This window comes from Amborella trichopoda, chromosome 2, assembly GCF_054954075.1.
Source record: "Amborella trichopoda isolate Santa Cruz 75 chromosome 2, AtrichopodaSantaCruz75HAP2 v2.0, whole genome shotgun sequence".
NCBI lineage: Eukaryota > Viridiplantae > Streptophyta > Magnoliopsida > Amborellales > Amborellaceae > Amborella > Amborella trichopoda.
The window spans coordinates 15,698-228,108 of record NC_142337.1 but is presented as its reverse complement, the minus strand read 5'-3'; the positions used below and the strand labels follow the sequence as shown (position 1 = coordinate 228,108).

General features: G+C 36.7%; 3 protein-coding genes and 3 long non-coding RNA genes across 83 annotated transcripts in view; 4 read left to right on the top strand and 2 right to left on the bottom strand.

Annotated features, from left to right (window-relative positions):
• The first annotated feature begins 58,701 nt into the window (after positions 1-58,701).
• On the top strand, positions 58,702-73,801 carry LOC18427335 (transcription/mRNA export factor). The gene is made up of 5 exons (XM_011622507.3): positions 58,702-58,740; positions 58,916-59,039; positions 59,513-59,607; positions 72,817-72,893; positions 73,384-73,801. Coding segments are annotated over exons 1-5 (372 nt in total). The 5' UTR covers positions 58,702-58,738; the 3' UTR covers positions 73,458-73,801.
• A 3,136-nt stretch (positions 73,802-76,937) lies between these two features.
• Positions 76,938-77,388, top strand: LOC148783021 (uncharacterized). The gene is made up of 2 exons (XR_016048189.1): positions 76,938-77,025; positions 77,246-77,388. It is a non-coding gene; the product is annotated as an uncharacterized LOC148783021 (long non-coding RNA).
• A 1,521-nt stretch (positions 77,389-78,909) lies between these two features.
• LOC110006664 (uncharacterized) lies at positions 78,910-112,847 on the bottom strand. 29 transcript variants are annotated; one of them, XR_016048187.1, is made up of 18 exons: positions 112,073-112,534; positions 111,763-111,827; positions 110,942-111,062; positions 110,513-110,596; positions 105,732-105,904; positions 105,322-105,641; positions 91,930-92,087; positions 91,034-91,533; positions 88,780-88,950; positions 88,272-88,417; positions 88,089-88,149; positions 87,331-87,407; positions 87,119-87,236; positions 86,978-87,036; positions 86,570-86,801; positions 85,974-86,088; positions 79,333-79,396; positions 78,910-79,249 (listed from the first exon to the last, which is right to left on the bottom strand). XR_016048187.1 is itself a non-coding variant. In XM_088856585.1 (16 exons), the coding sequence occupies exons 1-4, from the start codon at positions 112,205-112,207 to the stop codon at positions 105,577-105,579; spliced, it is 405 nt and encodes a 134-aa protein (XP_088712711.1). In that variant the 5' UTR covers positions 112,208-112,846; the 3' UTR covers positions 78,910-79,249; positions 79,333-79,396; positions 85,974-86,088; positions 86,570-86,801; positions 86,978-87,036; positions 87,119-87,236; positions 87,331-87,407; positions 88,089-88,149; positions 88,272-88,417; positions 88,780-88,950; positions 91,034-91,533; positions 91,930-92,087; positions 105,322-105,576. The 29 variants fall into 29 exon arrangements, 28 of the variants coding, with proteins under 28 accessions (XP_088712711.1, XP_088712724.1, XP_088712726.1 ...); XM_088856585.1 differs by lacking the exons at positions 105,732-105,904; positions 111,763-111,827 and having other exon boundaries at positions 112,073-112,846; XM_088856598.1 differs by lacking the exon at positions 111,763-111,827 and having other exon boundaries at positions 85,974-86,801; positions 88,272-88,950; positions 112,073-112,846.
• Positions 112,848-115,100: 2,253 nt separating this feature from the next.
• LOC110006665 (uncharacterized) lies at positions 115,101-197,276 on the bottom strand. 50 transcript variants are annotated; one of them, XM_088856449.1, is made up of 23 exons: positions 197,220-197,276; positions 196,919-197,064; positions 196,736-196,796; positions 195,976-196,053; positions 195,635-195,903; positions 195,232-195,311; positions 195,043-195,102; positions 185,830-185,905; positions 179,281-179,368; positions 179,076-179,165; positions 171,744-171,831; positions 171,529-171,618; positions 165,873-166,056; positions 165,122-165,235; positions 164,662-164,765; positions 162,823-162,968; positions 117,279-117,339; positions 116,516-116,592; positions 116,173-116,231; positions 115,955-115,994; positions 115,725-115,808; positions 115,540-115,595; positions 115,101-115,442 (listed from the first exon to the last, which is right to left on the bottom strand). In XM_088856449.1, the coding sequence occupies exons 16-21, from the start codon at positions 162,957-162,959 to the stop codon at positions 115,793-115,795; spliced, it is 390 nt and encodes a 129-aa protein (XP_088712575.1). In that variant the 5' UTR covers positions 162,960-162,968; positions 164,662-164,765; positions 165,122-165,235; positions 165,873-166,056; positions 171,529-171,618; positions 171,744-171,831; positions 179,076-179,165; positions 179,281-179,368; positions 185,830-185,905; positions 195,043-195,102; positions 195,232-195,311; positions 195,635-195,903; positions 195,976-196,053; positions 196,736-196,796; positions 196,919-197,064; positions 197,220-197,276; the 3' UTR covers positions 115,101-115,442; positions 115,540-115,595; positions 115,725-115,792. The 50 variants fall into 50 exon arrangements, 43 of the variants coding, with proteins under 43 accessions (XP_088712575.1, XP_088712416.1, XP_088712547.1 ...); XR_016048132.1 differs by lacking the exons at positions 162,823-162,968; positions 164,662-164,765; positions 165,122-165,235; ... (11 more) ...; positions 196,919-197,064; positions 197,220-197,276 and adding exons at positions 116,314-116,441; positions 117,462-117,607; positions 124,901-124,958; ... (10 more) ...; positions 152,532-153,408; positions 153,740-156,367 and having other exon boundaries at positions 115,540-115,599; positions 115,720-115,808; XR_016048133.1 differs by lacking the exons at positions 162,823-162,968; positions 164,662-164,765; positions 165,122-165,235; ... (11 more) ...; positions 196,919-197,064; positions 197,220-197,276 and adding exons at positions 116,314-116,441; positions 117,462-117,607; positions 124,901-124,958; ... (9 more) ...; positions 152,291-152,370; positions 161,745-161,903 and having other exon boundaries at positions 115,540-115,599; positions 115,720-115,808.
• A 2,102-nt stretch (positions 197,277-199,378) lies between these two features.
• Positions 199,379-200,400, top strand: LOC148783020 (uncharacterized). The gene is made up of 3 exons (XR_016050361.1): positions 199,379-199,459; positions 199,599-199,658; positions 200,205-200,400. It is a non-coding gene; the product is annotated as an uncharacterized LOC148783020 (long non-coding RNA).
• A 4,564-nt stretch (positions 200,401-204,964) lies between these two features.
• Positions 204,965-212,411, top strand: part of LOC148783019 (uncharacterized) — a 17,915-nt gene continuing 10,468 nt past the window's right edge. The window contains exons 1-3 of the long non-coding RNA XR_016048022.1: positions 204,965-208,147; positions 209,401-209,944; positions 210,255-210,301. This is a non-coding gene — a long non-coding RNA (uncharacterized LOC148783019). The remainder of the gene's footprint in view (positions 208,148-209,400; positions 209,945-210,254; positions 210,302-212,411) is intronic.

The following is a 212,411-nucleotide window of genomic DNA, read 5'->3' as shown; positions in this document are numbered from 1 at the left end:
TTAATGTTCAAAATATATAGGAAAAATTTTATATAGAGCCGACGTTCTAAACAATCAAATTAAAGCTTACTTCAAAAATTGCACTAGAAGAGGTTGTTTCGATGCTCAAATTGATTATCTCAACATCAACATGCATGGACATGAGAAAAAAATGGATTTCAATAGTTTATTTTGTAGCGCAGTTTTAGGCCGTCAATTTTCAAAATTTTCAATTTTTCATAGGTCTATCGATCTACATTATTTTTGAAGCTTCAAACTTTATAAATAAAGATGAAAATACATTTTAAGGCTATCACAAATATTTTCAATAATAAAACAATATTTGTCGATGCTATTTGAAGGAAGGCTCTAATTTGATTGTTTAGAGCCTAGGCTCTATACAAAACCACATCCAAATATATATATATATATATATATATATATATATATATATATATATATATATATATATATGAATTGATTAAAGTAGAAAGCCCAAGCCAAAAAAAAAAAAAAAGGGTAGGACAAAAAAAAATTTGATCGAAAGTAATGAGAAAGATACAAGTCAGAAGAACATTGGTCCTTTTATCTTTAGTGTTACGTGTATCTAACGTGCTTTCCTTTCAACGCTCTATTCTCCTGCTTTAGTGCTATGTATGAATGCTCTCTTCCAATTGGTGGATGTGGCTTCCCTTGCTTGAAGCCTAAGAACTTTCGCAAAACCTACGTGTGAAAATGTGGTGATGTATCCCATAGCAATCATGCAACTTTTACTTGATTGGACGGTCCAGATCGGTGGTCAAAAGTTTTCCTCCCCGACTGCTTCTTAAACAAGGCATGAAAATATCTATAACACGCGTTGCTGTGAGATAGGAGCTGTAGATCCTTTGTCAAAAGTTTTTTCTTACCTTATTATTGATTGATTAACACTAACCGCCCTGTTCCCCGATATTTCCATTGCACATCACTTCATCATATTTTCCCACACTCCATGCATAGGACCTTGTCTCCACCCCTCCACATCTTACATGACCAACTTCTGGGCCTCCAATATTTTTATAGAGGGATTTTCTTTTTTCTTTTTTTTTTGTGCTGACCCTAATTTTCTTTTTTTATTTATTATGTGACCCTAAAAGAAAGACTTTTCACTAGAAATATTAAACAAAATAATTATTAGCCCATTATAATAGGGGTGCAGTTTGCATACGGATGCATCCATAGCTGTAGAGATAAGGTTCGTCTTCAAATTTTATCATGGTATATAATCTCAAAATCTATTTTTATATCTAATTATAAAATTTTAAATTTAAAAACTGGTTAAAATCAAGTAAATCTATAAACATATAAATTTTTCGAAAATGGATGATGCAGATAATATGTTGTAAAATACATTATTTTTTAGGCTAATAATCTTTTTGTTTTGTACGGTCAATGAATTCAACATTAAAAGTACCAGTATCTTGTCCGATGGATTTTTGAGGTGCATCTGTAGCTCTACATTATAAGATTGCAATCTCACATAAATTTTTTCTTTTATAATGGAGAGTTTATGGAAAAATGGAAGAGTGGGCCTCTTAATTAGATATTTTTGTTCTGCCAATCGTCAATTAATAACCGTATCTGGCTTTACCTTGTAATTTGTTTAGATATGATAAATAAAACATGAAGAAATAAGATCAATAAATTGAATGGTGACTTGGGCCACGGTACCTACCTGAATAATTATATATATAATAGAAAGTATGTGGCCTTTTGGGCTTGACTGTCCCATTGAATTTATTTTGGAAAGCGCATCCGACACCCTTAAATACTTGTACCATTTATTTTTTATTCACATCCGTGACCGTGTATACAAGTTTGGGATACCACATGCGTGCGGCTTATGCTTTGCATCATATTTTACCACATTATCCAGTTATTTATTTGGGTTAAAAACTAAATAAAAAGTTGTTGAGCTCTCTCTCTCTCTCTCTCTCTCTCTCTCATCACAAACACAATCCTGTCTTTACTCTTTCCTTCTCCAAACCTGCCGTGATTCTTTACCTACCATAAAAAATAAAAAAAATAAAAAATCAAAGCTCTAGAAAATTAGAACAGGCAAAAAAGGGCTTCAGATTTGGACATTAAAATGTGTCTATGTTTGAGGGAAGGGCTATGAAAGAGATGGAAATATCTTTTCCAAAAGGAGTTGTTCGGCCCAGCCTGTTCATGCAATCCATTTCCACCGTCAATCCCCCCCCCCCCCCCCCATCCCTCTCTCTCTTAAAGAGAAATGTCAAACTGTTGGAAATTCATATCCAATCCCAATATGCTAACATAAAATTTAAAACAAGGAAAAGAAGTTTATATAAGGATGATAAATATAGAATTAAGGTGCACTTTAGAAATTCATTGGGAAATGTTGTTTCAATATTGAAAAATCATATAATTGATAATCTCGACATAAAGATATATGGATAAGAAAAGAAAAAAACATATTTCAAATCCTAAAAATAATACATCTTGCAACATATTATCTGGACCGCTTGATTTGAACTATTTTTTGGGGTTAGAGATGAAAATAATTAATTGGGCCATCCTGAAAATTTTTGACACCAAAATTACATCTTATTTGGAGGTTTCACCTTATTTTCGATTGTTTAAGGTTTGCAACCCTATGCAAACCTCACCCTTAAAAAAAAAATCGAAAGAAATATCGAAGAATATGTCAATATAAAGCTCAAACACTAGAAAAAGAGAAAGAGATGTGGAATAACAAAATAACACACCATGTAGTAGCCAGCAGCAAATGGAAGGAAAAAAGAGGGTATAAGCATAACATGGATAGTGGATGGGGAAGGAAGTGAAAAGCATGTGGGATTGATGAGTAATAAAAAGGCCATGTGAGTTGGGATTAGCAAGGCTGATCCCACCCTAAAATCTATGGGTGGCCTTCAACTTAGGGCCCCCAAATCCGTGTTCTCATTAATTTTGAGGATATTGAACTCCCCCATGAGAGGGTAAGAGTGTTTGGAAGTAAAGGTTTTATGAAGTGAACATTTCCCCTAACCTTAATCTTGGATTAATTAAATTGAAATTAATCAAAATCCCCACCATTCAAGAGCAGCTCACGTTCCAGACATGTGAAGTATTTTTTTATTAAAGAAAGTCCATTTCTCTATCGCAATTAAGAACACACCCAAACAATATGATAAAAGACCACCTTATCAAAAACATTAAAAAAGAAAAATCTCCTCATAATTGTAAAATATGTGTCTCTACACCAATAATTTCAGGACACGTGTAACTTATGAAGGCCCTTTGACCAGGGAAGGAAAGGGACCGGACCTCCTTCCTCGTGTGCACGTGGAAGCACATGCCATTCCCTCCTTCTATCCCAAGGTTGATTTCCCGGATCCTCTCTCTCTCTCTCCCTCTCCCTCTCTCTACCAAATACATGAGAGAGAAAGAAGAAAGAGAGTGAGTTTTTAATAATCTGGAGTTTTAATTATTTGAAGAGCGGGTTGGTTTTTGGGCTCCTCTCTATTTTGTTATTGGGATGGTAAGATCTCATGAATCAGTAGCATATATATGTCAAAATGGTTTGATAGGGCTGCAGCCCTCTTAAAATAGGTAAAGCCTCACCTTATAACTCATCAAAATTTACAATTCGAGCATTGAAAAACCTTTACATCGATCATCTCGGCTTGAATGTTGTGGTGGTGAAAAAATTATTACGATTTCAAGCTCTAAAAATAATGTATGTTTTAACAAATTATCTGGACTGTTCATTTCGCTGCAAAAAGAAGTGTTCAAATATTTGCGTTCCTTTTTTTTGAGTTTCAAGTTTTATTGTCTGTATTGAGAATTGTTTTTAAAGCGATCATGGAGATTTATGTTGTCAAAGTGCTTTTTAGATGAAGATTTGAGGTGAGGCTTTATTGTGTTTCATAAAGCCTAGGCCTTATAAAAACCTCATCCTCGTCAAATAAGTCACCAAAGTTTCGCCTAATGGACCACCAGAATTTCGGGGCTCTTCCTCGAACTGTTTATTTATTGGGATTCTTTATTTTTTATTTTTCAACTCACCAGAAAAAACTACCAACCGCCATCACCTACCAAGCTCTCCAATCGATGCGAAACATGTTATTTTGTTTGGAAAGCTTTGACAATTATTTGAATTATTATCGGGTATTCCATATCATATACGCTACGCCCTTCTAGAACGCTGCTATCTCTCTTTGCATCCACATGCGTAAGACACTTCCTCCTCTCTCCTCACCATGACCTACTTCAGCCAATGTGCATGCACATGCGCACTCATCATCATCGCCTCATATTCGGGCACATCTTCCAATTAAACACACATAGAATTAAGACAACAAAAAGATTTGGCCCTGGGATGTTATGACCTTTTTATTCTTTTATTTATTTAATTTTTTTAAGATGCACTCATACTTCAAAAGTATTTTCACACTAACCGCACCATGATTTTTTTTTTTGACTTGAAAATATTTTCACACAAACTAAATGTTAAGCCATTTTGATTAGTTAGATATCTCTTTGTCAGAGCCATTATTATGGCTTTTTTCAAATTAATTGCGATTGGCTACACAAATCTTAGTCTACTATTCTGTTTTATTAAATGTCATACTCTCACTGAAGCCACAAGTCTACATATCTTTTTCGACTACTTCCAACTACGTCCGACCACGTCATTTTGGATCTACGCCTTGCTCTTTTCAGTCATTCCACTTGAACTAACTTGTATCTCCTAACAAGTGTTGTACTTGATGAACGTCACATATGGCCAGCCTACTTAAGTCTACTCTCTCTCAATTCTAAGTTTTTGTGCGGCATCATCCTCAATCTCTCCATTTTCTTGAATTGTTGACCCAAAGTATCGGAAGTATGGTATTTTTTGTACTTACGAGCCAATCTTAACTACTTTCTCATCTCTACTCCTATTATTACTATCTTTCTACGAGAGTGCTTATGTGAAAGTTAATGCACGTCCATGTAGAAAAATAACAACATTTTAATAAGAAATTTGCTTAATAACTTGACAAATATTAAGCTGATTTCTCAAAAATCTCTATGTCTGGATAGATTTGGGAAGGTTCACTAGTCTATGTAGTTATGAGAGTTAAACCTCCGTTTCTAAGGCCTAACCTAATATGGAAAAGTTGAGCCTAACTGAGTTAGGACTCTTGGCTATATCTTTTAGTTTTTAAGATATATGTAACAATAAAAGTTTGAAAGAAAGACCTATGTGATCTTTTACCGGGGAATACATTTTTTTTCCTTTTTCTTTTTTCACCCCTTTCTTTTGGCAAAAAACCACTTACATGTGGTCTCTATTATAATAAGATAAATTTCAAAATAAAATCAACATAACAATAAACCCTGATCTTAACAACTTGATTCCATTGAGACAACTATGCACTATGCTTGAGAATAAAAGATAAGATTGCAATAAACAAAAGGAAAGCTGCCAGATATTACCTCAACCGGACTTATTACACCCCACACCGAGTCACTACCATTCGGTGGCACGGGACCAACGATCTAGCTTCAATCTCGATCCGAGCAAGCAAATTTCGGCCAAGCCACAACAATAAAACATGAACCCTTTTGATCACAAACTCAAACCCTAGATAAATTCTCTTAACAACCTAGTTTGAGAGAGATGGATTATCTGTTCTTTCACAATGTGGGAGAGAGAGATAAACTTTTTTAAGAGAGAGAGATAGAAAGATAAGGTGTAAAGATGTTTTGGTAGAGACAATTAGTTTTTATAAGTTTTGAATAATATTAGGGTTTCATATGGTTTTCTTTGGCTTGCCTCTTCTGGTGAGATTCAACATAGACCGTCGATCAAGGGTGACTTGTGGGGTGAGAGATCTGAGCCATCTACTCTATAGATGGGCCATCAACATTATGGAAGATGCATGAACCATTATCCCCCCTTTTTAAACCATTTTCTCATCAATAGAAATTAAATAAATTAAATCTAATGAAAATTTTGTACATACCATAAAATAGCACAAGTCTACTCAATCTTTCCACAAAATTTTTTAAAGATATATCAAGTCAATATTTAGTCAATATCTTCCAACCATATGGCCACATGCCATATCACCAAAAAATATGAAAGAGAATATGGGTCGGGCATGCCACCCAAGGAAGGCACTCATGGGCCCCACCTTCTAAAACTATGGAGGGCCCATGAGCACAATGGGCCCCCATAATATTTTTATATATTTAAAATTAATAAAAGGATTTTAGAATATTATTTAAATATTAAAACAATTGTAAAATCAATATCTTTAATTTTATAAATCCAAAAATTATGAATAAAATATCCAGGGGTTCATAAACATTCAAATAATAATATTAAAATAATTTCCATCATAAAAAAACACAATTAAATTAATTTGATGGGACAATGATCCATATGGTTTAGGAATCAACAATCATGAGGCACTCCACTTTCAACTGTGGACTACAGACTACACTTGTTTTATCAGACCGACCCAGTGTTTCCCATGACCCACAATCCAAGCAGGGGCTCATTAGCAGGTCACCAAATTTCGGCCAATGAGCCAAGGGATCGCAATCCCAGTCTGTGGATTTCAGGTCCTCCCCTAGAGACGAGTCAAGGTCACATAGACCTGATGCGACCATAGCTCCTATGGTGCATAGGGGTATCTCTCGCACAAGCATACGTTTCACCTTAAAAGGTGGATTTCTAGCTTTCCCGAATGATCTCTCGATATGCATGCCGTGTGATGGCCCATGGATGAGGCTTTGGCCCCGTCTCTGTAGGTCACCATCACACATAAGGGTCACACAGTCCCTCGGCTCATTCATCCGGGCATATTTTTCGACCTCATCAAGGGCAAACCCATTAGAACCCTTCTCAGTTTATTCTTTATGCGCAGGTAACATGGGTTTTTTCCAACCGATTGGCATAGATCGTTAAGCACAGATCGGTATCAGCAAACTATCATTTGCTTAGTATGGTCAACGAGGAACCACATTCCCACTGAGTTCATGTTCCACTATATCATTTCATGTTACACGCACTCATAAGGCCTTTACAGACCACATGAACCCAACAAAGTTTCCTATTTAATATGGATTCTTAACCTTATATATATGAAATGAAAGATAAAAGAATATATGTGCCCTAATCTTGGATACCATATGAGCAAAGTGGTATCCTAGAGAGAGAGAAGCATGGCCTCTTGTGCATGAGAGGCCATGCGTGCCTTAGATAAAAGAGAGATAAGAGAAACACTGCAATGGTGCCTCTTGAAGAGTAAGAGGCTTTCTCCACATTGTGATGTTATTCCTGGACAATAGTTCAGTTGTGAAATAGATATGAGTCTCTTTCTCCATACTGTGATGTTCTTCCTGGACAATGGTTTAGTTGTGCAATATAGCTAAGTGACTTCTTAGACAACGATTTAGCGGTAAAATAGAAATAAGAGATCGGTAGGTTAGAAGAGCTTCTCATATTATGGCTCATATTCTCGCTGTATAAGTACATATTCCTGGTAGGATCCAACTTTTTGGCTGTGCTTAAAAGGGTTCTTAAATCCTAACAGTACGTTGGTTACTTATGAGTGTGAATAAATTAAAAAAAGTACCAAAACATAATTAAACTTATGGAGAGGAAGCGCAAAAGGAAAACCCCTACTAACTTGAGGATTTTAAGTTCCCGACGCCTATCATTCTAGCACACAAAGCTATTGAAGTAGTGGTAACTCATGGTTCAAAACAAAAGAGTTACCATGGAAATAATGATCCTTAGAGAGCTAGTGGCCCCTACCTGTGAATATTATTTATAAATGCGCTTATGGGGATCCCAACTAGAATAATTGCCAATATATCTTCAAATAATTGAAATAATGGCCATTTTTTTATATGTTTTTAAATTTCCCATGAACTACTCCATTTATTTCCTTATTTTCCATTCTTTGTTTTTTCTCTTTTTAGGGCTTTTTCCTTGTTTTGGATAAACTCCTATTTTCCTTATATAATCGACGTTGATGTCCTGAAATGGAAAAGGATCAGGCCCATTTGTTGACTTATTTATTTGCGTTATTTGACTTATTTCTAGGGGTGGCAACGGCTCAGGTTGGGTCTAGCCGGACCCGGACCCAGACCCAGATCAGGATCCGATTGGAACGGACCCAAAAATAAAATATATCTATTTAAATATATTTAAATATTATGTTAAACATATATATGTATTTAAATATTATATATTTAAATAATATATTATGATAAACATATATCGTTATATTTATTTGAATATTAATTGCATATTATTAGAATATTATATATTAAATAATAGTATTCAGGTCGTGTCAGATCCAATTCTTGGACCCATACCCAGCCCCGGGTCAGGTCTGGGTCCATTACGACCCCTATTCCTATAGAATTTGATTATTAGCTATCATCTTATAGTGCACTCCATAGGGAAATGACAAAAATGTTACTCATACGAAGCAGGAATTTGGATGCATTACTCCATGTACGTGAATGACACAATCGTTGGAAAAAAGAAACCATATTTTTGCACAAAAATATCTTTTGTAAACTAATTAAGGATTTCGTTTTACAACATCTGATTCATGCATATTGTGCATAAGAAACGGATACTTGGAATAGCCATCTCTCACCCGTCTTTTGATTAGGAAAAATTAGGTCACTACCATAAATAATATTGGGAATTGTGTGAAGGTTTGAATTTCACAAATCCTACATAGAGTGTTATTTATTTTTTTTCCAATTTTCCCCATCTGTCCAATGTTTCAAACATCAAACTACATTTTTATTCTATTTTTTCAATTTTTTTTGTAGTGCAGGGACCGATCTGATGTGAGGTCTAGATCTTCAAATTGCTTGGCTTCCGTGAAGATTGTGCAAGTCAAGCAGTTTGAGGATCTAGAACTCAAACCGGTAATTGGACCATGAATTTCACAGTCCAAAGTTGGTTTGGCTTCCAAAAGTTGATACAAGCCAGAGTTTTGGAACCTCGGACCCTCTCCCTACACTTCAAATATAATAATTAAAAAAGAAAATTTACCAAAATATCTATGTGAGATGCTCTATTTAACATTTTTTACTTTTGGTACTATTCCAACTCATTATAATGTGTATTTATTTTATAGGTATTTTGAAATAAAATCAAAGATTATGGGTACAATATTGAATAGTTCACTTGCATGAGTATTTTGATCATCAGACTAAAATGCAAAATTTCAAAAAAAAAAAAGGCAAAAAAAAAAAACAGTTCGATGTTTTGAAACATGGAACCAGACCACCTCCTCGTAAATGTTTAACCACCATATAATTACTATATTTAAATATGGTATAGAGGTAAATTTTCCTAACTTATGACTTTTGTTTTGTCATATACAATAATGGTTGGGCGTAAAAGAATGGAATAAGAATATACAAGTATTGTACACGCAATTACAAGAAATGGGAATATATGATGATCATCAAAACCTTTTACGAGCTAATTGCGGTCGGCTTAGGTAAGGGAACATATACATGTATAATTTTATTGGTGGTCTTGATTAAAGAGTTTTACACGATTGAAAAAAAGGGGTTACATAAGCCTTAAAGAGACTTTAGTGCATGCATTTGTCATGTAAACTTTTAGAATTGACCAGCGGGGGTTACCAAACAAACCAAGCCAAACTAATATCTCAAGCCAAAGATTACTTGCTTGTATGAGTGTCCATAAGATGCGCGGTTGGTTCATGCCATTGACATATTCTCAAGTCGTGCAATGCTGTGACTTACAAAATCTTATGCCAAAGACGTGCTTGATGACAGTATAGAAAACCCCCCGGTCAGATCAGAACCGACTACGAGCCTGTTCTGGTTTTCGCCGGTTTTAGTGAATCGGCCGAATATTAAAAATAAAAAATAAAAAATTTATGTAACATTCTAAAAAATAAGGGAGTTTATTTGTAATGTATTTTTTAAAAAATGCTTTTGATAATTTTTGCGAAGATTGAAAATTATTTTCTCATATTATTTATAAATGATGCTTTTGATCATCTTCTCATATTTTTTGAAATTTTTTAAAAATACCTTTGGGCACAACCAATTCTTTAAAATCTATTTTTTTCATTAATTTCAACTTTATTTGGATGAAATTTGTTTAATCATGTTTTAAATATATTTTTCATATTTTATTGGATTTTTTGATATTTTTTAAAAAAAATTTTATATCTTTTTTTACCACTCGAGAATTGTTCGGTTAAGCCAGTTGATCTGCTTCCAACCCCATTTCCCGTTAACTTTTTTGGTTCGATTTTTCCAACGCTACTTGATGATCAAGCGAGATTAAAGGAAAAATAATCCAAGTTCTTGAAACAAAAGAGACTCCAAAGTCGGACGGGAATTAGGCATGGTTTTTCAACGAATGGTTATGGATTTCTTCTAAAAGCAAGCAAGCAAGCGTGCTCTATCAAAAGATTTCAACGACTCACTTTAGCGAACCATAATCTCGACCAGTCAATGCCCCTAATCTTAATCACTCGCTCAATCCCATTTCAACACTCATCCACCATCCTTTCTCCCAAACTTCATTAAATCCCATGTGTTTCATTTTATTTGTCTTTTACCGTAGCAAAAATTGAGTGTCACACTCACTCTCGATACAATTCGGCACTCTTCTCTCTTTTTCTCTCCCGTTTTTGCAAGAAATATTATGGAAGGTGGGGGGCGCTTTCCTTAAAGCTAAACCCTAGTGCAATTTCTTCATAATGTGGAAAAGCACTCAAAGAGATCCCCAAACCTTACGTAAAAAAATAAAGAAATCCAGTGAAAGAGACAAAGCATCATTCACTTGGGACGACGACCATGCCGGATGATGCCTCTCTCTAGAGGCTGGATATCTTCCACCAATAATATATATATATATATATATATATATATCAAAGGAAACAGTTTATACAAGAATGCAACTTTATAATGTAGAACTACTGATGCACCTAAAAAACTCCATCGGAAATAGGTAGTTTTAATGTTGAAAAACCATTTGATTGAGATGTATGAACATGAAAAATAAAAAGATTTTAAGTCTCAAAAATATAGTACATTTTACAACATATTATCTACACTGTCCATTTTCAAGATTTTCATATGTTTATAGATCTACTTGATTTTAACAATTTTTTAAATTTAAAATTTTATAATTAGATATAAAAATAGATTTTAAGATAATCTTAAGAGCATTTTACATTAAAATTATATACCATAATAAAATTTAAAAATGCACCTTACCTCTATAGCTACGGATGCATCCGTATGCCAGCTGCACCCTATATCAAATATACTTGGACTTTAAAGTTAAATAGTGTCTCACTCATTTGTATGTGTCGCGGTTGAAGTGCCTCTTAAAATTGTTGGGTCGTGAACATAGAAACCAGTACCACAGATTCATAACACATCGTAATTCGTAAGCCTAAAAAATTGCTCCCAAGAATAAGATAAACTCATCCCTCCACTTCTTCTTCGTCTCAACTCTGATTTTGATTCAAATAATACGAAATTTTTTTTTGTAAACCGTTTATTGGGATTCCATCAACTGTACATGGTTCCTGGTATATAATATGTCATGTACCAATAATATATAATGGTTTACTTTCCTTTTTAACTTTCCCTTTTCGCAGCAGTATTTCCAACAAAGTGTCGTCTAGTAGCTAGCCAGCTCCGGTCATTAAGATTCGATCTAACCAACACAATCATGGGACTCTTATTCTCTCTAAAATAATATTTTTTGAGAAAAAATTGCTAGGCTCTCGCACTTGCAACCGCACAATTCTATCAAGCTCATGCACACTTACTGAAGTTTATAGAACTAATCTCCTCTCTCTCTCTCTCTCTCTCTCTATGTATCCATGAATAAATTTCCCTTTCAAGTTTTCCTCGGACCGAAGGAGGATATGCATTTGGAATGTCGAATTTGTTAATATAAAAAAGTAGTATGTCGTGTTTACACGCTTCTATGAATCTGTACACAAATGACTGAAATCGAAGCATATTATATCTTTTAATATTCAAAAGAAGAAATTGAAGCCAAAATATGGTCAAAAGGAGAAAACATGTCAGGAGATTCGTAACGGTGAGGAGGGGGCGAGGAAATTTTACCTGCTCATGCCCTTTAGTATGGGAAAGGGAACACGTAGGACCTCCACCCCTTCTTTCATAATAGCCGTACGCGTGTCCATTCATCCACTTGAACGATGCCACGTACCTTTAACTTCCTTTCCCCCCACCCACTCCTAAAGCACCATGGACGCGTCTTATAATGACCTCCCTCCATTTTCTTCTTCTTTGATCTAGGGGTGGCAATAGACTTGAAATCGTCGATATATCAGATATGGATCCAAATTTTGGACATGCACGTAGGGTCTAGGTCTAATAAAGGATACTTGGATAGTTTCGGATTTTGGTATGGGTCTTGCTATACCTTCGGTGGGTATCTCTAATAAAGGATACTTGGATAGTTTCGGGTTCTGGTATGGGTCTTGCTATACCTTCGGTGGGTATCTGGACCCGAATTTTTAGTTTACCCAAATGTCAAAACCCCAATCTTAAAATCTTTTCAATACTTTTTTGTCTTCTCATGGTTCGGTCAAATCCCATCACCATCCTCCCTCTCTGCAATTCTCCATCTTTCAGTTTTTTGAAGACATAGCTCTCTCTAATCGCCTACCCCTCAAAAATAAGTATTATGTTGTTCACTATTGCAATTCTCCATCTTTCAGTCTTTTGAAGACATAGCTCTCTCTAATCGCCTACCCCTCAAAAATAAGTATTATGTTGTTCACTATTGTAGGCTACAAAACAGGAAGCTCACACTATGGCAATGAACCAGCCCGATGGAATTGATTTGGGATCGGATGGGTACGGGTATAGGTCCAATTTTTGGACTTGACGGGTCGGATCTGGGTCCAAAACCTGGACACGAATACATTTGGGTCTGGATTCGGGTCTTACAAGACCCGACCCATTGCTACCCCTACTTTGATGGTTTGAGTCCCTTCCTCACATTTGAAAATGGGACATTATAGCATTATAGAAATAAACCTATTTATTTGTTTTAATACATCTTAAACCACGAAAAGTCTTCGTCCCACAACCACACTATCTATTGCATGGGTTACATTGCAAACTAGCCCCTCCCTCCCCCCTAAAAGAGATCTTTTATTCATGGGTGCCTGTCGTTCTTTTACATGTTTGCAACCAAAAAAATTCCCAAAAAATTTATTTTAATTCGATCAACTTCATGACTACCATGATAAAGACCTTGGTAAAGAATGGAGAGTTCAGGTAAGTTCAATTTATATATCTCATATTTGTTGCACTTCATTAATGCTTTTTTTATTTATTTATCTGTATTCGGGACATTTTTAATGAAATCCCTCTCAATTTGAAAGGATTTCAACTTCAAGAGTAATTAAAAGGAGTTTCAAAATCTCTCATCTTCTTAAAAGAGAAGCTTCACAAATAACCGACAAAAGTCCCTCTGTTAGGCTGAGGGGGAATGAACGGTTGAGATGATCCCATCAGATACGTGTCTTTTAATCATCTTTCACAAAATAAACAAGGAAAAAAACGAAAATGGTATGCATGGTGGGCCCCTGTATTCAAAAGGAGTCAGTCATCACCTTTCGTATCATGTATAGTAAAGTAGACCAGGCAAGGCCATTTTCTTTTGGTGGGCCATCATGTTTTTCTTTGAGGGTCCACGTGGAAATGGGTGGGAGGTATTTTAGCATTTTTTACATATTTTTTCAAATCTTTATTGGCTTCTACATTTGACGTTCATTGACACGTAGCTGCTGATGTGTTCACGAAACGTTCGCTGTGACTAGTCATTTTAACATGTTTTTTTTCTCAAGGGTAAACCGAGTGTTAGAAATAGAGTGTTTATAATTTTTTTTTATTTTTTATTTTTTTTGAGATAAATACAAAAAAAAATAATTATTGAGTATACGTGTGAGATACTAAAAATATTGAAAAAAAAAATATTTACAAAGTTCAATTTGAAGGTATCTATAATTTTTCTTTTTAAAAATGGCGCTGTGCGGCTCCGTCTTTGGGCTGCATTCAGTTGAGGGACAGTATAAGGAGCTCGTGCATGTTTTGGGCCAGGCATCCAAAGTTCGAGAAATATCAGGCCGTATTTTGAGATACACATTTTATAGAATCAGGAATTTTAAAGATTTGAAGTATTGAAACCGCGGCCTTTATTGGGAAGATACGAATAACAAGATATTAAATTATTCCATATTATGCTGCGTTCGGGCTTTGTCATTGAATTTTAGAAAATTACAATAGTTAGTCTTACTTGTCCCTCACTTAATATAAAACTTCAAATCCCAGCGCTTTTTTGCTTCTCCTATTCAAAGTTTTGTCTTAAAATAACCAAACTTTGGATCAATCTCTTTTGCTTTTCCTAAGAAAATACAAGGGATTCAAAGACCTTATTCAGACCTAGAGGTTGCTCTTCAATCATCTTACCTACTCCAATGGGAAGGAAAAGAAAGTGTTGTTTACTTGTAGGACTTGCCTTGTTCTTAGGGTGAAAATGTTGGACCATCAGCCAGTCTAGATTTGGGTTAGGGGAGGCGCACTCTCCACTCTTATGATTTGTTTTTTTCTTTTATTTTCCACATGATAAGAGAATGAGGGGTCGTACCTAGTTAAAACCTCTTTTTTTTTTCTCACACAATAGAAAGGCGTGCATGATATGACTTGCGCATGCCCTCCTTTGAGACATGAAAAAAGAGGGAAGTTTTGACGGTTGCTTCAAGGTATGACCATCTTTAATTAATTAGTATGCTACTCGTGCACCAAATCGGATTAACAAATTCTGGGGTGGCTCCAAATTCCAAAGGCCAAACCAAACCGACCTTTCAAGGGGCGCTATACGATACCTGTCTTATTATGAATTAGTAAGCGAGGATGCCTGTCTTTTCAAATCGGTATGAATCTTAAAGATAGTTTTAAAACACTATTGAGATCGGAATAAATGCTCTCTCTCCCTCTTTGTCACTCTCCTTCTTGAGCATAAGAGAGGTTTACCATTTATTATTAAGAGAAAAAATCTTGAGCCACTAAAAGAAGAATCCCCCACCCCCCCCCCCCCCCCCCCCCCCCCCCGCCCTCCCCCCCAAAAGTGGTTTGTTTAAAGCAAGGTTTGAAAACTCGACATCCGGTTTGACTCGAGAACCAGCATACCAATGTTTCACTACAATATCGAAAATTGCCTGTGTCTAGAGATGTAATAATCCTAAATTATTTTTTAAAAAAAAAAAAATTTTTTTTTTTAATAAGTGATGGTCCCTATGAGCATGATGGTCCTTAAGGACCATCACTACTTTCAAAAGCTTTTACCTGGTTTAAGCTTTTGTTCTTGCTACGTCCTTTTAGTGGATGTGGGCTTTTGTTCTTGCTACGTCCTTTAGTGGATGTGTGCTTTAAGCGATTAAGATGTAATTTAACTATGTAACTTAATAAAAGATTATAATAAGGTGTCGTAAGAATTTAAATAGAAGAAGTGAAGACTTTCACTCTAGAAAATTTTGAGATCTCTATCTCTAGTCGAAACGTAGTGAGCTCTTTCTCACTTTAGCTGAATTTTTATCGCAAGCTCCCTCTCAAATATTTTAGGTAAGTGATTTCATTATCTTGAAATATAATCCGTTCTTTTTTTTAAAAAAAAAAATATGAAAATGAAATGAAATAATTATTTCTGCTTATTATCATGAATTTTAGGCGCGATAAATTTATGCACAAGAGACCTCATTATTTTGAAAAATAATCTTTTTTAATAAAATTGTGATATTTTATCTATGTTAAAAATTTAAATGCTGTAAATTCTTAGAAAAATAAATTTATTTATTTTTCTTGTCTATTGTTAGAAAATTTTAGATACTATAAATTTATTAGAAATAAATGTGATATTTCTGCTTTTAGTAAAATTGTGAGATTTCTTTCTACTGTTTTTGAATATTTAGACATGATAAATTTCATGTGCAAATGACCGCCTTATTATTTGAAAACTGATATTTTTGCAATTGATTATAGCATTGTCTGTGAAATGTTTATTTGCGAATTGACATCATATAAATATTGATAATTCTGTATTCTTGAATTTCTATAAGAGTTTTTCTATACATATTAGATTGGCAATTATGCTGGAATATCTTTACGAACTGCAACCTTTCTAAATTTGAGCCCAAACTATTTGATTGGTTATTTTTGAAATGTTATTGAAAGTGACTGTTATTAATGGTTTCAGTGAAATTCATATTAATGATTTCAGTGATATGTTGAGTACATGATATTGTTGCTTTCGAATGTTTAAAGAGCTTTAGAAATACTTTAAGTATGCTAGTGGACACATCCGGTTCGCCGGTGAGGTATAAGGGGACCTATCCGATACGCCGTTGAGGATTAAGTGGACTCATCCGGTACGCCGGTGAGGTATAAGTGGACCTGCAAGGTTAAGTGGACCTATCTGGGACGCCGATAGGAATTAAGTGGACCCATCAGGATGCTGATGGGGGTACATAGGTGACTTACTTGGGACGCCAGTAGGGTATTTTGTGAAATCTTTTGAATTATGCATTGATGTTAAAATGTTATATGCATTTCAATTATTCAGTTTATACTTAATTATGCGTTTTTGAAAGTGAAACTGTTAATGCATTCCTGTTAATAGATCTCCTTTTTGAAAATATTGATATCTTTCAATCATGATTATTTTTAGGATTATGATGATCACTTACTGAATAGCCAAACTCATCAAACTATGGTAAACATTTTTTCAGGATAACTGCTGTTTCAATTTGAGTGCTCGTCAGGATCAACTTTGGAAGATATTGCAGTTGTGCTTAAACTTTCTTTTGTTACTTTGTAAGAATTTGCCACTGTAAATTTGTCCTATCAAGAGATGTATATATGTTTTGATTGTCACATCTCAAGAATATATGTATTGTAAATTCTTGGGGTGTGACAATTATGGTATCATAGCAATAGGTTTAAGATTCTTAGGAAATTTAAAAAGAATGTACTTAAAATCACATTTATTTTGTGTACAGACCGGGACGAAGTCAAGATCCAGAATAGCTGAAGCTAATATAGAAGGAATTCACAAAGCCTTGGAAAATATGGTTGCTCTAATACAACATCAGATGGAAAACAAAAATCCACCCAGGCAGTCAGATACGAGAAATGGTGGGAGTAATATCGAACAATTTAAAAAATTGAACCCACCTTCTTTTAAGGGTGCTGTAAACCCACTGGAAACCGAGGGATGGATTATGCAATTGGAAAAAATATTCGAGGTAATGGAATGTCCTGATGATAAGAAGGTGGCCTTGGCAGTTTTTATGTTAGAAGGTGAAGCTCAACATTGGTGGCGAATGGCAAAAGGAGTATTGGTCAAAGAAAATAAACCCTTGAATTGGGAAGTATTTCTAGAGGCATTTAATGAAAAGTATTTCTCAGATTTTATTCGAGACAAAATAGAAATGGAATTTATGGAATTAATCAAAGGAAACCGGACAGTAGCATAGTACGATGCCAAGTTTACTGAATTAGCTAGGTTTGCACCACATATGATTAACAATGAGGCAAGAAAGGTGAAAAAATTTAAAAGGGGTCTCAGGCCAGCTATTAGAAGCAGAATATCAGCCTTAAAATTGAGAACTTATGCTGAAATAGTGGATCGAGCCCATTTTGTCGAAAAAGATTTCGAAGATTGCCAAAAGACGAAAAATCAGAAAAATCAAGTTAGACGCACACCATGTCGACAACAGTTTGAAAGAGCAAACAAGAAGCTAAGGCTCTTGCCACTTCAAAGCCCAATAGAACCATGTAAAAAATGTGGGAAAAACCATGGATCGAGCCCTTGTTATTGGAATACTAGAGCCTGTTTTAAATGTGGAAAATTGGGGTACCAGATTAGATAATGTCCTAGCTTACAGATGCAACAGCTTCCAAAGCAAGGAGAGATAGCTTAAAAGCCTCAGATGAAAGGAAGAGTATTTGCGATCACCCAGCAAGACGCTTAGGCCTCAAAATCAGTGATCCAAGGTACTCTTATTATCTTCAAAAAAGTAGCTCATATTTTGATTGATTCTGGATCTACTCATTCATTTGTGTCATCACACTTTGCATGCCACTTAAAGGTAGAACCAAACCAATTAGAATATATTCTAGAGGTAGCCACGCCGATGGGAAATTCAAGTGACACCAATATAGTGTACAAATCCTGTGTAATAAAGATAGAAGAAAAGAAACTGTTGGTTGATTTAATACTCCTAGAAATTCAAGATTTTGATGTAATCTTAAGCATGAATTGGCTTTCTGCATACCATGCAAGTATTGATTGTTACAAGAAAATGGTTACTTTTAGTATTCCGAATCAACCAGTATTTTACTTCAATGGTATCAAAGAAGACTCCCCATCATATTTAATCTCATGTATTCGAGCTAATCACCTCCTTCGAAAGGGTGTCAAGGCTTTCTTGCCTATATCAAAGAAGATAGGAAGGAAGAGATAAATTTGGATACCACTCCGGTTATCCGAGAATTTCCCGATGTTTTCCCCGAAGAATTGTCAGGATTACCGCCTAACAGGGAAATTGAATTCTCTATTGAATTATTGTTAGGGGTAGCCCCAATTTCTAAGGCACCTTACAGAATTGCACCTGCAGAACTTAAGGAACTTAAACAACAATTGGAAGAATTATTAGATAAAGGTTTTATCAGGCCCAGTGTGTCACCTTGGGGTGCTCCGGTACTGTTTGTTAAAAAGAAAGATGAGACCATGAGATTGTGTATCGATTATAGGCAGTTGAACCAAGTGATAGTGAATAATAAGTATCCATTACCTAGAATTGATGATTTTTTTGATCAATTACAAGGATCACAAATGTTTTTAAAAATTGATCTTAGATCTGGATACCATCAGCTTAAGATTAAAAGTGAAGATGTTCCCAAGACAGCTTTCAGAACAAGGTATGGCCATTATGAATTTTTAGTCATGCCTTTTGGATTAACCAATGCACCGACTGCATTTATGGATTTGATGAATCGGGTCTTTAAGCCCTTTTTGGATAAATTTATTGTGGTATTCATCGATGATATTTTAATTTATTCCAAGAATCAGAAGGAACATGTGCAGCATATAAGAATGGTATTGCAAATATTAAGAGAAAAGAAATTATATGCCAAACTTAGTAAATGTGAATTTTGGCTTAAACAAGTGACATTTTTAGGACATGTCATATCAAAGGAAGGTCTATCTGTTGATCCTTCAAAGGTTGAAGCCGTTGTTAATTGAAAACAACCAAATAATGTGACTGAAGTTCGAAACTTTTTGGGATTGACAGGATATTACAAAAAATTTGTAGAAGGATTTTCTCGAATTGCAACCCCATTGACTCGATTGACACAATTTGAGTGGACAAGTGAATGTGAGGAGAGTTTTCAAGAACTAAAAGTTCGATTAACTTCAACACCTATTTTAACTATTCCTGAGGGGAGTGGGGGATTTGTGATTTATAGTGATACTTTACATAAAAGCTTGGGCTGTGTATTAATGCAAAATGGGAAAGTAGTGACATATGCATCCAGACAGTTGAAAGAATATGAGAAAAAATATCCAATTCATAACTTGGAGCTAGCTGCAATAGTATTCGCTTTGAAAATGTGGAGGCATTAACTATATGGTGAGCAATTCGAAATATACACGGATCGTAAGAGCTTGAAATACCTCTTCTCTCAGAAGAATTTAAATATGCGGCAGATAAGATGGATAGATTTCTTAAAAGATTATGATTGTATAATCCATTATCATTCAGGAAAAGCTAATGTTGTGGCCGACGCTTTAAGTAGAAAATCTACGGGAGTCTTACCTCATCTAATGATCCAAGAAATGAGATTGTTAGAGGAAATAGTGGATTGACATCCGGCTCCGTTCATTAATGATATAGTAAGTATGATTGCCACCATTAAGGCAGAACCTTCATTAATCCAACAGATTCGATCGGCACAAAAGAAAGACCCTTAGCTTATAACAAATGTAAAAGAGGTGAAGCTGGGAAAGAGAGACGAATTCTCTATATGTAGTGAGGATTTGCTAAGATTTAAAGGTTGGATTTGTGTCCCGAATGATGAGAGTGTGAAGAAAGCTATATTGGAAGAAGCACATCACTCTCGTTATACGATACATCCCGGAAGTATTAAAATGTATCAGGACCTGAAGAAAACCTTTTGGTAGAATAATATGAAAAAAGAGGTGGTATTATTTGTGCATAAGTACCTAACATGCCAGCAAGTAAAAGCTGAGCATCAAAGGCCCGCTGGGTTGTTGCAGCCTTTACCCTTCCTAGAATGGAAGTGGGAGCACTTCTCTATGGATTTTGTCTCTAGCATGCATAGAACAAATTCAGGACATGATAGCATTTGGGTCATTGTGGACCGGCTGACCAAAGTTGCCCACTTTCTGTCGATTCGTACGACGTACACTTTGGATCGACTGGCCCAATTGTACATTAAGGAAATAGTGCGGTTGCATGGAGTTCCAGTCAGTATTGTATCGGAGAGGGATACTCGATTTACTTCTAAATTTTGGACTAGGCTACAGTCAGCCATGGGGATGAGACTCACCTTTAGCACTGTTTTTCACCCCCAAACTGATGCACAATCAGAGAGGACCATCCAAACCTTGGAAGATATGCTGAGGGCTTGTGTCATTGACTTTATAAGAAGTTGGGATGACCATTTACCCCTGATTGAGTTCGCTTATAATAATAGCTTCCAAGCCAGTATTAAGATGACACCATATGAAGCCTTGTATGAAGGAAATGCAGGTCACCCATCTGTTGGGAAGAGGTTGGTAAAAGAAAACTTTTGGGGCCATAAATTATCCAGGTTCACAGATAAGATATCATTAATTCGAGAAAGCCTCAAGATAGCTCAGAGTAGGCAAAAGAGCAATGTCGATAACTGAAGGAGAGATATTAAATTTGAGAAAGATGATCGAGCTTTCTTAAAAATATCACCAATAAAAGGCATTATGAGATTCGACAAGAAAGGAAAGCTGAGCCCACGTTACATCGGACCATTGAAATCTTGGAAAGAATCAGAGGTATCGCTTATAGACTTGCCTTACCACCCTAATTCACAAACACCCATAATATCTTCCATGTATCATCACTGTGAAAATATCAGCCTGACCCATCTCATATCTTGAAATATGAACCTTTATCGATCAGGAAGGATCTATCATTCATTGAGCGGTCAATTTTGATACTGGATAGAAGGGTGCAAATGTTGCGCAATAAGGAGATTCCTTTGGTCCGTATATTATCGCAGTACCATTCAAGAAAAGAGTCAACTTGGGAACGAGAAGACAATATCAGATTAAAATATCCTTATCTTTTTCAGTAATCAGGTACACAAATTTAGATAACTAAATTTCTTTAAGGGAGGAAGAATGTAATAATCCTAAAATTTAAAAAAAAAAAAAAAAAGAAAAGAAGAGAAAAGAAACTTTTAATAAGTGATGGTCCGTAAGAGCATGATAGTCCTTAGGGACCATCACTACTTTCAAAAGCTTTTACCTGGTTTAAGCTTTTGCTCTTGCCACGTCCTTTCGTGGATGTGGGCTTTAAGCATTTAAGATGTAATTTAACTGTTACACCTCATGTGTGAGGTGTAACTTAATAAAATATTGTGTCGTAAAAATTTAAATAGAAGTGAGGACTCCAACCCTAGAAAATTTTGAGATCTCTCTCTCTAGTCGAAACGCAGTGAGCTCTTTCTCTCTCTAGCCGAATTTTTATCGGAAGCTCCCTCTCAAATATTTTAGGTAAGTGATTTCATTATCTTGAAAAAAATCCGTTCTTTTTTTTTTTTAAAAAAAATGAAAATGAAATAAAATAATTATTTCTGCTTATTATCATGAATTTTAGGCGCGACAAATTTTATGCGCAAGCGACCTCATTATTTTGAAAAATAATCTTTTTTAACAAAATTGTAATATTTTATCTATGTTAGAAATTTTAAATGCTGTAAATTCTTAGAAAAATAAATTTATTTATTTTTCTTGTTTATTGTTAGAAAATTTTAGATACTGTAAATTTATTAGAAATAAATGTGATATTTCTGCTTTTAGTAAAATTGTGAGATTTCTTTCTACTGTTTTTGAATATTTAGACATGATAAATTTCATGTGCAAATGACTGCCTTATTATTTGAAAACTGATATTTTTGCAATTGATTATAGCATTGTCTGTGAAATGTTTATTTATGAATTGACATCCTATAAATTGTGATAATTTCGTATTCTTGAATTTCTATAAGAGTTTTTCTATACATATTAGATTGGCAATTATGCTGGAATGTCTTTACGAACTGCTACTTTTCTAAATTTGAGCCCAAAATATTTGATTGGTTATTTTTGAAATGTTATTGAAAGTGACTGTTATTAATGGTTTCAGTGAAATTCATATTAATGCTTTCAGTGATATGTTGAGTACATGATATTACTGCTTTCGAATGTTTAAACAGATTTAGAAATACTTTAAGTATGCAAGTGGACTCATCCGATTCGCCAGTGAAGTTAAAGGGGACCTATCCGGTACGCCGGTGGGGATTAAGTGAACTTATCCGATATGCCGGTGAGGTATAAGTGGATTTGCAGGGATTAAGTGGACCTATCTGGGACGCCGATAGGGATTAAGTGGACCCATCAGGACGCTGATGAAGCATATAGGTGACCGACTTGGGACGCCAGTAGGGTATTTTGTGAAATCTTTTGAATTATGCATTGATGTTAAAATGTTATATGCATTTCAATTATTCGGATTATACTTAATTATGCATTTTTGAAAGTGAAACTGTTAATGCATTCCTGTTAATAGATCTCCTTTTTGAAAATATTGATATCTTTCAATCATGATTATTTTTAGGATTATGATGATCACTTACTGAGTAGCCAAACTCATCAAACTATGGTAAACATTTTTTCAGGATAATTGCAGTTTCATTTTGAGTGCTCGTCAGGATCAACTTTGGAAGATATTGTAGTTGTGCTTAAACTTTCTTTTGTTACTTTGTAAGAATTTGCCACTATAAATTTGTCCTATCAAGAGATGTATATATGTTTTAATTGTCACATCTCAAGAATATCAGTATTGTAAATTCTTGGGGCTTGACAAGAGAGAACCGGGCGATTCCCAACATTGAATCGCCGAGTCGGGTCGGTTCTAAACAGTGACTCACCCAAGAACACAGGCTGCACAATATTCTTCACGATTTCCATGGTTTTTTGTCATTTTCTTATCATTTTTCAGCTTTATAATCGAATCTTGCAGGCTTTAATTTAAATTTTTGAGCCATTTTAGTCAATAAAAGGTAGTGCAAATAACTGATTTTGATCAAAAAAATTTGTATCTATAAAGAACAAAGAGTGTGTTCTAGGGTTCCGTCATTTCTCTGATTTCAAGCAAAAGATGGCATCATTTTTTGTAAAATCTGAGAGTTATTGATCGTAAAAGTGTTATTCAAAAGTTTTTGTTCATAATTTGTGAGTATTTTGGACAATTACATATCAAATTTGAATTTGAAGCCAAGGGTGCACGAAAAACAGGTAAGAACTCCGTTGTTTTTTTTTTCCCGCCATTTTATCAAATTCACTCAATAGTTTGCAAATAATGTGTTAAATTTATAAGGTTTTGATTCCTTATAGTATTGTTTATCATCACATATATTCAATTTGATTTTAATTACTCAATTTGAGCTTGATTTTTGAGAAAAAAAGATTTGAGCTTGATTTTCAGCCATTCTATCAATTTTACTCAATATTCTACAAATAATATGTTAAATTTATAGGGTTTTGATTCCTTATAGTGTTGTTTATCATCACATGTATTCAATTTGATCTGATTTATTCAATTTGAGCTTGATTGTTTAGATTGAATGACTGATGTTTGTGAAGAACTGCATTTTTTTTTCGCCCTCAATTCAATCGGATTTATTTAATTTTTTGATAATAATGTGTTATTATTATAGGGCTTTGATTCCTTATAGTGTTGTTTATCAAAACATGTATTCAATTTGATCTGATTTATTCAATTTGAGCTTGATTGTTTAGATTGAATGACTGATGTTTGTGAAAAACTGCATTTTTTTTTTCCTCCTCAATTCAATTGATTTTATTTAATTTTTTGATAATAATGTATTATTATTATAGGGCTTTGATTCTTTATAGTGTTGTTTATCTTCACATATATTCAATTTGAGCTTGATTTTTTAGAAAAAAAGACTGATGTTTTGAAGAAAAAATGAACTGCGATTTTTTTTTTTTTTTTTTCAGCCATTCTATCAATTTTACTCAATATTTTGCAAATAATATGTTAAATTTATAGGGTTTTGATTCCTTATAGTGTTGTTTATCATCACATGTATTCAATTTGATCTGATTTATTCAATTTGAGCTTGATTGTTTAGATTGAATGACTGATGTTTGTGAAGAACAGCATTTTTTTTTCCCCCCTTAATTCAATCAATTTTATTTAAGTTTTTGATAATAATGTGTTATTATTATAGGGCTTTGATTCCTTAGAGTGTTGTTTATCAAAATATTTATTCAATTTGATGTAATTTATTGGATTTGAGGCGAATTTTTGAGTTGGAATGACTGATGTTAGGTGGGTGTGAAGAATTGCGTTTTTTTTTTAATTCATGATCAATTTTTTTGAAAAATAGTGATTTTCCAAAAAATTATGAAAATCATGACCAAGTTTTGATTGTCATGAGGAATTAAACAGTATTTTTAATTTTTATTGTTACATTTTTAGTGCAAAAATTGCATGTTGATAGATTATTTATGCAAAAAAATACATGTTATTATATTTTTAATGCAATTTTTTTTTTAATTATTTGTTAATGCAAAAAAAATAAACTGTATTATATTTTTAATGCTAATTTGTTGTTAAAAATGTATTTTTAATTTTTTAAAATTTTAATGCAAAAAATACATGTTGTTAAACTGTATTATCATGAGGAATTAAAGTGAATATCATTGTAAAAAAATCGTGGCATGTATGATAATTATATTATCTTGCATTTTTCAATTTTATTATTAATTTTTTAATACGAAAAATATATGTTCTTGATATTTGAGTTTTTGCCATGTTTGGAGCTTGCATTTTTTATTATATTATCTTGCATATTTGTAATTGGGATGTATGACTATTTGTGATCATTTCAATTGAGTTGGGATTGTACCCACTATATCATTGTAAATTTTATTGTGGCATTGTGAAGGACTATATCATTGTAAATGTTTTTGTGTCAAATATACGTGTAGTTGCATTATGGATGACTATATTATTGTAATTTTTTTCTTGATTCTAAATGTGACTTATACAGACGTTTTTTATCTATAATGTTGCATAAATAATTTTTTTTTTCTTAGTAGGAACTAATTCATATTTGTCGAAATGAAGATTTGTGACAAGTCCATATGTGTTGGCCTTGTGAATTACTATACCATTGTAAATATATTTTTTATTGATATTATATCAATGTAAATTTTTTGTTCTATATGTAGTGGCTGATATAGACTATTTTTATCTATAATGTTGCATAAATAAATTATTTTTCCCAATAAAAACTAAAATATTTTTGTCAATAGAAGTATTTTACATTAACAACAAATATAACTTCATGAACTACCCTTACATATTATCACTACACATGGTGATTATTTTTCATGTTGAACTGTCAGGTTATTTTTAAACCTTTTACATATTAAAACAGTTGAACCATGGCAAGATCTGCAGAAGACCTCGCATGGTAACATGGGATCAGACTTGATCCCAACAAAAAAAACAAAATTATTTGTAATTACTGCCATAAAGTGATAAGTAGTGGGGTATATAGGTTCAAACAACAGTTGGTAGGGGTTAAGGAAAATGTTTCTGCATGCAATAATGTTCATAGTAATGTAATAAAACAGATGGCGGCATTTCTCAAGGCTACCAAAGGTAAAAAAATTGCAAAGCAGAGGATGGATGAGGAGATAGCTAGTTTATATACGCCATCAAGCAGGAATGATATAGAAGAGCAATATAATAATGACTTGGAGATGGCTACAAGAATGAGTTTACAAGAAACATACCAGAGGGAACGTACATTTAGAATGCCTGGTGGTTATGACATGGGCATGCTTGGTAAGCCTAGCTCAGACATGTATGGCAGGCCCAACTCGAGCATGTATAGCGGGCCCAGCTCAAATATGTATGGAGGAGTTGGTGGCAATATGTATCAAGAGGAATCAGACGTTGAAGAAATTATTTCTAGCTTATCTAAGAGTGTCAGTATTGCAGTTCATGGTCGTATAGACCCATTTCTCTCAAAGCCTAAGTCACAACAGATGACCCTCAAAGGCATAGTGAAAGGTACGAGGAACTTGTTGGGCAGATATGTTGGTAAATGATTTTACGATAAAGGGATCCCTTTTGATGCAGCCAATAGCCCATATTTTCCACCTATGGTCAACACAATTTAGAGGGCCGGGCCCGAGGTAAAACCCCCGATGGCATATGAGCTCAGTGGGCCAATATTGGATGAAGAGGTGGAGGAAGTTAGAAAGTGGATTGAAGAATATAAACAGAGTTGGACAAAAACAGGCATTACTCTTATGAGTGATGGTTGGTTGAATAAAGTTAGCAAAAAGGAGTTTTTAAACTTCTTGGCCTATTCCTCAAAAGGTACAATTTTTTTTGTCTAGCAAAGAAGTATCAGGGATAAAGAAAGATGCAAACTTCTTGGTACGACTATATGATCAGATAGTGAAGGAGGTGAGAGATAAGCATGTAGTCTAGTTTATTACGGACAATGCGCGTGCATGTGTTTTTGTGGACAACAAGTTGATGGATAAGATGAAGCATCTAGTATGGGTCCCGTGTGCTGCACACAACATCGATCTTATGTTAGAGGAGATCAGTGATATCAAAATTGTGAAGGAGACTCTACAGGAAGCGACGTTGGTGTCAAGATTTATATATAACCACTCTAAAATTTTATTTTTGTTTAGAGAACAGTCTAAGAAAAAAGAGATAATCAGGCCTGCCATAACCCGCTTTACAACAGATTACTTGGCTGTGGACTCCATTCGGGAATGTGAAGGTGCATTAAAGAGATCGTTTACTAGTGAAGAGTGGTTAAATGACCGCCTCTCGAAGTCCAGTACCGGGCTAAAAGTGGACGGCATAGTTTCAAATAGGAGGTTCTGGTCTCGATGTTCTAGTATCGTAGAGGCCACTGCCCATTTGGTCATGGTGTTAAGAATAGTGGATGCTGACAAGAAAGCTACCATGGGCATCCTTTATGAAGGTATCGAGAGGGCCAAATCAACTATTGAGGAGAAGTATAATTTTACTAGTAAAGTGATCGAGATTATAGAAAGAAGGTGAAACACCAAATTTGAACGTCTAATTCATTATGCAGGTAAATATATATTTATATCATTAGAATGTTTCATTCTAAATTAGTTTTTTATAAAATTGTAAATGACATTTCTCTATCTATATATTTTCTAGGTTACTACTTCAACCCAAAATTTTTCTATTTGACACCTGAACATCCCCACAAGATTATGAAAGGGTTAGATACATTATTGCCAGGTTGGAGAGAAGCCATCAAAACCAGGTAGCAGCAATACAAGAGGTATTATTTAATATTTGGGTAAGAACTTGATTGAGTTGTTATATTTGTGAGGAATAATGCACTAAAACAAAATATTTTGTTTTAGCTTACTATGTATAGGGATACTATAGGATCCTTTGGAATTAGACTTGCCAGGAATTCTCGAACTAAGATGGATCCAAGTTATCCCCTAACTAATATTTTATTCATTCATATATTTAATCGTATGACTTGTTCTTGCCCTTACAATGTTTTTTGTATTTTAATCCAACTAAATGGTAGGAGATATATGGTAGTGATGCACCTCACCTAAAGAGGATAACAATCAACGTGCTCTCCCAGACATGTTCTGGTACTGGCTGTGAGCGAAACTGGAGTACGTTTCAATGGTTACACACTACTAGGAAGAATCGGCTCGCTTCGGAGAAGCTTCATAAACTAGTCTACATTCATTACGACTTAAACCTCCGAGAGCGACAAATAAGAAGGAAGCTTGAAGACTATGGGCCGATTGACTTGGACACAATATTTGTCACAGACACAACAGAATAATAGGTAGTAGAAGAAGAGGAGCCATTGTTGCACAAGAGAGCGTTCCTTGAAGCTATCGGTGAGGAAGATCTTGAAGAAAGTGATGAGCAGCATGAAAGAGGAAGCAGCCCGCCAACATATCCACAGTTCATCGGAGATGTCGATGATATTGCACCTAATGAGGGAAAGTGGAAAGGGGTCTAAAGGAAAATGAGAGAGATGATGCTTCTGAGGCCACCCAATCCCAGCCAAATTATTCACATATCGAGTCCCAACAGCAAGAGGGTATGGATAAGCACAACAGTGCAGATGAGCATGAAGGATGGACAAGCTTTGGAGATTTTGGATTAGAATCACAACAAAACACTAACACTCAGGGATTTGGGTATAGTTAGGTGCCTACTAATTTGGATGATTTGTTTTTAGAACGAGTCAATGAATTGTCACGGGAATTCAATCAATGGCACCAGTGTGACCAAGATGAAGAACGACGTCGTCTGTTATTTTATTTTTAGATAGTATGTTACGAATTGTATGCTTTATTGTAGTCCATGTATGATGATATACTTAATCCATGATAATTCTATGTTTATCCTTTTGTGTGATGTAAATTAAATGGTAAATAGTAGTTCATGCAGGGAAAAAACATATCAATATTCGCATATTCATGTAAAGAAATGAAAATTCTTAATAGAATACCCTCATTTCTTATTGAATTCTTAAAAAACAACATTTATAATGAATTTTAATATTTTTTTCGGATTTTTTTTAAAGTTTAATTTGACCGATTCAGCCGATTCCCGATCCAGATCATCGATTCGCTGATCCAGATGAATTTTTGAGGTGCCCGATCAGGGTCACCGATCCGCTTTTTAAACCACCGGTCTAAAGTAGTTTATCCAATTTTGTAAAATTTCCGTGCTTGTCTTCATGAAAAGTTCAAAACTATTATTTCAACAAAATTCCCATGCCTGTTAAAAAGTGAAAAGAGTAATTTCTAAGAGGTAAGAACTTAATCTTTGAGAACTTTTTTAGTCACTACTCATAATATAAATACTTAATATTAGATTTATTAATATGATATCATATAATGTTATTATAACATAATATTATATTGTATATTTATATTTATTTTATTAATATAATTTACATTATTTAGTATACATTGATTATATTATATATATATATATAAAATATAATATAATATATATTTATTATATTAAACATATATTATATATTATATTTATATTATTATATTATATATTATGGGTGAAGCTGAGGCTCTAAACAATCAAATTAGGGCCCACCTTCAAATAGTGTCGAGAAATATGGTTTCTATACTTGAAATCTTTGACTGGCTTTAAATTATTATTTCATATTTAATTATAAATTTAAAGCTTAAAAAATGGTGTAGATCGAACAAATCTATGAAAACTTGAATAACTTAAAAATTGACAGTCCAAAAATGCGTTACAAGATACACTATTTTAAAAATTTGAAATCCATTTTTTTTTCTCAAGTCCAGGCATCTTGATGTCGAGATGATCAATTTGAGCATATTTGGGAATCAAAACAACTTCTTCTAGTAAAATTTTTGATGTAGGCTCTAATTTGATTGTTTAGAGCCTAGGCTCTATCTAAACTTTTCCCTTATATAAATATCTTATATAATATTATATATTATATATAATATAAATTTATGATATTATATAATATAATATACATTTATTGTATTATATTATATATATTTTATAAATAATATATTTATTATATTAAATATATATTATATATGATATAATCAATAATAATATAAATATTATATACATAATATACAAATATCTTATATTATACTATATATTATATAACATATAAATATAAATATATTATATTATATGTTATATATAATACAAATATACATTAATAAAATATATAAAATATATTATAGTATATTATATTATATTATATTATATATTATATTATATATTATATTATATTATATATTATATATTTATATTTATATGGTTAATATGTACATGTTATCAAACACAATTTCCATAACTTTCTTAACATTCTAGCAGATTATCAAACACCGTACCCATAATTTATTTAAACTTTCTAGAACAAAACATTCAACTTTTCAAAAGATTAAAAAACATTCATGTTTCCATAAAATATCTTTTAGAAAAACAAACGTGCCTTAAAAGAATGCAAAGTGCCTCGAATATTTTCTTTTCGTTTTCTTCTTTTCATTATCACTCAAAAAAAACAAAAACGAAAAGAGAAAAGGTTCAAGCCATTTTGTGTTTTTTTTGCTAATTTGGGGAGTTACTCTACTTTCTTTTCTTGGATCGATAATTCAAGAAGATGAAAAGATCGAGGAAGATGGAAAGATAGAGGAAGATGTCATACACAAAATTAGAGCTGGGTGGACGAAGTGGAGATATACATTTGAAATTTTATGTGATCGCCACATACCAATAAGGTTAATGGGCAAGTTCTATAGGACAGCGGTGAGACCATCTTTGTTCTATGGAACATAATGTTGGGCGGACAAAAAACAATATACGCATAGAATGAGTGTAGCGGAGATGAGGATGTTGAGATGGATGAATGCCAAGACAAGAAGGGATAGAATTCACAACGAATCTATTCGAGAGAATTTGTGCATGGCACCAACATGAGATAACATGAGAGAGGGTAAACTTAGGTGGGATGGCCATATGTGGCGTCGACCAAGTACATCACCTGTTAAGAGGTACAAATTAGTTCAAGTGGAAGGACTGAAATGGACAAGGGGTAAACCCAAAAGGATGTGGTTGGAAGTAGTCCGAAACGAAATGGAGACTTATGGTCTCATTGAGGATATGACATTTAATAGAAAAAAATGAAGAATCAGGATTCATGCAGCCGATCCCAAATAATTAATAAAATGCTAAAATAATGTTGATGATAATGACGATGTTGTTGTTGTCAATTGGGTTGAGAATAACTTTTCCTTCTTTTACTTCACATTGAATTGTTATTCGATGGTTGTTGGTAACAAGTAATGTACGCCGGCATCTCACTCCAAATGTCAACTCAAGAGATTGATAAGGTGTTTTGTCAACCTTAAACAATCAAAATATAAATGCACCCTCCAAACCTTGTCTTAAGACGTAATTTAGTGCTAAAAAACCCTATGATAGTTTGAAAATCTATTTTAACATCCATTATGAAATTAAAAGCTCCAAATACTGCAAATTGAGTAGGTATATAAGTACGTGAAAATCTTGAAAATGGATGGTTTAGATAATATGTTGTAAGATTCACTATTTTCAAGACTTGAGATATTTTATTTTATTTATATATATATATATATATATATATATGAAGGTCGAGATAATCAATCGAAGGGTTTTCTAGCACTGGAACAACTTTTTTTATGGATTTTTGAACTATGCCTTAAATCTACAGTGCAAGGTTAACGCCTTACATTAATAAATTTTTTTATATAACGTGGATACTAGTTTTTATAATTTTTTGAGCACATCCACACATTAAGTACAAAACAACCATGATGATATTTTTCTAAATATATTTTTTTCATCCTTCGCGAAATCTATTTCAAATACTTTATGTCACCTAAAATTCCAAGTCCCACTTTCTTTAAATGTAAATGGTGTGCGGATGTGGAGGATAATACCAAGATTCGCATTTAAGTATTGGTATCTCTGTTAAAACTGAGTCACTCTTGTATCGAACGCTCACGTCTTTGTAGCATATATAATAGAGCCGTATTTAAGATCCTTTGGATTAAAGGCCACCGCCCAGGTTTCCATTATCCAAAAATGGCGTTTGAAAGGGAGCATCCTTCCAACCCACTAAGTAGTTGTCAATAATTTGAAGTTATATGAGTCCATTTGTTAGCCCCACATCTCCCTTGACGACCATATTAGCTTAAGATGTATATATAGACAAGGGTGGGAGGTGATGTTATGGTCGACCATCGAAGATGTGATGTGGTCCCAAGAGATATGTTCCCACAAACACCCCACTCGACTGATGCAAGGGGCCGTCGTCTAAGTCGCATGGATGATTATGAAGCCAAGCAATGTGAACCGCCCCATTTGCTATGTTTGCCACATTGGTGAGATGTGGAGCCCTCCATTCCATTTCATTTCATTCATACTCAGGCCTTAATACATCACACGTGTACCTAAATTTTTGTATCTAGTGTCGAGTACGTTGTTCACGTGGCCATTGTTTTTTTTGTCACATTGTCTTGCATTTAGGTTTTACTCACTCTCATTCTCATGGGACCCTTCCCCACGCGTTTGAGGGATATCGTGGTGGTTCGCTGCTGGGTGCTTATGCAGTGCGCAGCCAGAAAAGCTTTTTGACCTCCAAAATGACCTTTAACACGTCGTGGAGCGAGCTTGCTTCATTTGACAGACAGGTGTAGAAGTGTACGTTTGGAAACCTTTTCAGCATCGTCACTTCTATCTTATGCCAACCCACTCGACCCCTCCCCTTTTTTATTTCATTTTGGAAGTGAAAAGACACACCCAAGGGAAGGGAAGGGAAGAATCGGAATAGTTAAAGATTCAAATGCAACTCGAGGGAATTGTTGGGCATTAATAATTTGAGTCATGAGACCACTCCCAGAGTGCTACTCGCCGCGACAAATGCTTCGAACAAACAAAATGACGAAGAAAAGTTGCCCCAAAAGCCTGGGCCTCGTGAGAATTTCCCATATTGAAAAAGAAAGATAAGAAAAGTGATGTTCGAAAAATAAGGAAGATTAATAATAATTTTGCTGATATCTTTTTGATGGGAATCCTTGATTTTATTCAAGAGAGAGAGAGAGAGAGAGGAAGTTTCCAATTGTATGTTTTTGTTTTTTCATTAACGTGGACTATTTTATTTGCGTGCCTTGTAGTAAGGGGAAGTGATGGTTTGGCTTTTAACGTGGAAAACCCCACCTCCGTTATTAGAAATTAATTGGCAAAAGTTGGTCGGTCGATTCTAAATCAACGGCTACTAGCATGCCACACTCCCTTCGGGTAGATTTGAACCGTCGATACAGTATCTAATATACATCATCAAGTTGTGTCGAACATAAACGGCTTGGGATCTTTTTGAATGGCTTCATTCAACTCACTCTTTGAACACATGCACATGTACAAAACAAGTCTAAGTCTTCCTTTGCTAAGGGCAATTTTTTCGTGGCTCCCATTGCATGTTTGTGGGCTGCTTTAGGCTTTTGGTCCCTGTCCATTTCTTTTGTAAGATGTATAATTTAATTACACAACAAAAATTTGGTGTATGTTGTCGGTTGGATAGAGAGAGACAGATGATAATGATGTTGTACTCTTTCTTCTGTATTATTTGTTCTTCCCTAGTATTGTTCTTCATTTATGGATGATAACTTCATGTACTCACATCAACGCGTACCTCCTCTCCGTTCGAGCTTTGCGAGACCTGCCTAACCAACTGAAGGACATTTTTTCACAAACATTGACTGGTGAGGCCTTGAACTGGCATCGGAGAATAATGTCCGCTTGACCACATATCACTCCAAACGACATGTTCAACCTATTCGTCTCTCACTACTGCGGGTCGACACCAAGACCTCTCTCCCTGAACGAACTCAATGCAATAAAACAAAACCCAGGAGAATCCTTTGAGGATTTCATCGGTCGATTCCACGAGGCGGCAATGTGGGTCATAGAATGTCCACTTACAGACCTAGCCAAGATCTCCATAATCTAGAGAATGCTGCTCTCGAGTACATGAACTTCTTCAGCAAAGCTCTTATCCTCCACTCTTTCGACTCCATGATCGAGCGAGTGGCACGACATGAAAGGGCCAGAGGGACACACCTCAGCACCAAGCCCAACAACAAGCCGATAACATCTCCCCAAAATAAGAACAAAAACAAGGGGAATCCTTCCGGTCAAGTTAATGAGATCATTATTAATGGATTGGCCCAAGGTTCAGCTGCTCAATGCAACAATCAGAATCAAAACCGAAGGGGTCAGCCTAGAGATAACGCTTAAAATAATAACCATACGAGAGGATAATTTCACCCCTCTCAAAGGCCCATTAGAAAAAGTGTTGGAATTACTCTTGGCTAAGAATATGGTTTGTCTCCCACCGTCATCTGAACCGTCATTTCAAGTCACGGATAAGAGCAGATGGTGCAAATGGCATCAAAATCATGCTCATGATATTCAAAACTGCATATATTTGAAATGAGCGATTCAAGGGTTAATCAATAAGGGGGGACATCACTGTTGCACCTAGAAATCAACCTGTCGAAGAGCCTAATCAAAAGATGGGTATCTTCATAAATCATCTCCTTAAAAATATGATCACAACGACCGAAAAGCCGAGAGCTCAAGATAACTCGAAAGAAAACGTTGTTATTCACATGATTGAGAGTGGGGATGAAGAAGATGATCCCAGTTAGTTCATATTGGCTTGTGATCATCACTTTCAAGAACCCGAAGAAGATCTTTTGAGCCTCCCAAGAGGAAGCCCTTCATCTCCAAACCTCGATAACCTTTCCAAATGGGACCGATGTGACGAAGATGACACACTAGAGATTGATACGGTCATGACCAATGAAAATACGTCATCTTCAAAACAAGGGGCCAACACCCCAAAGTCTCCCATTACTCTTGCTAGCGTTGACCCTATCGAGCTTCAGGTTGGCGAGGTCGACTCCTTAACCCGAAGAGGCCGAGTGTTCAAACCCATTCAATTGATGGCCGATACTCTCGATGAAAGAATGAGAAATACCTCAAAAACCAAACAACCAGCGAGAGTCGTAGATCACGAGCCGAACAAGGAAATTCAAAGATCTGCAACCACCTACGATCTACCAGCTCATCTCGGGAAGATCCAGGCTCAAATATTCATCTTGGAGCTACTCGCCAATTTACCAGCACATAGAGCCCAAATCGAGAAGATCCTCGCCAAGACACATATCCCGAGCAACACACAGTCGGGTGAGTTTTGATGAATGATCAACCATCTGATGGCACCAACACTAATTGTGTTCATAGACGATGACATCCCAACCAGCTTCAACCGATTTCACTTCCAACCTCTGCACATCACCGTCTTCATGCAAGGATATGAAATACAAAGAGTGCTTGTTGATAATGGGGCATCCTTAAATATATGCCCTATGAAAACAGTGAAGCAGATAGGCAAAAGCCCAGATGACTTCGAGCAGTGTCATCTAACTATCGTTGCATACGATGGAACCAAAAGACAAGTTGAAGGCATACTGCCTCTCACACTCAAGATTGGCCCTACCTTCAAAAGTGATAAAGTTTTATGTCTTGGACATAAAACCTTCTTTCAACATGCTGTTAGAAAGATCGTGGCTGCATGAAAACCTCGTGGTTGCCTCTACACTCCATCAATGCCTCAAATTTCCAACTAAAAATTGTGTCACTAAGGTATGTGTTGAACCCCTTGCTTTTATCAATTCTAGCTTGAGCTTGGAGAAATCCCGCTCGCTTCCTTTGAGCAAGCCGATTGTGCCACCTTACGCTTAGAGGCCGGTGACCCTGTTCTTCAAATTATGTAAACTTCTGCATCGATGGATGACATTATCCAATGTTATCATCGATACGGTTTCGGGTCCCTCGAAGCTTGGCACATGCTCTTCTCCCAAGCCTTCCAACCAAGCCAAGGCTTGGGTAGTCAAGGGCAAGGCGTAACAGAGGCAATTTCTGAATCATTCGAAGCCAAAACTGAAAACGGAGATCGAAGAGGTCTCCGTTGTTCTCTCACCTTATGGCAAAGTCGAATGAAGCCTTCAAGCTATCCGGCCTTTGTATCTGGAGGCATTCAAAGCCTCGATCCTCTCAATGGCCGTCCTTCAAAACGGCATAAGGTAATTATTGAATCCCCAACGGGAAATAACTCTTCTTCCACATCTCAGCACATATAAGGACTGTGAATTGAAGATCTTTTTGCTGACCTGGATTTGAAGGTATGCACAATCGACTCTAACACAGCCAAGCGTGCTCATCCACCGATTCAAACCCAGGAACAGAATTGGTCGATCGCTCCCCTATCTCGAGAATCGCTGGAAGCATACCAACGAGACCTTCAAGTCCCGGTGCCAAAAAACGGATAAGCGCAGGGTGGTCATCTAACCACCTTACGCATCCAATCCTCAACATTTCTCTCGCGAGTTCCATAAGGGACACCTCTTGTGTTATTTCAAAAACCGTTGAAAAATCGAAACATGATAAAATTGATAATAATGAAAAAGAGTTTTAAAAAACGGCGAACACTCAAGATAGCCCGATAACGGTGCACAATACCCAAGATGACGAAATGGATGACCAAGATGAAGATCAAGAGAGCCAAGAGTCTGAAGAAATTCCTAAACCTAAGGAACTCACTTCCCATGTTGAGCAATTCAAGAAGAGGTTCAATGGTGACCCAACCGCTATCATCGAAGAGATGATCGACATAAACCTAGGAACTGAGCAGGACCCAAGGTTAACCAAGATTGGAACCTCCCTATCTCCTAAGGAGCGGGAAAATATGATTTCCTTTATCAAAGAATATCACGATGTCTGTGCTTAGTCATACGATATGTCAGGGCTAGATCCCACATTAGTGCAACCTCACTTCATATTCAAGAAGGGGTCAAGCCTGTAAGGCAAAAACTGCGATGTCAGAAGACCCACCTTAAACTCAAATATAAAAATGAAATCGACAAGCTTTTCAAAGCGAAGTTCATTATCCCGTCGATTACTCAGAATGGTTGACGAACATAGTGGTCATACTCAAGAAAGACGGGAGGATCCGAGTGTGTGGTGACTACAGAAACCTCAATAAGGCATGCTCAAAGGACAATTTTCCATTACCAAACATAGATGCCTTAGTCGACAACACTGAGGTGCACGAGATGTTGTCATTCATGGATGGCTTCTCAGGTTATAACTAGATCTTCATGGCAGAAGAAGACCAGACCAAGACTTCGTTCATTACGCAATGGGGAACTTACTGCTACAAAGTCATGCCCTTCGGCCTAAAAAAAGCAGGGGCAACTTATCAGCGGGTAATGACTAACATCTTCCACGACTTAATGCACACATCATGGAAGACTATGTCGACGGCATTCTAGTCAAGTGGAAGATCAGGACTGATCATCTCACCAACTTGAGAACCATTTTCGAAAGATTCTAGAAACATCAACTCAAACTCAATCCACAAAAATGTGCCTTTGGGGTTGAATCCAACAAATTACTAGGCTTTATAATAAGCCAAAGAGGCATTGAGGTGTACTCGTCCCTCTCCCCTGAACATCAGAGAAATTCGTGAGCTGCAAGGTCGCATACAAGCTATAAGGCGTTTCATCTAATAACTAGCAGACAAGTTTGTGCCATTTAATAGACTACTTAAGAAAGATACCCCATTCATATGGGATAATGAGTGCCAAGAAGCGTTTGATCAAATCAAGGAGTACCTCACCAAACCTCCCATCATTAGTCCTCCTAGTCCAGACAAACGCTTTTTCCTATACATGTCAATGAGAGATAAGACCATGGGGGCAATGTTAGAACAATACGTTGACCTTGGAAAAGAACAAACGACATATTACATCAATAAGACAATGGTGGACTATAAGACAAGATACACAAATGTGGAGAAGCATTGCTTGATGCTTGTGTGGGCCATGCAGAAGTTAGGACACGATGTCTTATCTCATTCAGTCAAGCTCATCTAAAAAATAGACCCACTCAAGTACCTATTGGAGAGACCAGTTCTGAACGGACATTTGACAAAGTAGAGAATGCTATTGAGCGAGTTCGAGATCGAATATGTTACTCAAAAATCAATCAAACGATAAGACATTGTAGACCACTTAGCTGAATACGTACTACCAGATAACACTCTCGTCAATACGGATCTCCCTGATGACAACCTCTTCACAATTGAGTAATCAATTTGGGAACTATACTTCGATGGTACAAGGAATGAATACGGGTCAGGTATAGGAGTCATACTATGCTCACTCGAGAAGATTTTAATGCCAGTAGCCATCAGATTGAATTTCCAATGTACCAATAACGTTGCTGAATATGAAGCCATGATAGCCGGGCTTGAGAATGCCATGGAAATGAAAATCCAACAAATATGAGTGATTGGTGACTCCTTACGTCATAAACCAAGTTCAAAGGATTTGGAAGGTGAAAGAAGAAAAACTCAAGCCCTATCAAGAAAAGGTAGAAAAGATGATCCTATATTTCAAGAAAATCACCTTCAAAGTGTAATAGGAAAAATAATTGGTTCGCTGACACCCTTGCGACCCTTGCTTCAACGGTTGATATTCCTTCAAAAATCACCACGATGCCATTCTATATCATGAACAAACATGATCCTTCCCCATGATGGGGAAATGTCGCTCGTGGCTTCAGATGTGCTAGTTAAGGCAAAACCATGGTTCCACGATGTTTTGTCCTCGCTGAAAGATGGGTTATACCCTAAAGGAGCCACCAAAAGGATAAAGAAGTCATTCGAAGGTTTTCTATGAGATTCTTAATAAGATGTGATCTCCTGTTCAAAAAAGTCTTTCGATGGCATCATTCTACAATATCTTGATTAGCTAGAAATCGACCAAGTACTGACAGAGTTACACAATGAAGGAGGTCATTCTGATGCAGCCGATTTAGCTCAAAAAATCAAGAGCCAAGGCTATTACTAGACCACCATGGTTGAAGATTGTTGGAAGTTCGTAAAGAGGCGTCCCAAATGTTAGCTTTATGGAGACCTCATCCATGTACCGTTCGTACCACTCAACTCAACACCTCCTGTATGGCTTTTTGTCATGTGGGGTCTTGATATCATCAGAATGATATAACCGAAAGCCTCAAACGACCACCGTTTTATATTAACGGCTACATGGTACTTCACCAAAAGGGTTGAGGCTGCATCACTTGTCAAAATTGACGGACAACATGTTGCTTGTTTCATAAAGAACAATATTGTATTCAGGTTCAATGTTCCTGAGTCAATCATTACTAACAATGGATCCAATCTCAAAAATAAAAATGTCTCTAAGGTGTACAAAAAATTTGAGATAACGTAGAAATTCTCCACACCTTACTACCCTCCAGGAAATGGACAAGCAGATCCTACAAACAAAGGACTTCTCAGAATTATAGACAGAATAATAGAAGGTGGTAAAGATTGGGATGAAAAGCTAAATGACACACTATGGGCCTACCTGACAACTGAGAAGACTCCTACTGGCATGACCCCGTACTCATTGGTGTATGGTATAGAAGCAGTCTTCCCCCATTGAAGTTGAGATACCGTCTCTCCGAGTGCTTATTCATAAAGATTCAAATGAAGAACAAAAGATCGAAGCACGAATCACTGCCCTCGTTAATTTGGATGAAAGACGACTACAAGCAACATAAAATATTGTTGCTTACCAGTGTAGAATCGAGAGGGCATACCAAAGTAAAGTAGTTCCTTGACAATTCAGGGAAGGGGACATGGTACTCAAGAAAATCTTCCACACTTCTACAAACGCACACCCTTTAGGCAAGTTCAAATGTAATTGGGAGGGCTACTCGTGGTCACCCGAGTGCACATAGGCAATTCTTACAAGATCAAGAATCAAGAGGGGTGCGAGCTCAACGACCCCATCAATGCGATTTATCTCAGAAAATATTACCCGTAATGAGCTCAAAAGAGTGGTGAAAACCTGAAAAGGTATCACAAAAAAAAAAAAAAAAATGGACGTGGTGGAAAACTGAAGGGCATCACGGGGTAAAAAAAAAAAAAGAAAACTTCAAGAATGAGCTTCTGATTCAAAAACACTCAAGTACAAACAAGTACTTGCAAGTTCCAATAATACGATACAAGCAGACCCTGAGGACGAAGGCTCCTCCTAAACCCTGCAGGTTCCCAATGAAACCAACTCAGAAAGATGCAGGAGCAAAAAAAGAAAAAAAAGGAAAAAAAAACTCCAAGAATGAGCTTCTGATTAAAAAACACTCAAGTACAAACAAGTACTTGCAAGGTCCAATAATATGGCATAAGCAGACCTTGAGGACGAAGACTCATCGTAAACCCTACAGGTTCCTAACATAACCAACTCAGAAAGATGCAGGAGCGTGATATGAATGGAAAACCGAAGTGACTTCGACGAATATTGGAAGAACATCGAGACCTCTCCAAGATAGAAGCTCAGCAAGAATCCAAATAACTCTTCATGGACTCGCAAAGCACATGATGAAAGCTCCAAAGGTAAAAGACAACTTCAAGACTTTTGAGTTTTCACGATCCCACAAGGAAATCGTTTCACCATCTTTGGGTAAAATATAATAAAGAAAATGACCATCAAAGGGGCCATAGGTGGCAAAATTGTAAGGCCCGTCCCTTTTAAAAGCGTTTTTTCAATCTGATTGTTAAAACCCTCAATTTCCAAAACCCTTTTAGAAAGGACTTCATCCATCACTACAAGAGGTCAACTGTTAGTCGATCTAACCTCGTTCTCGAAGCCAACTTCTTACGCCTATTATGAAGGCTTGAAACTAGCGAGGCACTCCATGGTTATATGAGTATAACTATCAATTACCACATATCAGAGATGCATGAACCTCGCCAATGACGATATTGGCTAGTTTGGGAGCAATTTTTCTCTCGACTGGATCCCCTAAGGCGAAATGAGGCAAGCTCATTTCCGTGTGTCTGTACGATGTCCCAAAGTCCAATTCGAAAAATGTCAAACTCGTGCGATGTAAAATAGCCAAGACAGGATAACGTCAAAGTTGTGCGATGTAACAGAGCCAAGGCAGATATCATCTACCCCCGTATGAGATGAAAGGTTGGGTGTATTCAGGGCACAACCACCCTGTTTCAGTGGAAAGACGTCAAACTCGTGCGACGTAAAAGAGCAGAGGCAGGTACCGTCTATCCCTGCATGACGTGAAAGGTCGGGTGTATTAAGGGCACTATCACCCTATTTATTGGAAAGACATAAAACTCGTGTGAGGTAAAATAGTCGAGACAAGTACCGTCTATTCCGATATGATATGAAAGGTTGAGTGTATCCAGGGCACAACAATCTTGTTTTAATGAAAAAACGTCAAACTCGTGCGACGTAAAAGAGTCGAGGCAGATACTGCCTATCCCCGTATGACGTGAAAGGTCGGGTGTATTCAGGGCACAACCACCATGTTCGATGAAAAAATGTCAAACTCATGCGACATAAAAGAGCTAAGGTAGGTACCGTCTATGTCTGTATGACGTGAAAAGTCGGGTGTATCCCCGGGCACAACCACCATGTTCGATGGAAAAACGTCAAACTCGTGCGTCGTAAAAGAGCCGAGGTAGGTAACCACTAACCCCTTATGAAGCAAAAAGGTCGAGTGTATCCAGGATACAAGCACTCTATTTGATGGATTCCGTCATCCCCGTATTGACGTAAAAGGGTTGGGTATATGGTCCATTGTTGTATGACGCTAAACTGCTTAGAGGGCTCTATGGTTGCAGGAGTTAAAACTGCTAACCAACCTTGTTTTTCGAAATATCTTTCTCTTTTCAAAATTTTCATGATATGTCTTGTGTTTTCCAAAAACATTAATATCTTTATTAAAATCGTAACCTATCCTTGCTCCGGGTTATATTTCAAATCTCCCCCTACTTTCAAAAATTATAAAAAAGTCTTAAAAAAACGAAAGCACATGGGCACTTGTATATGATGATTATCGCGTTGCCGCGATTGCAGCATTGCTGCCTCGTCTCTCACTTCGGATTCGGCCAGTCGTTCTATAAACAGTCTTGGAGAACCCTAAGGAGATCAAAGAAAATGCCAAGGTTAAAAATTCAAACTACAAAACCCCTGAAGTTAAGTGGCATGGTTAGAAAATCCAACTCGAGTTTCAAGCTTGTGTAACTCACCGACATCTCACGTCGAAAAGAAGGAAAAATGCCCTAGATCAGTGAGCGTAATCACTTGGAGGGATAGTTGGTGTGCCCCCTGACCACATGACCTCAGGAAGAAATTTAAAATGTCTATTTATCTTTGACGTTCATCTGCCCATCGAAGGATAGGGAACACCAAAGTGTCTACTTCTTTGCCACTCACTTGTCCCTCGAAGGATAGGGAGTGCCAAAGAGGGGCAACTGTAGACACCCCATTCTAAATCTGGCAAATTATATGGTTTTTTGAACCCTTAGGATCACATTATCATAGTAGAACCAATTTAATTACTCCAAAACTACACAAATCCTATCCCAATTTGAAGTAGAGCCCAAGAGTTTTCAAACAGTCAAAGAAATCCTGAATCGGACCTACGGGTAAAAATAGTAAATGACAATTTAGTCCTTGTGAGACCCAACTGTCGGGCCGTGGGCCGGGTTGTAACGAGCCTGACAAGCCTAGATGAGGGCTGATAATGCAGTCATTGCATCTGATGATGCAGTAAACATGTTTTCTTTAATTAGACAAGGATAAAACTTTAATAGAAATATAAAAATTTTCGAAAAAACTCCAAACAATTTAGGAAAAATTGCCTTGTAAATGCCCCCTCTCCTTAGCCCAAAAGGAGAGAGAAAAATAGATAAAAAAAACTTAGAAATTCCCGAAATTAGGAAAATTACCCAAAAATATAAAAAATAGGAAAAACCCTTAGAAAATTTCTAAAAAATTTAAAAAGAAATCTCAAAAAATTAGAGAAAATCTCAGAATTCATATTCAACCTCTGAATATCACAAAAGATTTAGAAAACTAAGGAAATTCTCTTCCAGACCTTGAGAAAGACCGACAGCCTTAGAAAAATCTCTACATTGAAAACCCTAGAGAAGATACAAACCCTAACCTCCTGAAGTCCTAAACCCCATGGTTGAAAAAAACTAGAATGAGGACATAAAAACTCTAGATCTAATCCCTTTACACCAGAGATTTGCTAGTCAACATCCGAATTAGAGAGGCAAATAGGATCGGTTTGGATACGGGTAAGCCCTCAAAGGCTGGGGAATCCCGGACCATCTGGCTCGGTTGGTATTATTTCTTCCTCTCTCTTTCTTCTTCTTTTTACTATTTTTCTTCTTTTATTTATTTTTGATCTGTTAACTTGTCTTAAAAATCGTATTTTAATGCTCTTGATCATGTTGGCTCTGCCACAAATTTGATAGTAGATCTACTCGTTTTTGGGCAAATATGGCATCAGATCTGAATTCGATTTGTCCTAGTTTCTCTACTACTTTATTTACATCTTTTTAATTAGTTTAAGGTGTTAAAATTCGAGAAATCTTCATAGAAAGATCTGTCATATTTTCATCGTAAGCATGATTATAGATTATCGTTAAATAATGGCCGTAATAAATGTGTTTATTAAATTTTCGTAATTTTTTGAATTCCTTAATTTTATATTTCCTAATGAAATTAAGAAATCTCTATATTTTAATCAAGAATTTTTATTGTTTAAAATTGATTTAAAGATTTATTTCTAATTTGATTGGTTGTGCTTGTGCATTACAGAAGCTAAGATTGATAGAAGCAACATGCTTACACTTTGAATTAGCAAATCCGATAGATCTCAAATAAAGTTAAATAAATATTCAGAAACCGCCCTAACATTTGTTGCCCTCTAATGCATGTTGCATGTATCCAATTTTTCAAGTATATATCTATCTATCTATATATCTATCTATTTATATATTAATCCAGAGGAGGTCCCCCTTTATTTTGTTGACAAGTGTCCTTTTCTTTTCCAAATTTGTCCTATTATGCCCCGTTTTGCCCTTCTACTTCATGTTTCTCTCTTCTCTCTCCTCCCCTTTACCCTCACTTCTCTAAAAATCTCTCTACCAAGAGATCCCCCTTTATTTTGTTTTAGTTGTGCCCTATTTTACCTTTCTACATGTATATCTTCTTGAAAATCTTTTGAGACCTCTATCTATGAGTTTCTCTTTCCTTATCTATCTAAATGAGTCCTTGTGAGGGAGAAATAACAAGACGGTGGTTTGACTATTAAAAGGAAAGAAGCTCCTTTTATAGAAACAAGTGGATGGAAAAAAAGATAAAACAACTCATGTGGTTCGAAAAAAGAGACCAAAAAAGCTATTTTCAATCTTCTTAAGGATAAGGCGCCTGGCCCTAGTGACTTCCCTATTGCGTTTTTTCCAAGAATTATGGGAGGTAGTCAAATGAGATATTCTCAATTAGATAAATGAGTTTTTACCAGGATGGTATAGTTTGCAGAGTGCCAAACTCCACTTTTATTTCTCTGATCCCAAAGAATCCATCTATTCAGTCTTTGCATGATGTCAAGCCCATCAGTTTGCTTTCTGTTTGTTATAAGATTCTGGCCAAATTGTTAGCAAACCTACTTCGTTTGTTGCTAAATGAGGTTGTTGAAGGGCCTCAAACCACTTTTGTTAAAGATAGATTTATTATGGATGGTATCCTTATCTCCCAAGAGATTATTCACTCGATGACGTCGCCGTCATCTAAAGGCATTGTTCTTAAGCTGGACTTCGAAAAAGCTTATGATCATGTAGAGTGGGATTTTCTGGATTCTATTATGAGCCTTATGGGCTTTGGAGCTCACTTGCGAAAATGGATAATAGGGTGTCTCTCATCAGCCCATTTCTCAGTTATTCTTAAAAATAAAGCACAAGGATTCTTCAAAGCATCTCGCAGGCTGCGCCAAGGTGACCTGTTATCTCATTTCCTTTTTACCTTGGCCCCTGAAGCATTCAGCAAAATGCTCCAAGAATCAGTGGATGACAATCTTATCCATGGTCTTAGAGCCTGGCCTGATGGGTTGGTCTTATGCCATCTTCAGTATGCAGATGACACTTTGATGTTGTTAGAGGGGCCCTTCAAAAATGTTCAGAACGTGTGGCTTTTTCTTAAGATTTTTGAGGTGGCCTTTGGGGCTGGCATAAACATGAGCAAATCTCGCATTTTTGAAATCAACTGTAAAGTCACAGAAGTTCTTCAGTGGGATGCGTGGCTGAATTGTGAAGTCGACCAATTCCCTACCAAGTACTTGGGATTGCTGCTTCTTGATGGTCAGTCTCCAAGATCCATGTGGGATCCTCAGATCCAGAGGGCTCAACAAAAGCTGGATGGCTGGAAATCTAGATACCTTAGCTTTGACAGTCGGATGACCTTAGTCAAAGCTACATTTTCTAATCTTCCTATCTACTACCTGTCTTTGTTTCAGCCTCTGAGTGCAGCCATTTTTAAGATTGAACAAATTATGTGTAATTTATTGTGGAGCAGCACTCAGCAAAAAAGGAAGTTCCATCTTATCAATTGGAACTCAGTTTGCCTCCCTCGCGAGGAAGGTGGCTTGGGAATTCGCGGAATGGAGGCTCTTAATGAAGCTTTACTGATAAAGTGGTAGTGGCGCCTTGCAACTTATCTGGACCAGCTTTGGGCCCAGATCACTTTTGGAAAATATGTCGTGATCCCAATGGTTGCACCACCAAATGCTGCTCTAGATCCTTTGCTCTTTCTCCTATCTGGCAAGCCATCAGGTTTGTAACATTTTTGTGGCCTACTCTAAAAAGGCTTGCGGGAGATCGGATTTTGGCACGATGAGTGGCTTGTGGCATGGGGAATACCTGCTTAAACTTATGTATCATGACGTCTAACCTAGATAGATCCAGAAACACGCGGTTGTGGCAAATTTCATTTCTCTTGATAAAGATAATGTTATTTGGAATGTGATGTTGAATAGGCGAAGGGTTGACTGAGGAGTGGAAGATAACTACACCTCTTTACTGGCATCCTTATGTAGCTTTTGCTTCTTACCAAGGAAACCTGATAAGATTATTTGGTCTTAGGAACCTCTTGGCTAATTTTTGGTATGGTCTCTCTACAAAAAGCTCTTCAGAGACCGCTACATTTCGAGCCATTGTCATTTGGCAAAATTTTGGAAGTGTAAAATTCCTAGCAGGGTAAATTCTTCTTATGGCAGCTGGGTTTCAAGCAGCTGCTTACCGGAGACAGATTGAGATTATGTCTGACAAGTGTATGTTAATTTTGATGAAGAGACCATCGACCATCTTTTCTTGCAATGCCCTTTTGCAGATAGCTTTTGGGATTGGATGAGTTCAATTTCTTACTGGCAGCAGCCGGAAAATATTTCTGATCTCATACAACAGATTTGGACTACTCTCTTTTCCTCTCTGGGTATTGCTCTGTGGCATTTGGTGGTTGCTGCTTCTCTATGGAACCTTTGGAAAGAAAGGAATATTCAGACTTTTGAAGGACAATCTAGGGACTTCGTTTCTTGTATCGACTGTATCAAACACTCGTCCATCATGTGGCCTTTTGTGGTCTTCCTGGTACTTCCTTTCCCCAAGGACCTTCTATTCCCACAATTTGGAGAGATTATCTTCTTGAAAAAGCCTCGTACTTATCTCAATTGCTCATGGGTAAAGGTCCCTTTGGGTTGGTTTAAGTTAAACTTTGATGGGAGTGTCCAAGGCAATGTCTGTGTCTATGGTGGGCTTCTGCACGAAAGCTCGGGTTATACGTTATGGTCTTACCATAGCAAGATTACATTCCTGTGAATTCAATGAGGCAGAGTTATGGGTGCTTAAAATGGGAATAGATTGTTTATCCAAGAATCACTCTAAGGTGATTATTGAAAGAGACTATGCTAACGTCATTAAATGGTGCTCTCAGTCGAACATCATGTCGTGGCACCTAAGTGGAGTCATGGATTCCATCTTGGTGTCTTGAAGGTCTCACGAGAACACCTTTGCTCATGTTAAGAGAGGTTTCAACTGTGATGCTGATTGTCTTGTCAGAGCGGTGACCGCTTAGGTTCTGGATGCTCTTTGGGTTGTTATTTTTTCTTTTCTTTTGCTCTTTTCTTGTATTTTCATTATTGTAATGAAATAGATACCGTGTAAATTTCTCAAAAAATAAAAATAAATAAATAAAACAAGGAAGGGATATATATTCATACCTATTGCATTCAGTTAATTTTATATATGCACGATCCTTAAAATTTAAAGGAGGGAGATGCCCGTCTCCAAAACAGTGATCTCTCTCTCAACCTATAATTTGATGTTATTTATAATCTCCACCTTCTCTCCCCAACACACCATAAAACAATGACACATAGAAGAAGAGAAGCATCACCTCCAATCTACTTCTACTTCTCCATAATAATAATCTCGGTCTTATGTATTATATCTATGATAGGATACTTACATTCATATGGTTTTTATTGAATTTTTTATTGATGAAGAAAACGACTGATTTTATGTGCTTAATTGTGTGATATGTTAAATTGTTTAATCCCAGGGTCTCAAAATGCCTTACGTCATACCTACTTCTGTGAGTCTCTTTCGGAAAAGAAGAAAGGTCAGTACCTATTTTTTTTACAACTGAATTTTGCAATTGCAATATTTTTCAGATATTATTTATCTTTGAATGAAGTTTAAGAACCTTCATATTAAAGGCAAGTTGTAGTGATTCTTTTCATTTATTTTTTTCATTATTTCTGTTTGTATTTTTTAGGTGTTTATATTGAAGTTAAGTCGTGGTGATTTTTTTTATTTATTTTTTGCATTACCTCCATATATTTTTAGGTGCTCTTCTTGATTTTTTATATATTTTCATATTTTCTAAGTATCATTCATTGTGTGATATGGTAAATTATTGTATCCCAAGCTCTCAAATGTCTTCTGTCGTACCTACTTCTATAAGTCTTTTTGGGAAAAAAAGAAAGGTTAGTACCTATTTTTTTACATCTAAATTTTGCAATTGTAATATTTTTCAGGTGTTATTTACATTTGAATGAAGGCTCACAGCCTTTATATTGAAGGTAAGTCATAGCGATTCTTTTTATATTTTTTTCATTATTTCTGTTTGTATTTTTAGGTGTTAATATTGAAAGTAAGTTGTAGTTTTTTTTTTTTTGCATTACCTCTATATTTTTAGGTGTTCTTCCCCATTTTTTATATATGTTCATATTTTTGAAGTGTTATTCATGATGATTGTATATTATTTTTAAATTTTAATAAAATATTACCAAAGTATTTTAGTAATAAAATAATAAATACAATATAAATTTGCATATAATTGTCATTTGGAATTATTGTAATACCTTATTTCATTTATAGTAATGTTTATCATTCCTAATTATTACAATAAAATAAAATCATAAGATATATATATTCATACCTATTGCATGCCGTTAAGTTTATATGTGCAGGATCCTTAAAATTTAAAGGAGAGAGACACCTATCTCCAAAACGATGACCTCTCTCTCAACCTATAGTTTGATAGTATCTATATTATCTCCACCTTCTCTCCACATCACACCGTGAAGCAATGGCTCATAGAAGAAGGGAAGCACTACCTCCAATCCACTTCTAGTTCTTCACAATAATAATCTCAGCCGTATGTATTATATCTATGATAGGATACTTAAATTGACAATGTTTTTATTGAATTTTTTTATTGATGAAGAAAATAACTGATTTTGTGTACTTAATTTTGCGATACGGCAAATTGTTTGATCCTAGGGTCTCAATGCGTTGCATCGTACCTACTTCTATAAGTCTCTTTGGGAAAAGAAGAAAGGTTAGTACTTAATTTTTTTTACATCTAAATTTTATAATTGCAATATTTTTAGGTATTATTTACATTGAATGAAGGTGTTCTTCCCGATTTTTTATGTATGTTCATATTTTTTAAGTGTCATTCATGATAATTCTATTTTATTTTTAGCTTTTAATGAAATATTACTAATGTATTTTAGTAGTAAAATAATAAATATTATATAAATTTGCATATAATTGTCTTTTAAAATTATTGTAATGACTTATTTTGTTTATGTTAATGTTTATCATTCCTAATTATTACAATAAAATAAAATCATAATAGATTATCAAACTTAAAAATTAAGGTCTTTAATTATTTCAAAATTAAGCCTTAATGTTATGAATTATTAATATCTTATATAACACTTAATTATATAACACTTAATTATATTTACTTAATTATATTTACTAAGAACTGGACAGGGCCGGGTCAGATATTTAAAAAATTATAAAAATAATATATATATATATATATATATATATATGAAAAAGCTGGGGTTAGCCCACTAGCTCATATGAACATATGAGCCCAACGGCCCAGATTGAATCTGGGCTGATCTGACGATCACGGATATCCGATAGTATTTAAATTTTATTTATTTTTTTACAAATCCAAATCACTTGAAATTTTAGACGTGTGTTCATCAAAAATAGGTGAATTTTTGAAAATTATCAAAAAATATTTTACACAAAATAAATTGACCAAAATATATATATGATTTGTTTTTTTATATAATACATTTTTTTAGAATATGTTTTTAAATATTTTTATTACTTTGGCAAAGATTAGAAAGTCTCTTGGCCATGAATACTTGTTTTTACATTTTTCCCCTTTTTTTTGAAAAATTTGGAAAATACCCCTAGGCACAAATCGATTTTTTAAAATCTATATTTTTCATCACTTTTCAACTTTATTTGGATGTGTTTTGTATAATCATGCTTCAAATATGCTTTTCATTTTTTTTGGATTTATTTTTATTTTTTGATACTTTTTAGACTAGTCAAGATCTGCCCGATTAGGCCAACTGGACGGATTACCGGTTACCGATTAGGCCGGTTAAATCGACCGGATTACTGGTTACTCGGACCCGGCTCTGTCCAGTTCGATTTTTCGAACACTCCTTTCATGTCTCCTTTCTTTACTGAAGCCTAAGGCCCAATAAAACGTATATTTCATGCACAACAATAATCCCGAGTTGTATGAAAATGCGTACATCAGTTTAGTTTGATTTTTTGTATCAAAATTTAAAAATTTGAACCTTTGACCTCCTACACCTAAATTGATATATCTACCAATAAACCAAAGCTAAGGCAATACATTCATCAAAACCATTTAATAAACTAGTATTGGCATTCATGTCATCATCATTATCATAATTTTTTCCCAGTTATTTGGAACGAATCATGGTCCACCATTCTACTCTATCAAAAATCATACCCTAAGTTAGGCCATAAATCCTTAAGTTAGGCCATAAATCATACCCTAAGTTAGGCCATAAATCATACCCTAAGTTAGTTTAGTTTGATTTTTTGTATCAAACTTTAAAAATTTGAACCTTTGACCTCCTACACCTAAATTGATATATCTACCAATAAACCAAAGCTAAGGCAATACATTCATCAAAACCATTTAATAAACTAGTATTGGCATTCATGTCATCATCATTATCATAATTTTTTCCCAGCTATTTGGAACGAATCATAGTCCACCATTCTACTCTATCAAAAATCATACCCTAAGTTAGGCCATAAATCCTTATAGTTTTCTCACTACTTCCAACCATGCCCATTTGGGCATACCCCTTATCCTTTTTTAGCCTTTAACTTGAACCAACTCGCACCTCCTAAAAGGTGTTATATTTGGTTGCGTTGCATATAGTTAGCCCACTGAAGTCTACTTTCTCTCACATTATCATCTATTGGAGCCACACCTAAGTTATCCCTAATGTAGTCATTTTGAATTCTATTTATTCTTGCCTTGCCACTTACCCATCTCAACATGTTGTTTATTGACCTCCCAAGATTCTATCCCATAAAAACTGGTCTAACAGCTGTTCTATATAACTTTTCCTTCAGCATCATTGGTATGCAACAATTACATAAAACTTCATTGCATATCCCCACATCGTCCACCCAACTCTAATTTCATGTGTAATATCTTTCTCAATCTCTCTATTTTTCTGGATTATTGGCCAAAGATATCAAAAGTCTGCTCTTTTCAGCATTTTTTTATCGTCAATCTTTACTATATCATCTCTGCTCCTATTATTACTAAACTTGCATTTCCTATACTCTTTTTTGGCCCGACTAATTTTAAAATATTTAGATTCTAGATCATTCCTCTAAAGTTCTTTGTATTGCCATCCATGTCCTAATAGTAATTTTTGTTTGTTTTTTGTTTTTTTCTTAGGTATATTAGTAGGGAAGGGATCCTTTACCTATGGTATAAATAAAATTCAAGAAGTCATGTTGTGGTGTGAGGCCGCCCTAACTACCTAGCCTTGGGCCCCGTTCGTTACTTAACACCTTCGTAGTCGAGTACATTGGATTTCATCTAGTTTTTGCAATGCTCCATTTTGTTGGTTTCATTTTTCCTTCTCATTTTCTTTTTAATTTTAATCGAATTGAACACAATGGGTTCTTCCCATAATCCCCTTTTAGGATTGCAATTGCACTTCAAGTCTTAAGACAACTTACGTACACTTTGAAATTCTCAGTGTTAAAACATATCTCTCTTTTATCAATGATAGATTTTGCTTAGTTCTCAACGTCAGACTACCTTTATTAAAGACAGGTTTATCATGGATGGTATTCTGTTGGCCCAAGAGACTATCCACTCTGCTCAGACCGTGGGCATGAAAGGCCTGCTGCTAAAAGTTGATTTTGAAAAAGCCTATGACAGGGTGGAGTGGGATTTTATTGATAGAATCATGGAATCGATAGGCTTTGGCGTTGTTGGCGCAAGTGGATTTTTGGATGCCTCTCAACTGCCCACTTCTTTGTCCTGGTCAATCGCAAAGCCAATGGTTATTTTCAAGCAATCAGAGGATTACGTCAACGAGAACGTCTTCCCCCTTTCTCTTCACCCTTGTGGCTGAAGCCTTTAGCAAAATGTTACAAGGCATAGTTGATTGTGGTTTTATCTAGGGCCGACCTGTCTAGCCGGATGGAATTATTCTTAGTCATTTGCAGTATGCTGATGATAGCTTAATTCTGCTAAAAGGTATTGATGACAACATTCATAATATTTGGTTGTTTCTGAAGCTTTACGAACTTATTTTTGAAGCTAAAATCAATATGGACAAGTCCAAAATCAATTGCATAAACTGCCAATCATCTGAGCTATCTACATGGGCCTCGTGGCTGGGTTGTGATGTTGAATTTTTCCCAACTAAATATCTAGGTCTGGCTCTCATCAATGGCAATTCCCCGAGATCTCTTTGGGATTTCCTCATTCAAAGAGCTAAAGTCAAGCGTGATGGGTGGAACGAGAGATTCTTGTCCCTTGCGGGCAAGTCAATCTTAATAAGGAATTTTCTTTGGAGTGGCTCACAACATAAAAAGAAATTCCACATCATCAAATGGACTTCTATTTGCCTCCCCAAGAAAGAGGGAGGTCTAGGTATTTGAAGATTGAGGACAATATATAGCTCAGGGTACATCAAATGGTTGGGCGATTACCCCCTTGAGTTGATGTATCCTGAGCTATATAGTAGATCCACTCAAAAACATAAAATTGTTGTCAATATGGTATCATTTTTAGGTGAGCAACCGGTCTGAAACTTCATCGTTAATATCAAAGGGTGGTCATAGTTGTGGCTAAGCAATTTCATGCCTTACTTTCTAGGCTTTATACTTCTTACTTTTACCCCCGGAAGCTGTATATAAATATTTGGAGTTTGGAACCTCGTGGAGTTTTCTCTGTGCAGCCACTTAAACAAATTGTCAGTAGGGACCGATATATTAAAGAAATGCCTTCAATGGCCAAACTATGGAATTGTAAGGTGCCGCACAGAGTTAAAACCTTTCTCTAGCTTCTAGGTTTGGGAAGACTTCTCACAATAGACCGACTTTGGAGAAGGGGTATTGATTCTCCCTAATATATGCCTTCTGTGCAAAAGCGAAGAGGAATACATTGACCATCTCTTCATCCACTACCCCTTCATCGTAGCCTTGTGGGACTGGTTGGTCTTTACTGCTAACTGGATTAGCCCCAAGCAAAATAGTATCCATTATTTGCTACATCAGATATGGCCCCCCCCTTTCTCGTCCATAGGTACCAAGTTATGGAGGATCTCTGCTGCAACCTTGCTATGGAATTTATGGAGGGAACGAAATTTGAGAACCTTTGAATGCTGAAGCCGTTATCCACCCGCTTTCCTCTTGGCGGTCCAACGGTTCATTATGGCTTGGGCTTATAGCTTCCTTCCACTTAATTCTATACTTAAGGAGTTCTTCTTTGCACACTTCAAAAATTTGATGTTATTCAAACTCAGGCTCTTGTCCTTGCGATTTGTGTGGAAGCCTCCCCTGAGTTTGAATAACATCAAATTTTTGAAACTTTCTTTTTGTTAGTTCAAGCTTTGGCTTGAAGAGAAAGTTTGAACTGTTTTGGAATTTACCTTGAGGAATCTTTCAAATGATTTTTTGGAAAGTATGAAAAGATTTATGCATAATTTTGGTAAACACTATATTATGAATGAAATTATTTTATGTAATTTCTATTGATGGGAAAATGGTTTAGGCATAAGGGATAATTGTTCTAGCATATTTCATAATGTTGATGGCCCATCTATGGAATGGAAGGCTCAAATCTCTCACCCGAGAAGTTACCCAAGATCAATGACTTATATTCAATATCATAAGAAGAGGTAAACCAAGAAAAACTCTAAGAAATCCTAATCTTGTTCAAAGCTTATAAAAAAATAGATTGTCTCTATCCAAAATCTCTGCAAGTTATTTTTTTCTCTCTCTCTCTCTTAAGAAAGTATCTCTCTCTGTCCCTCAAGAAACCCAAAGAGGCACACCCTACCCTCTTATCTTTGGATATCTCTCTTATGACAGTTCTCTCAACTCTCTCACGATCTCTTATCTCTCACTGTGGTTTTAGACTATATGCTTATGGTAGAAAAGAGAAGCATATTTCTACAATTAGGTTGTTAAGGGGATTCACTTAAGAGTTTGAGATTTTTGATACATGAGTTCACTGTTCCATTAGAGGGTTTGACATGGATCTTAGTGTGGACCATTATTGGTTAGCTCTAGGTCAAACATATCTCAGAGTAGATCAGTTAGGGGTTACATGACGATCGTCCACTTTAGTCTAGATCATCCTTCCGATTGACGCTTTTTTTTTTTTAAGTTATGAGTTTCATACTTTACCTCATTTAATTATAGGACCCACACGATCTGTTTTCATAGCACAAATCCTCGAACTTGATGGGGAAGGCTTGGAAACTCTCATTGAATTGTTGAGTTTTAAGGTGGAACTTGCTTGGGGTATGTAACTATAACTATAAGAGGGATGTGGAGCTCCCTTAGGAGCTTCAGATGAAAAAAAAAGAGAAGGGCACATCACAAACTCCAGATAGGAAAATGAGAGAGGGGTGTACCACTTTTTTGGTGGTATTCGATCGCTTTTCACAATAAGAGAAACTTTTTTGGGTTGTTTGGTCACCTAAAGTTCAGGTGTTAGACTGGATTTTTTTTTAGAACTTTAGCATTTTCCAGTTTGCGGAAAATCCTATAGTGAAAGTACGTCCACATGTCTTAAAAATCAGAAACGTGGACTTCCTTCACTCCCCATTGGAAAAGTGAATTAGTCAAAAAATGGCAAGTCGGATCTCCCAATTTTGGATAGTTTTGTCATTTTGAGATTGTTCACAGAGCTTCAAACATTGTTATATTGTTTTAAAATTCTAGGGCCTAATTGGGTAGGTTTAAAAAATAAAGAAATACTTTATAAAATAAAATTACCAAACTTCTTTAAGATTTAGGCATAAAATGGTTACTATCTATCATAATGGTGGCTGATATTTTTGTTGGCTTTATGTGGTTATTTAAATGTCTTATCAGAGCACGTACTGAAATTCTATAGTTAAATATTGATTTAAGTAGGAGTGTGGTCGACTTTGGACTATGAAGCATTACTAATGACAATACCAATGTGATGTCTAAAATCCGTAGTCTTGAACATTGTGTGAGCACAACTGTAAGGGTTTCGATGTAGGGTTATCCCTTGATGAAATCGAAGTTGTGCCCAAGACAGATACACCAGGGGACTAGATGTTAACCTTGTGTGTGATGGTTGGCTAGAGAGGACAATGACTTAAATCCTTATCGTTACTATCATATGGTATGTACACTAGATAGTTGTCCAGGAAGCGGCCCCTTTGGATAAATGTGTGTGACATGTACATGTACGGAAGATATGACTCCTTGTAACACTTGATTGTGTTGGAAGGCCCCATAGAGTATAGTGCTAGACTGAGGCCTAGACTTGTCCTCAAGGAGGAATCTGTAATCCACGGATTAAGATCGAGTCTCCTTTATTTGTTTGTTGTCTTTGATAGTCCAATCATGAACCCCTGCGAAGAACTGTGGGTCATGAAAATTATTCGGCCAGCTTGAAAATGGTGTAGTAAGATGCGGTTTTTAAAAATGATGTAGTTAAATTTTTATACCTCTCTGAGTATTTTATTTAATTAAAAATAAATTTTAAATAAAAAATATTAATTTTCTAGTTTTATTTGAATAAAAGAGAAATATACAATATTTGATGATATCATTAAATTTATTTTAATATCTGTAATAAATATTTAATGTATTGGGAGCCCATTGGGATTTATTAAGCCCACCAATCAGTGGGGCATGGGGCCCACGTGGGCACCCATAGGGTGATGTGCTCCCACCTCCTTATTCTTCTCTTTCTTATTTTGTGCCTTGTGTCATAAGCATGCAATTGATGGGAATATTTTAAGAAAGAGTTGGTGTAGAGATTTTGATTGATTTCAAAAAGAAAAAGTGTCAAAGATTTATTTAAATTAATTTAAGATTTTCTTTACATAATATTTGATTTGAATAGAGTTATAGAAACTGAGAGATAATAGTTTCATCTCATTCATTTTAATCAGGCTGATCTAAAGAATGAATTGATAACATCTATTAATCCAACATTCTCTATGATCAAATATCAAGATTGAGTCTCATAATGATGGTAAAACCCTAACCCTAAAAACCCTAGCTTTTGAGTTATATATAGGGGCCTCTTTCCACACACCTCATAACTTAACTTTCTTTCTCTCCCTAAGTCAAAGGGGTGGTATGCCCCTCTCTGATATCTCTCTTCTTTTCCCTTTGAACCCTAAGGGCTAGCGCACCCAAGCCATAAAAATCTAGCCTATAGGTATTAAATTTACGCTCATGTGTTAAGCTTTGGTCTAGTTTATCTCATGTTATGCTTTCTGCTCGTGCACCATTGAAGGAGGATATCCAGTATGGGGTGTACGAAATCCTTGAGGATAACATGAGGCAAAGTATGCGGTATTTTCTTATCTTATGTTCTCATGATTTAATTGCAAGTTTTATGTAATTTTCAGAGCTTTGTCAATGGCAGCAAGTGAGAGTCATTAGCATTCTTTTGGTTCATAAAATTGTATTTGAACAATTGTAAGTGATTCTGGTGGTTATGCATAGAAAATGATAGAAAAATTTCAATTGATATTGCCTTGCTTGGATCAGATAGCCTACCTTTCAATTTTGCTATCTCGAATTTTTAAAAGTGGGTATAACTTTGTTATTTTTAAAATTTTAAAAAAACACTGATCCAGATTAAAATCGCACGTTCTAAAATGACTTTCAGGGAGATTCGGTTTCGGTTCCCATTAAATATCGGCAATCGGCCAGTTCTATATGGGTACCGGCCAGTTCTTTATAGGAATTGAATGGTTCAATCGGCTCCTAGTTGGAACCAGCCTTTCTAAAATTTTATTTACTAGAGACCCCACATTTTTCATATAATTTTTATTCATTATAAATTTTTATTTATTCAAATTTTTATTATTTACTTGAGGCTCCACGTATCCATGACCGTACATACACTAAAATTAATCTCTAATATGAGATTAATTTTTTGGTGTTTAAAACTTGAACTTTTGCGAGCCACGAGCATTTACCCCATCTAAAATCAATCTCTCTATCTCATATTATTTTTTGTGCTCTATTTAAAATGACAGAAATTAATCATACCTCAAACAAAAGTCTCTGTACTTTTATGGGCTTGATTTAAATAACTAAAAACAACAAGATTACGAGTAAAAAGTTGAAGTAAATTATAATGTTTAAAGAAAAAAATGCATAGGTAGATATCTAGATATAAAAAAACAAGATAATTAAAATGAAAAGAATTTTACGTTGATTTTATCATGATATGTAATTTTGGTGTAAAATGTTCTTAAGATTATCTCAAAATCTATTTGTATATCTAATTATAAAATTTTAAATTTAAAAAATGGTTAAAATTAAGTAGATCTATAAACATATGAAAATCTTAAAAATGGACGGTGTAGATAATATGTTGTAAAATGCACTATTTCTGATAATTAAAATCTTTTTATTTTTCATGATCATACATCTCGATGTCGAGATGATCAATCAAAGGGTTTTTCAACATTAAAACCACCTTTTCCGATGGATTTTTGAGGTGCATTGGTGGTTCTACATGATAAAGTTGCATCCATACATGCACATTTTCCCTTTTTTTTTATCTATCCCATCTGTTATTATCATTTTTCCAGATCCCGTGGATGACTGATGAGACTGCCCAATCCCTTCCTTAAAACAAAAGAAAAAGTTTATATAAGGTTATAATAACCTTAAACAATAGAATTAGGATGCACCTCAAATATTATGGAAAGCGTTGTTTGAATGTTGAAAATCCTCTAATTGATCATCTCAATATCAAAATGTATGGATATAAAGACCAAACAAAATTTTAAGTCTTAAAAATAATATATCTTACAACACATTATTTGGACTGTTTATTTTCAAGATTTTTATTTAAAATATTTTTAGAGTTTAAAATTATATAATTAAAGATGAAAATAAATTCACATGTTATCCTAAAATTTATGGGAAAGCTTTCTATGTTTACCCTACAACATCGAAGTTCTATATTCCCTCTACCATCCAGCCGTCCATTTTTGATCAAGAGAGTCACTCACCGTTTGATCTTAGATTCGACGTCTCAAAGTATTTTATTTTTAGTTTTTTTAATACAATTTTTTTGAATATGAAATTTGGTACGTGCCATATTTTCATTGGGACGCACCTATAAAAAATATTAACAATAATTTTTAGATAAAAAATAATGACCAAAATACCCTTTAAAACTTTCAAGAATATTTTGGTCATTTTATTTTATTGAAAATAATTTTTTTATATATTTTTTTAGTGCAAGTTTAAAATAGGAATGATCGTCCAAAATTTGATTTCAAAACAGTTTATAGAAAAAAATTTAAAAATAAAACAATATAGATATATGATATTGCGATTGGAACAATATTAACCCCCTATTAAAAATTAGACGGTTGAATAAAAGAACAGCGAACCTCTATGTTGCAAGGGGAATTTCCCAAAATTTATTACATCAAACTATATATTATAATAAAATTTGAAGGTGCGCCCAATGTTTAGGATTGAAACCTGATGCAAACCTCACCATACATTTTTATATTTTATTGGACTTTCGAGTCGCCGCCTCTCTCCCACTCATAAATCTGGTTTATTTGGGTCGCGCCGTACGAAAACAGGGAAAATAGGGAAAGCGAAAAAAGTAGAACACGGAGAGAAAAACAAACAGAGGATAAAAATGTAAGTTATAGATTTGATTCACGGCAGGGCAGAGTTTATCACTGGATCCTTCCCTGAATATAATTAATGGTCGGAAGATGTCTTCTTCATCGGATTATTATTGTGTTTTGGTATTTGAAAGTCCGGTGATTTTGTGAATATAATTATGAGGGTTATGATGATCATTACATTGCAGGAGGGCTTCAGTGAATCGGCCTCCGACTCCTGATGCTGACGAGGATGATGATGATGGTGATGCTCATACTCAACACCACCACCACCACCAGCAGCTTACCCTCCAAGAAATCATCAACATCAAGGTCACTCTCTTTACTTGCCTTCTTAATTTTTAAAAAAATGATGGGAATTTTGGGGTTCTCTTTCTACTATTCTCTGTCCTTTTTTTTTTAGATACTCTTCGGGTTTTAGTCCTCGAGTGATCTGATGTTTTCCTTTTCTCTGGTGTTCTCTTCCTTGTTTTGTTTGCTCTCATGATTTGGTTTGTAAATGTTTAATTGGACAATAAGGATTATTATTATTACTGTTTTGTAAATTTAGCTCTTAATGCTTTTGATTTGATTTTTGCAAAAAAAAAAAAAAGAAGAGAAGAAAAAAAGATGAAAGAAAGACGTGGAGTAGTTTTGTTGGACGTTTCTCTTGAATTTTTTTTTCTGACCGTTCATTACAATCTTGATCGACATTTTTTTTTTTCATTTTTTGAATTTTAAATAATTGGGTGATCATGTAACTTATTTTCTTTTGTTATTCTCACGTGGGAGTTCATTCTGTATAGTTGATTGAAAGCGGCGAGAAGGAGCAGCTAAAGGAACTTCTGCGAGAAAGGCTTATAGATTGTGGCTGGCGAGACGAAATGAAAGCTCTATGCAGGTTCTCTCTCTCTCTCTTGGCTTTTTGTTCTGTGCTAGTTCATATGAGAGATTTTGGTTGCGGGGTTTAGGAATTGGACGTAGAAATGGCGTTTAATTGGTGAATATAACTGATCAAGAGAAAAAGAAAAGACTGGTTGGCGAATTGTGGTTTACCACTAAAGTATGATCGGCTCTACCCAAGAGGTTGCCGGATTATGTCTGCTAGAGTTAAAAGTTTTACACACATAGATTCAATATCATTCTAAGCCTCGTAGGCATTCCTTGAGACATTGCATAAACTAAATTATTCATCACCTTCTTTAAATTTGCGGAAGTATAGTGGCAATATGTTTTTGGTTATCCTAGGAACCTACAAGATTAGCATTACTAGGAGCATCATCACAATCAAAGCCTTTTTCCAAACTATTTGGGGTCGGCTATATGAATCTTGGTCCATCAATCTGCTCTATCAAGGGCTATACCCTATCACGGGCTATATGAATCCTGGTCCATTGTCCTAGCAAAATATGTTTTTGCTACTTCCAATCATGACTTTTTGGGCCTATCCCTTACTTTTTTTTAGCCTTCCACTTGAACTCTTAACAAGCGTTGTGCCAGGTCTGCGCTGCACATGGCCTGCCCACCTAAGTCCATTGTCTCTCATCTATCGTCTATTGGTGTCACACCTAAATTCTTTCAAATATATTTATTTCGAATTTGATCCCTTCTTGTCTTGTCACTCATCCATCTTTACATCCTCAGCTCCACTACACTCATCCTATGGATATGTTACTTCTTGACCACCCAGTATTTCGCCCCATAAAGAAAAACTGGTTTCACAGTACAGTTGTCGTTGCAGTGATCACATAAAACTCCGGTTGCACATCACCACTTTGCCTACCCAGCTCTAATTCTATGTGCGACATCTTCTGAAAATCTCTTCATTTTCTTGGATTATCGACCCAAAATATCAAAAGCGTACTCGTTTTGGTATTTATTGGCCATCAATCTTAACTACTTCATTGTCTTTACTCTTATTATTAAGAGGAGCATGAGCTTTTAAAATTTCTACTCATTTGTAACATATGCAGTGCCATGTAATTTTCTCAATTCTTTTTGGTTTACAAATTCTGGTTTTGTTCTTGGGAATGCTGATGGAGACAGCTTGTTCTAGGATTTTGTAACGGTTCAAATAAAAAAAGGTGTGTGGCAGTTTATATAATAAGGAATGTATGATATGGCAAATCCAATTTATAAGGAACAATATCTAAGAAGGGGGTAATTAGGTATAATGCATACAAATTGATTTTAGGGAATAAAAATAGTAAGTAGGATCAATTATGAGTTGTGATTTCTATATTGCCTTTTATGACTTGATTATTGACTATAAAAAGGAGGGTTGGGTAGAGGGTAGAGTAGAGAAGAAAATTTGCATCGAGTATGTAGCCTCCTTGAAGTGGCTTATTTATCTTGTATGGAGGTTGCACCCTCGAAGTGCCATCAACTCGTGAGTTCTTGATTTTCCTACCATTATCGTTCAATTATTTATTGTTATTTTCCTTTATCCTGGAACTATTTTACTTGGGTTCATTCCACGTGGGTATCATTGCTCTTTCTTTGGGAATGATTCCACTTGATGTATGCATGTGCTTCGCCCTTGTTGGATCTTAACACATTAGAAATCGTGAACCAAACCATAAGGAAGAACTGACACTTTTTTTGTTTTTTGGACCACTTACTACCCATTGTTTTTCTTCACTATCTTTTCTTTTCCCCTTAGAGAGAGAGAGAGAGAGAGAGAGAGAGAGAGAGATGGCTCCCATGGTGAAAGACCTTGAGCAAGAGTTGAACCAAAGTAAAGAATAATGCCTAAGAGCATTCTTGCACCCTCAAAGACATGCAGGCATTAATTGTTGCCCTAGATCACAAACTTGATACTATGTCTTGTCCGTGAATCAAGTTAAAAAAGAGATCATGTCTGTTAAACAACAAGCATGCAATATTAGTCTCATGTGTTCTCTGCAACCTTCACCTACATTAGATCCTTCCTCAAGAGAAGGTGCTTCATCTAGCAATCTTCCATGTCCTATGTTCCCATGAACAGTTAAGCTAGACTTACCTTGCTTTGATGGTGATGATCCAACCAGTTGGATTTATATTGCTCAGCAGTTTTTTGCTTTCAATCAAGTCTTTGAGGAGAGAAAGGTACGTCTTGCCTCTTGTCATTTAGAACAAGAAGCTGTTCAATGGTACTAATGGTTCGGAAAGGTCAGTGAAGCCCCCACATGGAAGGAATTAATTACATAACTATGCTTACGTTTTGGCACGAGGGAATCTGAAGACTTCACAAGGGCATTAACTAAGCTTCTCCAAACTACCTCAGTGCGTGAGCACCAAACATAGTTTGAGAGATTGGCTTATAGAACAACAAGACTATCATATTACTTTTTTTACCAGTTGTTTTGTTAGTGGGCTCAAGGAAGAAATTTGTCATGATGTGTGAATGTTTAAGCCAACTGCAATTTTGGAAGCAATAGGGTTGGCACTCCTGCAAGAATATTAAGCTCAAAGACGACAAAATAAACCTGTTGTTGCCAAAACTCCCCACCAAACACTGCAGCACTCACTCGAATCTTAGCACCCCATGTTATAAAGTTGTCACCAGCAGAGATGCGAGAACAACGAGAAAAAGGGCTATCATATCATTCTGATCAGAAATACAACCCCAAGTATCGCTGCAAGAATACATAAGTTATATTTGTTAGACGGGGACATTTCTGAAGAAGCAATTGAAGCCGACAAAGAATGAGGATGACCAACTTCCATAAGATTTTCTAGGAAAACCTAGAAATCATGCACTAGCTGGAATCAACTCTTCTTAAACCATGCAAGTACAAGGGTATTTAAGAAGCATCATGTCATCTTTCTGATTGATTCAGGTAGCACCCATAACTTTGTAGACCCAAAAGTTGCAAAGCAAGGTGAACTTTATTTTTACCGTTGCAAATGTTTTGAAGTAATGGTGGCTAATGGGGGGAAGCTAGCTTGTAAGGGAAGATGTAGAAATATACCGATAACCATGGGGATCATCAATGTAAACTTGATATGTAGGTTTTATCCTTGGGAGGATGTGACATGGTTTTAGGACCATTTTTTATGGGATTTCTTTGGTTTGTGGATGCAGTTCACAGTCAATGAACATCAATATACACTAAAAGGGGTGTAGCCGGGTTACAATCCCAACAAAGATCATCTATTCACATCACATGGAGAAATAGGTGCGCAAGGGGTCTTAGGGAATAGTTGCACAACTGTTCTCCCTTTCAGCAATGGTGGAAACTTCAGAATACCCTTAGATTACTGCTCTATTAAAACAATATCATGATGTATTTGAGTAAACAAAGGGTTTACCTCCACAACAGTCTCATGATCAAGACATTACATCTACATTAGAGAGTAAACCCCCAAACACTAGACCTTCTCAGTATCCATTCGTACAAAAGACCGAAGTAGAGAAGCTTGTTCGAGAAACGATGGAAGCAGGTACCATTCGTCCTAGCATCAGCCCTTACACTTCACCTGTTTTCCTGGTATGCAAAAAAGATGGGTCACAGATAATGTGTGTAGATTATCGGGCCTTAAATAATATTATAATTAAGGACAAGTTTCCAATACCTGTAATTGATGAGGTAGTAGACAAGCTACATGGGGCAAGGGTGTTTCTCTAAACTTTCTCTGAGTTTGAGGCATCACCAAATCCGAGTGAAAGAAGAAGATGTTCCCAAGTCAGCATATCGACCATGAGGGCCATTATGAGTTCTTAGTAAATCCCTTTGACCACACAAATGCGCCACCAACCTTTCAAGGTTTGATGAATGAGGTATTTTGACCTTATTTAAGAAAATTTATTTTGGTATTTCTCAATGACATTTTAATTTATGGTCAAATTTGGAAGGAACATTTGGATCACTTTCTTGTGCTTTGCAATCACTGTGGGAACATCGCCTTTATCTGAAGTGCAGCTAAGTGTTCATTCGAAAAGCAAGAATTCTAATACTTGGGTCACATTTTTGAGGTAGAAGGGGTCAAGGCAGATAAATTGGCCTTTTCCTAAACAGTAAAAAGCTTGTGGGGTTTTATTGGACTTAGCAGTTATTATCAAGAGTTTGTAAAAGATTATGGCAAAATATGTTGTCCTCTAACTGCCTTCTTAAAAAAGAATTCCTTCCGTTGGATTCTAAAGCCATGATTGCATTTGATGTATTGAAAAAGGCAATGAGCTCTACACCTGTATTAGCTCTACCTGATTTCTCCAAGGATTTCATTATAGAGACTGATGCCTCATGGACTAGGTTGGTGTTGTGCTTATGCAGGAATGGTGGCCTATAGCTTTTACAGTAAGGTTTTATTAGGAAAAAAAAATGGCAGTCCACCTTTGAGAAGGAAATGTTAGCAATTATCCATGCCATAAATAACTAGAGGCCACATTTGGTTGGACGATATTTTTCATCCACACCAACCATCATCCACTCCCCGTAAGTATTTTTCATCCACACCCCTTAAGTATTTGGTTGGACGATATTTTTCATCCACACCCCTTAAGTATTTTGTAGAACAGTTGTGACTTCTAAGCAACAAAAATGGGTCACCAATCTCATGGGATATGACTAAGGGGTTTTCTATCTTAAGGGGAAGGAGAACGTGGTTTGCAGATGCCCTTTCACATTGCATGAGGAACCGTCTTCTCTTTATGCTATATCAGTAACTCAACCTAAGTGGATGGATGCCATTAAACAAGAGTGAGAAGAAGATGATTCTATAAAAACTCTCATAAAAGAAATTCAGGAGGATCCTATGGCAAGACCCAAATATAGATTGCAAGGAGGGCTTCTACAACAGAAAGGTTGTGTGGTACTTGCCCTACTTCATCATGGAAACATTAGCCACTAGAAGAGTTACATGAGACACCAATTGCAGGGGTATTTTGATTTCCCCAAGACATACAAGCGAGTTGCCATGTCTTTTTATTGGTAGGGGATTAAACATGATACTAAACAATTTGTTACCGAGTGTGAAATTTGCTAAAGACAAAAGGGGGAAACCACAGGCTACCCGAATACCCAATTAAATCATCATAATCATCTAAGCCTCATCCTTACAATTTGGGGTTGACTACATGAATCTTGTTCTGCTATTCTGTTTTATCAATGGTCATATCCTTAGTAAGACAATATGTCACTATACCTTTTGTCACTACTTCCATCCATGTCCTTTTGGGCCTTCGCCTTGTGCTTTTAGAGCCTTCCACTTGAACAAAATCGCACCTCCTAACTCTTGTTGTATTAGGTCTATGCTGCATATTGAAGGCACAGGTCCTCGAATGTCTTTATTATGGATTCTATCCTTACTTGTCTTACCACTCATCTATCTCAACATCCTCATCTCAGCTGCACATCCATTGGATATATTGTTTCTGGACCGCTTAACATTATGTCCCATAAAGATGGTTGGTCTTACAACAGCCCTATAGAACTTTCCCTGCAGTTTCATTGGTATATAGCAATCACATAAAACTCTAGATGCACATCTCTACTTCGCCCACCCAGATCTAATTCTATGCTTGACATCTTCCTCAATCTCTTCATTCCTCTTGGATTATTGACCCAAGATATCGAAAAATAACCTCTTTTAGGTATTTCTTAGCCATCAATCTTAATTATTTCCTTGTTTCTACTCCTATTATTACCAAACTTGCATTTCGTATATTATGCCTTAGTTTGACTAATTTTAATACTTTTAGATTCTAGAGCATCCCTCAAAAGATCTTACTTTGCGTTGATGCTACCCCTAGTTACATCAATCAAAACAATGTCATCTGCGAACAACATGCAACGTGGTACCTCATCTTGTAGGTTCCAAGTGAACTCTTCCATAACCAAAACAAAGAGATATGGGCTCAACCATAGTTACCCGAATATCTCACTAAAGGTCACGATTCTAATTAGGATCGTAATTGGGTGATTCCGACAAGGAATCTTTACAAAATCCATTTTCGTGAAATTTTGAATCTCGATTCCTAATTTTAGGAATCTTGATTCCAACACGTATAGAATCTTGTTTCCAGTATTTATTGATTCTTGATTCAGCAATTGATGAATCTCGATTCTACACTTGTTGAAATTGGTTTCAACATATAACTACACTAGATTCGATCTTTTTCAAATCTAGATTCCTAAACAAGTACAATGTTTCATAGATGCTAGAGACAACGAACTAATCAAACATCGAATTTTGTTTCCTCCCTCATAGAACTTTGATATTTTTTTTTTGAATCGTACTACCACAAGTCAAATACCAATGTTCTAGGTGCATAAATATATGACTTATAAATTGGCTGAAATATATATGGATTTTGATTTTAGTTATTTAGAAACAGAAATTGGAGACGATTATCTTCCATAGTTCATGTGTGCTCCGAACAATAATTCAATGAATGGATTCCTGAAGTTTTGGTTCTATAAATCAACATTCAAATAACATTCAAATGCAAAAGTCTCAAGTGTCTCCGTCGTTTGTGCGCAAACCAAGCGAGCCTTCACTTGGATCCGCTCCTAGAGTGTCTCCATCATCTCCCGTTGTGACACAGAGGCTCCTCGCAGCAACTCGAAGGGGCTGAAAAAAGAAGAAACTGTAGCCCCCGCGCCGGCCACCCTTCTCTTTGTGGGAAATATTCCCTTTAGGAAAGTCATGTATTGAAGGTATTGTATTTTATTCTTTAATTACACGCAATATATAATTTTCAGCTATCATTCAATGTCAAAATCTCTATAATCTGTCTCTGTATGTGTTTTTTTTTAATTTATGCAATATGTAATCTCCTACTCACTTCTAAATTTGTCATTAGTTATCGATGTGTCTGCTTGATGCTGGACTATAAGGGGATTACAAATCTCAATTGTCAGATGGGTCAAAACTCGAATCCAAACTGCTCTGAATATGGATTCTAATTTACGTCGAATCTCGATTCGAAATGCCTAGGAATCTGGATTTGAAAGATGTCAAAATCTCGATCATAAATGAAGGAATCGTGATTCCATATTGGTCGATTCCAGATAGGTTGGAAACTCGATTCCATAGAGTAAAGCTAGGAATCTCAATTCTATTTATATAGGGATCTTGATTCCATTTTGGTCGAATCTTGATTCCTTTAAAATGGCAATCTCATTTCCCACGGTTCCTATTGTACAAATCTCGATACCGAAAATAGGAATCTTCTAGGCAGCCACAATTCCATGATTCTGATTCTTAAAATGATTTGGATTCGGATTCGATTTCAACAACTATGGGCTTAGCATTGACCCCTGATATAGGCCTGCTGTTACCGAAAATTCACTTGTCTCTCCAGTACCCAATCAGATATTTCCATGGACTGCATCAAAGGCCTACCCAGCTCCCATGGAAAGTCTGTCATATTAGTGGTGGTTGATCGATTGGGTAAGTATGCTTTCTTTTGTCCTCTGTCACACCCATTAACTATTGTTGTGGTAGCCCAAGTTTGTCTTGATAATTTATTTAAGCTACATCGAATGCCAAGCTCTAGTGTAAGATCGTGATGTTATTTTCACATGTAGTTTCTGGCTTGAGTTATTTAAGTTGTAGGATACCCAGTTAAAATAAGTTCTGCATACCATCCCCAAACTGATGGTCATATTGAAGTGGTCAACGAACGCTTGAAGACATATTTAAGGTGTTTCACTTTGAGCCAACCCAAACAATGAGTTCGATGGCTTCCATTAGCCAAATGGTTGTACAATACCACCCACCACTTTTCTACCAAATGACACCATATGAGGCTGTTTATGGGCAACCCCTCCATTCATCATGTCTTACATCCTTGACACTGCAATTGTTCATGCTGTAGATTCAAGACTGCAAAGCTAAGATCATATGATAGAAATTTTGAAGGATAATTTAAATTTGCGCAGCATCGCATGAAATAATAGGTGAATCAAAAGCCCACTGAACGAGAGTTTCATGGAGGTAATATAGTTGTTCTACATTTGCAAATGCATTTCCAAACTTCTGTGGTGGTTCATGGATCCAAGAAACTTGCGCTTAAATTTTATGGGCCATACAGGGTTATAAACGCCTTGGGCATGGTGTTTACAAGTTAAAGCTTACCAGAATCATCCAAAATCCACCCTGTATTTCTAGTATCATGCTTAAAGAAAGTAGTGAGAACAACGGACTCAATGCAAACTAAGCTTCCTCCGTAATCTGACGAGGGTTATTGAGATTGTAACCTATTGCCATCCTAGACTGTCGCATATGTGCGAATTTCAAAATCGTGCCATTACTGAGGTACTATTCCAGTGGAAGGTATAGGATCAATTATGGATTGTGATTTCTATTGCATTTTATGACTTGATTGGCTATCAAAAGGTGGGTTGGGAAGACGATAGAGTAGAGAAGAAAATTTGCATTGGTAAGGAGGTAGCCCCCTTGAAGTGGTTTATTTCTCTTGTAAGGAGGTCGCCTCCTTGAAGTGGCCATCAACTAGTGAGTTCTTGATTTTCCTGTCATTCTCGTTCAATTATTTCTTGTTATTTTCCTTCGTCCTTGCATTGTTCTTCTTGGCTTCATTCCAGATTTTGAGGAACACTTGATGTGATCTAGTGGAAGTTAAGGTGTCAGCAGGGTGACCCAATGGATGCTTCTCCCTTCATTGTCTTATCATCTTAAAATTTGAACATTCAGGATGGTGGATGAACTGTTGCAAGGATGGTGAAGAGCATAGAAACAACACTTATACTGGAATATGCACAGCTAACATGTTCACGATTAATTCAGAAGATTGATGCACCACCAATCAAAGAAGAATCGAAAGAAAAATTAGGGGAAAAAAATGAGGAAAATTTCTTAAAGTAATAGTTCAATTACAACAAGGAAATATACAACCAAAGACGTCCTCCTACTCCGACAAGACCCCTTACTTATAATGGAGGATCTAAACATGAATCCTTGGTTCAAGTAACTTTCCATCAGAACGTTCACTTTCTGGAGTGTTTCTACTAGAATATTATACCTAGAATCTTCTTAGGAAATTTCCCCTTGAACTACTAGAATGCTTTATAATTTAGAAGATGTTAATATGTCCTCATATGTCCTAAGATGTCCTATTATACACCAAAATAATCTAATATATTCTAGGCTGTTCCACTATATCTCAAAATATTCTCCTGGAATGTTCTTCAAGACGTACTGTTCTAGAACTTGTTGAAATGTTTCTGATGGCCCATTACATGAGAGACAGGCGGTGGAGACGAAATGTACTACAGACATGAAGAGGAACTGACACAGTTATGTTTATACTCTAGTTTATCTCCACCATCTATTTCCTGCATGGATTTGTCTCTTATATATGTATTTGCCGGCATACACGTCGTGTGTATGCTATACTCTTCCTTTGAGAAAAGACGCTCCAGCATACACATCGTGTGTATGCTATACACTCCCTTTCAAAAAAGACGTTCCAGCATACACATTGTGTGTATGCTATACACTCCCTTTAAAAAAGACGTTTACTTTTAGGTGACGGTTTTTCAAGGCTTGGAATTGGTTTGAGTGATTATCAATACCTTCTAAGTTTTTCAATATATGTATTATAAGCAATCATCATTGAAGACTATGGTTGAGAATATGCGCCGAAGAATGCACAAACGATACTGAGAATGCATATGCATAGCTCATTTTGTGTGCAAACCCCTGTGAACGAGATGGAGATGAATGTTTTACCTTTCAAAGGTTTGCCTGTAACAACAAGGGCTATGAAGGGAACATCCACAGACAAACCCCAACCCATACAAGAACCACTTCTTGAGAGATGATTTGAGAGCAAGGGAAGGGGTAGCCACGTGGTGCTTCTTTCTCTTGCCTCTGCAAGCATGCCACGACTTTTGCGTTCCCCATATATAGAGGGCTCTAGGCCATCAAGGTTTCTTTGTCCCTGTATATATAAGATGAGCATTAAATTAGGAAAGCCCATCCAAATCTCCAAAACTAGATTTAGGCTGGATTAGGAGTCCCTGTTTAACCTCTGACTATACTCTTAATTACTCTCCACGAGCAATCATACTGAATCATGTGAATCATCCCATGCGTCCATATATGCTGACACTTATTTATAAGAATGACTAGAATAGCCTTAGGTTGATCTACTAACGTCTAGACACTCTTATGATTGTAAGCAAGAGAGGAATAGAAAATAAACAAATCAGAAAATTAGAAATGAAAATAAATAGTCAAAGAATATTCCCTCTCTCTAGGTTTGCAAGGGAGTCCACCTTAAAAGATCTTTTTACAATACCCAAAATCAATTTTTTTTACTTTATTTGTTCTTTCGTCCAATACGTAACATATTTTTAGAAGAAAACCTAAAACTTCATAAGAAACCCAAAAGTCGCAAACTACAATTAAATCCTAGCCCTTCATTTATTTAAAATTGAACTTTCAATTCTACCCCTTAATTCTCTACAACTAAAAAATGCACAAATATGCTAATTTAAATAGATAAAGACCATACAATCTAAATCCAATTTTAGCGTCTAAAAATAATAAAAGCTTAAAAACTCACTACACCTTTCTCTCGGAGTTGGGAGACACTGAACCTTGAGCTTTTTATGTCTATCACATCCTTCAAAGGCCATCTCAATAGTTGGCGATGGAGTCCGACTATTTGCTTGGGTACTTAGTCTTTTTTCATGAATCAATTAATCAAACACTTAGTGTGCAACTTGTAGTGGAATATTGGGATATCGAGCATATTTTTTATTTCTCTTTCAAGCTCATGAAACTCTGGAAGATCATCCTCGATGCTGAGATCATATGGACGTTCCTTGAGTTGATGTTCTTGCCTCAAAATTTACTCATTACGTATGGGATTGGCCCTTGGATTTTGTGGTGAATCTCGATTCATTCCTTGGTGAGATTTGATGCTGGATCTATGGGATTGTGGGCAACCTCTTCTTAGTGATTGGTATTTTTTAATTGTTGCAACCACTTTAATATCAGCAAGCTCTCTTCAAAGTTTGTGGATCTCAACTCGAATATTTTCCATGGCGTGATTTTATGCTCTCTTTAATTTTTTGATTAATAGTCCTCTATGATTTGCAAGAATATGTCCTTGGTCAGAAGAGCGGGGCTTTGACAACATCGTGATGGATGGATCTTCTGAAACTCTGATACTAATTGATGGATGGAGGGAGAAAGAAAATAAACTAAACTAGGAAAAAAAAATACAAAAGATGGGTGAAAGATTATAACCTTTATTTGGATCTGCAAGGGACTCAACCAAAAGATCTTTCCATAAGACCCAAAATGAATTCTTCCTCTCTCTCTCTCTCTCTCTTCTTTTTTTTTTTTTGGTGCAGCTCCTTACATATTTATAGATGAGAACCCTGAAATGTAACTTACTCTTTAAAAAATTCAAACCACATTTAATTTCTAGCCTGTCATCTTCGTAAAATTGAACTTCCGACTGTACCCCACAATTCTCTTCAACTTGGAACGACACAAATACCCTAACTTAAATAAATAATAGTCTGTATAACCTAAACCTAATTTTGGTATCTAAAGGTAGTAAAAAATTTAAAAACCATTATATCATTTTACCAATAGTCTGTTTTTAGTTTTGATCCCTCCTTTACCCCCCCAGGTTTGTATTACTTGATCATAGCCTAGTGGATTTAGGTCATTTTCTGGTTAGGAGCTATCTTCCACACAATATGTATTGATTCATGTACTAGTACTTATTCTTACCAGTCTTTTTGACTATGAGTGCTCCATATGAGACATTTATAGCTGATCATTAGGCTTTTCTTGAATGCATAAAGGCACTAAAACCATTACTTATATGGTGGCATGTGTGATGCATAACAGCAATGACTGATGCAAGAGGAAATCAATGCTATTTGTCACAATGATACATGGACTCGTTGTTCCTCACGCCATTCAATTGTATGCCATTAGGACATGAATAGAGGTGTCAATGCTAGACATGGATATGAGTATTAGAAATGCTAATCTTAGACTTCACCATTCAAATAGACACATCCATATATCATTTAGAGGAAGGGAGAGGTGAGATTGTAAGTTGCATAAATTACTTCATAGTAACATTTTAATGAAAGCAGAAGTGTTAAAGTTTCTTGAGTCTCAGACGTGCCTTTCATGTCTATGGTGCGTGGGCACATGCCAAAACCCATGGAAATGTGTGTTGAGGTACAACGGTTCAATAATGTCTTTGGCAGCAAAAGAGTTTATAGGGCCAAGTGTACCTTGAATCATACCATGGGAGCGTTTCTGGTTGTTAAGGTTCTAATCAGAAATAAGGGGTGGAATTAGATGGGACTTTTAGCTTTGTGGTCCAGTCCCCTTTTATTTTGTATGGTTCTTTCTCTAGCCATATGTTGGGGATAGTAGCATTTTTAGATTCATGCTAAGACCTTGATCATCCATGGTGATCTGGAGGAAGATTTTATGTGACAACTTCCTTGATGTGTTAACATGAGAAATTCATCACCATGTCTGCTATCTTTTTTTGCTGCGTACGGTCCGAGTATTTATAGCGTGAAAGATGCATAGTATTACGCAGGCATGCAAATAATTGAACATTGAGGGGTGCATACATGGCTATGGAGTTGCTTCTCACCTTTGATATCTAACACTATTAAAATTTGTTGTGCTTATTATTTGTCTGTTGCCAGAATTGTGAGCTCTAATTATAATTTTTATAATTTGTAAATACTTATTATTCTTCATCCTTGATCTATCTATATTCTGGTTATTGAAAGAAAAAATGTGAATTCCATATATTTTCATATGGCATGGTTGCCAATTTTTTATGATTGTTTAATGCTTAGCTTTTGATGTACAGCATCTTGTAACAATTAGCTATATTATTACCCATTTGGCCAACATCAATAAAACAAAACATGATCTTTAATAGTTATTATTAACATTTTTTTTGAAGTTGACAATCTTCAGAAATTATTGCAGACTAGTTCAAGTAAATCTAGAAAGAACTGTTTTGTCAAAGGGAGCTGCTGTGCAATCATATAATCATTTTGATCTTTCTTGGTTTATTTTGGCTAGTACGGGCTGCTATGTTTGCTTCCTTTTCTTAATCATATGTTTTTGGCTCATTTAAGTTTTCATTTCACTTTTATAGGGCTTTTACAATGAAGAAAGGAAGAAACAATGTCACAGTGGATGAACTTATACATGTCATTACCCCAAAAGGAAGATGTGGGTATCAGTTTGTGCCATCTTTCTTTTTAAATTTTCTTTACTTTCTTTTTTGTCTGGTTGGTTACCATGCAATCCAGACCTGTTATTTATTTTCTATTTTTTTAATTACGGTAAATAGAGTAAAATTTGTACACTGAAGTGTTGCTTAACGAGGATACGCAAAGAAGTTTTATTCATTTAGAATGAACCATCTCTCTGTGTCAATGCTGACTTCATTGTTTTGTCATGAGCCCCAACCAATTTATTATTTGCCAAAGTCTTGATGTCAAATTTCTAGTTAATAAACAATGAAAATTATATAATAAATAAAAGGAACCTGAGCTTTGGGGCACCTGTGCTCTATACACCAAGTCAAGGGCCAACCCTGAGAGCCCAACTGTTATTTCTTTCCCACTGTGAACATTATTTTAGAGTCGAACCTTTTGTTCTACACACATTGAATAGATTTCTAACATGTCTCTACATGCTGTGGTGTAATTTTATGCAGCTTCGGTTCCAGATGCTATAAAGGCTGAACTCCTTCAACGCATCCGATCCTTTCTCATGACTGCTGCTCTTTGATCTTCCTCCCTCAGGGCATTGATGTGGTATATCTCTTATTTATAGGTATGAGAGAGATGAGGTTGAATACCCTCCAGCCAAAACAAAGAACAAAATAATCAAAAAAAGAAAAAAGAAAAGAAAACCAACTAGTTCGAGTACTGTAATGATTCATTCCCTTGATCAGATTACATGGTTTGTTTAGTGTTGGGTCCTTATTAAGTTGGTATGTGTTTAAGATAATGCTGAGGGGCTGGTTGTTAACTATTAACAGAATAGTTTTGCTTGTAGTTGATTACATTGCAATGTGCCCTTTCAAAGTTGGAACATGGCATCCCCTATAATGTGATGTATATTCCATGTCATGTTTGTTGAGATCCAAATTGATGTAGATGGGCAATACAGACTTTCAAGGTAGGTTTGCATTTTAAGGATCTGAAAATGTCTATTCAGGAGGCCATCCACTTTATAGATGGTCTCAAGTTTTAGCAGTACGTCTATGTTATCTGATAGTAGAGAACTAGTATCATTTCCTGGTATTACGAATTTGTATTGGTGCTAACTGGCCAGGCTTAGGTTGCCGCTTGTTTGGTCGGGGCCTGGCCTTGGCCCAAACTATTCATAAATGAGCTCGGGCTGCCTTCCCATTCGGTCCAATCGGTAGCCTTACTCATATGGGGCTGCCAAGAAGCTAGGTTTGGGCTGGGCTAAGGTTGGCCTGTGCACAACCTATTTAAAGCCGAGCCCTGCCCTGCCAGCCATTATACGTGGTGGGCCAAAACTGAGCACGCCTTGGAGGGCTGCCTGCGAGCAAGCTGATTGGTAGCTCTACGTATTGCACCTCTCCCTCTTGTTCCTCTCGTATCTGCCTCATTAGTTTGGTGGGCAACAGCCTAATAGAGACGCTAAAGGGTTACATGGCCACTATAATACCGAAGACAATGTGCTTCCCAATGCGTGGTAAAACGAATTTTTTTGCAAGTCTTAATTGCCTACAAATGCAATTGGACACAACAGCTAGAGTAGCAGGCAATGTGAATTTTCACTATTCACTCCCAACGGGGTACATTTGCCAACTAGTCTTTGGAGCATAAACACTATTTTTCTCATTTGAGGAAAATATCTTAGAGAAATTGAAATTTTTGTGGTTTCTCATCCTACCAAGAAGCATTGACAAAAGACATTTAGCTTTTTCTATTGACTTTATCTCCATTTTTGGGAATTTCTAAACTTCTTTTTTTGTTCTTTCTTGGGAACATCAATAGGTACCGTCATTCTTATGGGTTTTGCTCTTTTTGATAAAAGAAATCATGTGAGCTACAAATGCATGCTTCCTGTGATATCAATTACTTTCGAGGAAGACATCATTTAGCGATACATATCCAAAAAAAAAAAAAATTCATTATAAGGGGATGAAATCCCTTGCAAGATATTAAAAGGGTCAAATTATTCCCTATTAATATGAGAGGGGTTACTTATTCTTTTATATTTTGATTAGGTACATCCTCTCAAAGATAAAATAAAAAACATTTACGAAAGGGTGCGGTTTGTATAGAGCTTTGGCTCTAAACAATCAAGTGATTTGGATTTGTAAAAACAAATTAAAATTAAAATACTATCAGACATATGCGATCGTTAAATCGGCTCAGATTCAATCTGATACGTAGGCGTTTATTGTAGCAGTAGGCACCTGGGCACAAAATATATATATATATATATATATATATATATATATATATATATATATATATATATATATATATATATATATATATATATATATATATATATATATATACCGACGGTTTAGATTGAATTTGGGCCGATCTGACGATCACATATGTCAGGTAGTGTTTAAATTATAGTTTTTTTTTTACAATTCCAAATCACTTGAAATTTTAGGCGTGTGTTCATAAAAAATAAGTGAATCTTCAAAAATATCAAAAAAATATTTTACATAAAATAAATTGAATAACATACCCCTTGAAAAGTTTTGGGGGGGTATTTTGGTCATTTTATTTCACGAATATTTTTTTTTATATTTTTATTAGGTGCATTTTGATGAGAAGAATTTACACGTAAAATTTCAAGTGGTTTGGATTTGTAGAAAAAAAAAAAAATTCAAACACTACTAGACATCTGTGATCGTCAGATCGGCCCAGATTCAATCTGGGTCATTGGGCTCATATGTTTATATGAGCTAGTGGGTCAATTTCATCTTTTCCCATATATATATATATATATATATATATATATATATATATATATAAAAGGATGTAACCTTATAATGTAGAACTAGGGATGCACCTCAAAAATCCATCGGAAAAGGTAGTTTTAATGTTGAAAAACCCTTTGATCATCTTGACATTATGACCATGAAAAAAAAAAAAGATTGAAGTCTCATAAATAGTGCATTTTACAACATATTATCTACACTGTCTATTTTCAAGATTTTCATATGTTTATAGATGTACTTGATTTTGACTATTTTTTAAATTTCAAATTTTATAATTAGATATAAAAATAGATTTTGAGATAATCTTAAAAACATTTTACATTAAAATTATATACTATGATAAAATTTGAAGGTGCACCTTACCTGCGCAGCTTGATGACAATATAGAAAAAATCGGGTGGTTGAGATTTTAACTGTTTAGTTAAACCCGGTCAGATCAGAATCGACTACCAACCTGTTCTGGTTTTTGCCGGTTTTAGTGAATCGGCCGAATATTTTTAAAAAAAGTTAAAAAATTTATGTAACTTTCTAAAAAATAAGGGAGTTTATTTGTAATGTATTTTTTTAAAAATGCTTTTGATCATTTTCGAAAAGATTGAAAATTGTTTTGGCTGTTAATAATTATTTTTACAAACGATTCTTAAAATTATTTTCTCATATTATTTACAAACGATGCCTTTGATCATTTTCTCATATTTTTTGAAATTTTTTAAAAATACCCTTGGGCACAAACAATTCTTTAAAATCTATTTTTTCATTAATTTGAACTTCATTTGGATGAAATTTGCTTAATCATGTTTTAAATATATTTTTCATATTTTATTAGATTTTTTGATATTTTTGAATTTTTTTTATATCTTTTTTTACCTCCCGAGAATTGTTCGGTTAGGGCAATTGATCCGCTTCCAACCCCATGTCCGTTGGTAATGAAAGAGATGGAGGAAGAAGGGATAGATGGTGTGGTGCCTCTCTTATTGCAATGAAGCTTATTTTGTTCATCCCAAATTGGAGGTCTCTTACACCATATATGTATGTTAGGAGATAAATATCTTTGAAAGTGTGTATTTGTATGTGTTGTGTTTGAGAGAGAGAGAGAGTTCATAAATCAACTTTATATAATTGTCCTTCAAGATAGAATCACGATGTGATGAATCAGCTCTTATCCATATATCAGAAGACGATCAAGGATTGGCAGCTGGGCAATTTGCTGCCTTTTACTGTAAAAATGTTTCCATTGGGTCTGGTATTATCTTGGACTCATGGGACGATCAAAACTTTCCAGTTTGTTCCAAGGCTCTTGAGAGAGCGAAAATGGAGGACAAATCTAAATTTGGTTTACCCATCAAAATTAAGGTAAAATCTGAGCCGAATCCAAAGAGTTTTGATTGTAAAGACAATGAGCTTTTGCTTGCAGGGCCCAAAACTGAAGGAAAGCTGAATGTAGCCATGAATTGGTTTCAGAGACTAAAAACAAAATGGTTGAATTTATTCTAATTCAGTATTTTCTGGGTTTTACTAGAAATTTGTTCAGGGTTGGCGTGTGTAATTCTGTTTGTTTTTGGATCTTAAGCAGCTGATAATCTCGTCATTTGAGGCCATGGATTGCACATATAATCTTATAACCACAAGTGAGTAAGGATGAAAGAGATTATAAGCAAAAAGGATGGAGTAACTGATAACCTTATATGATATGAGTGTATTAAACTATTTGGTGAATGGTTTAGTTTCTTTTTTTAAAATGGATTCATTAGCGAATGCATCTTGTTGAATAAGAAACTACTAATTTTGACAGAATGAAGTCTTGACTTCTGAAATCAAATCAAATTGGATGAACAAATTCATGTTTCTCACATGTAGGACAAAAGTATTTTTTCCATTTTCTGAATTTCTTGCCAAAGGTATTGGATACTTTCCATTTTCTGAATTTCTTGCCAAAGGTATTGGATAGCTTCCTCTGATGATCATAGAACAAAAATGGTTGTTATACCTTCACAATTATCTATCAACTTGCATCAAGTGCATTAAGTTTTCCAAAATTTAACTCTGGTGGTTTTACCCTTGGTTAAGTAAAAAGATAATTCAGCTTATGGGAACTTTTATGGTAAAATCAAAAGGTTACTCTTGCTCATGGTTTAGTATTGCATACAGAATTTCATTTTTAGTATAGCATACAGAATTTCATTTTCTATTTATCTTTAGTTGGATTCTCTCTATACTTCTTTTTTTCCTTTCATCTATTAATTTCCATAAGCGATGCGACAAACTTGCTCTACAGTTAAACAGTTGGAGAATAAAAATTGCTATGCATTACATTCTAGTGTGTAATATAATCCCTTTTCTTAGCAAACACACTTGCTTGAGTAGTGCTTGACTAGCTTTCTGGTTGTTAATGAGTAGTACTCTTCTCCGTCGAGTGTGTGTGTTAGTGAGAGAGAGAGAGAGAGAGAGAGAGAGAGAGAGAGATTTTTTACACAGTTGGTGAAAAATGTCCATACTATGGTTCATGATCTTAATGGTATTTTCTACTGATATTTATCATTAAACAGCTCTATCTCAAAATTTTAGATTTTGAAGCTTCAACAACCATTTATGTGCCAAAAAAAAAAAGACTGGTTTAGGCATGGTAAGTAAAGAAGAAACTCAAAGCAAAGAAAAGAGATCAAAGGCTTTGTAAGGGGTTTCTAGAATTTCGTCAATATTAAAACAAAGCTTTATAAGGGGTTTCTAGAAAGCATGTGTTGAAGAGAAAAGAGGGCACATACTTTGTAATAGGGCACATACCCTTTTCATCCAAATTAGCGACAACCAGCCTAAATTATGTATCAGTGATTCATTGTAGAGAAGTTTCTTACAAATATATTTTCATTTGGATTATTCTGTTTTTTACAACTTGAATTTCATTTATGCAATTGTGTGGTCCCTACATGTGACAAACCATATTTCATTATACAGTTGGGCTTATGTTAAATACAATTTAATATAAAAAAAATCAGATTCCGCTGATGATTTGAAGAAATTGTGGTGTTTGTTCTAGACATAAAACATGATGATGCTTTGCACAATATGAATAGAAAGCGCGAGAAAAAACATTGTTCTAGACATAAACTAGGATGATACTCTACACAACATGGAGAAAGAGAAAGCGAGATGTAACTAACTACATACAACTCAAAGTAAATGACAAGCTTATCATCTATTGATTTAATGTAATTGACTTACAAAAAGTTTACCACCAACTGTAGAGAAACTATTCAATGCATTAAACCTTGGATTGTATTCTATTTAGTCCAAAATTACATTTGTTGGAGGCCGCATGGAAAAAGGCTACATACAAAAAATGGTGCTTGCGGCAACGTTCTACATAAAATAAAATACCACTTAAAAAAATACAACATATACAAAAAAAAAAAAAAAATGGTGCTTGAGGTAGCATTCTTTACAAAAAGTGGTGCTAGTGAGAGATCTCAAGTGCCGAGCAATTTCTTGAGAACAAGAAGTGGTGCGAATGAGAGATCCCTGAAGTCTTCTTAATAAGAAGACTTTCATGAGACCAAGATATCACCAAAAGAGCAACTTCCTGTAACATGCAATTGGATTTTACACTTGAGATCACAAAACCAATTTACAAGAATAGTTAACAATGCAGTAAACCTTAATTACCGGTAATTATGAATGAACTCCTCCAATACTCTTCAAACATGAGGAGCATGATTATCACCTGAATCTGTTACAAACATATATGCAATAATAACCCGTGCAGGAAACATCAACTTGACATGGCTTTCAAAAAAATATCCAAATAAAAGGGAAAGTGAAAATCTTTATGCAGAAAACTAATCCATGCCAAGAAAATAATGGGGAGCTTAAAAAAAATTAGGAGTTTCGCAATGATGGGAGAAAATAAAACAAAGAAACTTCATGTACACACCATAAAAGTAATTCGTCAATTTTTTTACAAATATCCAATAAATGCATTGAAGGATCCAAAATAAAACTTGGCAGGAACTACCAATTTCTCATGATATTTATGAAAAATCGCTAAAAAATAACAGTTGAATTCCATTGCAGCAATATTTTTAGGTTAAACCCACCAAGAACATTGTACAAGTTTTTGGAAATCTCTAAGCCTTAAAACAAAACAGATACCCCTTAATAATTGCATGCCAATTAACTAATTATTCAAAAGAAAACACCCCAAAGGCATTCAATAAACAGTAAGAAATCACACTTCTCAAAAGTTTTGGCAATAACTCATAATTTCTAGAGATTTTTCTAAACAATCCCTCTCAAAATCGTGATATTCCAGTGCAGCAAGTTTTTAGCTTAAATTCAATACAAATAACTCCAGAATATTCTAGTTTTTAGCTTAAATTCAATACAAATAACTCCAGAATATTCCAGTGCAGCAAGAAGTATTTTTTTAAACCAAATGACTAATTAGCCTTAAACTCACAATTAACATTTTATGATGCCGTTATTAATGGATCACTTGGAAAAATCTCTATGTATTACCTAGAACCTACTAGCAGTCAATCAGTCATAACCAATGGTTTAAAAAACGGATCGGTGACCCGGATCGGGCTTCCAAAAAACCGATCCGGATCGACGAATCGGCGATCCGAATAGGGAATCGTGTGAATCGGTCAGAATAAAGCTTAAAAAAAATCCGAAAAAATTATTAAAATTCATTATAAATATTGTTTTTTAAGAATTCAATAAGAAATGAAGGCACTCCATTAAGAATTTTCATGTTTTTGAATGAATATGCGAATATTGATATGTTCTTTCCCTGCATGAACCGCCATTCAGCATTTAGTTTACATCACACAAAAGGATAAACATATAATTATCATGGAATAAGTATATCAACATACATGGACTACAATAAAGCATAAAATTAGTAACATATGATCTAAAAATAAAATGATAGACGACGTTATTGTTCTTCTTGGTTACGCTGGTGCCATTGATTGAATTCGTTTAACAATTCATTGATTCGATCTAAAAACGAATCATCGATATTAGCAGGCGTCTGACTATTCCCAAATCCCTGAGTGTTAGTGTTTTGTTGTGTTCACAATCTAAAATCTCCGAAGATTGTCCATCCTTCATGCTCACCTGCACTGTCGTGCTCATCCCTATACTGTTGCTGTTGGGACTCGATATGTGAATAATATGGCTGGGATAGGGTGGCCTCAGAATCATCATCACTCTCATTTTCTCTTTGAATAATATGGATTAAAAAAAAAAAAAAAACAAATTTTCAAAAAAATCGATCATGGATTAAAAAAAAAAAATCACAAATTTTCAAAAAATTCTATCATGGATTACAAAAAAAAAATTAGATCATGGATTAAAAAAAAAAAATCACAAATTTTCAAAAAATTCTATCATGGATTGCAAAAAAAAATTCGATCATGGATTAAAAAAAAAAAATCACAAATTTTCAAAAAATTCAATCATGGATTACAAAAAATTCGATCATGGATTAAATAAAATTCGATCATGGATTACATAAAATTCGATCATGGATTACAAAAAAAAAAAAACAAAACATTCAATCGTGGATTACAAAAAAAGAAAAAAACAATTCGATCGTGGATTACAAAAAATTCAATCATGGATTACAAAAAACTCTATCATTGGTTACAAAAAAAGCAAAAAACAAAAAATTCGATCATGGATTACAAAAAAAAAAACAAACTTTTCGATCATGGATTACAAAAAAAAAACAAACATTTCGATCATGTATTACAAAACATTCGATCATGGATTACAAAAAATTCTATCATGGGTTACATAAAAAAAACAAAAAAAAAAAAAAATTTGATCATGGATTACAAGAAAAAAAACAAACATTTCGATCATGGATTACAAAAAATTCGATCATGGATTACAAAAAATTCTATCATGGGTTACAAAAAAAATAAAAAAAAACAAAAAATTCGATCATGGATTACAAAAAAAAAAAAACAATTCGATCATGGATTACAAAAAAAATCGTTCAAGTATTACAAAAAAATCTATCATGGATTACAAACAAACAAAAAAAAAAAAAAAAAAAAGAATTCCGTACGGACTCGCCAATTCCGTACAGTGAACCGGCGAGTCACTGTAGAACCGGACGATTCCCGTTTTTTTTGCCGATTCGATCCGTCTTTGGCGATTTCCGAGTCGAACCGGGCGAGTCCGGTTCGACTCGGCGTTTTTTTAAACACTGGTCATAACTGATTACAAGGGCAAAGCAGCATTATATAATGCATATGAAACATGGCATACCAACTTTTCTAACAATATGATTAATGATTGTGCATTGAGAAAGGGTGAAGAAAAAACTGCAACAGCGATGATCCCATCATCGAGTGAATTTATTAAATCTTATTCGAATGTGAGACAAAACAGAATAATCCTAGAATGCTGTGTAGCAACATTTCTTGGGAAATAGAAACAAAGTTTAGGAATTGAGTGGACACAAAATAAGCTATCCTTATTTTGAAAAATCCTTATGAAAATCGTGAGATTCTAGTACAAGTAGTTTTTTGCTTAAATTCAATACAAATAACTCCAGAAGTTTTTGAAAATCAGTCCTGATTTGGAGCCCAGCAAAATCACACCTTCTACACCAAAAGCCAAATTTGACTATTTGGAGCCAAATGCACCTTCTACACCAAAATCACACCAAATAGAGAAAAAAAATGTAAAAGAAAATAATTTTAGAGAGAAAAAATAATTTTAGAGAGAAAATAATTTGGACAACCATTATAGTGATAAAAGAAATGTAAGCTTCCACTAACTCAGTAGCCATTGCAATGAAAAGATAACAGAGAGACAAGGATTTGGGCAACCATTCAACTGTTGGAATAAAAGAGTTTACAGAGATATGGAATTGAGAAACCATTAGAGTGATAAAATAAAAGGATTTAGAGAGAGAAACCCAAAAGAAATTGGATAAATAATAGAGAAACAACTATAGTGATACGATTTGAAAAGTGCAGAAAATCGGACATTCTACACCAAAAGCCCTGATTTGGCTCACCTTCTACACCAAAATCACAGCAAATTCCCACCATCAGAGTTTGTTTGGGTTTCTTGAGCCATATTGATTTGGCTGTTTGGAGCTTCTGAGTTTGCTCTTTGGGAGCAATGAAAGAGATGGAGGAAGAAAATGAAGCAAGATAAAGCTTGGAGAGGGAAGAAGATCAGGGGAGTGACGAGGAAATAAGAAGAGAGAGGGATAGGAGGAGACGAGGAGGAGGAGAGTGAAATGGTGAAAGGGGAGAGTGCGTGCTGGTAGAGAAAGAGGTGGGAGATGAAGAGAGAGGTAGCAGTGAGGAGAGAAGAGCGGGAGTAGAACAAAGTTTTGGGGTTTTCAAATCCATTATAAAGTGAGTGTAATCTCAACCGTTGGATTGCTCAAGAATCTAATGGCTACAAATTTGCCAACTCACCGTTTCATCATAGTATGATGCAACGGTTGCATCAGATCGTTTCTTATATATATATATATATATATATATATATATGGGTGCAGTTGGCATACGGATGCATCCGTAGCTGCAGAGTTAAGGTGCACCTTCAAATTTTATCATGGTATATAATTTTGATGTAAAATGTTCTTAGGATTATCTCCAAAGTCTATTTTTATATCTAACTATAAAATTTTAAATTTAAAAAATGGTCAAAATCAAGTACATCTATAAACATATGAAAATCTTGAAAATGGGCAGTGTAGATAATATGTTGTAAATGCACTATTTCTGAGACTTAAAATTATTTCTAAGACTTAAAATCTTTTTATTTTTCATGGTCATAATGTCGAGATGATCAAAGGGTTTTTCAACATTAAAACTACTTTTTCCGATGGATTTTTGAGGTGCATCCTTAGTTCTACATTATAAGGCTGCATCCTTTGATATATATATATATATATATATATATATATATATATATATATATATAGGGAAAAGATGTTGTGCGTCCAGGTGCGTACTGCTATAGTAAACGCCCACGGCTCAGATTGAATCTGGATCGATCTGACGAACACGGATGTTCGATAGTATTTGAATTTTGTTTTTTTTTTTTACAAATCCAAATATCTTGAAATTTTAGACATATGTTCTTAAAAAATAGACGAATCTACGAAAAATATCAAAATTTTTTTTACAGGAAATAAATTGACTAAAATACACCCGAAAAGTTTTAAGGGTATTTTGGTCAATATTTATTTACGAATTATTTTTTAATATTTTTATTAAGTGCACCTTGATGAGAAGAACACACGTCTAAAATTTAAAGTGATTTGGATTTGTAGAAAAAAATTAAAATTCAAGCACTATCTGAAATTTGTGAGCGTCAGATCAACCACAAAATGGCTCAGATTCAATTTGGGCCATTCGCATATGGGTGTATAGCAGTGACTCCCATATATATATATATATATATATATATATATATATATATATATATATATATATAGGCGAAATTGAATAATGTTTCGCCAGGAGGTTTTGCTACAAAAATCATTACGAATCTACACGAGCTATGGCAGATTGCCTGTGCTTTTCTGCATGAAAAAATAACGCCACAGATATGCTATGTCCGTTGCGGTACTGCCACATACATGTCCGTGGTGGCCTTTTAATCCACACTGTCCGAAAAAATCGGATGGCATCGAGCCTATAAGCGAAAATCCTATTCGTTTGGGAATGGATTCTGTAAGCCCACGGGCTGACAACTACAGTGTCAGCCAACGGCCCAAATTCAGTAGGCCCTTGTGACTCAAATTGAAAGCTTTGGGTATTGTGTGTCTACCTTCTGGATGGTTTTTTTTTTGGCTCAACACTGCCTCATTATCATGTCAGATTGATAACTAAACAATTTGTTGAAAATTGCTTTTTAGTACCATGAAAAAAGGTATCGTCTTTCGGTTGATAAATTTCTATTGGAAATGCAATTTCATGTGTAGTCTTGAAAAAGAGAAAAAAAGTTAGTAAAACTTGGTTCCCATGATCGGAATAGGTACATAGAATATGATGCCATAATAGGGAATCTTCTATGAAAATGAAAGCATTTAGATGTGCGCTGAAAATTCTGTGGTAAACTCTGATGAATACTTTAAATGTTGTACCCTGAGAAATGCATGAAAAATCATGGGGTGCACGTGCAAAATGCTTGGCAAGCTTGGAGGAGATATTGGAGATATATAGGTAAGTGTGGAAATGCTTGGTAGTGCCAAGAGGTGACATAAAGGAGAATCATGCTGGTTTTTGAAACATTTATTTTGGGAAGTTGAGTTCCTTCATACTATCAAGTTTTTGTCATTTTCACTTGATAAGCAATCATCCATCTTGGTATCATTTATACTTGTTGCAGTAGGTAAAACAAAGAAACCAGAACAGTGGTCTTCTACTACTCTTCTATGAACTTGGTTGGAATTTTCGAACAAGTGGTTAAATTGTTAGCTAACAACTATAAACTTGTTATAGTTAACTTCCCTCAAAAAAAAAAAAAAAAAAACCAACTATACACTTGATAGCAAGTTGTATATGAAGATTGTCTATGACCTCTTCCTATTGTTTTGCTATTGAATAGTTATAAAGCTTCAATATGGTGGACAAGAAATTCAATTTTCTATACTTCAAATATGATTTTGGCTTTTGGCATGCAAATGCTTTTTTGTGGCATTTGTGTTTTTACATGGATAACCAACCAATGGTAATGTCCTAAAAAAAAAATTCAAACTCATTGAGTTTCTAGTGGCAAAGAGTTAACATCAGCATGATCATGTGTATAATCTATGTATAATGATATAAATATATTTCAAGTTATCGAATAGAAGTCATATACACATAACACATATATACGACGAGAAATTGCATGATGTCATGATTTTATAGACGCTAATTGGAGGAATGTCAAGTAGGATTCCAAGGGAAGCAATGGAAAAACAAACCATGCAGGTTATGATCATAAGTAACAACTTCTTTGGATATGGTACCCCATTTTTAATAACCTATATCGTATCATAATGAAAATATTTTGCATAAGAACATATACATGCAGTATTTAGGAAACCTCCCATCCATAATATTACCATGACTGTACATAATACACTATTCAAACTCATAATAGTTCAGATCCAGCCACATTGATGAGAGAGATAATGGTTTCTCTCAGCCTCCAGATTCAACCCATCTTGGAACAGTAGAAACTATAACATTCATCTTGAAAAGTTTACCTAGTATGCTATGATACAACTTATCCATTCAAAGCACAAAAGAACTCATCAAAAGACAACATACCTGATTATCTCCGTGAAATGATGGAATATCATATACAAAGGTGAAAGAATTTCTTTTGCAATGAGCTCCAACTGCTAAGGCATGGCTCCCTTTTAAGATGTGGGTTCATGAAGTACTGCAATCATCCATAATCCATTAGCTATGGTCCCTTACCTTTCATAGCAATCTGTTGAAAGGCTTCACCATCAAGTTAAGAGGATTGTCGAGTTTTTATACTATAACCAGGTCAGTAATGGCATAATGCTTTTTCCATGGGTCGCATTGGTCCACCCTCAAATTGCTCGTGCATGTTGAAAGTTCATTAAACAATTGTGTTGTCATATGCTAGAGGGCCCAGTGCTCAGGGACCTTGCAGGGGCCTTGAGTTCCATACATAATCACTATTAAACTAATGAAGGCTATTTTCAATGGGAGCTCATTTGGTTTTCTAACACATTTAACATGATAAGCAGACAATATTTAGCATTACATGTATGCATGTATTTATTGAATATTATCAGTTTACATCCCCCTTGCGCATCTAATGTTTAACTTAACTATTGCAGTTGATGATTTGGACTTGAATAATGTGTAGACTTTTACGGGGTGTTTCTTACTTGGCAATTGGGAAACATCTATGTGGTCCTGCCACAGGTTAGCAAATTCAGTTTGTCACCCAATAATTAACTAGGGAATGCATGTGAAGATAACTTTTTCAGCATTACTGGCTTCGGTAATTCCCCTCATTCTTTATTTCATATTTAAATTGTGCTTGCAGACTTTATCATAAGGTGCTGCCTCACTCAGCAACATAATGGACCAGGATTATCCATTGCCCCAAGCACATACCTGTCCAAAGAAAAAAGTTCTTAAATGCTAATCAAGAGTTTCCCTGCGTTAAACCCTCTCTCAAAAAGGAAAAAAAAAAAAAACTCACACAGTGAGAAATAAGAAAATGCACAAAAGAAGTCCTAAAATTCATGAAAATGATGGTCAGATAAGCTGCTAGTTAGGTGTAGACATACATGTGCGTTGTTCCAAGTAAGGTTCTTGGTGCAATCCTTTCTTCCTTCTCTTCGAGTACCTTATTTGGAACAAGAGAAATAGAGTGTTGGACTCCATGAGAATAAAATGGTAATCAAAAGGTGACTAATAATGTAGCTCACTAGAAGATTGTGCCCAAAATCTTTCAATGTACTCATTTGGTCTAGAGGCTTCCCTGGCTCTTTCCTTTATTGCTTTCGAAGATCAATGACGTCAGGTGCCTTCACACCAGTTGGCGTACTACGGGAAAATTAAAAAACTCAATTTATTAATACGGCAGAGAGAGAGAGAGAGAGAGAGACCTGGAGAGTCTGGCAACTAATTGAATACCAACCTCCAATTCCTCTTCTTCCATCTATTCCTCCCCTTCCTCCAAGTCATCCCTATACTTACTCCTATCAACAAGTTCCTCTTGCAATCAAAGGAAAATGCATAATGAGACAACAATGATATCACCATCATTAAGGAAACTAAGAAAGTCATAGTAACATGGAAAGTCATTTTCCAACAAAGGAAGATTTAATTGCCTGCGCATGAAGTTTACTATAATAACACAAAGGACTTATTCTATTAATTCAATAAACTAAGTGAAAATGGATAGGGAAAGCTTTCTCTGTGACCCAAACAACATAGAAGTTATACGTGACCCCACTTCTTAGCTGTTTGATTCAAAATTGATGGCTACGATTGTTCATGCCACAATGTCACGCCAAAAGCTGATTTATTTTTCATTTTTTTATACAAAATATTTTTGGATGAAATTTTGAGCGTCCCATCATAAACTAGGGCGAACCTAAATAAAAATCAAATATTCCGTCACCGGAAATATTATGGTAACTTTTCATCACCGAAAATATTTTATTATTATTTTTATCATGTGCACCCCTATCAGATCTATGCATGCCCCAAATTTTTCTTTGAAATGATATATAACTATGAGCCGTCCGATCAAGATCTGAAGGTTAAGAGCCAACTTGTGACATTGTGGCTCAAGGCATCTACTTAGATCTGACGGCTGAGATCAGGGGTCACATATATTATATATGTGGATGGGGTTACATAGAAAGCTTTCTCAAATGCACAGCTCCATACCTCATAATTAGGTTGTTCTTGTTGTTGGACACCAAAAACGTCACTATAGTGGGCGTCCGAACTACAGAATAAAAATTTCATAGAAGCGGTCACAAAAGAATAAGCAATCGCACAGAAGAAGAATCCATACAAAATATTATAAACACTATGACAACATGAATGCAAGAATCATAGGAAGCTTACTTCATCAACAGGAGGCTTGCCCCAACCTCTAGGATGATCACCAAAGCTAGCACCAGGTGGAATAGGAGCATTCAGGCCAGGAAATCCAACTGAAAAACTATATCATGCATTTCAGCTACATTGCCCAAGCAATCCAGTTCACATGTCTACACATTACAACATGAGATCAGATTTTTTAGGACACGAATGTCCATCAATGAAGAGAAAATGGAAAAGTTTAGATACCATATACAGATTACATTTTTTTTTGCAAGTTAGCAAAGGTGTATTTCACAATATAAAAGACTTTCAAAATGAGTACCATAGCAAATGGCCAAATGCCCAGAGGCCTAATTCATGAATGAGGGAGAGAGAGAGAGAGAGAGTCTTCACCATGACATCCACAATTATTTTTAACAAAAATAGAATTAAAAAAAATAAAATATGCAGCTCTCCTAATTTAACAATGCTTAACAACATAAAATATCACACCTACAATTACAAGGCAAAAAAAAGAGAAGACATAAACCACATGAAAAGCAAGTGCTGCTTAGGTGATTTTGTTTATCCTTCCTATTCTAGCGGATGCTTTCACTGGACCAGTGCCTGTAGTACTCTCCAACTTGCACATCTCTAAATAATTCTTCATTTCTTTATCCTTTTGCCTTTGCACTCCCCTGAAAATTGCCGAAAAAGGGTCCTGAATAGGACACCGCAGATACACCATAAAAGGACTTTGATTAAGGTTGCAAAAAAGAAAGAGGCAAAATATGAACTTGACATGATTCTAGCATACATTGCTCATGAAGAATATCATTTTCAAATAAAAATAATTCGAAAGTCAAGAAAACAACACAAATGTTGTGGTATATCAAAATGTAGCGAACGGAAATACTCTTCAAAAGGAGATATATGAAGTTGAACAACTAACAAAGTAGCTACAAGAGTCTTGATAGTATAGATACTTACAACGGAATCAAGGATAACTTGAGTGTCAAATATATCTAGGAAAAGCTGTTTTGAAAAAAAAATGTACATATTTTGGAAATTATTGGCCACATCGATAACCACTGCATAGATTCTGGCCTCCATCCACCGATAAAGGAAATACATAAAGTAATTATTGTAATGCTTGTCTACTAGAAATGAGGGCATCAAAATATTCAAGGAGTTCAAGTCATTTTGCTAACTGATAAAATATTCCAAACTATGTTAGAGGGCTTTGCTCTGCTTCTTTTTTTTCCATGATCATTTCCAGAAGTAAAATCAATATTTCTTTACAAAACCTAAGATATATTTCCAGAAATTAATATTATTTCAAAATCCTTTCCCATTTTCATGAACAACAGACAAATGATAAAGTCAACTATTGATATTATGCAAGTTCCACAAGGAAAGCAAAGACTTCTTTCGTTTGTTTATTTACTCTTTTGGATTACTTATAACAAGTGTAAAACCAGAACTCTTATACAGTTAATTAACAAAGAACAGAGACAAAATTGTACCAAAAAGAAACAAAAAGGGACTGCCCTCTAGACCAAGGTTACAAGATTTGTTGGGGATGCCCCCTCTTGGTGAGGCTATCCCCGATAGCATTGGCTTCATGCCATGCATGTTGGGAAGACACCTCAAGAGATTCAGTGGGCTAAAAAATATTCAAACACTAGTTCAGTCTCCAGCCACAAATAGAAATCCTACAAGTTTTGTTTTGTATATGATACATTTGTATCTGTCAGTGAAGTGTATTCCCCCACGCTGGATGTGGTCCACCATGAGAGCCTCTTTCTAATCAATAACCAACCGAGAACCTAGGTTTTGGGCCGGGCTGTGGAGAGCCATACATCGCTGGCAATGGCAGGGGAAGATCACTTGGCCAAAGCTGCTCATAGAAAGATGTTCTGCCAAAAAGAACCCTGATTTAGCTGACTCCTACACCATCTTGTCCTTGCCATGGTGAGGACTGAGGACGGAAATTTGGATTTAGGGGTTATAGCAGGGTTATCAGGTCTCAGACTTCATCATTGGACAGTTCTGTTCTAAACCTCGGATAAAAAAACATGCCTAAAGAGAACTTTGTTTGCATTAGAGACATGACAACCTTGGTCAGCTGCCACTGGGAAGATGATAGGGAATTGGGCTTCCAAACTGCTTTTTCACAATCACTGATGTCTCCACATTTGAATATTATCTCTAGTTTCTGCCATGAACCGAATATGAAATGGGCCAAATATGCAGAGATGATACTTTTTCAATCCCCTGGACCCTTGCATTGGTTGAACCTCTAGAGAAAGCCTAAGCCCTCGCAGCCATACCTACACTGAATAACCAGCCTCCAAAGTTGGTCATCCTGCATTGCAAAGTGCCACCACCATTTTCCCTACAGGATCCTATTCATCTGCTTTAGGCACCTAATGTGCAATCATCCATACCTAATGGATTTGCAAATGGTGTCCTACTTTACTAGATGAAACTTATGTTTTCTTTGTGCCGACCAAAGGAAGTTCTCATTAGGTGCTGAAGTCTCTTGACAATAGATATCCTCCTAATGGGAGACATCTGGAAAACTGAGATCTTGAAGAGAGTTTTATATTAAGCGCCCTGCATTTGTTTTATAAAAAGGAAAAGACATGTATTTTAATTAATATAAGGGCAAAACGTTTTTCAATTTTTTTTACTAGATATTTCTAAAATCACCATTCAGAATTAGGATGTGTGTGTGTATAAAGATACACACAGGAATCGTCATTGTCCATTTGAGACTAAAGCAAAGCAGTTAAACTCACCAGCCATCTTTATCTTGGAGCTAGATGAAAGACCAGGCTGGAACAAATGAGCAAAAATATACACCACTCCACGCACCCACACAGTGAGACCTTCATCTTCATCTTTCTCCAAAACCTTTTTTATATAATCAGGGCAACATATACAACGAGATGCAATAACCAGCAAAAGAGGCTTCCTCAAAGCCACTGGCTTGCTTTGAGCTTTACAAAAAGCAATTGCTAATGCCTGCTTAGATCCTTCAGTTTCAAATGAGAGCCTCGGCAAATGGAGCAAAACATGTGCACATGACCAAGCTCTCCATGTTGCAGCATGGTATCCTTCCATGGCCTCGCTGATAAATGTATCGATGCCTTCGATTATTGAATGCTTGGAACTAGGAGGTGCAGGTGGGGCTGGCAACTCCCTTTATTCCACACCCTCTATGCAAATGAACAACTTCTTTTATGGCATCGAAGATGGACATGTCCTCCATGCATCATGATGGGGGTGAAGCATGTTCCTGACGTAGAAAATTCAAGATCAGTAATTTTGGTGGGGATACATGAAATAAAAAAGAGTCAAGACTACGTAATATAACCATATAAACTGTTCACTCGTTAAAACATGGGAGTAACAAGTATTCAAAAATTGAAATTTACTATGCATATATTGGAGAAAAAGGAGAATGTATAAGAAATGAGGTGCTTGAATCAGATCTATAGAAGGACAAAAAAAATAGGAGGAAATGGTGAGAAATGGTTACACGATTACTTATAACGGCACATACCACCAAATAATATCCCAATTTCACAAATCGAGCTTTAACTAGTTATTTGGATATTCCTCCAGCTTAAGGGGATAAAAAATATCCAATAACAATATAAAATAGTACCTGTACAGCAAGCAAGAATAGTACCTGTACAGCAAGCAACCAAGCTTCCTTCAGCAACATGCACGCAATGGTTGAACAACAAGACCTCCACTCTTGGCTTAACATACTGTTCTTTTCATACGGCATGGAATTGTCCCAAACATGAGCCAATACTACTAGCGTATATCCCAGCTTTCTACCACCTGCAAAAAATTACATTGATTTAACAATAGAGGTAATTGAGAAACCATCTTGATTTTTTCTGAGAAAAGGTTAACTGCCTGAGAAACCATCTTGTTTAACAAAACAAACAACAAATATCTATAATGCAACCAGCAAAGGTAAACAAACAACATACAAAGTTGCATTTTCCATATTCAATGGCTATCTATACTTTTGGGGTCCCTATTCCAAGTAATGACTAATCCCAACATTTCATACTACCAAATATTCCATTGGCAGGTTGCCATCCGATTATGGGTAGGAATCATATCCCCAATCAAATAAATTATTCATGTCTTGTGATGCAATTCATATCATCAATGAATCTCTCTCTCTCTCTCTCTCTCTCTCACAAACACACACACGAAGATGGAGAAATATGAACATCAAACCAAATTTGACCAAATTCAAGGTGAAATGAAACCAAATAGATGGATCTAGTAGTAAAAAGTTCTGAATCTTCTGATGAATTCAAGGTGAAATGACATCAAAGGACATTATATATTAGTATATCTAGTTTTAGTTGTTCTAGAATTAAGAAATAGAAGTATTCAAGTAAACCTTCAAAAGTGTGATACCAAGCATGAATTTATCATGATGGAGCACCCCTCATTTGATTAGGAAATGTTTCTTGGATTTCATTACTAAATGAGGCATAGTGAGTCTGTGGGTGCGGATGTGATCGAATAATATAAGTGTTTATTTGTCCATTTGCATGTGTGTGAAAGAAGGAATAAAAGAATTGGGATCTTTATTGACATGGCAGGCCAGTCTCACACCGTTTGACGTGTCCATAGACCACAATGCACTTCAAATGGAGGAAATCTGTGATCCTAGCCAGGGTCACTGTAAGGACCCAGACTTTTCTGACACTTTGAAGCCGCTGCACATGCATGAGGATGCCGTCGTACATGTATGACCGCTGTGCGTGCAAAGGATCAGCCGCTGTGAGTGTAAGGATGCCGCTGTGCGTGCAAAGGATCAGCCGCCGTGAGTGTAAGGATGCCGCCGTGAGTGGATGCCACCGTGTGTGCAAAGGATCAGCTGTCGTGAAAGGATGCCACCATGCGTGCAAAGGATCAGCCGCCGTGCGTGTATGCCACTGTGCGTGCAAAGGACTAGCCGCCATGAGTATGAGCATGCCGTCGTACGCAACAGAGAGTTCATGCTGCCAAGCACAGAGATTTCATGATTGTTTGTATGTTTCTAATGTGCCAAGTGCCATCTGCATGTCTCTTTGAGGACACTTGGCTCTTGCAGCCTGCCACCTCTTTCTTTTACTGATTATAAAACCCCTCTTCTTACCTCCCATAAGCCTTTGCTCTCTCTCTCTCTCTCACCCAGCTCCTTAGCCTTGCGAACTTGTGACCTCAAACCCACCATCCTTGGAGCTTGGCCTTGTGAAGGACATTGGGAGTTCCTATAGTACTATAAGTGGATTCAAGATCCATGTTTTATCTTTGTTTGAATGCATGTTCAATTTAATTGTTAAAGTATGAAATTAGGTAGAGATATGAATGTATTTGGAGAACCATGCTTCTGAAATTGGGTTAAGCTTGCACTCTATTTTTCTAGAATTATGACTCTCTTTTGAGCAAATGTTTGAGCATTGAGAATACTTCTATTAACCATGAAATTTTGTGGGGAAGTACCCCTTTGAGTCTATTTTCAGAGGGAAAAGGCCTCTTATATATATCTTTTGTGATTGGAAAGTTATGAGACTTTTGCTAGAACATGCCAAATCTGTGACATAAAATTCCAAGAGCTTTACATGTTTTTGTAATGAACTGTTATTGACCAAATCATGTCCAAATGAGCTCAAACCATTTTTGCATGAAAAACGAGTGAGTCTACTTCAAAAATGGTTTTGGAACCATGTTGAAATTCTCGAAGGTTTGGAAATTATGTTCCTTGTTCCATGAAGGTGTCACTGTTATGATTGAAGGGAATTTCCAGAGCTGTTATATGTTTTTGTAACGAACTGTTTACTGACCAAATCATGTCCGAATGAGCTAAAACCAATTTTGCATGAAAGATGAGTGAGGCTACTTCAAAAATGGTTTTGGAACCATGTCAAAATTTTCTATGGTTTGGAAAATTATGCTCTTTTTTCCATGAAGGTGTCACTGTTGTGATTGCAGGGAATTTCCAGAACTGTTATATGTTCTTGAAATGAATTGTTTGTTGACCAAATAATGTTCAAATGAGCTCAAACTACTTTTGCATGAAAAATGAATGAGTCTATTAAAAAATGGTTTTGGAACCATGTCGAAATTCTCTATGGTTTGGAAATTATGCTCCTTTTTCTATGAAGGTGTCACTGTTGTGATTGCAGGGAATTTTCAGAACTGTTACATGTTTTTGTAATGAACTGTTTACTGACCAAATCATGTCCAATTGAACTCAAACCACTTTTGAATGAAAGATGAGTGAGTCTATTTTAAAATTGGTCCTAGAATCATAAGGAAATTCTCTGTGGTCTGAAAACTATGCTAAAAAAGATAGGCTGTGATCACTTCTTCTCAAACCCGCAAAATGTTTAAAAAATGTTATAAATGAGCCTGATGACTTGTATTTTGCTCTGGACATGTATGTGTATATTAAATGTATGCTTTGTTCTGATAAGAATATGTTCTGATAAGAATTTTCTTTGATAAGAACCTGTTTTAATAAGAATATGTTCTGATATGAATCTGCTCTAATAACAATCTGTTCTGATAAGAATGTGTTCTGTTAAGACTCTGCTCTGATAAGAATCTGTTCTGATAAGAATCTGCTCTGATAAGAACGTTGCGCCGGCAGTTGAGATATTTTTCCCTAACTCCCTATGATAGGATGGGAGTTAGAATGATTGTGTGTGTTGGGTTGGGTCGCCCCCCTCAAACTTCTGTTTGAGGCACTATCCATTGGGACCCCTTTAGTGGTGTGACGCCCTCTAGCGGAGATGCTTAGAGAGGGCCGTGTCTTGCAAGGCCTGTGCCTATCAAAAGCCCCAAAGTGCGTTGGGACTGTGTTTGTGTGAAGGCATTACAAAGTGGGTCCCTCGCTTGTCATTGTCTTCCCTCCTGAGTCAAGTCCTAAGCAACAGGATTCGCTTAGCTTGATGGATAGAGCTTCTACTTTGGAGTAGGCGAATTAGGGAGTGAGTTGGTTAATGCTTGCTAATGTTGCTTATACTTATTAGGCTTATTGAGTTACAGTTGTGATGCTCGTGATGGAAGGGTTTGATAAATGGCTAATTCATATGATATCTGCGTTGTAATTACTCATCCCTGAAAAGAATCATTCATGACACATTGCTAGACATAATTGTAACACGACATCTGGATCTACTTACAGGGCATTGTAGCTCATTCCTTTAACTTCCATCCTTGTAGAGCAATAGCCGTAGGCCTAGGGTGAACGATTCGGGATCACGGCTGGTGGTAGGAGCTCATGCTGCTTACAGAAAAGTGGTTCCATTGTATGTTTCTGATGGCTGATAGCCACAGATTTCGTTTAAAATTTAAAGTTATGTAATGATCAAGGCCTTTGATGCCCAAGAACTTTTTGTAATACTTTGAAAACTTATGTACAATGTATTTCACAATTTTGGGACTTGGTTATCCTGCTTTTGGTTTATGTGTGAGTGATGTAAAACTTTTGTTTTCTTACGTGGTTTGCTTTGTTTACCGTTTTTTTAAGGCGTTGAGCGCACTCCCACCTGAGTGGCATTCGCTTACCCTGGATCACGGTCCCACACTCTGTTCCCCTATGGAAAAAGAGGTCAATTCTATCTCCCTGACTAGAGGCAAAGAGGTCAATTCCCCAGGAAAAACTTCTGGGTACTCTCTTACCACAAGTATCTCTTCTAATTTGGACTGGACATCCCGATTCTCTACTATATAGGCTAAGTATCCAACACATCTTTTCGCCAGAAGACGGGAAGCCCGAAGGGCAGAAATAAAGTGTAGAGGGGGAGCGTCTCTGATACCCACAAAGTGCAGTTCAAGCTAGTTAGGGCATCTAAAGGTCACAGTCTTATCATAACAGTTAACAGTAGCACAGTGGGTGGATAACCAATCCATGCCCAGATTAACATCAAAATCCTGAATATCTAAAAGTATTAGGTCTATGGGCAAGTCACACTTCTCAAGTAAAACTTCACACTATTGTGTACCCTATCAGTTTCCATAGAATCCCCCACAGGTGTGCACACTACTAAAGTATAGTCAAGACATGAAGGTTCAATATTTAGATGACATGCAAAATGAGGTGCGCCAAAAGAGTGAGAGGAACTAGGGTTAATCAAGATTTTAGCTTCCTACTAGAAATAAAAAGCGTACCTCTGATCACCGAGGTAGACGCCTTGGCCTCCTGCTTCGTAAGTGCAAATACCAGACCTTGAGTCTTTGGTCGGTTCTCCGGCTTTACCATGGGGCAGTACTTGATCTAGTGGTCAGGCTTTCCACACCTAAGACATGTTTTTGATTTCTTATAGTACTCTGTCGCAAAGTGGTTGCTCCCTCCACAATATGAGCAGGTCGGGTGCCGATTCTCCCTCACATCGCTCGAAAAGGTCTTTTGAGCTTTCATGTTCCCCTAACTAGGCCTTCCCCTGACATCTCTCCTCTGAGGCAGCCGAGTCTTCCTGCAAAAATTCCTGGACGATGCAGACCTTACTCTCCCTTCTGTCCTCATCTGAAATTACTCGCAATCTTTTTCAATCTTCATAGCGAGGTCTACCAAAGGGGAGAACGACTTAGGGTTGGCTGATATTACTCTTCCTCTGATATCTGGCTGGAGGCCCCTTTCAAAATTGCTTGCCGCCTCTGTATTGATGATGTGAGGCGCGTACCGAGAGAGATCTGCGAACTTGGCTGCATATTGTTCTATTGTCAGCCTCCCTTATTGCTGCTCAATAAATTCAACTTCTTTCCTCTCCCAGACAGAATCAGAGAAATATTATTTTTCAAATGCCACTAGGAAATTCTCCCAGGTGGCCTCAGTCCCTGTCTCCATCCAGGACTGTTTTACCGAACTCCACCAATGTTCGGCCTCCCCTTTCAACATAAGGGTTCCCAATCTGACCTTCTGCTCATCTGAGCAGTGCAAATAGCCTCTCTTCTCTCTCTATCTCTCTCTTGGTTATTTAGGAGTTTGGGTTGTCATTTGGGTTCCTCTGGATTAGAGAAACCATCAGAAGTCCTAATATTTAGTATTTTAGTGATATAGTAAAGAGCAAAGAGAGAAACCAATGAGCCAAAGCTGCTGCCTGTGTGCCTGGGGAAGGCCCAATTAAGAGAGAGAAAGTCAAAGTTCTAGCCTAAACAGAAAAATAAACCCCCATGCTCAAAGTGGCAGCAGATGTGGGGAGTTTCCTCCTCTCTCTAATCCTCAAGATCACCAAATATGCCATAGCCGGCAAGCTAAGGATGCAGTCGCATTATTAATGAATGACCACACAATCACACCTTCTCAATCGCATGCCATCACACAATATCATGTCATGGAATGCCATGTTATCAACATACATACATCATGGCTATATCAGAGAGGCATTCTCTCTCTTCGACGCCATGCTCATCGGAGACGCATACTCATGGACCGTGATAATCAAAGACTTGGAAAAACACATATTACAATAATATAAAATCTGAATATATGAGAAGCAAGGCAATGTCTTTATTCAAAATTTTAAATATTATAATATTTATATCTTGTTTTATCAACCAAACTCGAAATAATTGTGAATATATCAAGTTAACATGCAAACATACATGGAGGAAGGCATGATTCGAACCCCTTGTGCCCGAGCCACGAACGAGCCTTTTGAGGACTTAATTTTATCCCATTGTCTAAAGCACAGGTGATAATAATAACTCAAGGAGATCAATCGAATGGGAAGCAAATAATCACTTTTATTTCACTTAATGGGGATCAAATCATGAGAGAGATATATATCAAAATAGCATTTGAAAGTTTGAGAGAGATACTGCACAAAATAAAGAAGATATGGTGAAACTACACCATGAGGGACCACACGAACTTTTCATTATACAAAAAGAGGCTCAAGATATTATCTCATATGCTCAAATATAATAACATAAACCTTTGATCAAATGTATATTCTCGATAAAAATTCCAGAAAATTTGGATCAAGAAACTCAAAGTGAAACTATTCAAAACTATGGAGTAAATAAGTTAGTCTACACATGCTATGTGTGAGGACTACAGTATTGCTTGGAGACTCTACAAAAACCAAGTATTCATGACGAAAAGATGTAGAGAGCCGCTGTAAATTAAAATTACAGCAACCTTTGATAATGGAAATGAGGTAGGAATTGAAATATAAGAAGAAAACTTAATACCTTAGTGAAGAAATAGTATGGGCTTGATCACATACATGAGGGACTAGTCCATGGAAGGGTTTCAAATGAAAGCTCAAGGAAGAAGATACTCTCATGGGTGGCCACACTTTTGTCAAGGGGGCTATCACTCTCTCTCTTTGAAGAGAATACTCAAGTTAGGGTTTTGAAATGATCCCAAAAGTTACTTTTATACTTAGATCATAAAGATCGATTTGATCTTGAGCCTTGATGCCTTGGATGAGCTTTTGACACCTTTCACTCCTTAAAACCTAGGGTTATAGTCATTTTACCTTAAAACCCTTAGCTCCATATTTTATTTCCCATTAAATCTAAATTCCTGTTTACACTTATGCCCATGGTTTTTAAACAATTTGTGAGAGTCAATAAAAGATAAGGACATGAACATAAAGATACTATGAGACATCCACACATGTGAATAAAATATCTTATGACACCACTAATGGATTTCAACAACACTAAAGTTTCTCATGGGTCAAGCCCATAAGGTGGTGTCACATAAGGTATACCCACATGTCACAAAATCATATGCGGATAATAATATAAATTAAAATAATTCTGAAAATCCCGTGACTTCACACATACCAAAAAATGGCACATGTGAGCAAAAAAAGATGCGACTTAAATCAAACTTAAGCCATAACAATATATAACACTTTAAATAAGTGGATAACATGTTATAACACAATACCACCAAAAGATGTAATGATAAATAGGTCTCCACGTGGATATGACGTCAGCATGAAATTAGAAACACTATGGGGAAATTTGGACAATTGACAAATCTCAATATTTGTTAGATTTCCAAAAGGAACCAAGATAGCCATTTATAATTGTAGTTGCTTTTGCAGCTCTGAAATATACACTTTGATACTTTATCTAGATTTTGTGGTTAAAAAGAAAGATTAGTGAAGATAGCGAGTTGAAATAAGATGAAACATGGCCCACACACGAGAGTACCAACAAGAAAGACAACAATCCAAAAGGGAACTACCACTGCTACAATTACACCATTCGAACCCCAAAACAAAGATAAAAAATTTCCATAATTAGCCCACCTAAACCCTAAAAGAACCCATAAATGTGAGACTCTCAAAATTTTCTATTGACATAAAGCACAACAACAAAATACAGTAAATGAAAACACCCATTAACCAAGTCAGCCAACTCATGGATATTGTGATTTCATTTGCAGAGTGTCAATGTTGGCATGCCATAATTCTTTTCAGGAGATTGCAATTAAAATGAATGAATCAAAGCGATTGTGAGTTTACATAAGAATCGAGCTGATTGCAACATCAAAGTCAATAGGATTTACAAGAGCAACCTGGGATTCCTATTGCAATCAGGATCGAGTTTCCCTCTCTAATTCCTGGTGGATTAGGGTTTTTTGAACTGCAAAACCCTAATCCACCATAAATCTAATTTTCTCCAGATTAATACACAACCATTAGACCTATCTGATTAGGATGGCCAAATGTCTGCGGTTGTGGAGCTTCAGACCTCAACTTTGTGGAGAGAGGGAGCTCTGGGCAGAGAGAGAGAGAGTGAGAGAGAAAAGTAGAAATGACAGGATGAAAGGTCGAACGAGGTTTTGGGGCATTCTAGAGCACTGTCCAGTACTACGAACATTGGACAACATAAGCTAGTTGTCTGGTAATACAAACGCTGGACAGAGCTAGTGCTTTGTGGAAAGAATGGGCCCTCCTGTCCGGCATTATCATTGCCAGATAAGAGCCCCCAAAAGGTGTCCATACATAAATCGCTCAAAAATTTAAATAATAAAAATTGTCACAAATTATTTGTAGGACTATTTTGATCATTTTCACTATTTGAATTATTTTCATAGTGTTCTTAGGCTGCATCTTTCTAAGCCCACACCCTCCAAATTTCAGGTAGATTCGATAAATAAATATAAAATTAAAAGTTTTGAAATTTGAAAATTTGGAGCATGCACAATTATATTTAATGCCCACCACTAGTTTTATAGAAAGGAAAAGACACAGGTATTTTAAAATTGCTAAAACTACCATTCAGAAACAGGATGTGCGGGTGTGTGTGTATATATAATGATACATATAGGAATCTTCATAGCCCATTTGATACTAAAACAAAGCAGCCATACTCATATCTCAGAGTCAGATGAAAGACCAAGCTAAAATGAACGAGTAGAAATACACATCAAACCACACACCCACACAGTGAAACCTTCATTGTCCACGGACCCACATGCCAATCAACTAGATTGCCCTCTTTCAGAGATTGACCAACTGCAAAGAGAGGCTTGGCTTTACCTAATTGATGTATCATGTGTCGCGAACCTTAGGAAACTAACCCTCACCTCTTTATATATTGTCCCTTGGCCCATTCCTTGTGGGGAGCTTTTCTTCAGCTCTTCAAATGGCAATGGATGACCCCAAAAAATATTTCCAATCTCTTCTTTTCTCTCCACCTCTACCCCTGGGCCTCTTCAGGTATCATATTGTGGAAGGCTTCAATGGCAGCCCTCATTTGGGAAATTTCGATAGAACGTAACAATCATATCTTCCGACGACAGTTCTCTACCATTGAATCCTTGTTTGATATAATCAAAGCAGCAGTTATCTGCTGGGCTACTAATCACAATCGATTCAAAGGCCTCCCCCCTTCGGCCTTCCACCTGCACTGGTACAATCTCCTTTTCTTACCGCCACGCGAGTAACTCACGAGCCTCCTTGTGGCTTCCTCCAGAGTTGGACTGCGTAAAGCTCAACTTTGATGGTTGTTCCATAGGCAACCCAGGGCTATCAAGTATAGGTCTTTTTAGAGACCACAAATAGTCCACTTTGACCTCTTTCTCGAAGTCATAGGTCAATCCGATTTCCAATCAGCAGAAGCTAGATCATTTCTTGCAGGCCTCAAACTATTTGACAACTCTTGGGGCCAAGCTCTCACCATAGCAGGGGACTCCCACAATGTTATTTCCTGGGCCTCTAGTTCGACTAACTACCAATGGTGATCCAAGAAAACAGTACCTCACTCCATGACCAGGCTTGAAAGTTCTCAAGCAACCATGCAGTTAACTCCATTATCACTACCTACCCTCCTCTTTACTCTTGACCACAGCCCCTTCGTTCAATTTCCTAAATCAAAAGATATTTTGTTCCCCTTATAAATTAGAGTTCGAGATAGAAATATGATTAACATGCTATAAGACAATATCATGAAATTTGCATTACCAGGGTTTAATTAACTTGCAATCAATCTGGGCATGTACGTCACAAACCATATTGAGATTGCCCATTAGAAACATTGAGTCCCATCATAGAACATAAAACTGGAATGATTTGATAGTAGCTTGAAGAATAGTGAGGCTGTTTAGGGTCTACCACTGCATAGTTGTACCTCTCCCAAAACGTTTGCTAGTTTGAAGAGCGGACCTCAATTCAGGTACAAGTTCGATAAAATAGAGCTCCAAACAAAAATGAATTTCACAAATAATGCACGAGATAACTAAATTTGAAGAAACTACAATTCCTACAAAAGGGCATCTTAGACAAAAAAGAGACAATATCTTGTCCAGTTCAACCTGCATGAATGCTGGAACAATTTGGACCTAATTACTGTGTTCCTTTGTTTTGGGAAGCTAGCAGAATTTTCATGTCATGTGAGTTTTATTCGATGCAAGTACAAAGGCTGCTAAGTGATAACAATGATTTGGAAGGTGATTCAAGAGAAGATTCATCTTAAACTGAGATTGAGCTGACGATGAGAACACTATCGGACATTCGTAAGCGTCAGATCAGCCACAGAATGGCTCAGATTCAATTTGGGCCATTCGTGTATGGGCGTACAGCAGTGACTCCCATATATATATATATAGGCGAAATTGAATAATGTTTCATCAAGAGGTTTTGCCATAAAAATCATTACGAATCTACACAAGCTATGGCAGATTGCCTATGCTTTTTTGCATGAAAAAATAACGCCACGGATCTGCTATGTCTGTTGCAGTACTGCCACAGACATGTCCGTGGTGGCCTTTTAATCCACACTGTCCGAAAAAATCGGATGGCGCCGAGCCTATAGGCGAAAATCCTATTCATTTGGGAATGGATTCTGTAAGCCCACGGGCTGACAACTACAGTGTCAGCCAACGGCCCAGATTCAGTAGGTTCTTGTGACTCAAATTGAAAGCTTTGGATATTGTGTGTCTACCTTCTGAATGGTTTTTTTTTTGGCTAAACACTGCCTCATTATCATGTCAGATTGATAACTAAACAATTTGTTGAAAATTTGCTTTTTAGTACCATGAAAAAAGGTATCATCTTTCGGTTGATAAATTTCAATTGGAAATGCAATTTCATGTGTAGTCTTGAAAAAGAGAAAAAAAGTTAGTAAAACTTGGTCCCCATGACCGAAATAGGTACATAGAATATGATGCCATAATAGGGAATCTTCTATGAAAATGAAAGCATTTAGATGTGTGCTGAAAATTCTGTGGTAAACTCTGATGAATACTTCAAATGTTGTACTCTGAGAAATGCATGAAAAATCATGGGGTGCACGTGCAAAATGCTTGGCAAGCTTGGAGGAGATATTGGAGATATATAGGTAAGTGTGGAAATGCTTGGTAGTGCCAAGAGGTGACATGAAGGAGAATCATGCTGGTTTTTGAAACATTTATTTTGGGAAGTTGAGTTCCTTCATACTATCAAGTTTTTGTCATTTTCACTTGATAAGCAATCATCCATCTTGGTATCATTTTTACTTGTTGCAGTAGGTAAAACAAAGCAACCAGAACAGTGGTCTTCTCCTACTCTTTTATGAAATTGGTTGGAATTTTCGAACAAGTGGTTAAATTGTTAGCTAACAACTATAAACTTGTTATAGTTAACTTCATTCAAAAAAAAAAAAAACCAACTATACACTTGATAGCATGTTGTATATGAAGATTGTCTGTGACCTCTTCCTATTGTTTCGCTATTGAATATTTATAAAGCTTCAATATGGTCGACAAGAAATTCAATTTTCTATACTTCAAATATGATTTTGGCTTTTGGCATGCAAATGCTTTTTTGTGGCATTTGTTTTTTTACATGGATAACCAACCAAGTCTCTCCTCGGAGGCAGCCAAGTCTTCCTCCCAAAATTCCTGGACGATGCGGACCTTACTCTCCCTTCTTTCCTCAACTGAAATTCCTCGCAATCTTTTTCAATCTTCATAGCTACCAAAGGGGAGAACGACTTAAGGTTGGCTGATATAACTCTTCCTCTGATTTCTGGCCAGAGGCCCCTTTCAAAATTGCTTGCCTTGTGCGCCTCTGTATTGATGATGTGTGGCGCGTACCGAGAGAGTTCTGCGAACTTGGCTGCATATTGTTCTGTTGTCAGCCTCCCTTATTGCAGGTCAATAAATTCAACTTCTTTCCTATCCCGGAAAGAATCGGGGAAATATTATTTTTCAAATGCCACTAGGAAATTCTCCCAGGTGGCCTCAGTCCCTGTCTCCATCCAGGACTGTTTTACCGAACTCCACCAATGTTCGGCCTCCCCTTCAACCATAAAGGTTCCCAATCTGACCTTCTGCTCATCTGAGCAGTGCAAATAGCCTCTCTTCTCTCTCTATCTCTCTCTTTGTTATTTAGGAGTTTGGGTTGTCATTTGGGTTCCTCTGGATTAGAGAAACCATCAGAAGTCCTAATATTTAGTACTTTAGTGATATAGTAAAGAGCAAAGAGAGAAACCAATGAGCCAAAGCTGCTGCCTGGTGCCTGGGGAAGGCCTAATTAAGAGAGAGAAAGTCAAAGTTCTGGCCTAAACAGAAAAATAACCCCCCATGCTCAAAGTGGCAGAAGGTGTGGGGAGTTTCCTCCTCTCTCAAATCCTCAAGATCACCAAATATGCCATAGCCGGCAAGCTAAGGATGCAGTCGCATTATTAATGAATGACCACACAATCACACCTTCTCAATCGCATGCTATCACGCAATATCATGTCATGGAATGCCATGTTATCAGCATACATACATCATGGCTATATCAGAGAGGCATTCTCTCTCTTCGACGCCATGCTCATCGGAGACACATACTCATGGACAGTGATAATCAAAGACTTGGAAAAACACATATTACGATAATATAAAAGCTGAATATATGAGAAGCAAGGCAATGTCTTTATTCAAAATTTTAAATATTATAGTATCTATATCCTGTTTTATCAACCAAACTCGAAATAATTGTGAATATATCAAGTTAACATGCAAACATACATGGAGGAAGGCATGATTCGAACCGCTTGTGCCCGAGCCACGAACGAGCCTTTTGAGGACTTAATTTTATCCTATTGTCTAAAGCACAGGTGATAATAATAACTCAAGGAGATCAATCTAATGGGAAGCAAATAATCACTTTTATTTCACTTAATGGGGATCAAATCATGAGAGAGATATATATCAAAATAGCATTTGAAAGTTTGAGAGAGATACTGCACAAAATAAAGAAGATATGGTGAAACTACACCATGAGGGACCACACGAACTTTTCATTATACAAAAAGAGGCTCAAGATATTATCTCATATGCTCAAATATAATAACATAAACCTTTGATCAAATGTATATTCTCAATAAAAATTCCAGAAAATTTGGATCAAGAAACTCAAAGTGAAACTATTCAAAACTATGGAGTAAACAAGTTTGTCTACACATGCTATGTATGAGGACTACACTCTTGCTTGGAGACACTACAAAAACCAAGTATTCATGACGAAAAGATGTAGAGAGCTACTGTAAATTAAAAATGGAAATGAGGTAGGAATTAAAAATGGAAATGAGGAAGGAATTGAAATATAAGAAGAAAAACTAATACCTTAGTGAAGCAATAGTATGGGCTTGATCACACACATGAGGGACTAGTCCATGGAAGGGTTTCAAATGAGAGCACAAGGAAGAAGATACTCTTGGGTGGCCACGCTTTTGTCAAGGGGGCTATCACTCTCTTTCTTTGAAGAGAATACTCAAGTTAGGGTTTTGAAATGATCCCAAAAGTATCATGGTGATCCAAGCAAGCAGTACCTCACTCCCTATCCAGGCTTGAAAGTTCTCAAGCAACCAAGCAGTCAACTCAACTATAACTACCTACCCTCCTCTTAACACTTGAACACAGCCTCCTCATCCCATTTCTTAAATCTGAAGACATTATGTTCCCCATGTAAATTAGAGTTCGAGATAGAAATATGATTAACATGCTATAAGACAATATTATGGAATTTGCATTACCAGGGTTTAATTAACTTGAAATCAATCTGGTCATGTATGTCATTGAGATTGCCCATTAGAAACATTGAGTCACATCATAGAACATAAAACTGGAATGGTTTGATAGTATCTTGAAGAATAGTGAGGCTGTTAGGGTCTTCCACTGCATAGTTGCACCTCTCCCAAAAAGTTTGCTAGTTTGAAGAGCAGACCTCAATACAGGTACAAGTTCAAGAGCTCCCAACATAAATGAATTTCACAAATAATGCACGAGATAACTAAATTTGAAGAAACTACAATCCCTACAAAAGGGCATCTTAGACAAAAATGAGACAATATCTTGTCCAGTTCAACCTGCATGAATGCTGGAACAATTTGGACGTAATTACTGTGTTCCTTTGTTTTGGGGAGCTAGCAGAATTTTCATTTCATGTGAGTTTTATTTGATGCAAGAACAAAGGCTGCTAAGTGCTAATAATGATTTGGTCAAGAAAAGATTCATCTTAAACTGAGATTACGTTTACGCAAAACAACAATTCACATGAAGTGACATGTTAATTCTTATTAGTGAAGTGAGGGACCCAATTCAAATATGCATTTGGTTGAATGTTGAAACACGCCTCAACAAATATTTCTATGTGATGAATCACACGGATGAGATATAAGATGGAAGACAAATTCAAAAGCTATAAAAAGAAATATAAATAATAAAAATTGTCAAAAGTAAATAAGAAAAATTAACATAAAAAAGAAAATACATGCATCCCATACATGAATATGGTTGTTCAACTTCTAGACCTATGTCAAAACTTATGGGGGCAAACATATCAAATCGTAGGTGTCCATGTCTGAAATTTCAAGATGTGAACAGGAAAATACCTCCATGTTTGACACCAAAAAATGACACATGCTTGGTGAGGCTCATCAGATTGTCTACTGGTATGTCGAAAGCAACACATTAATCGGATATAGCGGTAGAGCCACGCACCACGACATGTCTAAAATAAAATGCTTCTAGATCCAATAATCGAAAGGCCCGAATGAGAAATTCAATATTTATCAAGATAGATTTGGAAAGAGGAAATAAGAATTCCAACTAAAATAAAGCTATTATGCATCTTACCAATTGCTCATCAGTTTATGAATAAATCTAACAGGCAGGTCATAAATGACCAAACAAAATTCATGTCTACAAACAACATTGTATGATGTTGGTTATTTGGGGGAAGAGAGGAGCAGGAGATGAATTAGGAGGAAAACGCTGAGGTGAAATAATAAGGCTAGGGGAGGGCATATCAAGAGGGGTTGCTGGAAGAAGGGTTGCAAGCATGGGATGGCGTTGAGAGAGGGTGGAGAGAGAGGGGGAAAAGAAAGCGAGGATAGAGAGGGTATAGGAGCTTGGAAAAAACGAGATGAAGGAGCAGTTTGCATGTGAAACACGATTGGATGGGTGAAAAAGGGGGGAAAGGGACACGACAGGAGAGGGCAAGTGTCCACCATCCGCGTAGAGGAAAGGCTCAGAAAAGGTAACTGAGGAAACAATAGGATCAATGAGTGAAAAGAGGAAAAGGGAGGAGAGTTGCTTGCTAGTTTCCTAAGACCGGAGGGAGACATGGAGGAAGGACAACTAGTGTCAAGGGATTGGAAAGGGAAGCAACGATCACTTGCTCACCAGGACGGTTCGACGAAGGACAAGGGACGTGGAGCCACGTGGCATCTCCTGAAAAGAGGAAATTGCGATCAAGAGATCATTGAGATGCACACTAGGGGAGGATCGATGGCGAGACAATCGAGAAAGAGCCACGTGGCTGGTCCAGATGGGGAGATAGAGCCGCCTGCTCTAAGGCCAGGGATGACTTGCCTTGGGAAATGGGGTTTATGAAGCAACCATTCGTCCCATCATCGTGAATGATGGGAAGCTCGAGAGGTGGTGAAGCTCTTGGGGCAGCAGTTTGCTTAGTACCAACTTTGTTAGCCACACAATGGAACTTGGACGCTGATGGTCATTTCCCGACCGTCCTCTATGCGAGACCTCGATCCATCCATCCTCGTGTATCAAGGAATGTGATCCAAACAGAGGAGGATCGAGGTCTCTGAGATGGCGGGACGATAGGGGAGAGGTGAAGGACCAAGCCATGGGAATGTTCAAGAAGAGGCCATCTACTTCAGCCAGATGGAGGGTGGGATGAGGAAAGGGGCCAACGATTCTATGAGAAGTTGGATTGATCCAAGAGGAAGGGTGCCTGAGGACCTCTAATGGACCAAGCTAAACTCGTCGCAAGAGTCCCCAATTTTTTTGAAAGTGTTGATGCGCCACGCTTGCATGGGGATGTTGGTGGCCTGAAACCAAATTGTTTACAAAACGGCTCCCAGGTACTAATTCCAAACAGAAAGGGTGAGAGATGCCCCATTGAACCAAGAATGGTGTCCCTGCTGGGCACTATTACAACTGACTTTAGATGGGAAAGAGAAAAGAAATTCTCTAGGCAGGTTAGGTCTGAGAAAGCCCAAACTTCCCTATTCCATTTCTTTATACCTTTGATGTCATGCCTGAAGGGGTGTATAGACCTACCGAAGAGGACCTCAAAGCCTTCACAATATGGGAAGAGTGTGGCTCCCCAACTAGAATGGTGAGAGGGGGGAGGTGGGTGTAGCTATGGTAAGGAGTGGGGGGAAGAGGATAGAGAGGAAGAGGGTTGGGCGAGGACGGCGGCGGTCGAGAGTACGGATCAGGGCTTGGGCGGAGGAAGGCGGTGGTCGAGGGGGGCCCAAGCTAGGGAGAGGAGGGAAAGCACTCTGAGACGGACCCAAGTTCTTTGAATCACCCTCTCTATGTATTTTTAATTATCTCTAATATGGTGAACCAACATTCTTCCACTCAATCATTGGTGGTACATACAAAAAATTACTCTCCAGTTTAGTACTATTACCACAAAAAGTTCTTAATATCTTAAAACATCTTAAAATAATAAAACATGAATTTTAAACTTATAAATATTATTCTTTTACCAAAGTATTTAGACATAATTAAAGTAATAGATAAATCAGAAAAACTAACATAAAAAAGTAAATACATGCATCCCATGTATGAATATGGCTGTTCAACTTCTAGATACATGTCAAAACTTATGGAGGCAAAAATGTCAAATCATAGGTATCCATGTGTGAAACTTCGAGATGTGAACATGCAAATGCCTCGATGTTTGACACCAAAAAATGACATGCTTGGTGATCCTCACCAGATTGTCTACGCTAAACACACCATCTGAACCTGTAACTAAATTTTAATGAAGCTACGTATGTTCTACTTTAAGTGAGAGGAGTAACGACTAAACCCAAATCCATGAAAAGATAGACTAAATTAAATCATTTATAGGAACAACATGTAAAACCAAGTTACATCCTAAACATAATACCCGTAAATTTCCAATATAAAGAAAATAATTACGAAGATAAAAAAAAAAAAATCATAATCAACATACAAACTAAGAAAAATTCAACTAACAATTATATACTAAAAAAAATACCACTTCAAAAGAAAAATGTACTTAGATTCAGGGAAATGGTAGCTGATGAAACTATGGATGCCATTTTCATACTAGAGAGCAAGATCTATAGAACCTTCAAAATCTCTTCTATAGATATTGGACCAGATGTCCAGTCCAATGTATATTGCGGGCAAATAAACCCCAAGACCAATAAATAGTTAAAAAAAAGCCGCCTAGATGAATCACCACAATGAACCCCCAAACCATTGAATTCCAAAATCCAAGCTTATGGCAACAAATCAGTAGCATAAACCTTCAAAAAGAAACCATGAAAACTAGATAAGCCATAAATAGGGCACCAAGAACAAAACCCTAGTTCAGGTTAATGGATGGCCTCGAAATTTCCAAAGCAAAGCAACATACCATAAGAAATCCCTGAAAGGAAGATACCTATGACTTGGATTCAATGTAAGAAACCCTAATACTCTTCGTGCTCCATGGATTCAACGTCCTCTGGGTTAGCTAAAACACCACCCATATATGTAGACTAGTGTAGAAGAAAGCCTAATACTAGTTTGCAAAGCAAGAGTAGAACAACAAGAGAATCGCAGTAAAGAGTTTCTCTTTATAAAAAAAATAACTAACCAGTAATGTAAGAAAAATGAGGGTGGATAGCTTTTATAGTGATACAGATTTTTATTTTACCAAGTGTCTAAAATGCTAACACCGTAAAATCAAAATAACTCCCTAAGTCCGTTTACACTATAACTTGGAAATGGGTTCCAAAAGTTTACAGACACTGATTGATTCAATCTTTCGTTTAACCGGAGAATAAAACAGAAAACAAAGGAAATGAAAGAATCTTGTAGAGACAGAGAGAGAGGGAGAAGGGGAAATCTAACTTGCTCCTAGGGTTTTGAAGTAGAAAGAATGCACAAAGAGATGAGAAGAACAAAGAGGAGGAGAAGAAGGGAAAAATAGTACTTCAAAATTCAAACTAATGGGCCCCAACAAATATATGATTGTTGGTTTTGTCTCTACCTCAACCATCATATATTTCCCCTTCATAACAATCTCTCTCTCTCTCTCTCTCTCTGGTTCGCTCAAGCCTTAGATTGAACTTTCTCGGGCTCGTCATAGTTGGAGTCTAGATGGAAATAGAGATTGAAGTCTAGCTCTCAGAGAGAGATCGAGGTGAAGATTGAAGCTGAGTGCTTGCTCTCTCCCTCAAAAAAAAAAAAAATCTAAAAGATTCATCACCACCAATAAATCGCTTCAACAAATAGATTAACAAAGGCTAGTAGAATCCCATACCTTTCCATCTTACTCTGAATGGAGCAACACCATGCTTTGACATTTGTAAATATATGTATCCATTTTGTATATGGGCGCGCAAGACTGAAACAGAGCGTAAGAGATACGAGAATAAACAAAACAAGTTATGGCCTATTGGGTATTCTGAGAGAGAGAAAGAGACTATTACGATCCCGGTAAATAAAGCTGAGAGCATACAAAATACAAGATTCAGAGAGAGAGAGAGCGAGAGCAAACAAAGGATAGATTAGAGAGAGAAAGGGCAATTAGGGGCATCTTACTGGTGATGAGAGAGAGAGAGAGAGCAACGAAAGGATAACATAGATAGAAAAAGGGCAACTACAAGCAAAAGGAACTTATCTTCCAAAACCAAATTTTTAATAAAAGAATGAAAGCAAAAAAAAACGCATATAAAGTTTTTGCATTCACCTTGGTCATCAAGATCTTGAGTTTCAAATCGTAACAAGTCTTGAGATTCTTCTTCCTCCTTTCTACTCTTTTGAATTCCCATAAGCTTGAGTCTAACTTTTGTAGGATATAGCGTCCCTCCCTGCAAAACAAAAAAAATGCTAATCATAAGCACTTAAAAGCATAAATGAGCAAGATAATCAATAAAAAATTTAAGCATTTGAGATCCGAATCGTCTCTAATAGCTAAGCGTTCCACTGGGGGGGGGGGGGGGGGGGGAAAGAAGAAAATTCCACTAGAAACCACAAAATAAGCCCTAGAAACACAATTCAATTCCCTAAACCCTATAAGAACTCTAGAATCTCCAAAAGCTGGCATTTTCATTAAAAAAATACATATACCAAAAAAAAAAAAAAAAAAAGAAAACACAAGAGAAGCCCTGAAAGCATAACTTCAACAATACATATCCTAAAAAAATACCAAAACATCCAAATCCAAACACACAAGAAAATCATAGAGTATTACCAATGAAGAATCATATGAAGAACTCTTCTCATTCTCATTTTCTGTTTCAAGAAGAAGATAAAGGAGAAAAAACAGCAAGAAGTACTACCAATAGCCTCCTATATCGCTCTCTAAAATGGGTCAAATCATTGGTGAAAAGAAAATTGAAAGGGACATGAAGTTGGGAATGTTATGACAATCCATGCCTCTCTAAAAACTAAGAAATCAAGTTGTGACACAGTTGAATTCAGAGGAAATGCAGAGCAAATTCAAAGTAAATTAATACAAAGATGAGAGAAAAATAAGAGAAACAAAGGCGATTGAACCATTTTGCTTACAGGGTAAGTTAACGTGTGATGACATCCTGAGGCAACGAATAAATTGCTTTTTCTCCAATATCTCCCTTTCGACCCAAAGATTATTGGAACAAATGTTTGAAAAATCCAGAAACCAAAAAACAAATCTTAGAGAGAAAAACTAAATAGAGATAGAGAATTAGAGACTAAATTTTTCACTTCCAATAATTAATATAGTGAGAGAACAAAACAAAATGATGGAATTCGATGCATAAGAAGAGGGGTTAGAACACTGAGAGAGAAAGAGAGATTTCTATCTTCGAGAATAATGATTAGAAAAGCTAACTTTTACCATTATAGAAATCACTCGAAGAGTCATGCTACTGTGTAATCTGCCATACTTCAGTGGTCTCCTGCCAAACTCGAATGAGCGAGATGTGCTCCACTTTGTAACGTTCTTCATTGCGCAGCCACTCCATAAACTCATCGCGTGTCGACGGAAGATCCAATGCTCGAAAGGTAGTGAGGTGTTGGAAGCCTTGAGGCAGCCGCGGCATTCTCCATATTCTAGAAATTCGCAGTCAACAGAGGCATGGCATCGCTCCCTTCTCCAATAATATTCTAGAAATTCGCAGTCGACGGAGGCATGACATCGCACCCTTCTCCAATTCTTCCCCTAAATTTGAAAACCCAGAAAACCAAAAGAAGGCCATGGAAGCACTTTTCTAGCTTGGCTTTTACAGTGTAGCCTACACTAACCCTACTAAGTTTCGAGATGTAACCCTTTTTTGGGGCAGAATGGTCGACTGATTACAAACCCCTCGAGCCAGGCCCAATTTTTTAATCTTTCTACATGAAAAAGAGTCGTTTTATTCTAAAAAAAACACATTAAAATTCTCTTGCTTTTGTTGCTATTCTGTTGGCCTCATAGAAGTTTGGCTTGGCTTACATCGGTTGGCTCGGCTTATAATAACTCGGCTCAGCTTATATCGGCTCAGCGCAGCTTATATCGGCTCGGCTCGGATTATATCGGCTCGGATCGGCTTATATCGGCTCGGCTCAGCTAAGATTGCTAAATCTAACGTTAAGTATCATTTGATAGGAGCCGAGCCGAGCCGATGTTAGCTGAGTCGAGCCTATATTAGCCAAGCCGAGCTGACGTTAACGGAGCCAAGCTGATATTATTTGAGCCAAGCCGAGACATTTTAGCGCGAAAAAAAGCTGAGCCAAGTTCAATAAATAACTGGCCTAAAATCCCAAAAATGGGAAAGTCGATAAAATTATGAATAAAGTATTAAAATAAAAGTTGTGAAAAATAAGAAATTTATTTAAACATGTACGAAAGGAAAAATATTAGTTCTTCCCATCGTTTTAAAAAACGCCGAGTCGAACCGGACTCGCCCGGTTCGACTCGGAAATAGTGAAAAAGGAACCGGATCGCCCAAAAATCGGAAATCGTCCGGTTCTAGAGAGAACCGGACGATTCTGTACAGTGAATCGCCGATTCACTGTACGGAATCGGCGAGTCCGAACAGTGAATCGGCGATTCCATACGGAATTTTTGTTTTTTTTTTTTTTTTTTTTTTTTTTTTTTTTTTTTTTTTTGTTTTTTTTTTTTTTTTGGTAATCCATGATAGATTTTTTTGTAATCCATGATCGAATTTTTTGGTTTTTTGTAACCCATAATAGAATTTTTTGTAATCCATGATCGAAATGTTTGTTTTCTTTTCTTGTAATCCATGATCGATTTTTTTGTTTTTTTTTTTTTTTTTTGTAACCCATGATAGAATTTTTTGTAATCCATGATCGAATGTTTTGTAATATATGATCGAAATGTTTGTTTTTTTTTTGTAATCCATGATCGAAATGTTTGTTTGTTTTTTTTTAATCCATGATTGAATTTTTTGTTTTTTGCTTTTTTTGTAACCCATGATAGAGTTTTTTGTAATCCATGATTGAATTTTTTGTAATCCATGATCGAACTATTTTTTTCTTTTTTTGTAATCCACGATTGAATTTTTTGTTTTTTTTGTTTGTTTTTTTTTGTAATCCATGATCGAATTTTATGTAATCCATGATCGAATTTTATGTAATCCATGATTGAATTTTTTGAAAATTTGTGATTTTTTTTATTTAATCCATGATCGAATTTTTTTTTGTAATCCATGATAGAATTTTTTGAAAATTTGTGATTTTTTTTTTAATCCATGATCGATTTTTTTGAAAATTTGTTTTTTTTTTTTTTTTAATCCATATAATTCAAAGAGAAAACGAGAGAGATGATGATTCTGAGGCCACCCTATCCCAGCCATATTATTCACATATCGAGTCCCAACAGCAACAGTGTAGGGATGAGCACGAAATACTGTAAATTAAATGCTGAATGGCGGTTCATGCAGGGAAAGAACATATCAATATTCGCATATTCATTCAAAAACATGAAAATTCTTAATGTAGTACCCTCATTTTTTATTGAATTCCTAAAAACTAATATTTATAATGAATTTTAATAATTTTTTCGGATTTTTTTGAAGCTTTATTCTGACCGATTCACCCGATTCCGATCCGGATCGCCGATTCGCCGATCCGGATCGCCGATTCGCCGATCCGAATTGGTTTTTGAAAAGCCCGATCCGGGTCACCGATCCGATTTTTAAACCATTGGTTCTTCCTATTATTTTGAGATATATGACTGCCTTAGTCACTTTTTTTTGGGAATATATTGCATTTCTTTATACATTTTTTTAGGGAACTCATTGGTAAAACTTTTAAAGGTATTTTTTGTTAAATCAAGATTTTCAATTTACTCCTATTGTAACTTTACTTTTCTTTAAACCAATTTTTAATAATATTAAATAAATAAATAAATAAATAAATAAAGTTACAAGGAATAAGTATTTTTTAAAAAAGATAAAATCCAAATTTATATCAGTAGTATTAAAAAAGCAATTTTTTGAAGATCTTCTAAAAAACTCAAGATTCGTAACGGATTTAAAAAAATTAGATATTTATTTAGAAAATCATGTTTTAAATGGAGACTTAGCAACTATGATCTTTGCATTTCTGGTTTTTTTACTACTTTTTTTTAGCCAAATTCACAATATCCATGACTCTATAACTCACCGTTTTTTTTTTTTGTGATCCATATTTTTTAACTGATTTTTTTCCTCCGACCTTATGAAATAAAATCGATTTCTTACCAATATTTTGATCTGCCGATATTTTACTATTCCCTGGCTTGCTACCCATTATTTTGTGAGAACAATGGATATATCTTATGCTGATAATAATGCTCCTTTATGCTGATAATAATGCTCCTTTAGACGGTGAAAACAAAGAAAATAAAACAACTTCTAACTTTCCACCAACTTCAGGCACTGTTAAGATTCTTTGACGATCTCATAATGGATTCACTAATCAAATTCCCTTTAAACATCACTCCTACCTCAATAGTAGCTAGCTGCCTTGTCCATTTATTAATCGAACCAAGATGGGCTCAAGATCAACCAAAGAACTTCACATTTTACATATCGATAAGAACTTCCAATGTATCAGATATTTCAAATTTCAGAGTTCATAGTATATTCCCCAAACAGAATATATCCAATGGGGGAGGGGGAGCATGCAAATTTGATGTATAGCTTTGTGCCTAAAACTTGAAATCCTTCTTATTTGCCTTCCCTTTCTTTTTCCTACATCTTGCGATTCCTCTTTTTCTTAGCCTGCATAGAGTTCAATTTTTTTTTTTTTAAAAACTGAAACCCATAGAACAACACGAACAAAAATTCCAACCTACTCTAGAATGCACTCAGAACAAACCTCTGCCACAATGTCACTAAAGTCCTTTGCGTTGATTTCATAGTTTCTCCTCTTCCCTTGCTTCCTCATACATGAAGCATGTCACCCAATAATTAATAACTCACTCCCATAAAACTTTGCATGCATGCATCAAACAACACATCAAGAATCTGGGCTCCTATTATAAAAAAAGAAAAATACCTTACTTTGCTGCCATAGTAACATCATCCAAAGCCTCTAATTCTTCCAACCAAAGAGTGACATCTACTTAGTCCTAGTAGTAGCTCAACCTGGGTAAGGATCACGTGGAATCAGTATGGCAAAATGCGGAGGATAATTGAAAAGAGGTCGAAAGAATTTCATATATAAATCTAGCCAACAAATCATTAAGTGCTTGTGGAGTAACACTAACATACAGAAGAATAAATGTGTTTACCCTTTTAGCACCAGTTTTATCCATTGCCCCAAGCACATACCTGGCCAAAGAAAAAAGTTCTTAAATGCTAATCAAGAGTCTCCCTGCGTGAAACCCTCTCTCAAAAAGGAAAAAAAAAGAAAAAACTCACACAATGAGAAATAAGAAAATGCACAAAAGAAGTCCTAAAATTCATGAAAATGATGGTCAGATAAGCAGCTAGTTAGGTGTAGACATACATGTGCGTTGTTCCAAGTAAGGTTCCTGGTGCAATCCTTTCTTCCTTCTCTTCGAGTACCTTATTTGGAACAAGAGCAATAGAGTATTGGACTCCATGAGAATAAAATGGTAATCAAAAGGTGACTAATAATGTAGCTCACTAGAAGATTGTGCCCAAAATCTTTCAATGTACTCATTTGGTCAATAGGCTTCCTTGGCTCTTTCCTTTATTGCTTTCGAAGATCAATGACGTCAAGTGCCTTCACACCAGTTGGCCTACTACGGGAAACTTAAAAAACTCAATTTATTAATACAGCAGAGAGAGAGAGACCTAGAGAAGCTGGAACCTGATTGAATACCAACCTCCAATTCCTCTTCTTCCATCTATTCCTCCCCTTCCTCCAAGTCATCCCAGTACTTACTCCTATCAACAAGTTCCTCTTGCAATCAAAGGAAAATGCATAATGAGACAACAATGATATCACCATCATTAATAAAACTAAGAAAGTCATAGCAACATGGAAAGTCATTTTCCAACAAAGGAAGATTTAATTGCCCGCGCATGAAGTTTATTATAATAACACAAAGGACTTATTCTATTAATTCAATAAACTAAGTGAAAATGGATAGGGAAAGCTTTCTCTGTGACCCAAACAAGATAGAAGTTATACGTGACCCCACTTCTTAGATGTTTGATTCAAAATTGATGGCTACGATTGTTCATGCCACAATGTCACGCCAAAAGCTGTTTTATTTTTCATTTTTTTATACAAAACATTTTTGGATGAAATTTTGAGCATCCCATCATAAACTAGGGCGAACCTAAATAAAATAAAAATCAAATATTCCGTCACCGAAAATATTATGGTAACTTTTCATCATCGAAAATATTTTATTATTATTTTTATCATGTGCGCCCCTATCAGATCTTTGCACGCCACAATTTTTTCTTCGAAATGATATATAACTATGAGCCGTCTGATCAAGATCTGAAGGTTAAGAGCCAACTTGTGACATTGTGGCTCAAGGCATCTACTCAGATCTGACGGCTGAGATCAGGGGTCACATATATTATATATGTGGATGGGGTTACATAGAAAGCTTTCTCAAATGCACATCTCCATACCTCATAATTAGGTTGGTCTTGTTGTTGGACACCAAAAACGTCTCTATAGTGGGCGTCCAAACTACAGAATAAAAATTTCACAGAAGCGGTCACAAAAGAATAAGCAATCGCACATAAGAAGAATCCATACAAAATATTATAAACACTATGACAGCATGAATGCAAGAATCATAGGAAGCTTACTTCATCAACAGGACGCTTGCCCCAACCTCTAGGATGATAACCAAAGCTAGCACCAGGTGGAATAGGAGCATTCAAGCCAAGAAATCCAACTGAAAAACTATATCATGCATTTCAGCTACATTGCCCAAGCAATCCATTTCACATGTCTACACATTACAACATGAGATCAGATTTTTTAGGACCCAAACGTCCATTAATGAAGAGAAAATGGAAAACTTTAGATACCATATGCAGATTACATTTTTTTTACAAGTTAGCAAATGTGTATTTCACAATATAAACGACTTTCAAAATGAGTACCATAGTAAATGGCAAAATGCCCAGAGGCCTAAATCATGAGAGAGAGAGAGATACAGAGAGAGTATCTTCACCATGACATCCACAATTATTTTTAATGAAAATAGAATTAAAAATAAATAAATATGCAGCTCTCCTAATTTCAAGTGAAAGCACAAGGAAGAAGATACTCTCATGGGTGGCCACGCTTTTGTCAAGGGGGCTATCACTCTCTTTCTTTGAAGAGAATACTCAAGTTAGGGTTTTGAAATGATCCCAAAAGTATCATGGTGATCCAAGCAAGCAGTACCTCACTCCCTAACCAAGCTGCAACCAAGCAGTCAACTCAACTATAACTACCTACAGTCCTCTTAACACTTGAACACGGCCCCTTCATCCCATTCCTAAATCTGAAGACATTATGTTCCCCATGTAAATTTGAGTTCGAGATAGAAATATGATTAACATGCTATAAGACAATATTATGGAATTTGCATTACCAGGGTTTAATTAACTTGAAATCAATCTGGTCATGTATGTCATTGAGATTGCCCATTAGAAACATTGAGTCACATCATAGAACATAAAACTGGAATGGTTTGATAGTAGCTTGAAGAATAGTGAGGCTGTTAGGGTCTTCCACTGCATAGTTGCACCTCTCCCAAAACGTTTGCTAGTTTGAAGAGCAGACCTCAATACAGGTACAAGTTCAAGAGCTCCCAACATAAATGAATTTCACAAATAATGCACGAGATAACTAAATTTGAAGAAACTACAATCCCTACAAAAGGGCATCTTAGACAAAAATGAGACAATATCTTGTCCAATTCAACCTGCGTGAATGCTGGAACAATTTGGACCTAATTACTGTGTTCCTTTGTTTTGGGGAGCTAGCAGAATTTTCATGTCATGTGAGTTTTATTTGATGCAAGAACAAAGGCTGCTAAGTGCTAACAATGATTTGGAAGGTGACTCAAGAAAAGATTCATCTTAAACTGAGATTACGTTTACGCAAAACAACAATTCACATGAAGTGAAATGTTAATTCTTATTAGTTAAGTGAGGAGCCCAATTCAAATATGCATTTGGTTGAATATTGAAACACGCCTCAACAAATATTGCTATGTGATGAATCACACGGATGAGATATAAGATGGAAGACAAATTCAAAAGCTATAAAAAGAAATATAAATAATAAAAATTGTCAAAAGTCAATAAGAAAAATTAACATAAAAAAACAAATACATGCATCCCATACATGAATATGGTTGTTCAACTTCTAGACCTATGTCAAAACTTATGGGGGCAAACATGTCAAACCATAGGGGTCCATGTCTGAAATTTCAAGATGTTAACAGGAAAATGCCTCCATGTTTGACACCAAAAAATGACACATGCTTGGTGAGGCTCATCAGATTGTCTACTGGTATGTCGAAGGCAACACATTAATAGGATATAGTGGTAGAGCCACGCACCACGACATGTCTAAAATAAAATGGCACTAGATCCAATGATCGAAAGGGCCGAATGAGAAATTCAATATTTATCAAGTTCGATATGGGAAGAGGAAGAAATAAGAATTCCAACTAAAATAAAGCTATTATGCATCTTACCAATTGCTCATCAGTTTATGAATAAATCTAACAGGCAGGTCATAAATGACCAAAACAAAATTCATGTCTACAAACAGCATCGTATGATGTTGGTTATTTGGGGGAAGAGAGGAGCAGGAGATGAATTAGGAGGAAAATGCTGAGGTGAAATAATGAGGCTAGGGGAGGCCATATCAAGAGGGGGTGCAGGAGGAAAGGGTTGCAAGCTTGGGATGGCGTTGAGGGAGGGTGGAGAGAGAGAGGGGGAAAAGAAAGCGAGGGTAAAGGAGCTTGGGAAAAACGAGATGAAGGAGCAGTTTGCATGTGAAACACGATTGGATGGGTGAAAAGGGGGGGAAAGGGGCATGACAGAAGAGGGCAAGTGTCCACCATCCGTGTAGAGAAAGGGCTCATAAAAGGTAAATGAGGAAAGAATAGGATCAACGAGTGAAAAGAGGGAAAGGAGAGTTGCTTGCTAGTTTCCTAAGACCGGAGGGAGACATGGAGGAAGGACAACTAGTGTCACGGGATTGGAAAGGGAAGCAACGATCACATGCTCACTAGGAGGGTTCGACGAAGGACAAGGGACGTGGAGCCACGTGGCATCTCCTGAAAAGAGGAAATTGCGATCAAGAGATCGTTGTGATGCACAGTAGGGGAGGATCTATGTCGAGACAATCGAGAAAGAGCCACGTGGCTGTTCCAGATGGGGAGATAGAGCCGCCTACTCTAAGGCCAGGGATGACTTGCCTTGGGAAATGGGGTTTATGAAGCAACCTGTCGTCCCATCAGCCTTAATGATGGGAAGCTCGAGAGGTGGTGAAGCACTTGGGGAAGCAGGGGGCTGCCAATTGTGGGGTCTACGGTTCTTATAAGGTTGAAGGTGAATGATATTCTCCCACTAACTAAGGAAAGTATTAGTGGGGATCCCTACGAAGTCCTTGTGGGTGGAAGCCCAAAACGTTACTAAGCAAATAACCTTATGCAATAGCATTGGTACTTCGTTTTTGTGTCCTTAGAATATCCTCTCATTTCTTTCAAGCCATAAGACCTAGATGCTTGTAGCGATTGCTGACTTCCACAAAGTTCTACCGGCCTTAAGCCAATGGCATCCTGAATAGGAGGAGATGAGAGCCTTAACCGAGGGAGGGAGGACCCATTGAATATGGAACAATTGAAGTATAAGACTCCACAGTTCGAAGGCCTGACAGCAGTGTAAGAAAAGGTGGGGGTTCGACTCCTCATTCAAGCACATAGCACATCTGTTAGGGAGCGAGATGCCTTTTTTTTGAAGCTGGTCGACTGTGAGAGCCCGTTGACTACTGGCAATCCAATTGAAGGTTTGGACTTTTGGAAGAACAATATTGGACCAAACTTTGGAAAGGACAGAGGGGGGGTTAAGTGGGTAAGTGGGGGGTTGAAGAAGTTTTCTATATAAAGAGGCTATTGAGAACTTTCCAGATGGAGAGAGAGTCCATACCAAAAAATCTCTCCCAGAAGGAGATAAGAAGATTGGGTGTAAGGCAGCCGCCAGGGAGATGAAGAGTGTAGATTCCTCTTCGGTGAGGTTTCTCCTGAAAGAGGGATCCCAGATTCTTCGGCCCCCTGAAATGACCATTTCTTCGGCTATGGTTGAATCTTTGTTGGAGGATAGGTGAGAGGGACGGGAAGAGGTCACAAAGAGGGGAGTGTCCAATCCAGAGGTCTGACCAAAAGCGCACTTTAGTGCCTTCTTTAGGATGGAAGCGGATAGATTGATTGACAAGAGCAAGAGAGGAGGCAAAGGATTTCCAGGCTCCTGAGGCCCTGCTGAGGGAGATCATGTCGGGCACCCACTTGTGTTCCGAAATCCGATATTTGTTACGAATGACCTGTGCTTAGAGAAAGTTAGGTTGGGTGGCCAATCTCCACCACCATTTCCCTAGCAAGACCAGGTTGTGTTTTCTGAGGTCTCTGATACCCAGACCATCTTGGGATTTGAGTAGACGGACAGTATCCCATGAGATAAGGTGATGTCTAGTTTTTTCCGCCTGACTAAACCATAGAAAGTTTCTCATGAGCTGGTCCAGCTTGTTAGCCACCGAAGCCGGCATGTGGAAGATGGACATTAAGTAGACCGGGGCATTGGCTAGTGTAGCTTTGACCAGCGTTGACCGACCGACAAGCGAGAAATATCTCCCTTTCCAACCAGCCAAACGTCTATCCACTCTTTCGATGACTTGAGCCCAAAGACTCTTTTTCGGCTTTCCCAAGCCCAAAGGTATGCCCAAGTAGGTGGTGGGGAAGTTCTCTACTTTACAGTCCCAAGAAGGAATTAGGGCCCTGATCTCTTGAGTAGTCAAACCCACCTCCATCATTTTTTATTTATCCATGTTAACTTTGAAGCCAGTGGCAGTTCGAAGCATTTGAGGAAGAGCCTAAGGTTCTCGACTTCTTGTGGAGTAGCATCAAGGAAGACTAAGGTGTCATCTGCATACTGCAGGTGTGACACCGAAGGACCTTGTGGGCTGCATTGGAAGGCTGAAAGAAGGCCTCCCTGGTAGAGGCGAGAGATAAAGACCTGCTAAAGACCTCTGCAACGATTGTGAAGAGAAAGGGGGACATAGGGTCCCCTTGGCGAAGCCCCCACGAGGAAGGGAAAAACCCTTTTGGGCTCCCGTTTATAAGTATCGAGAAATGAGTGTGGGAAATGCAGCCTTTCATCCATTTTCTCCAAAGGTTTCCAAAACCCATTCTGGCCATTGTCTCATCCAGTAAAGACCAGTCAACATGGTCATAAGATTTTTCCCAATCGATTTTGAAAATTAAGCCTGGCCTCTTGGATAAGTGCTTGGAGTGGAGGCACTCAGGTGCTAACACTGCCCCATCCAGGATCTGTCTATCTTTGATGAAGGCAGATTGGGACGGAGAGATGGTCAATGGGAGGACAAGCCTGAGTCTCGAAGCCAGAGCCTTGACCAGAATCTTGTATGAAGAGTTGAGTAGACTAATAGGATGAAAGTCCTTTAGCTCCTCCGCCCCTTCTTCCTTGGGAACAAGAGCAATAAAGGTAGCGTTGATGGCTTTGTTTAAGATTCCCCTTTGGTAGAATTCTTCGAAAAAGCTCACGAGATTAGGTAGAAAGGTTCCCTTAAAGGATTTAAATGGGGCCATGGGAAAACCGTCTGGCCACGGAGCTTTATCTATGGCTAGTTGGTCGATGGCACAGAAGATTTCCTCTTCGGAGAAAGGTCGTTCCAGCCAACATGACCAATGATCAGGAAGGGTTAAGAAGTCTAGGGTGGTCATCCTAGGTTTGTGGCCCAAAGGGGCTGTGTAGAGAGACTTGAAGTAACCAAGGATGGCGGAATCGATATTATTAGGCTGGACCTAAAAGCGATTATCCACCTTGATAGTGGAAATCGAGCCTTCTTCGGCAGTTCACTTTTTGGTGAAAAAAGGCGGTGTTCTGGTCCAAAAAAGTTGGTCTTCTTTAGCAGTTCGCTTTGACTCTGGATCTCTGGTACCAAAAAATTTCTTCTTTCTTGAGGGTAGAAAGGTAGTCCAGCTTGGTTTGGGTTCTAAGATTAGCCTCTGAATCTGTAAGGGGTCCAAACTCTTCTACACCATCAAGCTCTCGGATGGATTTGAGCAAAGAGCTTTTTGTTTGAGAATAGTTTCTTGGTAGGGATTTGCTCCAAGTAATGAGAGACTTTTTGAGGAGTTGGAGTTTGGTTCGTAACTTAAAGCCAGCTCCACTTGAGACCTGGGATGAGAAAGAAGTCCACCAATTAGGGATAAGGCCAAGGAGGGTATGCTCTTCTAACCAGGCTAGTTTGAAGCAAAAAAGTTTGGGCCCCCTTCTTACCGCCTGGGTATTAAGAAGAATAGGACAGTGATCCGAGGTGGGTTTAGGCAAAGAGAACACATGGGAACCAGGGAAGAAAGCATCCCAGTTCAAGGAGAGGAGGAAGCGATCCAGCTAAGCTAGGGAGGGTTGTACAGAGTGGCTCGACCAAGTAAAGCCATTCCCTTGGAGAGGAATGGCTAGGAGTTCTTGATGAGAAACGAAGTCAGAAAATTCCAACATGCCCTGGGAGATGTTGGGGTTTAGGTTCCTCTCATAAGACCAGCTGGTGATATTGAAATCACCACCCAAGCACCATGTAGTGTGCGGTAAAGAAGCTACAAAGTCTAATTCGGACCAGAGGCGGGGACGGAGAGAAGCAGAGTTGGGCCCATAAATGGATGAGAATTTGAGAGGAAAACCATCTGAAGCCCAAGAGAGGAGGACGGTGACCGAGAAATCTCCAATGTGGGACGACTAGAGATGGAGCTCTGTTGGGTTCCAAACCACCCAAATACCGCCAAGAAGCCCCATCCGCCAGTAGGGTTGCCCATTGACATGACCTTCTACCCCACACACTACGAATAAGCGGGAGGCTAGGCTCCAGCTCTTTGGTCTCAGTTAGGGCCAAGATCAAGGGGTAAATTTGACAGAAAAGTCTCTACCAGAGTCCATTTTGGACTTCTGTTCCAACCCTCTAATGTTCCAAGACAAAATCTGGATTGGCATCTCCTACGTGTTTGTCATAATTGATGGAGGAAAAAAGATTAAGCAGCTCTCTATGTCCTTTGACACTCACCTTGAGGCGGCTTTGGGCATCTGCAAGCATGAAGCAATGCACTGGGCCTTCAGGTCCGTCAAGCTCGAAATCCATAACCCGAAAAATTCCCTTAGCATCACTGTTGTCCCATCCACGTCGACCTCTCGGCTTCGGCGTTTGCCAATGGGGGAGAGATGGGTGCAAGAGAAGAGGGAGCGGAAAGAAGCCCGGGCAAGTCTCTGTCGAACATGGGAGAAGGCGAGGAAAGGGACCATGACTGCTCCAAAAGAGGTGCCAAGGGAGGGGGGAGGGAGAGAAAGAAGGATAGAGGTCAGATGGTAGTGGTAGGGAGTCAGCAGAGCTGGGAGAGGAAGGTGAAGCAGCGGCGGCTGCAGGGGCGGAAACCTCTGGAGTGAAAACAGCGACTGATGGTGACAGGGGAAAAGGTTCAGGGGAAACATCAAAGGAGCGGGGCGACATGGAACCCAGGTAGGATGGGGGGGAACCCAGGTAAAAGGGTGGGGGGGGTTAGAGCACCAAGACTGGGGGAGAGAGGTAGGGTGAGAGGAGCAAAGCACCGTAGGAGCTGAGGGGTCCCATAAAAGGGGGAGAGGAGTTGAAAAAGGACAGGTAGTGGTGGTGGTGGGGGTAGGGGTGAGGGACAAGTCGAAGCCCAGGGAGAGAAGGTAGGGTAAGGGAAGTGAACAATTGTAACCCTGCTGATATGTACCAGGTGAGAGGAATGGGGAAAGAGGGGGACAAGAAACGAAGAAAGGTAGGTCGGGTCAAGGGGAGAGGGGTCAAGGGAGTGCACTGCTAAGATACCAAAGGGGAGAAGGGAGCCGTCCAGTTCCATAGACAACTGAGAAGAAAGGGGTTCCAAATGGGGGATGGGGACTGCAGGGGGAAGGTAACAGAGGGGAAGAAGTCCTAAAATTCATGACAAGGATAGTCAGATAAGCAGCTAGTTAAGGTGTAGACGTACATGTGCGCTGTTCCGAGTAAGGTTCCTGGTGCAATCCTTCTTCCTTCTCTTCGAGTACCTTATTTGGCACAAGAGAAATAGAGTGTTGGACTCCACAAGAATAAAATGATAATCAAAAGATAACTAATAATGTAGCTCACTGGAAGATGGTGCCAAAAATCTTTCGATGTACTTACTTGGTAAAGAGGCTTCCCTGGCTCTTTCCTTTATTGCTTTCGAAGATCAATGACGTCAGGTGCCTTCGCACCAGTTGGTGTACTGCAGGGAACTTAAAAAAGTCAATTTATTAATACAGCAGTAAGAGAGAGAGAGAGAGAGAGAGGCTGGTAACTAATTGAATACTGGCCTCCAATTCCTCTTCTTCGATATGTTCCTCCTGTTCTTCCTCCTCTTCCTCCAAGTCATCCCAATGCTTACTGATATCAACAAGTTTCTCCTGCAATCAAAGGAAAATGCATAATGAGACAACAATGATATCGCCATCATTAAGAAAACTAAGAAAACCATAGTAACATGGAAAGTCATTTTCCAACAAAGGAAGATATAATTTCCCACGCATGAAGTTTATTATAATAACACAAGGGATTTATTCTATTAATTCAACAAACCAAGTGAAAATGGATAGGGAAAGCTTTATGTGTGACCCAAACAAAATAGAAGTTATACGTGACCCCACTTCTTAGCTGTTTGATTCAAAATTGATGGCTACGATTGTTCATGCCACAATGACATGCCAAACGCTGTTTTATTTTTCATTTTTTTATACAAAATATTTTTGGATGAAATTTTGAGCGTCCCATCATAAACTAGGGCAAACCTAAATAAAATAGAAAGCCATCTACTCATATCTGATGGCTGTGATCAGGGGTCACATATATTATATATGTGGGTGGGGTTACATAGAAGGCTTTTCCAAATGCATATCTCCATACCTCATAATTAGGTCGTTCTCGTTGTTGGACACCAAAAACGTCACCATATTGGGGGCGTCCGAACTACATAATAAAAATTTCACAGAAGCAGTCACAAAAGAATAAACAATCGCACAGAAGAAGAATCCATACAAAATATTATAAACACTACGACAACTTGAATGCAAGAATCATAGGAAGCTTACTTCATCAATAGGAGGCTTGCCCCAACCTCTAGGATGATAACCAAAGCTAGCACCAGGTGGAATAGGAGTATTCGGGGCAGGAAATCCAATTGAAAAACTATATCACGCATTTCAGCTACATTGCCCAAGCAATGCAGTTCACATGTCTACACATTACAACATGAGATCAGATTTTTTACGACATGAACGTCCATTAATGAAAAGAAAATAGACAAGTTTTGATACCATATACATATTATATGTGTATTTCACAATATAAAAGACTTTCAAATTGTACCATAGCAGATGGCCAAATGCCCAGAGGCCTGAACCATGAGAGACAGAGAGAGAGAGAGAGAAAAAGAGAGTCTTGAGCACGACATCCACAATTGTTTTTAACAAAAATAGAATAAAAAAGAAAAAAATATGCAACTCTCCCAGTTTAACAATGCTTAATAACATAAAATATCACACGTACAATTACAAGGCAAAAAAAAGAGAAGACATAAACCACAGGAAAAGCAAGTGCGGCATAGGTGATTTTGTTTATCCTTCCTATTTTCGCGAATGCTTTCACAGTACTAGTCCATGTAGTACTCTCCAACTAGTACATCTCTAAACAATTCATCATTCATTTATCCTTTTGCCTTTTCTCTCCCTTGAAAAAAGCCAAGAATGGGTACTGAATAGGACACTACAGATACATCATAAAAGGACTTTGATTAAGGTTCCAGAAAAGAAAGAGGCAAAATATGAACATGACATGTTTCTAGCATACAATGCTCATGAAGAATATCATTTTCAAATAAAGATAAGAAAACAACACAAATGTTGTGGTATATCAAAATGTAGCGAACGAAAATATTCGTCATAAGGAGGTATATGAAGTTGGACAGATAACAAAGTATAGATACCTATAACGGAATCAAGGATAACTTGAGTGTCAAATATATCTAGGAAAAGCTGTTTAGAGAAAAAAAAAAGCATATTGGAAATTACTGGCCATATAGATAATCACTGCAGCCTCCATCCACCGATAAAGAAAATACACAAACTAATTATTTTAATGCTTGTCTAATAGAAATGAGGGCCTCAAAATATTCAAGGAGTTCTAGCCATTTTGCTAACAGATAAAATGCATCTTTTTACTTCCAAACTATGTTAGAGGGCTTTGCTTTGCTTTCCTTTTTCCCGTGATTATTCCCAAAAGTAATCTCAATATTTCTTTTCAAAACCTAAGATATACTTCAAGAAATTAATACTATTTCAAAATTCATTCCTATTTTCACGAACAACAGGCAAATGATAGAAGTCAATTGTAGCTATTATGCATGTTCCACAAGGAAAGCAAAGACTTCTTTTTTTCTTTATTTACTCTTTTGGATTACTTATAACAAGTGTAAGACCAGAACTCTTATACAATTAATTAATAAAGAACAGAGACAAAGTTGTACAAAAAAAAAACAAAAAGGGACTGCCCACTAGACCAAGGTTACAAGATTTGTTTGGGAAGCCCCCTCTTTGGTGAGGCTATCCCCGATAGCATTGGCTTCATGCCATGGGTGTTGGGAAGACACCTCAAGAGATTTAGTGGGCTCAAAAATATTCAAACACTAGTTTAGTCTCCAGGCGCAAATAGAAATCCTACTAGCCCAATTGATTCCTAGTTTTGTTTTGTACATGATACATTTGTATATGTCAGTGAAGTGTATTCCCCCATGTTGGATGTTGGGAAGACACTCAGGGGACCTTGCAGGGGCCTTGAGTTCCATACATAATCACTATTAAACTAATGAAGGCTATTTTCAATGGGATCTCATTTGGTTTTCTAACACATTTAACATGATAAGCAGACAATATTTAGCATTACATGTATAGATGTATTTATTGAATACTGTCAGTTTACATCCCCCTTGCGCATCTAATGTATAACTCAACTATTGCAGTTGATGATTTGGACTTGAATAATGTGTAGACTTTTAGGGGTGTTTCTTAGGCAATTGGGAAACATTTATGTGGTCCTGCCACAGGTTGGCAAATTCAGTTTGTCACCCAATAATTAACTAGGGAATGCATGTGAAGATAACTTTGTCAGCATTACTAGCTTCGGTAATTCACTGCATTCTTTATTTCATATTTAAATTGTGCTAGCAAACTTTACCTTAAGGTGCTGCCACTCAGCATCATAATGGACCAGGAGGCAATTGCAGCCTGAGAGGTGTTTCCTTTGTAACATGCTGTCATCATCTTTGCCAATGGAAATCTTACATGAGTAATCCCCTATTCATTAGTATACAAATACCTTTGATCCTTTACAATCTGGTTCTTCTATCTGTTGTATATATCCCGTGAAAGATACACACATAGAGAATTAGCAATCTATGAAATCATAGGATCATTGCTCACACAAGCACATGCATGGACATGTAATATGGAAATATCTGAATGTTCATTTAGAGCACTATTAAATTATACATAATTTATTGTGCACAGTTCACAGTTAATGTGAAATATGCATAGTTCATAGTTCATGTGAAATGATCCAGAATTTAAAGTTCCCTGTAGGAATGAATTGCTTCATTTCATGGCTGGTTTTTCCTTCTTTTTTTTATATTTTTTTAATAGATTCATTTATTTCTTGCATTATTTTGTGAAGATAGTTCATTTAGGAACCCTGTTCTTTTGGGCAATTGGCTGGAATATATAAGAAAAAGGATATGTATTTTGGGAGTCAATATTCGTCCAACTGCTAGCTGTACCCATTTGCTTTCAGAGAAAATTAGTGACCATCAAATAAGAATCATGGCTAGTTTTTGGAAGAAGCCTCTTCAAAGTGTTACTTTCTTCATTGTTCTGATATAGATGTAGGATTTCTATACAATATGGGGATATCCAAAGAAGGTTTCCATGCAATTACATGGTTCACCAGCTGGGCAGTAGATGCAGACCACCAATTTGAGTTCTCAGAAGCAATTGATCAGAGCTTACTTGTAAAAACATGGTAATTTATTACTCTTTCTTCGTGAAAATGAGTTTAAATTTCCAATTTGCGGCTTTATATTATTGAAAAACTCTTGGTTGCCACTTGTAGTTTTAGAAAATGACTAGGTGCCCTGCTTTCTTAGGATGGGTTTGAAACAGCTAAATATCCTGTGAGAGTATAGTTCCTGATTTGAAAACTAGTTGTTGCATGGTTTTTGAAATACATCAATCACAATTTCCTGTTAGAGTAGGATACCTAATACTAGCACTGCTACACTCCTAGATTTTCTATCTTGTTTTGCATAATTCAAATAATGGCACTTGACTAACATGTTAACTGTGGATTCTGAAGAACATCACTACAAGAGTGTTGCTTTTCTCTGTTTCATGAAGCGGCTATAGTTCTTATTTTAAGCAATGAGATCTTTACAAAACCATTTGTAAGATGCCCAATATAGGTCTATGCTTTCTTCCAAATAAATTACTGTCCCTCAACAAGTATTTCTGTTTCTTGAAAAATATCAAGGTGCTCTTCCATTTTTTTTAAGAAGTAAGAAAGCTCCATCACCTGTGTTACAAGGATATGGGTACGAGTGTCAGTGCCATACACCAATATACATGTCAGAAACGCAACTTAGCCCCTTCTAGATACAACACATTCATAGATATATTAGAGGGGTGGGGAGGTGGGATTTTAAGCGATTAAAGTATCATAGTTTCTATAGTGTTAGACATGCGTGTCACATTCTTAGTGTCTACATGAGCCCAGAACCTTGGATGCATCCAAGTCTTGTAGCCCATCATTTATTTAGAATGTTGGTGTTTACATAATTCTTTATAATGACTTATATATCTTTTCTCCTGTTCTTTGTTTATTTTGGCAGTGATGATAGCGAACAGCAAGGAGTTGAAAGATTGTGACAAATATGAAACCTGTAGAGAGAGAGCAAAGTTAGGGTTCATGTGTAAAGATATCTTATGTGGACTAAAATATGCCCCTTATAACATATTGCATGAGAATCACTTACTTGTTGCAAAGCCTACTAAACAGTCTACACATTCGGACCTTCCTTAAATGTTTATTTAACTTCAGTTGCATTTATAGTTAGTTAACAATTAAATTTTCATTTGGAAGATGAAAGTGCAAGATATATCCATGGAAGGTATTTTTTATTCAAATTATATCCACCTTTTAGCTTCCCATGCAAGGGTGTCCTCTCTCTCTCTCTCACACACACACAGATTTGGCTTAGCAAAGTGGTTAGTTATTTCTGGGTAGCACTGCGATATCATAAGTGCGCATGGTTAAGACTGTTCTACATGAGCTTGTTAAGCTTCGGGGAACGGCAATAACGGGTCACCTCTCCATGGTTCCTATAGACTTGGAACCTCAGCCAATTATACTGGCACACATCAACCTTAATCTCCAGGTAAAGATTTTGTATCTATTAATAAACTTCATTGGCGCCACCATCCATATCTTGCCTCTTAGGCTATAACATTATGATGTGAATTCAGGATCTTTAAGCCGATTTTCTTTTCTTTGTACAGACTCTTGCAGCTGCTAGAATGCTGACACCATCAGGGCCTATTGACAAAACACAGTGGGGTGACTCTGTTTACAATGGGCCATCACCTGCTACACATTCGACAGATGCACAATTGAAGGTGCCATCTCAACTTTGGAACTTATACTGGAAATAAAAGTCATTTGTCTCCGATCTTCCTTACCCAGCATCTTTTTGTTCTTTACATGAGTACAGCAAGAGCTTGCTGCGGTTTTCAAGAAAATCAGTGACATGCAGACATGCACCATTGGCTTGTATGAGCTTTACGGGATCACACAGTTGTACCCGTACTTGCATCATGGCCTTAGTGACTGATTCACGAGGAACAAAAAGAAGAATAAATGTATGTCTCCAATGAGGGCTTTCGTCTTCTGAAATGGAACTTTGTTTCTTCTCTATGCATGCGGGAGTGGGGGAAGGGGGCTTAAGGGTAGTTTAAATTGCACAGGACAAACCTTAAGAATTGATACCTCCTTGCTCTCTATCGTGCAAACAAGGTGTTGCTCCACTAGAACTGAGGTTTGGGGACAATTTCAGTGTGCAGGGAGGCAGGGATATTATTGAGTATTGACATTTAACATTGGGTCTTTCAGGTTGATATATTTTTGCAGCTACACAATGCGAGTGAGGCATTCCGGACATTTATAAGATATGGATTAGAACAGGTTGGTTGGTACCCACCTAAATAATTTGTTTTTGTGTAATGCCTATTATAACAAACAAAGTGTTGGCTTATGAACTACTTGTATTGTTATGATTGCAATGGAATGCAATGCAGATGGAGAGAAATACAGCAGCTGGAAGGACACCTTCGAGCATGCCAATGTCGACGACTCCTCCTCCTGTTGCCATAAATCTCTCCTCACCAAAGCTTGCACTTATGTCCCCTGTCCATTTGAAGCAGCAGCACAATGTGATGAAGCCTCATGAACTCACAAACAACTCTTTGGTTGTTGAAGTTGATGATGCCGCCACCATGTCCAGTCGTGATGTCTCATCAAAAAGGCTGATGAACGCATTCTCTGAATTGAGGAAGCAGCTTCCCATTCCCAAAGTGGACCGTAATGAGAAATATGCATTTGCAGGTAAAGGGATCATGATACGATCCCTCCCCATTTGGGAGATTGAGAACTATGTAATTTGTTGTGCTTTTAGATTGGGCTTCCCTCTCACTTTTGAATTGGGGGACATGCCATGTGATGAATCAATGATGAGGTTTTGGCCCTCGTCTCTAAAGACCATCTCACACAAGGGTCACAGTCCATTGGCTCACTCTCTTGGGCAACTCCAACCTCATCAAGAGATATCCCATAAACCCTCATCAATTTTGTTCCATGCCTAGGTAATAGGGATTTCTAACTCGACTAGCCTAGCACGTCAAGCCAAGTCTGAGTATCGGCAAATAGCATTTTCTTATTATGGTCTAACATGACCATATTATCTTGGTCCTTCATGACCGTACTCCCACTAGAGTTCTTTGTTTCAGTATATCAGATATCAATTATATGCACTTATAAGGCCTTTAATGGCCACAGAAATCCAACAGAGAGAAACATAGGGCTTTAGAGAGATTGACTGCTTGAGTGCCAAGAAAAGAGTTTAAAATTTTGGACTTGTTTGAAAGAAAATTTATTTTTTATGATATCTAAAAGAAAATTGTTTCATGCGGTGGGGACCGCATTTCTACATTTCCTGTCCCCGAGGTATAAAGCATCTATGGTGGGGGTGGGGGTGGGGGTGGTAATGTGGAAGTTATGATGATGCCAACAAATGTTCTTCTTATGGATGAGAAAGCATTGTCGGGTCTCCAGGCTTGCATGGAAAGGCTCAAAAGCGGTGCAGTGGAGCCCATGTAGGAGGGAGTGAGCTTCTACCTTGTTTCAATTTTGAGGAGTTGTGCTCAGAGAGAGAGAAAGAGAAGAGAGATAAGGGGCGGGAGAGAAGCGCGGTGATTTGGAAGGAATTAACGAGTGAGAGGGAGAGATGAAGCGAAGTGATTTGGTTGGAATTTAGGAAAGTCCTCTATACATTTGCTAGAAGAAGAGGAAATGGAGAGCAAGACTCACTAAAACAAGACATAATCCCAGTGGTAGTTATGGTGTGGTCTTCCATTTTGGATTTACAAAAAGTTGATAATCCGACTCTTGTTGACCAGGTCCCAGGTCCAAGTCGACCCTTAGACCTCGTCGAGTCAGGTTTAACTCAACCTATTTACCACAAAGAATCGTTTCAAGGGCAAAGCAAACAATCAGATTGTAATATACACACACTCTCTCCCTTTCTCTCTCTCTCTCTTACATCTCTTACATTTACATGCTACCTACCAAATAACTACTAATGCCATACATGTGTCATATGAACATAGGTTTATGTTAGGGGCAAGCTTTCTATGCTTCCCCTACAACATAAAACTTATATACTTCCCCTTATCTAACCTTACATACCTCACGTCTCTGCACTATTTTATTTTTAAGTTTTTTTTCTATAAACTATTTGACACCAAATTTTGAACGTCCAATCCTCTATTAAACTCGCGCTATCGAAAAATATAAAACAAATATTTCTGATAAAGAAACCAAAATACCTCTTAAAGTTTCAAAGGATATTTTAGTCATTATATTTTATCAAAAAAATATATTTTGGTTCTATTACTGGGATATGAAAGAATGTATAATGAATAGGTGCTGTAATCACATACATAATAGGATGGAAAGAATAAGAGGAAATGGTGATAAATGGTTACAAGATTACTTATAATGGCAAATACCACCAGAGACTGCAATACACAGAGAATTTCGCAATTTCACGAACTGAGCTTTAATCAGTTATTTAGATATTCCTCCAGCCTAAGGGGATCAACAACATAGAATAACAATATTAAATAGTACCTGTACAGCAAGCAACCAAGCCTCCTGTAGCAAAGCTGAAAATATGCTTGAAATGCTTGAACAGCCAGACCTCCACTGCTGGCATAACTTACTGTTCTTTTCATCCCGCATGGCATTGTGTCAAACATGAGCAAGTGCTAATAGGGTAAATCCCAGCTCTACCACCTACAAAAAATTAAATTGATTTAATAAAAGAGATAACTAAGAAACCACCTTATTTAAAAAAACAAACAACAAATATCTATAATGCAGCTAGCAAAAGGCAAACAAACAGTACATAAAGTCCCATTTTACATATTCAATGGCTATTTATACTTTTGTGGTCCCTGTTCAAAATAATGACTAATCCCAAAGTTTCATACTCATAAATGTTCTATTAGCAGTTTGCCATCATATTATGGGCAGAAATCAAATCCCAAGTCAACAAAAATATCAACGTCTTGAGATGCAATTCTTATCATCTATGAATCTCTCTCTCTCTCTCTCTGGGTACTTAGGTGCAGCAACGCTTGCCAATTTTGGTGAAGATCCGAAAAGGAGAAGATGGAGAAGCTTGCGAGGTTTAGGGCCCAGAATGGGACAAGTGACCTCCTTTTTTCAATAAGAGCTGAGGTAGTGGCGCCCTCACTAATGATCCAATTATTCCTCTCAATTCAAGTGGGCCAAAGAGTGGCTGAGATAGATGCTATCCATAGAAGAATTCTTGAATTTTTCCAAGGAGTTCAAAGGCATAAGGAAAAGAGGTGAGGGATCGATTGGGGAATGACCCATAGCCACTTGAATAAAAGAAGAAGGTCGGTCCAAAGGGCTAAGGCAACCTCGCAATTTAGAAATAGATGTTGATTGGTTTCTTTAGCTTTGAGGCACATGGTGCATCTGTTAGGAAAAGCGATACCCCCTTGCCTTAGTTGATCGAGTGTCAAAGCCCTTTGATGGAGTGCTATCCAAGTAAAAAGCTGGATTTTGAGGGCAAAAAGGAGCACCAAACCTTGGTGGCTATAGAGGGAAAAGCCGAGAGGGGAAGAGAAGGCGGGGAGTATAAGCTTCAGTAAAATGAAGCAACAGTGAATGAACCTGTTGGAGAGGGGGATCAGACAATTTTGTCATTGCACGTGGGAGAAAAAATATCAAATCGGGCAAGACCTAGAGATTAAAAAACTGGTGAAGCTTGTGGTCAACTAAGGGTCTCCTAAAATTTGGGTTCCAAGATCTCGCATTAGGTGGACCAGTAATGCTTTTTGCCACCGAAGAGGAAGGGTTACGGGTCAGACAAAAGAAACTAGCAAGGGAGTAGTAAAGCAGGTGGGGAGGAGGCGAACAAGGAATCGAGTTTCATCGTGTCTATGAGGTCGGTTCGAGTATGACTAGTTTGAGAGCAAGCTGACTGAAACGAGTAATTGATTCAATTCTCGCTTCGTTGTCAGGGGCAAGTGAGGGAGGAAGCGTGGCAAGTTCAGGCCTCCCTTCCCTTGAGAGGAGGCTAAACGACGCCCGCAAGTATTTGGTTTTATTGAGAGACCATCCAGTACCTTCACTGAGGTTCAGCCGGCGTGCCTCTTGATCTGCCACAAAGTTGGGTGTAGCCTCGGTGTCTGTCATAGCCTTAGTAGATTTTCTATTGATAGACACTTCCACATACATAAGCCCTCGTGCTTGGGGCTTGACTTTCTTCACTTGCCCCTTCAATGAGCAGCCTTAGAGCCCTCATGAGTTTTTCCAGTCTAGCGACTACGACTATAAAGAAAAAGGACATAAAGAAAGGGAAATGCTGGAAATTGTGGCCTCGATAAGGGTCACTCATCAGCCTGGTGAAAGGACTCTTCCTTTCTATGAAGACAAGTGCCACTTGACTTTGTCAATAACCAAGCTCCATAAGTGGATTCGAGGAAGGCCAATGCAAGATGGAAGGCTAACTAAGATGGGATGAGGCCATTGGCTCTACAGCACTTCCCCAGGAGTCAGCGAAGCATTTGACTATGGCTTGGTCAAGACAGATTCTTGTCATCTTAGTTTTTTCTAGGTTCGCCCTAGAGCCTGCAGCCAACTTGAAGCATTGGAGGAAAAGCAATAAACAACTAACTTTTAAAAAAAATGCATCGCAAAAAAAGAGGGTGTCATCGACATATTGGAGGTGGAATATAGAGAGACCCGACCTACACACTAGGAAACCCTAAATGCGTCCCATGCTATACACACGAGATAGTGATGCACTAAACACCTCAGCCACTATGGCAAATAGGAAAGGTGAAAGGGGGTCCCCTTGGCAGAGCCCTCTCGAAGCATGAATGTAACCCTTAGATGTGTCATTAATAAGGTCCAAAAATTGGGGTTTTGAAATACACCCTTGGATTCATCTCCACCATAGAGAGCCAAATGGTATTATGGACAAAGTCTCATCATCATAAGTTTTTTGATTATCAAGCCCGGGATTTTTGCACTACAGCGGGAATGGATGCACTCGTGTGCTATTAGAGCTCCATCGAGAATCTGACGTTCCTTCACAAAGGTCCCTTGGGATGATAAGATCACCTGACCAAGGACACGTTTAAGGCGGGACGCCAGACCTTGGGGATCTTGGCAATGAAAGTGTCATTCATCGCCTTATGGATAGTAGCTCGAGAGTGAAATTCATAAAAGAAAGCCATGATATCAGTCCCAAGGTTATCCCAAAAGACTTTGAAGAGGGCTATGGGGAAGCAGTCAGGGTCGGGGGCCCGGTCTCCATTGAGGTCTTTAATGGCTTGGAGTATTTTGTCCTCCTAAAAAGGGCTTTCCAAAGAGGATGCAGATTCGGGAGAAATAGAAGAGAAGGAGAAGTCCACCATTACTAGCCTAGGACCAATAGGGGAAGAGAAAAGCTTGGAAAAATAGTCGACAGCCGCTGCCTCAACGAGATTAGGATGGTCAGCAATCTGGCCCCCAACCTTGAAGTGGGCAATAGAGTTCTCCCTTCTTCGACAGTTAGCTATCTGGTAATCACGTTTGTGGATGGATCGAGAATCCAGCTGAAGTGGAGGGAGGTCTAAGTTCTTCAATGGAGTCTCAGTTTTGAATAGAGCTCAAAAGAGAGTCTTTTTGGTATCAGAAGTTTCCAGGGAGCTGTGAACTCCATGATTTAAGGAAAACTTTGAGCATTTGAAGCTTTTTCTACAAGATAAAACCGGCCCACCCATTCACGAGGGGGGAGAAGGACTCCCAATGGTTACAGACAGGAGAGGGGAAACTGGACTCTTAAAGCCAAGATAGCTCAAAGCGAAAAGGCTTAGGCCCTCTAGGAAGGGATAGGGTATTTAGCAGAATAGGTCTATGATTTGAAGCGGACTTAGGAAGCACCAGAGAGTGGGTGCTAGGGAACTCATGATCTCACTTGAGAGGGGTTAGAAATCTATCTAAATTTGAGAGGCTTCGATAAGCCGAATGACTAGACCAACTGAACTCCGCTCCTTCCAACAAGATGTCTAAAAGACTGTTATGAGACCATCGGGTGATATTAAAATCACCTCCTACACATCACGTAGAAAAAAGGGAGGGTGGAATAGATAGCTAAGGATGGGCTAGAATGAGGGCTTGTGCATGAAGGCATCTGGTGAACAAGCTGGGTAGGCCTCGACATCAAAGCTTAATTAGGTGAGGCAATGGTGGCAACAAGGTTGGGACATGGGGGGAGAGAAGAGGAGGAGATGAATTAGGAGGAAAATGGGGAGGTGGACTAATGAGGTTAGGGGAGGGCATACAAAGAGGTGGTGTAGGAGGAAGGGGTTGCAAGTCTAGGATTGCGTAGAGAAAGGGTGGAGAGAGAGAGGGGAAAGAGAGCAAGGGTATAGAGGGTACAAGAGCTTGGGCAGAACGAGATAAAGGAGCATTCTGCATGTGAACACGATTGGATGGGTGAAAAGGGGGGGAATAGGGAATGAGAGGAGAGGGCACATGTACACCTTCCATGTTAAGGAGGGGTTGAGAAAAGGTAACTGAGGAAACAACATGGTCAACAAGTGGAAAGAGGGAAATGGAGGTGGGAGGGAGAGTTGCGTCCTACTTCCCTAAGACCAGAGGGAGACCCGGAGTGAGGACACTTGGTATCACGTGATTGGGAAGGGAAGCAGCGATCACATGCTCACCAAGAGGGGTGCAACGAAGGACAAGGGATAAGGAGCCATGTGGCAGCCCCTGAAAATAGGAAACTGCGATCAAGAGATCGCGGAGATGCATCCAAGAGAGAATCAATGGGGGACGATCGAGAAGGAGCCACGTGACTGTTCTAGATGGGGAGGTAGAGCCGCCTGCTCTAAGGCCAGGGATGAATTGCCTAGGGAAATGCGGTTTGTGGAGGCACCTGTCGTTCCATCGGCCTTAATCATGGGAAGCTCGAGAGGTGGTGATACTCCTAGGGCAAAGTTTGCCACACGATCGAAACTTGGACGCTGATGGTGATTTCTTAACTACCCTCTATGTGAGACCTTGGTCCATTCATCCTGGTGTACTGAGGAACATGATCCAAACAGAGGAGGATCGTGGTCTCTAAGATGGTGGGACGATGGGGGAGAGGCGAAGGACCCAGGCCAGGGGAATGTGGAAGAATAGGCCATTAACTTCAGCCAAATAAAGGGTGGGATGAGGGAAGGGGCCAACGATTCCACAAGAAGTTGGATTGATCCAAAAAGAAGGGTGCCCGAGGACCGCCAATGGATCGAGCTAAACACGCAGCAAGAGTCCCCAATTTTTTTGAAAGTGTCAATGTGTAGCGCCTGCATGGGAATGTTGGCTGCCTGGAGCCAAATTGTTTGCAGAAAAATTGCTCCCAAGTTCTCTCTCCAAGCAGAAAGGGCGAGAGATGCCCCATTGAACCGAGAATGGTGTCTCTGCAGAGCACTATTACGGCTGACTTCATATGGGAAAGAGAAAAGAAATTCTCAAGGCAGGTAAGGACTGAGACGACCCAAACTTCCTTATTCCATTTCTCTAACCATTGATGTTGTGGGGGAGTGAGGGGGGAGGGTGAATCAACCCACCAAAGAGGACCTCAAGGCCTTCACAATATAGGAAGAATGTGGCCCCCCAATTGGAACGACGAAAGGGGTGAGGGAGCTCTATTATGGATGAGGTGAGAGTAGCTATGGTAAAGGGGGGAGGGGGGAGGGGAGCGGCTAGAGAGAAAGAGGGTTGGGCGAAAGAAGGCGGTGGTCGAGTAGGGGCAGGGCTTAGGTGGAGGAAGGCGGTGGTCGAGGAGGGCCTAGGCACGGGTGAGGAGGGATAGCACTCCCATACGAACCCTGTTGTAGGGAATTTTTGACACACTTGCATCCCCGATATGAATATAGGACGAGCCAGTAGCAACCTAGACCCGCAGGTACCAAAAACGCCTAGGGACTGACTATGAGAGCCCCTGATCAAATAAGCCTAATTTTGGAAGAATTCGAAAAGGTGCCATCTCGACCTCAAAGAGTATGAGAAGGTAGCATTAGATGTCACATACATGCCCACTAAGTTTTGTCTCGATTCGACAACGATAAAGCAGATCAGAACGATATTTCATTTGCAATGTTGCTCTCTTACATGCCCAAAATACTGCATAATTGGAGCTATATTGTTGAGGCCTCAGGTGGTTGTCAGACAACGACATTTGAACTCATAAGGCTAAAAAACCTTAGAATATCAAGTTTCGGCTCTTTCAGACCTACTGAAGGCCGACTTTCCCAAAATAGGTAGGCCTTACACTATTCATGAGAGGCTTAAAGAACCAGTTTCCATTAATGTAAATTGTGTTTTTCAAAAATGGGATTTCTTTCAAGTGGCATAACCTCTTCATCTTGAACCCAATCGAGACCAAATTTTAGAATGTGGTTCATTTCATCGAGACCCACGTTTCGACATATGGCACACACAATTTTAGAATGTGGGAAGGTGACGCAGTGAGGTTATTCAATTATCTTGCCTTCCCCTTTTGCTTTTCCTCTTCTTCTCTTCTTATCTCGTCTCACTCCTTAGAAGGGGCTGTGCTTTTGGTTAAATCTTTCCCGTGAGGCCTATCACATTTGACTGGCCCCGGAGTGCCTTTGCTTTCTCCTCTTATTCTTTCTTCACCCCTCCTCACTCTACTTTTATTTTAAAGTCACTCTTAAGAGGCTCTTCTGAGGCGCATTCTGGTCGGGCTTGACCCACCAACATAGTGTCTTGTGAATCCCCTAGGGTATCTGAGTCTCGTGCTCAGTGCCGTCGGTAATACCTCCTGGGGGAGGTGATGCCAGAAGATTGCCCAATTTTCCTTCATTTTCTTTCGTGCTTTCAGTAATACCTCCTGAGGGGTGGAATAGATGGCTAAGGATGGGCTTGACAGAGGGTTTGTGCATGAAACCATCTGGTGAAGAAGCTGGGTAGGGCTCGACATCAACGCTTGATTAGACGAGGCAATAGTGTCGCCACGGTTACGAGATGGGAAGAAAGAAGAGGAGGAGATGAATTAGGAGGAAAATGGTGAGGTGGAATAATGAGGCTAGGGGAGGGCATACCGAGCGGGGGTGCAGGAGGAAGGGGTTGCATGTGAACACTCGCACCAACATGATTGGATGGGCGAAAATGGGGGAAAGGGGCACGACAAGAGAGGGCATGTGACCACCATCTGTGTAGAGGAGGGGCTGAGGAAAGGTAACTGAGGAAACAGTAGGTCAGCAAGTGGAAAGAGGGAAGGGGATGTGTGCCGGACAGTTGCTTGCTACTTTCCTAAGACCGGAGGGAGACCTGAAGGGCGGACACCCAGTGTCACGGGATTGGAAAGAGAAGAGGCGATCACACGCTCACAAGGAGGGTTAGACGAAGGACAAGGGACGAAGAGCTATGTGGCATCTCTTGAAAAGAGGAAACTGCGATCAAGAGATCGTTGAGATGCACACTAGGGGAGGATCGATGGGGGGACAATCGAGAAAGGGCCACGTGGTTTTTCCAGATGGGGAGATAGAGCCACCTACTCTAAGCACAGGGATGACTTGCCTTGAGAAATGGGGTTTATGAAGCCACCTATCGTCCCATCGGCCTTAATGATAGGAAGCTTGAGAGGTAGTGAAGCTCTTGGGGTACCAGTTTGCTTAGTGCCAACTCTGTGAGCCGCTTGATCGAAACTTGGACGCTGATGGTCATTTCTCGACTGCCCTCTATGCGAGACCTTGGTCCATCCATTCTCGTGTACCAAGGAACGTGATCCAAACAGAAGAGGATCGTGGGTCTTTAAAATGGCGAGACGATGGAGGAGAGGTGGAGGACCAAGCCAGGGGAATGTGGAAGAAGAGGCCATCGGCTTCAACCAAGTGGAGGGCGGGATGAGGGAAAGGGCCAACGATTCCATGAGAAGTTGGATTGATCAAAGAGGAAGGGTGCCTGAGGACCACTAGTAGACCAAGCTAAATGCTCCGCAAGAGTCCCCAATTTTTTTGAAGGTGCCGATCTGCAACATCTGCATGGGGATGTTTGTGGCCTAGAACCAAATTGTTTGCAGAACGACTCCCCGGTTCTAATTCCAGGCAGAAAGGGCAAGAGATGCCCCATTGAACTGAGAATGGTGTCCTTGTAGGGCACAATTACAGCTGACTTCGGATGGGAAAGAGAAAAAAACAAGGCCTGATACGTTATTGCAAAAGAATATAGGCGGATTAAATTTTTCATCATGCACATAAAGCTGCAAAAGGTGACACATCATAAATCATTGAGGGGACATGAACAACCAAACAGACACACATGAGTTCATCATTATTCCTTTTTCAATGACTATTTAACTCATGATTATGATTAGGTATATGACATATCAAACAGTAGATAATATCAAAGGTTGTAACATAAGGAACTGTCAAAACATATAAACATTTTAATGGAATTACATTGAAACAGATATTCTAACTGTTGTGTGTCTTTTTCTTTTTGGCTCAACAAGACCTGATTTGTTATTGCAGAAGAATATAGGCTCATTAAATTTTTTATCATGCACATAAAGCTGCAAAAGGTGACACATCATATATCATTGAGGGGACATGAACAACCAAACAAACACGCATGAGTTCATCATTATTCCTTTGGTCCACAGTTGTGCATTATGAACATGGGCAATCCATCTTAAAAGGAGACTGAGTTACACTCCAAATAAATATATATAAAACTTAAGAGTTTAGATTAACTACTCATGAAGAATTGTGCGAATTTAATTAATCCATAAATTTACTAATCACATATTCGTCGTGCACTACTGATGATGAAACCATGATCCATCCAAAAAACGATTCAAGTATATAGGTAGTTGTAGATCCACAACAAGAACATCAGAAGAAACACATAGTATATGAATCCAATTCTGCATTGATAGAGAGGAACTGGACTTTTAGCAATTCACAGTCAACATAAATATTGATGATTATTTTGGAAGCTTACGTAAGGCCACCAGCCTGCAAATACAGACTGTTGTGGCCACATAACCATGGCACCCGTTGGAACATCCGTATGCATATAGAAATGCAACTGTGAAAATCAGAGGACCACAAAAGCTTTAACTTAGATAAAGCAGAATCCATCATGGGATGAATTGGACTGCCACTTCAGGAGTCCACACAAAATTATTTATGATGCCCTGGCAAGAAGAAATGAAGAATACTCAACATGTGTCCAAGAAAATATCACTTTTCTTCACAAGTATCTACTATCTTATACAAGGATTAATATTCCCATAGAATTTAGGAGCCAATATAAGATGAATTAATCTCCCTCAAAATATACAAGTCATCTAATGCTTAAGCGGCTCACCAAATGTAAGTATTCCCTTGCCATATGTTTCGTCAATCCCTTGCCATATGTTACAGTCAGAGTGTAGAAGTCAATCCCTTGCCATATGTTCCATCAAGAAAAGGGGAATCAGTGCCATTGCGAGGGCACCAATTCTGGAGCTATGGCAAGTTTATGGGTAGAACTTTTACCAAGGGAAGTGATGAGGTCAATTATTTCACCTAGACAAAGTGCATCTGTCAGCACAAGGGAGATTCTTGAAATTTGACTTCTCGCTAGTATCTATTTTCAAGGCATACATATAGTTGACCAGAAAACTTTTGCAAGTTAGACCCAGAGAGTGCAGCCATCAAGTGGATTTCGCATGCCAAGACCATGAAGGATCAAAGTGGCGAAGATGGATTAGGTGTCCAAGAGTTTTGATGGCTGCTATCTCAAAAAATGGTGCATGGAACCCCCTAAAAAAGCACTCGGTTGGCAAAAAAGAAAGAAAAAATAGCTAAACAACTTCTCCAAATAACCTTCCCATTATAATATGCAGAAATTTTGAGAAATAAGCCATAAGGCATAGAATTGTCATGATGGCAGATACCATGCCCTGATTTTTACTATATTTGCAGCATCATTTGACATTATAGAGATGAAAAACTAAGGCAGTTATACTAGCAACGTAGCAACAAGAGATTAATTTTTCTTTCCATCCCTCCTGCATCTACGCAGAGGAATATGATTTTCAAAAGCCAATGGATTTCAACATGAAGTTGTACCTTAGTGAGCAGTAAACTTAATTGCTGAATGACATCAATTATGTGATCGGACTTCACAGCCTAAAAGGAAGAAAAGGCACAAAAGGAATTTAGTGAATAACCTAAAACCTAAGCATTTCAAATAGTTTGAGCCTATGCCCAATCTACCTAAAAATCTGCAATTCACAAAATACAATACAAAAAAGACAATACCCATGTCCGGTTCTTAACTCGATTAGAGACCGATGGATCCAATCCAAGGAATCTAGCATTCTGAAACACCACGCATGCACATCAAATCAAAGTGCTATTCCATCCAGAAAATGCAACCAGATCAAAAGCACGCACTAAATCACCCTCTATGTTTCAATTATAATAAGAGTATGAAATAAACATCCCACTAAGGAATTGAACTTACCAGAGGAGAATTTGTATCTACACCAATATAACCTGAAGATGATTAAAAGAATTTCTATCTCCCACCTACACTGGTACAATCTCCTTTTCTTACCACCACACGAGTAACTCACGAGCCTCCTTGTGGCTTCCTCCAGAGTTGGGTCGCGTAAAGCTCAACCTTGATGGTTGTTCCATAGGCAACCCAAGGCCATCAAGTATAGGTCTTTTTAGAGACCACAAAGGCTCCACTTTGACCTCTTTCTCGAAGTCCATAGGTCACTCCAATTTCCAATCAGCAGATGCTAGATCATATTTCTTGGGGGCCTCAAACTATTTGACAACTCTTGGGGCCAAGCTCTCACCATAGCAAGGGACTCCCACAATGTTATTTCATGGGCCTCTGGTTCGGCTAACTGCCAATGGCCCCTGCTCCACATTTATCCCATGTAAGAAGAGGACTTATAAACTTATGATTACTTGGAGACAAATATACTGCGAGAGTAACATAGAAGCAAACTTCTGCTAAAGAGGGCACACCACAAGCCATAGGCTAAGCATTTTTTGCATACTCAGTCAGAGTCCCTTCTAAGGGTTCCCGCTCCCTTCCCCTCTTTCTCCTTCCTTTAATTACCGTCTCTAGGGATTTTGTATATAGCTCTGTCCCCCAAGGGCAGCCATTTTTGATGTACAAAACCCCCCAGGTGGTCCTATTTTGTACTATCTTTTTTTCTTTTCAATACAACTTCAAAAAAAAAAATACACAACCAATGCTGCAACCAACAACAAAATATTATTCTAATAGCATAATTTGTATCTCCTACAGGACCCACATATCCAAGTCTAGCTCCGCTATAGTTAACTGGTTACACAAAACAATAGAAGACAAGATTATACACAATGTATATTTTCTTACCAATAAGTTATAACACCATCCTAACGGCCAAAGGTAAAACTATAATCATAAAATACAAAAAGCATTATTGAAAAACAAGCTCAGGTTGGAAAAGAGAACTAAATGACCTTAAGTTTTGCCAAAGCTGCCAGATCTCCAAGTATACATAGATACAAATTGGTGGATATTTGTTACCAATTTTATAACATATATGCTTGTTTACAGTAGCTAGAAATAAAGATTGACCAACACATTTGGTTGTATCAAAATATGTATATGAGAGTTTTGATGAATAACAGACAATTAATAATTGGGTGGGTTTTTGTCATTCACTTTTTATCGAAAGATTTACAAGGCCATTGCAAGCGTTTCAAAAGCTCCCCAGCCACAACCGAGCCTTTCCTCCCACCCAACCTGCAGCATTCCCCAACCTTACCATACACAACCTTAAAAAAAGGAGGATTTCAAAGTAGACAATGAGAAATGCTCAAGTACCATTTTCTCATGTTATTAGTAATACAAAATGTACTATTTGGACTTCATGCCTCGCTTATGTCTCTCTCGTGTTCATACTTTTATTTTTAAAGGGAATGGTTTCTATAGGTTGAGGCCCTATATATATTATTTATATATGTATGCATATATATATATATATATATATATACATATTAAAAATGCTTATAATCGATTTTGAACAGTGTTTCACCCCACACTGACATGCTATGTCGATGGCGATTTATTGAAAGGAGCTGCAACGAACGACGCGTGGTCCGTTGTGGCTTTGTGTTTTTTTTTACTGCCATGGACATGCTATGCTCGTGACGGGGGTACAGCCACGGAATAGCTAGCTCCGTAGCGGTCCTTAATCCTCCGAAAAAATCCGGAGGCACCGACCTTAGGGGCAAAAATACTATTCATTTTCGCCCATAGGTGTATATATATATATATATATAGAGATAGGAGAAAGCTAACAATAGCTGGCAAGATATAATGAATAGTAATATAGGTGGAATGGGAGCCATCAGATCTTCATCATATGGTACAAAATGTATATCACTGTTTTAATTTTAATTATCTTTTATAAATCGGATCATAATGAAATTTTAGACATGTATACTAAAAATTAGGGCGCACAAATAAAAAATATATTCCAAAATATAAAATGACCGAAATACCCTTGAAAATGATGGGGGTAGTATGGTCATTTTAAATTATTGAAAATAATTTTTTTATATTTTTATATGGTGCGCAATACTGTTAGGTATATACACCCAAAATTTCACATTAATCAGATTTATATAAAAAAATTAAAATTAAAATTAAAATAGTGATGTGTATTCTGAACCGCATGATAAGATAGGAATAACTGCAGATGATCCATCAGTTTCATAAAGTTCGATACTGCCACTGTGATCTAGAAAATTTGGAAAGCTATCAATAGTTTTAAAAGAACTAAAAAGAAGTAAGAAAACCAAGACCAGTTCTCAATAATTTGATAAATATATTTTTCAGAAGGTAAATACAATGGCAGATGAGTTGGCTAACTCGGAATCGGATGCATCTAGGAATAAGTCACAGCTATATGAAACAATAGGTGGTAGTCGTTTTTTGTCCATGAAGAAACATTCCTTATAGTCAAGTATCTTTATTAACAAAAAAATAAAAAAAATAAAAAACCACTAAATGGCAGAGGCTTGTCAATTATAAAAGGTACAATCCCTGAAAGTTCACAGATATGTTGCCAGTCTAGAAACATAACAAATACTACTCTGAAATTGATAGATACCACCCTTATGTTTCCAAACCAACCCAATTCTGAATGACAATTACATCTGATTTGGATAACAAATGATGAAGAATAAAGGTTGCATCTCCCATCACAGAAAATAACTTATCCTCTTAATACCAGCGAGCCCTATATTTGCACAAGTTCACATGTTGATGCTCCATTTCTCATTGCATGCCCGAAAAGAATTACAAAAAGAGAATATATTGTAAGGTAAATATGCATTACTGAGAAAACTTCATGTTCTTCCAAAAGACTTGACTATTTTCACTTTAGACTCCCATGTTTAAGATGATAAGCCTTCTAACACATATTAACGTCTAGCAGCATGCCACACTCATCAGCATGCATATAATCCTACACATCTCATGGCAACAAATGTTCATAACTTCACGTGGTTTGGTCCAGCAATACCATGGTTAGTACATTAGAATATTGAAGCATACAAAGTATCCATTCAGTCTAAAACTAAATATTACCTGCAGCTAATCTTAATTTCACAGGGAAAGCAAGGAGACGAGAACTTACCCCAATCCTCCATCTTCACCGTAAAATTTGATACATTATTTCATGAACCAAAAGTTTCAAAATCAATTGAGCTGCTGCGTAACAAGGTGAGGTCCTGCAGGCCCAGCAGGATATGAAAAGCCATTCGTTAACATTAATGATAAAGTTCAAGTTATACTTGTGTCTATTTGAAGCAGTCATTCCAGGAGCATTAACAAGATATTTGGTCTTGATTTATAGTTCTGTGCTTTTTTTCCCCTTTTTGATCTGTTTTTTAAATGAGTAAAGTGGGTGTTTTCTTCATCTTTGCAGTATTAAAGAACCATGCACAAAAAAAAATCAAATTTCCATCCTTTATGTTCCACATTTTCCTATATGAACTCGTACAGATAGTTGCAGCTAACATTTCCTATTTTCTCAAAGACTTGGTAGTGGTTTGTTCACTGTTTTCATTGGCTTGCTGGTACCCCTGTCACAATTGTTAGCTCACAAGACAATGCATCACTTGCTTAGTAAAAGCATTGAAACCAATAGTCCAGAAGAAGCTATTCTTCTATTTGGCTATTGTGGATCAAAATTTAACCAAATATAAGTTCTGACCTTTGTGAGTCAAAAGGATATAATGGGCAACACCATCAGCTAGGAACTAAATCCAGAAAATTCCAATTTTGTTTTTTATAATTGAAGTAAAAAATGTTACTTACAATTTCACCGAAATTCCATACATACTGAGACCTCTAATTTAACCCAGATAATACAATGGGAAAACTCCACCGTCCTTGTTATGTCGTGTTTCCAACATGGATAAAGCACTTCTGAAGCACCTTCCTTTATACATACATATATACCAGAATGCACTATCCTATTGGTGATTTTAGAATTACTCCAAAAATTTTGACAATAGGTCGCCCTTATATTAGTTAAAACTACCTTAATGTTTTCTTTTTTATCGAATTAGGGAATTGAGGGTAGTTGTGAATGAGTACAAAATCTCAAATTTCCAAACTCCCTCTTTGGATCATTGGGATTTTGTGAATCTTAATTTATTTTATTTTTTTCATCCGACTATCACAGACCCAAAAAATTTCTTACAATGCCTACAAGATCTAACTTGGATTACTACTAAAAAAAAAGAAGCATGGATATATGTGTACACTCTCACTCCCATGTGCACAAAACAAAGTTGGATACATCTCAATCTATCATTACCCATGATGTTTTTTAAATATGAGTGTTAGAGAAAGAATTATGGAAATTTTAGAACAAGACATCTCCTTGCACAGTTAGGTCTATGGCACTTTAAACAAACTGAATAAACTAAATGTTGACTAAAAATAGTTTAAAGAATGAACAACACCAGTCAACCACACAAAAAAAGTGAACAGATGGAGAATTCTTTCACTTGCACTCTCAAGGACGTCCATCAAAGCCTCTAAAAAAGAAGACATACATGGATGTGATGTGATGCACAACAGGAGGCAACTCTTATTGATAACTATATGCAAAGTGTATAGGGTTGATCAAAGCACGTGGGCTAAGAGGGCACATAGGAAAGAGGGGTTAATATTCTTTTGGACTCGCGATTTTGGACTGCATCAGTGTGTATGAGGTATTTTTAGCCTATTATTAGTAAAGGGACTGTAGTTGGTTCATAGTAAGAAGGAACAATAGGTCATATTTAGAAAGCAATGAGATTGCCATGGATGAAATCAAAAAAATATTAGGCAATGATGAAGCAAAGTATAGCCCTTTGAAAATTATAGATGAGGAGTTCGGCAATGATGAAGTAAAGTATAGCCCTTTGAAAATTATAGATGAGGAATGGAACTCACAGCTTATGAGCCCCCTAAACTTAGCAAGGTACTAACTTAACCCTACTCATTTCTACATTGATCATGAGATACACAATGAAGGTGAGTTCATAGATGCAATCAGCCAATGCAACATCGAACTCAACCATGATCTAGTGTCCAAGACAGGTTCTTAATGGATTGAGAGAGAGAGAGAGAAACTATACCGACAAGAAAGACTCAAGAAAGAAACAACAAGCACGAAATTACAAATACTCTTATCTGAAAACTAAAAGAAAATTTTGAGAGTAAGACGACAACTCAATATATTTAGGGGAAATTATTGCTAATATACCTTAATTTTAACAAAATTGGAAAAAAAACCAAAACTTCCCAAAACCTCACCCACACCTTTTTTCCCAATTTTTTGGATGAAAATGCCATTTACACTGTAAAGGCATTGACAGAATTACGATACTTCAAGTACCATAATACCTTGAAAATATATTACAGTACTTAGAGTACCGTAATACTTTAATAGGTATCATTTTATACGGTATTTAAAATACCGTAATAACTGCAATTAGCATTACGGTACTTGAAGTACCATAAAAACTAAAACCCATTTTACTGCCATAAAAACTAACCCATGTTATACGGCACTTCGAATGTCGTAAAACCTTTTCTCTTTATTATATTTATCTCTTTCATATCTATTTTTTTTACGTTTATCTCTTATTTTTCTCTCTCATTCTATTTAATATTTATCTCTTCTTTCTCTCAAATTTTTTTTTCTCTTCTCACTCCCGTGGATATTTGGCCGTGTCCAAATTGGCACGTAGAGTAAGATTGTAGAGAGAGAAAGAAGAGACAAAAAAGAATAAGAGAGAAAGAAGAATTGATAAAAATTAGAAATGAAATAGAATTGATAAAAATTATGAAAAAGAATTAGAGAGAAAGAATTGATAAAAATTAGAAATGAAATAGTTAAGTATAAACAAAATGGGAAAAGGGTTTACGACATTTTAAATGGAGCATTTAAAATGGCGTAAACCAGTTTCTCATAATAATTGAAAGAATAGATCAACATAAAAGAAATTAGAGATAAAATAGATAAATAGAAAAAGCGTTTACGCCATTTAAAATGCCGTAAACCCTTTTCTCATTTTGTTTATATTTATCTATTTCATCTCTAATTCCTTTTATGTTTATCAATTTTTTCTCTCTCTAATTCTTTTTCATATTTATCTCTTTCTCTCTCATTCTTTTTTATCTCTTATTTCTCTCACTACAATCTTACTCTACGAGCCAATTTGGATACAGCCAAATATCCCAGTTAGGGAGAGAAAGATGAGAAAAAAAAATTAGAGAAAAAGAAGAGATAAATATTAAATAAGGAGAAAAGGTTGCCGTATAACATGGATTAGTTTTTACAGTGGTAAAATGGGTTTTAATTGTTACGATACTTAAAGTACCGTAATTAGCTTCCATAGTTTTACAGTACTTAAAGTACCATAATGCTAATTGAAGTTATTGGTATTACGGTAGTATAAGTACCGTAATATATTTTCAAGGTATTACGGTACTCGAAGTACCGTAATTCTATCAATGCCTTTACGATAGAAAGACTACCGTAAAAGGCATTTTCGTCCAAAAAATAGCAAAATTTGAGAAAAAGGGTATGGGCAAGGTTTTAGGAAGTTTGGTTTTTTTTTCCAATTTTGTTAAAATTAAGGTATATTAGCGATAATTTCGCTATATTTAGGGACTTCTCACTCTTTCAATATCATCAAATTAAATATCTATTCTACAAAACGAGAAAGGAATGAAAGCAAACTATAGATAGCTACAATAACATCAAGTAAATTCAGAAAAATAAAATACAATAAATCTTCATTTTTACAAATCTATTTAACTTTTGTCATGGAGAAGTGGTTTTGTTTCCTCAGTGAGAGCATTCTCTCTCACTTGGCTATGTTGGATATTCAGATCAAATATAAACAGTGATGTTAGAGAATGACCCACCTCACCTCAAGGATCATATCCTATCTTGGAGGGTGCATTGGACCATAACATACCCACACTCATTGAATTTTAGTAAGGGGCATGATAGATCGTTTTGTCATATCTGCCTGGACTTATGTGATGTTGCATGAGAAAAAGACGAAAGAATCTCGATTTTGTATGGTTCAAAAGGGATTCCAGTCCTTATTTTGTTTGTTATTATCCTTCTAAAGATGTATATGCAACAAATGTCAAAACAAAAACTTGTGAACTGATCATTGTTGTCCAATGATATATTTTTTTAAGTAGAAATACACAATTACCAATATTTTCTTACTCAAATTTAGGAAAAATTGCCATGGTACAATAGCCAAGATTATACAAGTTCAGAAACAATGATGTTCTTAATTTTTTGCATTTTTTGAATGCCACAAAAAACATGGACTTGTCATCAAAAAGATAAATTGTGTCGAAAGTCAAACGTTTATAAAATCCTTTGCCCTATCAAAACTAAAAAATCAAAGATAGTCCCCCTCCATCTATGTTCATTCCCATGTCCCTAACAACCCTAGTGTAAGAAATCACTAAGTTGAGATTAAAGCTACATACCTGCTATTAACAAGAAAGTCAGTCTGCATCATCCTCCGTGTAGCCCCTTCAGCTTACCCTCAAACTTGTCCCTGTAAAAATAAAATGACCACCACTAATAAGTTAACCTTATTTGTGTGTGTGTGAGAGAGAGAAAGACAAGGGACGGGGGGGAGGGGGGTGGGGAATTTGGAAGACAAAAGATTGATTGAGCAAAGCATTTAACATAAGAGAATATAGTGGAAGCAATAAGCTTTACTTGATGGCAGCCTTTATCTAGTCATAGATCTCCTGTTTGCTAATGAACAACCAAACCATCCATGATGGGCACACAAATGCCATACTCGTCAGCTTCAAAAGTCGGAAAAAAATCTAAAAGAAAAAGAAAAACACACACTCACGCACACCTCATTTACATTTTCTTTTGCTTCGTAGGCCCCTCTATACAAATCTTTCAACCATAAAAAAAGAAGAAATAAAAAGCAAAAAGCCCATCCTTATTCCATGTTCCTCCATTTCCTCCATACAAATAAAGAAAATCAGAACAAAAACAACACTCCTCAACATAATTGATGCAATCCTCTACCCTTCAATACAATATCAAAATATAAAAGCCTAAGAAATAAGAAACAAACAATAAGATGTCGCAAGGAAGCCTCGAAACTATCCCTTCACCCGTACAACACGCACTGACAAACCTGCCACCATGAAATGCTTGACAAACTCAAAACATATTAACCTCCATTTTCTTTATTGATAAGTGTAAATAGACGATTCCAAGAGATTTTTTTTTTAATATGGAAAGATTACACAACTCCAAATTTTCCTTTTATTAACGTGGAAAATTATAGAGGGAAACTGCTACAAATAAAGAAGAACAAGCCAATGTTTTAAAATGAAGCCACATTGCTGCATATGCAGCTGCATCATGCGGTATGCGCCAAGAGGCGCATTGCAAAACAGTGCATTTGCGCTTCTGTAGGATGCTCCAGAATATGCAGCCACATAGCGCATAGCACATGCAGTGCAACGTTGTGGGTGAAAACAACCTCCCAAAAAGAGGTAGTTAAGTAATTTTGCTCCCAGAAAGGGGGAGAAAGGTTTGGGGGAATCTACCCAAACCGCAATAATGCCATGCATTAATCAACTACATACACCTTTGATAGTCTTTTAATTTGGCAATTTTTAAATTTGTGGATATGTTTTTCTTCGCTTTTTTTTTTGCCTAGATATTTCAGTGGTAGGAATCGAACTTGAGATGTGGCACTAACCACTCAAGCCCAACTCCTAGACAAACCAACCAACCAAAGATAGTCCTACAACATCTGTGCTCATTACTAGTCCCCATGTAGAAGGAATAAAATAAGTTGAGATTGAACCTACATACCTGCAATCCACAACAAAGTTGATGGAGACCACGTCGTCCTCAATGTAGCCCAAGATTCCCTTCAGCTTACCCTCAGACTCCTTACAAATACAAAACCACCACCAATAATAGGTAATTATCCGCGTATATGAATCCACAAAGGAAGAAACCTAAGAAATGAGAAACTTAAGAAACTATGTTATCACAAACAAGAAATTTCAGTATCCCCAACTTAGTTTTACCACCTCGAAAGGACTCTTACCAGTAGATCTATTGCATAGGCTATTATAGGCAAACTCGATCTGAAGCAGTGCTAGATCCCATTGTTTCTTCTTTTACCAATAGATCTATTGCACACGCTATTATAGTCTGCGGATGATAAGCACTACTAAATTGTAACCGAGTGCCCAATTTCTTCCACAAAGTTACCCAAAAATAGCTGAGAAACATCGTATCCCGATTTGAAGTTATCGTCTTTGGAACACCATGCAACCTCACCACCTCTTTGAAGTACAAGTTAGCAACATTTGTGGCATCCAGAGTCTTCTTGCGAGGTATAAAATGAGCCATCTGAGAATCTATCCACCAATATGGATATAGAATCCATAACACTTTGAGTCTGCAGAAGTCCCAGAAGAAAATCCATGCCAACAACTTCCCAAGGTGCATTAGGAATAGGAAGTGGAGAGTAGAGCTCAGTATTTTGTCGTTGCCCCTTAGCCAGTTGACACGTATGACACCTCTAAATAAACCATAGACCATCTCTCTTCATTTTTGGCCAATAGTACTTAGACTCCACCAATACTATAGTTTTGTCTCGACCAAAATGTCCACCAAGACCTCCCCCATGGAGCTCTGCTATTAGGGTTTCTCTAAGGAAACCTATAGAAAAATCCATCTAGAATAAAAAAATCCTCAACAACTTCACTGTAACACTGGTCCCATATCCTCCCTAAAGTCGTCATCATCTGCATAAAGATCCTTCATAAACTCGAACCCAGTAATAACAGTCACCATGGTAGTTAATAGAGTCGACCTTCTACTCAAAGCATCTGCTACTCTATTCTGACTGCAACAACCCATATGGTATGGAGCAGTCTTACTCTCAAAATCCCATAAATTTTTCTGTAGTAATTTATCTAGAAAGAAAAGATAGTGATGAGAGATTAGGATGCATCTAACCTTGCTATGTGTACATAAAAGAATCCATTGTCCATTGCATGTTCTTTCTTTCTAAGTTGTAATTCAGGTTAATTCTTATAAGTATGGAATGAATATCTTATCTTATAACTGATACTTGTAAGCTTAACCAAATTTGGTGAGAGTGAGGTAGGGTTAGAGGAAACAGAAACACCTTCATAAATTTATTGGAATTCCAAATATCTGAGAAACTATCTAATATGACTAGCAACAGCAAAACTCCAGGGGTCATTGAGAATATTTAGGAATAGGGTTTGTTTGTTTCCATACCTGCACAACACAAATGGTCTTGAGGTGAATGGGGGAATTACGAGGCAGCCTAATGTGGCCGATCTCGTAGAAGCAATTCAGCGTTGTTCCCGGCACAGACATTACCACCTCACGCTTAACACTCGAAACTAATAAATAAATAAAAAAAGAAAAAAGAACAAAAAAAAACCAAGGAAGAACATTTTCTCTCACAACAAATATAATGAAACACAAATAAGAATTTACCACATCACTCGCAGTTGGAATGTTCAGTTGACAGACGCATCATTGGACAAGGAGATTTGAGGATCTGGTGGATGAGGTGAAGCCAACTTGCTCTGAATGATGTTTGGTCGTTCATGACAAAGGCGGATCTGTATCCAATTGCAGTTATAATTCACTTCATAACCAAAGGAGAGGTAACCTCGTTGTGTGAGAATAATTTTTTTTGTGGTCTTAAATAGACAGACCATAGAGAAACCCTTATCTCATCAAATTATCACTGCACTTAGCAACTTGCCGCTAAACTGAGGCAATTTCAACGAGTGCAAATGGGAAATTAGGCAATTCTAGTATGTTTAAGTGGCTGAATTGAGCATATCACAATTACTCCATCAAACATACAACGACCATGTCCTTGAGTTGTTCTCATAACAATTTACGTACTCGTCAGCACAGCAGTGCAAAACCAACACCCAAAAAGGAGAGATCCGAGACCGATTCAATTACGACAACCCGTCGATCATGCCGGTCGATCAACAAGAGGAAAACATCCTAGATCACCATCAAGTAAGGGAAAGGAACAAGGAGCCTTTCCAGCCCTAACCACGTCAGTACTCGAAGTAGGGCAGCACCTCTACACAAAGTAGGGGCCTTCTCTACTACACCAAAGTAGGAGGGAATGTTTTTCAATTCCATAAATCAAAATAACATCAATAACAGCGTCTGTACAGTACATTTAAACCCAGTTGCGGACCCTTGATATTAACCAAAATACCTCCAACAAAATAGTACAATGACCAACCTACCCTTATACCCTATTCCCCATACAATTAAATCAACATACGTGAAACCTAGTTCCCATTTTGCAAGTCCCTATTTATTTAACCAAATTCTCATGCAAAATAATAGATACCATAGATAACCCAAAAAAGATGATAATCATGGGCCACCCTTTCATTAAATTGAGATACAATGTTAGTTTTCCTTATGAAAATAGTATCCCCCATATAACTAAAGTTCGTACCAGAACCCTCTAAATCAATCCAATGTGATTTCTCTATTCCTCTTTTTTCTTTCCACCATACCATCTAATATTGGAGCAGGCCCGTTCCCAAAGCACATGAGCATTTGCTCTAAGTTTGCTCGATGGAGGTTAGAGAGGTCAAGTTCATGGATGTGGTGGTGACAAAGTTATATGTGAGGGAATAAAATGATCTAATGAGAATTGAGCAAGTGGTGTACGAGGGATGTAAAAAAGGTCAAATCAAAGGAGATTTGAGGATTTGGTGGATGAGGTGAAGCCAACCCGCTCTGAATGATTTTTGGTCGTTCATGACAAAGGTGGATCTGTATCCAATTGCAGTTATAATTCACCTCATAACCAAAGGAGAGGTAATCTCGTTGTGCGAGCATAACTTTTTTTGTGGTCTTAAATAGACAGACCATAGAGAAACCCTTATTTCATCAAATTATCACTGCGCTTAGCAACTTGCTGCTGAACTGAGGCAATTTCAACCAGTGTAAATGGCTGAAATTAGGCAATTCTAGCATGTTCAAGTGGCTGAATCGAGCATATCACAATTACTCCATCAAACGTACAACGACCATGTCCTTGAGTTGTTCTTATAACAGTTTACGTGCTCGTCGGCTGATTGCAAAGCCCCAATTTTAATGCACAGTGGTGCAAAACCAACACCCAGAAAGGAGAGATCCGAGACCGATTCAACAAAAACAACCCGTTGATCATGCCGATCGATCAACAAGAGGAAAACATCCTAGATCACCATCAAGAAAGGGAAAGGAACAAGGGCCTTTCCTGCCCGAACCACGTCACTACTCGAAGTAGGGCTGCACCTCTACACAAAGTAGGGGCCTTCTCTACTATACCAAAGTAGGAGGGAATGTGTTTCAATTCCATAAATCAAAATAACATCAATAACTGTGTCTGTACAGTACATTTAAACCCACTTGTGGACCCTTGATATTGACCAAAATACACCCTTATACCCTATTCCTCATACAATTAAATCAGCATGCGTGAAACCTAGTTCCCATTTTGCAAGTTCCCAATCATTTAACCAAATTCTCATGCAAAATAATAAATACCATAGATAACCCAAAAAAGATGATAATCATGGGCCACCCTTTCATTAAATTGAGATACAATGTCAGTTTTCCTTATGAAAACAGTATCCCCCATATAATTAAAGTTCATAGCAGAACCCTCTAAATCAATCCAATGTGATAAATATCAAATAATTTTAATAGTTGGTTGTACATTATGCCCAAGAAGAGCGGATTTTATTGTCGGCGCTGGTAGAAATGAAATTGAAATGAATGAAAATCATCTACTTAGTCACAAACAAAGGAAAGCAGAATTGATCTTCAACTAGGAAAAATGAAAAGGCATAAATCCATGCCAGTTGAAATGCATGGAAATCATCTACTTAGTCACAAACAAAAGAAAAAACAACTGATCATCAACCAAGAAAAATGAAAAGGCAATAAATCTAAGCCAATTTTAAAAGCAAGTACTATGTACTAAGCCTCTTTAATTTGTGCATTCGTCTGTTGCAAGGCCTTTTTCATTTTGATGAGTGTTACTATTAGGGGAGTTTTGATAAAAAATAAATACACAATATATTTTTCTTAGATACTAATTAACTTGGAAATGCATGTGCACCTCTATCCCCATACCATCAATTCAAGACAATTAAATTCGATATGTATAAATCCAAAGGATAATTTTGATTCAAATTAAAGCTCCCAAAAGATGACCAATGTAAACCAAAATTTTTAACTTACCGCACTCGACTTTAGTTCCTAACCAGCAAATGTATTGCACCCATCACTTCTCCCTTTCCCTAAAATCTCTCCATTTTACATCCCAAAGGCTCATCCTTTCAATTTGTCTCTTTTCTCTCTCTCTCTCACTCTCACTCTCTCTCTCTCTCTCCCTCTCTCTCTTATCTCTAAACATAATTAAAGTCCTATAGAAATCGGCTTCAACCTAAGTCTCACCTATTCTCTTCTATATTCTATCTCTTAGACATTGATTCTATCTCCCCTTTCCTAAACCTCACACCAAAAGAAGAACCTCTCATCTCACAAGTTTATCTATGCTATTACCAAGACTCTCTCTAAAGATGGCATTTTTTTTGACAAACTCCTATGAAAACATAGTTATATTTAAATTCTCTCCCATTCTACTTCATAGAGCACCTCTCTCTCTCTCTCTCTCTCTCTCTCTCTCTCTCTCTCTCTCTCTCCCCCTACTCTCAACAATTGCCCTTACCAAGATCCTCTCTCTCTCTCTCTATACACACGCACACACACACACACACAAAACCCAACAAAAATAGTGGTAAGATAGGGGTAACTGCAGATGAGCCATCAGTTTTATAAAGTTTGATACTACCACTGTGATCTAGAAAATTTGGAAAGCCATCAGTAGTTTCTAAAGAACTAGCAGAACTAAGACCAGTTCTCAATAACTTGTTAAATACATTTTTCAGAAGGTAAATACAGTGGCAGATGAGTTGGCTAACTCGGAACCAAACGCATCCAAGGATAACTCATAGCTCTATGAAGCCATAGTTTGTAGTCCTTTTTCTCCATGGAGAAACATTCATTATAGTCTAGTATCTCTATTAAAAGAAAGACCAATAAATGACAGAGGCTTGTGAATTTTCGAAAGTACAACACCCTGAATAGTCACGGAGATGTTGTCAGTACTAGAGACTTAAACAAATACTACTCTAAAATTGATAGATATCACCCTTATGAGGTCTGATTTGGATAAGCAACAAGGAGAAATAAAGGTTTCATCTCCCATCTCAGCAAATAACATATCCACATAGAACCAGTGAGCCCTATATTTGCATAAGTTCATATGTTGATGCTCTGTTTCTCATTGCATGCCACAAAAGACTTATAGAAAGGAACATTTCCAAAGGTAAATATGCATTATTGAAAAAAGTTTCATTCATCACGTAGTTTTATGTTTCATCTTCTTCCAAAGGACTGACTATTTTTACGTTAAACCCCCTAGTTCAAGATGATAAGCCTTCTAACACAATATTGATGTCTATCAGCATGGAACACTCATGAGCACGCACATAATCCTACACATCCAATGGCAACAAACGTTCATGATTCACATGGTTTGGTCCAACCATACCATGGTGCATTATAATATTGAAGTATGCAAACTATCAATTCAGTTCAAACATTAAATATTAACTGCAACTGCAGTTAATCTTCGTTCACAGGGAAAGCAAGGAGACGAAAACTGACCCCAATCCTCCATCTTTGGCGTAGAATTTGAAGCTTGGGGAAGCTGTCTGCGCTGCATTTTGCTAGACGTTTACCAATTGAGTACCCGAGCAAAACCAAAGCCGTGAATTGGGGCAACGAGTGAAGGATGGCAAAGGGGTCTTGGGTGATAATGGAATGGGCTAAGGCTAGGGTTGCAAGAGACTCGGGCACACTATCCGAAAGAAATGAAGATTCGCAGTCGACGGAGGCATGGCATCGCTCCCTTCTCCAATTCTTCCCCTCAATTTGAAAACCCAGAAAACCAGAAGAAGCCCAGGGAAGCACTTTTCTAGCTTGGCTTTTACCGTGTAGCCTACACTAAACTTCAGGCTTCAGCTCCACCAAAACTATTAACTTTTGAGAACCACTCGAGCTAAGCCCCATTTTTTTTATCGTTTTACGTATAATCTAAACAGAAAGATTTGATTTTTCTTAAAAAAAACACATAAATTTTTCCCCGTTTTCGTGGATATTACGCTGGCCCTCATAAAAATTCGGTTTATATTAGCTTGGCTAGGCTTGAAAAGGCTCGGCTCAGGTTAAATCGGCTCGGCTCAGCTTTTATCGGCTTGGCTTAGCACTTATCAGCTCAGCTCGGCTCATCTAAAATATCTAATCTTAATAGCAATGGTTTAAAAAACGGATCGGTGACCCGGTTCGGGCTTCCAAAAAACAGATCCGGATCGACGAATCGGCGATTCGGATTGGAAATCGGGTGAATTGGTCAGAATAAAGCTTAAAAAAAATCGGAAAAAATTATTAAAATTCATTATAAATATTGTTTTTTAGGAATTCAGTAAGAAATGAAGGTACTCCATTAAGAATTTTCATGTTTTTGAATGAATATACGAATATTGATATGTTCTTTTCCTGCATGAAGAGCCATTCAGCATTTAATTTACATCACACAAAAGGATAAATATAGAATTATCATGGAATAAGTATATCAACATACATGGACTACAATAAAGCATAAAATTAGTAACATATGATCTAAAAATAAAATGATAAATGACGTTATTGTTCTTCTTGGTCACGTTGGTGCCATTGATTGAATTCGTTTCACAATTCATTGATTCGATCTAAAAACGAATCATCGATATTAGCAGGCGTCTGACTATTCCCAAATCCCTGAGTGTTAGTGTTTTGTTGTGTTCCCAATCTAAAATCCCCGAAGATTGTCCATCCTTCATGCTCACCTGCACTGTTGCTGTTGGGACTCGATATGTAAATAATATGGCTGAGATAGGGTGGCCTCAGAATCATCATCTCTCTCATTTTCTCTTTGAATAATATGGATTAAAAAATAATAATAACAAATTTTCAAAAAAATCGACATAGATTAAAAAAAAAATCACAACAAAAAAAAATTCGATCATGGATTAAAAAAAAAAAATCACAAAGTTTCAAAAAATTCTATCGTGGATTGCAAAAAAAAATTCGATCATGGATTAAAAAAAAAAAATCACAAATTTTCAAAAAATTCAATCATGGATTACAAAAAAATCGATCATGGATTACATAAAATTCGATCATGGATTACAAAAAAAAAAAAACAAAAAAAAACAAAAAATTCAATCATGGATTACAAAAAAACGAAAAAAACAATTCGATCATGGATTACAAAAAATTCAATCATGGATTACAAAAAACTCTATCATGGGTTACAAAAAAACAAAAAACAAAAAATTCGATCATGGATTACAAAAAAAAAAACAAACATTTCGATCATAGATTACAAAAAAAAAACAAACATTTGGATCATGTATTACAAAACATTCGATCATGGATAACAAAAAATTCTATCATGGGTTACAAAAAAAACAAAAAACAAAAAATTCGATCATGGATTACAAGAAAAAAAAACAAACATTTCGATCATGGATTACAAAAAATTTGATCATGGATTACAAAAAATTCTATCATGGGTAACAAAAAAAAAAAAAAACAAAAAATTTGATCATGGTTTACAAAAAAAAACAAAAAACAATTCGATCATGGATTACAAAAAAATCGATCAAGTATTACAAAAAAATCTATCATGGATTTAATAAAAAAAAAAAAGTTCCGTACGGGACTCGCCGATTCACTGTACGGACTCGCCGATTCCGTACAGTGAATCGGTGAGTCACTGTACAGAATCGTCCGGTTCTCTCGCCGGACGATTCCCGTTTTTTTCGCCGATTCGATTCGTCCATGGCGATTCCCGAGTCGAACCGGGCGAGTCCAGTTCGACTCAACGTTTTTTTAAACACTGCTTAATTCAAATAGAATAGAGTTTCATTGGTATGAGCCGAGCCGAGCCAATATTAGCCGAGCCGAGTCGACATCAGCCAAGCTAAGCTGAGATTAGCCAAGCCGAGCCAAGATTAGCCGAGCTAAGACAAATTCGTGCGCCGAACTCATTTAAGCTGGGATAAAATTGTGAAAATATTATTAATATAAAAGTTGTGAAAAATAAAAAATATATTTAAATATGTGCAAAATGAAAAAAGTATTTTTTGTTAAATCAAGATTTTTAATTTACACTCATTGTTACTCTGCTTATCTTTACACCAAATTTCAATAATATTAAATTAATAAATAAATAAAGTTATAGGGAATATGTTTTTTTTAGTAAAAATAAAATACAAATTTATTTCGGTACTATTAAAAAAAGCGAGTTTTTGAAGATCTTTTGAAAAACTCAGAGTTTTTAACGGATTTAAAAAAATCGGAGATTTATTGAAAAAATCTTGTTTTAAACAGAGACTTATCAACTATGAACTTTGCATATCGGATTTTTTCAATACATTTTTTTTAACCAAATCCAAAAATATTCACGATTCTATGACTTAACTTTTTTTTTGGTGATCCATATTTTTTAACCGAGTTTTTCCTCCAACCTTTTGAAATAAAACCAATTTATTAATGAAATTTTGATATGCCAATATTTTATTATTCCATGGCTCGCTACCTATGGTATGCACCTAGTTATTTCATGCTAACATTGGACATTTCTTTTTCCTTTAGATGGTGTTTGTGGCTTGTTGACACTAAGGGGAAAACAAAAGAAGAAACAAAACATAAAAACAAGAGCATCACACAGGCGAACCTTGAGAAATTCATGCTTTATAGGTCATGGTGTCCCTAAAGAAATTAAAACCACTTCTAACTTTCCACCAAGTTCAGGCATAGTTAAGATTCATTGATGATTTCATAATGGATTCACTAATCAAATTCCCTTTAAACATCACTCCTACCTCAATAGTACAACTAGCTGCCCTGTCCATTCATTAATTGAACCAAGATCGACAAAAGAACTTCACATTTTACATGTCAATAAGAACTTTTACATTTCACATTTTACATTTTACATGTCAATAAGAACTTTCAATGAGTCAGATCATTCAAATTTCACAATTCACAATTTATTAACCAAACAGAATATATCCAATGGGGGAGGGGGAGCATTCATGCTATGCGACTTTGATGTATAGCTTTGTACCTAGAACTTGAAATCCTTCTTCTTTGCCTTCCCTTCTTTTTTCCTACATCTTGCACTTCCTCTGAGAGAGAGAGAGAGAGAGAGAGAGAGAGAGAGAGAGAGAGAGAGAGAGAGAGAGAGAGAGAGAGAGAGAGAGAGAGAGAGAGAGAGAGAGAGAGAGAGAGAGAGAGAGAGAGAGAGAGAGAGAGAGAGAGAGAGAGAGAGAGAGAGAGAGAGAGAGAGAGAGAGAGAGAGAGAGAGAGAGAGAGAGAGAGAGAGAGAGAGAGAGAGAGAGAGAGAGAGAGAGAGAGAGAGAGAGAGGCTGGCAACTGATTGAATACCGGCCTCCAATTCCTCTTCTTCGATCTGTTCCTCCTCTTCCTCCAAGTCATCCCAATGCTTACTGTTATCAACAAGTTCCTCTTGCAATCAAAGGAATATGCATAATGAGACAACAATGATATCGCCATCATTAAGAAAACTAAGAAAACAATAGTAACATGGAAAGTCATTTTCCAACAAAGGAAGATTTAATTACCCATGCATGAAATTTATTATAATAAAACAAAGGATTTATTCTATTAATTCAACAAACCAAGTGAAAATGGATACATAAAGCTTTTTGTGTGACCCAAACAACATAGAAGTTATACGTGAACCCACTTCTAAGCTGTTTGATTCAAAATTGATACAATTGTTCATGCCACAGAGTCATGCCAAACGCCGTTTTATTTTTCATTTTTTATACAAAATATTTTTGGATGAAATTTTGAGTGTCCCATCATAAACTAGGGCGAACCTAAATAAAATAGAAAGCCATCTACTTAGATCTGAAGGCTGAGATCAAGGGTCACATATATTATATATGTGGGTGGGGTTACATAGAAAGCTTTCCCATATGCATATCTCCATACCTCATAATTAGGTTGTTCTTGTTGTTGGACACCAAAAACGTCACCATATAGTGGGCGTCTGAACTACAGAATAAAAATTTCACAGAAGTGGTCACAAAAGAATAAACAATCGCACAGAAGAAGAATCCATACAAAATATTATAAAGACTACGATAGCTTGAATGCAAGAATCATAGGAAGCTTACTTCATCAACAGGAGGCTTGCCCCAACCTCTAGGATGATAACCAAAGCTAGCACCAGGTGGAATGAGAGCATTCGAGCCAGGAAATCCACTTGAAAAACTATATCACGCATTGCAGCTACATTGCTCAAGCAATCCATTTCACATGTCTACACATTACAATATGAGATCAGATTTTTTAGGACATGAACGTTCATTAATGAAGAGCAAATAGAAATATTTAGATACCATACACAGATTGCATTTTTTTTGCAAGTTAGCAAATGTGTATTTCACAATATAAAAGACTTTCAAAATGAGTACTATAGCAGATGGCCAAATGCCCAGAGGCCTAAACCATGAGAGAGAAAGAGAGAGTCTTCACCATGACATCCACAATTATTTTTAACAAAAAAAGAATAAAAAAGAAAAGAATATGCAGCTCTCCTAATTTAACAATGCTTAATAACATAAAATACCACACCTACAATTACAAGGCAAAAAAAAAGAGCAGGCATAAACCACAGGAAACACAAGTGCGGCGTATGTAATTTTGTTTATCCTTCCTATTTTGGCGGTTGCTTTCACTGGACCAGTGCATGTAGTACTCTCCAACTAGTACATCTCTAAATAATTCTTCATTCATTTATCCTTTTGCCTTTTCTCTCCCTTGAAAATAGCCAAGAAAGGGTACTAAATAGGACACTGTAGATACACCATAAAAGGACTTTGATTAAGGTAGCAGAAAAAAAAGAGGCAAAATATGAGCATGACATGTTTCTAGCATACAATGCTCATAAAGAATATCATTTTCAAATAAAGATAATTTGAAAAACAAGAAAACAACGAAAATGTTGTGGTATATCAAAAATGTAGTGAACGAAAATACTCTTCATAAGGAGGTATATGAAGTTGGACAGCTAACAAGGTAGCTACAAGAGTCTTGGTAGTATAGATACTTACAACGGAGTCAAGGATAACTTGAGTGTCAAATATATCTAGGAAAAGCTGCTTTGAGAAAAAAAAAAAAAGCATCTTGGAAATTACTGGCCTCGTAGATAATCATTGCATAGATTCTGGCCTCCATCCACCGATAAAGAAAATAGACAATCTAATTATTTTAATGCTTGTCTACTAGAAATGAGGGTCTCAAAATATTCAAGGAGTTCTAGCCATTTTGCTAACTGATAAAATGCATCTTTTTACTTCCAAACTATGTTAGAGGCTCTGCTTTGCTTTTTTTTTTCTGTGATTATTCCCAGAAGTAAAATCAATATTTCTTTACAAGTCCTAAGATTTACTTCCAGAAATTAATACTATTTCAAAATCCATTCCCATTTTCATGAACATTAGGCAAATGATAAAGTCAACTATAGATATTATGCAAGTTCCACAAGGAAAGCAAATACTTCTTTTTTTCTTTATTTACTCTTTCGGATTACTTATAACAAGTGTAAAACCAGACCTCTTATACAGTTAATTAATAAAGAACAGAGACAAAATTGTACAAAAAAGAAACAAAACGGGACTGCCCGCTAGACCAAGGTTACAAGATTTATTTGGGAAGCACCCTCTTTGGTGAGGCTATCCATGATAGCATTGGCTTCATGCCATACGTGTTGGGAAGACACCTCAAGAGATTTAGTGGGCTCAAAAATATTCAAACACTAGTTTTAGTCTCCAAGCGCAAATAGAAATCCTACTAGCCCAATTGATTCCTAGTTTTGTTTTGTACATGATACATTTGTATATGTCAGTGAAGTGTATTCCCCCACGCTGGATGTGGTCCACCATGAGAGCCTTTTTGCTAATCAATAACCAATCTAGAAGCTAGGTTTTGGGCTGGACTGGGGAGAGCCATACCTTGCTGGCAATGGCAGGGGAAGATCACTTGGCCAAAGCTGCTCATAGAAAGATGTTCTGCCAAAAAGAACCCTGATTTAGCTGGCTCCTACACCAGCATGTCCCTGCCATGGTGAGGAAGGAAATTTGGATTTAGGGGTTAAAGCAGGATTATCAGGTCTCAGATTTCATCATTGGACAGTTCCATTCTAAACCTCGGATCAAACAACATGCCTAAAGAGAACTTTGTTTGCATCCGAGACATGACAACTTCGGTCAGCTGCCACTGGGAAGATGATAGAAAGCTTAAGGCAAAGTAAATACATTTAGTAAGAATATAATGGTTTCCCTCAGCCTACAGATTCAACTCATCTTGGAACAGTAGAAACCATAATATTCATCTTGAAAAGTTTAGGCAGTATGCCATGATACAACTTGTATCCATTCAAAGCACAAAAGAACTCATCAAAAGACAACATACCTAATTGTCTCTGTGAAATGATGGAATATCATATACAAAGGTGAAAGAATTTATTTGCAGTGAGCTCCAACTGCTGAGGCATGGCTCCCTTTCAAGAGGTGGGTTCATGAAGTACTGCAATAATCCATAATCCATTAGCTATGGACCCTTCCTTTCATAGCAATCTGTTGAAATGCTTCACCATCAACTTAAGAGGATTGTCGAGTTTTTATACTATAACCAGGTCGGTAATGGCAGAATGCTTTTCCCATGGGTTGCATTGGTCCACCCTCAAATTGCTCTTGCATGATGAAAGTTCATTAAACAATTGTGTTGTAATAGTGCTAGAGGGCCCAGTGCTCAGGGGCCTTGAGTTTCATACATAATCACTGTTAAACTAATGAAGACTATCTTCAATGGGAGCTCATTTGGTTTTCTAACACATTTAACATGATAAGCAGACAATACTTAACATTGCATGTATAGATGTATTTATTGAATACTGTCAATTTACATCCCCCTTGCGCATCTAATGTCTAACTTAACTATTGCAGTTGATGATTTGGACTTGAATAATGTGTAGACTTTAGGGGGTGTTTCTTCCCTTGCAATTGAGAAACTTTTATGTGGTCCTGCCACAGGTTGGCAAATTCAGTTTGTCACCCAATAATTAACTAGGGAATGCATGTGAAGATAACTTTGTCAGCATTACTGGCTTCGGTAATTCACTGCATTCTTTATTTCATGTTAAAATTGTGCTTGCAGACTTTACCTTAAGGTGCTGCCACACTAAGCAACATAATGGACCAGGAGACAATTGCAGCCTGAGAGGTGTTGCCTTTGCAGCATGCTGTCATCATCTTTGCCAATGGAAATCTTACATGAGTAATCCCCTATTCTTTAGTATACAAATACCTTTGATCCTTTACAATCTGGTTCTTGTATTTGTATATATCCTATGAAAGATACACAGATAGAGAATTAGCATTCTATGAAATCATAGGATCATTGCTCACATAAGCATATGCATGGACATGTAATACGGAAATATCTGAATATTCATTTAGAGCACTATTAAATTATACATTTAGAGCACTATTAAATTATACATTTAGAGCACTATTAAATTATACATAATTTATTGTGCACAGTTCACAGTTAATGTGAAATATGCATAGTTCATAGTTCAAGTGAAATGAACCAGAATTTTAAGTTCCCTGTAGGAATGAATTGCTTCATTTCATGGCTGGTTTCTCCTTCTTCTTTTTATTATTTTTTTATTTAAAAAATATTCATTTATTTCGTGCATTATTTTGTGAAGATATTTCATTTAGGAACCCCGTTCTTTTCGGCAATTGGCTGGAATATATAAGAAAAAGGATATCTGTTTTGGGAGTCAATCTTCGTCCAGCAGCTAGCTGTGCCCACTTGCTTTAAAAGAAAATTAGTGACCATCAAATAAGAATCATGACCAGTTTTTGGAAGAACCTTCTTCAAAGTGTAGGATTTCTATACAATATGGGGATATCCAAAGAAGGTTTCCATACAACTACATGGTTCACCAGCTGGGCAGTAGATCCAGACCGCCAATTTGATTTCTCAGAAGCAACTGATCAGAGCTTACTTGTAAAAACATGGTAATTTATTACTCTTTCTTCGTGAAAATGAGTTTAAATTTCCAATTTGCTGCATTATATTATCTAAAAACTCTTGGTTGCCACTTGTAGTTTCAAAAAATACTAGGTGCCCTGCTTTTTTAGGAGGTTTGAAACAGCTAAATATCCTGTAAGAGCATAGTTCCTCATTTGAAAACTAGTTGTTGCATGGTTTTTGAAATACAGCAGCCACAATTTTCTGTTAGAGCAGGATACCTAATACTAGCATTGCTACACTCCTAGATTTTCTATCTTGTTTTGCATAATTCAAATAATGGCACTTGACTAACATGTTAACTGTGGATTCTGAAGAACATCACTGCAAGGGTGTTGCTTCTCTCTGTTTCATGAAGCGGCTATAGTTCTTACTTTAAGCTATGAGATCTTCACAAAACCATTTGTAAGATGCCCAAGATAGGTCTATGCTTTCTTCCAAATAAATTACTTTCCCTTAAAAATATTTCTGTTTCTTGAAAAATATCAAGGTGCTGTTCCATTTGTTTTAAGAAATAAGAAAGCTCCATCATCTATGTTACAAGGATATGGGTATGAGTGTCAGTGTCATACACCAATATACATGTCAGAAACGCAACTTAGCCCCTTCTAGATACAACACATTCATATATATATATTCGACGGGTCCCCTTCTAGATACGGTTTTGAGTTGTGGTGGCACTTGTGTGTGAGTGCCATCGACAAAAAGAGTTTCTGATTACTACGGAGGTTCCGGATGATATGCACTAAGTGATTGTAGGAAAGAGCAGTAGGGAATCTTTTATGAAAATGAAAGCATTTAGATGTGTGCTGAAAATTCTGTGGAAAACTCTGATGAATACTTTAAATGTTTTACCCTGAGAAATGCATGAAAAATCACGGGGTGCACGTGCAAAATGCTTGGCAAGCATGGAGGAGATATTGGAGATATATAGGTAAGTGTGGAAATGCTTGGTAGTGCCTAGAGGTGACATGAAGGCGATGCATTCCCCTTCATTTCATGTGGCAGAATCATGCTGGTTTCTGAAACATTTATTTTGGGGAGTTGAGTTACTCCATATTATATCAAGTTTTTGTCATTTTCACTTGATAAGTAATCTTGGTATCATTTTTACTTGTTGCAGTAGGTAAAACAAAGAAACCAGAACAGTGGTCTTCTCCTACTATTCTGTGAAATTGATTGGATTTTTCAAACAAGTGGTTAAATTATTAGCTAACAACTATAAACTTGTTAGCATGTTGTATATGAAGATTGCTTGTGACCTCTTCCTATTGTGATGTTTACCACTAGTTTGTACTATCACATATTCGATAATGAATATTTATAAAGCTTGAATATGGTGGACAAGAAATTCAATTTTCTATACTTCAAATACGATTTTGGCTTTTGGCATGCAAATGCTTTTTTGTAGCATTTGTTTTTTTACATGGATAACCAACCAATGGTAATGTCCTAAAAAAAACAAAAATTCAAACTCATTGAACTTCTAGTGGCAAACAATGCGCCAACAACAATAATAGAAAAGGAAAGAGTTATTATAAGCTTCGCATTATACTTGTAGGCTTGAAGCGCTAAAGTGCAATTTTGTTCGGGATTTGATTCCATAGTAGTATACTAACCTGGCGAGTTCGTGTCTTTCTTATTAAAGCTCCTAGAGGTAAAGTTAAAGCCAAGGGTACCATAAACTTCTCATGTAGCATTTTTCTGCAATCATAGCTATTTCTACAATTATAAAGGTCCTACGAATATTTTCTCTTAGAGATGTAACGTGACATTGTGATTAGGGCCATCTCAACCGTCCATTTAGAATGGACGGTTGGATAAGGGAAGGTATATAAGTTTTATGTTGTAGGGGAAGCATAGAAAGCTTGCCCTTATCTAATACGAAACGATGACAGATAGGTAAAAAAGAAAAGAGTAACTCCAAACCATGTGTCCACGTCAAACCATTACCATTACCAACAACTTCTACTTTCATTTTATCTATCAATATCACCTCTACCAAAGGTAAAAATAACAAGAAAAAAGAAGAATAGAGAAAAATGCAATTAAGGCATCCATCGATACCAATCTATCAAGGTCCTATGCCGACGACCTTAGGGTGATAAATCTAGGGTTTGGAGGCAGCCTCAAATAGAGGGGACATATGTGGAGTAAAAGAAAAACACAATTAAGACATCCAACCCAGAAGAGATAGAAAATGGGTTTAGAGGGAAAAAATTGGATTGTCGAGAGAAAAAAAAAACAGTCTCTAAGAAGAAAGTTTTCTTATAAATTGTAAATTCAGTTCTATAGTCCAAGAGTTTAGAGCATAAATTGTTGAGCATTTCTCCCAGAACCTTCTGAAGAAATTTTAAACCCAATATACAAAACACGTGACAAGAAAGGATCAAATCAGGTGAATCATAAAAGCGTAAAAAAAATACGATGTGCTCATAGTGCAAATTCAATTATAATAGAAAAAAATGGAAGACATATAACAAACAAAAACAATGAGGAAAACCCATAACAGCATAGATATAAAGAAGATTGTGGTGAGAAAACATAAAGATGCGGAGGTTAAAAACCATCCAAGCATAGGCTCTCCATTTGTTAACAAATCAGATCCCAAAGTCCCTCAAGCTCTTCTCTAGTGCTAAAAAAAAAGCGTCGATCTCACAAGCTTTCGTGTCCTACCTCCTTGACCTCTACCATCTCTATAATCACCAGTTTTCGGCCAATGCACCAAACCAAATTGTTCATGGCAGGTCTCAGGTTTATAACAAATATCTTTCTAAATTGGTTTATACTTTTTTCAAACACTCGACACATAAAAAAATAAAAAAATAAGAAAAAAAATAGAGTTAGTTAAGGATCTTAAAATATTTTCGTCCCCATAGAGGTTTAACAAGTTTGTTAAAAAAAAAAAAAAAAGTTCATGCCTCATTTGTCCATAAGCTTCTATGTTGTGTTATGTGAAAAATCTATTAAAAATAATATTCATGAGGAAACTGCCACAATTTCCCAATGTTAAATAAATGAATGGGTTCATGCATGACAGACATTCATGGTTAATACTGCGCGATATTATAACACTTTGCTTGGGCTAACTCGACCAAGTACAAGGCAAAGTGGACTACAGATGATATACATATGCAACGTTCTCCATCTGTTACCAAATCAGATCCCAAATTCCCCTAAGCTCTTCTCAAGTTCTAGAAAAATGCCTCGATCTCACAAGGTTTCATGTCCTACCTCCTTGACCTCTGCCATCTTTGTTATCACCATTTTTCAGCCAATGCACCTAACCTCATCATTCATGGCAGGTCTCAGGTTTACAACAGATATTTCATTAAAGGGAATATCTTTCAAAATTGGATTATGCAATTTCAAACACTCGAACCATCAAAAAAAAGAAAAATAGGAAAAAAAAAAAAGAAGTTAGTAAGGATCTTAAAATATTTTTATCCCCATAGATGTTCAGCAAGTACGTAGAAAAGAACAAAAACAAAAAAGAAAAAATCATCACATGCCTCATTTGTTCACAAGCTTATACACTATGTTATGTGAATAATCCATTAAAAATAATATTCATGAGTAAACTACCAAAATTTCCCAATGTTAAAGAAATGAATGGGTTCATGTATGAGCATTTACACCATGGCCATGTCTGTGTGTGTGACTGACATTCATGGTTAATACTAAGCAGTGTTATTCCACATTGCTTGGGCCTTAGAAGCAGGCCGAGTAACTCAGTCAAGTGCGAGGCTGAGTGGACTAGGTCTGTGCATGACCCAAAAGCCCCTTAAAAAAAAGATTTCTTTAAAATGCTAATAAATAAAATAAAATATTTAAACCCGAAACAAAACTAAAAACAACATGTAAGGAATCCAAATAAGCTCAAAAGACTATAACAAATTGGATTACAAAATATGGTTTAGGGTCGGAGATTCTAGAAAAATCCAACAAAAAAAATAAAAAATAGGGCATTTGACAATAAAAAGTCACAAACCATTGTAAAGCATATCCAAATTACATATACATAAATTGATCCCACAAGTTTATATAATTCTCATGTTTGTTTCGTTCTTTAATGTACCCTTGTTGTACCCTGGAACTAAGGCAGGCCAAAATCTGATAGAACCAATGCCATGAACTAGAAAGAAGAATTAATAGATGTAAAATTCATGAAACCATCAAATCCAGGCAGTCCAAAAGAGGGGAGACAAGAGAAATGACATATAGGTGTTGTCAATACGAGTTGACCTTTGTTTTGCATGGCATCTCTTCAGGGTGTGCATCCTTGTTGAGGCGTTGTTGAACCACATTTATAGTGCAAAAATTTCATATATTCACTTCTCGTGTTTCGTGAATAAGTTTATTGAGTTTAGTTGGAATGCAACAAACCTAATTGTATGGAGCAGTCTTACTCTCAAAATCCCATAAATTTCTCTCTAATACTTTATCTAGAAAGAAAAGATGGTGATGAGAGATTAGGATGCATCTAACCTTGCTATTTGTACATAAGAGAATCCATATGTGCATTGCATGTTCTTTCTTTCTAAGTTGTAATTCAGGCTAATTCTTATAAGTATGGTATGAATATCTTATCTTACAACTGATACTTGTAGGCTTAACCAGATTTGGTGATACTGAGGTAGGGTTAGAGGAAGCAGAAAAACCTTTAGAAATTTGTTAGAATTCCAAATATCTGAGAAACTATCAAATATGACTGGCAAAAGTAAAACTCGAGGGGTCATTGATAATATTTGAGAATAGGGTTTTGTTTGTTTCCATACCTGCACAACACAAATGGTCTTGAGGTGAATGGGGGAATTATGAGGCAGCCTAATGTGGTCGATCTCGTAGAAGCAATTTAGCGTTGTTCCCTGCACATATATTACCACCTCACGCTGAACACTCGATACTGATAAATAAAAGAAAAAAGAAAAAAAAAACAAGTAAGAACATTTTCTCTCACAACAAATATAATGAAACACAAATCAGAAATTACCACATCACTCGCAGTTGGAATGTTTAGTTGACAGACGCATCGTCGGACAAGGCTTCTCTCCCTCCACTACTTCACGCTTACACCCCTCCTAAAATCCATTTTTAACCAATTAAATAATCAACCAATCAAAATACTCACCAATCACATTCCTCCCATTAACGAAAAAATATTCCTAAAAAATCCTCCCTCTCTCTCTCTTTTGTACTTTACATGAACTGAAAATCACGGTTACATTTATGCGAATCTCCGAGATTATGATTACCATTAACCTCCCTCGTGCCTCAACTCAATCCAAACACCTTCAAATCGCAGATATCAGATATAATACCAAATGCAAAGCGACTGGTAATAATATCTCAGAAAGTGCATGTCCAAAAATAAAATTGGAGGGTTAAGTCTACCCCACTGACTTACCCACAAAAACTATTTTTGGAGGGTTATGGCCAACATTCTTACGGGCTTATCATTTCCATAGAATTCGCACTCCCTGTAACATATCCCATAGCATTTCCATCACATTGAGCTTCTCTATCTGCTATCTCTCATTTAAATAAAAATGGTGCAGAAAAAAGGGAAACAAGATTCTTTTCTTTTCGTTTAACACTTTAAGGCTCTGTTTGACAAAACAAAATCTGGATATTCATATTTTTAGAAATATGAGTATAGCCATTACCAGTTTTCTATATATATGAACTATAAATTATTCTGAATATGCATATTTCTGAGCATGTTTGACTGTCCACCTCTATCTTAAAATTTTGTCACATTGCTGTCCACCTCTATTTTAAACTTGTCACATTACTGTAAAGAGAAGAGAGAGAAAGAGAAGTAGAGAGAGGAAGAGAGGAGTACTGTAGCTAATTACAGGTTCGAAAATAGAGAAGTAGCCAATAAATCTTTTTTCCTTCAGGGAGAGTATAAATAATGCTACAGAATTTAGTTTTGAGAGAAATGTTAGCTTAGAAAGAGGGAAACATTAAAAAAGCCTGTCCCATTTACAGTACCCATTGAAATTTTTGGATAGAGAGAGGAGAGAGTACCCATTCCAACTTCCTTCACCACCAAGCGTCCCTCCAATAGGAGAGAGAGCAATTCGAGAGAGAGAAAGCAATACCTAGGTGAAAAGTCTTGGCATACTCTATCGTTCACAAAAAAAAAAAAAGTCATGGCATACTCTGCTCAAACCTTGCTACATTCATCGTATGCTTGCCAAGAGTTCCAAGGAAGCAGACATGGCCTTGCCCGGTTTCACATCATAACCAAATAAGAGCTCCTCTTTTCTCTCACTAGAGCAGCTTGCGAAGTAAGTTTTAATGCCCTATATAGCAGCCTTTCAGCAAAAAGGGTCTTCAGTCCTCCATGAGCGGTGATTGTTGAGAAACAAATGGTTTGCGGTAAGAGAGAGAAAGATGGTTTGCAAAATGTGTGGATCTATAGAGGGTGAGAATGAAAGTTAGTCTGGGTAGTTGGACTTTGCCATAGTATAAGAGGGGGAAGAGTCCAAAAAATTGAAAAAGAAGGAAGATGGAGAGATTTTGGGAGATGGAGAGAGATTGTGAGTGGGGAAGAAGAGAGTAAAGAAAGAGGAGAGCAGTAGATGATCAGAAAAGAGGTCGGACATGTGAAATTTGCCTATTTTTATTCTTTTGGCTCATACAGTACAGTTCGGCTCGACTACACTCGGCTTGGCTCAGCTACACTCGGCTCGACTCAGCTACACTTGGCTCAGGTCGGCTTAAAACGGCTCGGCTAAGCTAAGTTTATATCGCCGCGGCTCAGCTTTTATGGGCTTAGCTCAGCTCATGTCGGCTTGGTTGAATTAAATTTTCACTGCTTTTAGCCGAAATTAGCCTATAAAAGCTTAGCAAGTCTATCTGAGCCGAGCCGATATTGTCCAAGCCAAGCAGAGCCGAGCTGAGCCGAAGTAAGCCAAGCCAAGCCGAGCCAAGCCTATATAAGCCGAGCCAAGATGGTGAGAAAAAATAAAATAGTCAAAATACGAAAAAAAAAAAACCATAAACATAAATTTACGTTTCCACAAGAAAATTTGTGGAATTTTGAAATTAACGAAATTCGTTGAAATTTTGAATAGCGATATTGTGGAATTTCAGTGAAATTTTAGAACATCAGACAAATTTGGAGTTCATTTTTTATTCCCAAATGAAACGATCTTTTTTTTTCATTTCGGCTACAAATTGTTGTCAAAAAATCAGAAATAGACAATCTTCAAATTTTTAAAAGTTAATTAGGGTTTCCATATCCCTATTCCTTGCTTATGTGTCATCTCTTTCCCTTTTATTTTCTCTCTCAACTAGACTGTTTATTCCCTCTTTCTTCATAGCCATAGCCGAGCCGGAGTTAGCCAAGATGAGCCAAAAAGGCAATAGAGGACTAGATAAAAATTAAAATAAATATAAAAATATAAAAAATATTTAAATATATAAAAATAGATGCGGTTAGCATGCAGTTAAGCCTGCAAATGTAGAATTGCGGACGCTCCAATAAATTTATTTTTGAAAACATGGGGATCATGAATATGAAAAAATAAATAAATTTTAAAAATTAAAAATAATAATTCTATTAAAAAAACATTTAGATCGTTAGTTTCAATTGTTTTTAAATAAACCACCTATTTGCCGCCCTCTTTAAGATAGATTGATGCTTTATACCTCTGGCCCGCACAAAACAATTCATCTGAAAAAAAAAAAAATTATTAAAGCCAAAACCATTCTTGCTCTCAATGCTACTCCCTTTATCCTAACCACCGGTAATTGAATAAAACGGTATATCTGTTTCTTATCATCAAATACGGTACTTCATTGAAAGACGAGTGCTCTTTCCCCTTAGGAGAAGAAGGAATTTATATATTATTTTATAAATAGTATTGTTACTTATTATATATTATTTTATAAATAATATTATTATTTATTATATATTAGTTTATAAATAATAATTATATATTATTTAATAAGTAATAATATATTAATATATATCTTTTCATTATATGATATTACTTAAATTATATAATACTATGAGAAATATTATATAATATATAATAAAATTGATATAGATCGTGAGGCACTGAACACCTCAGCCACTATGGTAAATAGTAAAGGTGAAAGGGGGTCCCCTTGGCAGAGCCCTCTCGAAGCATGAAAGTAACCTCTAGATGTGCCATTAATAAGGTCCGAAAATTAGGGTTTTGAAATACACCCTTGGATCCATCTCCACTACATGGCATTTTGGACAAAGTCTCATCAAGAATTTCCCAGTCCACATGATCATAAGATTTTTTATTACCAAGCCTGGGATTTTTGCACTACAGCGGGAATGTATGCATTCGTGTGCTATTAGAGCCCCATTGAGAATCTGGTGTTCCTTCACAAAGGTCCCTTGGGATGATAAGATCACCTGACCAAGGACACGTGTAAGGCGGGAAGCCAGGCCCTCAAGAGAATTTTGTAGGAAGCATTAATCAGACTAATGGGTCTGAAGTCTTTAAGCTCTTTTGCTCCCTCTTTCTTGCGGATCTTGGCAATGAAAGTGACATTCATCGCCTTATGGATAGTGGCCCCAGAGTGAAATTCAGAAAAGAAAGCCATGATATCAGTCCTAAGGGTATCTCAAAAGACTTCGAAGAGGGCTATGGGGAAGCTGTCAGGGTTGGGGACCCAGTCTCCATTGAGATCTTTAATGGCCTGGAGTACTTTGTCCTCTTAAAAAGGGCTTTCCAAAGAGGCTGCAAATAAGGGAGAAATAATACAGAAGGAGAGGGCCGCCATTACTTGCCTAGGACCAGAAGGGGAAGAGAAAAGCTTGGAAAAATATTCGACAACAGCTGCCTCAATGAGATTGGGATAGTCAACAATCCAGTCCCCCAACTTGAAGTGGGTAATAGAGTTCTCCCTTCTTCAACAGTTGGCTATCTTGTGGAAGTAAATTGTATTTTGGTTGCCAAGCTTGAGCCATTTGACTTTGGCCCGCTGAGCCCAATAAATTTCTTCTTTCTTTAGGAGGCATTGGTAATCATGTTTGTGGATGGATCGAGAATCCAGCTCAGAAGGGGAGAGATGTCTAAGTTCTTCAATGAAGTCGCAGTGTTGAATAGACCTCAAAAGGGAGTCTTCTTGGTATCATAAGTTTCCAGGGAGCTGTGAGCTCCATGATTCCAGGAAAACTTCGAGCATTTGACGCTTTTTCTACAAGATAAAATTGGCCCACCCATTCACAAGGGAGGAGAAGGACTCCCAATGGTTACAGGTAGGAGAGGGGAAGCCGGGCTATTAGAGCCAAGACAGCTCAAAGCGAAAAAGCTTAGGCCCTCGAGGAAGGGACTGGGTATCTAGCAGGATAGGTCTATGATTTGAGGCGGGCTTGGGAAGCACCAGAGAGTTGGTGCCAGGGAACTCATGATCCCACTCGAGAGGGGTTAGAAATCTATCTTCCTCTCAATCATTGGTGGTACATACAAAAAATTACTCTCCAGTTTAGTACACTATTACCACAAAAAGTTTTTAATATCTTAAACATCTTAAAAGAATAAAACATGAATTTTAAAATTATAAATATTATTCTTTTACCAAAGTATCTATACATAATTAAAGTAACAGAAAATAAGAAAAACTAACATAAAAAAGATTTCGAGATGTGAATAGGTAAATGCCTCCATGTTTGTCACCAAAAAATGACATACTTGGTGAGCCTCACCAGATTGTCTACTGGTGTGTCAGAAGCAGCAACAGATTAATCGGGTCAAAAGCGTCAACAGATTAATCGGATATAGTGGTAGAGCCACACACCAAAACATGTCTAAAAACTGCATCTTTGATTCATCTAATCCATTCAGCTACTCCCATGTTCTATGAGCAGATTAAATACTGCCAAACTCATGAGGTGCACAATATCATCATGCATATGACAAATCAAAATGAAATGACTCCAGATCCAATGATCCCATGGGCCAAATGAAAAATTCAATAGTTATCAAATAGAATTGGGAAGAGGAAATAAAAATTCCAACTAAAATAAAAGCTATTATGCATCTTACCAATTGCTCATCAATTTATGATTAAATCTAACAAGCAGGTCATAAATGACCAAAACAAATTCATGTCTACAAATAGAGTCATATGATGTTGATTATTTCTTAATGTACACCTAAAATGAAATCAAATGCACATAGTTACATACCATCTTAAACATACCAATGTACACATTATTCACAAAATCCCTCCGGAAATACAAGAAGTGGATCGTTATCAAGGGCTTCAACATGTTGTTTCATTCCATGATAACAAAACTCACTAATTTAGAGTTGCCACAAAACAATAAAGACACTATAATAAGCTCCATCAATTAACAATATCCTCAATTCTTTACTACAATTTCATGACCCCTGGCTAGATATGATTGAAGTGAGAAATCAATTTTTTTATGACTTGGGTACGGACCAAGATTGGCTATATAAAACTACTTGGCCTAGATCGCAACTGAAGTTTGTCAAAGTGGTTTGTGAATTTATATACAATTGTGGGACGCCCATCAGATTGGGTATACATGGCCCATGTTCAGCCACGCTATGCGGACTCCAAAAGAAAATGGTTGTACTTTTTTGTGATTGAACCATGAAAAAAATTTGGTTAACATTATCATAAAAACAAAAAAAAATGAAATTTTTTTTCAATAGGCTTTAGGCCAAATGCAATGCTCTTTAGTAATGCCAAAATCGATCCATCCTACTATGCAATAGACCTGCTAGCCTTTAGTATTCTGACATTGCGGCTGCTAATGAGCAACATTATTTCTCTTGCTAATGCTCATTGTTTTGTTTCAATTTTCTATGTTTGGAGTGACTACTTCGCATTTTGAATTCTTTTTAGTACGTATTCCATGTATAATGGTGCAATAGGTAGGAATTGAAGGAATCCCGAAAGATAGGCATAGGTGGGGACAGGTTTGGCATGCACATTGTGTAGTGGGAACAAGAGAAGCAGCAACAGATCTCTGAATGGAAAAAGTGTCACAATTTTTGTTTAGGAAGGCTAGCTAGACATAAATGTGGGCTACCTTCGAGAAACTATGTTGCGTCGTACACTCAATAGTGCAAACTGAGGATTTGGGATTCCAAAAACGAGCAGATGGATTTGTATACCCCACGAGATTATGGAGCATGGTGAGCATAAATTACTTATTTTTATGTAGTTTCTCTATTTTCCTTAAATAATCATTAACATAGAGTGCAGTTTAATGTCCCTACAATTTCGATGAAATAAACAAGCTATGTGAATAGAAGCATATAGATCTAGGACACCCTTATGATGGTCCAAGAGCGAGGGCCATCAGGTGAGAGCTGCTGCTCGCTAGAGGAGACATGGTGGACAATGGAGGCAAGGAGCAAAGAAAGGCCCAAGGTGAGGAGTCCCTAGAAGAACGACTGAACCAGATGCAGCTCAAGCCGAACCGCTACAGCTAAGGCCGAGCAACGCTTCCATCTACGACAACAATGTTAGTCCCAATAAAAATAATAATAAATAAATAAAATTGAAAAAAAAAAATACTCGGATCTGTCTTTAAATCACACGAGGGACTTGAGGTTCCATACAAAATCCTATAGACTAAGCCATGCGGTGACAGGTAACCTTGAAAGTCATCTTTGGTGAATCTCATTCACCTTCCATCTCTATTTTTCTATACTTTTCTCTATCTTTTCTAGAGGGGTCAACCTCCTTTAATAAAGAACACATTTATTTTGTAACTCTCACATTCATGTCTATAGGAGTTGAGATCCAAGTGTAACTCCTGCCTTAATTCCCTTAAGTGCAACTAATTAGGATTAACAAGTTATCACCAAACTGTTAATCTTATGTAATAAGCTAAACTTGTCATTAGTCCACTAATGAGACACATAATAGGATGTCATCCAAGCATTCACATAATTTGATAAAAGATATTATAAATTAAATAAACTTTGTATATTTATAATATAAAAATAAATTCTTACAAAGAATCCAATTCCAAACACACCACTGAGATTAGGATGCATCTAACCTTGCTATGTGTACATAAGAGAATCGATATGTGCATTGCATGTTCTTTCTTTCTCAGTTGTAATTCAAGTTAATTCTTATAAGTATGGTATGAATATCTTATCTTATAACTGATACTTGTAGGCTTAACTAGATTTGGTGAAAGTGAGGTAGGGTTAGAGGAAAAAGAAACACCTTCAGAAATTTGTTGGAATTCCAAATATCTGAGAAACTATCTAATATGACTGGCATCAGTAAAACTCAAGGGGTCATTGAGAATATTTAAGAATTTTTGTTTGTTTCCAACCCGCACAACACAAATGGTCATGAGGTGAATGGGGGAATTACGAGGCAGCGTAATGTTGTCGATCTCGTAGAAGCAATTCAGCGTTGCTCCCTGCACATACATTACCACCTCACGCTTAATACTCGATATTGATAAATAACAGAAAAAACAAAGGAAAAACATTTTCTCTCACAACAAATATAATGAAACACAAATCAGAAATTACCACATCACTCGCAGTTGGAATGTTCAGTTCACAGACGCGTCATTGGACAAGGCTTCTCTCCCTCCACTACTTCACACTTAAACCCCTCCTGAAATCCATTTTGAACCAATTAAAAAATCAACCAATAGAAACACTCACCAATCACATTTCTCCCATTTTTAACAAAAAAAATTCCTCAAAAATTCTCTCTTTCTCTCTCTCTCCTTCTCTCTTTTGTACTTTACGTGAAATGAAAATCACAGTTACTTTTATGAGAATCTCCGAGATTATGATTACCATTAACCTCCCTCATGCCTCAACTCAATCCAAATACCTCCAAATCGCAGCGTTAATATCAGATATATACCTATGCAAAGCGATTGGTAATAATATCTCAGAAAGTGCATGTCCGAAAATAGATTTGGAGGGGTTATGTCTCCCCCACTGACTTACCCAAAAAAAAATATTGGAGGGTTATGTCAGACATTCTTACCTGCTTATCATTTCCATGGAGTTCACATTCCCTATAACATATCCTATAGCATTTCCATCACAGTGAGCTTCTCTATCTGTTCTCTCTCATTTAAATAAAAATAGTGCAGAAAAAAGGGAAACGAGATTCTTTTCTTTTTGTTTAAAACTTTAAGGCTCTGTTTGACATAATAGAATCTGAATATTCATATTTTTAGAAATATGAATAGCCATTACCAGTTTTCCATATATATGAGTTATTATTCTGAATATGCATTTTTCTGTGCATGTTTGACTGTCCACCTCTATCTTAAAATTTTGTCACATTACTGTCCACCTCTATCTTAAAATTTTGTCACATTACTGTAAAGAGAAGAGAGAGAAAAAGAAGTAGAGAGAGGAAGGAGGAGTAACATAGCTAAGTACAGGTTCGAAAGCTGAGAAACAACATAAAGACCCATAGCATATAGTAGCCAATCAATCATGTTTCTTTCCAAGGAGAGTATAAATAATGCTACACAATTTAGTCTAGAGAGAAATGTTAATTTAGAAAGAGGGAAACACTAACAAATCTTGTCCCATTTACAGTACCCATTGAAATTTTTGGAGAGAGAGAGGAGAGAGTACCCGTTCTAACTTCCTTCGCCCCCAAGCCTCCCTTCAATGGGAGAGAGAGCAATTGAATGAATGAGCCGAGTATTCCTCTCTTTTCTGATCATCTATCGCTCTCCTCTTTCTTTCATCTCTTCTTCCCCACTCCCCAAATCTCTCCATCTCCCTTCTCTTTCAATTTTCTCCCTTCTCTTTCAATTTTCGGGACTCTTGCCCCATTTCCTGAAATCTCTCCATCTCCCTTCTCTTTCAATTTTCTGGACTCTTCGCCCCCTTTTGCCAACTATCCACACTAATCTCTCATCCTGACTTTCATTCTCACCCTCTATAGATCCACACATTTTGCAAACCATTTCATTCTCAACAATCTAAAACTTCAAATTTGTATAAGTTTAGGGCTTCCATATCCCAATTATTTGCTTCGTAATCTGAACTGTTATAAGGCATCTCTTTCCCCCTAATTTTCTCTCTCTCAAATAGACTGTTTATTGCCTCTTTCTTCATAGCCAAGCTCACGAGCAGAGCCAAGCCATAAAGCGAAAAGAGGAGTAGATAAAAATTAAAATAAATATAAAAATACAAAAATATTTAAATATATAAAACGAGATGCAGTTAGCATGCAGTCAAGCCTGCACATGTAGAAATGTGGGCGCCATAATAAATTTATTTTTAAATAGAATTAGATCCTACCTGCAGCATTCCCCAACCTTACCATCCACTACCTAGCCTTTTGGTTCACTACCATTGAAGCCTCACTGTCCCTTCCTCTTCCAACAACTTCCACCACCAAAAAGAAAAAAGCATCTTTCCATTCCCACAGATCGTCCGTCCACCTATTTCAGATCTCCCCGAATGAATGTCAAATCATGGTGATCCAAGCAAGTAGTACCTCACTCCATGACCAAGCTTGAAAGTTCTCAAGAACCCATGCAGTCAACTCCACAATCACTATCTACCCTCCTCTTTACACTTTCCACAGCCCCTTCATCCCATTTCCTAAATCAGAAGACATTATGTTCCCCACGTAAATTAGAACTCGAGATAGAAATATGATTAATATCTTTAACAATATTCTGGAATTTGCATTACCAGGGTTTAATTAACTTGAAATCAATCTGGTCATGTATGTCACAATCCTTATTGAGATTGCCCATAAGAAACATTGAGTCACATCATAGAACATAAAACTGGAATGGTTTGACAGTGGCTTGAAGAATAGTGAGGCCGTTAGGGTCTTCCACTGCATAGTTGCACCTCTACCAAAAAGTTTACTAGTTTGAAGAGCAGACCTCAATACAGGTACAAGTTCAAGAGCTCCAAACATAAATGAATTTCACAAATAATGCACAAGATAACTAAATTTGAAGAAACTACAATCCCTACAAAAGGGCATCTTAGACAAAAATGACACAATATCTTGTCCAGTTCAGCCTGCATGAATGCTGGAACAATTGGACCTAATTACTGTGTTCCTTTGTTTTGGGGAGCTAGCAGAATTTTCATGTCATGTGAGTTTTATTTGATGCAAGAACAGCCTGCTAAGTGCTAACAATGATTTGGAAGGTGACTCAAGAGAAGATTCATCTTAAACTGTGATTAAGTTTATGTAAAACGTGAGGGACCCAATTTAAATATGCATTTGGTTAACACGCCTCAACAAATATTCCTATGTGATGAATCACACGGATGAGACATAAGATGGAAGATAAATTCAAAAGCTATAAAGAGAAATATAAATAATAAAAATCGTCAAAACCTCCCTAACCACAACCTAGCTTTTCCTCCCACCCAAGCTGCAGCATTCCCCAACCTTACCATCCACAACCTAGCCATATGGTTCACTACCCATGCAGCCTCGTTGTCCCTTCCTCTTCCAATAACTTCCACCACCAAAAAGAAAAAAGCATCTTTCCCTTCCCACAGATCTCTGTCTACCTATTTCAAACCTCCTCGAATAAATGTCAAATCATGGTGATCCAAGCAAGCAGTACCACACACCATGACCAGGTTTGAAAGTTCTCAAGCAACCACGCAGTCAACTCCACTATCACTACCTACCCTCCTCTTTACTCTTGACCATATACCCTTCGCCCCATTTCCTAAATCAGAAGACATTTTGTTCACCACGTAAATTAGAGTTCGAGATAGAAATATGATTAACATGCTATAAGACAATATTCTGGAATTTGCATTACCAGGGCTTAATTAACTTGAAATCAATCTTGTCAGCTATGTCACAATCCGTATTGAGATTGCCCATTAGAAACATTGAGTCACATCATAGAACGTACAATTGGAATGGTTTGATAGTAGCTTGAAGAATAGTGATGTTTAGGGTCTTCCACTGCATTGTTGAACCTCTCCCAAAAGGTTTGCTAGTTTGAAGAGCAGACCTCAATTCAGGTACAAGTTCGATAAAATTGAGCTCCAAACATAAATAAATTTCACAAATAATGCACGAGTTAACTAAATTTGAAGAAACTACAATCCTTGCAAAAGGGCATCTTAGACAAAAATGAGACAATATCTTGTCCAATTCAACCTGCATGAATGCTAGAACAATTTGGACCTAATTACTGTGTTCCTTTGTTTTGGGGAGCTAGCAAAATTTTCATGCCATATGAGTTTTATTTGATGCAAGTACAAAGGCTGCTAAGTGCTAATAATGATTTGGAAGGTGACTCAAGAGAAGATTCATCTTAAACTGAGATTAAGTTTACGTAAAACAACAATTCACATGAAGTGTACAAAGGCTGCTAAGTGCTAATAATGATTTGGAAGGTGACTCAAGAGAAGATTCATCTTAAACTGAGATTAAGTTTACGTAAAACAACAATTCACATGAAGTGACATGTTAATTCTTATTAGTAAAGTGAAGGACCCAATTCCCATATGCATTTGGTTGAATGTTGAAACACGCCTCAACAAATATTCCTATGTGATGAATTACACGGTTGAGACATACGATGGAAGACAAATTCAAAAGCTATAAAAAAAAATATAAGTAACATACATTGTCAAAATCTCCCCAACCACAATCTAGCCTTTCCTCCCACTCAACCTACAGCATTCCCTAACCATACCATCCACAACCTAGCCTTTTGGTTCACTACCCATGCAACCTCACTGTCCCTTCCTCTTCCAACAACTTCCACCACCAAAAAGAAAAAAGCATCTTTCCATTCCCACAGATCGTCCGTCCACCTATTTCAGACCTCCTCGAATGAATATCAAATCATGGTGATGCAAGCAAGATATACCTCACTCCATGACCATGCTTGAAAGTTCTCAAGCAACCATGCAGTCAACTCCACTATCACTACCTACCCGCCTCTTTACACTTGACCACAGCCCCTTTGTCCTATTTCCTAAATCAGAAGACATTCTGTTCCCCACGTAAATTAGAGTTTCAGATAGAAATATGATTAACATGCTATAACATATAAGACAATATTATGGAATTTGCATTACCAGGGTTTAATTAACTTGAAATCAATCTGGTCATGTATGTCACAATCCGTATTGAGACTGCCCATTAGAAACATAAAGTCACATCGTAGGACATAAAACTTGAATGGTTTGATAGTAGCTTGAAGAATAGTGAGGCTGTTAGGGTCTTCCACTGCATAGTTGCACCTCTCCCAAAAAGTTTGCTAATTTGAAGAGCAGACCTCAATTCAGGTACAAGTTCAGTAAAATTGAGATCCAAACATAAATGAATTTCACAAATAATGCACGAGATGACTAAATTTGAAGAAAGTACAATCCCTACAAAGGGCATCTTAGACAAAAATGAGACACAATATCTTGTCCAGTTCAACTTGCATGAATGCTGGAAAAATTCGAACCTAATTACTTTGTTCCTCTGTTTTGGGGAGCTAGCAGAATTTTCATGTCATGTGAGTTTTATTTGATGCAAGTACAAAGGCTGCTAAGTGCTAACAATGATTTGGACCCAATTCAAATATGAAGTCACATGTTAATTCTTATTAGTGAAGTGAGGGACCCAATTCAAATATGCATTTGGTTGAATGTTGAAACATGCCGCAACAAGTATTCCTATGTGATGAATCACACAGATGAGATGTGAGATGGAAGACAAATTCAAAAGCTATAAAAAGAAATATAAATAATAAAAATTGTCAAAAGTAAATAAGAAAAATTAGCATAAAAAAGCAAATACATGCATCCCATATATGAATATGGTTGTTCAACTTCTAGACACAAGTCCAAACTTATGGGGGCACACATGTCAAACCATAGGTGTCCATGTCTGAAATTTCAAGATGAGAACAGGAAATGCCTCCATGTTTGACACCAAAAAATGACACATGCTTGGTGAGGCACATCAGATTGTCTACTGGTATGTCAGAAGCAACAACACATTAATCGGATACAGTGGTAGAGCCACACACCACGACATGAGTAAAAACTGCATCTTTGATTCATCTAATCCATTCAGCTACTCACATGTTCTATGAGCAAATTAAATACTGCCAAACTCATGAGATGCATAATTTCATCATGCATAAAACAAATCAAAATAAAACGCCTCCAGATCCAATGATCGAATAGGCCGAATGAGAAATTCAATATTTATGAAGATAGATTTGGGAAGAGGAAATAAGAATTCCAACTAAAATAAAAGCTATTATGCATCATACCAATTGCTCATCAGTTTATGAATAAATCTAACAAGCAGGTCATAAATGACCAAAACAAAATTCATGTCTACAAACAGCGTCATATGATGTTGGTTATTTCTTAATGTGCACCTAAAATGAAATAGAATGCACATAGCTATAAAACTACTTGACCTAGCTTAGAACTGAAGTTTGTCAAAGTGGTTTGTGAATTTAATATACAATTTGTGGGAAGCCCATCAGATTGCGTACACATGGCTCATGTTCAGCCACGCTATGCGGACTCCAAAAGATAATGGTTGTACTTTGTTGTGATTGTACCATGAAAAAAAATTTCACTAGGCTTTAGGCCAAATGCAATGCTCTTTAGTAATGCCAAAATCGATCCATCTTCCTATGCTATAGACTTGCTAGCCTTTAGTAACCTGACATTGTGACTGCTAATAAGCAACATTATTTCTCTTGCTAACATTCTTTTGTTTCAATTTTCTATGTTTGGAGTGACTAGATATTATCATCTTCTCATTTTGAATGTTTTTAGTACGTATTCCAAGCATTATGGTGCAGCAGGGAAGAATTGGAGGAATCCCGGAAGATGGGCACAGATGGACAGGTTTGGCAGGCACATTGCGTAGTAGGAACAAGCAGTTTGTCTCTTTCAAGTGCTTATTATAAGAAAGCTCTGGATAACTGACTCACAAATGAATGACCAATACAAATAATTATTTTCTTTGTACATCAAAAACAAGATTTGAAATAAACCATGCAAAAGAATGCACAAATCAATAAATAATGCAAAAAGACAAAAACATCAAATAAATAAAACCCATAGCAAGAATATTACCTTATTCTTCAACTTATGTAGAAGAGTTATCTTTCCGGTGTTGCCGAGTACTAGACAAGGGATCTTGACTACTTATCTGCGCAAGGAAGCAAGAACACCTTAAAACCAGTCAAGCAGAAACACAAATCCAGCCTAAATAAATCCCTCAAGGGAAAAAAGAGGAAGAAAAATAAAATATGAGAAACAACTTGAAATATGAGAAAATGGACTACAAAGATAACCATATTAAAAAAAAAAAAAAAACCAAAAATAAGAAAAATAAAAGGACAAAACAAAACAAAAGTTGAGATATGAAAGTGAAAAATGGAGAAAACAACTGAATGTACATTTCAAGTTAAACCCTCATATATATAGATTAGTGTGGAAGAAAGCCTAATACTAATTCGAAGAGCAAGAGTGCAATAAGAGAATCGCAGTAAAGAGTTTCTCTCTCTAAAAAAAAGCAAACGAGTATGTAAGAAAAATGAGGGTGGATGAGCTTTTCTAGTAATACAGCTTTTTATTTTACCAAGTGTCTAAAATGCTAACACCATAAAATCAAAATCACTCCCATCATTACCCTTGTGCGTGATTGATGGCTTGAGAGCACAAGGGCCTAAATCCTCATCATTACCATCACACGACATGTACACTAGATAGCCTTCCGGGAAGTGGCCCTTTTAGTTAAGGGTGTGTAACATGTACATGTGTAGAAGAGATGATTCCCTACAACACCGGACTGTGTTGGAAGGACCCATGGAGCATATTGTTGAAATGGGATATGGACTTGTCCTCAAGGACGAACCTGTAATCTATGGTCTAGAATCGTATCTTCTTCACTTTATTGGCTGCATTTGATAGTCCAATCATGAACCCTTGTGAGAGGTTGTGGATCATGGCAACTATTGGGTCAGTTTGAGAAAGTGCAGTGAGATACGGACTCTAGAGAGGATGAGTCCTCAATATATTTGTCGTAATCCTAACTTGATCGATCTTTCACATCAAATCTTCTTAGATATGTTTAAATATGTTAATTATTTTTTAGATAATTAAAATAAATTTTTAGACCTCTCTAAGTATTTTATTTTATTGAGAAATGATTTTTAACTAAGAAAAAATCAATTTTCTGGATTTATTTTAATCAGAGAGAAAAATAAAATATTTGAGATTTTATAAAATTATTTTATTATTTAAAATAACGTTTAAGTATTTGGGGCCTATAGGGCCCACATGGCCACCCTATGTGTGGTGCGCCCCACCTCCTCCAAACTTTCCTAAAATGAAAGATGGCAATTATGCCATATGTTAACTTGATATTTTAGGAAACCTTTTGTGCAGCAATTTTGATTGATTTCAAAATAGGGAGGTGTAAGAAATTAATTGTGATTGATTTCAAAATAAGAAGATATAAAGAAATTAACTGTGATTACTTTATCACCTTCTCTATAAAATATTTGATGGGAATGGAGTTATGGAAACTGAGGGATAATAGTTTTATCTCATCTTTTTAATCATAATGGCTGATCTAAAGGATAACGGATGAGATCCCTTCACCCCACACATCTCCAAGATTAAAGGTCGAGATTAAGTTTCACAAAAATGACAAGACAGGAACCCTAGCCTTTATTCTATATAAACTGGCTATGGGTGGGGCTCATTCTCTACACTTGATCTCTCTCTCTCTGTGCCTGAAGGAGTAACACGCCACTCTCTAAATATCTCTCTCTTATTCCCTCTCCAAACTTTAGGGTTTAGGAAAGAAAACTAAGCCAAGGGGTGGCACGCCCAAGCCACATAGCCTAGCCCTAGGTCTTGGCCTTATGTTCAGATGTTGAGCCTTGGTCAAGCATATATTATGTTATGCTCTCTCCTGGTTTTTGCCTAGGCTTCCCAAATTTGTGAAACAAGTTTTTCGACTTAGATCCTGTGTGTCGTTGTGGATGAGACGCGGTGTGGGGTGTCCTAAGTCGTTGGGATAACTTGAGGTAAGGTATAAGGTATTCTCTTAGTTTATATTCTTTTGATTTTATTACATCTTTATTTCCAGATCTGTATTTGGAATGTATTTTAATTTTAATGGCAAGCAAGTGAGAGTTCTTGGCAATTTTATTTGGTTCATATTGTATAAAGACACTTGTGAGTGATTCGGGTGGCAATACAATAAGAAAAAATAAAAAAAAATTAAATGGTAGTGACTCGCCCAGTCACATTATCCACCTTTCAAGAGGGGTGTATCAAAGTACCACTGCTCCATAAGGGCTTGGGCTGGTGACCCAGCTAAGTTCCAATAACTAATCAATGAGGTACACATTATTGAGAGGCATCCATGATTTGTTTAATCTGGAGGAAGAAGCATGTTTCTCATGTTTTAAGTATGTTTGTATCCAAATTTCTTGACCCTAGTAAGCAAGGACCATATGGATGGATCATGTCCAACATAGGGGTTTAGTCTTGGTAAACAAATGCAATATCGTAGAGGAAGAAGAGGTGGGAGTCTCATGTTGTTGTTAGCATGTAGAGCTGCACAATATTATAAAAAAATGTCAATCTATTTTTTTTTTTTTTTTTGAGTTACAACTCATACACGCATTTCCATTACATCGCATGGATGGAGATGACTGTGATAGAACAAGCGAGGGCCAAAACAGTTGTGCTGCATTTTCTTAGTGACAGTATGGAGTCTTTGGAAGAATCGAAATGGTGAAAAAAATCCAAGCTGGATCAAGACCTCATGAAGAACTAGTCAAACCCTTGTCCCAAAAAAAAAAAAGGAACGAATGAAAAATCAAAGACCAAAGGTCATGAAGAACTAGTTAAACCCTTGACCCAAAAACAGTCGTAGATCTTCAAGTTTTGAGACCCAAGCCTCAATAGAGATTCGATTCACCACCAACCACGGTGAAAATAATGAAATGATCAAGCTGAATTTTTGGAGCTGCAAAGAGAAGCACTAGACTTGTATGTTTTTTGGATATCACATGAAACAAATAAGGAGACAATTAAAAGATCCATGCAGCACTTTTGGTATTGAGGGCTCTTTGGCAAAAATAACATAGTCTCGTACTGGTACAATCTCCTTTTCTTACCACCACGCGAGTAACTCACGAGCCTCCTTGTGGCTTCCTCCAGAGTTGGACTGCGTAAAGCTCAACTTTGATGGTTGTTCCATAGGCAACCCAGGGCTATCAAGTATAGGTCATTTTAGAGACCACAAAGGGTCCACTCTGACCTCTTTCTCGAAGTCCATAGGTCACTCCGATTTCCAATCAGCAGAAGCTAGATCATTTCTTGCAGGCCTCAAACTATTTGACAACTCTTGGGGCCAAGCTCTCACCATAGCAGGGGACTCCCACAACGTTATTTCCTGGGCCTCTGGTTGGACTAACTGCTAATGGTGATCCAAGCAAGCAGTACCTCACTCCATGACCAGGCTTGAAAGTTCTCAAGCAACCATGCAGTCAACTCCACTATCACTACCTACCCTCCTCTTTACTCTTGACCACAACCCCTTCGTCCAATTTCCTAAATCAAAAGATATTTTGTTCCCCTCATAAATTAGAGTTCGAGAAAGAAATATGATTAACATGCTATAAGACAATATTTTAGAATTTGCATTACCAGGGTTTAATTAACTTGCAATCAATCTAGGCATGTATGTCACAAACCATATTGAGATTGCCCAATAGAAACATTTAGTCACATCATAGAACATAAAACTGGAATGATTTGATAGTAGCTTGAAGAATAGTGAGGCTGTTTAGGGTCTTCCGCTGCATAGTTGCACCTCTCCCAAAACATTTGCTACTTTGAAGAGCGGACCTCAATTCAGGTACAAGTTCGGTAAAATAGAGCTCCAAACAAAAATGAATTTCACAAATAATGAACGAGAACTAAATTTGAAGAAACTACAATCCCTTCAAAAGGGTATCTTAGACAAAAAAGAGACGATATCTTGTCCAGTTCAACCTGCATGAATGCTGGAACAATTTGGACCTAATTACTGTGTTCCTTTGTTTTGGGGAGCTAACAGAATTTTCATGTCATGTGAGTTTTATTTGATGCAAGTACAAAGGCTGCTAAGTGCTAACAATGATTTGGAAGGTGATTCAAGAGAAGATTCATCTTAAACTGAGATTAAGTATACGTAAAACAACAATTCACATGAAGTGACATGTTAATTTTTATTAGTGAAGTGAGGGACCCCATTCCCATATGCATTTGGTTGAATGTTGAACCACACCTCAACAGATATTCCTATTTGATGAATCACACAGATGAGACATGAGATGGAAGACAAATTCAAAACCTATAAAAAGAAATATAATAATAAAAATTGTAAAATCTCCCCAACCACAACCTAGCCTTTCCTCCCACCAAACCTGCAGCGTCCCCCAACCTTACCATCCACAACCTAGCCTTTTGGTTCACTACACTTGAAGCCTCAGTGTCCCTTCCTCTTCCAACAACTTCCACCACTAAAAAGAAAAAAGCATCTTTCCATTCCCACAGATCGTCCGTCCACCTATTTTAGACCTCCCAGAATGAATTTCAAATCATGGTGATCCAAGCAAGCAGTACGTCACTCCATGACCAGGCTCGAAAATTCTCAAGCAACCATGCAGTCAATTCAACTATCACTACCTACCCTCTTTACACTAGACCACATCCCTTTCATCCCATTTACTAAATCCAGAAGACATTATGTTCCCCCCGTAAATTAGAGTTCGAGATAGAAATATGATTAACATGCTATAACCTATAAGACAATATTATGGAATTTGCATTACCAGGGTTTAATTAACTTGAAATCAATCTGGTCATGTATGTCACAATCCGTATTGAGATTGCCCGTTAGAAACATTGAGTCACATCATAAAACATAAAACTGGAATGGTTTGATAGTAGCTTAAAGAATAGTGAGGCTGTTTAGGGTCTTCCACTGCATAGTTGCACCTCTCCCAAAACGTTTGCTAGTTTGAAGAGCAAACCTCAATTCAAGTACAAGTTCGGTAAAATTGAGCTCCAAACAGAAATGAATTTTACAAATAATACACGAGATAACTAAATTTGAAGAAACTACAATCCCTACAAAAGGGCATCTTAGACAAAAATGAGACACAATATGTTGTCCAGTTCAACCTGCATGAATGCTGGAACAATTCGGACCTAATTACTGTGCTCCTTTGTTTTGGGAGCTAGCAGAATTGTCATGTCATGTGAGTATTATTTGATGCAAGTACAAAGGCTGTAAGTGCTAAGAATGATTTGGAAGGTGACTCAAGAGAAGATTCATCTTAAACTGAGATTAAGTTTACGTAAAACAACAATTCACATGAAGTGACATGTTCAATCTTATTAGTGAAGTGAGGGACCCAATTCCCATATGCATGTGGTTGAATGTTGAAACACACCTCAACAAATATTCCTATGTGATGAATCACACGGATGAGACATAAGATGGAAGACAAATTCAAAAGCTAAAAAGAAATATAAATAATAAAAATTATCAAAATCTCTCCAACCACAACCTAGCCTTTCCTTCCACTCAACCTGCAGCATTCCCCAACCTTACCATCCACAACCTAGCCTTTTGGTTCACCACCCTTGCAACCTCATTGTCCCTTCCGTTTCCACCACCAAAAAGAAAAAAGCATCTTTCCATTCCCACAAATCATCCGTCCACCTATTTCAAACCTCCCCGAATGAACGTCAAATCATGGTGATCCAAGCAAGCAGTACCTCACTCCTTAACCGGACTTGAAAGTTCTCAAGCAACCAAGCAGTCAACTCAACTATAACTACCGACCCTCCTCTTTACACTTGAACACAGCCCCTTCATCCCATTTCCTAAATCTGAAGACATAATGTTCCCCATGTAAATTAGAGTTCGACATAGAAATATGATTAACATGCTATAAGACAATATTCTGGAATTTGCATTAGCAGGATTTAATTAATTTGAAATCAATATGGTCATGTATGTCACAATCCGTATTGAGATTGCCTATTAGGAACATTGAGTCACATCATAGAACATAAAACAGGAATGGTTTGATAGTAGCTTGAAGAATAGTGAGGCAGTTAGGGTCTTCCACTGCATAGTTGCACCTCTACCAAAAAGTTTACTAGTTTGAAGAGCAGACCTCAATACAGGTACAAGTTCAAGAGCTCCAAACATAAATGAATTTCACAAATAATGCACAAGATAACTAAATTTGAAGAAACTATAATCCCTACAAAAGGGCATCTTAGACAAAAATGAGACAATATCTTGTCCAGTTCAACCTGCATGAATGCTGGAACAATTTGGACCTAATTACTGTGTTCCTTTGTTTTGGGGAGCTAGCAGAATTTTCATGTCATGTGAGTTTTATTTGATGCAAGTACAAACGCTGCTAAGTGCTAACAATGATTTGGAAGGTGACTCAAGAAAAGATTCATCTTAAACTGAGATTACGTTTACGCAAAACAACAATTCACATGAAGTGACATGTTAATTCTTATTAGTGAAGTGAGGGACCCAATTCAAATATGCAGTTGGTTGAATGTTGAAACACGCCTCAACAAATATTCCTATGTGATGAATCACACGGATGAGATATAAGATGGAAGACAAATTCAAAAGCTATAAAAAGAAATATAAATAGTAAAAATTGTCAAAAGTAAATGAGAAAAATTAACATAAAAAAGCAAATACATGCATCCCATACATGAATATGGTTGTTCAACTTCTAGACCTATGTCAAAACTTATGGGGCCAAACATGTCAAACCATAGGTGTCCATGTCTGAAATTTCAAGATGTGAACACACGAAAATGCCTCCATGTTTGACACCAAAAAATGACACATGCTTGGTGAGGCTCATCAGATTGTCTACTGGTATGTCGAAAGCAACACATTAATCGGATATAGTGGTATAGCCACACACCACGACATGTCTAAAACAAAATGCCTCTAGATCCAATGATCGAATGGGCCGAATGACAAGTTCAATATTTATCAAGATAGATTGGGAAGAGGAAATAAGAGTTCCAACTAAAATAAAGCTATTATGCATCTTACCAATTGCTCATCAGTTTATGAATAAATCTAACAAGCAGGTCATAAATGACCAAAACAAAATTCATGTCTACAAACAGAGTCGTATGATGTTGGTTATTTGGGGAAAGAGAAGAGCAGGAGATGAATTAGGAGGAAAACGCTGAGGTGAAATAATGAGGCTAGGGGAGGGCATATCAAGAGGGGTTGCAGGAGGAAGGGTTGAATTCAGAGGAAATGCAGAGCAAATTCAAAGTAAATTAATACAAAGATGAGAGAAAAATAAGAGAAACAAAGGTGATTGAACCATTTTGCTTACGGGGTAAGTTAACGTGTGACGACATCCTGAGGCAACGAATAAAATGGTTTTTCTCCAATATCTCCCTTTCGACCCAAAGATTCTTGGAACAAATGTTTGAAAAATCCAGAAACCAGAAAACAAATCTTAGAGAGAAAAACTAAATAGAGATAGAGAATTAGAGACTAAAATTTTCACTTTCAATAATTAATATAGTGAGGGAACAAAACAAAATGATGGAATTCGATGCATAAGCAGAGGGGTTAGAACACTGAGAGAGAAAGAGAGATTTCTATCTACGAGAATAATGATTAGAAAGCTAACTTTTACCATTATAGAAATCACTCAAAGAGTCAGCTGGGCTCGGCTTACTTCAGCTCGGCTCAGCTTATATCGGCTCGGCTTATATCAGCTCGGCTCTGTTTATATCGGCTCGGCTCAGCTCAATTCAGCTAAAATATCCAAATCCAACTTTAAATTTTCATAGACTTGAACCGAGCCGAGCCGATTTTAGCCGAGTTGAGCCGATATTAGCCAAGTCGAGCTGACGTTAGCTGAGCCAAGCCGAGATAATCTGAGCCAAGCCGAGACAAAAAAAGCTGGGCCAAGTTCAATAAATAGCTGGCATAAAATCTCAAAAATGAAAAAATCAATAAAATTATCGATAAATTATTAAAATAAAAATTGTGAAAAATAAAAAATTTATTTAAACATGTACAAAAGGAAAAATATTAGTTCTACCTACTATTTTGAGATATATAAATGTGTTAGTCACTTTTTTTTGGGAATATATTGCATTTATTTGTACATTTTTATAGGGAACTCATTGGTAAAACTTTTAATGGTATTTTTGTTAAATCAAGATTTTAAATTTACTCCTATTGTAACTTTACTTTTCTTTAAACCAATTTTCAATAATATTAAATAAATAAAGTTATGAGGAATACGTATTTTTTTGAAAAGATAAAATATGAATTTATATCAATACTATTAAAAAAGCAATTTTTTGAAGATCTTTTAAAAAATGCAGGATTCTTAACGGATTTAAAAAAATCAGATATTTATTTAAAAAATCATGTTTTGAACGGAGACTTGGCAACTATGATATTTGCGTATCTAGTTTTTTTACTATTTTATTTTAACCAAATCCAAAATATTCATGACCCTATAACTTACCGTTTTTTTTTTGGTGATCCATATTTTTAAACTGATTTTTTTACTCCGACCTCTTGAAATAAAATCGATTTCTTACCGATATTTTGATCTGCCGATATTTTATTATTCCTTGGCTTGCTACCCATTATTTCATGACAACAATGGATATATCTAATGCTGATAATAATGCTCCTTTATGCTGATAATAATGCTCCTTTAGACGGTGAAAATAACTTCTAAAGCTCCTTTAGACGGTGAAAATAACTTCTAAAGCTCCTTTAGACGGTGAAAATAACTTCTAAAGAAAATAAAACCACTTTTAACTTTCCACCAACTTCGGGCATAGTTAAGATTCATTGACGATCTCATAATGGATTCACTAATCAAATTCCCTTTAAACATCACTCGAACCAAGATGGGCCCAAGATCAACCAAAGAACTTCACATTTTACATATCAATAAGAACTTTCAATGTGTCAGATATTCCAAATTTCAGAGTTCATAGTATAATCCCCAAACAGAATATATCCAATGGGGGAGGGGGAACATGCAAATTTGATGTATAGCTTTGTGCCTAAAACTCGAAAACCTTCTTATTTGCCTTCCCTTCCGTTATCCTACATCTTGCGATTCCTCTTTTTCTTAGCTTGCATAGAGTTCAATTTTTTTTTTAAAAAAAGTGAAAACCCATAGAACAACACGAACAAAAATTCCAACCTACTCTAATGCAGTCAGAACAAACCTCTGCCACAATGTCACTGCAGTCCTTTGCATTGATTTCATAGCTTCTCCTCTTCCCTTGCTTCCTCATACATGAAGCACGTCACCCAATAATGAATAACTCACTCCCATAAAACGCATAAAACTTTGCATGCATACATCAAACAACACATCAAGAATCTGGGCTCCTATTATAAAAAAAGAAAAATACCTTACTTTGCTGCCAAAGTAACATCATCCAAAGCCTCTAATTCTTCCGACCAAAGAGTGACATCCACTTAGTAGCTCAACCTGGGTAATTGAAAAGAGGTCGAAATAATTTCATGTATAAATCTAGCCAACAAATCATTAAGTGCTTGTGGAGTAACACTAACATACAGAAGAATAAATGTGTTTACCCTTTTAGCACCAGTTTTATCCATTGCCCCAAGCACATACCAGTCCAAAGAAAAAAGTTCTTAAATGTTAATCTAGAGTCTCACTGCGTTAAACCCTCTCTCAAAAAGGAAAAAAAAAAAAAACTCACACAATGAGAAATAAGAAAATGCACAAAAGAAGTCTTAAAATTCATGAAAATGATGGTCAGATAAGCAGCTAGTTAGGTGTAGACATACATGTGCGTTGTTCCAGGTAAGGTTCCTGGTGCAATCCTTTGTTCCTTCTTTTCGAGTACGTTATTTGGAACAAGAGAAATAGAGTATTGGACTCCATGAGAATAAAATGGCAATCAAAAGGTGACTAATAATGTAGCTCACTAGAAGATTGTGACCAAAATCTTTCAATGTACTCATTTGGTCAAGAGGCTTCCCTAGCTCTTTCCTTTATTGCTTTCGAAGATCAATGACGTTAGGTGCCTTCACACCAATTGGCGTACTACGGGAAACTTAAAAAACTCAATTTATTAATACAGCAGAGAGAGAGAGAGAGAGAGGCAGACAACTGATTGAATACCAACCTCCAATTCCCCTTCTTCCACCTATTCCTCCCCTTCCTCCAAGTCATCCCAATACTTACTCCTATCAACAAGTTTCTCCTGAAATCAAAAGAAAATGCATAATGAGACAACAATGATATCACCATCATTAAGAAAACTAAAAAAGTCATAGTAACCTGGAAAGTCATTTTCTAACAAAGGAAGATTTAATTGCCCGTGCATGAAGTTTATTATAATAACACAAAGGATTTATTCTATTAATTCAATAAATTAAGTGAAAATGGATAGGGAAAGCTTTCTCTGTGACCCAAACAACATAGAAGAACGTGACCCCATTTCTTAGCTGTTTGATTCAAAATTAATGCCTACGATTGTTTAGGCCACAATGTCACGCCAAAAGCTGTTTTATTTTTCATTTTTTTATACAAAAGATTTTTGGATGAAATTTTGAGCATCCCATCATAAACTAGGGCGAACCTATATAAAATAAAAATCAAATATTCCGTCACCAAAAATATTATGGTAACTTTTCATCATCGAAAATATTTTATTATTATTTTTATCACGTGTGCCCCTATCAGATCTATGTATGCCCCAAATTTTTTTTCGAAATAATATATAACTATGAGCCGTCCGATCAAGATCTGAAGGTTAAGAGCCAACTTGTGACATTGTGGCTCAAAGCATCTACTCAGATCTGACAGCTGAGATTAAGGGTCACATATATTATATATGTGGATGGGGTTACATAGAAAGCTTTCTCAAATGCACATCTCCCTACCTTATAATTAGGTTGTTCTTGTTGTTGGACACCAAAAACGTCACTAGAGTGGGCGTCCGAACTACAGAATAAAAATTTCACAGAAGGGGTCACAAAAGAATAAGCAATCGCACATAAGAAGAATCCATACAAAATATTATAAACACTATGACAGTATGAATGCAAGAATCATAGGAAGCTTACTTCATCGACAGGAGGCTTACCCCAACCTCTAAGATGATAACCAAAGCTAGCACCAGGTGGAATAGGAGCATTCAAGCTAAGAAATCCAATTGAAAAACTATATCATGCATTTCAGATACATTGCCCAAGAAACCCATTTCACATATCTACACATTACAACATGAGATCAGATTTTTTTAGGACACGAACGTCCATTAATGAAGAGAAAATGGAAAAGTTTAGATACCATGTACAGATTATATTTTTTTTGCAAGTTAGCAAATGTGTATTTCACAATATAAAAGACTTTCAAAATGAGTACCATAGCAAATGGCCAAATGCCCATAGGCCAAAATCATGAGAGAGAGAGCGAGAGTCTTCACCCTGACATCCACAATTATTTTTAACAAAATAGAATTAAAAAAAAAAAAATGCAGCTCCACTAATTTAATAATGCTTAACAATATAAAATATCACACCTAACAGTACAAGGCAAAAAAAAGAGAAGACGTAAACCACATGAAAAGAAAGTGTTGTGTAGGTGATTTTGTTTATCCTTCCTATTCTAGCGGATGCTTTCACTGGATCAGTGCCTGTATTACTCTCCAACTAACACATCTCTAAATAATTCTTCATTCCTAAATCCTTTTGCCTTTTCACTCCCTTGAAAATTGCCGAAAAAGTGTCCTGAATAGGACACTACAGATACACCATAAAAGGACTTTATTTAAGGTTGCAGAAAAGAAAGAGGCAAAATATGAACATGACATGATTCTAGCATACATTCCTCATGAAGAATATCATTTTCAAATAAAAATAATTCGAAAGTCAAGAAAACAACACAAATGTTGTGGTATATCAAAATGTAGCGAACGAAAATACTCTTCATAAGGAGGTATATGAAGTTGAACAACTAACAAAGTAGCTACAAGAGTCTTGATAGTATAGATACTTACAACGGAATCAAGGATAACTTGAGTGTCAAATATATCTAGGAAAAGCTGTTTTGAAAAAAATATATACATATTTTCGAAATTATTAGCCACATGGATAATCACAGCATAGATTCTGGCCTCCATCCACCTATAAAGGAAATACATAAACTAATTATTTTAATGCTTGTCTAATAGAAATGAGGGCATCAAAAAAATTCTTAACAAATTTAAAAAAAATAGATATTTATTTAAAAAATCATGTTTTGAATGGAGACTTAGCAGCTATGATATTTGCATAATAGCTAAATCTAACGTTGAGTTTCATTGACCTGAGCCGAGCTGAGCCGATGTTAGCCGCAACGAGCCGATATTAGCCAGTCGAGCCGATGTTAGCCAAGTCGAGCCGACATTAGCTGAGCCAAGCCAAGACATTTTAGCGCGAAAAAAACCGAGCTGAGTTCAATAAATAGTTGGCTTAAAATTTCAAAAATGAGAAAATCGATAAAATTATGAATAAATTATTAAAATAAAAATTGTGAAAAAAAAAAAATTTATTTTAAAATTTAATTTTTAAGAGAAATATGCTAAAAAAATTAACGTGGGTAAAATGCCATCTATTTTTTAGGGTTTTATGCAATTTTCCCTTTGGGACTTGAAGAACACCACCGAAGTAAGGCAACGGCTCTCTTTCTCTATATATCAACGGGTCTCTATATGGCAACGGCTCTCTCTATATGTCAACGGCTCTCTCTCTCTCTAAGGCAACTCTCTCTAAGGCAACGGCACTCTCTCTCTCTCACGCAACGGCTCTCTCTCGGCAACGGCTCTTTCTCTCTCTAAGGCAACAACTCTCTCCCACTGAGGCAACGGCTCTCTCTTTCTCTCTATTCATTCCCTTTGTTTTGACATGCTCAAGCGAAATACAAAAGGCCTGGCTGCAACTCCTTTCTCTCTCTCACTCAGAGGTTACTCTCTCTCTAAGTAGACGTCCCCATTAACAATATACTGATCTACTCCTCTCTCTCTCTCTGTATCTTGATCAGAAACCGATCTATCTCTCTCTGCATTTCTTGATCACAGAGCCAGCCAACATGCATCTTGTCAAATTTCTTCCTCCAGTTTGGACCATAGGGCTTCATTCGTCATTGATCAGAAATCCATTAATCTTTTCTTCTTCCTCTTTTGCAATCAAGAAAATGGTGAAGGGTACTTCAAGCGAAGATGACGAGCTCAACAATGAGAGCCCACCCAAAAAGGAGTGTACTCATATGGATCTCTGTTGCATTAGATTTTGGTTTTTCTGACAGGTGAAATGTTCAAGCATACGGTCATTTAACTTCTGTGATTTGTTAGTGGCTGATGAGCAACCTCTGATTATTCTTTTAATCATCTTCAGGTTATATTGGTGAAAATTCTCCTTTGGTAAGTTCAATTCCTTAGCGAGATGTTTATTTCATACTCGTATTATAATTGAAAGATAGAGGGTGATTTAGTGCGTGCTTTTGATCTGGTTGCATTTTCTGGATGGAATAGCACTTTAATTTGATGTACATGCGTGGTGTTTCAGAATGCTAGATTCCCTGGATTGGATCCATCGGTCTCTGATCGAGTTAAGAACCAGACATGGGTATTGTCTTTTTTGTATTGTATTTGGTGAATTGCAGATTTTTAGGTAGATTGGGCATAGGCTCAAAAGATTTGAATTGTTTAGGTTTTAGGTTATAGGTTGTTCACTAAATTGCTTTTGTGCCTTTTCTTCTTTTTAGGCTGTGAAGTCCGATCACATAATTGATGTCATTCAGAAATTAAGTTCACCGCTCACTAAGGTACAACTTCATGTTGAAATCCATTGGCTTTTGAAAATCATATTCTTGTGCGTAGATGCAAGAGGGATGGAAAGAAAAATTAATCTCCTGTTGCTACTTTGCTAGTATAACTGCCTTAGTTTTTCATCTCTACAATGTCAAATGATGCTGTAAATATGGTAAAAATCAGGGCATGGTATCTACCATCATGACAATTCTATGCTTTATAGCTTATTTCACAAAATTTCTGCATATTATAATGGGAAGGTTATTTGGAGAAGTTATTTAGCTATTTTTTCTTTCCTTTTTGCCAACCGAGCGCTTTTTTAGGTGGTTCCATGCACCATTTTTTGAGATAGCAGCCATCAAAACACTTGGACACCTAATCCATCTTCGCCACTTTGATCCTTCATGGTCTTGGTATGCGAAATCCACTTGATGGCTGCACTCTCTGGGTCTAACTTGCAAAAGTTTTTGGGTCAACTATATGTATGCCTTGAAAATAGATACTAGCGAGAAGTCAAATTTCAAGAATCTCCCTTGTGCTGATAGATGCACTTTGTCTAGGTGAAATAATGGACCTCATCACTTCCCTTGGTAAAAGTTCTACCCATAAACTTTCCATAGCTCCAGAGTTGGTGCCCTCGCAATGGCACTGATTCCCCTTTTCTTTACGGAACATATGGCAAGGGATTGACTTCTACACTTTGACTGTAACATATGGCAAGGGATTGATGGAACATATGGCAAGGGAACACTTACATTTGGTGAGCCACTTAAGCATTAGATGACTTGTATATTTTGAGGGAGATTAATTCATCTTATATTGGCTGCTAATATATTTTGAGGGAGATTAATTCATCTTATATTGGCTTCTAAATTCTATGGGAATATTGATCCCTGTATAAGATAGTAGATACTTGTGAAGAAAAGTGATATTTTCTTGGACTTCATATTGAGTATTTCTTCTTGCCAAGGCATCATAAATCATTTTGTGTGGACTCCCGAAGTGGCAGTCCAATTCATCCCATGATGGATTCTGCTTTATCTAAGTTAAAGCTTTTGTGGTCCTCTGATTGTCACAGTTGTATTTCTATATGCCTATGGATGTTCCAACAAGTGCCATGGTTATGTGGCCACAACAGTCTGTATTTGCAGGCTGGTGGACTTACATAAGCTTCCAGAATAATCATCGATATTTATGTTTGGGATTCTTGGATTGATAAGATGGAGTAACTTCGCCTTTGATCCATAAATATTCTGTCCAAATTCTGTGATTTGTTAATGATGGTTGCTGTTTCTGAGTTACATACATGGAAACAATCCTTTTGTTGCTTGAGTTTTACTTATTAGTTATTTTTGGTTAAAGAGAAATTTTTGATTTTGATTTTGATGTTGGCATTGATTCATTCTATAGGTGACTTATCCATTGAATCCACAAATTATGGGAGTTGACCTCAAGTATATAAAGCAGTTTATAAGTTTGGTTGCTGGCCTTTCCTTTTATATTGATTATGGTTTTCATTTAAATTCCCTCCCCTGAGGTCATAGTTACTTTTTTAAAATATCAACTAGTATGTGATTTTTTGTTTTCTCCCTTTTGCTTGGATCATGCCTCTAACAGATTGATAGTTCATATTCAAAAAATTCACAGTTGAATTTGTCATTCTTGTCCATGTTGGATACCATTATCTAACAGTTGTAGGTCAGTGTCCCAGGTTGGATACATTTTTTATTGTTTTTGTTTGCTGCTTAATGCGTTTACGGTAGTGTTTGGGCTTCTGCCATTGATATGAGATTGTTAGCAATTATCCCTTTTGTAATTATCATTGAGAGGACGTTCGGGAGTTGAGTCTTGTTTCTTATGTTCTTTAGTGTGTTTTGGTTGGGATTTGAATTGTTATTGCTAACTTATGCTCAAAGGTTTCCTTTAGGGAGTTTTGCAAGGTCACTAAAAAAAGAAGGGACTTTGTCACCCACTTTCAGTTTTCCCATTTAACGAGAATTGTTTTAGATCCATATATGATGTTGACCGTGAATTGCTAAAAGTCCAGTTCCTCTCTATCAATGCAGAATTGGATTCATATACTCTGTGAGCTTTCTTCTGATGTTCTTGTTCTAGATTTGAACCTTCCTATATACTTAAATCATTTTTTGGATGGATCATGGTTTCATCATCAGTAGTGCACGACGAATATGTGATCAGTAAATGTCTGGATCAATTAAATTCTCACAATTCTTCATGAGTAGTGAATCTGAACTGTTAAGTTTTACATATATTTAGTTGGAGTGTAACTCAGTCTCCTTTTAAAATGGGTTGCCCATGTTCGTAATGCACAACTGTGGACCTTGCCAAAACAAAAAAGACACACAGCAGTTAGAATATCTGTTTTCATGTAATTCCATTAAAATGTTTGTATGTTTTGACAGTTCCTTATGTTACAACCTTTGATATTATCTATTGTTTGATATGTCATTATAACTAATCATAATCATGAGTTAAATAGTCATTGAAAAAGGAATAATGATGAACTCATGTGTGTCTGTTTGGTTGTTCATGTCCCCTCAATGATTTATGATGTGTCACCTTTTGTAGCTTTATGTGCATGATGAAAAATTTAATCAGCCTATATTCTTCTGCAATAACATATCAGGTTTTGCAAGGTCACTAAAGTCTGGGGAAGGGACTCTGTCACGCACTTTGAGTTTTCCCATTTAACGAGAATTGTTTTATATCCATATATGATGTTGACTGTGAATTGCTTAAAGTCCAGTTCCTCTCTATCAATGCAGAATTGGATTCATATACTCTGTGAGCTTTCTTCTGATGTTCTTGTTCTGGATCAACAACTTCCTATATAGTTGAATCTTTTTTTGGATGGATCATGGTTTCATCATCAGTAGTGCACGACGAATATGTGATCTGTAAATTTCTGGATCAATTAAATTCTCACAATTCTTCATGAGTAGTGAATCTGAACTGTTAAGTTTTATATATATTTAGTTGGAGTGTAACTCAGTCTCCTTTTAAGATGGGTTGCCCATGTTCATATTGCACAACTGTGGACCTTGCCAAAACAAAAAAGACACACAGCAGTTAGAATATCTTTTTTCATGTAATTCCATTAAAATGTTTGTATGTTTTGACAGTTCCTAATGTTACAACCTTTGATATTATCTATTGTTTGATATGTCATTATACCTAATCATAATCATGAGTTAAATAGTCATTGAAAAAGGAATAATGATGAACTCATGTGTGTCTGTTTGGTTGTTCATGTCCCCTCAATGATTTATGATGTGTCACCTATTGTAGCTTTATGTGCATAATGAAAAATTTAATCAGCCTATATTCTTCTACAATAACATATCGGGTTTTGCAAGGTCACTAAAGTCTGGGGAAGAGACTCTGTCGCCCACTTTCAGTTTTCCCATTTAACGAGAGTTGTTTTAGATCCATATATGATGTTGACTGTGAATTGCTTAAAGTCCAGTTCCTCTCTATCAATGCAGAATTGGATTCATATACTCTGTGAGCTTTCTTCTGATGTTCTTGTTCTGGATCTGCAACTTCCTATATACTTGAATCTTTTTTTGGATGGATCATGGTTTCATCATTAGTAGTGCACGACGAATACGTGATCAGTAATTGTCTGGATCAATTAAATTCTCACAATTCTTCATGAGTAGTGAATCTGAACTGGTAAGTTTTTTATATATTTAGTTGGAGTGTAACTCAGTCTCCTTTTAAGATGGGTTGCCCATGTTCATATTGCACAACAGTGGACCTTGCCAAAACAAAAAAGACACACAGCAGTTAGAATATCTGTTTTCATGTAATTCCATTAAAATGTTTGTATGTTTTGACAGTTCCTTATGTTACAACCTTTGATATTATCTATTGTTTGATATGTCATTATACCTAATCATAATCATGAGTTAAATAGTCATTGAAAAAGGAATAATGATGAACTCATGGGTGTCTGTTTGGTTGTTCTTGTCCCCTCAATGATTTATGATGTGTCACCCTTTGTAGCTTTATGTGCATGATGAAAATTTTAATTAGCCTATATTCTTCTGCAATAACATATCAGGTTTTGCAAGGTCACTAAAGTCTGGGGAAGGGACTTTTTCTCCCACTTTGAGTTTTCCCATTTAACGAGAATTGTTTTAGATCCATATATGATGTTGACTGTGAATTGCTTAAAGTCCACTTCCTCTCTATCAATGCAGAATTGGATTCATATACTCTGTGAGCTTTCTTCTGATGTTCTTGTTCTGGATCAGCAACTTCCAATATACTTGAATCTTTTTTTGGATGGATCATGGTTTTATCATCAGTAGTGCACGACGAATATGTGATCAGTAAATGTCTGGATCAATTAAATTCCCACAATTCGTCATGAGTAGTGAATCTGAACTGTTATGTTTTATATATATTTAGTTGGAGTGTAACTCAATCTCCTTTTAAGATGGAATGCCCATGTTCATAATGCACAACTGTGGACCTTGCCAAAACAAAAAAGACACACAGCAATTTAGAATATCTGTTTTCATGTAATTCCATTAAAATGTTTGTATGTTTTGACAGTTCCTTTTGTTACAACCTTTGATACTATCTATTGTTTGATATGTCATTATGCTTAATCATAATCATGAGTTAAATAGTCATTGAAAAAGGAATAATGATGAACTCATGTGTGTCTGTTTGGTTGTTCATGTCCCCTCAATGATTTATGATGTGTCACTTTTTGTAGCTTTATGTGCATGATGAAAAATTTAATCAGCCTATATTCTTCTGCAATAACATATCAGGTTTTGCAAGGTCACTAAAGTCTTGTGACGGGACTTTGTCACCCACTTTGAGTTTTCCCATTTAACGAGAATTGTTTTAGATCCATATATGATGTTGACTGTGAATTGCTTAAAGTCCAGTTCCTCTCTATCAATGCAGAAGTGGATTCATATACTCTGTGAGCTTTCTTCTGATGTTCTTATTCTGGATCAGCAACTTCCTATAGACTTGAATCTTTTTTTGGATGGATCATGGTTTCATCATCAGTAGTGCACGGCGAATATGTGTTCAGTAAATGTCTGGATCAATTAAATTCTCACAATTCTTCATGAGTAGTGAATCTGAACTGTTAAGTTTTATATATATTTGGTTGGAGTGTAACTCAGTCTCCTTTTAAGATGGGTTGCCCATGTTCGTAATGCACAACTGTGGACCTTGCCAAAACAAAAAAGACACACAGTAGTTAGAATATCTGTTTTCATGTAATTCCATTAAAATGTTTGTATGTTTTTTACAGTTCCTTATGTTACAACCTTTGATATTATCTATTGTTTGATATGTCATTATACCTAATCATAATCATGAGTTAAATAGTCATTGAAAAAGGAATAATGATGAACTCATGTGTGTCTTTTTGGTTGTTCATGTCCCCTCAATGATTTATGATGTGTCACCTTTTGTAGCTTTATGTGCATGATGAAAAATTTAATCAGCCTATATTCTTTTGCAATAACATATCAGGTTTTGCAAGGTCACTAAAGTTTGGGGATGGGGCTCTGACACCCACTTTGAGTTTTCCCATTTAACGAGAATTGTTTTAGATCCATATATGATGTTGACTGTGAATTGCTTAAAGTCCAGTTCCTCTCTATCAATGCAGAATTCGATTCATATACTCTGTGTGCTTTCTTCTGATGTTCTTGTTCTGGATCAGCAACTTCCTATATACTTGAATCTTTTTTTGGATGGATCATGGTTTCATCATCAGTAGTGCGCGACGAATATGTGATCAGTAATTGTCTGGATCAGTTAAATTCTCACAACTCTTCATGAGTAGTGAATCTGAACTGTTAAGTTTTATATATATTTAGTTGGAGTGTAACTCAGTCTCCTTTTAAGATGGGTTGCCCTTGTTCATAATGCACAACTGTGAAACTTGCCAAAACAAAAAAGACACACAGCAGTTAGAATATCTGTTTTTATGTAATTTCATTAAAATGTTTGTATTTTTTGACAGTTCCTTATGTTACAACCTTTGATATTATCTATTGTTTGATATGTCATGATACCTAATCATAATCATGAGTTAAATAGTCATTGAAAAAGGAATAATGATGAACTCATGTGTTTGTTTGGTTGTTCATGTCCCCTCAATGATTTATGATGTGTCACCTTTTGTAGCTTTATGTGCATGATGAAAAATTTAATCAGCGCCTATATTCTTCTGCAATAACATATCAGGTTTTGCAAGGTCACTAAAGTCTGGGGAAGGGACCCACTTTGAGTTTTCCCATTTAACGAGAATTGTTTTAAGTCCATATATGATGTTGACTGTGAAATCCTTAAAGTCCAGTTTCTCTCTATCAATGCAGAATTGGATTCATATACTCTGTGAGCTTTCTTCTGATGTTCTTGTTTTAGATCTGCAACTTCCTATATACTTGAATCTTTTTTTGGATGGATCATGGTTTCATCATCAGTAGTGCGCGACGAATATGTGATCAGTTAATGTCTGGATCAATTAAATTCTCACAATTCTTCATGAGTAGTGAATCTGAACTGTTAAGTTTTATATATATTTAGTTGAAGTGTAACTCAGTCTCCTTTTAAGATGGGTTGCCCATGTTCATAATGCCCAACTGTGGACCTTGTCAAAACAAAAAAGACACATAGCAGTTAGAATATCTGTTTTTATGTTATTCCAATAAAATGTTTGTATGTTTTGACAGTTCCTTATGTTACCACCTTTGATATTATCTATTGTTTGATATGTCATTATGCCTAATCATAATCATGAGTTAAATAGTCATTGAAAAGGAATAATGATGAACTCATGTGTCTGTTTGGTTGTTCATGTCCCCTCAATGATTTATGATGCGTCACCTTTTGTAGCTTTATGTGCATGATAAAAAATTTAATCAGCCTATATTCTTCTGCAATAACATATCAGGTTTTGCAAGGTCACTAAAGTCTGAGGAAGGGACTCTGTCACCCACTTTGAGTTTTCCCGTTTAACGAGAATTGTTTTAGATCCATATATGATGTTGACTTTGAATTGCTAAAAGTCCAGTTCCTCTCTATCGATGCAGAATTGGATTCATATACTCTTTGAGCTTTCTTTTGATATTCTTGTTCTGGATCTGCAACTTCCTATGTACTTGAATTTTTTTTTGGATGGATCATGGTTTCATCATCAGTAGTGCACGACGAATATGTGATCAGTGAATGTCTGGATCAATTAAATTCTCACAATTCTTCATGAGTAGTGAATGTGAATTGTTAAGTTTTATATATATTTAGTTGGAGTGTAACTCAGTCTCCTTTTAAGATGGGTTGTCCATGTTCATAATGCACAACTGTGGACCTTGCCAAAACAAAAAAGACACACAGCAGTTAGAATATCTATTTTCATGTAATTCCATTAAAATGTTTGTATGTTTTGACAGTTCCTTATGTTACAACCTTTGATATTATCTATTGTTTGATATGTCATTATACTTAATCATAATCATGAGTTAAATAGTCATTGAAAAAGGTATAATGATGAACTCATGTGTGTCTGTTTGGTTGTTCATGTCCCCTCAATGATTTATGATGTGTCACCTTTTGTAGCTTTATGTGCATGATGAAAAATTTAATCAGCCTATATTCTTCTGCAATAACATATCAGGTTTTGTTGAGCTTGTAAGTCGAACCTAACAACAGAAAAATGACAACATAAGAATAACATAGTTAGACATGTGAATATATTCTTCTGTTGTCATTCTATGTGAATATATTGACATAGAATATATTGTGAATACATTCTTCTATGTGAATATATTTTTAATATATGTCATTCTATGTGAATATATGTCATTCTATGTGATTATATTCTTCTGCAATAACATATCAGGTTTTGTTGAGCTTGTAAGTCGAACCTGACAACAGAAGAATAACATAGTTAGACATGTGAATATATTCTTCTGTTGTCATTCTGTGAATATATTCTTCTGTTGTCATTCTATGTGAATATATTCACATAGAATATATTTTGAATACATTCTTCTATGTGAATATATTTTTAATATATGTCATTCTATGTGAATATATGTCATTCTATGTGATTATATTCTTCTATTGTCATTCTAAGTGAATATATTCTTCTGTTGTCATTCTTCTGTTGTCAGGCTCGACTTATTTTATTCTTGTGTTGAGCCTGTATGTCGAGCCTGACAACAGAAGAATGACAACAAAAGAATAAAATAGAATGACAACAGAAGAATAGAATCTTGAAAGAATGAGTTGGAAAGAGAGCCCTGCGTTGATCTTCAGGTCCTACCTGAAATAATTGGACACTTAGACACAATTTGACACATGCTAAATGAAAACATATGGGGATTGGAAAGTCTTCAGGTATCGAATGACAACAGAAGAATGACCGATGTAAGTCGAGCCGAGCCAATACATGCCGAGCCAATACAAGCCGAGCCAAGCCTATATAAGCCGAGCCGAGGTATTGAGAAAAAGTAAAATAGTTAAAATACAAAAAAAAAAGAAGAAAAAAACTATTATAAATTTCATTGAAATTTGTAGAATTTTAGTGCAATTTTAATATAGCAAAATTGTGGATATTTATAACATAGGCTAATTTTAGACATCATTTTTTATTCCTAAATTAAACTATCTTTTTTCGTTTCAACTACAAATTGTTGTCTAAAAATTACAAACAGACAATCTTCAAATTTTTAAAAGTTAATTAGGGTTTCTATATCCCAATTCTTTGCTTTACAATGTGAACTGATACGAGTCTTCTCTCTCCCCTTCATTTCACTCTCTCAAATAGACTGTTCCTCTTTCTTTTGTTCCGGAATGGTTAATTGGACATGGCCTCGAAGCGGTTTGACCCCTAACCAGTAAATTGGCTGATTGGTTGTTTTTTTTATTTGATTTTTTATTTAATAGGAATTTGTTTATTATTTTTTACAAATTTTTTTTTTATTATTTGATTTTTTAAAATTTTTCTGTTTTTCCTTGGGTTTTTTTGGTCGGTCTCGGTTTTGGCTAGAGTTGGCTAGCTCGGCTCGGTTTATTTTGGTTAGGCTCAACTTATATCGGCTCAGCTCAGCTCAAGAGAATTTATTATGAACCAATCGGATGGGAGCTGAGTCGAGTTGATTATAGCCAAAAAAAGCCGAGTCAAACCAAAATAAGCCGAGCTGAGCTCACAATCGGCTATCTCCAAAGCCCAAAAATGAGAAAACCACATAAAAATTGAGAGAAAAACAAAAACGTGACTAAGATGCGGATGGTTTACATTATGGAAGAGACACATGTATATGTGATAAAAATATAAATATTGAAATAGAAATAGATATTTTTTAGAAATATATATTTTTGATTTGAAATAATCTAATTCATACATATTTATATATATGTGGCCATAGTCTTATATATATACTGTAACGGGTTCTCACTCTCAAATTTTACTCTAGATAAATCCCAAAACTACTCCTTACTCAAGTTCTCGGTGAGGGCCAATCCATATTTCATTGATTCACGTCCCCATTAACAATCTACTAATCTACTCTCTTTTCTCTCTCTGCGTATCTTGATCGGAAATCGGTCCATCTCTCTCAATGCATTTCTTGATCACAGAGCCAGCCGGCATGAATCTTTTCAAATATCTTCCTCTAGTTTAGACCATAAGGCTTCATTAGTCATTGATCAGAAATCCATTAATCTTTTTCTTCTACTCTTACAATCAAGAAAATGGCGAAGGGTACTTCAAGCGAAGATGACGAGCTCAACAACGAGAGCCACCCAAAAAGGAGAAACTATTTTGGTGGCCTTTACAGGAGAAGAGCTCATCGAGAGCAAGATGGTCCCAATTCTCACTCTAACACAAGCAGGGAAGCAATCTTCTGAACTTTCTTAGAAACTTGAAAACTTAAACATAGTCCTTAGTTGTAAGTCTTTGCTTGATCTTAGTCTGATAATTGTGTTTGCTTCTCTCTCTACGCTCCCCATTTTTTTAATATGTATGAAGTGTGGTGTTGATTTTTTTCTTGTGATGATGTTGAAGGGTAATTCGTCCAATATATTTGAAATATAAATTAAAAACTATCGAGAATTTAATTCTTGTATTTTAGCATGTTCTTGTATCCTTCTAAATCAAATCGGAATGGGCTTTGCGTCTTTTACAGGGAATGGCCTTGTCCCCTCAAAACCCTTAGTCCACAACAGGATCACAAGCTCATGTTTGGTCTCGTTTTCTCCGTCAAGTCCTTCACTACCAAGATGGATCCGTCACGTAAGCCCGAAAACCTAACCTCTCTCCGTCAACAGTCTTTATTTGCAGGCTGTTGGCCTTACGTAGTAAGCTATCAGAATAATCATCAATATTTATGTTTGGGATTCTTGGATTGATAAGATGGAGTAACTTCGCCTTTGATCCATATATATTCTGTCCAACTTCTTTGATTTGTTAGTGATGGTTGCTGTTTCGGAGTTACAAACATGGAAACAGCCCTTTTGTTGCTTGAGTTTTACTTATTAGTTTTTTTTGGTTAAAGAGAAAATTTTGATTTTGATTTTGATGTTATCATTGATTCATTCTATAGGTGACTGGGTATCCATTGAATCCACAAATTATGGGAGTTGACCTCAAGTATGTAAAGCAGTTTATAAGTTTGGTTGCTGGCTTTTCCTTTTATATTGATTATGGCTTTCATTTAAATTCCCTCCCCTGAGGTTATAGTTACTTTTTAAAAATATCAACTAGCTTGGATTGATAAGATGGAGTAACTTCGCCTTTGATCCATATATATTCTCTCCAAATTCTTTGATTTGTTAATAATGGTTGCTGTTTCGGAGTTACATACATGGAAACAGTCCTTTTGTTGCTTGAGTTATACTTATTAGTTTTTTTTGGTTAAAGAGAAAATTTTGATTTTGATTTTGATGTTGTCATTGATTCATTCTATAGGTGACTGGGTGTATCCATTGAATCCACAAAATATGGGAGTTGACCTCAAGTATGTAAAGAAGTTTATAAGTTTGGTTGCTGGCCTTTCCTTTTATATTGATTATGGCTTTCATTTAAATTCCCTCCCCTGAGGTCATAGTTACTTTTTAAAAATATCAACTAGTATGTGATTTTTTGTTTTCTCCCTTTTGCTTGGATCATGATTCTAACAGATTGATAGTTCATATTCAAAAAATTCACAGTTGAATTTGTCATTCTTGTCCATGTTGGATACCATTATCTAACAGTTGTAGGTCAGTGTCCCAAGTTGGATACATTTTTTATTGGTTTTGTTTGCTGCTTAATGCGTTTACGGTAGTGTCTGGGCTTCTGCCATTGATATCAGATTGTTAACAATTATCCCTTTTGTAATTATCATTGAGAGGAAGTTCGGGAGTTGACTCTTGTTTCTTATGTTCTTTACTGTGTTTTGGTTGGGATTTGAATTATTATTGCTAACTTATGCTCAAAGGTTTCCTTTAGCGAGTTTTGCAAGGTCACTAAAGTCTGGGGAAGGGACTTTGTCACCCACTTTGAGTTTTCCCATTTAACGAGAATTGTTTTAGATCCATATATGATGTTGATTGTGAATTGCTAAAAGTCCAGTTCCTCTCTATCAATGCAGAATTGGATTCATGTACCCAGTGAGCTTTCTTCTGATGTTCTTGTTCTGGATCTTCAACTTCTTATATACTTGAATCTTTTTTTGGATGGATCATGGTTTCATCATCAATAGTGCACGACGAATGTGTGATCAGTAAATGTCTGGATCAATTAAATTCTCAAATTCTTCATGAGTAGTGAATCTGAACTGTTAAGTTTTATATATATTTAGTTGGAGTGTAACTCAGTCTCCTTTTAAGATGGGTTGCCCATGTTCATAATGCACAACTGTGGACCTTGCCAAAACAAAAAAGACACACAGCAGTTAGAACATCTGTTTTCATGTAATTCCATTAAAATGTTTGTATGTTTTGACAGTTCTTTATGTTACAACCTTTGATATTATCTATTGTTTGATATGTCATTATACCTAATCATAATCATGAGTTAAATAGTCATTGAAAAAGGAATAATGATGAACTCCTGTGTGTCTGTTTGGTTGTTTATGTCCCCTCAATGATTTACGATGTGTCACTTTTTGTAGCTTTATGTGCATGATGAAAAATTTAATCAGCCTATATTCTTCTGCAATAACATATCAGGTTTTATTGAGCTTATAAGCCGAGCTTGACAACAGAAGAATAAAATAGTTAGACATGTGAATATATTCTTCTGTTGTCATTCTGTGAATATATTCTTCTGTTGTCATTCTATGTCATTCTATGTGAATAGATTCACATAGAATATATTGTGAATATATTGTTCTATGTGAATATATTGTGAATATGTGTTATTCTATGTGAATATATGTCATTCTATGTCATCCTATTTGAATATATGTCATTCTATGTGAATATATTCTTCTGTTGTCATTCTATGTGAATATATTCTTCTGTTGTCAGGCTTGACTTATTTTATTCTTCTATTGAGCTTGTAAGTCGAGCCTGACAACAGAAGAATAAAATAGAATGACAACAGAAGAATAGAATCTTGAAAGAATGAGTTGGATAGAGAGCCTTGCGTTGATCTTAAGGTACTACTTGAAATAATTAGACACTTAGACACAATTTGACTCATGCTAAATGAAAACACATGGGGATTGGAAAGTCTCAGTCTCCTTTTAAGATGGGTTGCCCATGTTCATAATGCA

Coding starts and splice junctions, on each gene's coding strand:
- LOC18427335 (XM_011622507.3), top strand. Junction 59,608..72,816: donor GAAATGAAAGCTCTATGCAG/GTTCTCTCTCTC, acceptor TCACTTTTATAG/GGCTTTTACAATGAAGAAAG. Junction 72,894..73,383: donor CATTACCCCAAAAGGAAGAT/GTGGGTATCAGT, acceptor AATTTTATGCAG/CTTCGGTTCCAGATGCTATA.
- LOC110006664 (XM_088856537.1), bottom strand. CDS start 112,207: ATGAGTTTATGGAGTGGCTGCGCAATGAAGAACGTTACAAAGTGGAGC. Junction 110,597..110,941: donor TCAAGATCTTGATGACCAAG/GTGAATGCAAAA, acceptor GCTCTGTTTCAG/TCTTGCGCGCCCATATACAA. Junction 92,088..110,512: donor ATTCAGAGTAAGATGGAAAG/GTATGGGATTCT, acceptor AATTTTTTGCAG/GTGGTAGAAAGCTGGGATAT.
- LOC110006665 (XM_088856352.1), bottom strand. CDS start 133,545: ATGCGGGATGAAAAGAACAGTAAGTTATGCCAGCAGTGGAGGTCTGGC. Junction 125,896..126,017: donor GCAAGCCTCCTATTGATGAA/GTAAGCTTCCTA, acceptor TTTATTATGTAG/TTCGGACGCCCCCAATATGG. Junction 125,159..125,246: donor TCGAAGAAGAGGAATTGGAG/GCCAGTATTCAA, acceptor AGTTCCCTGCAG/TACACCAACTGGTGCGAAGG.